The 288,358-nt window shown below is 39.5% G+C and overlaps 2 protein-coding genes across 6 annotated transcripts; one reads left to right on the forward strand and one right to left on the reverse strand.

Annotated features, from left to right (window-relative positions):
• Positions 1–98,034: 98,034 nt before the first annotated feature.
• ATP11B (ATPase phospholipid transporting 11B (putative)) lies at positions 98,035–214,092 on the forward strand. Of its 3 annotated transcripts, none has more exons than XM_079766407.1 (30): positions 98,035–98,308; positions 125,138–125,254; positions 134,920–135,009; positions 136,652–136,732; positions 142,613–142,720; positions 142,904–143,032; positions 144,945–145,048; positions 149,095–149,142; positions 151,016–151,080; positions 153,654–153,735; positions 157,638–157,788; positions 158,956–159,153; positions 161,620–161,859; positions 162,363–162,538; positions 163,497–163,565; positions 165,847–165,920; positions 165,994–166,097; positions 169,497–169,678; positions 171,324–171,527; positions 174,977–175,130; positions 176,483–176,585; positions 179,397–179,542; positions 181,977–182,036; positions 183,547–183,674; positions 185,561–185,699; positions 189,606–189,671; positions 190,185–190,288; positions 191,798–191,963; positions 206,764–206,897; positions 212,410–214,092. In XM_079766407.1, the coding sequence occupies exons 1-30, from the start codon at positions 98,282–98,284 to the stop codon at positions 212,489–212,491; spliced, it is 3,531 nt and encodes a 1,176-aa protein (XP_079622533.1). In that variant the 5' UTR covers positions 98,035–98,281; the 3' UTR covers positions 212,492–214,092. The 3 variants fall into 3 exon arrangements, with proteins under 3 accessions (XP_079622533.1, XP_079622532.1, XP_079622534.1); XM_079766406.1 differs by lacking the exons at positions 206,764–206,897; positions 212,410–214,092 and adding exons at positions 195,260–195,345; positions 198,398–206,742 and having other exon boundaries at positions 98,041–98,308; XM_079766408.1 differs by lacking the exons at positions 98,035–98,308; positions 125,138–125,254; positions 134,920–135,009; positions 136,652–136,732; positions 142,613–142,720 and adding an exon at positions 150,384–150,463.
• Positions 214,093–239,763: 25,671 nt separating this feature from the next.
• Positions 239,764–283,976, reverse strand: DCUN1D1 (defective in cullin neddylation 1 domain containing 1). Of its 3 annotated transcripts, none has more exons than XM_079766646.1 (7): positions 283,762–283,976; positions 268,462–268,678; positions 266,706–266,874; positions 264,359–264,489; positions 252,840–252,922; positions 252,506–252,602; positions 239,764–250,939 (listed from the first exon to the last, which is right to left on the reverse strand). In XM_079766646.1, exons 1-7 carry the CDS (start codon positions 283,762–283,764, stop codon positions 250,860–250,862), a joined length of 780 nt encoding a protein of 259 aa, XP_079622772.1. In that variant the 5' UTR covers positions 283,765–283,976; the 3' UTR covers positions 239,764–250,859. The 3 variants fall into 3 exon arrangements, with proteins under 3 accessions (XP_079622772.1, XP_079622773.1, XP_079622774.1); XM_079766647.1 differs by lacking the exon at positions 283,762–283,976 and adding an exon at positions 276,472–281,465; XM_079766648.1 differs by lacking the exons at positions 239,764–250,939; positions 252,506–252,602; positions 252,840–252,922 and adding exons at positions 252,947–253,418; positions 256,109–256,190.
• Between the last annotated feature and the right edge of the window lie 4,382 nt (positions 283,977–288,358).

Below are 288,358 nucleotides of genomic sequence, written 5' to 3' on the forward strand. Positions count from 1 at the left end.
TTGCTGGGAGAATTTGCATAGAGGAAAGGTAAATACATTAATTGGAATTAAGCCAGGTGAAACCCCTATTCCTTAAAGGGGGAACTAAAGACACCTGCAGGTAATTAGCACAATCATTAACACAGGGAAACACAAGGTAACGATCCAGGACTGCAAGCGCTCAGCTAGACTCTGAGGGCAATATTGTGAACCTAGAATTCACACAGTAAATTAGCTCTTAAAATTATTCCAATACAATAACTTCATAACATATATTTCTAAGTTGCCAGATCATAACCTATAAACAAGTAACATCAAATTTACCCAAGAGGGGTACTTACATAAAAGTAAAATAAATATTTGCAACACTTCTACTTTCAAGTCCACAAAGATGACCCAATACACTACCAATTGAAATATATAAGAATTTTTTTCATTATATATTTTTAATATATTTTTATTGATTTCAGAGAGGAAGGGAAAGGGAAGGAGAGGTAGAAACATCAATGATGAGAATCATTGATCGGCTGCCTCTTGCACGCTCCCTAGTGGGGATCGAGCCTGCAAACCGGGTATGTGCCCTGACTGGGAATCAAACCTCAAGCTCCTGGTTCATAGGTCGATGCTCAACCATTGAGCCACACCGGCCAGGCTTCATTATATTTTTATTAAAAGCCTCTTAAGGTGGAGATTGGGTGTGTGAAGCTGACATCCTTTCCCTAAGAAGTATTTGCTTTGGGCATCAACCTTACTTATGTACTTCATAGCACATCACACCCTCTGAAATCTCATGATTCATGTTTGTTGGCTGACTTGTTTGTGGGCAGGCTCCTCCATTGCCATGTGAGCACCATGAGGGTGAGACATGGATTCTCCTGTCTTTGTGTGTCCAGCACCTGGAATAACGGGCAGGTACATAGCAGGCACTGAAACCACCCAATTCAGCTACGCTAATGGTGTGTGCATGCCCTGGGAAAAGGCTGCTGTGGGAAACACTAAAAGAGCTGTATTGCCCAGCCAGCATGGCTCAGTGGTTGAGCGTCAACCAGGAGGTCACAGTTCGATTCCTGGTCAGGGCCCATGACCAGTTGCGGGCTCAAGCCCTAGTGTGGGGTGTGCAGGAAGCATCCCATCACTGATTCTCTCTCATCCTTGGTGTTTCTATCTCTCTCTCCCTCTCCCTTCCTCTCTGAAATCAATTTTAAAAATATATATGTATACTAAAGGTCCAGTGCACGAAATTCGTGCACAGGAGGGGGGTCCCCTCAGCCCAGCCTGCACCCTCTCCAATCCAGAACTGGCAGTCGGGCATCCCTCTCACAATCCAGGACCACTGGCTCCTAACCGCTCACCTGCCTGCCTGCCAGATTGCCCCTAACTGCCCCCCTGCCAGCCTAATTGCCCGTAACTGCCCCCCCTGCCAGCCTGATCACCCCTAACCACCTCTGCCTGCTGTCCTGATCGTCCCCAACTGCCCCCCGCTGTTGACCTGGTCACTCCTAACTGGCCCCCCTGCTGACCTGGTTGCCCCTAACTGCCCCCCTGCTGGCTTGGTCACCCTCCACTGCCCCCCCACTGGCCTGGTCACCCCAACTGCCCCCCTGCTGGCCTGGTCACCACTCACTGCCCCCACTGCCAGCCTGGTTGCCCCCAACTGCCCCCATGCTGGCCTGGTCACTCCTCACTTCCCCCCCTACTGGCCTGGTCTCCCCCAACTGCCCCCCCTGCCAGCCTGGTCACCCCCAACTACCCCACCTGCTGGCCTGGTCACCCTCAACTGCCCCCCTGCCAGCCTGGTCGCCCCTCACAGCCACCTCTGCTGGCCTGGTCGCCCCGCGCAGCCTGCTGTTCAGTCATTGTGTGAGGGAATCCCAACCAATTTGCATATTCCTTTATTATTAGTATCTTACATAATAAAATGGTAATATGTAAATTACCATCACTCCGCTACGCCCACGATTGGGCCAGCAGGAGGCACAGGGGGCGGGACTCAGGGTGGCCGGGGTAGCTGATTGGGCCAGAAGGACGCTGAGCTCGCGGCGCCTCTGGCGCCGCGAGCTCAGCGTCTGTACCATGGCTGCCGGAGGCTTTCGGAAGGCCTGGGGCGCCTGCGGACAGCCAGCCGGACAGGTCCCCCGCGATCAAAGGCCAAAGCGGGGGACCTGGCCGCCTGTCTGCTCCGGCGCAAGGCCTTTCGAAAGCCTCCGCAGCGCCGGAGGCTTTCAGAAGGCCTGGGGCGCCGGCGGACAGCCAGCCGGACAGGTCCCCCGCGATCAAAGGCCAAAGCGGGGGACCTGGCCGCCTGTCTGCTCCGGCGCAAGGCCTTTCGAAAGCCTCCGCAGCGCCGGAGGCTTTCGGAAGGCCTGGGGCGCCGGCGGACAGCCAGCCGGACAGGTCCCCCCGCGATCAAAGGCCAAAGCGGGGGACCTGGCCGCCTGTCTGCTCCGGCGCAAGGCCTTTCGAAAGCCTCCGCAGCGCCGGAGGCTTTCGGAAGGCCTGGGGCGCCGGCGGACAGCCAGCCGGACAGGTCCCCCGCGATCAAAGGCCAAAGCGGGGGACCTGGCCGCCTGTCTGCTCCGGCGCAAGGCCTTTCGAAAGCCTCCGCAGCGCCGGAGGCTTTCGGAAGGCCTGGGGCACCGGCGGACAGCCAGCCGGACAGGTCCCCCGCGATCAAAGGCCAAAGCGGGGGACCTGGCCGCCTGTCTGCTCAGGCGCAAGGCCTTTCGAAAGCCTCCGCAGCGCCGGAGGCTTTCGGAAGGCCTGGGGCACCGGCGGACAGCCCGCTGGTGCACCAGGTGCATGATTAAATCATGCACTGGGCCTCTAGTAGATATATATATACATATTTTTTAAGAGCTGTATTATGTTGGACCCCAAAGCAATTGTGTGTGTGGCCACTCCAAAAAGACTCACAAAGGATAGTGTAATGGCTAGATGAGTGGTGGACCACAGTAGGCAGTATAGTGGCAAGAGGGGGTGGAAGATAGGGGTGAGAGTAAGGTTGAAGGGGAGTGGTTAGGCCATGAGCAGTGAGGAGAGTGCCTGGATTGGTTGAGGAATATGATGCACAGCAGTTCTGAAGTGGGTGCAAGGCACACAAAAGTATGGCTTGTAGGAAAATGATGTCAGCAGCACAGAGCGGGCATGAGGCAGGGCCTGAAGTAGAGCAGTGACAATGACACAATAGGCCCTATGAGATACATAAATGCCATAATTACTCCAAATTCAGATATTCTGATCAGAGTTCAGTTCTCATTATGTGAGAATCTCCTTGTGTGATATATCAAGACAGGTCCTCTTAGAGCTCCTGGGGGCAGTTTTTTTTGACTGTTGGTATAGATTAAACAAGCTTGGACAGATTTTAAGGGTCTAGACTGGTGAGAGTCAGGTCATACATTAAGACTTGTGGGTGATCCATGAGGGTAGACTGGTCTTGATGACAATGATAATAACAATAGATAATATTCTATAGGCTTTCCATGTGCCAGGAGCTAGTCTATCTCATGTAGGACCTACTGTTATTATTGCCATTTTATAGATGTAGAAAGTGAAGCTCAGAGGTAAAGTGATTTGCATAACCCCACACAATGAGTGAACACTGGAGGTGGGATCTGAATCCAAGTAGTCTGAATCCAGAACCTGCCCTCCAAACTAGCCTCGATACAAACAGGAGCAGGGCCTGGGCTGTGCAGGGTGATGAGTGCAATCTTGATGAGAACATCCTCTCCTTCAGGGCATTCAGTCAGTGGGAGAGAGGCTGGTCAGAGATTAGAATAAGAGAAGAGGAGGGGACTCATGCCAGATCATCAAAAACTATACCCCTTATGTCTCCAACACTTTGTCGTAAGACTCTTAAACTACATGGTACAGCTGGCCATTTTCCCACCTCTAGACAAAACCATCATAATATTGAGGCCAACTTATACCAAGCACAGCCCAAATTTGTGCCTTGGTGATGCTAAAAGGTTCAAGAAGTCTCTTAATGGAAGCTTACTAATCTAGACGAAAGGGTCTATTTAACTCTGCTTCTTTCACCAAATACAAGGCAAACCACATCACCTCTCTGGGATCATATGTCCATATGTTCCATATGTCCTGATATAATTGCACCTGCAGCAGAGAGCACAGCAATGTCTTTGAGTTGCAGGTGAACTGCTCCCCGTGCAGCTCTTCCAGGATCAAGGCAGCAGGAATGCCAGCAGGACCAGGTGTCCTAGGCTATACACCGGAAGATGAGCTCACTTGGCTGCAGCGTGAGGAGGAGGCCATGAAACTCACTGTCAGCATGGCATGTCCCTCTGCGACCTGAGGCTCAGAGTTGAGTCATCCGATTGTGAGAACCCAGCCACTGAGCCCAGGTACACCTTCTAAAGCTGCCGAAGGAGGGCTCTATTGCCACCCCAAACCTCCCGTAACTGGAGGACTGGGTAGGTCCTTGGAAACAGCAGGATTTCTGAGAATAACTGTCTGACACTGACTCCCATGGCTTCACAGCATTGGGATCAGCACCCAGGGGAAGATGGATCTGGGAGCCACGGCAGATACAAGAGCCAGGTCCAGGTGAGTGGGTGGAGAACAGAAGAGAATCCACAGTGCAAAGTCAACAACAAGTAACAGGAGTACAGGGAAGGTTTCAAAGGTGAGCCCAAGAGCTAATACAGAGAACCAAAGTTGCTGATACAGGGACTATAGCTGAGCCCATGGGCAGGGAAGCCCAAATAAGGGCACCAAGTCTATTCTAACAAGCATTCATAAACTCCAATTCATCCTCATGCTATTTCTGAAAAAACTAGTATTGTCTTTCTCCATAAAAGGTAAATAAAGTAATATATGTTTACCCATTAAATGACAGAGGAAGTTGAGAGTTTCCTTTACTTGGGGGTTATAAGTATTTGGGATATATATACACTAAGTGGCCAGATTATTATGATCTCTGAACACATAATAATCTGGCCACTCAGTGTAAATAAATTATATATATTAGAGGTCCGGTGCATGAATTCGTGCATGGGTGGGGTCTAGCCAGCCTGGCCAGGGGGAGGGGACATAGGTGGTTGGCCGGCCTGCCTGCTGGTCGAACTCCTGGTCAAGGGGACAATTTGCATATTAGCCTTTTATTATATAGGATATACACTGAGTGGCCAGATTATTATGCGTTCAGAGATCATAATAATCTGGCCACTCAGTGTAAATATCTTTTGTACACACATCCTACTATATATACATACAGATAATGTGCCCACAATATCTAGGAAATATATACATAACACATCTGTAAGTATAAGTATTTCGTTGATGAAGACACAAGAAGAGAGATATAGAAAGCAAGAGATACACAGAGAGAAAAAGAGTTAGAGGCTAAAAAAATGAGAGGGACTTACAGATCCAGAGTTCTACATGCAGGAAGGAACCAAAGTCTTGTTTGTTTTTTGAGAGGGGTGGTGCACTTTGGATTCAGAATGCTGTGTCAAGAAAACAATGTCCACATGTCTGGATTATGTTTGGGTTATCTGCACCCTCCCATCTTAGTGCAACAGGATTTGCCAGTGGACCATGTCCAGTGGAACAAAGACGGAAAAAGGATGCACATTCCTTCACACACACCATCACACAGTGACCTCCAGGGTCCAAGGGCCACTTCTGTCTGTGACATGTCCATCTCCTGTCATTAGGCTTCCATGCCTTCGACCATGAAGAGGTGACTAACAGAGAGAAGGAAAAGAAGTTTGACACCCATAGCAATCTAGTAAAAGCCCCTCTGCAGGTATAGTTTCTTTAGTACTGCTGTTTTCCATCCACATTAGCCAAGGCTACACTTGACTACAGGTGAGGTAAGGGCTACCATGATGATAGTCATTATGCCTCAGGACGTCATTGTTTGTTGATGTGTACGCAGCACTAGTTACTGGCTTTCTTTGCTAGATACAATGCATTTGGGGGAAAGGGACCTCCTAACTGCTAGCTGATATCCCCACTCAGTGTCAGAGTGCTGGGGTAGTGTGGGTCACTTGAAATGATAAATGTTGGAGGATGTTAGATTAGATTTTCCGGAAATCCTAGCTTTCATTTGTATAAGTAAATGTCATCTGATGCTTAGCAAAAGCATTCAACTGAAATGAACAAGAATCTTGGATTTCAGGCAGAAACAACCATTGAGATAATTTGTGTCAGTGGATAAAGGTTGCCAGAACTCTCTCTCTCTCTTTTTTTTTTTAAGAAGTCTACGGCTTAGCAAATAGTGCCTATATGCCAATGCAAAAATGATTAATGAAAGAAGGGTCAAAGCACTACAAGGAAACTTAATTTTCATTTTAAAATTTTTAAGGAAATTAACTCATGAGAAAATTAGTTTAAAAGACAAATGAGTTGATTTCCACAAGCTGTTCAAAATCATAATAACCCATCACTTTTTAATTCTTAAGGGTATGCAAAGTAATCTGATGAAAAATGTCTACCTTTCATCCCTACAGACATTTCTCTCTGCCCTCATTTTCTCCTCCCATTTATCTTTTCTAACTCACCAAAGTATATAATTATTCATAGGGAGAGAGGATTTGTGACCCCAACTGTCTTCTGAGAAATCCCATGGGAATACATAGTGGCATTTTCATTCATTCAGAAAATGTGCATTGACTAACTACTATGCCTGCCATTGTCTATGCTGAGAATCCGTTAAGGAGTAATTTAAGCAAGTTTCCTGCCTTCATGAAACTTATAGTTTGCTGGAAGAGAAGACACTAATCCAAAATCACATAAATAAATGCAAAGTTTCAATTCTGGTAAAGTACTATGAGTAAGAGATCTCTGAAACTTTAGAACTTCCTAAAAGGTAGCAATGGGTTCCATATGCCATTTTCAAGATTTTTAAATGTCTAAAAAAATTTTTATACTTGGTCACCATAAAGGAGTCTATGATTTCTACAATAAATTTCTTTGGTTTGGGTAGGAATTATAGCAATTCTGTATTTAATATATATTGTTCACATTCATCACAATGGTTAACTGGTAGGTACAACTGTCATTGCTTATTAAAATGAAAAAAAACTCATAATGGCTTAACAAATACAATTTTATGGGGGAAAATCTTTCAAAATGTATAGATCATGGGGCAGGTTGATGATAGGACTTTTGCTACTAACAATGTTGGAAACCTCTACTTCACTGGAGAGTCCTCTATTCCCTGAAACAATACATTAAATAAAACAGCTGCTTTCTGGCTTAGTAGTCTTATAAGCAGGCTGACAAATTTTGGTTTTGTTATCTGTGTTTGTGTTTACAGTTATAAACATTTCTCCCCCTGCATCTACAAGGTTATAATTATTAGGTGTTCCAATTAAAGCCATCTAGGCACTCATCTATTATTGCATGATTTTGAAAACATGCTATCTGTTTCAATGACTATGATATTATTAATCGGCTAATTATCATCATTGAAAAAATATGTGTCCAAGAAGTTTTAAAAACACCTTCTGAAAACAAAGTAATTAAAACCCTTAAAATGTGTATATTATTTGCAAATAAGATGCATTTTTATGTGTAATGGCTCAGCTTGAAGCAACGGCAAAAATAAGCAGCAGACCCACAGAAATTGAGTCATTGTTGACTTCTGATGTTTTTGTGACATTCCCTCCAAGCTCAGCATAAGGTATGTGTCTGTCAGCAATGGTCAGCTAAAGGATTAGCTGACACAGCTCTCCACTCTATGGGTCACTGGCAGAACAGACAGGTTCAAATATACAAGATGTTGGCTCTAACTCTTCCTGAATGCCTTTCCTACTTCATTAAGCTTTGAGCATAGCTGCTTGTGTAGGAAAATAACACACATTGGCACTCAAAAATATAAACCCACTGCTTAAATGCAATAGATCTGTGTAGGAATAATGTGACAGACTAGTTCTCAAGAAAATTTTTTGTAAGGCTAAAATAAGAGATTTCAACTATGTTTTATTTTCAATTGTGTTTTATCCATATAATCACATAATTATAAAACAGTGGTAGACCCAAATGTGGTCATGATATCTCTTCTCCTTCCCTAACTCATGCCCATGCATACAGATAGTATCAACCACAATTTATCAAAACAAATTATGACCAATAAAATATATTTAGCATTTTCTCAAAACCTCTCATAAGCCAAGTGTTTGATTTAGTACCATGACATTGTATTACTCTGGGAATGACTGGGGAAGACCAACAAGTAGAAAAAGGACACAAGATGCATGACTTGGAATAAAATGAGACAATCCAAAGGCTAATATTAAACTAAAATTCTTATTAAATGTAATTGTCAATCCTCCTTCGATAGGCAGGCTATTAAATATGAGGCTCCCCTAAGTTCTGGGAGACTGGAGGCCCCATCTCCCTGGTTTGTCACTTCACCCTCAGTGCCTGGAACTTAGTAGGTGCTTATAAATACCTGTTGAAAAATAAGTGGAGTTTGAAAGGATATTAGAAACAAACACTTCATTTCACAGAGGGGGAAACTGAAACCCAGAGAAGTAAAATGATTTTCTGCAGTCACAAGTGTGTGGCAATCTAATCCTGGTGCTTCCACATCTTGCTAGTGTTTCTTGGAGGAGGGCCTCATCCTCCACCCTCAGAGGAAGACATTTATCCTTTTATTCCAGGATTCTTTTTCTTCGGAAGTCAGAGTTAAAAGTGGTCACCCCTAATCTGAGATGCGCTCTAATCGTATTCCACGTTCCTGTGGCACCAGAACAGTTTCTCAGAGAGACTCCTTTCCGCTCAGATTGCCCCAATTTATGCTCCTCTTGAAGTGATAATATTTGCTAATGAAAGTTGAGGGATGGGCTCAAGGTGATCCTGCCAACCGAAAATAAAAGAAAATGTTGTGAAGATGGAGGAATTTTAAAAGCCATTTTGGTGCAATAGAAAGTATAATTGAAAGCCAAAGATATATTTAGACAGAAAAGATCCTATCCCAATGCCTAGTTTCCATGGTGTTGAAATGTAAGCTAAAATCCTTACTATATAAAGGGACGCATTTCCTTTCTCATTTTGAATATGCTTGAGTGGCAATGGCAGGAGATTTTGTCATCAGACAAAATAGAAGAATATTACCATTTGTACAGGGTTTTATAGTGGAAGGATACCATTTTATAAACCCAAAATTGAATGTTAGAGACATAAACCAATGTGTAAATTCTATAGACTGTAAGAAGGGATTTAACAACCAGCTATTGTGTTAAAGTCAAAACAGATATGTCCACAAACCTATGGGGCTGGACTTCAGCCTTTCAGGTCAATGCAAGTCAGACCCAAAGGCAGAATGTTCGTCCTCCCATCATTATAAAGCATCCAGCTGCATGTGGCCCCAGACGAGCCCCATTCACACATCCTGAGCTCCGGGACCATACAATAAAAAACAGCTCTAACACAACTGAACCAAATGGCACAGAATAAATTAGATACACATAAACCAAAGAAATGACCACATATGTCCCCATTAATTCCACTCACACACAGTGTAAGTATGTTTCACAGGGAAGTGGTAGAAAGGGCAGAAAAGTCGTGGGATTTATTTCTGCAGGCAACATGAAGCCTGAAAGAGCTTGTGACCTCTTGCAAGCGTATTCAGGATGACATCATGACAGTACTAGACATTCCAGAAGGCCCTGACTGCAGGGTAATTTGATGAGCACATGAGGTGAAGGTAGTACAAACAGGAAACAACAGCCTGAGACCTCTCAAGGGTGAGATTGAGATGATTTGACAAGTTACTGAATGAATCTGCTTGAGAGGCCTGAGGATCTGAGGCTACAGGGAAGCAGGAGGAGACGGGAGAAAGCAGAGCAGGCCACACATGGGAAGGACAGCTGCCTCCCGTGTGAGGGGTTTGGTCCCAACCATGCAGAGAACACCTACTGAACTTCTAGTTTACCATTTGAGAATTTAGAAGTAGCTGGAACCGGTTTGGTTCGGTGGATAGCTCTATCCACTGAAGGGTCCCAGGTTCGATTCCGGTCAAGGGCATGTACATTGGTTGCTGGCACATCCCCGGTAGGGGGCGTGCAGGAGGCAGCTGGTCAATGTTTCTAGCTCTCTATCCCTCTCCCTTCCTCTCTGTAAAAAAAAAAAGTCAATAAAATATATATTTTTTAAAGAATTTAGAAGTAATTTTCACTTTGATAAGCTTGGTTCCCACCCAGGCTATAAGCAATTTGGAGGTAAGAACAATAATCTCCTGTTTCGTTTTCATTTATATATATTTGGCAGGGAAGGGAAGCAAAATAGGAAACTCAGGCACATGGACAGACCTGGGAACCTAAGAAAATGACACAGCCAGGCTCAGGGAGTTAGAAGATCTAAACTAGAAGGCCACTTCAGGTCCAAGAAAGCAATAGCAGTCAGATCATTGTTACCCTCAGGAGTCCCTGGTCCCCTAATCTGGTGTTTAATTACAGAGTTGTAATCAAATGTATCTCTAAAGAAATTTCTGCTTTCCCCAATAATGTTTGCAAAACACCCTTCAAAAGACACTTACCATTCCAGAAATGGCTGAGGTTATTGTTTACATGGCTCTATAAGTGCCTGTTCTGGCTCAGAGGGCTCTCTGTGATCATCCCAGTGTGTGCTCTGCAATGTTATTACAATGGGAGGTATCACCTTTATCTCCCTCCCCACCTCCCAAAATACTGCAGCTATAGATTCCATAGCACTTCCTTCACATGGCCTACAATCCCACCACCAACAAACTCAATGGCCCTGCTAAAGCTCATTGGTCTATAAATACATAATCTTAGTTATTTTTCCTTAAGTGTGATAATTGCACATATGGGAACTAGATTTTGATGGAAAAAAATTTTAATATCTGAATTATCTTCTTTCCCTTTAGTTTCCTGCTAGCAGAAAAATACATTTCCATTAAAAGCTATCAGGATAGCTAAAGGGTACTCTATTCTAAGCAAAGTGAGCTCAGAAATTAGAAAATAAGCCAAAAGTGGATTTTTTAAAAATAAATTCACAGCTAAAATAAGTGTATTTTGGATTCTAGATGTCAAACTCAATTTTTTCCTAGTCATAAATTTATTTTTTTCTAGAGCCAAATTTTAGGAAGAGAAAGCTTTGCAGTACATCGTTACTTCATCAGGGTCTAGTTATATCATAGCACTCTATGAGCTGGTGTATACTTAGCAACATAAGGAGCATAACATAAGGAGAAATAACAGTTTTGGAAACCAGTCAGTAGAAGCAAAAACAAAAGAATTTGGCTTTATAGTAAAGTTTAAAAGATCATGACAATGGGTTAGATGTAAATAATTTGTTTTGGGTAAGGATTATAACAATTCAGTGTTGAATATATATTGTTCATATTCATCACAGTGGTAAACTGGTAGCTACAATCATGTTTGCTCATTAAAATTAAAAACTCATAATTACTTAATAAATGAGTCCTCATTTTACTTAGATAATTTCCTTACAATCCTTGCCTTGACCCTCCCACTTCACATAATACATATACCAACTTTCAATGTCAAGAAAAGCAGATGAACAGAAAGGTTAGCCTAAATACTAGGGTAATGTTCAAAGTAAATTAAAATACCAAATTACAAAACACAATACTACCTACCTACTGACAAGTTTATTCCCTTTTTGAGTCTTGATTGTACCATTCTTGATTTCTCGGTTAATTAACCAACTGCCACTACAAAGAGAATTTTCCTGTCTTCTTAATTAAATCAAATGTTGAAAGTCTCTTGGATTACAGGAGTGACTCTCAAACTTGACTAAGCATCAGAATCAGCTGGTAGGTTGGTTAAAACACAGATTGCTGGTCCCCACCCCCAGTGTGTCTGATTCAGTGGGTCGGAATTTGCATTCCTAACAAGTTCTTGGTTGATGCTGACACTGCTGGTCCAGGAATGACACTCTGAGAACCATTGGATTAGAAGACATTATTGTTGGTTATTATCTTTAACAGAGAAAAGAAACTTCACCTCTCAAAACTACCAGGACTTATGGGTGGTTTTTTTTTCAACAAATATTTCAATAATGTTGCTATTGGCATTTTCAGCAACAGGTTGGTAGACCAGAGCCAAGCAACTGGTCAATGTACTGAGGGGTTAAAGAGTGGGGATTGGTAAGTCCAATGGAGTAGAGAAAGGAATCTAAGAGAAGGTGACAGGATCAAGTCAACACTATAACTTGAGCTGCCTCAACTCTGAACTCCATTAGAAAATCTGACAGCTAAAGACCAAATCTGAACAATACCTTACTTTGAATACCTAAAATACCTGACTCTGTCAAGATACAGGTTGAGTGTGGGAGTCCTGGAGCTGTGAGGTAGTGAGAAATAGGAATCAAGTCTGGGAGACAATGCCTAAGAACAAGGTGGAAATTGTGTGAATACCAAACCCAGGTCAAATTGTTCCAAGAATGTCATTAGAATAAATAAAGAAACATAGTTTCTCCAGGTATTATAGGTGGTTGTGATGTAATACTGGAAGGAAATGGAAAATTCTGGATTTGTTCTTATAATTTTGGTTAATATCTATATATATAAAAGGCTAGCACACTAAGTGTCCATCTGAGTGGTCGCTATGACACACACTGACCACCAGGGGGCAAACGCTCAACACAGGAGCTGCTGTGACATGCACTGGCCATTTATAGAAAGATGGCACTGCGGAACTCATGCCCACAAAGCAACACTCAGCTTCCCCCAAGTGGGACACAAGCCCTGCCACCACCCCGGAGCGACACTCCACCAAATCGCAATCAACGCTACCAAGATCCCATGGCACAAAATGTGGCCCACAGCCCAGCCCAGCCTGAAAATGGTGGCTGCCAGGTAATGATGTCATGTAGCAACATGTAGCAATGCCTGGCTACCTCTCCCTAGAGACTAGCCTCCTTGGAGTTTCTTCAGCCTAGGAACATGACTTGCTTTATAGCCAGGTGGAAACATTTTACACTTTAACCAAATGTCTGTGAAGCATTTTCCTGTGCCTCATCTCATTTGATCCTCACAGGAGTCCTGGAGTAGGCAGATAAGAGACTCAATGGAATTCTATTTTCTTTTCATTAGCCAGAAAATGGAGATTTAGAAAGCTTAGAAACTTGACCTGACTGAAAAGAAGTAAAAAGTGGTGGACCTTGAAAATGACTTCAAGTTTTCTCACTGTGCAGAATATAGTCAAACACTGCTACAGTTAAATATTTTACCCTTTGTTCTCCCTGCATAATCTACAATAATAATGTGCTTCGTGTTGATATTTACTGCTGTTTTGCTGACAATTACATGAAAGAAAAGTTGGGGTGCTTCATTGGGCTGGAAAAAGTTTTCCTAAATCAGAAAGCAGGTCTAATTAAGCAAGTTTATTCTATATATGTAAAAGGCTAAGTTGACTCTCACATGCGCGATACATATAAAGTTCTCTCTGGAGCCAATCCCAAACTTGTGTTTCCATCTGTCATTGTCGATCGTGAATTTGGCTGACATTTCTATTATAGAGAAAGGGCAAATAGCGATATTAAAATATTTATTCTAATTAATTTCCTTTCAATGTGCACTAATTCATGCACCAGGCCACTAGTACTATAAGATACAAAATGTCAATAATGAAAATAAAATTTATTAACTACATGAACTCTACTTTTTGAAAAACTTCTATCCTCATTTTCACTTTCATTTATATGTTTATTTGTTCAGTTTATGTTCAAAATTGAACTTGTCAACTTCCCTTTTTAAACCATTCTTACTTGGAATTTGTGTGTTGTGGTTCATTTTTCAAGTTTAGAAACATAGGGACCATTTCTTATTTGCCCTAGTTGTGTTTTGAATGTGTGTGTATATATATATATATATATATAATGAATCCTATTAATGATGCTTGAAAAACGCTTCTTAAATCTAAAATATATCCATGCCATTTATTCAGTAACTCCCTTCTACTAGAAAAAATCATAAATAAAAGAGGATAATTTGGACAAAGACATTTATAGCAGCATTATATATAATAATGAAAATGCATAGACAATCTCTGGCACATATATACATTAGTGGCAAATAAATAGATTGTTATAACCAGAAAGGAAATGCTTTCATTTTTGCAAAGAATATTTAACATGTGAAAATACTTATTAAATACATTGATTGATATGGGTGTTGAAAAAGAATGAAAATATATAATAAAATATTAACATTTTGCATTTCTATATTTACAAATTGTCTACTATGATATGTATTTTTACTAAAGGGGAAAAGCAAGTTACTAGGAAGAAGGGAATGAGAAAGAGAGGGAAGGAAAGTAGGAGGAGATAAATGGAAAATTTCTTAAGAGTTATTCCTTCCTCTCTATTCTCACTTGAGCCACTGAAGCTCAGTACCTGGTCAAGGCACCTCTGGATTGCTGTGTGGCTCCAGCATCTCTTCCTCCCACTCCCCACCCCCCCGCCTACTGCCTCCAGATTGCTCTTCCTCTGCTCAAGAACTCCAAGCTCCTTTGCCAAGAGTGGAATAAAATTCATGTTCTCATACTCTGCTAGTGGAAATACATATTGGCACAAACTTTCAGTAAAGTAATTTAACAAAATATAGCAATAACTTTTAAAACATTCACATATTTTAGACCAAGATGTGTCCTTTCCAATTTCTCCTATGGAGAAAAAATATCAGACTATTTAAAAATCATTCTCAGGGTAAAGTCCAACAATAGTAGACTTACTAACTTACAAGATCACAACATGATTGTGTGGCATCAGAAATCATGCTTCCTAAAAATAAGTAATGGCATGCAAAAGTGCTGATAATGTAATATTAAAAGCAAGTTACAAAAGTGTATATGTGTTTTCATTAGAAAGGTAAATATTTACATAGGGAAAAAAGCTAGAAGGAACCAGAGCAAAGTAGGTATCTCTGGGTGGTGGAATCATAGGATGTAATTCTTTTCTCTCCTTTGTTTATGTCTATTTTCCAATTTCAAGAAGTAGATCTACTTAGTCAACCTTGCCTTTTATAACCCACACCTTCCGTCAGAGGGTCTCGTCTTGTCCCTGCATGATCTTTCCCTCCTCCATACCTTTGCTGACACTGATCCTCCTACCTCAAATTCCCATCTCCTTTTTCTCCAAGAGCAAATTTCAATCTCTCCATATCTATAAAGGTTTCTCTGGATATGCTGATCTTTAGCCATCACTTCTTTCTCTGGACCTCTGTTCATTCCTCAGTTGGTGGCATGACAGGCCACTTATCAAGGGCATGGATTATCTCCCTTAATCCCCAAACCTCCCTGGGAGACTTCCATTGTTCTATCCATTTCGTTGGTGCGGATACTGTGTGATCTAGAGCGATTAGGTAACTTGTACAAGAGTGCTGTTTCATTACTCTTTAATTATGTCATGTCTTTACATGCTTTGTCTCTCCACCTAGGTTACAAGCACTGTGTGTTCGAGGCCCTTATTTTATGCAACAGTACCTGACTTAGCTGGTATACAGAAATTAGTTTTTGCCATAATTGTATTTTCCAAACAATTGTTTGCTTTAATTATCCAACGGTATTTTGTGTTAACCATGTTTAGTCATTTTAACAATTTCCTGCCTTCTTAAATTGAGTATTGTGAGCATAATTAACTTTTTCTCTAATATGTATTATCAGTATGAATATTGCTTATGATACAGTTCTATAATGTAGTGATGCTCCCAGCGCATATTGGGGAATAGAATTTACCCTTATACCAAACATCAGCCATAGAATCCTAGTGTGTCTCACATTAAGTACTACCAGTTGAAACACATGGGTCTAATTCCTTTTCTCTCCTCCCCACTATTAAAATGGACAAATGAGCTTATTTTAACAAGTGTCATGTCTATACATTTCCAGTTGTATCTGTCTGTTGATAAAAGGAACTTAGTACTGAAACACTACAGCTGGGCTAATTGTAATCGAAACTATAATGGAAAATGGGCAGTTTAAAGAATGGGCCAGATAACAAAAATCTGTCTATTTCAAGAATCCTTACATGGGATTTATATTGCAAATTTCCAGATAAACTCTCAGGTAGATATAGGGAAGTAAATAGGTAGGTCAGTAGGTAGATGATCAATAGATTGGTAGATAGATAGATAGATAGATAGATAGATAGATAGACACATTTATGTATCAAATACACTCAGACACATAAACACTCCTATTGAAAGTCTATTCATACTAATTTGTTGTAAGATTAGATTTATTTTTCCCAACTTGCCTTATGATAATAATTACATGAGACCCTTTTGAAGTATTCAATTTAATATTTGAAATATTCAGATTCTAGGCCTAACCTCAGGAAATCCTGATTTCATTGATTTGGGTTGGAGCCTAAGAATCTATCCCTTCTTAACAAGCATTCTAAGTGATTCCTGGGTCTCTCTCAAGAACTTAATGAACTGATATTTGCTGGTAGCGTGGTCTCTGAGTTCCTGCATATCAACGTCTTTATTTTTCCCTCCATGAAAGAGGCTATCTTGGCTAGTACAGGATCTTCTCCCTTTATTGGACAAATGGTAAGAACTCATAAGGGCCTGTTCTAGGTGGTAAAGTGAACACACAAATCCTCTGTCCTCATGGTGTTCATATGCTATTGGGAGAAAGGATACAATGAATACATGAGTGCTATGTAGGAAATAAAGCAGAGAAAGGAAGATGGTAACAGTGAACACACAAATCCTCTGTCCTCATGGTATTCATATCCTATTGGGAGAAAGGGTACAATGAATACATAAGTGCTATGTAGGAAATAAAGCAGAGAAAGGAAGTTAGAGAGTGACAGGGAAGGTGGGGAGGGTGCTATTTTATTAAAATACAGGGAATTAGAAAGCTTCCTTGATAAGACCATAATTAAACAAAGACCTGAATGCAGGGAGGGAGCCATGTGGGAGTCAGCTGAAGTGAATCCCAGGCTAACAGCAAGGAGGCCATTGTGACTGGCAAGGTGTGAGCAAGAGAATAGGGGCTGTAGATGAAGTGAGAGAATAAAGGGAAGAGCTGCTGAGATGGGAACCACAAGAAGTTTGAGCACAGAAATGATGTGATATGACCAGTCTTTTTAAAAGATCACTTGGCTGTTGTGTGAAGAACAGACTCATGAGGAGGTTCTTACAGTAATCCAGGTGAGAGATCTGGGTGGACTGGACCAGTATTTGGGACAAAGGTTCACTGTTTTCTTTCATATGAATGAGACTGTAATAATTTTATCTCAGTCTTCTATAGATGCCATATTCTGTCTTTGGCTTTCATGTTTCAGAGGAAAAGATGGCCAGCCTGACTCTTTACTTTTTCACGGAGCTGTCCTTTCTGTTTGGAAGATTATAAGACTTTCCTGTTTATCCTTGAACCAAAATTTCTAATGAAGCAGACAAAAGACCTATTAAGTGAGGTTCCAAAGGAAAGAGTTGGGTTGTCAAAGGTCAGAAAAACACAAAGTTGGGGACAGGAAAGTCTTTCCTGAGACCTTCCTTACCTGACCACAGGTGGCTGCCCTTCCCCCACAGCTTCAGCTCAAACCAATTAACGTTAGAGCACAGCCCCCAAGCTGGACTCACATCCTATGTCCTCTGCTTTTACTATCACTTTCCTTTGCCAAAAAAAAAAGCACAAGCCAGAATTAGGTTTGGAGATAATTTCATTGGTCACATATGTTGCCAACATTTAATCTCTATATGTCTACTTTCATCTCTACTCATAAGCATCTGTTCTAGACACTTACTTAGTACTTAGATAGGTCTAAGTATCTAGTCACACATATCTGTGGCCCTGAAAGAATTTTGATATATTTATTCAAATATATTAATAGAAATTCTGCTTTATTTAGATGCATTTCTTGATGTTTTTTTAAATTTCATATTTGGCTAAAAGCTGAGTTCATGTCTATAAAAAGTTGTTCTCGTATTGGATGTAGGCAGGGAAGAGCCTTGAAGAAAGTATTTACGCCTTGTGCTATTTTGTGGGGTCTGGGGAGGGGCTGAACATGGAAGCCTGACTGAATACAGCGTAAGTGAGACAAGGCTCCTCCATGATGTACTGTACGCTCCAGGAAAGATGTCAAGAAATAAGCAGTATCTAATGGGAGATCACTGCAGGAAAGCAGCTGATAACAATTGATAGGGATCCACAGAAAGACGGAAGTGCAATAAAGACAAATAACTTCTTATTTTATTGTGTGTTCTTCTCTGCTCTGTCTCCTCAGCCATTGGGTTCTGTCTTGCTCTCACTCTTTTCCTGTCGCTCACAATCACCATGCTTTCTCTCTCATCCATTCAGGAACATCTTCATCCGCTATTTCTGTGTTTTCGGGTGAAGAAACACTTCAATGCATGTCATGTGCAGCGTAAAAGGTACGTATGCAATTGTAGATGAAGCTAACTGACCCAGGGGCACCAGGAGGGACACCAAGACCTAGAGAACTAAGTGGGCAAGATGCCCAGTCAGTGGACAGAAGACAAAGATGAACAAAATCCAAAGAGCCACCTGGAGAACAGATGGGGACCAGGGACCAGAATGCTCTTCCCAAATCAAATGGAAAACAGGGAGGCTATTCAAAGATTGGGGGGGAGAGGGCAGAGAGAGTGAGCAATGCAGAAGGAATCGTGACTAATGAGCTCACGCAGGTCCAGGCACTATGGGGATTCCCATTAAATGCTTATCATATGCCCAACCGGTTCTAGTAGAAAATCTCAAAGGGTGCCACCATTTTCAACCGTAAAACTATTTTTCTTCTTCAATGGGTGCATTTGTTTTTAAGAATACGGGTACATTAAAATACTCATGGTGGAGGGTTTTCGATGGTGAGAAGGTATCAAGGGGATATCTTCTGGTGCTGCGTGGTCACCTTGTGTGGAACTTTCTCCCTCACTTCATTCTTCATTAGGTTGGAATTAGGATAAAGGAGCAGAATGGGTCATAAGGTCCTGTTCCAAGTAATTAGAGAGTTTCTTCTTTTATCTACATGTGCCTTGTTAAAGTATATCAGTGTCAGCCAGGTTAATTGGAACTTTAATACATAATTGATGTTAATTTATGGCCCTTTTTGTTCCAGGATGCTACTGCAGACCTTAAAGTCAGGATACCGTTTTCTTGTTATTAATTATATACAGAAAGCCAATATCCCCTCTGAGAAGAGACCCATGTCATCTGTAGCTTATTAAAGATACAGTGTGTCAACCATAGGTCACTTTTACTGAGTAAGTCCTCCTTAAATCCCATATTACTCCATAATAACATAATACGCTAATCATAGTAAGTGAAATTAGAGTTTTGAGCTGAGGTTCATGCATACTGTATTATAATATGTTTAACACACAATGTTAAAAATGTTAGGTTTCTATGGACTCACTGTGTTCCACAAGGCCATGAAATCCTAGTTTCATTTTGAAAATCGGTACACCACCTGGAACCAAAAATGCCTCCATAAACATAAGCTGTAATACTACCATAACTGAGGTTGCCATGAATAAAAAATGGCAAATGAAGACTATGAAATTTGGATTCCCTGCACTTTCCATCACAATCGCAATTCTAATTCTTATTAAGCACATTTTTGGATACAGAGGGAAATAAATGGGGTGTCTCAAATCCAATAAAAAGCTCCATGTTCTAAATTTCTTCCACTGGGAGAAATAATGGTGAATTAAGAACTCGATAGGCAAAAATACAGAATCGTGCAAAAACTGTAAGCCACATAAGCCCATATATTGTCTAAAATGCCTTCATCGAAACCTCAAAGTAGAAATTGAGGGAAGGGCTCTGCCCTTACTTGCTGAATACCAGTCCTAGAGTTGTTGATAGTTAAAAGATGCTAAATTTGCCGATTTCACTTTGTGACTATACCATTTCAAAGAGTGAAAAATGGGTGACTTTATATAAATTTAATGCACTGGATTTTTTTTTATATGTCATCCTGTTTTGTTCAACTTAACATTAGCACCATGTGATCAGATATGACATAATGTGAGAAACAGCAGGGGTGTCTCACAATGGAACATGACACAACATGATGTGTCGAGTTTCTTTTGAACCTTTCTTGGGATCCAATATCAGCCAAAAGGAGGTCATTGTAATCATCAGGTGATTAATTAATTAGACAGTTAATTGTCAGAGGTAGAGGAATCCAAAGACAATGTGGTTCTACACATGCATGTTTGTACACAGAGGGAAAGGTGACTTTTTTCAATGTTCTGACCAAATGAAAAGATGCTAACGTTTATAAAGATTTGAATTGTTTCTTATGCAGGTAACATTGATGAATAGCCACTGTGTATTATGCCAGATGCTCTGTGAAGCATGCTCAGAAGTAGAGACTCTTTCCTGCCCTCAAAAAAAGTTGATATTCAAGTTGGAAACACAGTGCCTTCCTAGAAACAATGTGGACATTTGGAGCATGCATCACAAATGGTGTGGTTTTTGTAAGTTAACAATAAAGGAACACGTTTTAAGGCAATGAGTAAAAAAATAGGAACTACCCCATATACACTGAGTGGCCAGATTATTATGATCTCTGAACACATAATAATCTGGCCACTCAGTGTATATCCTATATAATAAAAGGCTAATATGCAAATTGTCCCCTTGACCAGGAGTTCGACCAGCAGGCAGGCTGGCCAACCGCCCATGTCCCCTCCCCCTGGCCAGGCTGGCCCGACCCCACCCATGCACGAATTCATGCACCAGGCCTCCAATATATATATACTGAGTGGCCAGATTATTATGCGTTCAGAGATCATAATAATGTGGCCACTCAGTGTATATACCATGGTACTGTGCCACCACTTGCTTTTTAGGGGAAGCTACCAAGTGCCAGGAACGAGGGCAAGTGGCATAGCAAAGGCTTTTTTAAACACAGAAATGAAACCCGTGTCAGACACTCATGAGTTAGGTATAAGCCTAAAAAAAAATTAAGGTCCTATGTAAACCTTTAAAATAATCAGTGTTTTACAGTTATTGTCTACTTTTTATTTTTCAGCTAAATGCAGAGATTCAGGACATGACAAATACTCAGTGTCACGTGTTTATGTAATGGTGGGACACCTCAGCTCCCATCTTTCCTGATTCTAGGGGAGCTGGAGACTCAGAACCCTAATGAAAGAGACTTGATATTTTGAGTTGCATTATACATATTCAGAAGGGTTTTTAAAACAATCAGTGGCAATTAATGCATTGCACAGAATCATTAACAAATACATCTCTTAAGCATCTGTTTGCATAAGATTCTGTCCTAGGCATTATAAAAAAAAGAAAAAAAGATGCATGTAATGATGTGCAATCCAAGATGTAAAGTACTTGTCATTATTCTAAATTAATGAAGAGGTTTTTATTTGATCCCCTCCCCCTCCCAACATTTGTAATTAACTTCACTGACCTTTCTGGGCATAGGTTTCTTCCTCTGCAAAATGCGGCTACCCACTCACAGCCCAGTGAATGCCAACAACTTCTCTAAATCAGGTGTGCTGTTTTCAATTGTTCTATGTTAAAAATAAAAGACAACCCGAATGTTAGGAGAGGTTCTACACAAGAAAAGAGTGATAGTGTTCTCCAGTGATGTGAGCCAAGATGGTAAGAGCTCCCAGGCCTTCATTTTGAGATAGCTGAAACAATTATAATTTATTGCCTTTTTAGGATGCTTTTCAGAAGCATCTCCAAAGCATACCTGGAATGTATGCATGTCTAGCACCCTCTCCCTATCCGGGTCCACAGCATCTCTGGCTGAAAATGACTGCAATAGTCTCTTCAGGTGCGTGGTCTCCAGCCAGCCCGTCCCCCGCACCGCTGCAAGCGTGATGCGCTTTCAACACACCTTCGTGGGTCTGTCCTAGACCCTTTATTCAATAGTGATCATCTTATTTCATGGAGAAAATCGAAGCAAATTAAAGAGAGCTTCCAGAAAGCTCTGCCACCCCATCTAGCCACACACTCATCCATTCTGCCTGTCTTCCTGTTACTCCAGATAATTTGCTTTTGTTTCTGTTCAAAAGCAACGTTTCCACTTGTCCTCTACATCCCATTCCTTCTTACCTTCTTGATGACATTGCTCCAATGATTCTCTCCTCTATGGCATCACCAGTTTCTCCCTTTCCTGCTGGATAATCCCGAGAACAGGCAAAAACAGTACACAGTTGACCCTGAGACTCGGGTGTGGCTGAGCATTTACACTATACCAAACACTTCTTATGTGCTATCTCATTTAATCCTCAAAGGGGAACTATGAGTTATTATCTTTGTTTGGCTGCTATAACAAAAACATCATACACTGGGTGACTTATCAACAACAGAAATTTATTTCTCACAGTTCTGGACTCTGGGAAGCCCAAGGTCAAGGCGCAGATCTGGTATCTGGTGAGGGCCTACTTCCTTATTCAGAGACTCCATCTTCTTGCTGTGTCCTCACATTTTGGAAGAGCAGAGGGAGCGCTCTGGGATCACGTCCATAAAGTAACAAATTCCATTCAGAAGGATCTCTACCCTTTGACCTAATTACCTCCCAAAAGCGCCACCTCGAAATACCATCACCTTAGGGGTTAGGTTTCAACATATGAGTTTCAGGGGAACACAAATAATCTATAGTAGGTATGTACTATGATTATCCCCATATTGCTGCTTTAGAAATTGAGGCTTAATGGGTTTTAAAAATGTGTCCAAGGTCCCACAGTAAATGGCATAGCCCTGGCTGGAACCCAGTTATCTCTGACACCAAAAGTGTTTTTTTCTTCGTTATCAAAAGGAAAAAATAGATAAAAGGTGAAGTATTCTCCTTCCCTTTAAGATCCAAAGCAGACGCACATTCAAAGCCAACCAGAACAGGGACCACCGGTTTCCGATTCTGAATTTCCGTGTGATTGCTTCCCTTCACTCTGTTAGCAGCTGCCACGAGCCCCGAGCCTCTCTGCTGCCTCCCCTTCCAAAGCAGCAGCTTCTCCCAGGACCCTGGCCTTCACCTCGTGTAAGCTGGGGCGGAATATCGTAAGTGATTGCTGTAATATCTCAGGACCCACCCGAGCACCGCTGCGGGTAGGGCTAATGTATTAGGAGACTCCAGAATTACAACCATATAGGTATCAAATAATAAATGAAGGATATTTATGGTGTATCAACTAAAGCTATGCTTTCTTTATTGAGATCTCTGACATCACCATGTAGGAACTTAACAGAAATGAGTAATTAGTTTAAGGCCAAGGATTAATCATTCCTACTTCAGAGTGAAGGAAAATTCACAAGATGAATTGACTACTCTGTTTCCATACGACTACAGAAGGCCTCCACCCTTTCAATTACCACATTAAATATGCAACAATGATTAGTTTCAAGGGAAGAATATTCATTGTGGTGAATGAATGTTAATAAAACACCACTTCAAGGGAGGGATCAACATGGCAGCATAGGAGGCTCCTAGACCTCCCTCCTCCCATGCACACGCCTAATGTACAGCTAGACACAGAGCAAGTCCCTCTGAGAGAATTCCAGAAACTGGGTGACTCCTATACATCCAAACAGGAAGGAAAGGCTGAGACACCCGCTTGCCATAAACCCCACCCCCAGCACAGCACCATACAATCAGGAGGGAACCCCCAACTCCCTGAGGAGCAAAGGATTTGTACTGCATATCTGCATACTATCTTCTAAGGATCCCATTTGAGGTTGGGTCCCCAGGACACCTGACTCTGAAAGCCAATAGGCTTGAATCCATGAGACATACTGAATTATCCTATCTAATAAAGAGGGGATATGCTAATTGACCATCACACCCTCACAAGATGGCGGCACTCACAGCTACAAGATGGCAGTGCCCAGTCCCCTTAGCCCCGCCTCATCCAGCCAGAGTCCCCCAGTCCCCTCAGCCCTGCCAGGGGGTGGCAGGCACCACACACCTCATCCAGCTTCAGTCCCCCAGTCCCTTCAGCCCCACAAGGGAAGGCAGTTGGGGGTGATCATGCCATCAGGGGAGCAGTTATGCGTCAATCAGGCCGGCAGGGGAGCAGTAAGGGGTGATCAGGCTGGCAGGCAGAGTGGTTAGGGGCAATCAGGCAGGCAGGTAGGCGAGTGGTTAGGAGCCCGCAGTCCCGGATTGTGAGAGGGATGTCCGACTGCCGGTTTAGCCGGCAGTCAGACATCCCCCGAGGGGTCCCAGATTGTAGAGGGTGCAGGCTGGGCTGAGGTACAGCCCCCCCCCCTTTGCATGAATTTTGTGCACCGGGCCTCTAGTAGGAAATAAAGAAACAGTTCTTAACAGGAACACAAGCACTCACCACTTGTATCCCCCAGGGATCAGTGCAGAGGCAGTGGGCAAAAATGCCCATCTCCTAATTTGTCCCTGGAGGGGGATTAACCACATACTTTCCCAGCTGCTGCCTGTGTCCAGCTTCTAATCAGCCTCCATCTAGGTGCTGTCAGTGACCCTCCCCTTTGGGACACTGACAGGTCTTGGCACACTCTCAGATATTGGCTGCCACAAAGAACAAAGATGGCAGCTTGGACAATCACAAATGTATGAGAGACAACCAGGAGCTTGGGCTAGTCTGATTGACAAGCTTTGTCTCCTACGTGAGAACAGTCAAGGCTGGGAGAGGTGGTTATTTTATCTACTGCACAAAAACCAACACAGACAGTCAAGGAAAATGAAAAAAACACAGAGGAAAAAGAGCAAACTACACCCAAAGTTAATAGAAGGAAGAAAATAAAGATCAAAATGAAAAGAAATGAAATAGGGACTTAAAAGACAAAAGAAAGGTCAATATAACTAAGATCTGGTTTATAAACAAATTGGACAAACCCGTAGCTAGACTAAGAAAATAGAGAGAAGACTAAAATAAATAAAATCAGAAATGAGAGAGGAGACATTGTAACTGATAACAAATATTAAGGATCATAAGAAATTACTATGAACAACTACACACCAACAAATTAAATAACCTAGAAAATTCATAGAAACATATGCCCTAACAAGACTGAATAATGAACAAATAGTAAAGAGATTGAATCAGTAATCAAAAACCTCCCAAAAAATAAAAGTCCAGGACCAGATGGCTTCACTGGTAAATTCTACCAAACATTTAAAGAATAAATGCCAATATTCCTCCAACTCTTCCAAAAAAATAGAAAAGAAGGGAACACTTCCAAACTCATTTCACAAAGCCAGCCTTACCCTGATACCAAAGCCAAACAAAGACACTATAAGAAAAGGAAATTATAGGCCAATATCCCTGATAAATATAGATGCAAAATATTAGCAAACCAAACTCGACAATACATTAAATATCAACAAAATATTAGCAAACCAAATTCAATAGTATATTAAAAGAATAATACCCCATGATCAAGTGGGATTTATTCCAGGGATGCAAGGATGATTTGACTTCCATAAATCAATAAGTATGATTTATACCACGTTACCAAAATCTATGTATGATCATATCAATAGCTGCAGAAAAAGCAGTTGGCATCATTTAACATCTTTTCATGATTTAAAAATAAAAAAAAACTGTCAGCAAACTGGGTTTAGAAGGAACATACCTCAACATAGTAAAGGCCATATATGATAAGCACCTAACATCACACTCAGTGGTTAAAAACTGAAAGCTTTTTCTCTAAAGGACAAGACAAGTCTTCCTATTCTCACCACTTTTATTCAACATAGTACTGGAAATACTAGAAAGAGCAATTATGCAAGAAAAAGAAATAAAAGGCATCTAAATCAGAAGGGAGGAATTAAAATAGTCTCTTTGCAGATGAAGTAATATTATATAATCAAAACTCTAAAGACTCCAACAAACAACTGTTAGAACTAATAAACAAATTCAGCAAAGTTGCAGGATACAAAATCAATGTACAGAAATTAATCCCTCTCCTAATACATCTGGCTGCTTATTTTGAGTAAGATCTCAGGTTCTATGTTGCCCACTGAGAAGACCTTCCCTAACTAACCAGCATCAGCCAGAACCTCATCTCACATGCAACTCTCTGGCATACATTTTCTTCAAAGCACTTTTCACATTTAAAATTGTCATATTTACATGTGTCCTTATTTATTCTCTGTTTCCTCCTACTAGAAAGGAAATACCATGAAAGCACCAACCATGCCTGTGTTGTCCACTACGCGTACTTGGCTTCAATAAATGTTTATGGAATAAGCAGGTGAATGAGAGGTAGGCAGAAAGAAGCATGGCAGTGTTGACGAGTAACCCAAGAGGACTCCAGGAACTCAATGGGCCTTGAAGGACAGAGTGGTAAACCACTCAGAATCTGATTTAGCTGGCCCTCTGTCGCTGCTTCTCTCACTGGGAAAGCATACCTACCTCAACATCTGCCGAAGTCAAACAAGTAACCCAGAAAGCAACTGCTAAACGCTTATTGAATTTAATAACTTTATTTCTAAACAATTCCACGGGATATGTATCACTTCTGAATAGAAGCTAAGTGCCAGTATGGGGTTCAACAGAGGTTTTTCTAGTTCAGACCAGCAGTGCCCCAGATAGATGGCTCTATGTATAGAGTAAGAACAAAATGAAGCAGAGCTGCAGGTAACCCTAACCAGTGTTGATGTAAGAAGAAAAAAAAAAGAAGAATTAAAAAAAAAACTACTCATAGCAAACTCCTGTCCCATCTCTAAGCCTCAAGCCTAACCTAACAAAAGCACATGGAATGTGGAGTCTTGTCAGCTTTGGTGATTTAAATGCTATGGTGTTTACCTTAGACAAGTATTTGGTTTCTGTATCATGCTTTTATTTCTGGGAAAACTTACACAAAGAAGAGAAACTTAAGGCTTTAATCTCCCACTCCATTAGATAACCACTCTCCGGAAGTTTTACATCATCACTACTTGGAATAGTTGCACCCCATTTCCATCCCTGGTCCCTAACACTATGCTGTTTCAACCACAACCAGGTAGGATAGCAAAGAGGATTATATGTTTGGTGAGAATGAAATAGGTTCAGAAAACCCCATCAGAAGGAAAGATCCTTTTTCTATCCGTGTGTTTAATAATGATGAACAAGAAAAGGGCAAATGGAAGAGAGCCTCAAGAGACATTTATTGGATCATTGTTTGGGAACTAAGGCGTTGACAGGTCTTCCCCTGCTATGACAACAGGTCTTGAGCCTAGTGTTTGTCAGACTAAGATCGTAATACCTTTTCACTTGGCTTATTATGTTCTCAAAAAACCCAGGTCAAGGAAAAACTTGGTAAATAAGAGAAGGAAAATGTGCTATCTGAAATAAGTAAAACTTCCTCAAATCTTAGGTTGCACAGCTTATAGCAAGTTAATTTGTATGTATGAATGTGTTGCAAATACATACTCATAAAATTATTTTTTTAACTTCTAGCAATCAGAAAGTACTCAAGCACACACATCGTAAACATATATACACTAGGTGGCCAGATTATTATGATCTCTGAATGCATAATAATCTGGTCACTCGGTGTATATCCTATATAATAAAAGGCTAATATGCAAATTGTCCCCTCGACCAGGAGTTTGACCAGCTGACAGTCCGGTCAACCACCCATGTCCCCTCCCCCTGGCCAGGCTGGCCGGACCCCACGCATGTACGAATTCATGCACTGGGCCTCCAATATATATATATACACACACACACATATACACATACACACACACACACACACACACACTGAGTGGCCAGATTATATGACCACCCTATCAGTACTTCATTGGACCACCTTTTGCCTTCAATACTGTGGCGATTCTTCTTGGCATTGACTCCACGAGATGTTGAAAGGTGATGCGAGGAATCTGACACCATGCCTGATGAATAGCACTGTCCAGTTCTGTGAGATTTGATGGTTGTGGAACCAGCTGCCTGATGGCTCTTTGAACTTCGTCCCACAAATGCTCAATTGGATTGAGATCTGGTGATTGTGGGGGCCACCTAAGCAAGGTAAAGTCTCCCTCATGTTCTTGAAACCACTCCTGCACAATACGAGCCCTGTGGCATGGCACATTGTCTTGTTGGAAGAAGCCATCTCCATTGGGATGCGCCATCAACATGCTAGGATGAACTTGATCAGCAACGATACTTTGGTATGTTGTGCTATTCAGACATTGTTCCACATGAATTAAAGGGCCCAAATCATGCCAGGAAAACATGCCCCAAACCATAACACTGCCCCCACCAGCTTGAAGGGTTGTACTCACGCATGTGGGGTGCATGCTTTCATGCTATTTCCGCGAAATTCTCACTCTGCCATCTGCCTGATGCAACTGGAAACGTGATTCATCGGACCACATGACTTTTTTCCAGTGCTCGACTGTCCAATCCTTGTGTTCCTGTGCGAATTGGAGACGTTTTATCTTGGTAACTGCAGACAGCAAAGGTGTTCGAACAGGCCTTCGGCTTCCATATCCCATACGATGCAGTGTACGGCTGATTTGCCTACAAACGTCAGGTGGTCATAATAATCTGGCCACTCAGTGTGTGTGTGTGTGTATATATATATTAGTCTTTTAATCTTTTGTCACATATGTGGTAAATCTTCTTTCCCTCCACCATATACACTGAGTGGCCAGATTATTATGAACGCAGATCATAATAATAATAATCTGGCCACTCAGTGTATGTGGTGGAGGGAAAGAAGATTTACCACATATGTGACAAAAGATTAAAATTCTTCTCATGTAAAACACAGTTTGCAAATTAATAAGAAAAAGATTGCTGTCACAATAATAAATAAATGAAAAGTATAGAAAAAGCAATTGACAAAAACAAGAAGTTCAAACACCCTACTCACATTTACTCATCTTTTATTTTTTATTTATTCAATCAACAAATATGTATTGAGTACCAGGTATGTGCCTGGGATTACACAAGATACCAGGTATATGGTGGTGAGCAAAATAGGGCCCCACTCTGGAGAGCTCATAGTACAATATTAAACCTGACTTGTAACCAAAGAAATTCTAATTAAAATGATGTTTTACCTATTAAATGCCTACAATTTACATTTTATAAATTTATCTACTGTAGTCAGTAGATAAAATGCCTACAATTTACATTTTAAGCTTAAGAAACACTAAGAAGCTTAAAATTTTTCATATGCCTTGTCTTGGTAGCTCCATACCTGAGAATTTTCTCTAATGAAATAAACAGAAAGATGCAAACAGATTTGTGCACAAGGGTGTTAACTGTGCTATTTATAACATCGGGAGCTGGAAACTACTTTAGTAGTCAACAATTGGTAACTTTTTCTAAAGATATTTAATGTCATTAGAAAATTCTCACCAAAAAAAAGTGTGGCTGAAAATTTCATCGTACAAAACTGGACATAGTGATAACCTGATAGTGACGTGTGAATATATGTATCTTCTACATTTTTTAAAGTTAAAGTGTTAGTCTAACAGTTAAGAAGCACACTTTTAAAACAACCAACCTAAGTGCATTTGACAACGCCATCTTGTCAGTTAATTGCCAAATAAAAAGCCTAGACGTGCTTTTTGTAATGTTCACAATTTGGGTAAATTTTGGAGCTCGCTGGGCTTAAGAAAATACTCCTTACGTTGGAAGCAATGCAAACCAATCCTCTTAACTGCCTGAGCGATAAAATGATACTTGACTGTTTTTAAGGGAAGGTTCAAAGTGCAGCTGACTTTAACTCTGCCTTTGGATACACAGCCTATGAAATCATTTAAAGCCCCAGACCGCCGAGGTTTGGACTCCGGGCTGGGATCGTCTCCCGTGCGGCCCGACTCCCCAAGGTCCCCACCCCGGGCCTGCAGGAGGCAGCCTCCTGCGGGAGGCGCCCCCACTCCACCTCCTGCCTGCGGAGGGGGGCGGGGGGGGGACCTTGGGCCGTCGCTGGCATTTCTGGAACCTGTTCGAGCCGAGCCGCTCCTTTGTGGCTGATCCTTCTTATTTACTAAACATTTGCTTAGCTCTGCGAGGACTCAGAGCTCACCGCTGTGGCTTCTCTTTAATAATAAATGGTGCACTTCAAATGGGGTGCCGCACTGCAACCCGCCAGCGGACAGGAGAGGCTGGACATCTCCCGTTCCCGCTCGCGGCGGCCGGAATAAACGGACCCCGAGTGGGAGACGCGGAGGCGACCGCCCCCCGCGCCCCGGCCGCGGGAGCCCGGCCTCCATCTGCCCACGGCCCGGCGGCCCGCCCCGTCCCCTTTCGCCCCGGGGACCCCGCACAGCCCGCCGCTCTGCCTGCCCCGCAATCTGGGCTGCGGCTCCCTCGGGCTTTGAATGCTTCCTTTCAAACTCGGTGGCAAACCCATTGGTCCTCGGCCTTTGCTCCGGGGAGCGCCCGAGAGCCGAGAGCGCCCTGCGCGCCCCTCGCCGCGGCGGCACGTGGGCTGGGCGCGGGGGGCTCCCCGGCCCGCTGGCCTCCGCTCCGCTAAATGGGGGTTCAGCGCGCCAGGCGGCTGTTAGGCCAGCGTTCCCGGCTTTGGTGTTCAAGGCCCTTTTTTATTTACTGGGAAAGGAAAGGGTCGGCCCTTGGATCGTTTCCCATTGTATAATGTGGAGGATAAGGGCCACCCCACACCCTGGTGTTCTCATCAAAGCTGCGCGGTCCCACCTTCATCCACGGCTGACCTGGACATGTTTTCCCGGCCTTTGGAAATCTTGAAAGATGCCTGTCCCAGACACAGGCATAAAGATCCTGAATATACGTTGGGACATAACTCGTATTCATCTAAAATTTCGTTTATCCAAGTTGTAATTTGAACTCTTATATCGCCCGTTTTGATGAAGGCATACGCGTTTTTTTTTGTTTGTTTTTTTTTTTAATATATTTTATTGATTTTTTTACAGAGAGGAAGAGAGAGGGATAGAGAGTTGGAAACATCGATGAGAGAGAAACATGGATCAGCTGCCTCCTGCACATCCCCCACTGGGGATGTGCCCGCAACCAAGGTACATGCCCTAGACCAGAATCGAACCTGGGACCCTTCAGTCCGCAGGCCGACGCTCCATCCACTGAGCCAGGCGGCATACGCGTTTTAACTGGAGCTGACTACAACTGAGAACTATCTTATTCCCAAAGTGTTCCATCTTTTGTGTAATTCTTTTATTTTTGTGTGTGTGTGTGTGTGTGTGTGTGTGTGTCCTGGAGACCTGAACAGATCTTAAGTGAAACTTGTTTTCATATTTAATACATTTCTGTTTCTTTTTTAAACGTGACTTAATTTAGAATAGGCTGTTAGCAACATAGGGGTTTATATGAAAATGGCTTTGCCTGGTTCACACAGAGTCCTGCCAATGTACTTTCCATTTTTCCCACGTAATCATCGCTGGGGATGGAGAAAAGATTGGAAGCACTTGTTCTCCAACCTCTCACTGAAAAACATCCGGCATGTCAGTGGTGAGCTTGGAGTGCCCCCGTGTGGCAGAAGTGGACACTACAATTTCTTTTTTTACAGGTTGAGGATGGTGCTGCTGCAGTTCTTTACTTTTGGGTCACATTCAAAGATCTGGTGTAACTTTTCCGTTAACATCTATGAATGGAGCCTCACTCCTTTCCTTCCATGGTAACATAAATATTTGTTGAAAATAATGAATGTATGGATCCTTTTGTTTCCTCTCCTCCCAAAGCTTTCCAGTTGATAAAAGGCAAGAACATTTATTTTCTCACAGAATCCATAACTGTGTGAGGCCCCATTCTGACATTTAGGAGCAGATAAAATGAAACGATGAGGAGAGCAAATGGGTGTTACCTCACATGCCCGCTCTCAACAATCAGCAGGAGCTGCCACAGAAGGATACTGAGGCCAAAAGGAAACGAGTGATGTGATGAGTGAGCAGGTGCAGAAAGAAAGTTAATCACTCTGTGCCCTGGAGCTGAAACCTGTATTATCCTATATAATAAAAGCCTAATATGCAAATTGACCAAACAGCAAAACGACTGGTGGAATGACCGGTTGCTATGATGTGCACTGACCACCAGGGGGCAGACTCTCAATGCAGGAGCTGCCCCCAGCCTGCAGAGGGAGGTGACCGGTAGCAGTGGCAGTGGGCAGGGCCGGCGAGCGGGCGGCACCAGGCTGGCCAATGTGGGTGCCGGTGGGGCCCCCCTAATTGTTCTGCTGTTCACCCCACAGATCAGCCCTGATCGCCGGCCAAGCCTAGGGACCCTACCCATGCATGAATTTCGTGCACCGGGCCACTGTTATAGTTGATCTATAACAGTGTTGGCCATCGGCTAGTAGTCATGGAATTTAATCTTTTTAATTTATTTCAGACTTTGTTTTCAACTCAAAAGTTAAAACAGTGTATTCATCATATCCCTTTAATTCTGCCAAACAATAAATTTAAAAGCTTTCTCTACATAATCATTGCTATAGCCTCTATCCTGGTTTTCCAGATGATGACCCACTCCATCCTTCATGTGCTGTTCTATTCCTCATCTAACTTTGATCCAAGTGCCTGTGTGTGCTGGTGCTCCCCAATCATGCAGTTTATAAGTAGACGTGGGTGGGTGGGTGTTCATAATTGTGGTGGCATCAAGTGGGGCTATCCTAGGCAAATTGGGATGTATGGTGACCCTACTTGTAAACTCTAACATGCAAGGGTCAGGGCCTCTGTGCACTCCAGAATGTGATGAGCAACTGGATAACCACACACATGATAAGCTCGCACCTCAATAAATTCCCCCCAATAAATGTTCCTCAGAAACAGTGTCTGTGCTGCCTGGTCATTCACTCTGGTTTGCTTGACGGCAGATATGGGTACCTACAAGTCTCAGCCTCTTTGCAAGCCTCCAGCTAACTGCTGGAGGCAACTTAGGTATCGACCACAGAAGATTGCCTCCTACTGGACCCTCAGAAGTTGAGTACAGAGGTGGCATTTTAAGTACCAAGAAGCCCAGAACAGGCACGCTTCCACTTCACACAACTGGTATGTCCCTGGAAAAGCGTGCATCCGGTGAATCACGTGTTTAATTCACTGGAGAAACTGGCTAAACGATGAGGCCTTGGCGTGACCCTACCATAAAAAAATGTTTTTAACTTTTACAATGTAAATAACTTACTGTTTTATAAATCTGGATTGTTGTATACTTGGTTTTCTTAAAGCAGAAAGTGCGGCCTAGAACGTTGGTTTCCCTCAGGGATGGTGAGCCTTTAGCTGAGTCACACGTTCAGTTATAGTCTAAACGGAGGCATTTCCATTAGGATGCTTTTAACAGCAAGTGCCCAAACACCACATCTGTCCTGTACAATGAAGATGGTGGATTGATGGTGGAATTCTAACTGAGAATTCCAGCTGGAACTTGAAGCAAGAGTTGATCCAGAGGCTCCAATAGTGCGAGTTTCTTTCCATTTTTCTGCTTTCTCTTCCCAGGTGATAGCTTCATCCTAGAGTTGGATTTGTGACATGCCAACATTATCATAGCTGCAGGAAGGAGGTGACTCCGTGTTCTCTAAAAAGTAATAACATGCAGAACCTTTTAGAGACAGACTGAGGATTCTCAGAGGGAAGGGGGGATGGGGTGGGAAGAGAATAATCAAACAATTTATATGCAGATATGCACAACCCATGGACACAGACAACAGTGTGATGAAGGCCTGGGGTGGGGGTGCAAGTATGAGGGGGAAAAGGAGGGGGAAAAGGAGGGGGACCTCTGTAATATTTTCAACAATAAAGATACATTTTTAAAAATAAAAAATAATTTAAATCTCAAGGGCAAAATAGAGTTTTCACATTTTTGATATATCTGTTTTCGTACCTCTTTTGTAAACAAAAAGGTAGTAACAGATGAAAATGGCTGAGTCATTTGACTTAAAGTATTTTATGAAATAATTGATGGATTAAATAGTATTTAAGAAAAAAAATCTTTCTTGTGAGCCTATTGAGGTCCACGATGGAGGAACCTCCCTTTTGCTACTGTAGTTAGTGTGGTAGGAAGGGGAGGCTGTGGTGAATACCAACACGTGCCCCAGGCTTCACATATTACACCAAACTGTTGGTGCTGGGAGAAGCCTTAGAGAACACACGGTCCCGCCTCTGTAGTGTACTAAGACCCAGAGACAGAGAGTAGATATAAACTTCATTTTATGAAAACTGAAGAGAAACTTAAAATGTGAATGCAGACCAAGCTTCTGCACACCCAGACTTGTTTATTTGTCAAGAAATAGCACCTGCAAATCTTATCTTACCCAGAACTTCAGCTACTCCAGACCAAACCAGGCCTCCCAATGAGGGCATGGTGGTACAATTTCAGAAGGCAAGCTGGTTCTGATACCCACAGCTTCTTCTTGGCTGAACATGGTGTTTTCTGAGTTGAGATTCATATACAGCAAATGATACATTGTATAGTGTAGGAAAACATACTTGGTATGTCAAGCTCATGATTTCACTAAGATTATTATTTCGGATGAGTCTATATCTGATGTGGCACTGGTATTTCACCTATATAATCCTTTTTTATCTTTAAGTATAAGATTCAAAAATACCTATGATCATTTTACATAGTCAACCTATGCTTGAAAGCTAATTTTACACACTACTGTATTCACAGAAAAGCTTTGAACAGTCTGTGTATGTATGAAGATTTAAGAGAAAAATTTTATAAAGCTTTAGAGATAGTCAATCTCATTAATGCCATTGACTGCCATTAATCTCACTGATTTCTTTGCTGTTTTCTTTATATAATTTTTAAAGAAATGGAGCTCATTGGCTTTTACTCAGTAGTGTTTGCACAAAACTTCAAGTCTCTTCTCTATATAATCTTTAATCTGACAAATTATATGCATGACCTGTCCTGATGTTAAAAGGTAATTGCTCACTTCAACATTCTAAGTCTGGCCTTCCATGGCAAGTTTACATTCTACATGCAAGATAAAGTGGATAGAGCCCTAATCCGTTTGGCTCAGAGGGTAGAGCGTCAGCCTGCGGACTGAAGGGTCGCAGGTTCGATTCCGGTCAAGGGCATGTACCTTGGTTGTGGGCACATCCCCAGTAGGGGGTGTGCAAGAGGCAGCTGATCGATGTTTCTAACTCTCTACCCCTCTCTCTTCCTTTCTGTAAAAAATCAATAAAATGTATTTTAAAAAAAAAAAAGATAAAGTGAATGGAAAAGATCATCAACTTAACACTGCTTGATCATGGTGAAGTTTTATTGTCTTAACTACCTTGTTTAAACTCTGCTGAAGAACTAGTTACAAATGTTTTAAACCTTATTAAAGAGACACTTGGGGAAACGTCTCAGATTTCTGCTTCAGAATATTTAGAGACACTAAATATTCTGAAAGGTCCTTCTACCACAAAATAAGTAAATCCTGGATAAGCCATCCTTTATTGCATTGCTGAATTTATAAAAAGAAACGGAGGGAGGAATTTTCAGGATATTCTCTCCAAACATAAATATTTAAAATGCAGGACCACGAGTAATAATGAAAAGGGAAAGATATACTGGCCTAAAGACAAAAGCCAGTATCAGAGCAGTGATAGCTGGACTAAATCTTTGGCTAGAAGCAAGTGCAAGAGTTGAACCTGAGATTCTCACATTAAGTTGATATTCTCAACGGGAATTAAAATGTTCCAGGTTATGCCGAAACCGGTTTGGCTCAGTGGATAGAGCATCGGCCTACGGACTGAAGGGTCCCAGGTTCAATTCCGGTCAAGGGCATGTACCTTGGATGCGGGCACATCCCCAGTGGGGGGTGTGCAGGAGGCAGCTGATCAATGTTTCTCTCTCATCAATGTTTCTAACTCTCTATCCCTCTCTCTTCCTCTCTGTAAAAAATCAATAAAAAATATATTTTAAAAAAAAATGTTCCAGGTCAGTAGTCTCCCTGTTTCCTAGAAAAAGCAAAAATGTTTTCTAGAGAAAATCATTCCAATTGTATTCCCACAAGATTCCAACTGATTAAGGGCAAGCAAATATTGGGTCAAAACCAAAGTCAGAAAATACACATAGAAAGAAGTCACCATTATTTCAAATTATCAGTAACTTCAAACAGATTAAAGTCCCCAAGGAAGTCATTCTAAAATTGCCAGGTATGGAATATAAAATTGCTATATATAAACTATTCAAATAATTAACTGTGTTCACAAAACTGTGTAATCATTAAGAGACTGTAAAAAATATCCTGTGGATTTGAAAAAAAACAAAACAAAAAGAACTTTTGGAAATAATATATATTGTTGAAAAAAGAAAACTTAGCAGATGGCTTAGATTTCAGATTACATGTCAATGAAGAGAGAATTAATGAACTGGAAAATATATCTGAAAGAAATATCCAGGATCCTGTGCAGAGGAAAAATGAGATAGAAATTAAGTTAGATTGAAAAATATGAATGGATAGGATAAAAGACTTTCATATAAATCCAATCAGAGTCCTAGAGAAGAGAATAGATAAAATGGAGGCACTGCAAATTTGAGGAGAAAATGACAAAGAATTTCCCAGAATTGATGAAATACATGAATTCACAGGTAAAGGAAATCAATACATAATAAGCAAGATCACTAAAAAGAAATTCACAATATAGACATTGTAATGAAATTGTAGGCCACAAAAGACAAAAAGAATATTTTAAAGTAAACTGAAAAAAAGGGAATGATTATTAGACTATCAGCAATAACACTATAATGCAAAAGAAAGGAAAAATAATAACTTCAAAGTTATTGAGAGAAATTGACTGTCAATTTAAAATTATGTATTCAACAAAACTGTATTTTCAGAAATCAGAAAATGAGGACATTTTTAGTGGAACAAAAACCTAGAGAGTTTGCCACCAACAAATCTTCACCATAGGAACATATATATATATATATATATATATATATATATATATATTTTTTTTTTTTTTTATTGATTTTTTACAGAGAGGAAGAGAGAGGGATAGAGAGTTAGAAACATCGATGAGAGAGAAACATCGATGAGAGAGAAACATCGATCAGCTGTCTCTTGCACACCCCCTACTGGGGATGTGCCCGTAACCAAGGTACATGCCCTTGACCGGAATCGAACCTGGGACCCTTGAGTCCGCAGGCCGACGCTCTATCCACTGAGCCAAACCGGTTTCGGCTCACCATAGGAACTTTTAAAGAATGTGCTTTAGTAAGAAAGAAAATCATTGCTAAAAGAAAGTCTGAAATGCAACACCCCCCCCAAAAAAAAAAAAAGTGAATAAATTGATAGAGATGTGGATAATTCTAAAATGAAATTGTATGTATGAATAAAAAGAAAAAGACAAGGAGGAGGAAGAGGATAAAGAATGGAGGAGGAGGAGAGAAGGAGATCTAATTTATAGTGTTTAAAAATAAGATAGAAAACTAAAGTTCTTACCTTCAATAGCATTTGAATCAGAAGTGAGTAACTAACGGGAATGTTCTAAGATCCTTGTATTTTTCAGGGAAGTATTGAATATATTGACTTACTTTAAATGTAATATGTATAGTATAAATTCAGTGTTAATTACCAAAAGAAAATATATTATTTTTAACTAATAGAGGGGAAAATTTGGTTAAGAAAAAAATTTTATTAATACACTGAACATTAAAAAGGCAAAGGGAGGAAAGAGGTAAGAGTGAAACAGATATGGGAAATATTACATTGCTAGAAACAAGACCAAGTATATCAATAATCACAATAATTACAAATGAATTAAACTCCAGTTAAAAGAAAAATAACAGGGTTGTTATTGTTTTTTAATCTATATATACATGCTATAATAGTCACATCTAAAATACAAAAATGCATTCGTCTACATTTGTATATGTATAAGTTAGTGTACACACATATATTTCTTTGCTCTGTCAGTTGAGAGACCTAAGAAAACAACAACACCTGAAGAGCAATGAACACATCTAGCACCCAGATCATCAAATATGGTTGCTGACACCATTCTCCAATAAAAAAGAACAAGGGCTCCTTGGAGATATGGCTGACTAGGACTAAGGCAGGAAATATACAAGTCCAGTCTGTAGTATGTTGTACTGCCAGAAAGTAAGAAAATGCTAAAAAAAAAAAAAAAAAAAATGATTAGAGTAGCTCAAAGGGGTACAAAAAGATCTCCCAATGGCCAAAGCTAGAGCAATGTGAGCAATAAAATAAATAAAGTAGCACTGGTTTATAGCCCAAAGTAAAAAATAGATATCCATGAACCCATAGTTATATAAATGATTGGATAAATTAATAAATGCAGGGAAAATATCCAGTGCAAAATAATTCCCAATATATTGTGCAGATACTCCACCCTTATGAAGGGGGAGACATAACAACATAATTTTCCACTCTTTAAGTAAGGCCTATCTATAGAAAATATTTTCAACAGGGCAATAAACAAAATACATTTCAAAACACATGAGTTGCACCTGAAGCCAAGGAAATTTTTATGTTTAAATACTTATGTTAGAAAAGAGATCAAAAATCAATGTTCTAAGAATCTATTCTCAAGAAGCTAGGAAAAGAACAGCAAAATAATTTCAAAGAAAAATGAAAGAAGGAAATATTAGAGCTAAAAGCAGAAATTAGTAGAAAATACATACAATATGGAAAAAACACACAAATTACCAATATTAGGAATGAAGGGGGCAATATCACTATAGGTAATACAGACATCCTATCTAATAATAGAGTAACATGTAAATTACCATCACTCCGCTACGCCCACGATTGGGCGGCGGGAGGCTGGGGGGCAGTACTCGGGGTGGCCTATCTGGCCATTGAGCGGCACGAATCCGCTGCCACTGAGGGGGGCTACCCTGCTGTTGAGAGGTGCAGGGGGCGGGACTCCCACCCCCTGTGCCTCTCAAAGGCCAGATCCGCGGCCGCTGAGGGGGCCTGCCGCGGACACCCAGCTGCGCCTCTCAACGGCAGGGTAGCCAGGTGTCCGCCGCAGCCCCCCTCAGCGGCCGTTGAGAGGCTCAGGGGGTGGGAGTCCTGCCCCCTGGGCCTCTAGTTTAAAAATAAATTCAAAAGATACAATAAATAATGTATGCCAATAAATTTGACAATTTAAATGACATGGACAAATTCCTTGGAAAACATAACTTACCAAAAGTGACACAGAAAGAACACAAAAGTTTTCTTTACAGAAAGATTTTTAACTACATAATTCTATTTCTTTAAAATAGAAGGGGATTATTTGAGTAATTTTTTTCTTCTTTCATTGGCATTTGTGCCTTCAAGAAATTGGTCTCTTACCTAAGTTGTCAAATTTATGAGCATAAAGTTACGTGTGATATTCTAGTTATTATCCTTTCAAAGTCTGAAGAGTTGGTACTTATTTTTCACACCTGACACGGGTAACTTTGTCTTCTCTCTTTCTCAGTTTGACTAAAGGTTTATCCATTTTATGGATCTCCTCAAATAACCAGCCTTTGATTACATTGCTTTTTCTCTATTGTTTTTGTTTTCTATTTCACTTCTTTCTGCTATCTTTATTTTTCCCTTTATTCTGATTACTTTGGGCTTAATTTTCCTCTTCTTTTTCTAGTTTCTTGAGATAGAAGCTCCTAAAGGACATCTAAAAAAAACCCTTACATTTTATAACATACTTAATGATAAAAGACTGAAAGCTTTCCCCCTAAGATCAGAAACAAGACAAGGATGTCTGCTATTCTACATCACAATGAAGATCAAATGGAATAAGCCAAGAAAAAGAAATAGAAGGCATGCATTTTGGAAATAAATAAGCCTGCCTTTATTTGCAGGAGACATAATTTTCTACGTAGAAAATCCTAAAGAATCTTAAAAAACAAACAAACAAAAAAAAAAACAAAAAAAAACACTAAACTGTGAGTTTGGCACTATAGCAGGATACAAGATCAATATTTAAAAAATATTAATTGTGCCATAGCCGGTTTTGCTCAATGGATAGATCATTGTCCTGTGGACCAAAGGGTCCTGGGTTTGATTCTGGTCAAGGGCACGTACCTCGGTTGCAGGCTCCTCCCTGTCCCTGGTCCCCTGGTGGGGTTGGAGCAGAAGGCAACCAATCAATGTGTTTCTCTCACATCAATGTTTCTCTCTGTCTTTCTTTCTCTCTTCCACCCTCTCTAAAATAAATGGAAAAATATCCCTGGGTGAGGATTAAAATATATATATATATATATATATATATATATATATATATATATATATATTATATACAGTATATAATAATTGTAATTTTATATACCACTAGTGTCCCGGTGCACAGATTCATGCACATTGAAAGGAAAATTAGAAGAAATATTTTAATATCGCTATTCGCCCTTTCTGTATAATAGAAGTGTCAACCAAATTCACGATCGACAATGACAAATCAAAACAGATGCATGCAATTGGCGCCAGCGAGAGCTTAATATGTATTGTGCATGCGCAAGTCAACTTAGCCTTTTACATATATAGAATAAACTTGCTTAACTAGACCTGCTTTCTGATTTAGCAAAACTTTTTCCAGCCCAATTAAGCACCCCAACTTCTCTTTCAGGTAATTGTCAGCAACACAGCAGTAAATAGCAACACAAAGCACATTATTATTGTAGATCACACAGGGAGAACAAAGGGTAAAATATTTAACTGCAGCAGTGTTTGCCTATATTCTGTGCAGTGAGAAAACCTGAAGTCATTTTCAAGGTCCACCATTTTTTACTTCTTTTCAGTCGGGTCAAGTTTCTAAACTTTCTAAATCTCCATTTTCTAGCTAATGAAAAGAAAATAGGATTCTACCGAGTCTCCTATCTCCCTAGTCCAGGACTTCTGTGAGGATCAAATAAGATGAGGCACTGGAAAATGCTTCACAAACATTTGGTTAAAGTGTAAAATGTTTGCACCTGGCTTTAAATCAAGTCATGTTCCTGGGCTGAAGAAACTCCAAGGAGGCACGTCGCTAGGGAGAGGAAGTGGGCATTGCTATGTGACGTCATTACCCGGCGCCCACAGTGACCGTTTCTGGGCTGGGCTGGGCTGGGCTGTGGGACGTATTTTGTGCATGGGATCTTGGCAGCGTTGCCTGCGATTTGGTGGGGTGTTGCTCTGGGGTGGTGGTGGGGCCTGTGTCCCACTTGGGGGAAGCTGAGTGTTGTTTTGTGGGCACCAGGACCGTGGTACCATTTATTTTTAAACTAGAGGCCCGTTGCACGATATTCGTGCAAGAATAGGGCCCTGGCTTCACTCCCAGCCACCCGGGAGCCAGCAAGTCCCCACTCCCCACCCCACCCGCCCGGGAGCCGGCATGTCCCTGCTCCTCAGCCACCCGGGAGCAGGCACGTCCCCGCTTCTGTCTGGAGCACCACTCCAATAGCTCCCTCCGTTGCCCCCTTCCCCTCATAGCAGGCTTCACACAGCTCTGTGCCTGCATATGCAAATTAACCTCCATCTTTGTTGGGTTAATTTGCATACTCACTCTGATTGGCTGTGGGCATAGCGGAGTGATGGTTAATTTGCATGTTTCTCTTTTATTAGGTAAGATGACTAGTGCACATCATGGCAGCTCCTGCATTGAATGTCTGCCCCCTGGTGGTCAGTGCATGTCATTGCTACTGGTCAGACAGACACTTAGCCTTTTATATATATATATAGATGAATGAACAATTAAAAATTGAAAATTAAAAGTAGAATCATTTACAATTGCATCAAAAAACATGAAATGCTTAGGGATAAGACAACCAAATTGTGCAAAACTTGTATACTAAAAAGTACAAAGCAGTGCTAAGAAAAATTAAAGAACTAAATGTAGTGAGTTCACAGATCAAAATATTCAATATTGTTAAGTTTTCAGTTCTTGCCAAATAGATCCACAGATTCAACACATTTCCAATCAATATCCCAAGATGCTTTTTTTTTTTAGGAGTACACTAGTTGATTCCAAAATGTACATGGGAAAGAAAAAGACCTAGAACAACCTATTTCCCCACCAGGCACCTATACAGTCCATATATCCAAGTTTCATATTATCTTCATAGTTAGTGTTTTCCCTTAACTATATCTATTTGTCCTGCACTCATTACTTAATCCAGGGGTCCTCAAACTACAGCCCGTGGGCCACATGCGGCCCGCCGAGGACATTTATCCGGCCCGCCGGGTGTTTTTGCCGCCGCTGCCTGTCCTGCTTAGCAGCCGACTCGTCCCGGGTCCGCAGTGCGCATGTGTGGAATGTGAGCCGCACTCTCCGACTCCCCTCCAACGGTCTGAGGGACAGTGAACTGGCACCCCATTTAAAAAGTTTGAGGACCCCTGACTTAATCTATCGTACATGGAATGATTGTACATTCTTTAAACCACATATAACCATATTTTATTAAGAGTAATGGTTGACAAATACATTCAATTGAAATAAATTTCCATCACTTTGAAGGTTATATAAATGTCTAATCATTATATTATACACCTGAAACTAACATAATAGTGTATGTCAACTGTAACTGAAAAATAAAAAAATTTAACCAAAAATAAATAATAACATAAAATAATTTTCCTATCTTGATTGGCTTGTTGGGAAGAATCAAGAAATTTATATATCAATATGTGAATTTATCATATAATATTTTTTCTAGAAAATATAAGTGAGAATCTGTGTTTTCTCACTCATAAGCAATAGAATGAGTGTATTGTTTTCCATATTTTTCAAGTTTTTCACTAATATCTGCTGCTCTTCATATGGTGTTTATGTGAAGATATGTACCAATTATTATAAACTAACAAAAAGGAAGGTACTGTGAACATAAACCCTAAAATATGAATAGTAAGGTCTTATTTTTAAAGTCCTACCTATGTTGTTTTCTGTTATGGACTGAACTGGGTTCCCCCAAAATTCATATGTTGAAGCTTTAATTGTAGAAATTAATTGTGATATTTTGTTATGACAATGTGACTATATTTGGAGACAGGGCCTTTAAAGAGGTATTAAAGCTCATTGAGTTCATAAAGATGAGACCCCCCAATCCAATAGGACTAATGTCCTTATTAGAAGAGGATGAGACACAAGGGAGTCTGGGGAGGTAAGGCCATGTTAGGTCACAGCAAGAAGATGCCATCTGCAAGCCAAGGAGAGAGGCCTCAGGAGAAACCAAACCTGCCAACACTTTGATCTTGGACTTCCAGCCTCCAGAGCTGTGATAAAATAAATCTCTACTGTTTAATCCACACAGATTGTGATTTTTTTAAAATATATTTTTATTGATTTCAGAGAGGAAGGGAGAGGGACAGAGAGATAGAAACATCAATGATGAGAGAGAATCATTGATTGGTTGCCTCCTGCACGCCCCCCATTGGGGAACAAACTGGCAACCTGGGCATGTGCCCTTGACCAGAATCGAACCCAGGACCCTTCAGTCCGCAGGCCAACACTCTACCCACTGAGCCAAACCAGCTAGGGCCAGATTGTGATTTTTAATTGATTTTTTTTATTAAGGTATTACATATGTGTCCATATCCCCCATCCCCCCCAACCCACTCCTGCACATACCGTCACCCCCCTGCTGTCTCTGCCCATTGGTTATGCTTATATGCATGCAAGAAGGAACACAAGCATTAAGAATAAAAATGACGACAAACAAGTACTTATCAGATTGTGATATTTTGTTATGATAACCCCAGGAGACTACGATGTAGTCTATCAAGCATTTACCACTAGTCTTGGCTTTACCTATTTCTGTGGATGTTTCTGTAAAGCAATTAACCAAAATTCATGTCGTTTGGCCTCCTCACCCCTTACATCCGCCACCATTTTTTTGAGCCAATCATCTCCTCCTCTATGCGGTGTATCCTGTGTGTGGCATGCCTCAAAAGCTTCCTAGAAATTCAGGGTTGGTTTCTGCACCTATTTGATCAGTTCATTTCTCAAGTTTTCTGGGTTGCTGCAGACCATCACAAAGCTCGCTTGGCCCAGGGACAGAAATCAATAAGGAGGGAGACAGCGGGAACGACAGGGGTTGGGTTCAGAAACCTTGCCACACAGTGCGCCGGCTTTGTTGAGCTTCATGGCACAGGCCCATGTTCTGTAAACTTTTCATCTGCACACAAATTGCATTTCACAGCGATACTAAAAGGGTGGATTCTGATGCTGCACGTGGGAGGTACGCACACAAATCCTGTTATCAGATAATAGGATTACCATGCATGCCTCCTGAGTTTGCTTTGAAACTTTACTCCTCAATCTACATATACAGCCACAGGCCAGCCATTTTATTACACAACAAATGAAATTGCTGCCAAATCATTTTTAGAGCCACTATTATTTTCCTCATCCTTTCTGAGTTGAGCTGCAACAACAGCCATATCAAAGTGAGTGTTTTCTTCTTCCCTCCCACATCCACACTGTCATACCCCCACCCACCCAGGTAACACGTTGTTTCTTACATGCATTCGTTCGGAAGCCCACAAGTAATTATAGGCCTTAAGGAAACTCAGAAGAAAAATGAATAGAAAAAAAAAATGCCAGGTGTCTTCTTCAAAACTTATAACCGAAACGTTATTTTAAATGGTCCCTTGCCATACATGTTGTCATTGGCTGTGATTTGACCCTTCCCCTTAGTCTTAGGTCATGGACAGCACAGACACAGGTGCAAAAATTTCATGTGTGTGACTTCTGCCCTCTTGTGGCTTCAAAGACCTCATACGGTGCTCCAGCTTCATTGTTCAAGCTGTGGAGAGACCAGCGCCACGATCCCCAGGGTTGGGTGATGGATGGTTGATCCAAGTTCCTGAACCAATAACCAGAATGCCCTGACCTATCAAAGATTTTTCTCTCAAATGCAAATTTGTTTGAAAATGATTCAAGGGACACAAATAAATATGATGTACATTTAATGAATCATTTTTACTGTAAATTAATTGATGAGAACTACAAAATAAGCCCTAGCTGGTTTGGCTCAGTGGATAGAGCCTCCACCTGCGGACTGAAAGGTCCCGGGTTCGATTCCGGTCAAGGGCACATACAGGCTCGGACTCCAGGAGGGGGCATGCAGGAGGCAGCCAATCAATGATGCTCTCTCATCATTGATGTTTCTATCTCTCTCTCCCTCTTCCTTCCTCTCTGAAATCAATTTAAAAAATATATATTTTTAAAAATAAAATAAGTATGCAATTTAGTGAGTGATATACTTGTTTCAGGTAACATATGAACACTTGACATCTAGAGCAGTGGTCGGCAAACTCATTAGTCAACAGAGCCAAATATCAACAGTACAACGATTGAAATTTCTTTTGAGAGCCAAATTTTTTAAACTTAAACTTCTAACGCCAATTCTTCAAAATAGACTTGCCCAGGCCGTGGTATTTTGTGGAAGAGCCACACTCAAGGGGCCAAAGAGCCACATGTGGCTCACGAGCCGCAGTTTGCCAACCATGGATCTAGAGAATCCTAAAATATCTAGGTTGTATGATTAACTCCTGTGCAAGATGAGTCTAAAGAGAAATTGTGAAATGCATAACATTTTATTCAGGGCCAACACCATAACTCCCCCCATTTTTTTAATCCGTTCAAGACCCTCATGCTACCCTTGGACTGGACAGAGCCTCACCTTCAGGTGTCCTCTGCCCTCTCAGGAGGGATCCTTCTCTGTTCGGAATTATTTCCACTCATCCTTCTTCCCTACCTGCCCTGAATCTCATTGCCTCAGAGTTTTACTTTATGGCTATTTTGTAAAAGATCATTTCATCCTATACCTCTTAGATGTGTCACAATGTTGTAATCATCAAAGCAGGTGTGGATTCAAATAAATTTTGCAGCTCGCTACCTTCTTGACCTTGGCCAAATCCTGGAAACGCTCTACTGACCCAATCACTTCCCCTTCCCCTAACAACTCTCTTGAATTTTATGGTAATCACCTCCCTGCTTTACTTTATATTTTCACTATCCAATTATGAAATCCTAACCAATATAATTTAGTTTTGAAGTCTACTTTTAAACCATATTTAAATAAAATATTTATAAAGTAGGGTGTGTTTTTTTTGCATCTACCTTCTTTCACCCAAAATTATGTAAATAAAATTCATCCATGTGCTTGTGTGTGGTTGTTGTTTCTTCATGTTCTTCTTGCTGTGTAATATTTTATCTTATTAACATACTATAATTTATTTATCCCATCTTTTGTTAATGATTCTTGGGGTTTTTTCCAATTTGGGGCTTTTTCAATCAATCCTGCTATAAATATTATTGTACATGTATCCTGGTGAATACAAGCACACATTTCTTTAGGGTATATAATTAGGAGAGAAATTTCTGGGTCATAAGATATGCAAATCTACAATTTTACTGAATAATGTCAAATAGTTTTCTGGAATGGATGAATCAGCTTAAATCTCTCCACTCCACCATCAATATATGAAAGTTCCTATGGTCCCACATCTTCCAATACTTCTTATGGTTAGAATTTAAATATTACCCAATCTGATGGGTGTGTAGTTGTACCTTATTGTAGTTTTAATTTGAATAATCTTGATTGTGTACTATTGAATCTGAATGTCTTTACATGTGTTTATTGACCATTTAGACATCCTCCTTTGTGAATTGTCTGTTCAAGTTTTTTCCATTTTCCTATTGGGCTGTCTGTTTTTTTGCCTTATTGAATTGTAAAATTTCTTTTTATACTTGGCCTTTATCTGATAAGTATGTTGCAAGTCTTTTCTTCTCTCTGTGACTTTCCTTTTCCTTCTCTTATGTGTCTTAATGTATGTAGTAAAATTTAGCAATCTTTTTTTTCTGTGCCTTCTTTTCAAATATCTTTCCCTAGATCAGGAGCATAAAAATATTCTCCTAGATTATCTTCAAAACGCTTTATTGCTTTGCATTTGACGTTGAGATCTACTTTCCACCTAAAATTAGCTTTTGTCATGTTGTTGGTTATAAATCCAATTTCCTTCATTTTCTTTCTTATTTTTTGTTTCTTTGTTTTGGTTTGTTTTTGTTGTTTAGGGGTTATTTTGTTGTTGAATTATCAGATCCTTAAACATTTATTTAAGTCACCTTTATTTTCTTTCATTATGTTTTATAGTTTTCTTCACAAAGGTCTTGCACTTTTTCTTTTAGATTTCATACCAAAGTACATAACTTCATATGCTATTTTAAATGGTATCTTTCACATCCTTTTCCAAATGTTGATTGCTGGTATATAGAAATTAAATTAATTTTTATATTGATTTGTATCCATTTCTCAATTTGGTTATAAATTCTAATAATGTATTCATTGTTCTTTTAGATACTGTGTATTAGAATCACATCATCTTTAAATAATGACAGTTTTGTTCCTTCCTTATCAATCCTTTTAATTCCTATTTCTTTTACTTACCTAATGGCTCTGACTGGGACTCAGCTAAAATTGTGCATGAAAATAGTAATCGTGAGCATCTTATATTTTTCCTGATTGTTTCATTTGTAACCCCGGGATTTTAATTTATGGAGGTGAATCAGTGATGACATAGAGAGGTTAATGCCATTGAAAGAATGGCATTACAGTCCCTGAGATAAGAGGCCAACACCACATGACATAGGACCTCCTGAGGAGCACCATGTGTGGTCAAGAGGCAGAATAGGAGGGATGGGAAAGCCTGGGCCCAGAGCCCTTACAGGTGTTTTCCTGGAAAAGGCAGAGCCGAGCAGGGCAAACAGTTCAGGATTAATTAGTTTGATCAGTCAATGTTGGGCTTTGGGCTGTGGGTAGTCTCTAGCTGTCTGGTTCCTGGCCCTGAAATGAATTAGGCCAGGGGAAATATTGGCTTAGTGTGTGCGAGTTAGGTAGAGGAGGTGGTTGGCTTGCACATAAGAGGCATGCTGCCAAGTAAATTATTTACTAATTTTAGGGATTAACTAGCCTTGTGTCAATGTAAGAAATGTCCAAACCTGTAAGAATTTTTATGAGTTTATTTGAGCCAAACTGATAATTGCCGGGAAGCAAAATCTCAACAGATTGAGAAAATGCTCCAGAGGGTGGCAGTTTTGCCCTTTATTTTATACATTACAGTCAAGCATGAGGAGGGTTACATGAAATTCACTGGTGATAGACTAGGGAGGCGGGAGAAAGCAAAGCAGGGAAATCTCTGGGATTGGATAAAGAGTAAAATGAAGAAACAAATACTTCTTTTACATTGGTGGGTATAGGATAGTTAACAATCAATATTTATAACACACAGAGATGGTATGCTGTTATACGGGGAACAAGATAACTGAGGGGTCCTCTGGTCTCGTGCTTGGTGGGAGATTGTGCCCTGAATGGTCTGGAAAAAGAGAAGTGCTCTGACATCCCAAAGTTATATCCTGCATGCAGAAAGACAGTAGATAAGCTCAGTTAAGCTAAAGATTGGCCTTTGTTGCTGAAACCGGTTTGGCTCAGTGGATAGAGCGTCCGTCTGCGGACTGAAAGGTCCCAGGTTCGATTCCAGTCAAGGGCATGTACATTGGTTGCAGGCACATCCCCAGTAGGGGGTGTGCAGGAGGCATCTGGGCGATGTTTCTAGCTCTCTATCCCTCTCCCTTCCTCTCTGTAAAAAATCAATAAAATATATTTTAAAAAAAAAAAAAAAGATTGACCTTTGTCAAAGATACCAGCCTAGAACATGACTACCCGCCATGACTTGCTTTTAAGAAGTTTTCATTTCAGACCATCCTATGTGGTTACTTTAGGTCTCAGTTTGTAAGGCCACCATGCAGGCCTCCCCTGAGCTTGTCAGGTTTAGTATGTGCCCCCCCTTTTTGTCCACACTTGGGAGGCCAGCCTCTCCTCAGCCAGCAAGATTTTTAAGATGCCAAAACATCATAAGCCCGGCTGGTGTGGCTTAGTGGTTGAGCATCAACCCGTGAATCAGAAGGTCACAGTTGGATTTCTGGTCAGGGCATATGCCCAGGTTGTGAGCTCGGTCCCCAGCAGGGGGCGTGCAGGAGGCAGCCAATAGATGATTCTCTCTCATCATTGATGTTTCTCTCCCTCCCCCTCTCCTTTTCTCTCTCTGAAATCAATAAAAACACATTTTTTTAAAAAAAGACAAAAACATCATAAGGCATAGAAAATAAAAAACATGATTAACACTCTGATTTCAAAGAGAAAGCGTCCAATGTTCCATTAGTTCTGTTTTATTTTGTTTTAGATGTCTTTTATCCTTTAAAAGTTTTCTAATCCTAGTTTGCCAACAGCATTTTTTTTGTAATTATGAACAGATGTTGAATTTTATCAAATCTTTTTCCTGAATCAGTTGAGATTATATGACTTTCCTCATATAACTGTAACCCACACAGAAGCTCCATTTCTTCGACTCCATTTCTATCACTGAGAAGCCATGGGGAGTCAGGTCTGTGAGCACAAGCTCACTTGTGACTCCAGGAATGGAGCCATTTCCTGTTGGAGTCTGGTTGGGCTTTGATATGCACAGAGTAGCCAAGGCCAGATGGTGGAAGGCCTGGTAGGGTTTTAATTCTAGGTGTAATAAACACACTGCTCTTGTTGTGTTTTGAGCAAGAGAGACGCTTGAAATGATTTGTATTTATATTGAATTGTGTGGAAAATAGACTGGATATTTTCTCTGATACTGATTTAACACACTCCAACAAATTCCTTATCCCTCCTAAATTAGTTACAGTTGTAAAAACGAGGGGTGGGGGGTTGCAGTTGGAAATCCTAAGTAATCTAACTAAAAAGAGAACTGCAGAGAAATGAGAGGTATTTCATTAGACTTGGTAAAAGACAATGAAGAGCCTGATTCATATTCCAGACGAGGAAACTAGTGGCCCTTGGTATGTAGGACTCCAGCCCTGCTGCCCCGGGTCTGGCCTCCCCAGGCTACTCTTCATTTGGTACAGCCACACCTGCCACAGAGACCTAAGTAAGGCAAGTGCTGCAGCCTCAGCCCCAGGCTGTTTCAGGAAGCAGCCACTCCCCTGAGACAACCAAAGTCCTGTTTCCAACCTAGATGGCCAGTCCCGATTTCTCCCTCCTTCATCCCCAGAGGGGACTTGGTGTCCTTTGCCACCCATTGCTTCAGTGGAGGTCACCTCTGTCACCTGAGATGTTCTCAGAATGGAAAGAGATCACGCAAGGGAACAGCAGTCATAGATTACACAAAATGGGCAACCACTGAGGAGTAGTGGGACAGCCACTCAATCTCACCGCCGCACAGACAACACACTAATAGGCTGGAGCAAAACGTCAGAGAGTTCGTTTCTGACCACACTTTAAAAATGAAGTAGGGGGCCTGGTGAGCGTGGCTCAGTGGTTGAGTGTCAACCTATGAACCAAGAGGTCACAGATTGATTCCAGGTCGGTGCATATGCCCATGTTGCAGGCTCGATCCCCAGTATGGGGCATGCAGGAGGCAGCCAATCAATGATTCTCTCTCATCATTGATGTTTCTATTTCTCTCCCTCTCCTTTCCTCTCTGAAATCAATAAAAATATTTTTAAATAATAATAATAATAAAAATGAAGTAGGGGTAAAGCAATAATGGCATAAGTAGGAAAGCAAATGCTCATGGTAAAAACTCTAAAGAAAATGATTTTCCATCCCCAGATTAAGTGTGTGAATAGATGTTAAATAGCCATTTTATTCCCATGAATGAGAGCATTTCATCTTCAGAATCCAGACTCTAGCTATTTCAGCCATCCCGAGTGCAGATAAGAAAAATAGTAAACCCCTGGGTCTGGGTGAGGCCATGCACCCCTGGGTCCGGGTGAGGCCACGCGCCCCTGGATCCAGGTGAAGCTGGATCCCGGGTCCGGGTGAGGCCATGCACCCCTGGGTCCGGGTGAAGCTGGATCCCGGGTCCAGGTGAGGCCGTGTGCCCCTGGATCCGGGTGAGGCTGGGTCCCGGGCCCGGGTGAGGCCACACACCCCTGGGTCCGGGTGAGGCCACGCGCCCCTGGATCCAGGTGAAGCTGGATCCCGGGTCTGGGTGAGGCCATGCACCCCTGGGTCCGGGTGAAGCTGGATCCCGGGTCCAGGTGAGGCCGTGTGCCCCTGGATCCGGGTGAGGCTGGGTCCCGGGCCCGGGTGAGGCCACACGCCCCTGGGTCCGGGTGAGGCCACGCGCCCCTGGATCCAGGTGAAGCTGGATCCCGGGTCCGGGTGAGGCCATGTGCCCCTGGATCCGGGTGAGGCTGGGTCCCGGGTCCAGGTGAAGCCGCGCGCACCTGAGTCCAGGTGAGGCCACGCACCCCCTGGGACCAGGTGAGGCCACGTACCCCTGGGTCTGGGTGAAGCCGTGCCCCTGGGTCCGGCCGAGACCAAACCAGAGGGAATCGGACCTGCATTACCACCATTTGTCCACCATCCAGAGCTGAGGGGTCAGTGCCGACATGTACACATAAGGAACTGGTGGACATTGATATTGGGTCTCAAAAGAACTGTTGGTCCAGAAAGAAACTCACTACAGACTGATTCATTTGCCTGTCAGCATAACTATTATTGCTCGTTTCACATTCAGTTCTTACAAGTATATCTCTAGTGACACATGATCTCGCTCATCTAGGGGAAATGATGAACAACATAGACTGATGAACAAGAACAGACCCAGAAACAAGGAGGCATCAATCGGACTGTCGGGCCTCAGAGGGAGGATAGGGGAGGGTGGGGGGAGGGGGGAGAGATCAACCAAAGGACTTGTGTGCAAGCATATGAGCCTAACCAATGGTTAAGTTCAACAGGGGGTTGGGGCATCTGTGGGGAGGGGTGTGGGATGGGAATGGGGGGATGAGGACAAATATGTGACACCTTAATCAATAAAGAAATTTTTTAAAAAAAAGAGAGATAGTAAAGAAAAAGTTATCCAAATAACTCAAATAGATTTGACAAGGTTTGCTCACTAAGACCCATGTCTTTTGCTCAGAGGAGAGGCCCTTTCACCCTCTTTTAGTATTTCTTTCCTCTTCTGTATTCACATTTCTCTCTTATCTTTGTTCTTTTCCTCTTAGGAAGCAACCAGGAAAAAAAACGGTCTGCCATCAAGAGGTCAGAGTGAAAATTTGAAAAGAGAAATGTAATATCTAAAAAACATATGACGGTTTGGATTAATTTTGTTTATGGGCAAATGGCACTTGTATAGATATAGATGTGAACAAAAGCCAGCTCCCTCTTTGTGTCCCACTTGTAAGTTTCAGGTTGTGACCTTTGACCAACTTTACTGTCCTTAGCAAGCATATCAAAGCTTTCTAGTTGATGATTTTCTGTGTTCTTTAAATGTAGTTCTAAATGTTTTTGTTAGCAACAGCTGGAATGGCCTGACAACCAAGATCAATATCACACTGGTCATAGAATCAATTATAAACAATTATCTATTACAAGACCACCAGGGGGTATGGCCCTGGTGTTACTGCATTCTTTGTCTCCTTGTCTTGTCAGTCATTAGTACCCAAGATATACTATTAAAAAAGTACTGTGACACGTTCGTTAGCAGAGAATAATCTGCACAAAATTGCTGGATCATCTGTTCTGCTTCAACCCAATCTTCTGTAAGTAAATCACCTTATAATAAACTAGAGGCCTGGTGCATTAAATTCGTGCATGGGGGGGTGTCCCTCAGCCCAGCCTGCACCCCCTTCGGGGGATGTCCGGCTGCCAGTTTAGGCCATAGGGATTGGGCCTAAACCGGCAGTTGGACATCCCTCTTGCAATCCGGGACCGCTGGCTCCTAACCGCTCACCTGTCTGCCTGCCTGATCGCCCCTAACCACACTACCTGCCAGCCTGCTTGCCCCCAACTACCTCCTCCCGCCAGGCTTCTCGCCCCCAACTGCCCCCCCTCGCTGGCCTGATTGTCCCCAACTACCACCCCTGCCAGCCTGTTCGCCCCCAACTACCCCCCCCTGCCAGCCTGTTTGCCCCCAACTTCCCCCCTGCCAGCCTGCTCGCCCCCAAATGCCCCCCTGCTGGCCTGCTTGCCCCCAACTGCCCCCCCACTGGTCTGATCGCCCCCAACTGCCCCCCCCTGCTGACCTGTTCGCCCCCAACTGCCCCCCTGCCAGCCTGTTCTCCCCCAACTGCCCTCCCTGCCGGCCTGATCACCCCCAACTGCCCTCCCTGCTGGCCTGACCACCCCCAACTGTTCCCTCAGCCAGCCTACCCACCCTCAACTGCCCTCACCTCCTGGCCTGATCGCCCCTAACCGCCTCTGCCTCGGCCCAGCCACCATGGCTTTGTCCAGAAGGATGTCCGGAAGGTCTCCTGGAAGATCTCCCAGTCTAATTGGCATATTACCCTTTTATTAGTATAGATTCTGTTGTATTCTATGGAGTAGCTTCTTTTTTCTTTCTGTCTAAAGATACTTTCTCATTAATCCAGTACACCTGTGCCCCACTGTTGACCAGCACTACAATTTTCAATTACAACATCACAGCATCATACAATATCTAAAGTGCATAATGATTCTTCTTAAAAATCAATAAAAGGTTAACTTGCCCAGCCGATGTGGCTCAGTGGTTGAGTATTGGCCGATGAACCAGGAAGTCACAGTTCGATTCCCTGTGAGGGCACATGCCCAGGTTGCAGGCTCAATCCCCAGCAGGGACATGCAGAAGGCAGCCAATTGATGTTTCTCTCGTGGATATTTCTATTTCTCTATCCCACCCCCTTCCTCTCTCTAAAATCAATTGACAAATATGTTTTTTAAAGAAGTTTATCTTGTTGTTCTTGAAAAGTGCAAGGAATGTATATTGCACTATTAAAAGGAATCCCACTAAAACATCGTCAAGAATCATTTTTAAATGAGGGCTTGTGGGAGTGTAACTCCCCTATTCCAAATCATTATTTTACTGTAATAACTTTTTCTTCTCTTCACATGGTGATGAAAGAACACTCTATTAAGCGATGTGACTGTGTGACTAAGAGGTGGGGCTCTGAAATCAGATAGATCTGGACTCAGCTATTTCAGAGCTGTGTGACGTTGGACAAGTTACTTCACTACCCTAAGCCTGGGCTCCTGATCTCTAAACTGAGATAATTAGTACCTCTCTCCTAGGGTTAGTATGAGGATAAAATAAGGTGACGCTTTCGAGGCACTTAGCCCACACAGCAATTGCTCAATAAGTGAAAGCTATAATTTCTATTGTCTTGATGCTGGAGGCAGTGTTGCCTAATGACTATGGACTCTGCAGCCAAAATGCATAGTTTCAAAGTTCAAATCGTGGCGTAACTACTTACTTAACTGTGTGACCTTGAGTAAGTTACTAAATCTCTCTAGGCCCCTATTTTCTGGTCTTTAAAATGGAGATAGTGAGTGTACCTACCTCATAAGGTTGTTGAAAGGATTAGGTGAGTTAATGCATAGGAAGTGCTTCCATCAGGGCCTGGTACATGTAAGAGTTGGTTGCCACTGTAATTAATGACGGACTGTACCATTATTACAATGCACTTTCCTCCTTCACTTCAGCCATGCCTCCCCTGGCAATCATGTCAGGTACAAAGTGCTCTTGGTGACAGCATCCCAAACCAATGAAGATATCCTTGCGACACAAACAGGAGAATCTGATATAAATGTTTATAAATTCCACACAAAGACATATTTGTCAAGCAGGTGTTTAACTGAATCAGGAATCCTAGCATCAAACAACTCAAGTATCACATTACATAATAGTAAATTTTGAAAAATGAAATAAATTAATGATGTATAGTTACAAAAATAGGTTCCTTATCTCTAATTCATGGGGAAATAATAGCTGTCTAGTAGTCTAAATAGGTGCAATTCATCCAGTTCAGCATAAGGTGGCGCCAACGGATGCTTTAATCTGTGGTTGCATGTATTGGCCATCAGAAAGTCTAGAAATACAGCAAGAGCTTCCAAGTTAACTTGGGCATTCCCAAGGAGCCTCAGCTGTCAGCAGCTTCCGGAAACCTTTTGTGTCCACCCTTCTGAAATTGCTTCATCTTGGGTAAGATCAGGAAAGTTCCTCTACATAAGTGGGCCTAAAAGTAACCTTTGGCTTCACTGATACTATTAAACTGGGGCATACATGTTTGACACCTGCCAGGAAGCTGTGCTCTTTTTCCTTTGTTTCTTGGCTTCATTTCTGGTAAACAAAAGTAACACATACAAATGGTAGAAAAGCTATCCAATTTTAAATACTAAAAGATAATAATACATAATGTCCAGAGATACACATTAATCCCGTGCCCCCAAAATCTAGCTTCCCAAATACCCTATTTCTGTCAGAAGTACCAATACTGTGTGGCCGGGGTGGCTCAGTGGTTGAGCATCAACCTATGAACCAGGAGGCCGCTGGTTTGATTCCTGGTCAGAGCACATACCCGGAGTGTGGGCTCAATCCCCAGTAGGGGGCATGCAGGAGGCAGCCATTCAATGATTCTCTCCTCTCTTCCTTCATCTCTGAAATAAAAATACATATATTTAAAAAAGAAAAGTACCAATATTTTCTGGTTGGCTAAATTCACAGCATTTGGGGTATTTTATTCTTCCCTAACAGTAATAATATCCATCTAGAACTTTATTTTTTTTAAGTTTTTATTGAAGAGCTTACACAATAACGTGTACACAACATTATTGAACTGCAGGCTGAAAAGTTGGTAAGTGTAAGATGGTAAATTTTATGTGCTCTTTACCACAATTTAATGTTTTTAATTTCAAAAAATAAACGAAAATAAACCAAAAAAAGTATTTAGCCATTTAACATTTTGATGCATTTAGTGCAAATTAAGTGAAGCAGTGATGCCCATAGTATAGAGAGGCCATAGAAAATGGGCCAATAAGCAAGCTTATACTAAAGAAATAAATTTTTGAAAGTCTGACTTTGGGATTCACTGGGCATGTGTGTTCCCAAGGAACACACACCAGTCCTAGTCCTATGGGTAAAAAGAGGGCAATATAGATGTGGAAGGAAAGAGCAGACTTTCAACTTCAACCTCAACTTCTCCAATGACTTGGCCACAGGGTCCATGTGACCCTGAGCACTTCCTTTAGGAGGTCAGATGGTGAGCAAAAACTGGAAGAGTCTTTGGCACCCACAAGAATTATTGGGTGTCTAAAATGGGGGAAACTAGTGAGAAAAAAAAGAGAAGAGGTTATTTTTTCAGATTCCATCTGGATTTCAGGCTGGATTTCAGACAAGACTCATTCGTCAACATCAGGAAAACCCCAGCAATGGTTAGAAATGCCTGTAATAAAAAATGACTACTTCTGTAGCCAAAAAACTCAGGGGACTCTACGGCATCCTCCACATGGCCAAATACAACCCTCCCAGACCCCTTCACGCCCAAGTGGTGCTAGGGTCTCCGGGCACATTTCTCTAGCTCCTCCCTAAATGTTCTTTTAATTTTAATTTTGTAATTACAGTTGACATTCAATATTATATTAATTGTAGGTATGCAGCATGGTGGTTAGACATTTATATAATTTGTGAAGTGATGCCTCTGATAAGTCTAGTACCCACCTGGCCTAAATGTTCTGATTCCCATAGTTAACCTGTTCAAAAATGGTCCTGAACGCAGGGTACGGGAAACTCAGACTTTTGTTTAAACTTTAGTCATGAAGAACTTACCCTGAATATGTGTTGGGGAGTAGATAAGATCTTCTTTATTTCTATATTGTAGGAGATTATTTGGTCATAGAGGAGATTCTGCTCTCTACCCCACTGAGACTAATTTATGTTTTCTGTCAGAAATAAATTACCCCTTCTGCATGGCTTGTCTGAGCTCAGGAGAGAGGCTGGCCTGGCAGGGTGGTCCACTCGCAGGGGTTCCTATACCACCAATGGGTCCAAATGAACCCAGTACACTGAGCAATGCAGCCCGTACAGTGTGTGTGGTCTTGGGGATGAGAGAATTGGGAAGGAACAGGGTGACTATCCAGGGAGGTCTGTTCAAGGAGGTAAAGAAACAAGGAGGGTCTGAGGTAAGTATCACGAGTCAGAGTTCAAATCCAAAAACTTAACCTAAGGATTCTAGAAGAGCTGAAACTTCATGGGCCATCTGGGCAATGCCGGAGAGGGCTGTTCCCTTCATCTGCCTTTTCCTGCTCACTGAGACATGGGGAGAGAAGACCAACTCCAAGGTGAAATGCCCTGGCTGTCAAATTTTACTGGGCCCAGGATCACCTGGGGACCTTGTTAAAAACTAGATTCTAATTCAGTAGATTCTGGTGGGGGGACAGGGTACAAAGACTATGCATTTTAACCAGCACCCCAAGGGATTTTTTTTTTTTAAATCCTCACCCAAGGATATTTTCCCATTGATTTCAGAGAGAGTGTAAGAGAGAGGGAGACAGAGAGAAATATCGATGTGAGAGAAACACATCAATTGATTGCCTCCTGCACAAGCCCCAACCAGGGCCCAGGCCGGGAGGAGCTTGCAACCAAGGTACGAGCCCTTGACCAGAATCGAACCCAGGACCCTTTGGTCCACAGGCTGACGCTCTATTCACTGAGCCAAACCGGCTAGGGTCATCCCAAGGGATTCTGATGCAGGAGTTTCATGGACCACATTTTAAGAAGCACTAAAATAAGTTATAGCAATGCTCAGGTCACCAGGCTACCATTGGAAAAGTAGTTCCCAGAGATTGAAATAATGTGTATGTGCATCAATGACTTAAAAAATCATATTAGTTAATGTGTGCTATGTATTGTCCCCACAGAAAGAGGTATCCAAAAACCATTCCATTTGAATTAAATGCTACTGATCAAAAAGTCCAGAACCAGGAGGCAAGGAGTGTAGCAGATGGCCAGGCAAGAGCCATTATGACGCCCTCCTCCTGGCAGGTGCAGCAACATAAAACACGCTTTACATAATTTACAAAAATTATGTCATAGGTCACAAATTTGATCAGTGTGGAGTTTATATTATTCCTGTAATAATTTCTATTTCACATTATATTTCTTTTTTTTCATAACTCATGGTTCGAAAGTAATACAGGCATATCTCTAACATTTAAGACTTCAAGAGAAAAGACCATAATGGGGCTGCCAAGTGGTATTCAGATCTTGCAACAACCAAGAAAATTACAAGCACTTGAAAACCAAGAAGAGAAGCATTGAGTTGATAGTGAACACAGTGTTGTAAAGCAAAAGATAGCAGTGAAATCAGTCTGGAAATGTGAATTTACTGATTTGAAAGAGTATTGACTTCGTTTCTAGTGAACTGATACCCAACAATGAAGAGACATCAGAATTCGGCAGTGACAAAGGGGTTGGGTTTGATGTTTGATGGATGTTGAAGGAGAAGGTGTCCTGGGTTTTAAGGATAGAGAGTATCTGCCATGAGGCATTTCTGTCATGTTTTTGTTCATTGTTATGGAGCTATGGTATCAATTATAATACTGATTTCTATTGGAAATCCGTTTCCTTTTTGCTTTCTGTATACTAATATTCTACGAGAAGTGTGATTTAGCTGCCCACATGCCTATGATATTGGCATTACTTCCAATCCAATAATTTACTTCTGTGCTTTGTGACTGTTTTTACTGAAATATTTGTTTGGCTACATGTGTCATGACTCCCTAAACACAAACTTCTCCTCCATGATTCTAGGTCAGACCCTGCTGTATGGAAATTCTGTTTTAAGGATTTGAAATGAGGAGCCTGGCCAATTCCCAACCCACTTATATCTTTTTATTTTTATTGTTTTAATATATTTTTATTGATTTCAGAGAGGAAGGGAGAGGGAGAGAGATAGAAACATCAATGATGAGAGAATCATTTATCAGCTGCCTCCTGCACGTTCACCCCCTGCCCCCCGACAACCCTCACTAGGGATCAAGCCCACCAACCCAAACATGTGCCCTGACCAGGAATCAAACCATGACCTCCTGGTTCATAGATCGACACTCAACCACTGAGCAACACCAGCCGGGCACCATTTATATCTTTTAAAATTTTATTATTTCACTGATGTTCTTTTTTTATGGTAAAAAACTCATAACATTAAAGTTACCATCTTAATCATTTGAAGCATGTAGTTTAGTAGTGTCAAATACATTCACATTGTTGTGCCAACAGAGCTCTAGAACTTTTTCATCTTGCAAAACGGAAACTCTATCCCCATGCAGTACTAATTCCCCATCTCCCTCTTAAATTATTCTCCACAAACTCACGCTCCATCCCTTGGTATTTGTCTTGCATATTAAAAAATGGCATTGAAATTCATCAACGTCCAAAATATCCAACTTAATTCGATTTTGTTTTCATAGAATTTGACTCATTAAATTAAAAGCTATGAAGTCTAGTGCCATGAGGGAGCAATCTCTGGTATCTATGACTTGGTGATTTTCCTTTCCTTTTTTTTTAGTTGATTTCAGAGAGGAAGAGAGAAGAATAAAGAGTTAGAAACATCAAAGATGAGAGAGAATCATTGATTAGCTGCCTCCTACACCCCCCCCCGCCCCCCTGCTACTAGAGTTCAAGCCTGCAACCTGGGCATGTGCCCTGACCAGGAATTGAACCATGACCTCCTGGTTCCTAGGTCAACACTCAACCACTGAGCCACACCAGCCAGGCTCAGTGATTTTCAACAGGGTGATATTAGTATGTCCAGTGAGACCATTCTTCCCTGTGCTGTACTCTCGATGCAGTCAGCCCAGGACATTAGCATCCCTGCCCCCACTCCCACTAAATGCCAGCAGCATCCCCAATCATCGTGACAACCAGAAACACCCCTCATATTTCCAAACACCCTATGGAGAGTGTGGTCCCCTCCTGGCAGAGTTCCACAAGTTGTTCCTTTTTTAGGACTCTTGACTTTGGCTGATCTCCTCTGTCAGTCATATGACCTAGTTCAATTAGATCATTACAAGTCCAGGGTACTGATATGGTTCCAGCTACTTATTATGCCAAAAATAATTATGCTTTCCCACACTCTTTTCTCCTACAAGCATCAGCTTGAATTTTTTGGCCAGTCCCCTTGGGCTCACACTTCTTTGAAGTAACTGTCATTAAGTAAGTTCTTAATAAGAGAGTCCTGCCCTGCTTCATCCACCTGCTCACCCAGTCCTGCCACCACTTGTGTTTTTTATTTCCTTATGTAGACCCAAGGGGGGGGGGTGGTGTCCAGGAGCACAGAGGTTGCCAGGAAGGGACAGCCTTAGAGGGGTTTGCATGCCAAATGACTGTTTCCAAAGGGAGGGCCTGGGTTATCACCACCGTCATCACACCATTGGCTCAGGCTCCCTTTTCAGAGCAAAAGGCACTGCCTTGAAGAACAGTCCAATTTTGTCAGACAGAATGAGAATGCAGCAACTTTTACCAGGCAAGACACAACGAGTCACTCCTTCCAAGCTGGTTTCTCTGGTTTTTCTGGCGTCGGGTAGTTTGATCTGATAGTGAGAACCAGGAACAGACTACCTGCTGGTTCTGCCTCTGATTCATAGCAAGGCTTTCTTTTTCTTGTAATGGACTTATTACTCACCAAAGTAAGCCCCAGCCACCAAGCTTGATAGGATCCCAGAGAAGGGAGCTTATATTTGACAGCATACAGTTATGAAATTTATGTCCCCTCCAATTACATCTGTGTTTTTACTTCACATAAAGTGATGACAAGTTGTATGTATCGTGTCATGGTGAGATTGCATTATCGGCTTCTTGTCGTGACAAGACAATGGCCCCATTTTTACCGGAAGCTACAAAGTTAAGGTGTGCAGCAGGCTGTGTATCCTTTTATTTTTTTTCCCCCTAGCTCAAACATCAGTTTACAGTAACATAATCTTCTGTGAAGTCTCATGGGGAGAAAAGCAATTTGGACATCCCCACTGTTACCTGACTCGCAGACTCTGTTGAATGCAGCAGACACCTCGTGTTACTGTCTTATCGATTCTGGAAACACCTGATACATGCCTCATCTCCTCTCCATTCTACCTCCAAGCATCTCTCATTACACCCCCCCCCCTTTTTTTTCATCCTCTCCACCATTCTCAGACAGGGGCTTATTAGCTTCCTTTCCCACTTGCTCTCCCCACCACTGTCTGTCTTACCTCCTTCCTTATTCCGCTGAATGCTCTGACTTTCTCACTTCCTTCTAATTCACTGGCCCTTTCCTCTGTCTTCCCTCTGAAACAAGCCTCCTCTGTCCCAGAAACAAAACAAAGCAAACAGAAACACCTCGGCTAAGCTGACCCATTAGTTAACCAGCCCGTTCCTTTCCTTCCTCTCTCTACCAAACTTCTGTTCTCCACCCACGGCTTCCACTTTTGTGCCATCCATTCACTTTATTCTAGCTCCACCTCCAGCGTCCCAACGAAGCCCCATTCTCCAGAGATGTTCACCTTGGCTCTCTGCAGTTCTCTGCAGCTGACCATCCAATTCAAAGAGGTTTTCTTTCTTTGGATTTCAAGACTTTTCTAATCAATCCTCCCACTTCTGCTCTCTTTATTCTTGACATCCACCCCACAGAAATCCCACCTACACTCAGGTCTTCGACTGCTCATTTCCCACCTCACAGCGCACTCGTAAGCAGCTGTGCTTACCCGAGACCGTGTCCCCATTTCACACACTTTCTTCCTGAGCTGCAGCAGGTGGAGCCTGGATGTCTGGCAGGGGAAGGGCCTGATTCATTCCCAGCCCTGCTCGCCTGGACATCCCTGTCCTTCAGTCCACTGCTCATTCTACTGGCACACCTCTCCCCTCAGATCATCGTATTGCTCCATCTTGGCAGCTCATTTACTTATTATATCTTGGATTCTGAGTTTTCTCCCGAGGTTTAATTATGCATTTTAACTACCTTCTAAATATTTCCAGTTGATTCTCCTATCATCACCCCAAACGCAAAGACAACGAATAAATGAACTTACCTCTTGGGGTGGGAGACGGGGGGCACAGTATTCTTTCTGAATCACAGGTTTCTTTCTTTCTCACTTTCACATAGTGAATCTCAAAATTCCAGTAAGTTTTGTTGTTTTTTCTTCCTGTTCCAATTACCAAGCCCTCTTAATTCTTCCTCCGTACCTCTCTTTTCTTTCCTATATATTTCCACTACGAGCATCCCATCTTAACTAGATTAATCTTCATAGAATCCTGCTCACAAACATTTATTATTGCCTTTATTAATCGGAAGTTTTTCAGTTGCAAATAAAAATCCCAGTTCAAAATCACAGATTAAAAAAGAAATGTTTTGGCCCACTTGCTCTCTCCACCACTGTCTGTCTTCCCTATCCGAAAGACCAAGGGTATCTGCCTTCAAGCATGGTTAGATGTAGGTACTCAAGCAACTCACCAGGAATCTCTCTCTCTCTCTCTCTCTCTCTCTCTCTCTCTCTCTCTCTCTCTTTCTCTCTCTCTCTCTTTAATACATTTAATTGATTTTTTACAGAGAGGAAGGGAGAGGGATAAAGAGTTAGAAACATTGATGACAGAGAAACATCCATCAGCTGCCTCCTGCACACCCCCTACTGGGGATGTGTCCACAACCAAGGTACATGCCCTTGACCAGAATCTAACCTGGGACCCTTCAGTCCGCAGGCCGACGTTCTATCCACTAAGCCAAACCAGTTAGGACCTCTCTCTCTCTCCATCTCTTTGGCTCTGGGTTGGCTTCCCTCTCAGGCATGCTTTTCTTTTTCTTTTATTTAATTGAATTTATTGGGGTGACAATGGTTAATAAAATCATACAGGTTTCAAGTGTACATCATCTGCATACTGCATCCTGCACTCACCACCCAAAGTCAAGTGTCTTTCCACCACCATTTATCCCCAGTTTGCCCTCTTCCACCTCCCCCCACCTCCCTTTCCTGCTGGCAATCGCCATAACTGTTGTATGTGTCTGGTTTTTCTTAAGTGTGACAAAATAGTCACCACCACCTGAAGTCTTATAGTAAAGAAACGTAGCATCGTTAGGGGGAAGAGAGTATCCTTTCTTAATTGTCCAGCATAAATCCTAACACTGGCTCTGATTTGCAAGACCTGGGCTATGGATCCGTCCCTAGACCCTGGCGTGATGTCAACCTACCCCGCCTACCTAGATTAAAAGTGGGAAAAAGCTTGGTTCCCATAGAAAATACGTGTGCTATTACAAGATAAGGGGATAGGTTCTGGGGAGGCAAAGGCAACAGGTGTCCAAATGCACTCTCCCACCATATAATACAATTAAATTCCCTCAGTCTGACATTCTAGATCCTCATACCTTAATGTGTCCTAAAACTTCCTTTCCTATTTTTCTCACCCAGTATCAAGTATAAGCCTCTCACTTGAGACAATCAATTTTTCCAGTTTATTGAGATATAATTGACATATGATAATGTATAAGTCCTAGGTATACAATGTAGTATATATTGCAAAATGATTACCACAATAAGAATAGTTAACATATCCAACACTTCACATACTTACTTTTTTTTTTTAGCCAATCTCAGCTATTTGCTGTACTCTGATATCTCCACGTGGTTTTCCTATCTCTATATCTTTGCTAATCACTACCCCATTAACACTTCGAATTATACCCATCTTCCCAACCCAAGATTTGTACACCTCTTTTTGGTCCATCTAACCATTCAGAAGGCAATGATTAATGCTTTTATTCAATCGGTTAAGATTTATTGACTATGACCTGGACCAAACAATACCACTCAAAAATCAGAAGTAGGAGATAGTGTCTGTTGTCATTTAACCAAAAGATTGGTAAAAAATGGGAAAAGCTAGTATAGAAATGAATATTTATTTAGAATGAGAAAATAAATTAGAACTAGTTACCAATTTTGAAAAGTTGGCACATCACAAAATCACAAGATCTAACAAGCAACAGTATTTTTGTTAACTGCCTAGCACCCCTCTATAATTCTTGTTGGTACATTTTGGGCTGTAGATTCTTTAATCAGATCATCATTTATTTTGTAATATTTCCTATAAAGAAAATAAAAATATAATTCAGTGTTTTCTCTAACCTCACTGAGACTTTTTGCTCTTTATTATTGATACACTGCAGAAGTTATTTCAGCTTCACAACTCACATTTAGTAACATATGTGTAAATATTTAAGATGCTGTCAAATTTGAGGGAAACTTTATCTTCAAGTACTTTTTTTTCCTATTTATGATCTATCAGATGGAAATTTTTCCAGAGACTAGCTTCTGGCTTGTAGCTCCTCCACAACACACTGGTCTCTGTGGAACACATGCACACCCCTCATGATAGCAATCTGGCCTGCGCTTTGGGGTGGAGAATGGCATTGGAATCAGCACAGAGGTCGGTAGGAATGTTCTTAGAAATCTCTCTACATCCTACACGGAAATGGCCTACGATAACTTTACCCACGGAAGTGACAGTGGACTAGGTAAATATATCTAAATAAAATTCCACTGACTATATTTCCAGCTCAGTTTCTGGCCCTGACGCCACTTGAGATCAGGTACAGACTCAGCAATCAAATCCCAGGTCTCCTTCCAGCCTCCTTCTCCCTGTACTTCCTAAATCTGACCGGGCACTCTGTCTTCTCCCAGAGCACCTCCTTTCTCAAAAGGTCAGCAGCCACAGAAGTCCCATTGCCAAGATCTGTCTAACCACCTAGACCAGTTCTACCAGTCCTTCCCATTTCAAAGCTTTATGAGCCCAAGAAAAGTGGCCAAAAAGTTCAAGCTGACACTTGCAGGGGCAAAAGACCAGTGCTGAGTTACAACACAGTATCCAAAATGGCCAAATGTAAAACTCTAGTACCTGCTTACTAAAGGATGTTCCCCAGACAATAAATGCCTACATAGACCCGTTCTCAGGCTGGAGTGGCAACTGCCGCCAACAGCCCCCCATCTGATCACCAAGGAGGTCAACTATTCCCCCTTCCCTTTAACTACACTGAGAAAAGGTGTGGGGTTTTCTTTTCATAATGAATTTTTAATATGTGAAAAGCAAACTAGAGTTGTGTTTTGTTGGCCCATTAGAGTCCAACTTGCAGGTGCCATTCCCCTTGTGCTGGACAACGCTCCTTCCGGGGGAAAAACAGACCTCAAGGACCTGTGCAAGGAAGGCCTGGGCCAGGTCACCTTGATCATTCCTTTGAATGGCTTTAAGGCCCAAATTTGTGGTTAATACAAAGCTGGGAGAAAGAGTGAATTAATAAAAGGAGCTAAAAGGTTTCCTCGAGTTAATTCGGTGAAGTTTTAAAAGAAAGAATAAATGTGGAATACTATAGTTGAGTCAAAAAAATACAAGAAGATAAAAAACAGATGACATTTATTGAATGTTACTATGTGTTGGCCACTATTATAAGCGTTTTGCTTGTGTTTGCCATATCTTAGATAAGTTGACTGTAAAGGCTGTGTGAGTACAAGCTATCAGTAACTCACCTGGCAAGATTGTAAGGACTGGAAATGGTGTGGGTATAGTGCCTGGCACAAAGTAGGCACTCAGCAAATGTGAGCTAATATTGGTTTCTAAAGAACTCTTGAAAGAAACTATCCCCTTTAATATAGAGTGATTCTTTCATCTTAGGTGGAGGGATGTAAATGAAGATAATAATTACTTCCAGTTAGTTGTAGGATATCAGTCTGAGGAGGGAATGGATTTATTCTGTGTGGCCCCGAAGAAAGAATTTTAAAAAACAATGTATTAATGTTATGAGGAGCTGGTAAAAAGAAAGGGAGGAAAGGAAAGAGGGAGAAGAGGAGGGAAGGAGGGAGGGAAAAAGGAGGGGAGGGGCGGGGAAGAAAAAAAGGGAAGAACAGAGAAAGGAAGTTGTTCTGCCTTAGAAGCAATGAGCTCCCAGAAGTCTATGGGGCTATTCTAGAAAGGGCAGGACAGATCTTTGACAAGGCTGATTACAAGGGTATTTCAAGCATCATATAAGCTTGCAGGTAGGGGATGTTTATAGCACTGGTCTAATACCAAGTCTCATCCCCACCCGGATGGCTTGAGATATGAAAGCTAACACTTGGGAGACTTTCATTAGGCCTCAAGCTTCACAAGGACAGTTTTCCACAAAATGGAATTCTCATTAATGAAGCAAAGGATAAGGCTGGTTCCTGGATAAACCAGTAGGAAATATCTACACTATCTAATTTTTAAAGCCCTTTGAAATTAACAAGAGAGTAAACTTTCCCCTATCAGCCCAACAATCCTGGGGGCAGTTACTTTCCCCCCCCCCGCCCCTCTTTCTGCTGCCAGAGGACAGTGGATAATATTTGTACAGCTTTAGGGAATTCATTAGTTAAATGCATGGGATAATGTAATTCTTGGAAAATGTTGGATCTTTTTTGCAAAGTAAAGATTTGCTCCTCCTGTGATTGAGAATTCAACACTATAAACAATTAAGAATTGTAGACAAATATAAAGTGCCATCTTTGTTATTTTCACAGTTTCATTCAACATATTCCTTGGGGAAAAAATTGAGTTTCATTATAAAGAACCAGCTTCAAGATAAAAAAAAAACCAGCTATCTATGTTAACTGGATAAGGTATATTTCTATATAAAGTATTTTACAAAACTATTGTAAAAGTTCATTGTAACGTAGTCATAAGAGTCACACTTCTGATTTTCACTTGATTTGAATCAATCTCTAGTGAGGCATTTTGTAAACATTACACATATAACTCACTAATTTATATCTTAGTACGTAGTATGGTACAGTGGTAAAATGGGTTGGTGCTAAAGCCAGTCTGTCTGGTTCAAATCATGGCTCCACCACTCACTAGCTATTAAGCTTAGGAGAGGTCCTCAAACTTTAGTGCCTCACCCCTAACATGGAAATAATGAGTATCCAGCTCAGAGGGTTGTTGCAAGCTAATACAAGAAAGCATGGGTAATTAGTCAGTGAATGTCAGGTACCACTGCTATTAGTACAAACATTAAAGGGAGAAAATACATCACATTTCAGAAAGGTTGACTGATGCTGAGTTTAAATACAGTACCCTAAGTAACCAACTGTAAAAATCTAATAGCTGGTTCGATCCCCTGTCAGGGCACATACTAGTACAAGAATCAACCAATGAAAGCATAAATAAATGGAACTGAGAGCTGAGATTCTGGGAGCTGAACAGTGGACAGAAGTCAGTGAGTTCTGGGGAGCACCTGTTGCATAGCTTGTTTACTAAATGATGTTCTCCCAAACAATAACTAGCTATACTGGCATGAAAGGTTGACCTTTTATTTCAGAAACATAGATTTCTTGTTGATTCTTGCATGCAAAGAGTATCTTTTGCTAACATGTGAGGATTGTAGGTGTTATTTAGGGGGTGGATATGTATCAGTCTCCTGGCAGAGTTCCCTGTGATTCTATAGTGAGATTTTTCCACTGTGATGACTGAGATCAACTTAAGACAATCACATTTGATAACACATGATGAATTTTCTAAAGCTTCATTATCTTAAGAAGCAAATATGTCAAATATATCCATACATTACTTTTTAACAAAAGATTAAAAAACAGTGGTACATCTATGCAATGGAATACTACACTGCTGTAAAAAAGAAAGTACTCTTAACATTCGCTACAGCATGGATGGACAGGGAGAGTATTATGCTAATAAAAGCCTAATATGCAAATCAATCCAACGACAGAACGACCGGTCACTATGATACACACTGATCACCAGGGGGCAGACGCTCAATGCAGGAGCTGCCCCCAGCCCGCAGGCACCAGGCCAGCCAAGGTGGGTGCCAGCGCCCCACCCCCCCCAAATCGCCCTGCCGGTTGCCCCACAGATCAGCCCTGATTGCTGACCAGGCCTAGGGACCCTACCCATGCACGAATTTCATGCATCAGGCCTCTAGTTAATAATAAAACATAATCCATTCATTTCAGATGAACTAAAGTTATTAATTAACTTAAAGTTAAGTTTCATTTCCCATTCCAGACATATAAATATTACAGGTTTTTTTTCCCCTTGCCATTAAAGATAGATGAAGGGAGGAAGGGAGGGAGGGAGGGAGACAAAGGGAGAGGCTATTGGTCCCTAACAATCTTAGAATCTAGTTGAGAGAAGAAAACCACCTGAAAAACCTCATGAACAAAGCAACCCAATCACATGCTGGGTTCGATGCCATAATCAGTTGGTACATCATTTCACTAAACAGGCTGAAAACTAAATAACCACTTCGTGTTAGTGGAGTATTTTATCATTGTTTATTAGGTGCCAGAATATATGTCAATATCAAAAAAAAAAGGGCAAGGAGCCTGGAAAAGAATTGAGAACAGCTCAAATTGGTCATCAAGGAAGTCATTCCCTACTGATTTGATTGAAACTCAAGGTTACCTTTAATGTTTTCATGTCTCTCTTTTTGTTGGTTTTGTTTTCATTTTTCTTTTCTTTTTTTCACTTCTGTCCTCTTCTCCAGGAATAAAAGGCTGTCAGCCCATGTGGTTTTGAAGTAGTGAAAAGTGTTCAGGCAAAAAGACTTGGGTGTGAGTCTCACTTGTGTCTTCCTACTTGCTCTTGGGCTGGGGAGTTAAATGTCCTTGTCTCCATTTCTTCCCAGGTAGAGAGAAATGATAGGGCCAGCCTCACAAAGTGAGGAAGAGGGAAATGGAAGTCAGGAAACCAGCATCTGAAAGGGATTAAGAAGTACAGATTGGCAGTTACAGAAGAGTCAAGGGGATGGAAAATACAGCATAGGGAATACAGTCAACAATCCTACCTAATAAAAGAGTAATATGCAAATTGACCCTAACTCCGCTACACTCACGAGCCACGCCAACAAGCCAATCAGGAACAAATATGCAAATAAACCCAACCAAGATGGCTACAGCCACAGAGAGCAGGAGGGAGGCTTGAGTTTCCCCAGCAACAGGTTTCCCTGCCCTTACAGGCCTAAGCCTCCACTCAAGGCTACAAAGTTTCAATTATAAATTCCAACAGAAATGGCTGCCGGCCACAGCGTGAGCAGGAGGCTTGGCTCCGCTCCAGGCTACAAAGTTTCAATTGTAGAGGATACATAAATCCCAGATACCAGGGCCTCTGCTTGGGTCGCCAGGGGGCGTGGCCGGCCTGCAAACCACCACAGGCCCCTCACCCAGGCCGCCCCACACCCCAAGTGAACCCCCACCCTGATCCGGGACATCCTTCAGGGCAAACCAGCTGGCCCCAACCCATGCACCAGGCCTCTATCCTATCTAATAAAAGAGTAATATGCAGATTGACCATCACTCCAACACACAAGATGGCTGTCCCCATGTGGTCAAAGATCCTGCCCCCATGTGGACACAAGATGGCCACCACAAGATGGCCAGCAGGGGAGGGCAGTTGGGAGGGACCAGGCTTGCAAGGGAGGGCAGTTGGGGGCAATCAAGCCCGCAGGGGAGGGCAGTTAGGGGTGACCAGGCTGGCAGAGGAGGGAAGTTGGGGGTGACCGGGCCTGCAGGGAAGGGCAGTTGGGTGGGACCCAGGCCTGCAGGGGAGAGCAGTTGTGGGGGGACCAGCCCTGCAGGGGAGGGCAGTTGGGAGGGACCAGGCTTGCAAGGGAGGGCAGTTGGGGGCAATCAAGCCCGCAGGGGAGGGCAGTTAGGGGTGACCAGGCTGGCAGAGGAGGGAAGTTGGGGGTGACCGGGCCTGCAGGGAAGGGCAGTTGGGTGGGACCCAGGCCTGCAGGGGAGAGCAGTTGTGGGGGGACCAGCCCTGAAGGGGAGGGCAGTTAGGGGCAAACACACTGGCAAGGGAGCAGTTAGGCATCAATCAGGCTGGCAGGGGAGTGGTTAGGGGGTGATCAGGCTGGCAGGCAGAAGCGGTTAGGGGCAATCAGGAAGGCAGGCAGGCAAGCAGTTGGGAGCCAGCAGTCCTGGATTGTGAGAGGGATGTCCGACTGCCCAGGATCGGGCCTAAACGGGCAGTTGGACATCTCTCGAGGGGTCCCAGATTGGAGAGGGTGCAGGCTGGCCTGAGGGACTACCCCCACCCCCGCCATGCACGAATTTCGTGCACCGGGCCTCTAGTATCGTAATAACTATGTATGGTGTCAGATGGGTACAAGACTTATCAGGGTGATCATTTAGTAAGTTATAAAATGTCTAATCGCTGGGTTGCATACCTGAAACAAATAAAATATTGTATGTCAACTGTAATTGAAAAATAAAAAGTTAGTTAAAGAAAAAAAAGAAAGCACTGGCACAGAGTAGGAACACAATCAGTGGTGCCCATTATTCTTTCCCCTTTGGAAAAAGGATAGAAAGAGAATCTTTGTTTTAGAGCAGTGCTTCTCAGCTTTTAACACCCGAGGGTGTTGTTTAAATGTAGATTCTGATTCAGTAGGTCCTGGGAGGAGAGCCTGAGATTTGACATTTCCAGTGTTGCTGGTCCTTGGACCACATTTTGAATAGCAGAGTTTTAGAGGTCAAAGGAACATGGAAATGGTCAGAGGAGAAAGAGCAATATGTAGGGAAATAAACCAATATTTATAGAATACCTACATATATATAATTACATCTTTTTTTTTAATCCTGAAAAGAACTCTAAGAAGTAGGTTTTATTACTATTTTACAGAGCAACAAATTGAGTATCAGGTGCACTAGCTCATAGGATATCTTTATAATTCCAAACTCAAATTCACTGTCCACTTTGAAGGAGGATGCAGTCGGACAGATCAACAGAAGGCGGTAAGGACAAATGAGTCTAAGTGGAAGAGAATGATCAAGTGGGGATAGGCATCAGTGACCTATAGAGGGAAAAGTGAGGGGGCTCAGGGGATTGGAGAGTGCATTTAATGGGGAGAGCAGCGAAAAGAGTACAAGGGCAATAATCTCTTTACCCTCTCTCTTTCTCCCATACTCCTTCTAAAGCTAGAATAGCTGCTGTTCAAGGTTAAACCCGCCAAATCATCACTGACATAGCACTAGTGCAACTGTCACTTTCCATGCAACAAAAGAGTGGATCTGGGCCAACTTCACCTCTCCTAGTTATTTCCATGGCTACCAAGATAAGAAAGAAAATGCAAAGGGAAGGTCAAAAGGAGGACAATCAAGTACTGCATTTCCAAGGGGACATTTTCAACTACTGAGTTTAGCACAGAGTTCATATCTAATCTAAGTTCAACACTGCCCTGGCAAACAAGAGCTGGAGCCAAAGGTATGAGTCCATGATTATAATGAGGTCTAACAGGTGACATTCCTATGACAAGAACACGCTGCCATAAATGTCTTACTGGAAGGCAGCAGGTATTGCCGTGTTTAGGTTCCACAAACGGTGGACTTCGTTCAGGGCAGACACAAAAAAAATATAACTAGCTTTAATAAACTCTGACCTTAGTTTTGCCTTCAGTATGACACACTTAATTGTTTTTAAGGCACCATTCAGAAATATACCAATTTGAACCCAAATTAGTAAATTTCTTCAAAAGTTTTCATGACAACAGTAATGGTTAAATGCCAATAATTAGCATAATGTGTTTTATTACACTACCAACTTCTTACCTTGAAAGTATAGGACCGGAGCGGAATTGCCTTGGATGAGTCCCCTTCCTTATCGTCATGGATAAGATCTGCCTAAGGTGATCCCACAGGGCAATCTTGATCAAGGAGTCAAAATAATACCAGGAAAATGGTCAAAGGACAAGCTGAACCAGCTCTATGACAAGAGAAATCAACATGCATTTAGTATCATCTACATATGTTAATTTTATTTCATTTTCACAAATCTGTGGACTAGGCAGTGACATGACCATGATGCTAGGACTGAGATTCAGATAAATTCATTAACTTGCTCTTGCGCATAGTACTGGCAAGTGGCAGAGTCGGAATCCTACCTAATAATAGAGTAATATGCAAATTGACCGTACCTTTGCTACACCCACAAGCCACGCCCACCAACCACGCCCACCAGGAAACCTTTGCAGGGACGTTGGGGTGTGGCGGAGCCCAAGGCTACCAGCAGGGAGCCTGCACGGATCGCAGGCAATGACCAGGGGGTCGGCTCCTACGATCCGTAGCAGGGAGGCTGGGGTGCAGCAGAGCCAAGGCCGTGAAAGCCTGGGGCCAAGCCCCGACCCTGAAAGAAGGCAGAAGGCGGTGGCCATAGCCAAGGCCTGGGTCCCCGGTGCCGGCAGAAAACTGGTGCAGGCAGCCAGGTGAATGAAGGTCTATTGCACGAATCTTCGTGCAAATGGGCTGCTAGTTTAAAAAGAAAAGCCAATGCTCCTACAGAGGACATGAGGATTGTGGTAGAAAGTGGCAGCTGCCTCCCTATATCAATTCTCCTCTTCTTCCTTAGCAGAGTCCCAATTTTTACTGGGGAGTATTCTCATTTGGAATAAAATACTGTGTTTCCCAGTTTTGCAGCTAGTCGTGGCAATTTTGCCTAAATTAGTTGTAGCAATTTTGTCTAAACTCTGGGCCATGAGACGTAGGTGGAAATGTTACATGGGACTTGGGAAGTATTAACAGTAATCTCTTCTGTGTGGTCAGTCTCCCTTCTGAGACCTCAGTTCTTAGTTCTCAGGCCACCTCCAATTGGACTGGACTCCAACTGTGAACTCCATCACCATTGACTGACCCTTCTCCAGTCCCAGCTTATTTCCTACCTGCCCTTCCCAGGCGGGGGGGGGGGGGGGGGGGAGGTGATGCTCCTCTGCTTCTCTTAGCTCCCCATGTTGGAAAGCGCATCCCAGATGCTACATGAGAACCAAGGAGCCACTAAAACTCACCAGGGTTCACAGCTGGTCTTTAGTGGCTGGTTGCACCTCCCTTCTGAGACTCTATGAGATTGGAGCCCAGCTCTGAACTCCAGCAAGCTGGCTGGGACCGCCACCGGCCCCATTTCCAGGGCCGGCCCAAGGAGGCCTCACCTCATCACACACAGACCTGTCAGCTTTACAATCGCAGGCCCCAGAACATCCAGAACTAGTGCTGCCTGCTCTGACCCTTCAAATCAGATCCCCTTTGGCCACTGCCGCCTGCATGAAACAAACTGGACGTTGTAGCATACTACCCCTCCACCCGCAGGATATTACCAAGAAGGCTGTTTATGCCTTCCCAGTGAGCAAAATGTACATTCCAGTCAGTATATACCTGGCCAGTGAGTTGCAAATCTGTCTCAGCTCAAATGTTTTCTCCTTTCTTAGTGTTACCATTCAGAAACCCTTTTATGATAAGTTTATATGCCTAAGCGAACCTCTCTTGATTTGAAGTATATATAAAATTAGGTCAGTTTTAAATCATAGAAATATGCCTACAATCTGACCATTATTTTCTACTCTCTTGTCAATAGATGTGAAAATGTGTTCTAATGCAAAGATCCTTTTTTTTTTTTCCTTTGAGAAAGAAAGAGAAATTTGCTGTTCCACTTATTTATGCATTCATTGGTTGTCTGGACGACACTCTAACCAACTGAGCTATCCAGCCAGGGCAACAAAGATTCTAATTAGATCAAGAAAGTTACTAGGAGACACAAGTTGGCAAAGATTCTAACTTGAGAGCTTTGGCAAAGCCACAGCATGCAATGCAGGGCCGCTTGTAAGGTAACATTAATGTCAGTGAAGATCAATCTCTTAAGTATTTCCAGGATGACTCAGAAGGAAAACTAATCCAGATGAGAGAGAAAAGTAGAAGAGCTTGTTTTTAATTATTATTTTAAACAATTTGAAAATCCTTATTGGCTTTTGAGTGTGGAAAACCAATGCGGAAATGAGTCATTCTTTCTACAGGTCTGCTACTGGACTCAGAGATTGACATTGTTGATCTGAAGTTTGCAAGAGAAAAAGGGATGGACTCCATTTTGGATGTGCATACTTTCATTCAGCATTATGTGGCTCTGAAACCCACCTTCCAGGACTCTCTAAAACACAGAAAGAGGAAAAAGTAAATTTGACTAGGGAAACATTGAGTTCCTTGTGAGTATTAAGGTAGACTTTTTATTAATGGTAGAACTAAGTACAGAAGGCCAGTCAGCAAGAAAAAAGTATAATCAGGATTCCTTTTGTGTTGACATATGATTATAGAAACTGATCGTCTAAATCTGCAGTGTGAGCCAGCAGGTGGAGACCCAAGAAAACTGATTGTGCACATGAAGTCTGCTGGAGAATTCTCTCTTATTTGGGAGAGGGTCAGTCTTTTTGCTCTATTGAGGCCTTCAACTGATTAGATGAGGCCCACCCACATTAAGGAAAACAATCTGCTTTACTGATTAAAATGTTAATCTTACCCAAGAACACTCTAGCACAGTGGTTCTCAACCTTTCTAATGCCTCGACCCTTTAATACAGTTCCTCATGTTGTGGTGATCCCCAACTATAAAATTATTTTCATTGCTACTTCATAACTGTAATTTTGCTACTGTTAATGAATCGTAATGTAAATATCTGTGTTTTCCGATGGTCTTAGGCGACCCTGCTAGCGATTCTCAACCTGTGGGTCGAGAACCGCTGCTGTAGAGCCTAAGGCCATCGGAAAACACAGATATTTACATTACGATTCATTAACAGTAGCAAAATTACAGTTATGAAGTAGCAAGGAAAATAATTTTATGGTTGGGGGTTACCACAACATGAGGAACTGTATTAAAGGGTCGCAGCATTAGAAAGGTTGAGAACCACTGCTCTTGCAGAAACTCCCACAGTAACATTTGGCCAAATATCTGATCATCCTGTGGCCCGGCCAAGTTGACACATAAAACTAACATTCATGTGGCAGGGTTTATATAGACCCTGTGCACTATATATTGCTCTGCATAATGAAGGTTTAGAGTAATTAGATCACTGCTAGTTTTGCATAGCATGGGCCTTTGCTTCTCAGAGACCTGGGTTCCTGGTCCCCTATGATGTTATTATCTATGTGACACTGAGCAAATTATCTCAAGTGGGTACACTTCAGTTTTCTCATTTGTATTTTAGGAATAATAATAATAGTACCTACTTTGTGAAGGCATTATGAGGATTAAAATTAAATGCATATAAAGCACTTAGCTCAGGACTAGTAAGAAGTCAATAAATGTTAACTATTATTACAATTATTTCCATATGATTTTCCCCTCTAATTGAATGATCAGTTACTCAAGGCAGAGAATTTATTTTTAACCTCTCTCAAGCACAATCCATGCTTAATCCATCATGTGCAACTGTTAACTATTTATGGGTTTAACTGGTCTCAGATTCTATGACTTTCCTTTTTATGATGAGAATGCCAGGGGCAGGACTACATTTTAGTAGCAGAATTTGTGCTCATGTGTTTTTTTTTTTAAGAAATAAATGTGGGAACTAGTTCATAAGCTATTGCAGTAATAGGAGAAGTTAGACAAAATCCATGAAGCAGAAATAAGCTCTAAACAGGCTCTGGTGGAAAAAGATAAGGTCCTTCAAAGGAATAAAATAAGTTTATAAATGGGATGGTCTGGAGCACATGTGCTGTATTCTACAGGCTTTGGTCGCTTAGCAAAATTGATGTGAGTTCTATTTAAAGAACTCCAGATTATTTTGAAGCAAATCCAAGAGATCATATCATTTCTTCTGTATATATTTCAATATGCATCATTTTTATTAAAGAAACTAGAGGCCCGGTGCACAAAATTCATGCACGGGGTGGGGGGTGTCCCTCAGCCCAGCCTGCACCCTCTCCAATCTGGGACCCCTTGAGGGATGTCTGACTGCCCGTTTGGATGTGCATACTTTCATTCAGCATTATGTGGCTCTGAAGGGGAGGGCAGTTGGACATCCCTCTCACAATCCAGGACTGCTGGCTCCCAACCACTCACCTGCCTCTGCCTAATTGCCCCTAATCGCTTCTGCCTGCCAGCCTGATCACCCCTTAACCACTCCACTGCCAGCCTGATCGACGCCTAACTTCTCCCTGGCTGGCCTGATTGCCCCTAACTGCCCTCCACTGCAGGCCTGGTCCCCCCAACTGCCCTCCCCTACAGGCCTGGTGCCCCCCAACTGCCTTCCCCTGCAGGCCTGGTGCCTGGTCCCCCCAACTCCCCTCTTCTGCAGGTCTGGGTCCCCCCTAACTGCCCTCCCTCGCTGGCCTGGTCTCTCCCAACTGACCTCCTCTGCTGTTCTGGTCACCCCCAACTGCCCACAACTGCCCTTCCCTGTCAGCTGTCTTGTGGCAGCCATCTTGTGTCCACATGAGGGTGGCCATCTTGTGTCTTAGAGTGACAGTCAATTTGCATATTACTCTTTTATTAGATAGGATAATAGCCACAATACTATCACCACCACCACCCCCACAAAAAAACAAATCAGGAAAAATTCCTTAAGACTATTACTACCCAGTGCTCAGATTTTACTTATTGTAATTATAAAGCCTTTTAAAAAACAGTTTGTTCAAATCAAGATATAAATAAGGTCCATATATTGTTATTGGTTGATATATATCTTGAGGGCTTTTTTTTTATAAGAAAAGATAGCTCACTCTCTCTCTTTCTTGTTGACACAAAAGGTCTTAGTTTTGCAGAAGTCCTCACTGTCTAGATTTTGATGATTGAATATTCATGGACTCATTAAACATATCCTTCTATACTGCGTATTTCCTATAAGTTAAAATCTAAAACTTGGTCATTTTTAGATTTTTCTTTTTTTTGATGAGGGACAAAATTACCTCCTAGGTTTTATATACTTCCATTAGAAGGTGTCTGGTTATCTTCCTGGAATGCAAGCAGCCATTCTTAAGCAATGCCTACACAGTGATATTCTAATTCTATTATATATTTCTTACTTATGTGAGATAAAAGAAAAACTTTCCCTCATTGCTATTAGCTTACTCTAAGGTACAGGTCATAATAGAATCATCAACTATTGAAATTATATATTTATTAAAATTTTAGTAATTTAGTTTTACATTTGACATTATATTATAGAACCAATCATTTCTTACCACTGTCAGCTGCTAGATTGTGTCTGTACTACACATTTATATCATAAAATAGATGCTCAATTTTAATTAAAGATGATAGTTTCTAAAAATGACCAACTAAAATTTTCATCTATACCTCTAATAGTATTTACTTACTTGACACCAATGTCTTCTTACTGTGGATAAAAAGGTAATGAATGTATTCATGTATATTATTTTTATTTCTTTTGAATTATTTTCTTGGGACAAATCCCTCAAAGTTCAGGAATTAATGGAAAAAGGACTTGTTTCTATTTATGTCTGTTTTTCTTTATTAACTTATTTTTTACAGAAGGATTATTTAATTTACAGTATATTAATTTAAATTAATCAAGAATGAATCCATAATTTTACTTCAACATTGATAACTGTTACATATTGCTATTTTAATAGATATAAAATGTTATTTTAAAGTTACTTTCACTTGTATTCCTTTGATTACTATCAAGAAATAACATTTTTTTCCCATGTGTTTGTTTACTAATTATTTTTACTCGTGGGTAGAAGAGATATTTTTCTTGAACTGTGAAAAGGCATTTCTGAACAACATAATTATATAATGGGAGCAGGGAATTTTAGAATCTGGTCTCTACTCAGTTTCCACAAATTGACTTACTGGGAGTGAGTATGAATATTTCTGGTTTGAATTTCCTTTCTATAAAGTTAGGCTGATTATACTTTAACCAAAATGGAAGGCTATCCAGAAAATTTAGTGAGTTTACATACCTTTAATTCTTATAAAAAAAATATATCCTGTATGCATATATGCATAACCCATGGACACAGACAATAGTGTGGTGAAGGCGGAGGGAGGGGGGGCGGGGGGGGGAGTGGGGACAGGATAGACGGTGTCAAGGGGAGAAATGTAATACTTTCAGCAATAAAGATTTTTTTAAAAAGAGTATATCTAATTATTTTAAGTATTTTTAAAGTATAACTTTAAAATATGAATTTAGCATTACAAAAAAAAGTTAATCCAAGATGAACCTTGAATTTTCTTACATTCAATTATATCCCTAAACTTGGGATCAGGAATTTACTCTGAATAACAAGACTATTGTCCTCTATACATTCCTACCTAGGGGGGAAAAAAATGGAGTAGATATGAGTTAAAAATTTTTTAAAAACCAGTTCTTCCAGAAACAAATCAATTTATTTAGCAAGTATTAACTAACACATTGATTTCTTGAGGATGGAAGCAGGGGGTGCTGTTTAGGGAAGAAAACTTCCCTGAGGGTTTGATTATAGGATGACATTCCCTCCATCCCCTCACACGCCGCTGCACTTAGGAAACCAAGTGGACTTAACAACCAATCCTGTGCCCATCCAGATACTAGTACAAGTCAATGTACTGCTTGCTCCCCCGGGAAGGTGACTTTCCAAACCAAACCTTGGCTCCAGCCTAATCCAGAGGAATGAGCAAGAGAAGGCTAAAGAAAGCATGCACAGAGTGGCCAAGGAGACCTGGCTCTAGGCTAGACTCTGTGTACTAGTCAGGGTCCTCAGTGTCAAGCAACCAAATTGACTTGAACTAATTTACAACTGACAACGATTTCACTTTCCGTTTTGAACAGTTTCCTGGACATAGCAATTTTCTTGACCCATAGAGACACAATCACAGTGTGAGAATGCCAAAGTGACAGTGGTTTTGCAGAACATTTTATATCTCCTACGAATATTACTCCTAGGAAATGTAATCAATTGTTTTCCCCAGAATACAGAGACTTTCCTTTTTTCATTGGCATCTTAGTGGTCAATTAAATAATAACCATGCTAATAAAAATAGCAAAATAATGTATAATTAACTTTCAAAAACCAGTACATTTATCAAAGGGTTAGATATTCAGAAACCCTAACTTTAAACTTAGCTTGTTAATGATAAACTTTATTTCTATGCTCTTTATTTCTTCCATTTCTGGAACTAATGTAAAACTGGAAATAATGTCAAAATGATGAAAAGCTAAAAGTTTAGTAATCACTCTTGTAAGTAGTACATGAGATAAGGAGATACTCTTGAAGAATGGGAAATCAGATTGCCCCCTGGGTGTTAAATCAAAATCAACACTGAGGTGTACCTTATCGAAACAAAATAGCCTGCCACCTAATTGATAAAGTGAAGGCAAGTATGGCAGAGAGACCTGGTCTGCCACTAAAACGTAGGAAAAGGAGATTCACAGTGTAAACACGGGCAGAGCCCAGTTAATTTGTGTCTTGAGGAAAGGGAACCCAGCCAGCTTCTACTAAGTAAGTATCTGGTCTGCCTGGTAGGTATTTCCTTAGAGCAGAAATGTGTGCAGTGGGCTCTCTTAACGTAACGCTATTAAATATCTCTCATAAACACATCCTCTTCTAAGCCTATGCGCCTCAAGGTATCTTCTGATGATTTGGCTTCACAGGAAGAAAAATTAAACAATGGGCTCCCCCCAGTCCCTGAAGGTTGTATTTCTCCTTTTGAATGAATAAAATACCTTTCTGGTTTCATATGTCAATCTTTGGTGTCTGGTCACCAAAATCCGGATGAAACGTTTTCTAAACTGTGATGTTTGCAGCAGACTCTACGGAACAGTGAGCTGTCCAAGTTTTTCCCAGGTAATCCCCTCTGCATCAATGAGGGTCAAGCAAACCTCTTCCTTCCCAAAATGTCCACACCCTTACTAGTGAGCACAGTACACTCGGGCCACCCTGCAGCCCCAGGATGGAAGCATAATGGTGGATGCACAGGCTCACAGCCAGAAGGTAACTTCGTTTCTGTCTCTTTCAGGTGAAACAGACCCATCCCCCTTGAACTATAGAGTGGCAAATACAGGTCCTCGCATTATAATAGGACCTCAATAGATTTGTGGTGAAATGATGGCTCCTCTTGCGTATGTTTGATTGTCTATCATGAAGGATAGGAAGTCGCTCACCATTCTAGGAGTATTTTCATGACTACATATGACTGGACCATTCAGTCTGAGTGTGGCCCTAAAGTAAACAGAACTTCCCACAACTTGGATGACTTTTTTTTTTTTTCTTTTAACAGACATTCCCCAGGGGAGGAAAATGCAAAAAATAAAATAAAAAAATTTAAAAAATGAGGATAACACAACCATCAACAGCTCAGACCCTTTTCAGGGTACTTGCTGGAGATTCGGCCCTCCCCTTCCTGGTCCCTTCTGTCTCCCATCAGTATCCCAGAGGATTCCCACACCCTCCTGGCTCCAGTCTTCAGCAACCACAATAGCTCTGATCTTGGCTTCTCCACACCAATTATGATCTCCCTGGGTGGAAAAGTAAAGAATCATTCCAGTCTCCGGTGTGTTCCTACAACTCTCTGAGCTCAGATCCAGCCTGTAGCCACCTTGCACCTGTGGAAAGGTGACCATGGGGCAGGCTGCGTTCCTTCCTAAATGCTACTGAAAGTCCCAGGATTAGCCATCACCAGTGAGCCATGTGGCACAGCCTTAGGACCCCAGCCTTAGGGCACCAGGCGTGGCTCAGGGCCCAGGAGAGATAACAGGTGGGTATCCAATCCCTGCTGCTGCGTTGGTGTGAGGTTGCTTGGTGTTGCTGCAGGCTGACGCCTCCACTGGTCCCAGGAGTTTCAGACAGAGCCAAAGCCCACCTTGAATTTCAATGGGTCAGCAAGTTTTTATTATATAGGATAATGTTCGGTGCGTAGATTAAATTGGATCAGTAGATTAAAAGGCCAATCAGAGCCAGCCAATTTTGCATGTATCCCAGCTTTTCTAGCTACTAAATGGTTACTGTACTCGTGATGTAAAATTATAAAAAATAATATAAAAAACTAGTGAATATTTTTTTAAAAAACAGAGTTTTTTCTTTTTTCAACTCCTACAAGACATCTTATAATCTGGGAATAACCTAGCTTGTCAAATAGTGCAAAAGAAAATTGAATTCATAAACATAATTGCATCTGACAAATTATTGATTGTAAACCCAGAGAAGGCACAATATAAAGAAAACGATAAAGTCTATTCTAGCATCCTTGAAGCAATGTGAATTTTTATTTTTATTGATATTTTAAAATTTCAATGGTATATTTTTTCATTTCTGAAAGTTTATATTAGAGATAAATCATATTTTTGGCTAAATTAGCAAGCAGGTAATGACTTTTCCAATGAAATACATTAGCTCAAATCTGAGTCTTCTGAAAGCTTTCTTAGACTACACAATTTAACAGTTCCTCAAGACTGTGGTTATGCAAAGCAAAATAGCTATTTTTAAATCACCTGCTCATTTTTCTTAGACGTTGAAAACAGAATAATTTAATGAATTTGGGGTTTGTGGGTTTTGAGGTTCAATTGTGTCTTGGCACTCAATACTAAATCAATTAATTACCAATCTGCTATCTCATTTTACAATGAGCTTAAAGTCTCCAGTGTACAGTTAGTGGTCTAGTGATTTGAAAAATGTGGGTGAGATGAAGTGAAACTCTATTGAACTTATCTACATCTAAAATGAACAGTATTTATTTTATTTCAGGCATGATAGTAAAGATCAACAGATAATTTTTTTTTACTCCACAAAATAACAATCTTCACCATTGTTATGAGGGAGCTGTGTCTGAGGGCATCAACCACCTCAGAAAACCCAGAGCCAGAACTGAAATTTAAATTTAAATAATTTAAATTTCGATTATTTGAATAGAAATTTAAATAATTTAAATTATTTCCACAGTTTGAAGTCAAAGCTAATTTGTATTACCAATTAATCAATATTATACCACAAGGTCTGTTACGGCCTTAAAAGGGATTTTTCCCACTCAAGTAATCCTGAGAGAAAAGAAGCTGCTATCATACGAACTCCGTTTAAATAGAAATTTTAAAATTGTACTCACAGTAACTAGATGCACACTTTTATTAAACATACAGTGTGCATATATAACTTTCTGGCTTCTGTTGATTCACTAGCTTTCAAAGGCTCATTCTACCTGAATGATGAAATAAAGACAAGTGGCTTGCACAGAAAGAAGCTGAAACCAATTGGGGATATGGAGAAGAAAGATAGGTAAGAGCTAAATGTTGAAGATCTGTTCCCCACAGAGCTGATATTGTTAGAGAAACACAAAGAAGTTACACAGACTTTGAGCTCCCCAGCACTGTATATTCACAAAAGATATATCTTACTCCACAATTATTTTCTCTGAGCACCATATTGAGATCCCGCCCCCACTTATTAGTAATTAAAGAAAAACTCTGGATTAGTTACAAGAATGTATAGTGTTTAATAGTGTAATTATTGCATCACAGTTAAACTGCATCTTTCTACAAGTAGCCACATTTAATTTAATTAAGCATGTTTTTTTCCCTGAGCCTAACATTTAATCAATAAAAATGTGAGCCAGGTGAATAAAGAGGAATTAAAGAGTTCATTACATTTGCTCACCTCTGATACTATTAAAAATACTAATAAAAATTAATATTAAAGTTAATAAAGCCCTGGCCGGTGTGGCTCAGTGGATAGAACGTCAGCCTGTGGACTCAAGGGTCCTGGGTTCGATTCCCGGTCAAGGGCATGTACCTTAGTTGCAGGCACATCCCCAGTAGGGGGCGTGCAGGAGGCAGCTGATGGATGTTTCTCTCTCATCGATGTTTCTAACTCTCTATCCCTCTCCCTTCCTCTCTGTAAAAAATCAATAAAATATACAAAAAATAAATAAAATAAATAAAGTTAATAAAGCATCAAAGTTGTATTAAAATAGATGATCAACAGCAGCAAATGTCCCACTTTGAAGAATGCAAGTGTAGTACTCTCTGTAATTCTCCCGGGTTGGATGTAGTCAGTGATGCATCTCCTTGGGCTCTGAGCCAAGGGCTATGGAGAAGCTGGGAACCCGGATTCTGGGGAAGGACATAGCGGTCAAGAGGAAGGGGGATCCAGGAAGAAAAGACTGACAAATTTCAACTGGAGACCAGTTATATGTTCTACAAAAACCCCCAATGAGCACTGTTAGGACTGAGATGCTCACTCCTCTCTACATGATCTGGCCTCAAATAAGAATAGGTTCTCTCTGGTACTGGACTAGCACGCCCAGCCTGATGCTGAGGAGCATGCGAGCATGTATAGGAGTTAGTAATGTAACTCATTTTAGGGAGGCCGATGGAGACAATATTGAAACCATAAACTATCAAGAGCTTAAACTTGATAAAGCATAACAGACAGAGCTAAAAACTGGCATTTCTGCCGCTATACTATTTAATTAACAAGGAGAAAAGCTGTATTTCCTTGTCTGGCATATCAAAACAATTCAATAAAGTAAAAACAAGATGCCATTCAGAATTCTAATGCAAACTTGTGGAACCTCTCACATTCACTAACGTCATTAATTACTGAGTTGGACTAAGGCCTGTTCATTAGACTTCACAGACATTATTACACTGCTCAAGGTTAAATTATATAGTATTTATATCTTCCTATACAGGTACATAAATAAAAACAACATAAAGAAAATAATATGGAGGGAAGCATCTACATAGTGTGTGTTTAAAAAGTTGTTTATTTTTCCTATTGTGGTTGTGAGGGTTTTTCCCCTCTTCCCAAAGTACAGTGGAAAGTCACAGAGTGATGCATATAACAGTAATCTCTTCCCTTTTATTTTCTAGTATAATGATAATTTTGATCCACCACTATTTTTGAATTGAATTTCTGTTCATGCCAGTGATTCTTTACTTGCTCTCTCTTGTCCTATTTAAGGACTGGAAGTGCAAGCTATGATCATGGTACAGCGTTTTCCTCTATGTAAAGCTCACAACCATCTCTAAGGGTGGAGCCTATAATTTTATCAGAAGAAAATCTAGAAAGAAGATTTTTACCTCTGGATAAAAATCAAGTGAACTGAGTAATAAAACATGCACATATTACCTCCCCATATCTTCCCCTCTAGGCACACACATATACACATGCATGCATAAATACACACGTACACACTGACAATACCATCACCCCTGCTTTGTGTAGATGAGGTGCAATCTCCTTTTCTGCAGATAAGATGTTTCTTCAAGCAAGGTCACTGGGTGCATATATACTGATTGGCAAGAAATAATGCCCTATCTAGAAAAGTTATTATGTCTAACTATAATTCTTTATTCTATCTACCTATAATTTTCTACATTGGTACAATTAGTGGATTTCTGAGTACTTTCACATATAATATTTTTATATGTTCAAGGTGACAGAATTAAATTGTGTTGCTATTAATAACATAATTATAAGACAGTGTCCAGGTCTTCAACTATGAACTCCTTGAGGGCTGGGCCTATGGGACTGCTAGCCCAGGCATCTAGCACAATGGCTGGCATTTGCTGAATGCTCAACAAATATTTGTTGAATAACTGAATAGTGGCAGAAGAAGTGAGTATGGAAGGAGAGAGCCAGAATCTAGCATCTGGGTTAGAATAGGACAATCTTTAGTACGATTTTATGGGTGGGTCTTACAAAACTGTCCAGAATAAATTGATTATAATGACAGATTTACAATGTATTTGATAGGAATTATCTAGAGGAAATCACTTTACCTTTCCAGAATAGCAATGTTAAATAGTCTGTGAAGTCTTTGATTAGATCAGTATCATGCAGGAGCATACCTGTTATTTCATTTGTCCTCACCTAGTAAGTCATCATCTTTTTTATTTTTTTAAACAAAAATACACTGTTAATTATGGGATCATACAGTTATATTATTGTGGGGTGACTATTTTTTAATTTATCTTTATTGCTGAAAGTATTACAGATGTCCCCCTTTTTTCCCTCTTGACCTCCACCTGCCCCTTCCAAGCCTTCCTTCATCACACTATTGTCTGTGTATGGGTTGTGCATATATGCATATAAGTTCTTTAGTTAATCTCTCCCCACTCACCCAACTCCACCTTCCTTCTGAGATTCATCAGTCTGTTCCAGTCTTTTATGTCTCTGGATCTAGTATTTTGTTCATCATCATCTTCTTTTATCCCCTTTTACTCATAAAAGTCCAGTTTACCACTCTAAAAGATTCCCTGATTTCTTAACTGCTTACATAAAAGTTGTTTGCATCTTTAGAGTAGCTGGCAAAACAAATATTGGTGCTCTTGAATGTCACAAACTGAATCTCTGCCCTATAGAAGAATAGAGTGTCATGGGGAAGACAGGCATTAAACAAATTTAAGCAAACAACTATATGATTACCAGTGTTGACTCAGCACCTGCTTGGGGCACCAGGAGAAACGAAGGGAGAGAGAGAGAGAGAGAGAGAGAGAGAGAAAGAGAGAGAGAGAGAGAGAGAGAGGATTTTGAATCAGAAGAAAATCTAGAAAGAAGTTATATTCAAGATATGTGTACATTTTATTGTAAGCCATTTCAAAAAAATAAACATTTGTTTTACTTTTATTTTGTGTTTGAATTCATATTTAGCACAGCAATTGGGGGAGAGCCAATAGAATATTTTAGGTGCTTAGGGTTTATAAATGTCTTAACCCAGCTCTGCAAGGGGACCTAACCTTCTCTGATGAGTAACTTTTAAGATGAGACTAAAATGATAAAGAAGAATTAGCCAAGTAAGGAGTTAGAGGATATCAGAAGAGATTTCCAAAGGGTACATACATCGTGCTGGCCTGGTTGCCCCAACTGCCCTCCCCTGCTGGCCTGATTGCCCACAACTGCCCTCCCCTGCCGGCCTGGTTGCCCCCAACTGTCCTCCCCTGCAGGCCTGATTGCCCACAACTGCCCTCCCCTGCAGGCCTGGTCCCTCCCAACTGCCCTCCCCTGCAGGCCTGATCGCCCACAACTACCCTCCCCTGCTGGCCATCTTGTGGTGGCCATCTTGTGTCCATATGGGGGCAGCCATCTTGTGTTGGAGTGATGGTCAATTTGCATATTACCTCTTTATTATATAGGATGCCCAGGATTTTGCTCACCTGCTCTCTGATATCCCCTTGCTGTTATTACTGTGAAACTCCCATACCCTTCCTTGGTTGTAAGCTATTACCAAAATCAGATGTTCAGACTAACCCCTTGAACAAGTCACCACTGTCTTCCTGTTTCCCATGCAGACGCCTCTTTGAACTAATATTTCTCAATACTCACCTCCCAACCCTTTCTATTTCTTGCAATCTTAAAAAACACAGTTCTTCATTTCTCTCATTAACTCTGCATATTTTCTTCTTGCTCACATTTTTTTCCTTCTTTTACATTCCACCTTACCTGGCTTCAACCTTTACTCATTGTTTTGTTTTCTTCCAGTCAATCTCCTACTCATACACATGACCATCTATAGTCATTGTAAGGTACTGGGAATGACTATATGTAATTGTGGTAGATGTAAAGGAAAGCCCATAATCTTCAGATTGGATTATTTGGGGCTCATTGTTATGTCATCTTAAAACTCATCTTTATGACAATAATGAATGGTTATGTCTTCTATTTTTCTTTATTCCTTCTATTCAAAAAACATTGAAGATGGCTTACAAAATATGCACAGTATAATAATATATTAAGGAAGTGAAGTAACCAACCAAAGGCAAACTAAGTGTACACAAAATAAAAAGCCAGGATAAAAGTATTTCACAAAACGTACACTGTGGAGTGTGGACACTTGCTCTAAGTATGCCTCTGAATTTTTAAACTACCAACACACGATGGAAGGAAGTACATTCAATTACACAATTCAAAATGCTCAGAGGATTATACGACAAACTAGTTGCGCAAGAGAAGCAGAGTCATTTGTGGTAATGAACTTCTGCAGGCGCTCCTTACGACAATGGTGCCAGCGTGAGTGGCATTCTCAGCTGCACCTCCACTGTAAAAACAGTGGTGAGATTCCTGAGGCTGCTTCTCCTCGTGCTCGACAAGACAAGGGGCTCAAGGTGTGGACCAGGCTAGCTAAATGCTATTCTTGCTAAACGTTAAAATGTAACATAGTATTTGGCAGGTCAGGAGTAAAAAAGAGGAGCTTGACAGGAACTCAACCTAAAGGTAGCCAACTGCAGAGAAATCACCATATAATTGACCAAATAGTATATACAAGCAATGGCTTTCCTTTGGGAAGACTGAGCTTTGAATATGAATGCCTCCTCCTTTACTTGCTGTAAGTAAATAAAACTACCTTGCAACACCCAGGTCATGTTCAAAAGAGTACCCCAAGCATGAACCCCTTGAGTTGGGCAAACTCCTTGAGTTAGGTGACACTGCTGTTCCTAGACTTCGTATGTTGTTCGTGTAATCCTAAACTACAGTTCAGTAAAATAATAAGAGTGGCCATGATGATGCCGAAACTGGTTTGGCTCAGTGGATAGAGCGCTGGCCTGCGGACTCAAGGATCCCTGGTTCGGTTCCGGGCAAGGGCATGTACCTTGGTTGCGGGCGCATCCCCAGTGGGGGGGTGTGCAGGAGGCAGCTGATCGATGTTTCTCTCTCATCGATGTTTCTAACTCTCTATCCCTCTCTCTTCCTCTCTGTAAAAAATCAATAAAATATATATTTTTAAAAAAAGAGTGGCCATGATGGGGAAAATGAGACATTTTGGGGGGGCTAGCAATCTGAATCTGTGCCAGTAACCTAATATACATTCTTGTTAGCCTATTGCCTAGTCACTGCCCCTTCTTTAATTATCTGGTCCTGCAAGACCTGTTTACCTAAGTACTACTCCCATTTTAGAGAGGCCATAAACCATGAACAATACACAGCCCCCAGACGGAATTACCAGCATTGGCGCCAGGCCAGGCCTTTAGATGTGGTCTCACGGTCCCCACCCCAACACACGAGGCTTTTTGCAAAGCCCGCGGAAGGTCCGGAAGTCCCATCCCATATTTGGGGGACAAAGAAACCAAAGGGAAAGCTTCCTCCACATTGGCTTGCTCAGGATTTGGAGAGAAACAGCCTCCCCTGAGACCTGTACTAGTACATGAAAAACATCTGAAAATAAATGGGTTTTTCCTGTGCCTCCAGTACTCTTGCGTATTTTTCGGTCGCCTGGTAAATTCTGTAACAGCCAAAAGAAGAGTATGCAAAGGCAGATTTCTCATCTGTTTTCTCTCTATATATAAAAGCCTAAGCGACTGTTCGACCGTTCGACTGTTGGACCATTCGACCAGTAGCTATGACGTGCACTGACCACCAGGGTGAAGACGCTCTGACTGGTAGGCTAGTTTGCTGCTGAGGTTCGGCCGGTTTGGACTGGGCGAGATGGGCTGGACACGCCCTGGAGCCTTCCCGTGGTCCCTCCCCAGCACCAATCGTGCATTGGTGGAGTCCTTCGGCCTGGCCTGCACACTTTCGTAATCCGGGACCCTTCTGGGGGATGTCAGAGAGCCACAGGCCAAGCCGAGAGACCCCACCGGTGCATGAATCCATGCACTGGACATGTAGTCTAAAGATAAAATGTAGGTAGATTGCATAGTCTTCAGAAAATCCTCCATTAACATTACTTCTCCCAACTGTACATTTCTGTAAACCACACAGGTATGTTGGCAATTTCTGGCATATTCATTTCCTTTAATATTCAGCAGAATTGAGGATAAGATTAATGTTGTTTTATAAATGTTAAGGAAACAGATGGCAACTGGGGAAATATGTGTGAGCTAAGCCAAGATTTTCCTCGGACCCTACCGGGGCAAGAATCTGTACACTGGGCCTCTAGTATACTTATAATGTTGTGTAACCATCACCACCATCCACCTCCATAACTCTGTTCACCTTGTAAAACTGAAAATCTATACCCATTAGACAATAGCACCCCATTCCCACCTCTCTCCAGACCCGGGCAACCTCATTTTACTTTCTGTAAGCTAAGACTGTCTGTAAGACCTAATGCAGTCTTTTCTTTTCTTTTCTTTTTTTAAGAGAAAGCGAAAGGGAGAGGGAGATAGAGAAACATTGATGTGAGAATGAAACATCAATTGGCTGCCTTTTGCATGTCCCCTCCCCACTCAGGGATCGAGCCCAAAACCCGGGCTTGTGCCCTGACCAGGAATTGAACTGGCAATGTTTCAGGATATGGGCTGACACCCAACATACTGAACCACACTGGCCAGGACCAAATGCAGTCATTTTAATGAGGAGAAAAACACACTCATAAAATATTTAACCTCAAGCAATGAAACTTCCTTGTGATGTGCATAAGATAAAGTATTACAAAACGAATGCTTCTCAATGGCTAAATAACTTGACCTATTGTGTAGCATAAATAACTCAAAGTTGGTTAAGTGTTGAAGACTATGAATAGCAGCTTTGGCTTTGCTGCAGCTGCTCTGCGGCCATCAATCTTTCTGTCAGTAATTCAATCGCAGGATACTTGTGTGTTTAAGCTCCTCCTCTCTTACAACAAGTAAAACTAAGTCCAAAAGTATACACGTTCATTTTTCAGTTTTGTTACAAGAGAAGTGATAGAACACTGGATCTAATTCATGCAAAAGTAGTATGGAGTTATTAAAGGGCAACTTAAAAATAAGAAAGAAGGAAGGTGTAGCACATGTTTATGGTTTACATGCATTGACTTGTCGTTTTTATGGATCCTAACTCTCACTGTGCTTTTGAGTTTCAATTCCGTATAAGCATAAATAGCCAAAAATTAAAACTGCATTCATATAACTTAATCCACAACTGATAACTGTTTGAGAATCTTTCATGAAAAGTTCCAAAATGTAATGTGATATTGTTCCTAGTAAATTTCTTCACAAGGTGATAAAATATATAATCCTGGGCAGTACTGGAAAAGCTTGCCTGAAGAGTGTTTTCTTTTTGTGTTGTTTTTTTTTTAATTTTTTTAATTTTTTTGTCTAAAGTCTGGTCTGAAAATTCTGGAAGGATAATTAATCAGAAGGAAACTGCTTTTTTATTTATTTTTAATCTTCATCTAAGGATGTGTTTCTATTGATTTTAGAGAGAGGAAGGGAGAAAGAGAGAGAGAGAGAGAAAGAAACATCAATGCAAGAGAGAAACATTGATTGATTGCCTCTCATATGCATCGAACTCACAACCTAGGTATGTGTACTGAGAGGGACTCAGACCTGCAAACTTTTGATGTAGGAGATGATGCTCCAATCTACTAGCCACCCAACCAGGGCCAGAAGGAAACTGCTTTTTAAGTGGAATAATTTATAATCTAGTAGATTTATGATTTTGAGAAAGTATAAAGTTGCTCTTTTAAAAAATGAGATAGAACAGATTCACTTCAGGCCAGAAGGGATTGGCATGAAGTATTCAAAAATAATGGAAAGCAAGGACCTGCTACCAAGACTATTCTATTCAACAAGGCCATCATTTAAAATTGAAGGCAAAATAGCCCTAGCTGGTTTGGCTCAGTGGATAGAGCATTGGCCTGTGGACTGAAGAGTCCCAGGTTCAATTCTAGTCAAGGGTACATGCCTAGGTTGCAGGCTCAATCCCCAGTAGGAAGCATGCAGGAGGCAGCCAATCAATGATTCTCTCTCATCATTGATGTTTCTATCTCTTTCTCTCCCTCTCCCTTCCTCTCTGAAATCAATAGAAGTTAAAAAATAAAAATAAAAAATAAAAAACAAATTGAAGGCAAAATAAAGAGCTTCCCAGACCAAAAAAGACTAAAGGAGTTCACTATCATCAAACCAGCAATAAGAAATGTTTTAGGAACTGCTATAAGAATAAGAAGAAAAAGAGAGAGAGAGAGAGAGAGAGAGAGAGAGAGAGAGAGAGAGAAACATCAGCATAAAAAAATGGCAATAAATACTAAGTGCCTATCAATAATAACCTTAAATGTAAATGGATTAAATGCTCTAATCAAAAGACATAGGGTAGGTGAATGGATAAAAAAAAAATGACCCACCTATATGCTGTCTACAAGAGACACACCTCAGAACAAAAAATACACATGGGCTCAAACTGAAAGGATGGAAAAAAATTTCATGCAAATGGAAGCACAAAATAAAGCTGGGGTAGCAATAATCATATGTGACAAAATAGACTTCAAAGCAAAGGACATAACAAGAGATAAGGAAAGCTACCTCGTAATACTAAAGAGATCGATCCAACAATAGGATACCCTGGTAAACATATGCACCCAATATCGGAGCACCTAAAAATATAAAGAAACTATTGGTAAATTTTAAAGGTGACATTGACATCAATACAGTCATAGTTGGGGACTTTAATACCCTACTGTCATCAATGGATAGATCTTCCAGACAAAAAAATAAATAAGGAAACAGTGATCTTGAACAACACCCTGCACCAGATGGATTTAATCGATGTTTACAGAATATTTCATCCCAAAGTAACAGAATATACATTCTTCTCAAGTGCACATGGAATAGTCTCAAAGATAGACCACATATAAGGACACAAAATAAGCCTGAATGAATTCAAGAAGATAGAAATTATGTCAGCATCTGCTCAAATCACAATGCATGAAACTATAAATCAACTATAATAAAAAATTCCTCAAAAATATTCAAACACATGGAGGCTAAATAGCATGTTTTTAAACAATGAATGGGTTTCCAATGTGATCAAGAAAGAAATTAAAAATTACCTGGTAACTAATGAAAATGAATACACAACAATCCCAAATCTATGGGACACAGTGAAAGCAGTTCTGAGAGGGAAGTTCATAGCACTACAGGCCTACTTCAAAACAAAACAAAAAAAAAAAACAAGAAAAAATTTAAGAAACCATCTAACCCTACAACTTAAAGAATTAGAAAGATAACAACAAGAAAAGCCCAGAGTAAGTAGAAGGAAGGAAGTAATAAAGATCAGAGTGGAAATAAATGACATAGAAACTAAAAAATAAAATAAAATAAAATACAAAAGATCAATGAAACCAATATCTGGTTCTTTGAAAAGATAAATAAGATTAATAAACCTTTAACCAGACTCATGAAGAATAAAAGAGAGAGGACCCAAACAAATAAAATCAGAAATGAAAGGAAAAGTAACAACTGGCATCCCAGAAATACAAAGGATTGTAAGAAAATACTATGAACAATTATATGCCAATAGCTGGACAATGTGGATGAAATAGACAAATTCCTGGAAACATACAATCTTGCAAAACTGAATCAGGAAGAATCGGAAAACCTGAAGAGACCAATTACAACTAAAGAAATTAAAGCAATAATAATAATAATAATAATAAAACTCTCAAAAACAAAAGTCCTGGACTGGATGGCTTCATAGACGAATTTTACCAATTATTCAAAGAAGAAATAACACCTATCCCCCTCAAACTATTCCAAAAAATTCAAGAGGCAGGAAGACTTCAAGCTCTTTTTATGGGGGTAAGCATTATCCTAATTCCAAAACCAGATAAAGACACTACAAAGAAAGAAAATTATAGGCCAATATCCGTGATGAACATAGATGCTAAAATCCACAACAAAACAGTAGCAAATTGTATCCAGCAATACATCAAAATATCATACACCATGATCAAGTGGAATCTATTCCAGGGATGCGAGATTGGTACAATATTTGGAAATCAATAAATGTGATTTGCATAAACAAAATAAAAGATAAAAATCACATGATCATAACAATGGATTCAGAAAAAGCATTTTATAAAATCCAGCACCCATTTATAATAAAAACTCTCAGCAAAGAGGGAATAGAGGGATCTTACCTCAACATAACAAAGGCCATATATGAAAAGCCTAGAGCCAACATTATACTCAATGAACAAAAACTAACAGCATTTCCCTTAAGACAAGGAATAAGACAGGGATGTCTGCTTTCACCACTCTTATTCAACACTAGAGGCCCATTGCACGAAGAGATTCGTGCAATAGGCCTTCCTTCCCTTGGCTTCCAGTACCGGTTTTCCTCCAGCACCTGGGACCCAGGCCTTCGCTCTGGCCAGAGTCTGCTGCCTTTGCTGCAGGCACCGGCCAGAGTCTGCCGCCTTTGTCTTCACTGCAGACTCCGGCTGGAGTCTGCCATCTTCGCTGCAGGCACCGGCCAGAGTCTGCCGTCTTCGTCTTCACTGCAGACTCTGGAGTCTGCAATCTTCATCTTCGCTGTGGCCAGAGTGCTGCTCCTATAGATCCCTTCGCCCCCCGCCCTCCCTCTCATAGCAGGCGTCCTGCCCCGCCTGGCCAGTCCATGCCTGGAGCAGCTGGGCGGTGGCCATCTTTCTCCTTCTAATTTGCATATTCCCTCCTGATTGGCTGGTGGGCGTAGCAGAGTAATAGTTAATTTGCATGTTTCTCTTTTATTAGTGTAGACAGTACTGGAAATTCTAGCTACAGTGATCAGACAAGAAGAAGAAATAAAAGGCATCCAAATTGGAAAGGAAGGAGTAAAACTGTCATTATTCGTAGATGACATGATATTGTACATGATATTGAAAACTCTAAAGACTCCACTGAAAAACTACTAGACCTAACAAATGAATTCAGCAAAAGATCAGGATACAAAATTAATATTCAGAAATCAGTTGCATTTTTATACATCAACTAGAGGCCTGGTGCACGAATTCATGCATGGATGGGGTCCCTTGACCTGGCCGGCAATCGGGGCAATGGGGGACATCTAGCTCAGTCCCGATAGGGGCCGATCAGGGGCCAGCTGGCGGGGGGGAGGGACCATGGAAGGTTGGCCGGGCACGGGAGGTTGGCTGTGGGAGCACATTGACCACCAGGGGGCAGCTCCTGTGTTGAGCATCTGCCCTGTGGTGGTCAGTGCGCATCATAGTGACTGGTCGACCGGTTGTTCGGTTGACTGGTCATAACGGTTGCTTAGGCTTTTATGTCTATAATAATAAAAGTGTAATATGCTAATTAGACCAGGCAGCTGAACGACCTTCCAGGTGACCTTCTGGATGAAGCCGGGGCTGCGAGGGCCGAGGCAAGCCGCTGCGGCTGCAGCTGCAGGGGCCAAGCCCCTTGCATGAATTTCATGTATCGGGCCTCTAGTATATAGACTAGACGCCCGGTGCATGAAATTTGTGCACGGGGGGGTGGGGGGGGTGGGGTCCCTCAGCCCAGCCTGCACCCTCTCCAATCTGGGACCCCTCGAGGGCAGTCGGACATCCCTCTCACAACCCAGGACTACTGGCTCCCAACTGCTCACCTGCCTGCCTTCCTGATTGCCCCTAACCACTTCTGCCTGCCAGCCTGATCACCCCCTAACCACTCCCCTGCCAGCCTGATTGATGCCTAACTGCTCCCCTGCCAGCCTGTTTGCCCCTAATTGCCCTCCCCTGCAGGCCTGGTCACCCCTAACTTTCCTCCCCTGCAGGCCTGGTCCCCCCCAACTGCTCTCCCTTGTAGGCCTGGGTCCCTCCCAACTGCCCTTGCCTGCAGGCCTGGTTGCCCCCAACTTCCCTCCCCTGCTGGCCATCTTGTGGTGACCATCTTGTGTCCACATGGGGGCAGCCATCTTGTGTGTTAGAGTGATGGTCAATCTGCATATTACTCTTTTATTAGGTAGGGTAGAGGCCTAGTGCACGGGTGGAGGCTGGCTGGTTTGCCCTGAAGGGTGTCCCGGATCAGGGTGGGGGTTCCCTTGGGATGTGGGGCGGCCTGGGCGAGGGGCTTGTGGTGGTTTGCAGGCCGGCCACGCCCCCTGGAGACCCAAGCGGAGGCCCTGGTATCTGGGGTTTATTTATCTTCTACAATTGAAACTTTGTAGCCTGGAGCGGAGCCAAGCCTTCTGCTTGCTCCTTGGAGGCAACCATTTCTGTTGGGATTTATGTATCTTCTATAATTGAAACTTTGTAGCCTTAAGCAGAGGCCTGGGCCAGCCAGGGTGTGCGGAAAGCTTGGCTTCCTCCATCGCCGGGGGCAACCCTAGCCTCCTGCTCTTTCCAGCTCTGTGGCTGCTGCCATTTCTGTTTGGATTTATGTATCTTCTATCATTGAAACTTTGTAGCCTTGAGTGGAGGCCTAGGCCAGCAAGGGCAGGCGAAAAGCTTGGCTTCCTCCATTGCGGGGGAAACCCAAGCCTCCTTTCTGCTCTCTGTGGCCGTAGCCATCTTGGTTGGGTTTATTTGCAGATTTGCTCCTGATTGGCTGGTGGGCGTGGCTTGTGGGCGTGGCTGGTGGGTATAGCGGAGTGGTGGTTAATTTGCATATTACTCTTTCATTAGATAGGATAATGAACTATCAGAAAGAGAAACTAAACAGCAGTCCCATTTACAATTGCATAAAAAAAATAAGGTACCAAGGAATAAATTTAACCAAGGAGGTAAAAGACCTGTACTCAGAAAACTGTAAGACATTAAAAAAAGAAACTTAGGAAGATAGAAACAAGTGGAAGCATATATATATTGTGTTCATGGATTAGAAGAATTAACATCAATAAAATACTACCCAAAGCAATCCATAGATTCAATGTAATTCCATTAAAAAACAAAAGAAAAATATCCCTCTTGGTTTTGTCTTTGGTACACTTGAGAATCTATAGTATATCAATCAAACAAAGAGATGTTTTTTTTTTTTCTTGGGAGTGAACACATCAAAAAGAACCATATTTTCCATTAATTCAGTGGCTGTTATGTGATGCTGGTAAACTTACTCTCTCAGAAGGTCTGTCACCTCACTTGGAATGGCTTAAGTTTCAGTTTCCCGATCTATCATCAGAGCACAACTTCCTATAACATGCTTTACTTCTGGATCTCTGCCAGTCCAGCACTTTTGAACTCAATGCTTCGCTCTAGCAATAATTTCCTACCTCACCCTTCTCTCTCCAACCTATCACACAGAATGTTTATGGAGTAAGATTCTAATTTCATCCTGTCATTTCTTGTTCAGAAAATTCCAGGGATCGCCCATTTCCTATAAACTCTTGTGACTAGCCAGAAACTCTCTCCCTCCCATTTTAAGTTCAGTTTAAATTCAGCTCCTTTCTTCTGAACTCTCCCCAATTACTACTGTGCACATCACATTTCTGAAATTAGTGACCATTATTGGTATGTTTCTTTAGGACTTAATCCCATATTGACTTGGATTGTTATTTAACTGATTCCTGTCAGCATCTTCTCTTTCCAACTAGATTGTAAACTCCACACAGAGCGAAGGTGCTCACCTTAAAAGTTGCATTTGTGTCTCCTCCTAGTTTTAGGCAGTTGTTACGCATACATTTGGTGCTCAATACATTTAAGAAATAGCTGTGTGCGAAATAGCTGTGATCTTTTTATTCTATTTTTTAAAATACCAATCATGACACACTAAATTGATTTGCTCATGACTAAAGGATTATAATCTACATATAAAATACTTTATGCTCCTTGAATTCAAATGAGGTGTATAGAATTGTTTTTGAAAAATGCTTACAACAAAATAGTACTTTGAATTCTCATTCTGTTCCTGACAGCTTGAGTTACAATTATTATCTTTAGGGTTATTTTGAGATCACTTCTTACCATATTCTACCATAGCATTTAGAATCAATTCCTCCTCCCACTTCTACTTTTTGAAATTTGGGACACTGTTAAATAAAACAAAGTGTCATCTAGATTTCTCTTTCTTGCTGTCTTGACAAACTTTAGTGGCATATAAATAAACATTTCAGGATTAATTTTAATTAGACCACTTGCAGATGAATAAAAGCAGGTATAGTCATACTTTCATGTATTTACATATCTTAGGAACTTGCATGAGCCTTATTGCCTAATCATACAGAATCTGAATCCCACTGTTGCCACGTTACTTACCCTGAGCCTTTATTTTCACATCCATACAATGGGAATAATAATACCAACTTCAAAGAATTTTGGAGGGTTAAAGTAGATCGTGCAAGTACAGAGTTTAGGACAGAGCCTGGGACACACAAGTGTTCCATGACTGGCTTATCACTATAACAAATAAATGTATCTCAAACTTCCTTTAGGTTCATAAAGCAAGGTTCAATCATAAGAACAAAAGTAAGATTAATTTTTCTCTTTAAATATGTAGCTCAGTGACTTTTCTTTCTTTTTTAAAATTTTACTGATTGATTTTAGATAGAGGGAGTGAATCATCCATCTGCTGTTCCACTTATTTTCGCACTCATTGGTTGCTTCCTGTATTGTTTTGCCCCCACCAGAGATGGAGCAACCTTGGCTTACCCAGACTACCCAGGTGGTGCTCTAACCAACTGAGCTATCTGGACAGGGCCTTGAGCTCAGCGATTTTCAACCTTTTTCATCTAATGACACACAAACTAATTACTAAAATTCTGTGGCACACCAAACAATATATATTTTTTGTGGATCTGACCAAAAATGGTATAATTTTGATTCATTCACACGGGACGGCTATTGTGTTGGCTGTTGTCATTTTTTTATTTGACAATCTAAAAGAGGTCAGTGTCCTGACTAATGGTCAGGTATTGCATATTTTAAACATTCTTATGGCATACCAGTGTGTCTCTGTCACAATGGTTGAAAATCGCTGAGCTAGCTAATTTTTGTGATTGGCTTATTTATTATATACAATTCCACTGCTGGTTTTATATATCATAAATATCCCTGAGGAAAGGCTCTATTGGTGGTGCTGGATAAGCATTATATAATAAGAAATGTCTATGTAAACTAAAACAACATATGTATCCAATAACTTGCCCAGTCATGCTAATCTCATTTAGATTTCTTTTCACTTTATAAAATGTCGTTTTTTAAAAAAAACCACAAGTTCCTGTGTTAAACGAAGTGTGCTTTAACTCAGCAAAATTATTGCACACAATACTTATACATAACACTTAAGATGTTCACGGGGCTGCTTTCGAACAAAGGGAGACCTGACGCTTCATTTCAGCCTTCCAAATCAAAGGCTTGTCCAGTTATTTTTATATTCCTCCTTGTCTTTGTCCACCCTTATCTTACCTAGGTCTTGCTTCTTCTAGGGTGTTTTTGATTGCAGGAGTTTGGCAGTGAACAGAAAACAACAAACTTTCCACAGAGTATTTTTCACCCTAACCTGTTCAATTTAACACTGCAAATACAGTGTCTCATCCATTCTCCTGGAAACACTGGCCCAGAGTGGACCAGGCACAGGGGATCTGCATTCCTTCCAAAATTCCTTCCAAAAAAGGGAGTGATCAAGATTCCCCTTACCCCCAACTCAGTAGTTGGCTAAAGAGGGCTGCGTTCTGCGCTGAGGCTAAGGCTTTGACAACTGAGCCAAAAGTGGAGACCTCTGGGGATTCACCTTCAGTCCCCACTTTCGAGATTGTTGCATATGCGTGTCGGGGGACGGGTGCGGGGTCGGGGGTAGGAGGGAGTGTACCCAGAAAGCGACGGCAGAAACACACCTGCAACAGCAGGTAGAAATCAAGGAGTCCGTCAGAAACCCCAGGCTCCACCGACTGCCACTCAGAGGCGACTTAATCCCACCCCCGAGATGGGGCGGAGCGTAGGAACGGCGTTCGAGAACCCCGCCCCTTTCCTCGGCTGGCCCCGCCCACACGGCTGAGCCCCGCCCTAGACGCCGGCGGAGCGCGCCCAGCCCCTAGGTCCGCCAGTCCCTGTCGTCACGTCCGGGGGCGGGCCGGGACGCCGGGGACGGGCCCGGGCGGGGCTGGGACGCCGGTGGGGGGGCGGGGGGGAGGCCGGGCAGGGCGGGGGTGGGGTTGTGGCGGTGCTTTGGGTGACAGCGGTCCATAATGAAGGTGGCTGCGGCGAGGCGCCCGGCTCCGCAGCGCCGGGTGGGGGTGGCGCCGGGGCCGCGCCTGTGAGACCTCGGGGGCCGGCGCGGGGAGATGGGGGCCCGGCGCGGGGAGTGAGGTGGCGGCGGCCGGGGCGGCGAGCGCAACTTTCGCCGGAGGGGCTCTCACACTTCCTCCTCTGGCTCGCGGGCCTCCACCTGCAGCCCCTCTGCCCCCGCGGGACCGGGACGGCGACGGCGACGGCGGGGGCATGTGGCGCTGGGTCCGGCAGCAGCTGGTAGGTACCTCCGACCTCCCGCTCGCTCCCGCGCGGCCTCTCGGGCCGGGGTTGGCGGGGCCGGGCCGGTGGCGCGGCGCCGGGCTGGGGCGTCGGGCTTAGGCCGCAGCGGAGGCGGGAGCGGGGCCGGGGCCGGAGCCGGAGCGGGCGAACCCCGCGCAATCCCGCGCGCGCCTCGCCTCCCAGCCCGGGTCGCCGGGGGCTGGCTGCGGGAGGCGGCCGCTTCCTGCCCGCGCTTCTGGGCGACTCCCTCCTCCTCGCCGGTCCTCGGCGGCTGCGGCCCGGAGCGGGGATCCGGAGCAAACGGGGCGAGGGCACGGAAAGTGGAAAGAAAGAGGCCGGCGTTTCCTGCCTCTAGCCATTTGCGACACGTTGGAGGGGAGGACTCGGCTTCAGCCTCTCGCGTCCCTGTTTGTGCAAGTCCCAGTGTGGCGTTGGTTCTCAAAAGGAGGGTTCGTGTCCTGGTCTCACCCCTCCCCGCGGAAGGAGTGTCCCCCAAAGCCTGGGTGAGGGACAGAAGATATCCCAACGCCCCGTTTAGATTCGGAAGAGATTTGTATGTGAGTTCTGTCCTCCCACGCACCCCAGGTGAAACTTTTGGAATGTCGTCGACCTTATTTCCCTCCCCCCCCTCCCCCCCGTCCTCCCGAAGGCAGTTTGAGCGAAATAGGGTTGGAACCAGTGGAACATGTCGGGGTGAGGGGGACGAAATCCTAGACGAGGGCGATGTGAGGCACATCAAAAGCGCCACGTTCTTAGAATTAGTTCGGAGAGAGAAATGTTCCCTGCCTCTTGGCGAACACAGCCCGAGGGCAGCAGCGGAAATGTGGGACGAAAGTTGCTCCCGGCCGCGGAAGCCTCACCTGGTCCGGAGGAGGGAGGAGGTCTGTGACGGGCTGGCTGCTTCACCTCTAGATCGCTTTAGTGAAATGCTCCTGCAGCGCAGGGGTTCCGTGCATTCATTCAAAAGGCAGCGAAGCAAAAACGATTTTGGGGAGACAAAAGCGTTGGGGAACTCTCTTTCCCTGCCTCAGGAACAGCAGTTTGACGTGAAGACTGCGAAGTATGCGGTTTCCGAGCCAGCCTTTATTTTGCAGTGGGCATTATTCTAAAAATAAAATTTAAAAAAAATCTTATATATGAAACTAGCACTGCCTGCCACTCCCTCAAACAAATGTTGGCTATTTTTAGTTAATTGTGAATTCAGATAGCCCAGATATATGCCTTATTAGGAAATCAAGCTAATGATCTTCTATAATAATAAAAGCGTAATATGCTAATTAGACCGGACAGCCCAACGACCTTCCAGAGGAAGCCAGGGCTGCAAGGGCCTAGCCCCTTGCACGAATTTTGTGCATCGGGCCTCTCGTATCATTATAATACCATACTGTGGTGAGACTTTGTTGCACGTAAGCCATAGCACAGTAACTTGACTCGAAGTTAATTATTTTTTTCCTGAAGTTAATTATTACAGGTCTGATCTCATGCTTTTGATTTGCCAGTCTTCCTGTATAGAAGGGTTATTTAGCTGATGGTGTTTTTGTCTGGTAGGAAGATCATTCTGAAGTGGTTCTCTGAAAGCTTTTCCTGTAGATGAAGACACAGCTTCTCAGTGTTGGGTATTTTTTGTTAATCTGAATAAAAGCCTGCTTGTATAACCTCTCATGTTCAAGACAGACAATGTGGTCATGTGTTTTAAAAATGACTTCAAATGAATGCAACCTAAAGGAAGGGCGGGAAGTTGTCTGGCTAATTTCTAAGACGACAAGTCGAACAAGTTGCTGTGGGTAAAAAATGCTGTCTCTGACGTTTAGTTGCTCACCTCATTGGTTTTATTTTTAAGTTATCAGATCTTCTAAGTATGTAATCAAACCTATGCCAATTTAGGACTTTGTACCTTTGATTAACTTTGTACAGCCACTTAAATTATACATTAAGGATAGTAATGAAAGCATATTTTACTATCCCAGTCATAAGCAGCTATTTTAGTTACTCTACCAGGAATTACTCAAAGTCTAGTTTAGATTATACTTCTATTTGCTCAATAGATTGAGTCATCCATGTCTTTTAGGAAGAGACTTATTTTAAAAATTGATATAAATAGGACAAAATTGGGAAAATTAATATGCAAATCAAGGATAGGTTTTTGGAGTTCTAAACATACTTTATTCATTATATGAAACCTGATTTTCAACAACTTTTCTTGCCCAAAAAGTTTATAGTCATTTTATTATAGAAATAAGTATTATGCTCTAGTACTTTCTCCTTAATTAAAGAAATGCTTGACTCCTTATCTCCACCAAGTATTTCCACTAACTAGAATTGATGAGGAAAATCAGGAGGTTGTCAGAAGCTTGATGTTTTCTGTTAGAGAAGTAGAGTGGAAATAATATCATTTCCCTTTTCTTTTCTCAGAGAGAGTGCAGAAAACATCGATGAGAGAGAAAACCATAAATGATTTGCCCTGACCGGGGATCGACCCCCAACCTAACTATGTGCCCTGACCAGGACTCAAACCCATGACCCTTCAGTTTATGTGACAACGCTCCAACCAATTGAGCCACACTGGCTAGGGCTCTCTTTCTCTTTTGTTCTTTCTTTTCTGGCTCTCAAAGAAGTTATTTTACACTAAGAAAAATTTTTTATGTCTTTTTGGTACAGTTAGTATTATCCATAGTGTACTCATTTCTAGCCGCATATGTGTATTAACTCAGAGATAGGATGACAGCGTTTTCATTATAATAGTGGAAATGTCATTAGCTACTAACTGTTTTCTAATATTTAGATTTGTATAGTAATTATTAACCATATTTGCTATTAAAATTCTAATTAATTAAATTAAAATTTTGTGTGACTATTACCTACTGTATTAGAAAGATCAGAGTAGAACGTTATCATTATCACAGAAAATTCTACTGGGCAGTACTACAGACTTTTAACTGAAAGTCTTTTTCAATAAATATTTTAGTTGATATGTAATATTTACAGGGCAATGCTATGTTTTTAAAGCACATCCTGGGTGCAGACATTATAAGGTGCTAAATACTGAGGATACAAATGTAGGTCAGTGAGCGCCTTAATTCATCTTTTTATGCTCAGTGTCTTCCACAGTACTTGACATAGAGTAGACATTGGGTTCATGTTTGCTCAATAAATAGGCAAAGAAAGAATGAATCCCATGGTATTGCTTCTGTGTTCAGAGATACAGTGACAAAATCCAAGAGTGACCAGTCCAGAAGAAAGCTAGAAAATGGCTGTACTTTTACAAAAATACAACTGAATGTTTCATACTTGTTTTGGCAGTGGTGGAAGGGCTGATAAGATTGTTTTCTGATTCACTGAGAAAAATGGGAAGCTCTTAACCTAAACTGTCTCAACTTTCTGTTTTCTCACCACACACACTGAACTTGTTTATAATTGTACTAAATTCTTCCCTTTCCACCTGTCACAAGGTAGGTGTGATAGTCCTCTTTATCCTGTAGCCTGTTTTCAACTTAGCAGCTAGAGTGATCTTATTTAAACACAAGTTAGATCATGTAATTCCTATATTTACAACCTTCTAAGGATTTGCCTTCTTGCTCACAGTAAAATTAACTGCTTGTGCTATTAATCCTGTTCTCCACAGTCCCCATCAAGTATCTGTACTTGTATGTTTAGTCTTTACCTTTAACCTGTGAACATGTTTAAGCCTCTCTCTACTATTTTAATTTGTACAGTACCTGAAAATGTCATATTATTTTCAAATTTTTAAAAAATAGGTCTTTTCTGAATAACTGTGCCATCTAATACACATGAAGTGTGGCTAGTTCGAATTGAGATATTCTTAAGTATAAAATAAACACAGGATTTCAAAAACAGTATGAAGAAAAAGGAATGTAAAATCTCAATTTTTTATATGAGTCACATGTTAAAGTAATATTTTGGATATATTGGGTAAAGTAAAATACTGTAATTCATTTTACCTATTTCTTTTTACTTTTAAAAAATATGATTACTAGAAATTTTAAAATTATAAATGTGGCTTGCATTTGTGGCTCATTTATATTTCAGCTAGTGCTGCTGTGTTTCTATCTATATATATAAAAGCCCAGCGACCAGAATGGTGGAACAACCAGAACGACCGGTGGCTATGATGTGCACTGTGGCAGCCAACCAGCCTGATCCGGGCCCTGATAGGCCCATTTACCCCCCCCCCCCCCCTCAGGCCGGGCCCCTGATCCGCCCCCAACACCCTGATCCGGGGTGGGGCCGGCCAGCCAACTGCCTGCGGCCCCTCCCCCCTGTTGACCCGGCCCAATGGGCCCCCATTGGGGTGGGCCAGATGGACCCCACCTGTGCACCAATTCGTGCACTGGGCCTCTAGTATAGTATATAAGTCTAGATATCTCAGTAGACTAAATATCTGAGGGTAGGGGCTATATCTTGCTTGTCTTTATATCCCTTGCTCTCAAAACAGCAGCTGGCCCATTGTAAGTACTCATATACCAAATGTTGGTTGAATAAATGAGTGTCAGATTTATTTCAGCATCAGTTTGGAAGTACTAGTACCTGCATTCTTTGCCTTTCTCTCAAGGAATGAAGAGTAGGAAAAGGAAGCTCAGGCCTCTGATAGTATTATTTTGATGTGACTAATAAGTTTTAGTCTCATGAATTAATATTTAAGAACCTAAATCTTTGAATGTTTGCTGCTTTTATCTCTATGTTCAGGCATATATTTTTAGATACCCAGTTTTTCATTTGGTTAGGGAGAGTCAAGTATTAGAAGAATCCCAACTATCCCAGCAGTACTGAAGTTGGTATCTTGACCAGATTCCAGATTCTTGAACCTTATGATTCCAATATTGTCATTAAATATCCCTGTAGCTGTTTTCAACTTAGCAGCTAGAGTGATCTTATTTAAACACAAGTTAGATCATGTAATTCCTTTATTTACAACCTTCTAAGGAATTGCCTTCTTGCTCACAGTAAAAACCAAAGTCTACTTGATCTGTATCCCCACCTCCCCAAATCACTTGTTCTCATTTCCCATCACTCTTCACTCGCTTTATCCACACTGACTCTCTTGAAATTCATCAGAAGTGTCAGGCCTACAGTGCTTAAATCCCAGAATCTTTGTCCTGGCTGTTACTTCTGCCTGGAATGTTCTACCTCCAATTATCTGCTGTCTCCTTTACTCCCTTCATGTCTTTACTCAATTGTTATAAGTGAGGCCTTTTCTGGAAATTCAGTATGAAATTGTAACGCTCCCCAACACTTCCCTATCCCCCTCCCATGCTTTTTATTTCTCTTAGCCCTTATCACTATTCAATATACTCTGTACTTTTATTTTTTATCTCATTTATCCTATGAAGGCAGTGATTTTGGTCTATTTGTTTTAGTTTTCCATATAACCACAGCTGTTTCTCAACTCTGCATCCACATTTAGGTAATACCATTTCTTTCTCATTTATTCATTCATTCACTCAGACATTTTCTGAGCACCTACTCTGTGATAGCATGTTACTAGGCTCTGGAAGTACCAAAATGAACCCCTGTTTTAGCCAGTCTTTTAGGAGTCTCTTCTTCCCTAATGGATATATATTGCATTGTTGTCATTTTTTTTTTTCCTATTACAAAAAGTGTTTTAATGACTGTTCTTATTTATGTATTTTAAATTTTTAAAAAATTGATTTGAGAGAGAGAGAGGTAGGGAAGAGGGGGGGGGAGAGAGAGAGAGAGAGAGAGAGAGAGAGAGAGAGAGAGAGAGAGAAACATTGATGTGAGAGAAACATTGATTGGCCTCCAGCCTGAAATCTGGACATGGGCGCTAACAGGGTATCAAACCTGCGATGGGATGTCGCTCAACCAACTGAGCCACATTGGCCAGGGGCCAGGGCTATGTGTTTGTTTTAAATTGAAATACTTAGCAGTGGAACTGCTGAGTCATAGGGAATACACATTATGACTGTTACTAAATGTTGCCAAATTATTTTCCCAAACAGGAGAGTTCCCCTTTCCCTACATCTTGGTCAATACTTTGTACTGTTAGACTTAAAAAAATTTACCAATCTGATGGCTGTGATTTATATCTCTTTTTTTTTCCTCTAATTTGTATTTTTCTGATTGCTGGTGAAATTCCGGTGTCCTGTATTTCATTCATATGAATAGATTACCCATTTTTCTATTGGGTAGTTTGTCATTTCCTTATAGTTCCTTCTGTAGTCTGGATGCTAATTATTTGTTGTATATGTTGTAAATATCTTCTTCCAGTCTGTCCCTTGTTTTTCACTTGTTCATAATGTCTTTTGATATAGAAATGTAAAATTTATTTGTAAGTAATTGCATTAGGCACATGATTTCTGCTTTTTTTTTTTTTTTTTTTTTTTACTTATTTAGAAATTCCTTTCCTATACCAGGATCAGAAAGCGGTTTTTCTAATGTTTTGTGCAAAGTACCTTAAAATTTAGTTTGTCAACATTTAGGTGCTTAATATAGATGGAATTGATTTTTGTATATGGAATAAAGTAAGTAATTTATTTTCTTCCATATGAAAAGTTACTTATCCCAGTGCAGTTTATTGAATGAACCATCTTTTCACCACTAATATATGTTGTTTGCCTTTTCTGTCATAAATGAGCATTCTTTCAATATCTTGTATTCCTTCTAGGTTCTCTATTCTGTTTCATGCATCTGTTGACCTATTGGGGCACCAATAATACACTGTCTTAAAAATATATGTATATATATATATGTGTGTATATATATATATAATTGTTTAAAGTATTACATACTAGAGGCCTGGTGCACGAATTTGTGCACCAGTGGGCTCCCTGGGCCTGGCCTGTGGGATCGGGCTGAAACCGGCTCTCTAACATCCCCCGAGGGGTCCCAGATTACGGGAGGGCGCAGGCCAGGTCAAGGGACTCCACTGGTGCACGATCGGGGCCAGGGAGGGATGCGGGAGGTTGGTCAATAGGGGAGGAGTTGCGGGAGGGCTCCAGGGCGTGTCCAGCCCATCTCATTTAGTCCCAATCGGCTGGACCCCAGCAGCAAGCTAACCTGCTGGTCAGAGCGTCTGCCCCCTGGTGGTCAGTGCACGTCAGAGCGAGCGGTTTAGCGGCCTTAGCATATCATTAGCATATTATGCTTTGATTGGTTGAACGAATGACGGGACACTTAGCATATTAGGCTTTTATTATATAGCAGGTCTCCTTTTTCTCCCATTGACCCCTGCCCCTCCCCAACCACTCCTACCCCACCACCCAAGTGTCCATGTCCGTTGGTTATGCTTATATGCGTGTATACAAGACCTTTGGTTGATCTCTTATCCCCCTCCCCCACCTTCCCTCTGAGGTTTGACAGTCCATTCGGTGTTTCTCTGTCTCTGGATCTATTTTTGTTCATCAATTTATGTTGTTCATTATATTCCACAAATGAGTGAGATCATGTGATATTTATCTTTCTCCAAATGGCTTATTTTACTTAGCATAATGCTCTCCAGGTCCATCCATGCTGTTACAAATGGTAAAAGTTACTTCTTTTTTATAGCAGTATAGTATTCCATTGTGTAGATGTACCACAGTTTTGTTTTGTTTTTATTTTTTAAAGTATTACATATGTCTTCTTTTCCCCCGATTGACACCCCTCTGGCCACTCCCACCCCCAAGGCCAAACCCCTACTACCCCAGGGTCTGTGTCCATTGGTTATGCCTAATATGCATGCATACAAGTCCTTTGGTTTATCTCTTAGCCCCCCTCCCCTGCCTTCTCTCTGAGGTTGGACGGTTTGTTCAATGCTGCCTTGTCTCTGGATCTATTTTTGTTCATCAGTTTATGTTGATCATTATATCCCACATATGAGTGAGATCATGTGATACTTATCTTTCTTTGACTGGATTATTTTGCTTAGCATAATGCTCTCCAGATCCATCCATGCTGTTGCAAATGGTAAGAATTCCTTCTTTTTTATGGCAGCATAGTACTCCATTGTGTAGATGTAACACAGGTTTTCATCCACTCATCTGTTGATGGGCACTTGGGCTGTTTCCAGATCTTAGCTATTGTAAATTGTGCTGCTATGAACATAGGGGTGCATATATCCTTTCTGATTGGTGTTTATGGTTTCTTGGGATATATTCCTAGAAGTGGGATCACTGGTCAAATGGGAGTCCCATTTTTAACTTTTTGAGGAAATGCCATACTGTTTTCCACAGTGGCTGCCCCAGTCTGCATTCCCACCAGCGTGCACGAGGGTTCCTTTTTTTCCACATCCTCGCCAGCACTTGTCATTTGTTGATTTGTTGATGATAGCCATTCTGACAGGTGTGAGATGGTACCTCATTGTTGTTTTGATTTGCATCTCTCGAATGATTAGTGACTTTGAGCATGTTTTAATTTATCTCTTGGTCTCTGTACTTCCTCTTCCGAAAAGTGTCTATTTAAGTCCTTTGCCCATTTTTTGATTGGATTGTTTATTTTCCTTTGTTAAGTTGTATGAGTTCCCTATAAATTTTGGAGATTAAACCCTTACCTGAGATAACATTGGCAAATATGTTCTCCCATGCAGTGGGCTTTTTTGTTTTGTTGATGGTTTCTTTTGCTGTGCAGAAGCTTTTTGTTTTGATACCACCCACATAGCCGTGGTATTTTGTGGAAGAGCCACACTCAAACGGTCAAAGAGCCGCATGTGGCTCATGAGCCGCAGTTTGCCGACCACGGGTCTAGGGCAATACCTGACTATTTAGTCAGGGCACTGACCTCTTTTCCCTTAGAACTTTAAATTTAAAAAAATTACAACAGCTAACACAACAATAGCCATCCGGTGTGAATGAATCAAAGTTATACATATTTTTTGTCAGATCAGTAAAAAATGTATTTTTTGGTGGGCCATAGAATTTTAGTAATTAATAAATGTGTGCCATAAGATGAAAAAGGTTGAAAATCACTGTCCTAGACTGTGGGTTAGTTTCCTAATGATAATGTTACCTGTAGATTGAGATAAAGTTTTCAGTGGTCTATTATAAAACAAGAAAAACTAGGTCATATTTGTGTGTGTGTGTTTGTGTGTGTATGCATATGTGTGTATGTCTTTGGTTAAATTTATAGACGTCCTTGTTTTTGAGGACTGTCTTGTAAATTTTTTAAAAATAAACTTTAAAAAACTGTGGTACATCTACACAATGGAATACTATCTATCTATCTATCTATCTATCTATCTATCTATCTATCTGCCTAAGCGACCATCGCAACCGAACGGACGACTAAACAGGCTGCATGGGGCAACCAGGCCGGCAGGGGACAACCAAACGACCGAGCTGCAGGCTGCGTGGGACGGCCAGGCCATCAGGGGGCGACCAAACACTGAGCAGCAGGCTGCGTGGGGCGGCCAGGCCGGCAGGGGGGTTAGTGAGGGGCGACCAAATGACCGAACATCAGGCTGTAGGGGCGACCAGACCCACGGGGGGCGGGGGGGGGGGGGCATTTGGGGGCGACCAGGCTGGCAGGGGGGGCAATAAGGGGCGACCAGGCCGGTTGGGCAGGGCAGTTGGGGGCAACAAGGCCGGCAGGGGGGGCAGTTAGGGGCGATCAGGCAGGCAGGCAGGTGAGCAGTTAGAAGCCAGTGGTCCCAGATTGTGAGAGGGACATCCAACTGCCGGTTTAGGCCCGATCCCCAGAATCGGGCCTAAACCGGCAGTCAGACATCCCCTGAGTGGTCCCGGATTGGAGAGGGTGCAGGCTGGGCTGAGGGGACCTCCCCCTCCCCCCCCCCCGTGCACGAATTTTGTGCACCAGGCCTCTAGTGCCGCTATAAAAAAGAAGGAACTTTTACCATTTGCAACAGCATGGGTGGAACTGGAGAGCATTATGCTAAGTGAAATAAGCCAGTCGGAGAAAGATAAATATCACATGATCTCACTCATATGTGGGATATAATGATCAACATAATTTGATGAACAAGAATAGATCCAGAGACAAATGGTAGGGGAGATGGGGAGGTTAGAGATCAACCAAAGGACTTGTATGGATGCATATTAGCATAACCAATGGACACAGACACTGGGGTGGTGGGGGCTTGCCCTGGGTGGGAATGACTCCGTTGGGTGTGGGGGGTGTCAATTGAAGAAAAAGGAGACATATGTAAAACTGTAGACAATAAAAAAAAGTTTTTAATCTTAGGATAGTTTTAGATTTACAGAAAAGTTGTAAAGATACTAACAGAATTGTTATACATTCCCTTACCCAGTTTCTCTTCTTTTCAACATCTTAGGTTACTATGCTACATTTGTTATACCAGTGAACCAATATTAGTACATTATTATTAACCAAGCTTCATACTTTATTCCGATGTTTTTAGTTTTTCATTAATATCCTTTTTCTGGTTCAAACTCCCATCTGGGATAAAACATTACATTTAGTTTCATGTGTTCTTAGTCTTCTCTGGGCATTGACAATTTCTCAGACTTTTGAGAATTGTCTTTTAAATCTTAGATTGTTTTCCTTAACCTTCTTCTTTTTTTGTTAATATTATTGTTTTGAAAGAAATAAAATGTTGGTACATTTATGTCAGTTTCTCAATGAAAAGTTTTTATTGGTCTGTGAAATCCAAAACAATGTCTGGTTATCAGAAGCCAGTGTGGTGACCATTAATAATTAAAGATTTCTAAGTTTCCTAATTATGTTTTAATTTTGTTATGTAAGAAATATCTATTAGTAATAAAAAAAAAGTGAGTATAAGCTTAGAATTAATTTAATATTAAAGGGAAGAACTGATGATCTGATTTGTGACAGAAATCTGAGCATTCATTAGAGCTATGACTGTATGCAGAAGGCCATAGGAAGATCTGAATTCAGTTACTCAATGAAAGTAGACCAACTCATTACAAAGGTGTTACTTAGAATTACCAATATATAAAATGTGATCATGTATGACTTCAGCTTTCTTCATTTTTCATGTTAAAAAAAAAAATTCTCTCCATTTCAAATGAGGCAAGATCCTATCCATTTCCAAAGTTTTAATGCTTTAGACCTTAGCTCTTGATCATTTTCTCTTCTTCCTTGATCCCCTAATACTTTGTTCTTTCCCATAAATTTATGTTTCTCCCTCTCCCAGATTTTTCATTTCAAACCTAAAAATATGCTTATGATTTGCTTACACTAAAAATTTTCACTTGATCCAGCTTTTCAGTAGTTAACCACTTCCTCTTCTTCCTCTCCTCCCCTATTCATCAATCCATATTAGCAAAAGTCACCAATGATTTCCTAATTATTGAGTTCAGTGGTCTTTTTTTTTTTTTAGTTGAAATATTTTTTTTTTGCGTTTCTGCCATACCACTCTTGTTTTTCTTCCTTTTCGTGACCTTTCTTCTTTACTTCTTTTCTCCTACGTTTATCTTAAATGATAGCCCTGAGAATTCCATCTCTTACCCTTATTCTCTTCTTCCTCTGTATATTCTTAATAGGCAGTCATATATATATATTTGACTTCAACTATCATTCATGCTTGTCAGGTTCCAATCTCAAGTTCAGCCTTCTTTCCTAACCTCCAAACAAACATATCTAGTTGTTTACTGGATATCTGTATTGGGTGTCCCACATTGAAACCAGAAGATGATTCTAGTTTAATCTTAAATATGTAAGGGGAAATAGGAAATTAGGTGATATCTAAGGTAAATAAGGCTTAAATCACTAAGGTTTCATCAACTCCAAGTGGGCAGGGACTTGTCAAAAATTTTTATCATCAGTGATCCTTAGCACACTACAAAGCACATAGAAAGTACTCAGTGAATACTCTGATTGGTTGCTCAAGTAGATTCTTTTCATTATATGTAGAAGGCAAGAATTGCAGATCAGGCTGTAGCCGGTTTGCTCAGTGGATAGAGCGTTGGCCAGTGTACTAAAGGGTCCCAGGTCCAATTCCAGTCAAGGGCACGTGCCTGAGTTGTGGGCTTGATCCCCAGTCAGGGGCGTGCAGGAGGCAACTGATCAATGATTCTCTCTCATCATTGATGTTTCTATCTCTCCCTCTCCCTTCCTCTCTAAAATCAATAAAAATATATTAAAAAAAAAGAATTGCAGATCAGTAGTACAATTTTAATAGTATTATGCAGGATAAGTGAGCTTGCTGAAAGAACTGAAAATAAGCTCAAGTATTTTCTGTTTTAAAAAAATACATTTTCAAAATTATGTCAGTTTGACCCAGTGTTGCCAAATCACTTCTATGCTTAAAATTTAATTTTTCAAATTTTCATAGCAGTTTAGGATTTGCTGAATCCCTTTTTTCCCTAACCTTCTATAAACATATTTTACTTTCTTCTGAAGCATGTTTCTCAGGTTCCTAGCATATAAAATTATTAAGACAATTGTGTTCCTTTTCCTTCCACCTTAGTTTTTTTTTAATCTTTTGTTTTAATTCTTATCTAAATACCTAAATAGATTCACATAGCATCTTCATTCTTTGAGTTCAGTATATTTTTTATAGTTTAGAATTTCTTACGTAATACATTAGCTTATTTAAATCTGTACTTGGAACTATTTGTTACAGTTTCCTGGTTTGGATACTGGTTATACTGCTTATGGTATAAGCAGCAACTTCTAACATGAGTGATTCTGTTATAGACCCAAGATAGTGAATTCTTAGAAATAACTTATATTCAGCCATCCAAGTACATCATTGCTTTTCATTCCCATCAGACCCAATTTTCCCTGTTTCTAACAAATATTTTATAAATGCTCCTTCCTCGCTTATCCTATATAATAAAAGGGTAATATGCAAATTGACCAAACGGCCAAATGACCAGTCGCTATGACACACACTGACCATCAGGGGACAGATGCTCAACACACACTGACCATCAGGGGGCAGATGCTCATCTGTCTTTTATCCTGCCTTAGGCTCATTCTCCAAAAGGAATTTTGACTTTGAAACATTTAATCTCTTGGTTGTAATAGAGAACAATTACATATAGTTCTCTCAATGAGAATTGGAAATCACACTAAAGCAACCAATCAGGAAATGATAGATGAGTAGAAAAGCCTGTAGAGCAAAGTATATGATCATTCAGAAACATTATTTCAGTAATAATATTATTTGGATTGATTTGCTAAATATAAATGCTTGGTATTTCATTGTACCTATCTGATAACAGAAATGCCATACAGTTTTATTCTATATAAAATCAAGAGTCTTAAGGATTTTGAAAAACATTAAAAATGTGTATAATTATGGCAAGATGAAAGGTAGGATGTCTAGATTGTGGAAAGTGTACTGGTAGGTACAAGATAGTTGGTTTTTGTTAACTGCTGCTGCTGATGTTATTTGATAGCAGTTTCTAAGTTTAGGCATTCTTGAAAACAGGTTTCCTATATATAAAATTAGGACAATTGTGTATTTTCCTTTCACCCTACTTTTTTTTTTTTTTTTTTTTTTTTTACCTTTTGTGTCATTTCTTGCCTAAATAACTAAATGAGATTCACTCTGCATCTCTATTTATTTTTTTTACTTTAGTATGCTTTTTTAATGTTATTGTGTAGAATTTTGTGGTTGTATTTTTGTGATATATATATATTTTTAAATATTAAACTTTGAAGGTACTGTGTAAAAGATATGTTGTTTGACCGACTATATGTCTCTGGCCTGTCTCAGTTGTAGCCCACTGCTTCTAATATACTAAGGAGGACCTAGGAAGCCATCTTCATTGGCATTGTTTAAATATATTTTGATTGATTTCAGAGAGAGAGAGAGAAACATTAATGATGAGAGAATCATTGATTGGCTGTCTTCTGCACACCCCCTACTGGGGATCAGCCTGCAACCTGGGCATGTTCCCTGACTGGGAATTGAACCGTCGACGCCCAACCACTGGTCCACACCAGCCAGGCAATTGCCATTGTTTATGATTATGAAGGGAAAAGGAGAAAACTCAGAAGTGTTTGAGAAACCTGGGTAGAAATTTCTTTTTATCCATCTATTTCAAATCTGGATGCCAGTTAGAAGATTTACAAGTTTCACTCCTTATCTAGCCACTGTTCAGCTGATAAGCAGACCAGAAAAAGCCAAATTTAGGGTTCTTGATTATAGAAACCTAAATTCTTCCTTACTAAGGCCTGCAATTTTAAAATTTCATATAAGCTAAAACACTGTCACACATTTATTTTTGTCATAAATGTCTCTGATTCTATACATAGATATCACCAGTCTAGCAAATAGGATATTCATTATCATGGTTGAATTATGACCAAATAGGACTCTTCTAATCCAGGAAATCCATGGTGTAAAGTCCAGAATGGGTGAAATTTATATTTTTAATTGTGGTAAAATATGCATAACTTAAAACGTATTATTTTAACAATTTTTAAGTGTATAGTTCTGTGACATTTAGTACATTCACATTATTGTACAGCCATCTCCTGAACTTTTTCATTATCCCAAACTGAAACTTTGTATTCATTAAACACTCTCTATTCCCCGCTTCACCAAAGGCCTGCCAAACCCTGAATTTGACGTCTCTTTCTTATTCCTTATACTAGAGGCCCGGTGCATGAAGTTTTTGTACTGGGGCGGGCCTCAACCTGGCCTGCGCCCTCTCGTAGTCTGGGACCCCTTGCTCCTTACTGCCTGCCTGCTTGCTGCTCCTTAATGCTGCCGCAGATGTGGGAGAGGCTCCCACCGCCACTGCGCTCACCAGCCATGAGCCTGGCTTCTGGCTGAGTGGCGCTTCCCCGGTGGGAGTGCACTGACCACCATGGGGCAGCTCCTGCATTGAGCGTCTGCCCCCTGGTGGTCAGTGTGCATCATAGCAACCGGTCGTTCTGCCGTTTATCCATGGTGTAGCATATGTTAAAATTTCCTTCCTTTTTAAGGCTAAATACTATCCCATTGTATGTTTTTCCACATTTTGGGTGATCATCTGTCCAATGCACACTTGGATTGCTTCCATCTTTTGACTATTGTGAATAATATTACCATGAACATGCGTGTAGAATTATTTGTTCAAGTCTCTACTTTCACTTCTTTTGAGTATATATCCAGAAGTGGAATTGCTGGGTCATATGGTCATCTGTTTACTTTTTTGAGGAGCTGTCATACTGTTTCCAGGTGTCTGCACCACTTTACATTCCATTCAGCAGTGCACAGGGATTCCAACTGCTCCACATCCTTGCCAATACTTGTTTGTTGTTGTTTTTTAAAATAATAGTTATTCTAATGGGTGTAGAGTGATATCTCATATTTCATCATGGTTTTGATTTGCATTTTCCTAATAAGTTGATTTCTTTGACATGTGGAATGAACCCCACCAACTGTAAAGCTGTACAAATGGCTTTGATGCGTATAGGGTAAGTCTAGGAATACCAGACTAAAAAGTTTCCTATTAGCCTCTCTTTCACTAGTAATGGTAGATTTTGTTAAATAGCTAGCATATGTTACCTTTAAGAATCTTAAAGTCTGGAGGGCCAGATGGATATACAGACAAGCAATTAAAATTCATTGTTATAAAATCTAGAATGGGAGTGTATAAAAGGTTTGGTGGGTGTAGTCAATAGCAGATGCCGTCCTTTATTTCTGGAGAAGGGGTGTCAGGTAAAGCTCCACTGAGAAGGAAGTTCTGAAGCTGAAACTTGAAGGATGACTAAGCTTTTGCTGGAGGTATATGTTGGAGTAGGGAATCAAGTTTGGGAAGTAATGTAACCTGTCAGAGATGAGCTTTCTCTAGTAAAGCACTGGCAGATGATTCAAGAATTTTGGAATTAAAAAATCACTCTAAATTTTATATCCTGTAACTAGAGAGCTTGTCCTAGTCCATCCCTGCACTAAACCAAAGTTCATGAAAGCCGAACAATCTTATAGATGACAAACTACTTTAAATCTTAAAATGAAAATTATGTTAACATGAAACAAAAAGTTAAAATTAAATTGTGTTATAATTAAGGGCATATTTAAGTTATTCTCTATCACCTTACTTTGGTCTGTTAACTGTGTAAAATGATCTTGTCTTTACAATACCTTCACATGGATATATTTTATTTAAAGTCTATTTTCAAAGAAAACTAATTTACAATTAAGTCTGTACATGTGGTAAAATACATTAAATTATTCCTCCCTAGAAGCATTGTATTTTTGCTAGACCACTTTCATGGACCTGAGGATGTTGGAACATATAGCCAACACAAATCACTCATATAAAAGCATGACCTAAATAAAGCTCCGTCATTTGTCTTAATAATCCTGTTCAGTTTTTTACTCTGAAGCTTTTTTTATTGTGGTTTGAGTTTTGTTTGTTTTGTTGTTGCTTTTGAAATTTTCTGTTATGGAGGAACTAGATCACATATAAGAATAAGAGGCACAAATTTACTTTGATCACTGTGAACTCTAAAGATAATGTTTTCTTAGTTATGCGACAATAATTTAATTATAGGACTACTAGAAGCCCAGTGCATGAAATTCATGCATGAGGGGGTGGTGTCCCTCAGCCTGGCCTGCACCTTCTTGCAATCCAGGAACCTTCATGTAGGATCCCTAGGCCTGGCCAGCGATCAGGGCCTATTGGGGCTTTCCTTCCCTCGGCTGCCAGCAGCTGGTCCTGCCCCCGCCACTGCTTGCCATCTGTGTGGCACTGTCCTCCCTCCCCCGGCACCAGTCGCTTCCTTCTGTGGGCGACAGGCCGTGGGGTGCGATCACTTGGCTGGCCTGAGCCTCCCTCTTTGGGGTGATCAATTGCAGAGCCCCCCCATCGGTCGCCCCGCAGAGGGTGGCCTGGGCCTTCCTCTGTGGGGTGATTGTGGAGCGATGGCCGGGCCCCCCAACCAATCGCTTTGCACCCTCCTTGGCTGGCCTGGTGCCAATGTGTGTCATAACATGTTCGTCTGGAAGGTCGTCTGGACGGTTGTTCTGCTGTTCGGTCGATTTGCATATTACGCTTTTATTATTATAGATAGTTTTAGTGTCTTCTTAGCTCTTTTATTTGTAACTAGTGGCCCGGTGCACGAAATGAGTGTATGGAGGGAGGGTTCCCTCAGCCCAGCCTGCACCCTCTCCAATCGGGGACATCCCTCTCGCAATCTGGGACCGCTGGCTCCTAACCGCTCACCTGCCTGCCTGCCCGATCGCCCCCTAACTGCTTCTGCCTGCCTGCCTGATTGCCCCTAACCCCTCTGCCTGCCTGCCTGATCGTCCCTAACTGCCCTCCCCTGCCGGCCTGATCTTGCCCCCAACTGCCCTCCCCTGCCGACCTGATTTCACCCCCAACTGCCCTCCCCTGCTGGCCTGATCTCGCCCCACTGCCCTCCCCTGCAGGCCTGATCTCACCCCCAACTACCCTCCCCTGCCGGCCTGGTTGCCCCCAACTGCCCTCTGCAGGCCAATTTGGTTCTGATTGGTCGGTTTCTATGCCAGTCAGCGTCAAAATCTCTGCCTTCTAGGCAGCCATTGGTTCCTCACAGTTAACACAGATTTGGTTCTGATTGATCAGTTTCTATGCCAGTCAGTGTTAAAAGCTTCGCCTCCTAGGCAGCCATTGGCTCCTCACACTTCATCCAGATTTGGTTCTGATTGGTTGGTTTCTATGCCAGTCAGCGTCTCTGGGCCTATCAATGGGGCCTGATCAGAAAGGCGGGGCTGATCAGACCTGGTGGAGGCCTGGAGAGAAATAGAGGCGCGGCTGCTGGCCCAGCCCGGAGAGAAAGAGAGGCAAGTGCTGATCAACAGCTGCCACACAGACTACAGATCAGACCCTGCTTCTCTTTTCAGGCCTCTCTCCGGGCCTGATTCACAGCTCCCTCAGCAGTCAGTGCTGGGTCGCCACAGCAACCAAGTGCTGACTGCAGGACTGACTTCCGGTTGGTTGAGCCTCCAGTCGTGATGGACCCTGGGTGTTTATATATTAGGATGCTTGGATTTTTTCCTAAAATCTTTGGGATTTTAAGATAGCAGAGAGGCTGGTATATTTGGTATCAAAATGTGAAAAAATTTTAATTCATTTTTAAGTACTGCTTTCTGCTAAAAATCAACTTCTAAAAATTATAAAGCTACTTACTGATTTCATTTCCCTAGGTCACATCAATCTGTGGTTATAAAAGGAGCCTATTTCAAATCAATCCTGTGTGTTGTCAGTTCTTCCCCTAAATCAGCAGTCTCCAACCGGTGTCTGTGGACCACTGGTGGTCCATGAGGTCCGAAAGGTTGGCATCCGCTGGTTTAAGGAAACCTTTGGAGCAGCAGTCACCAACTGGTGGTCCGCAGGCCACTGGTGGTCGATGAAGTCCGAAAGGTTGGCGACCGCTGCCCTAAAGACCACCATGAGACTTTTTGTTCAACTTAAAATACTCACTTTTTTTTTTTTTAGTACCTGTGGCTTTAACATATGCTCACGAATCCAGACAGAAGAGAAAAGAGGTTTTGAATTTCATACTTCAATTTTAGAGTATGAGAGTTTTTATTTTTAAACAATTTAAAGTTGTGTGCTTCCAAAACCCATATTGGGTGAGTAGAATACCACTAATATATCTTGATTCCTTTGCCTAGGACAAGATGAAATCAGAGGAGAAAGTAGCAGGCAAGCACCAAAGGGTTGAGGGTATAAATGGGTAGTCTGGGATGACTACAGAAAATGTAGTATGTGCCAAAGGTTTCTGAACTCAGGTATTAGGGAGTTCAGATTTTACTTCTTTCTCAGTGCCATAAAATTGCTGATAATGCTTGCTAGAAATAGTTTGAAACTACTAGTATACTTGAACTTCACACTAACAGTATAGTTATTCAATTAATTTTAATACCAGATGTGTGGGTTTTTTTTTTTTTTAACTTCTGTGAAAGAAAGGTGTTATTGAAACATAAAGATTCTCTTGTGTTATTTTTAAAATGTAAAACATTGAGATGGGGAACTGATTACAAAAACAGACTTTAGGGTAAGTGGTTTTAAGCTTCTTTACATTAAAACTGTAATGCTTGCTTTTATCAGAAAAAATCCACTTATATGCAAATTTACATACACTTTCAGAGATTCAGGTTTCAGAGACCTGAAGCCCATTTTTGGACCCTGCTATAATTCACTTTATTTTTACTTAGTTTGTGAGTAGTGTAATTTGTTGCAGAGAAAATGATACCAGTGAACTGAATTGGGTTAATTTCCACAAGGGACATTTAGCTGTACTTATACTACAGTCACAAATACAAATGTAACTATTTTATGTTTGAAAAAGAATATACACACCCACACATATGTGCATGTCCTTGATTATAGCATGATTGGAGATTGTGTGACTTAATCACAAGTGAAAAAAACACAAAACTACAAATGCATAAGTGGGTGTTATGGCTTCTTTGGGAGTGAGGAAAAACTTACTATTTTCCTGGATTTGTCTTCTTATTTTAAATTACGTTATTTTGGAATATGGTGATGCTGAATTTAAAATTCAGTTTAATTTAAAATTGATCTTTTTTGAGCATTTCAATATATCCTTTTAAAATAATTGAGGAAATATCTAAGAAATTCTGACTTGAGCATGTGATCATTGGTAATTCTAGTCATGAATTAAATGTTGCATATATACATCCTATCTAATAAAAGAGTAATATGCAAATTGACCGTACCTCATCTACACCACACCCACCAGCCAATCAGGAGCAAGTATGCAAATTAACCCAACCAAGATGGCTGCGGCCGCGGAGAGAGCAGGAGGCTTGGGTTTCCCCGGCAATGGAGGAAGCCAAGCTTTCCGCCTGCCCTGGTGGGCCCAAGCCTCTGCTCAAGGCTACAAAGTTTCAATTATAGAAGATAAATAAATCCCAACAAAAATGGCGGCAGCCACGGAGCCTGAGAGAGCAGGAGGCTTGAGTTGCCCCTGGCGATGAAGGAAGCCAAGCTTTCCGCCTGCCCTGGCCTGCCTTTGCCTCTGCTCAAGGCTACAAAGTTTCAATTATAGAAGATAAGTAAATCCCAGATACCAGGGCCTCCGCTTGGGTCGCCGGGGGGCTTGGCCGGCCTGCAAACCACCACAGGACCCTCGCCCAGGCCGCCCCATGCCCCAAGTGAACCCCCTCCCTGATCTGGGACACCCTTCAGGGCAAACCAGCCAGTCCCCACCCGTGCACCAGGCCTCTATCCTATCTAATCCTATCTAATAAAAGAATAATATGCAAATTGACTCTCACTCCAACACACAAGATGGCTGCCCCCATGTGAACACAAGATGGCGAGCAGGGGAGTGCAGTTGGGAGGGACCAGGCCTACAAGGCAGGGCAGTTGGGGGCAATCAAGCCTGCAGGGGAGGGCAGTTAGGGGTGACCAGGCCAGCAGAGGAGGGAAGTTTGGGGCGACTGGGCCTTCAGGGAAGGGAAGTTGGGGGAGACCCAGGCCTGCAGGGGAGAGCAGTTGAGTGGGGGGAGACCAGGCCTGCAGGGGAGGGCAGTTAGGGGTGACCAGGCCTGCAAGTGAGGGCAGTTAGGGGCAAACAGGCTGGCAGGGGAGCAGTTAGGCATCAATCAGGCTGGCAGGTGAGTGGTTAGGGGGTGATCAGGCTGGCAGGCAGAAGCGGTTAGGGGCAATCAGGAAGGCAGGCAGGCGAGCAGTTGGGAGTCAGCAGTCCTGGATTGTGAGAGGGATGTCCGACTGCCTGGTGGGATCGGGCCTCAACGGGCAGTTGGACATCCTTCGATGGGTCCCTGATTGGACAGGGTGCAGGCTGGGCTGAGGGACACCCCCCCTTTATGCACAAATTTCGTGCACTGGGCCTCTAGTATGTATATATATGTTTATAAGTATGTATTGGGAGGGTCTTCATTTTTTTGTCTCATAACTTTAGAAGAACATCATAATTCCAATCTTGGTGGAATTTAGCAAAAAAATATAAAATTCTATATCAGTGGTTCTCAGCCTCAGTTATCTTAACATCCTGTTAAAGATTTATGTATTCTTTTAGACCCTCAAATTTACTCTGTTTTTTCCCTTTAACTTATCCCAGAAGCTTGCATGCGTGGTTATAACTTAGTGTTATTTAACACTAGAGGCCCAGTGCACGAAATTCGTGCATGGAGGGGGGATTCCCTCAACTCAGCCTGCACCCTCTCCAATTGGGGACCCCTTGCGGGATGTCTGACTGCCATTTTCGGCCTAATCCCAGGGATTGGGCCTAAACCGGCAGTCAGACATCCCTCTCACAATCTGGGACCACTGGCTCCTAACTGCTCACCTGCCTGCCTGATTGCCCCTAACTGCTTCTGCCTGCCAGCCTTATCACCCCTAACTGCCCTCTCCTGCAGGCCTGATGTTGCCCCCAACTGCCCTCCTCTGCTGGCCAATTGGGTTCTGATTGGTCGGTTCCTATGCCAGCATCAAAAGCTTCACCTCCTAGGCAGCCATTGGCTTCCCACAGCACCCAGATTTGGTTCTCATTGGTCGGTTCCTATGCCAGTCAGCATCAAAAGCTCTGCCTCCTGGACAGCCATTGGTTCCCCATAGCACCCACCTTTGGTTCTGATTGGTCGGTTCCTATGCCAGTCAGCATCAAAAGCTCCACTTCCTAGGCAGCCATTGGCTCCCCACAGCACCCAGATTTGGTTCTGATTGGTTGGTTCCTATGCCAGTCAGCATCTCCAGGCCTATCTCTGGGCCTGATCAAAGAGGCGGGGCTTAACAGCAGTACCCTGGGAGGCCGGGAGAGAAAGAAAAGCCTGGCTGCTGGCGAAGGTCAGAAAGAAAGAGGGGGAGAGAGAGAGAGAGAGAGAGAGAGAGAGAGAGAGAGAGAGGTAAGTACACTGATCAACAGCTTCCACTGAGGCTGCAGATCAGACCCTGACTCATTTTCTGGGTCTCAGCCACCTGAGCAATCAGTGTTGGGTCGCCAGGCTGCAGCTGGGCAACCCAGCGCTGACTTCCGGATGGTCTGCATTTGGTCGCAGGCTCGTCCCTTTCCCAAGCCCCAGGCTTTAGGCTTGGGAAGCGCCCCCGCCCCGCCCTGCCCCTCCGATTGCAGGCTCAGCCCCTCCGATGGCCAGCTGGGAGTGACCTGGGTGCTGAGGAGGTTCCCGGGACCCAGGTATGTATGCAAATTAACCGCCATCTTTGTTGGGTTAATTTGCATACTCACTCTGATTGGCTGTGGGCGTAGCGGAGGTACAGTCAATTTACATGTTTCTCTATTATTAGGTAAGATGGTTACAGAGTAGATAGTGAATGCATGTGCTTCATGCATTTTAACCCTTTGCACTCGCTTGCTTTTTTCTCGATTCCTCTATTCTAATGCTAACCGTGTCGAGCCACACTCAACATCCAAGTACAAAAGGTTAATGCTCTAGTTACCTGTGTATTCTTGTAACTTTATGAACTTCATAAGCAAACTTCCTATGAACCCCCTTTGAAAAATAAAGCCAGAGATTACAGTATTAGAATTCAAGCTAGTTGCTTGTTCATTTATTTATTGAGTTAAAACATACCTGGATTTGCTCAGGTATACAATACAACAAATCATATAATCCTTCATGGCTTATCATACAACTTAAACTCAAATATTTGTTGAATAAGTAATGTCATGTACCTTTAAGATGAGCAGTGGTTTCCAACACTGATTTTGAGATCTGCCTTTCCCCCCTCATGAGTTATTACAAGACACAATTGTAACATGTTTAAAAGATAAATAAGATGGATAAACCTTTAACCAGACTCATCAAGAAAAAAAAAAAAAGAGGACCCAAGTAAAATCAGAAATGAAAGAATAATATAAAGGATTATGAGAAAATACTATGAACACTATATACCAACAAATTGGACAACCTGAGCAAAATTCCTAGAAACATACAATCTTTTTTGTTTTTTAAAAAAATATATTTCTTTATTGATTTCAGAGAGGAAGGGAGAAGGAGAGAGAGATAGAAACATCAATGATGAGAGAGAATCATTGATCGGCTGCCTCCCACACACCCCCTAGTGGGGATTGAGCCCGCAACCCAGGCATGTGCCCTCGGCCGGAATTGAACCCGGGACCCTTCAGTCCGCAGGCCGACGCTCTATCCACTGAGCCAAGCAGGCCAGGGCTGAAACATACAATCTTTTAAAACAGAATCAGGAAGAATCAGAAAACCTGAATAAACTGATTACAACTAATGAAATTGAAGTAGTAATCAAAAAACAGCCCACAAAAGTCCTAGATGAGATGGCTTCATAGGCGAATTTTACCAAACATTCAAAGAACTTAATAGTATCCTTCTCATACTATTCCAAAAAATCCAAGAGGAGAGAAGACTTCCAAGCTCTTTTTACGAGCGCAGCATAATTCTAATTCCAAAACCAGAAAAAGATACTACAAAGAAAGAAAATTAATTAGTGGCCAATATCCCTGATGAACATAGATGCTAAAATACTCAACAAAGTATTAACAAATGTGTGGATCCAGCACACATTTAAAAGATCATATACCGTGATCAGGTGGGATTTATTCTGGGGATGCAGGGTTGGTACAGTATTCGCAAATCAGTACATGTGTTACATCAGATAAACAATATGAAAAATAAAAATCACATGATTATATGAGTACATGCAGAAAAAGCATAAAATCAGCACCCATTTATGACAAAAACTCTCAGCACACTGGGAAAAGAGGGATCTTACCTCAACATACCAAAAGCCATATATGAAAAACTAACATACTCAATGGGCAAAAACCAAAAGTGTTTCCCTTTAGATGAGGAATAAGATAGCAATGTCTGCTTTCACCACTCGTATTCAACATAGTACTGGAAGTCCTAGTCACAGCATCAGACAAGAAGAAATAAAAGGTATCCAAATTTGAAAGGAGGAAGTAAAACTGTCATTATTCGCAAGTGACATGATATTGTACATTAGATAACCCAAAAGCCTCACATTTATTACACTACTAAATCTAATAAATGAATTCTGCAAAGTAGCAGGATACAAAGTTAATATTTAAAAATTAGTGGCATTTTAGCAATAATGAACTAACATAAAGAGAAATTAAAAAAGCAATCCCAATTGCAGTTTTTAAATGTACCTAGGAATAAATTTAATCAAGGAGGTAAAAGATCTGTACTTGGGAAATTATAGGAAATTAAAGAAATTGAAGAAGATACAAATAAGTGGAAGCATATACCATGTTCATGGATTGAAAGAACATAATTAAAATGTCCATACAGTCCAAAGCAATCTATAGACTCAGTGCAATTCCTATTAAAATACCAGTGGCATATTTCACAGGTCTAGAACAAATATTCCAATAATTAATATGGACCCCAAAAAGACCCTGAATAGCCTCAGCAATCTTGAGAAAGACCAAAGTTGGAGATATCAAACTATATTGCGATGTCATTGTAATCAAAACAACCTGGTACTGGCATAAGATCAGGCACATAGATCAATGGAACAGAACAGAGAGCCCAGAAATCAACCCACGCCTTTATGGTCAATTAATATTTGATAAAGGAGGCAAGAGCATACAATGGGGTAAAGACAGTCTTTTCAATAAATGGTATTGAGGACATTGGGTAGGTATATGCAAAAAAATGAAACTAGACTACCAATTTACACCATACATAAGAATAAACTCAAAATGTATTAAAGATTTAAATGTAAGTTGTGAAATCATAAAAGTCCTAAAAGAAAACAAACAAATGGGACTACAAAGTACAAAGCTTTTGCACGGAAAAGAAAACCAATAGAATGAAAAGGCAAGCCACTGAAAGGGAGGACATATTTGCTGATATATCTGATAAGGAGTTAATTTCCAAAATATATTAAGAACTTTTACCACTCAGTACCAAAAAAACAAAACAATCCAATAAAAAAATGGGCAACGGACCTAAATAGACACTTCTCCGAAGAGGACATACCAATGGCCAATAGATATATGAAGAAATGCTCAACATCACATCATTGGAGAATGGCTTCCATCAATGAATCACAAACAAGTGCTGGCGAGTATGTGGAGAAAAGGAACCCTTGTGCACTGTTGGTGGGATTGCACACTGGTGCCACCACTGTGGAAAGCAGTATGGAGTTGCCTCAAACAATTAAAAATGGAACTGCCTTTGGCCCAGTAATCCCACATGTGGTAATATCCTAAGAATCTGGAAACACTAATTTGAAAGAATATATGCATCCCTATGTTCATGGCAGCATTATTTACAATAGCCAAGATTTGGAAGCAGCATAAGTGTCCATCAGTAGATGAGTGGATAAGCAAGCTGTAGTACATTTACATAATGGAATACTCCTCAGCTATGAAAAAAAAAGATCTTTTTTTACAGCATGGATGGATCTGGAGATTATTATGCTAAGTGAAATAAGCCAGAGAAAGAAAAATACCATATGATTTCATTTATATGTGGAAACTAATGAACAGAATAAACTAATGTACAAAATAGAAACGGAGGCATGGATACATGGAACAAATAGTTGTCAGAGGAGTGGAGGGAGTGGAGACTGGATGAAAGAAGGTAAAGGGATTAGCCAAAAGATAGATAAACATAACACATAGACACAGATAACAATGTGGTGATAGCCAGAGGGAAGGGGGGACGGGGGCTAGGTGGAGGTGAGCAAAGGGAGAGGAAATGGGGACATCTGTAATAGTAACAATAATAATAAGGTTAAAAAATGAAAAAATAAATATGCATGCCACATTTTATCCTTGAAGAAACTGATTTTGAAATAAGACACCAAATGGCACCTTTGGATCCACAAGATGAGGCCATCACTATAAAATTTAACTTCATGTTTGTGTGTGTGTGTGTGTGTGTGTGTGTGTGTGTGTGTGTGTGTGTGTGTGTGTTTATGGAGCATACAAATGCATTTATTTCATAGTCCTGTACTAGCTGTTTCTAAGATAACAATAAATTTTAAAAATCAGAATAACAGCAGTTGAAAATTATACATTGTACTGTTAATATTCTTATGTACTAAATAAAATATCAGTCTAGGTAATATGGGAATTTCCACTATTTGTGTGTCTGTGCTTAATGGAAATTTTACAGGGATCCTAAGCATTGAATGGCAGCCAAATTACTTAGTAGATTATAAAATTAGAGTCCTTAATATCTGAAAATGGATTATTCTAGTTTATGAATATCAAATTTAATTGACCTAATTTAGTAGTACTAGTAAATAACCCTTGACCACCATGGGGGGAAAAAAAAAGAAATAAAGAAAATTCTAAGAAATTCCAAATCATTGTCTATTAGAACCAAAAAAAGGTTTTGGCATTTGGTGATTGCTTTTAGCTTGTCAAGGGGATCCAGAGATTTACCAGGGAAAGAGTATGGCACTATAGGAATTAAGTATTAGTATTCTTATCAGTACAAACTTTTCCAGTAGAGATCATTATTAAATTGTACCTTGAGCTATGGTCATTTAAATTTGAGGCCAGAATTATAACCATATTTCAGGGAGTCAGTTGATAATTTAATTAGCAAAAGGAGATGATTGTATGAAATGAGTCTGGCAAGACCTAATGCATTCTAAATCCTCTGGAAACAAAGTTCTTTGAAACCACGGTGATCTGAGTGTAGAATAAATATAAAACTTTTTCATCACATGTGGTAGGTGCTAACTAGGTCCTAGCTACTCTTCTATGATATTTTTTTCTTGTGGTAGCATTTCTGATAGTACAGACTGGTTTTCATTACCAGAGCTGTTACCTGGTTATTTTATATCTGAATAAAATGTTCCTGTTTACCTGTGAAAGAAAAAAAAAAATGGGGCTTAACTCTGCTAATAAAGAAATAGAGTCTATACTGTATGTAATTCAAGGCCAGTAATATATGTAATCTGAGCAGTTAAAACCAAATGTAAAGAATCATAACAAACTAATCTTATTGACCATTATTACTTTTTCTTTGCTTTTTCTTAGGGTTTTGACCCACCACATCAAAGTGACACAAGAACTATTTACATAGCCAACAGGTTTCCTCAGAATGGCCTTTACACACCTCAGAAATTTATAGATAACAGGATCATTTCATCTAAGGTAAGAATTAACACTATTATTAAAATTATATATATGTATCACTTTGTTTTGTAAAGTGATATGTGTATTCTAGTGTACATTTATTACCTTAAAAATTCAAGGAAATGGTTGGTAGATTTATCTTAACCAAAATTTTGAACTCTAAAATAAAAGGAGTTGCCAACTGTTAATAGCACGCAGCCAACATACTAAAAATTATCTTTAGTTGCAATTAAACTAAGAAACTAATATTTATACTAAGTACTGTACTAAGTACTTCTCATATCATTTAACCCTTACAGCAACTCTGAGATGGCTTTAGAAAGTGTTACACTCATTTTGTACCAGTTTCATAATTGGACTTGGTGGGAAATAATTTACTGAGGGTTGCACACTAGTAAGTGATGAGATTGGAGTTTGACCTCAGTTTTGTGCAACTTTAAAAAGCCTGACTTCTTCCAATTTTATCCTCTTCTGTAAACATGTTATAGTATCAAATACTGCTTCATTCTTACATATTCTTCCTTGCTTTATTTTTAAAATCTCTTAGTTTATTTTGAAAGTGACGATTATAGAGTAATACTGTCCAATAAACTTCTCTCATGATGGAAATGTTTTCCACAGTAATATGATAGCCATTAGCCTCATAGGGCGATTTATGCCTTGAAATGTGGCTAATGCAACTGAAGAACTTAATTTATTTTCAATTAAATGTCAATAGCCACATGCATCTATCTAGTGGTTACCTTATTGGACAGTGCATTTATAGAGGATGTGAATCAAAGAGACTAAGGGTAACGTTCTTAGATCATACGTATTGCTTAATAGACCACCTTAAGAAGCATTTTTGTGTTACTCTTTCCCTTTCCTCCAGAGTGACTAATAATTTTCTCTCTAATACTGATCTGGTCTTTCTCAAGGATAATGTCTCAGGACAATATCCTTGTGAAAGATCAGGTTCCTTCGCTCTATCCACATTATTTGCATATGCGACCCACCATTAGTGACCTCTCTCATCAGTAGTTCTAAAACAGCAGAAAGGGGAAATACAGGAGTAATAGAGGAGCTCTAAATTAATGACACAGTTCTTGGCAAATTATTCAAGAAGTAAAAGTCTTGAAAATTTTAAGGTTTTTTAAAAAAACCTTTGGATATAATTTATGCACAATAAATTCACCAATTTAAATGTACAGTTAAATGAGTTTTTACAAATGGATAAGATCATGTGACCACCACCACCATCAAAATGTAGAATATAGTCACCACTCTAAAAATTAGCAGCCAGTCCCCCTTCTTCTCACTTCTATCACTAGCAACCACTGATCTACTTTCTGTAACTATAGTTTTGTCTTTTCTGGAATTTCATATAAATACAGTCATATGGTATGAGTCTATATTGTGTCTGACTTCTTTTCACTTAACATAATACTCTTGAGACTCATCTTTGTTGTTGTTGCAAGTATCAGTACCACTAGTTGATTCCTTTTTAGTGCATGGTTTAACTGTGTTCTGAATTTGGGTCATTTTTCTTTTGTGGTTCTTTCACTACCAGTATTTTCCCCTTACATTTTCAGCTACTTTCCCAGCCCTCAACTCTAATATCTGTCATATTTTATTGATAAGGGTTTAGTTTTCCCTTGTTTTGCTGCCATAGCTGTGAGTTTAGATAGTGTCTCCAGACTAAGAAGCCATAGCTGACAATTCATATTCCTTCTACTTGCAATTAAAAAAAAAAATTGAACTCCAGTTTCTATTTATATTTTGGATATTTCCCAGAATTTTCAATAATTGTTTTAAATCTACTTTTTGTAATTTTTATCTGCTAGGAGTTCACAGGACCACTGAACTCCTGCGACAGTACTGAAAGCTATTGTGTCCTGGAAAAGTTGGGATTAAGTGTCTGTTTATGACTGTTTTCATATGAAGTAGTATTAGGTTTAATGTTTTGACCACAGTTTCACAAATGTAGATATTGATATAAGTACTGCCCATTTTTTTTGTAGCACACATGAGAACTCTCTCATTACTCCCTTATTACTTCCTTATTCTACTACTGTTTTCTTAAACTACTTCCAAACCAGATTACCAGCTATTTTATAGTCATATTGAACTTCCCTACAACTGTGCCTTCGCTATGATTTCATGTTGATAACCACAATCTTTAAAATACAGACTTTATGTATTTGCACAGTTTGTAGATTGCATGTTTTTGTAGAAATGTAGAATTCATGTTTTTGACCACAATTTCAAGAATGCATATATATCCTTCTTAGACAAATTTGCAAATTGACCATACCTCTGACACACCCACAAGCCACGCCCACTATCCAATCAGAGCGAGCATGCAAATTAACCCAAACCAAGATGGCTACAGCCACAGAGAGCAAGGTTTCCTCGGTAACAGAGGAAGCCAAGCTTTCCGCCTGCCCTTGCCAGGCCTAAGCCTCCACTCAAGCTACAAAGTTTCAATTATAGAAGGTAAACAAATTCAAACAGAAATGGCGGCAGAATGGAACTTAAGAGAGCAGGCCAGGGTTGCCGCCGGCAACAGGGGAAGCAAAGCTTTCCGCACACCCTGGCCGGGCCCACCTGCTTAAGGCAACAAAGTTTCAATTATAACCCCAACAGAAATGGCTGCCGGCCTCGGAGGGAGCCCCAGGCTTGGTTCCACTCCAGGCTACAAAGTTTCAATTGTAGAAGGAAAATAAATTCCAGATACCAGGGCCTCTGCTTGGGTTGCCAGGGGGCGTGGCCGGCCTGCAGACCACCACAGGCCCCTCGCTCAGGCCGCCCCACGCCCCAAGGGAACCCCCACCTGATCCGGGACACCCTTCAGGGCAAACCAGCTGGCCCCCACCCCTGTACCAGGCCTCTATCCTATCTAATAAAAGAGTAATATACAGATTGATCATCACTGCAACACACAATATAGCTGCCCCCATGTGGTCAAAGATCCTGCCCCCATGTGGACACAAGATGGCCAGTGGGAGAGGGCAGTTGGGAGGCACCCAGCCTGCAAGGGAGGGCAGTTGAGAAGGACCAGGCCTGCAAGGGAGGGCAGTTGGAGGTGATCAACCCTGCAGGAGAGGGCAGTTAGGGGTGACCAGGCCAGCAGAGGAGGGAAGTTGGGGGCAAACAGGCTGGCAGCAGAGTGGTTAGGGGGTGATCAGGCTGGCAGGCAGAAGCGGTTAGGGGCAATCAGGAAGGCAGGCAGGCAAGCAGTTGGGAGCCAGCAGTCCTGGATTGTGAGAGGGATGTCCCTTATTGGAGAGGGTACAGGCTGGGCTGAGGGACAACCCCCCTCCGTGCACAAATTTCGTGCATTGGGCCTCTAGTGTGTATATATATATATATATATATATATATACCTATTTTCCGGCATATAAGACGACTGGGCGTATAAGATTTTCCTGGGTTAAAAAGTCGTCTTAGACGCCGGAAAATACGGTACCTTATAATTCTTTTGATGTATGTTTTGAGACCATATTATTAGCAACATGTACTGTATTTTCCTGCAACGGGAAAGCTAGTATATATATATATATATATATATATAGACACACACGCACACACACACATATACATATATGTGTGTGTGTGTGTCTATATATATATATACATATATATATAATATACACACATATATATGTATATATACACACATATGTATACACACACATATATATATACATACATATATATATATACATATATATACATATATATGTATACACACACACACACACACACACACACACACACACTAGAGGCCTGATGCACAAAATTCGTGCAAGAGTAGGCCTTCCTCCCTCCAGCTGCTGGCACTCACTTCCCTCTGGCACCTGGGACCCTTGCTTCCCTCTGGCTGCTGGCACCCAGGATCCAGGCTTCCCTCTGGCTGCTAGCAGGCACCCAAGACCCGGGCTTCCCTCTGGCCGCTGGCAGGCACCCAGGACCTGGGCTTCCCTCTGGCTGCTGGCAGGCACCTGCAACCCAGGTTTCCCTTGCAGCCCTGGCTTCATCCGGAAGGTCTTCCGGAAGGATGTCTGGTCTAATTAGCGTATTACACTTTTATTATTATACATATACTAGAGGCCCGGTGCACAAAATTCGTGCACTGAGGGTGTGTGTCCCTCAGCCCAACCTGCACCCTCTCTAATCTGGGACCCCTCGGGGGATGTCCGACTGCCTTTCAAAATCTGGGACTGTTGGCTCCCAACTGCTCGCCTGCCGGCCTGATTGCCCTAACCACTTCTGCCTGTCAGCCTAATCACCCCCTAACCACTCCCCTGCCAGCCTGATCGACGCCTAACTGCTCCCCTGCTGGCCCGATCATCCCCAACTGCCCTCCCTTGACAAGCCAGTCACCCCCAAATGCCCTCCCTTGTATATTCCCTCTTTATTAGATAGGGTTTTTTCTTTAACATATTGGACAGCCCTAACTGGTTTGGTTCAGTGGATGGAGCGTCAGCCTGCAGACTCAAGGGTCCCAGGTTTGATTCCGGTCAAGGCCATGTACCTTGGTTAGGGGCACGTACCCAGTAGGGAGTGTGCAGGAGGCAGCTGATCAATGTTTCTCTCTCATAGATGTTTCTAGCTCTCTATCCTTTCCCTTCCTCTCTGTAAAAAATCAATAAAATATATTTTTTAAAAAAAGAAACATTTAAGATTCCTCCATATCTGCCTGGCTGATGTGACTCAGTGGCTGAGACCCCAGCCCAGGCTGCCGCCGCTGGGAGGGGATCGCGCCGTGGGGGTGCGCACCCCTCTCCAGGCTGAGACCCCAGGCTTCCGCTGGGAGGGGATCTCTCCGTGGGGGCGTGGGCGCCTCCCAGGCTGAGACCCCAGGCTGCCGGTTTGTGTGTGTGGGATTATTCCGTGGGGAGTGAGTTTGTTTTTGTTTTTTATAAAGGGTCAGGAGGGCCTCTGGGCAGAATTCTGCCAGGCCGCTTACTCTGCCGGCTGTCAGTGGCAGCCCTACCTGAGACTGGGGAACTCCGGCGGGGCTGAGAGGACTGGGCGCCGCCATTTTGTCATGGAGTGACGGTTAATTTGCATATTACGCTTTTATTAGATAGGCTATGTGTATAGTCAAATTTTTTTTCTGACCATAAATGAGGCTGGCTTCTATTACTCCTTTTTTACTACCTTTTTAGTGTACTATTGTTCTTTTAAACTCTTCCAGAGTGCATTATCTTTTATCCCACAAAGCCATAATGAACTTTCCTCCTCTTTGCCTTTGTTCATACTGTCCTTCCTTCCCGAAATGTTCTCCCTCTATTTGCTCTCTATTTTCAGCCTGTGAATTTCCTCTCTTAAAGCCCATGTCAAATATGATCTCCGTTATTAAATTTTCCTTTCTAAATGCTTTTTCCTTTCAATTCTTTGTATATCTCTTTATTTTTTTTATCTTCTAATGCAGCTATTGATATTTTGTTTTTAATCCTCTTTATTTAATATTGAATTTATCATTGTTCCTCTTACAGTGCAAGTGTCTTGCACGTTGTAGATGCATGATATGTTTTGGTTTAATTTAATTTACCATAGTGACTACCTTATTTTAAATTTAAACTTCTTTGCAAAAGATTTAATTTTATATCTTTTGTTCTCTTACTAATGTCAGACCTTACAAAGGAAAAAAAAGTCAATTATACAGTAATACATAACTGCAGAGAAGTTATATTTCTAATTCATATTTCTTGCCCACTATTAATAACAATTTGCAATTTTTAAAGCATGATAAATCATTAGTTTTCTCAGAATATTTTCATATTGTTTAATATTATTTTACCAGTGTCCCTCTTCTATATATATAACAGGACAAGTGCAGAATTTGGACTCATTTATTAATATATTTGTATTTTAGAAAACCTGGAAACAGTAATCTCTAATATCTGTAAGCTAGTTTTCATAAGAAATTTTTATTTATTCCAAGTTTTTCCATTGCATTAATGAGCTAGCCAAAGAAAATGTCTAAAACCAATTACCTTTCTGCCAATTTATGTAGTTGTTCTTTTCAGTATTCTAGAAGACAAAATGTATTATTACTGTTTTAATTTAAATAGCTTGATGTAAACTTAGGACATTGCCAATGTAATTCTTATAAAGTTGATACATTTGATTTGATGACTGAGGAAGTTACATGGAATACTCTGACCCCTGTAGGGACAACTGTATTTTTACTCTGGTTAAGATCAGCTAGAGATGATTTGAAACAGAGTTATTACCATCTCATATATAGGTATTGAATAGTAATTTGTTTTGCTGCCAGGAAGTATCTACCTCTCTTCCTTCTAGAGCCCTGACATAAATCCCAGCCCCAGAATCTGGAGCCACTGATTCTACCATAGGAAAGTATGTTTCAGGTATCCCAGATTAGAACTGAAAATTGTAATTTCACCTAAGAAAAAAGGTTGTTCGCTATTGTACAACTATTTGTGCATCTTTGAGTCAAATTGGCTTTTGTGGGCTCTTCTGGGAATCTAACTGGTCAGAGCACATAACTAAGTTATGGGTTCGATCCCTAGTAGGGGCGCATACAGGAAGCAACCAATGGATGTTTCTCTCACATCATTGTTTCTCACACATCAGTGTTTCTCTCTTTCTTTCTTCCTCTCTGTCTCTCTCCCTGCCCCCCTACCTTCCTTTCTCTCTAAAACATCAATAAAAACATATCCTTGGTTGAGGATTAAAAAATAAATTGCTCATACGGGAAAGGAAGTTTCAGGTCTCAAACCAACGGATTAAGAAGTGAATTTTTGACATACACAATTTTAGGAATTAGAACCATCTTACATTGCACCAGATAAAATTAAGTAAAATGTCTCTTTAAATATCTTGAATTGTCAATTAAGGGTTCATTGCTTGACATCAGGATAATTATCTGGAAAAAATCCCAAACATTTCAACCATGTTTATTTATTTATTAAAGGCCCAGCATATGAAATTTGTGTGTGGGTACGGTCCCTAGGCCAGGCCTGCGATCAGGGCCATCTTCCCTGGCTGCCTGCAGCCGGCCCTGCTCCCCACTGCCACCCACCCCCGGTTCCCCGTTTGCCATCAGGCGATTAGAGCCTGCCGGCCAGGGAAAGGGACCAAGAGGTGGTCAGAGCGCCTCATAGTGACTGGTCAAGCGGTCATTCTGGTCATTCCGCCGTTAGGGTCAATTTGCATATTACCCTTTTATTATATAGGATTCATCTATTTTATTAAAGTTTTGATCTCCAACTATGTGCCAAGTAGTAGTATAATTGCTGGATAGAGCAATAAATAAAACAATGTTCTATCCTCAGGGATCTTACATTCTACTTGGAGAATGTACACAGGGTAATGTAACAGTGCTATAAAGTGTTTTCCTGTTTCATATATGAAGTTGTGTTGTGAGTAATAAGTGACACAAGTGAAATTTGTACTGTATTTGTATCCTGCCCCTATTATATAGTATTATAGGCTTACGAGTTGATTAATAATATATCAGACACATAGTAATTAATATGAGCCCGGTTATTTCCTAATTGCTTTATTAATATATTAGCTCATTTAATCTTTATAGTAACACTAGAAGCCCGGTGCACGAAATTCGTGCACGGCGGGGGGTTGTCCCTCAGCCCAGCCTGTACCCTCTCTAATCTGGGACTCCTGGAGGGATGTCCGACTGCCCGTTTAGGCCCGATCCCTAAACGGGCAGTCGGACATCCTCTCACAATCCAGGACTGCTGGCTCCCAACTGCTTGCCTGCCTGCCTTCCTGATTGCCCCTAACCGCTTCTGCCTGCCAGCCTGATCACCCCCTAACCACTCCGCTGCCAGCCTGGTTGATGCTTAACTGCTCCCCTGCCAGCCTGTTTGTCCCCAACTTCCCTCCTCTGCCAGCCTGGTCACCCCTAACTGCCCTCTCCTGCAGGGTTGATCACCTCCAACTGCCCTCCCTTGCAGGCCTGGTCCCTCACAACTGCCCTCCCTTGCAGGCCGGGTGCCTCCCAACTGCCCTCTCCTGCTGGCCATCTTGTAGTGGCCATCTTGTGTCCACATGGGGGCAGGATCTTTGACCACATGGGGGCAGCTATATTGTGTGTTACAGTGATGATCAATCTGCATATTACTCTTTTATTAGATAGGATAGAGGCCTGGTGCACAGGTGGGGGCCAGCTGGTTTGCCCTGAAGGGCATCACAGATAAGGGTGGGGGTTCCCTTGGGGTGTGGGGCAGCCTGAGTGAGGGGCCTGTGGTGGTTTGCAGGCCGGCCACGCCCCCTGGCAACCCAAGGGGAGGCCCTGGTATCTGGAATTTATTTTCCTTCTACAATTGAAACTTTGTAGCCTGGGGCGGCAGCCATTTCTGGGGCAGTTAATTCACCTTCTACAATTGAAACTTTGTAGCCTTAAGCGGGTGAGCCCAGCCAGGGTGTGCGGAAAGCTTTGCTTCCCCTGTTGCTGCCGGCAACCCTGGCCTGCTCTCTCAAGCTCCATTCTGCCGCCGTTTGAATTTGTTTACCTTCTATAATTGAAACTTTGTAGCTTGAGTGGAGGCTTAGGCCTGCAACGGCTATGGAAAGCTTGGCTTGCTCTGTTACCTGGGAAACCTTGCTCTCTGTGGCTGTAGCCATCTTGGATTGGGGTTAATTTGCATACTCGCCCTGATTGGCTGGTGGGCATGGCTCGGCTGGTGGGCGTGGCTTATGTAGCGGAGTGATGGTTAATTTGCATATTACCATTTTATTAGAGAGGATGATTATAAAATACAATATGATTATTATTGTCCTCTTTTTATAGAGGTTAACAAGGTCATTTAGTGACCTTGAATTAGGATGTAGGCCAGAACAATTTAAACCCCCTACTATCTATGTTCTTAACCATTATGCTCCACTGTTTTACTTTAAATATTGACATTGTGAAAGATTTTCATATCCTTTATGAGATTTTCTTGGTGGGTATGCCAGTGATCACTTATCTAAAGTATTTTTTATTATTTTTTTGTCAATCCTCAACAGGATATTTTTTCCATTTATTTTTTGAGCAAGTGGAAGGGAGGGGTGAGGGGAAGAAAAGGAGAGAAATATTGATGTGAGAGAGGCACATCAATGGGTTGCCTTCTGTACCCAGGTACGTGCCCTTGATTGGAATTGAACCTGAGACCCTTTGGTGCATTGGCTGACACTCACCATTGAGCCACACTGACCAGGTCTAAATAATTTTTTTTTTTAATGTTGTTTTAGATGTGCCTTCTCCAGCTTCTAAAATATCAAGAATTTAGTAGCAAAATTGCTAGGTTACAGTTTACCTCATTTTAAAAATTATGTTAAAATTGCCAATAAATAGTAAAAGAAAGAAAAAAGAGTAGACTCTAAAATCAGATAGATTCTATAGCTTGGGGCAGGGTGAAAGGAGCAAATGGGGTAGGGAAATGGGGGACATCTATAAAATAAGAATTACACAAGTGCTCACTTCAGCACATATACTAAAATTGGAACAATACAGAGATTAGTATGGTACACAAATTGTGAAGCGTTTCATTTTTTTGTAAACTTTAGAAAGAAAAATCCAAGAAATTTCAATCATTAAAAAAAGAGTTACATGAATTTGGCTAAGAGCTTAGTAAATCAGATTTTACTTTTATTATTCTATCTATAGAGTGTATATTATTTTTAAACATTAACTTATTGTTCTCTTCTCTTTCTCTTTTTTTTAGTACACTGTGTGGAATTTTGTTCCAAAGAATTTATTTGAACAATTCAGAAGAGTGGCAAATTTTTATTTTCTTATTATATTTTTGGTTCAGGTAAGCTTTATCACTCAATAGATTGTTAAATTTATAGATAAAATTTCTAAAAATATCTTGTCAGGGAAAAGTTACATAGCATTCTAAATCATTTGATTTTGTGGTCATATTTTTTTTCTACAAAGCCTCCCCATTGTATTTAATGAATACAATTATTTAACCACATCAAGATTTCTAAAAACTAGCCAGTGAATTTTAAGATTAATTTTATTTGTTCCATTATTGATATGCTGTGGTGCTGATAACCATAATCAAAGCCAAGAAAATAACATCATCTTTCAAACGCTCGTTCAGAACATAAATATTTTGGGTTTTAATATGCAGCACATGTTTTTGGCACATTTTTGCCTATAGTACAAAGTGAATTTTTCTTTTTTTAATGTCAATTTTACTTTTATTTAAAACAATTTTTTTTTTCATTTTAAAAAATCCTCATGAAAATAGATTTTTGTTTAGGAGACCGTTTCCTTAACTTGAACCTGTATAAATTATAGGCTATTTCACAGTTTCTTAATTTCACATTACTTCTTTTTCTTAATATCAAAATATCAAGAGAATAGCTTATGAAACTTGAGTTTGAGTCGATATTTAAAAATAGTTATTACTATTTTCTTTTAAAAAGATTATTTTTTTCTGGTAATACTTTAGCAGTTTCTTTCAATGTGGCATTGAATTTTCATATGAACTCTGAACTTTCCTTTCAGTAGAACCTAGAATTTCAAAAGAAAAAACACTTGCCAAGTTATTACTTTAAAGCTTGAGGAAACATATACTATTTTTTAAAAGTTGTTTTTCTTCATGAGCAGAGAAGAAACTTCTGATTTTTTTTTTATCAATAGAACATCAGCTTGGTTTTCTCAGAAAAGTGAGAAATTTATACTAACTGTGTCCACATAACATGCATTTGTGAAATTACCAGCTAAGTTCAGGAATTCAGCTTGTCTGTGGAAGAGAACAAATTTAATTATCCTCCATGGTGTAAAGGAACATTAATAGTAAATCATTTAGAGCCATATTCTAACTAGCCAAACATAATTAATGCAAAAATGTCTCTACTTCTCCAGCAGATTCTAAAACCTCAGTTGAATGATAATAATTGCAGCATCATTTTCCAAGCTATACCCCCTCTGACTCTGCTAGATTTAACAAAATCACTTATGGAAGAAAAACGCTTTCCCTAGTCCCATTCCTTGCTCTGTCTCCCTAAGTAGTGTGTTTATTCTGAATCCCAGAGTAAAAATTACTGACAGACTTTTCAGCATTTATCAGGATGAGCGAAGAAATGTGAAATAAGATTCAGAGCAGCTGTAGCTCCACTCCTTGGCAAATATGGAGGAAGAATTGAAGTATTCTCTGTAAAGAAGGCAGATTAATGACTGAGTCTACTCTAACAATATTTGTGGGTATCCAGTAGGTTTAGATATTCTAACCCCATATAAGAGCCAATAAAGTGAACTTGTAAAACTGAACTAAATTATCCTCACTGTATAATATGTCCCTCCTATTATTTTTACTCTGGACTATGATACTCATTTTGTATAGTGTTCTCTGAATTCCTAGTATGTTTGAGATTTAAGATGTTAATAGCATGATGTGTACAATATAAAAATATAATATTCTGCATTCTTTTTTTTTAATCCAGCTTATGATTGATACACCTACCAGTCCAATTACCAGTGGACTTCCATTATTCTTTGTGATAACAGTAACGGCCATAAAGCAGGTATGAATTGCTTCCTATTCTTGTTTCCCCTTGTCATTTGCAAGTTGCTAAATATGTCCACTCCAAGGTAACATTTATTGTTGGGAAAATAATTTCCATAAAAAAGCAGCAAGTGTTTTTGATGTTGCATATGGTAAAATTAAACTGAGTTAAGCCACTCTATTATATTTCAGGTGACTCATGGTATGTTTACCATTGTTAAAATGTTGTTCTCGACACACCCAGAAGGCATTCAAAACAAGCATTTTATATGTATAAACTAAATTATATCCCATATAATCAAAGGCTAATATGCAAATCGTCCGAATGGCGGAACGAATGGTCGCTATGATGTGCACTGACCATCAGGGAGCAGGTGCTCAACGCAGGAGGTTCCCCCTGGTGATCAGTTCACTCCCACAGGGGGAGCGCCTCTCAGCCAGAAGCCCTGAGCCAGGCTCACAGCTGGCAAGCTCAGCGGCGATGGCGGGAGTGTCTCCTGCCTCCACGGCAGCTTAAGGATATCCAACTGACGGCTTAGGCCTGCTCCCCGAGGGCTCCTGGACTGCGAGAGGGCACAGGGCGGGCTGAGGGATACCACCGCCCCCCTCCACAGTGCATAAATTTTGTGCATCGGGCCTCTCGTTTTAAATAAAAATTGTGTAGTGCTTTCCTACTTTTTACACTTTCTCTGGTTAAGTTGATTTTTATGTAAAGTTGTACCCTAGTGGGAAATAGCTTCAACCAAATCCTGAAATGGTATTAAATTCTAGATATAGAAAAGAAGAGTATTATTGCATGAACATGTCAAGTTAAAAATAAAGGAATTTGTAGAAAGGTCATGTCTTTATAACTACCATTAAATATCTTGGCAGGGCCTCAGTTATACAGAGATTGTTCCTTCCACTTGAAAGAGAGTTAGTTGAATTTTCTTACGTAAATTTGATATAATTTCCTTTTTTAAGATTTAGGGATAAGGTTTAAATTGCTTGAAAGTGAAATTGACAGACATTTTGTAATTCTGGGATGTAGTATATCTAGTATGTCAGAATATCATGCTACTGCTCTCACTGTTTGATTTTCCTTTCTTCAGTGTTCTTTTGGAAATTGTCAGTCAGCATCCAAATCACTTCATATGGTCACATATTTACTTAGTTTTGCAGATGTCATTTATTTCATCAGAGTAACACATATTTGTCCCTTGGACCTATTTTCTATATGTAGTTCCCTCTTAGGTAATTTCATCCATGGTAGTGGTTTAAAGAACCATTTATATGGTACTTTAAATCCTGCGTGGGCCGAAACCGGTTTGGCTCAGTGGATAGAGCGTTGGCCTGTGGACTCAAGGGTCCCGGGTTCGATTCCGGTCAAGGGCATGTACCTTGGTTGCAGGCACATCCCCAGTAGGGGGTGTGCAAGAGGCAGCTAGCTGATAGATGTTTCTCTCTCATCGATGTTTCTAACTCTCTATCCCTCTCTCTTCCTCTCTGTAAAAAATCAATAAAATATATTTTTTTTAAAAAAATCGTGCGCGGGTATGGTCCCTAGGCTTAGCCTGCGATCAGGGCCATCTTCCCCGGCTGCCCGCAGCCGTCCCACTCCCCGCCACCACCCACCCCCGGTTCCCCGTTCGCCATCAGGTGATTGGTGCCTGACAACAGGGGGAAGGGACCGAGAGGTTGGCGGTTCCTGCCTGCTCACCTGCCCCACCCCCGCCGCGGGTGGTCATCAGGTGATCGGAGCCTGTCGGCCAGGGAAAGGAACCAAGAGGTGGTCAGTGCATCTCATAGTGACTGATCCAGCGGTCATTCTGGTCGTTCTGCCATTAGGGTCAATTTGCATATTACCCTTTTATTATATAGGATGGTTGCCAATCATATATGTATCCTGAAACTATTGCCTGAACTCTGACACTCATGTACAACTGTGCAACTTTTCCACTTGGATAGCTTAGGCTTTTCCTGACCAACATGTCATTCTCTCATTTTCTGCTCTGTTCTTTTTTTCTTCCTATCATTTGGTGCTACCTGTTTCTATTGAATAAATGTTTATTAGTTTGTCTGTTGCCTTCATTTGAATGTTCAGCTCTCTGAGGGCAGATACTTTGTTTTACAAACCAGTTTATTTCTAGTGACCAGAACAAGATCATGCTCCGATTGTATCTCCAATAAATAAATTGCTTGACAGATAAATAAATGAATGAATGAAGCTATTGAGTATTTTTTTGAAGCAATTTAAAATGTTGCATTACTTCTTGTCCTGGTTTCCCAATGTATGTATATTTGACCAAATATAGCCTGGATTTATTTGGAATGTGATGCCATTAACCATATTGAGAAATGCTGTTAAAAATCTGCAAAATAGGAATGTGATGTCATTAACCAAGTTGAAAAATGCTGATAAAAATCTGCAAAATAGGAGAGTTAAATATATTTATTATTATTGACATCCTGTCTCCTACTAAAATGGGTTAAATAAAAACACGTAATATAAAAAGCAGAAAGATTATACCTCAAACTGTGTTACAATGGTTGATGCAGTTAAGTCCTAAATTTACGTGAGAGCTTCAAAGCAAAAGCAGAAATATGAAAGGTCATAATTTTCAAAGAGAAAATTGATGTATAAGGACTTTTTTCCCTTTACAAGGTCAGGATTCAGAGTTTTCTCTTTTCTAACAACTATTCCTAAATTGTGCTCATTTAATAACACACAACATACTAAATATACTGTTCAGGTTTATATGCCCATTCCTATAGATCAGTAGAATAAATTTTAGAAAAATTGTACAAATGAAAGTAGCCATGTTCCAGTCTTTCCTTTTTCTCTCCTTTTAGTCTGCCTTTGTCCTTTGTACTTTTATCAAAATAAGAAAAGCTATATTATCAGTTTTTTATACTCTAATTGAGTAAAGATGTTAGTTTTCTTGTTTTTTTAACTTCTCCCAACCATATTTGCATATTAAAGGTTTTTTTATTATTTTTTTAATTTTTATTTATTTATTTTTTAAAATATATTTTATTGATTTTTTACAGAGAGGAAGGGAGAGAGATAGAAAGTTAGAAACATCAATGAGAGAGAAACATCGATCACCTGCCTCCTGTACACCCCCTACTGGGGATGTGCCCGCAACCAAGGCACATGCCCCTGACCGGAATCGAACCTGGGACCCTTGAGTCCACAGGCCGACGCTCTATCCACTGAGCCAAACCGGTTTCGGCTAAAGGTTTTTTTAGTTATGTAATGCAAAGTGTAGTGCTGTGGTAAACATCATAGTCTTTGCCTTCTCTGAGCATAAAACCTATGAAGTAGGGAAGATAAAACCAAACACAAAAGCAGTTATAGTTCAGTAAGGTAGTGGTCAGACCCAGTGAGCTGTAGATGTTCAGAGAAAGGATGGAACACTGTCTGGATAATCAAGGAGGGTTTCGTGGAAGAAACATTATTAGAGATGAGACTTGGAATAAGGGTAAAATGACAATTGGTGAAAAAGGTAAAGAAGCAACAAACAACTTACACAAAGTCCCAAATGTAAGAAAAGGCAAGACCTTTTTTGTGAAATGACATGGCTGACTAATGTTTGACACTATGTAGCAAAGTACTAAAAGGTAATACTGGAAATGTAGCTTGGTAAATTAAGCAGGGTGGAAGATTCTTTGGTCTAAGCATTGGAGAGTTATTGAGGGGACTTTGAATAGGATAGCGAATTAAAACAGTGTTTTGGAAAGATTAATCTGGCAGTAATATGTAGGATGGATTAAAATTTGTGAACTTGTATTAAAAATAATGTTTTTATTATTAGTGTCATCTGGCTATAAAAGGAACTATGCTTTTTGACAGTTTCAGAAAAAAACGTTTTGACCCTCCATTAAATTTCTCTAAAATTGGAATACCACATCTTTAGTGGGGCCAACATAATTTTTTTTTTTTTTGAGAGAGAGAGAGAGAGAGAGAGAGAGAGAAACATCAATTTGTTGTTCCACTTATTTATGCATTCATTGATTGATTCTTCCTGACCGGGAATTAAACTGGCAGCCTTGACATATCGGGATGGTACTCGAACCAACTGAATTATCTGGCTAGGGCTGCATCATTTAAATACTTTAAGAATAGTTTCCCAAAAGGTTTCTCTCTGAAAAAAAGATCTTGAAGTAATTTTTAATATTTGCTTTATGTGTTATAGTGTTATAATATTTTTAGGTAATAGGTGCACATGTTTTAAAAATTAGAAAGTACAAAATATCATATAATAAAAGTCATTTATACTCCTAAAACTCCCCCCCTTCCCATCTCCTGTTTCTCCTCCCCTGAGGGAGCCATTATTTGTACATTAGTCCAGATATTGATACAGAGTGTTTTCAGAGGCAAGCATTTTTTTTTTCACAAATGATTGCATAGAACAACACGTTTTGTACTTTACTTTTATCACTTAATGCTATCAGATATCATTTTGTTATCTTGTGTTATACCTCTGAATTCTTGAATTTTCTTTGAAATAACACAAGATGTCATGTCCACTTAGTCTTTGTGAAATGCTTATGTCTATTTCCCTTTTTAATGATGATCCACATACCCTATCATATTTTTTGGAAGTACAAATAATAATTCTATTGTTCTAGTGTTTAAGAAAGTGAAATAATTCAACATCAGTTTTCAAATGTGTTCTTTTTTTTCTATTTATTGTCTGTAATAATGCTATATGAATTTTTATACATATACTATAGGCCCGATGCATGAAATTCGTGCAAGAGTGGGCCTTCTTTCCCCCAACTGCCGGCACCAGCTTCCCTCTGGTACCCCAGACCTGGGCTTCCCTCTGGCACCCAGGACCCGAGCTTCCCTCTGGCTGCCCGCAGGGACCCGGGCTTCCCTCCAGCTGCCAGCAGGCACCCAGGACCCGGGCTTCTTCGGGAAGATCTAGCATATTTTGCTTTTATTATTATAGATATATTTAGAGAGAAGAAGGAGTGGGAGAGAGCGAGAGAAACATTGATGTGAGAGAGAAACATTGCAAACTTCTTGCACTCGGCCTGTCTGGGGTTCTGACTAGAAATCGAACCTGCCACTGTTTGGGATGATGCTCCAACCGACTGAGCCACATTGGACCAGCTGCATAAATTTACATTTTATGTTTAAAATATCATTTGTATGTAGAAGCAATAGAACTTATTGATTGACTAGGTGTTAGGGAAAGATAGGAATAAAAAAATTACTCCCCAGATTTCTAGCATGAGCAGTTTAGTAGATGGTGATGTCATTTGTCAAGATGGGTAATATGGAAAATGTAACATATTTAGAAGATAACATCATTTGTTTAGTTTTGAAATGTTCAATATATTAGATATCAAAATGAAGATATTAAGAATACAGTTGGATATTCAAGTTTAGAGTCTAAAAGGAAGATGTGAGCTGGAGATATAAATTTCAGAAATTTTTGAAGACCACAGGTATAGAAGAAATCTTGTAGCGAGAAAGTGAAGGGTGAAAAAAGGGCCCATAAAGATGACAGAAGGAGGCTTTCATAAGGAAATTGAGAAAGATTAATGGAGAGGTACTCTGAAAATAAGAAAAATGTATGTAATGAAACCAAGTTTTTATGAGTATATGCATCAAAATTGCCTAATATAATTCTGATAAATAAAATGTTTGGGGCGATTTTTATGTTTCTTTTTCTCATTTGATAAAAATATCTTCTAATTAGGTGAAGAGACTACCCAAAGAACATATATGCATAGCCCATGGACACAGACAATAGTGTGGTGAAGGCCAGGGGAGTTGGGGTGGAGAGGCTGGGTGGGGTGGGCAAAGGAGAGGATAGGGGATATCTGTGATAGTGTCAACAATAAAAAAATATATCTCCTAATTATACTAAAAAAGGAACTTTTATTCTTTTGATATTTACAGGGTTATGAAGATTGGTTACGACATAACTCAGATAATGAAGTAAATGGAGCTCCTGTTTATGTTGTTCGAAGTGGTGGCCTTGTAAAAACGAGATCAAAAAACATCCGGGTATGCGTTTAGTAAATAATGTATGTCAATTATATTTTGATATCACAAACTTTAATCTGATTATATTTTACTGAAAGCCTGCTTTTCTACATTAAACTATTTTGATAGACTACTTGTTTAGAACTCAAATAAGTCCTTGCCTTTTAAAATTGGTATATTCACTCTCCTCAAAATTCTTCATAGGTGGGTGATATTGTTCGAATAGCCAAAGATGAAATTTTCCCTGCAGATTTGGTGCTTCTGTCCTCAGATCGACCTGATGGTTCTTGTCACATTACAACTGCTAGTTTGGATGGAGAAACTAACCTAAAGGTTTGTATGTGTATAAAATGTCTTTGGATTATAGTGATATTTTTCTTTGGTTAAGGTAATAAAGTTTGACCTGATAAAGGAGAAATATTTTTAAATTACTGAAAATTCTAAGAATTACTAAGTTTTTTAAAAGAAATAATGTTATATATTTATTTCAAGGGTAGCCTCACATGGTTTAGTCAAGTTAAAGAGAAATGGGAAGTGTTGTTAGGAAAAATAAAATATTTTAATATTTTGGTGCTTTTTTTAGATAAGGGAGATTTGAAATAGATGGGGATGTAAAGTACAGCATAGGGAATATATATATATGGTGTCAGATGGTTGCTAGATTTACCGAGGGGGGGTCACTTAGTAAGTTATATAGATGTCTAATCATGATTGTACACCTGATTATATTATAATCTGTACTAGAGGGGGGTTCCCTCAGCCCAGCCTGCATCCACTCCAATCAGGCACTCCTCGGGGGGTGTCCGACCGCCGTTTTAGGCCCTGTGGGATCGGGCCTAAACCGGCGGTTGGACACCCCTCTCACAATCTGGGACAGCTGGCTCCTAACCACTCACCTGCCTGCCTGCCTGATCGCCCATAACTGCCTCTGCCTGCCTGATTGCCCCTAACCTTTCTGCCTGCCTTCCTGATCACCCCTAACTGCCTTTGCCTGATTGCCCCTAAGTGCCTTCCCCTGCCGGCCTGATCAAGTCCCCAACTGCTCTCCCCTGCCGGCCTGTTCTCACCCTCAACTGCCTCTGCCTGCCTGATCACCCCTAACTGCCCTCCCTTGCTGGCCTGATCTCGCCCCCAACTGCCCTCCTCTGCCGGCCAATTTGGTTCTGATTGGTGAGTTTCTATGCCAGTCAGCGTCAAAAGCTCTGCCTCCTAGGCAGCCATTGGCTCCTCATTGTTGACCCAGATTTGGTTCTGATTGGTGAGTTTCTATGCCAGTCAGCGTCAAAAGCTCTGCCTCCTAGGCAGCCATTGGCTCCTCATTGTTGACCCAGATTTGGTTCTGATTGGTGAGTTTCTATGCCAGTCAGCGTCAAAAGCTCCGCCTCCTAGGCAGCCATTGGCTCCTTACATTCACCCAGATTTGGTTGATTGTTTAGTTTGTATGCCAGTCAGCATCTCTGGGCCTGTCAGCGGGGCCTGATCAGAAAGGTGGGGCTGATCAGCCCCAGTGGAGGCCTGGAGAGAAATGGAGGTGTGGCTGTTGGCCAGGCAGGGAGAGAAAGAGAGGCAAGTTCTGATCAACGGCTGCCACAAAGGCTACGGATCAGACCCTGCCTCTCTCTTTGCAGGCCCCTCTCCCGGCCTGATCTGCAGCCCCCTAGGCAGTCAGTGCTGGGTTGGGGCACCAGCAGTGGCCCCAGTCAGTGCTGGGTTGCAACCCAGCACTGACTTCCGGTCTGGTCGAGCCTTCAGTCGTAGCAGTCGTTACAACCCTGGCTCTTTATTATATAGACTAGAGGCCCAGTGCATGAAAATTCGTGCACTCGGGGGAGTTCCTTAGCCCAGCCTGCTCCTTTTTGCAGTCCGGAACCCCTAAGCTGCACTTGGACATACTTAGCGCTGCTGGGGATGCGGGAAAGGCTCCCGCCACTGCCGCTGTGTTCATAGCCATCAGCCCGGCTTGTGGCTGAGCAGAGCTCCCCCTATGGGAGCGCACTGACCACCAGGGGGCAGCTCCTGCGTTGAGCGTCTGCCCTCTGGTGGTCAGTGCATGTCATAGCGACCAGTTGATCCCAGTCGTTCTGCCATTAGGGTCAATTTGCATATTACCCTTTTATTATATAGGATAATATTATATGTCCATTGTAATTGAAAAATAAGTTATTTTTCAAAAAAGAAATAGTTGATATGTAGGGTCCCATTTAGATCTTGAAACTGCAGTTTAATCCTTGTGGGTTTTTTTTAGACTCATGTGGCAGTTCCAGAAACAGCAGCATTACAAACAGTTGCTAATTTGGACACTCTTGTAGCTGTGATAGAATGTCAGCAACCAGAAGCAGACTTGTACAGGTATGGTGTGATAGTCAACCTACTCATTTTAAGTCCTGTTCACAGATCTCATTTTTACCATCATAAACATACAATGAAATCTTTAGCTAATCAAAGACATTATTGAAGAGGAGGTAGTGGAGAGAAACATTAAAGGAAAAAAGGCTAAAGCAGAATTTGCCAGAATTCTAATCCAAAGTATTAATTCAAAAAACCGTGCTCTTTTACTCAGACGTTTCTTTCCATTACTTTCTATTTCTATATGAACTGGCTTTATCACCATTATAGGAAATTTTATAACTATAATGGTAGTTATAAGAGAAATAAGATTATTATTTTTTTGATCCTCACCTGAGGATATTTTTTCATTGATTTTTTAGAGAGAGTAGAAGAGAGAGGGAAAGACAGAGAAATATCGATGTGAGAGAAACACATTGATTGGTTGCCTCCTGCACAAGCCCTGACCAGGGCCCAGGGCTGGGGAGGAGCCTGCAACTGAGGTATGTGCCCTTGACTGGAATCAAACCTGGGACCCTTTAGTCCGAAGGCCAATGCTCTATCCACTGAGCCAAACTGGCTAGGGCGAAGTAAGATTATTACGTTAGAAGAAAGTAACTCTGTGTATACACATACTCCAGGAAGGCAAGGGCTCTGTCTTTGTGTTCACTTGGAATGAATTCCTTTTAATGTTATGATTTACTAAATACAGTTTAAGTCATCTTCCAGGGATATACTAATTATTGTGGGCTGTGAAATAGGAACAACTTTTTATTATGAAAGTGATATACTAAACTCATTTTTACTCAGTAACTGGTGATTGAATATAAATTACAACCACATTGTAAAATTCACCCTCAGCTTCTTGTCATATAATATGTCTCCCTCTATTGGTTGAAATGTTCATATCTTATTAGTCATTTGCTTTTCCAGAATAATTACTTACATAATTTGTTTCGGATCCATATATTATTTATAATGGAGTTTTCTATGTGATGTTATATAATTTTGTGGTTTCATTAGAGTCAAATGCAGTATAGAATTTTCTAATTAGCTAAAAATTTGCTGTCCTATGCTTTAAGAGTTTAAACTATGAGATTTAACTGTGAAGAATTTAGTACTTTAAGATTTCTATATTGCTATTATTTCCTTGTCTCAAAAATGGTGAGTTATAAAAAACATTGTATGAAATGGAGCATTAAGCAGGCATAAGATTAATATGAGATCAAGTATCACTAATGTGATGATGAGTAGTTTTTGTATTATCTTGGAAAATGTGGAAAAAATTAAAACGTTTTTTTAATAGGAAATAATTCACTGTTAAATATAAGGTGTTCCTCTTTATTTTATCTTTCCCTTTTCCATAGTGAAAGTATATATTTTGTTTTAAATATATATGTAACTACTACAGAACACTTTTGTAATAGAAAGATAACTCACATTTATTGCTGTTTGTATTTATTCATTCAGCAAGTTATTGTTGAGCACCTATCTGTTCATTATGGTGAGTGGGAAATAAGATGAATCAACATGGTTTCTATCCTTGAGGAACTCATAGCTGTAAAGACATTATATATATAAAATTATATTTTTTCACTTTTCTATATGCTACATATAAGGGGAATATTGAAAGCATTTTTAGTGTCCAAGTAGGAGAATGCTTAGATGGGTACATGGTACAGTTATATAAGAGGGAAATATGTAGATTATAAAAATATTTTCAAAGAACTTAATGATATAAGAACATACTGAAATATAATGTTAAATAAGATACAGAGTTGTAGCTCTCATAATCCCAATTATATATTTTTAAATGTGTATTTCTGTGTACTTGATAGATAGTTAAATGGCAAGATAGAAGAATAGATAAGTACAGAGAGAAAGAAAATTCTGGAGGAATTATATGTCAAAATGTTAGTAGATATATCTTGGTGATAAGATTTCAGCTGCTTTTATTTATTTATTTTTGTTCTCCATAGTTTCTAATATTTCTTGAAAGAATGTGGAATGCTTTTGTAATTTAAAAAAGTATTTTCCATTTTACTGTACAGTATTCTTTTTTAAAATTAAATCTTTATTGTTGAAGGTATTGCATATGTCCCCTTTCCCCCCTATTGACTTGTCTGTACAGTATTCTTAATAATCATTTCTAATGGCTACATAATAGTCTAAGTGCATATACTATTACCTAACCATTACCTAATTTTTCAATACTTAACTCTTCCTCTGTTTTGCTATTACAAACATTGCGTGGCGCCTTGTTACAAATAAGTTCATCAATTCAAAATCCAGTAGCTAGATAGTTCATTGCTTCTCTTTTTTGATATAATTAGTTCACTTGGCTTCCAGGAATTCCCCTCTCTTGGTTTTTCTCCTACTTCAGTAGTCTCTGCTTTCATTCTCTTTGCTGAGTTCTCTTCTCCCTTGACTTCTTGATGTTAGAGTGCCCAGGACTGTCCTTGGTTCTCCTCCCTTCCCCACCTGTACTTTTCACTATCTGCACTCACTCCTTTGGTGAGTGCATCCAAGGTGATGGCTTTAAAGATCATCTACATGCTAACTCTCAGATTTATATCTCCATTCAAGATGTCTTTTCCCAAATTCCAGACTGTTATATCCAAGTTCATGTTCTACAATTGTATTTAGACATTTAGTAGAAATCTCAAGTTAATCATGTTGAGAACTGAGCTGATTTTCCCTCCAAAACTTTTTATGCCAACAGTCTTTTCTTACCTTAGTTGATGACAGTCTCTCCTTCCAATTCTTCAGGCCAAAACCCCTTGGAGTCACATCCCCTCTCTGCTAACCTCTCCTCACCTCCTCTCCCACATCTCATCCCAATCCATCAGAACATCTTATCTGTTCACCTGCAAAATATATCCAAAATTTGACCATCTTTTACTCATTTCACTGCTACTAATTTGTTCTGAGCCAGCATAACCTCCTACCTGGCTTACTGCTATTCTTATCAGTTTTCCCCTTTCTTCCCCTTGCAGTCTGTTCTCACAAAAGCAGCCAGAGTGGTCCTTAATTTTTTAGACTCTCTTGTTGGAATTTAGCTCAAGAAAATCAAAAGAATGGTCTGCGTCATCTCTGAAAGATGCCCAGGGAGACAACAGCTGAATTGGTTCTTTAAATCTAAATCCAAAGTTGAGGTTGGAAACAAGCCTTCATAAAATCCACTAAGTGGAGATTAAAAAAAAAGAAAAAGAAAAACAGCAGTGCATTTCCCTGATACAGACAGTTGAAGGAAGCAGAAGTAAGAGATTAGCAAGAAACAATGAAGCCAAAGGGATAAAGCATCTGTGACCTGGAAACAGGAGGAATAATAGGGGACATTGGGAAGGGAATGCTTAATATTGCTTTGCCTAGTTAAATGATTAACATGAAGCTCTGTCTAGAATTTGCTTCAACTCAAAATTTACTTCTCACTGTAGTAGAAAATAATTGTTCATTTGAATCGACTCTGTGATATGGAGCTGTTTAAGTAGTGGAATTTGGATCTGAAAGGCCAGGTTATGAAAATTCATTGATAACAAGCCACTTATTCTAGAAGCTCTGGAGTTCATTAATAGGTTTTTGCTTACTACTCTATTCCCACCACTTAATTCATACATAGTAGTTGCTCAATGAATATTTGTTGGATGAATGAATGCATGAGTAAGTAAATGAATGATTCTAATCACAGGAAGCTTATTTAATAAACTGATGAAATATGTGAGCATTCATTGTTGGCTAAATAATGTATACTTGTGTAGCAAATATAAATTCTCATGATGATAAAACTAATAATGGTAATAATATATATAACATTTGTATCACCATTTTGAAAACATTTTTACATTCATTACCTCATTCATAGCTGGAGTGAGATGGCAAGAATTGTTAGAGCTTATTGACTGATATTTATTTTTATAATTTCTAACATGATTATTGGACCATTCATAGAAACAAAAGGTTGGTTTGTTTCATGTATAAAAATAGTGCCAAAAGTATCTAAAGTTTTCCACCTATGATGTCATAAGTAACATATCTTTGTTTTTTTGGTAACATGGTGAATTCTTTTATAGATTCATGGGACGAATGATAATAACCCAACAAATGGAAGAAATTGTAAGGTAAGAACAAAACCACATTATTTAGGGGAGGGACTAAAATCAAATTAAAGAAATATTAGATAAGTAAGCTTCATATAATGTAAAAGGGTTCACGTGAAAGCACTTAGCATTTTATCTTCTAGTTATTTATAGCAGCAACATGTGAGGGCGAAGCAAATTTCATGAAATAATATAAAAATAATTTAGTAAGATTATTTATATACTTGTATTTTTTTCTAATAATATCAGGTAGTAACATAAAAGGAAACATAAAACATTCTTATTCAAATCCTTACCCACCACTTAAAGTCTAGAATACAAGAAATGTTTTCTATATTGTTTAACAAGTATAAGTGTTACAGTTTTCTTCATTTCAAAATCATTTAACACAAACTAGAGTACTTAGTGGCCAATCCAGAACCTCTTATTTACTCTTCTGATTGTTTTTTTGTTTGGTTGATTATTTTGTTTTCCCTCTATATTAAGGTTAATTTCTGGCTGCTGCATGAAAGGACTTGGGCTCATTTCAAAGATTTGCTAATAGGATGAGATTACATTGTTACTCATGACTACAAAGCCAAATTTAAAATAAATCTTGGAATCATCCCTTGAACTTCTAAATCGAATTAGCCTTTCACCTTTTTTCTGGAGATATATTCAGTTGAACTGGCTGCTTGAAATAAGTCACTGACATAAGAGTTGAGCACTTCTTAAAATGAAATTCTCAAGTCAAGCCACCAAAACTATCATGCATCAGCACTTATTCACATTTTTAATAAACATTAACACAGGAGCATGTTCAATGAACTCTTTAGCCATGGTCTTTGCTGAAGCAACCAGAGTTTGCTGATGAACTACCTTTTAATTCAAAGCTTTCTATCATTATATCCCAATTGTATATGCCAGTGTGAGCGCAAAGTTTTTCTATTCGTTGTTAAAAACAATACCATGTGAAAAGGAGCTATTTTATGACTTCTGGTTAATAGATTTTGGAATATCCATGTGTAGTGTGCTCCAAATATGACTCAATATTAAAACCATACTTGTTAACCATGTCCCAAACACCTGGTCCTCCCTGGTTCATTGATTTTTTTAGTGTTTGGGTTTGTAGACATCTTGGTTCCGATTCTGTTTGATTTGGATGACTGTGTATGTATGTTTCAGAAAAGCATAAGGAATCTCAACAAAATTAAGACTTTTTAACTTATCCATAACAGTCTTATCATTTTGCTATCACTAAAAAAGTACAATTTCCTTTCTAGTTATTCCTTCTCATTTTATATCTCCTTTATGGAGAGAAATTCAAACAGCAAGAAGACCTGAGCTCCAAGAAGTTTGCAATGCAAGTAGTAAAGTTGTAGTGTCAATCTTGCCTACAAAAGTACTAACTCACTTACTACATTGATGTTTTAGAATCCAAAGTAATTTTAATTGTGCAGAACTCATGCATTTACACACAAATCATGCTACAATTCTTACTTACATTGCATTTTAATTCTCTATTTTCTTTGAAAACTGTTTATTAATTTTGCTCATAATTTTTGTCCTCTATTAAACATTTAAAAATCATTGCTTAATCTTTTATTTGTGTTTTATGTTTAAAATTTTTGCAACTGGTCTGGTGGCTTTATGAGTTTATATACCAGCATAATCTTATTTCTGAGCCACCGATCTTAAAGTAACTGAAATGCTAAAGCAGGTGTTTTTGTTATGGTAACTAACATTATGATTGACCTAAATAGTAGCTAAGATTTTGGTTCTATATAAAAACAGTGTTGTAACTATAACTCAAGTACTTTCTGCTAAAGATGCCATTTTAGAATTTAATTAAATGTTTAATATATTTAATGCTTTTGTGTGGTTGTTTTTTGTGTTTGTGTGTGTTTTTCCCTAGACCTCTGGGGCCAGAGAGTCTCTTGCTTCGTGGAGCCAGATTAAAAAACACAAAAGAAATTTTTGGTTTGTATATGTTGAAAGTTTTTAATTATACGTTCATGTTGATACTTTATGAAGTATTTTTAAAAGCACAGCATTTGTGTTCTTTTGGTTGGGTAACTTGTTACTTAGTTACATGTTGCCTGTGATAATTTTCTTATGAAGATTGTGTTAATATAATTTTTGTTGTAGTGTTTGTTATTAATCTCTATTTTTGAGTAATAGACTAGAACCTTACTCTTATATTTTCTTTGTTAATACTTGTGAAACTGAGTGCTAAGAATATAATTCTGGCAATTCTTTCTATTCATGGTGGATAAGAACCAATATAATCTGGCATTATGGTATAGTAAACCACCTGTGTAGTTCTATTATGATTATTCTTAGATTGGATGAATAAAACTGCTGACTTATTCTTTAATTCAACAAATTCTTATTAATATGACTATATGCCAGGTACTGTTGAAATGTATACTGACTGGATCAAAATGATGAATAAATAATGTTCTTGCATTGGAGATTTATTAATTAATCAATTAATTAATTAACTTATGCTCTGAGTCAATTTTAGGCAAATTGTGAAATCAATGATAATCTTTAGCTGTCAACTAGTTCTTCCCTCTTCAGAAATGGCCCTTCATATACTAGCCAGCTTATGTTATTTACTGAATGTTTACAGCTTTAGGGGTCTGTCCTCTTCCTCATTTTCTTCTTTCATCTGTCTTATCTCTCAGTATTAGGCTCTCTGATAAAGAAGTCCATATATTTTTTTTAAAATGGAAAGTAACAAGTGTTGGTAAGGATGTGGAGAAATTGGAACCCTCATACATTGTGCATAATAGCACTATTTACAATCGTCAGAGAGTAGAAACTGCCCAAATGTTCATCAACTAATGAATATATAAACATAAAGTAGGATATCCACAATGGAAAATTATTTACTATCAAACAAATGAAAACATTTGCTGAGTGAAAGAAGCCGGACACAAATGTCACATATTGTAGGATCCCATTTACTTGAAGTACCTGGAATAGGCAAACTCATAGAGACGTAAAGTAGATTAATGGGCTTGGTAGTGGAGGGGAATGGGAATGATGCTAAATAGGTACAGGGTTTCCTTTGGGGGTGATGAAAATGTTCTCAAGTTAGATAGTGAGGATGGTTGCACAACATTGTGAATATACTAAGTGCCACTGAATTGTACATTTTTAAATGATTAAAATGGTAATTGTATGTTATGTATATTTTACCACAATCTAAGAAAACTATAATAAATGTTCTTATGGCAAAAGCCAAAGAAAACCTCCAAAGCTTTAGACCCTCTCATGTAATGCTGTATTTTAAAACATCTCTCTAGCATTAAAACCTTTCACGTGCTTAAAAGATGTGTATTTGAATGCCTTTAGATGGGTCTGCTATTGTTTGCCTCAGACCCACCTCTCTCTATTGTATAATTCTGGCTGATTTCTATAATTTTGGTGCCATTTGAGTTATAATTTCTGCCTTTATGGAATAATTTTAATGGTGAAAATTCCAGGACAAATGTTTAGGAAGAGGACATGATGAATCCTACACTGCTTCTCAAATCTTACTATTTAGGCATGGGTGTAAACATTTATTGATTATCTGTTTCTAGGCATTTTGCTAACTTGTCATACAAACTGCACAACAATTTTAAGAGGTACTAGAGGCCTGGTGCACGAATTCGTGCACGGATGGGGTCTGGCTGGCCCCACCCTGATCATGGTTGGGGGGCCAATCGGGGGTGGTTGTCCAGCCGGCCCCGCCCCTGGTTGAACTCTTGGTCAAACTCCCGGTCGAGGGGACAATTTGCATATTAACCTTTTATTATATAGGATATTTTTCTACTCTAAAGGTGGAGAAATTGAGACTCAGAGATTAAATAACTTGCCCAATGATGCAGAACTAGTAAGTGGCAGAGCTAGCATTCAAACCAAGGTCTAATTCCAACAAAGTATTTTAGAAGGCTGGTCTTAACCTAATTTCATTCACTCCCCAGTTTTAATCCCATTATTACTTTCATTCTCACTAATTTCATAGTCATTCACATGGGCACAAATTTTTTAAATGGCCCATTCCTTGTGTTTATTTACCCTGATAGATTTTCATATTATCTCTCCAGTGCTTATGAAATTATGTCTAGGGGTTCAGATTCTGGCATTCAGGTGTTTTCAAACTCTAATCATAATCTATTGTTCCATCGGAACAGAAAGTGCTTTTTCATATCTGTCTTTGTTAACAGTATTTGCTCTATCTATAATGGCCTGCCCTGCCATTTTTGTTTTCCCAAATCCTTTTTCTCTATCAATTTCAACTGAAATAGTATCTCATTCTTATATCTCAGTTATAACTCAGAAACAGAACCTTCATGACTTCCTTATCCAGCAGGTTGAGTAATTGGAATTCCCTAAAATTAGTATCAGAAAGTCTTTAAAAAATTCAAAGAAAGGAAAGTCAGATTGTAACAGCTGTCAGATGATGCATTTTCCCAGATGCTTTCATGCTAGTGAGTACATTTTTCTTGTGAAACATGCTAGGGCATTATTTTAAAGTACTATTTTGTTTTGTTTTGCAGGTGTTGCTGTATATACTGGAATGGAAACAAAGATGGCATTAAATTATAAGAGCAAGTCACAGAAGCGATCTGCAGTAGAAAAGTAAAACTTTTCATTTATTTGCACATAAATATGACTGTGGATGTGTATATAATTCATTGTGTATAATTTTTTTGTGTATAAAAATATATTTAACCCCTGTATAATGTCAAATCAAGGATTGTATCCTTGAGGATAGGGATGGCTTCTTATATTTTTGTATACATGTTGCATTTTGCACAATGTTTGGCATATAGCAGATGCCAAATTATGACTTTAAAATAAATATTATTTGGTAATAATGGAAACACTTGATCAGACTAACCCTCCTGCAGATAACAGTAGTAAAATCTGGACAAAATATTTTTTAAAAATAAACGATAATTTTAAAGCTCTGGAGAGTGGCCCAAAAACAGACAGAAACTGGCAAAGAATGTACTCTTGAAAGACAGTATCAGCAAGGGGAAAAATTTAAGAATGTAGCTTTTTTCCTGAGGGCACTCTCAAATTCATGGACTGCAAAGGGCATCTGAGAGCCCGAGTATTTACAGGATATAGGTGTCAGAGGACAGGGAAGAGCATCTAAAAAGGGGAAAATCTTATACAGGAGGGAGCCACAGAAGGAAATGAGCTCTAAAACCTGCACATAAATATTTCCATCTCCTGGGCTGACTATTAGAACTATACATGTGCAGGGGAGACCCCAGTGGGCTTGACAATGAAACAGTAACGGTATGTACCAGCAAGCTGAAAGATCCAAGCAGAGAATTTTGCTCTTGCCTGTTGCATTGGAGATATTGTTTGGTGTTTGAGCCTAGCCAAGTTAACTTCCTGTTAAAATTAAAAACCACACTCTTTGAGGAACCTAAAAGAATACACTATGCAATCAAAAATAAGCAGACGAGCCGAAACCGGTTTGGCTCAGTGGATAGAGCATCGGCCTGCGGACTGAAAGGTCCCGGGTTCGATTCCGGTCAAGGGCATGTACCTTGGTTGCGGGCACATACCCAGTGGGGGGTGTGCAGGAGGCAGCTGATCGATGTTTCTCTCTCATCGATGTTTCTAACTCTCTATCCCTCTCCCTTCCTCTCTGTAAAAAATCAATAAAATATATTTTAAAAAAATAAGCAGACGTGAAGAAAATGTAACTTGTACTAAGTAGAAAAAGCGCTCAATTGAAACTGCCTCCATAATGATTTTGCAATTAGCAAAGACTTTAAAGTATATATTATAAACTAGAGGCTGGTGCATGGAAATTCATGCACTGGAGGGGGATCCCTCAGCCCAGCCTGCCCCCTCTCACAGTCCGGGAGCCCTCAGGGGCGGGAGGCGAACCAGCGATCAGGGGAAGGCGACGCCCCCATCACACCTCTGCTGCTGCCACTGCCGGCAGCACAAGCCTCAGCCAGCCCTGGTTACCTGAGCTTCAGGCAACCCTGGGCAGTTGGGCAGCCACCATCCAAGGCTTGCCTGCGCCTCGGGCGTCGGCTGGGCAGCCACCATCAATGGCTTGCCTGCGCCTTGGGCCGGCCCTGGGTGGCTGAGGGGACTGGGGTACTCCGGAGGCAGGCGCCCCGGTGGGGCTGAGGGGACTGGATGCCGCCATCTTTGGGGCGTGGCAGTCAGTTAACATATTCCCTTCTTATTGGCTGTGGGCACCACCATCTTTGAGGGCGTGACAGTCAATTAGCATATTCCCTCCTTATTGGCTGTGGGCACCGCCATCTTTGTGACAGCATGAGGGTCAATTAGCATATTCCCTCTTTATTAGATAGGATAGTTTCAAAGGTCTAAAGGACATGTCAATGAATATAAGAGAAATCTTTTTTTTTTAATATATTTTATTAATTTTTTTTTTTACAGAGAGGAAGAGAGAGGGATAGAGAGTTAGAAACATCGATGAGAGAGAAACATCGATCAGCTGCCTCTTGCACACCCCCCACTGGGGATGTGCCCGCAACCAAGGTACATGCCCTTGACCGGAATCGAACCTGGGAACCTTGAGTCCGCAGGCCGACGCTCTATCCACTGAGCCAAACCGGTTTCGGCAAGAGAAATCTTAGCAGAGAAATGGAAACTGAAAAAAAAAGAACTCAGTGGAAATTCTTGAGTTGAGAAACATAATGACTGAAATGTAAATGTTATTAGAAGGGCTCAACACCAGGTTGAAGAAAGAAGAAATTGTCAGTGAACTTCAAAGAGCAACAGAAATTATTCAATCTGAATAACAGAGAAATATGAACAGTTTTAGAGCCATTTGGGACAGTATTAAGCTGTCTAGCATAAGTATAATCAAGATCCCTGAAAAAGAGGAGAGAAAAGGGACAAAATAAAAATATTTGAAAAAATAATTGAAAATTTCTAAAGTTTCACACACACACACACACACACACACACACACACACACCCCAAAAACAATAACAGAAGGGCAAAAGCCTAGGTTAGAGGAAAATTTCTAGCAATAAAATTTTAAGAGAAGAAGAAAAGGTTAAAATCAGTCATCTAAATTTCTACCTTAAGAAGCTAGATAAAGAGGAGCTATTAGACCCAATCTGAGAAGAGAAGGAATACTGAGGATGTGAAATCAATAGAATAGGAAATAAATAATAGACAAAATTAGCAAAGCCAAAAGTTGGTTCTTTGAAAATATTAATAAAATTGATAAATGTCTATCTACATTGAGGGATTGGTGGGAGGGAAGGGGAGTTGTAGGAGAGATATACTGGAAAATTACCAATATTAGGGATGAAAGAGAGACTGTCACTATAGATCTTACCTACTATGGTCACTGTATCCACAGACAAATGTAAACAACTTTTATGTCTCTAAGTTTTCCTTAATGAAATGGCAAATTCTTTGAAAACACAACTTCCAGAAATTGACACAGGATAAAACAGAAAATATAAACCACCTTTTATCTATCAAAGACATATAATTTATTATAAAAAATATCTCCACACAAAAGTATAGTGAGTCTTTCAATATATGGTGCTGGAACATTTCGACATCCATTTTCCAGAAACTGACCCATGACCCTTTCCTCCCACCATATATAAAATTAACTCCAAATGTAAACTTAAAATATAAGAGCTGCCGAAACCAGTTTGGCTCAGTGGATAGAGCGTCGGCCTGTGAACTGAAGGGTCCCAGGTTCGATTCCGGTCAAGGGCGTGTACCTTGGTTGCAGGCACATCCCCAGTGGGAGGTGTGCAGGAGGCAGCTGATCGATGTCTCTCTCTCATCGATGTTTCTAACTCTCTATCCCTCTCCCTTCCTCTTTGTAAAAAAATCAATAAAATATATTAAAATATATATATAGATATAGATATAAGAGCTAAATTTATAAAACATGGGAGAAAATGTTTGTGACCTTGGATTAAGGAAAGATTTCTTAGATATGAAATATACAAAAAAGAGTGAACGAAAAACAAAGCCCAAAATTGATAATTAAATTTCATAAAAATTAAAAACTTATGCATTTCAAAAGACACTTAGAAAAATGAAAAAAGACAAGCCATAGAATAGGAGAAAATATTTGTAAAGCTCATATATATATATAAAAGGCTATGTGACCAGTCGACCTACCGGTAGGTATGACGTGCACTGACCAGGGTGCAGACGCTCAATGCAGGAGCTGCCCCCAGCTTGCAGGCCCCAGGCCACCCAAGGCAGGTGCCAGCGGGGCAGGGGGAGGCCCCCGATTGCCGAGGTAACTGGCGGGGACGGGGGTGGGGCTGGTGAGCAGGCAGCACCAGGCCAGCCAAGGCGAGAGCCAGCAGGGGCCCCCCGATCGCCCCACCAGTCACCCCACAGATAGGCCCTCATCGCTGGCCAGGCCTAGGGACCCTACCCATGCACGAATTTTGTGCACCGGGCCTCTAGTATCTATATAATAGGAAACAGTAGGAAAATTAAATTTTTTAAAAAGTAGCACATAATTGATATGTTTTATATTCTCATTTTAGGTCAATGAATACATTTTTGATAATTTATCTAATAATCCTTATTTCTGAAGCCATCATCAGTACTATCTTGAAATACACGTGGCAAACTGAAGAAAAATGGGATGAACCTTGGTATAACCAAAAAACAGAACATCAGAGAAATAGTAGTAAGGTATTTTATTCTGTTCTAGACTCTGCTGCTGTAAAGGAAACGTCTGATAGGAGTGACCACTCTGATCTTCCTAAAACCATTACTCTTGAAGGATGACAAAAGGACATTGCACACCTGAAACCAATACAAAATATTGAAATTAAACTGTAATTAAAATAAAAGAATCACAGTAGATGAAAAAACAAACACAAACGACATTGCAAATGAAGGGTAGCCAGCCTGTATGTACTGGTATACTTTTTGCATTTTAGGACATGAACAATTATATTTTTATGTCATGATTTGAATAGTTACAAGAGATCACAAAAATTTAAATAATCTGTATTGGCATCCACTTGAATACTACAAATTCATTTTTTTATTTCTGTATCTTATAAGTGAAATAAAGAGTAAGTTGATTTATTTTCAATTCTGTAAGAGTAATTCAAAGAATCTTATTGTCAGTCTGTTAATAGAATGAAGTTAATAACACAGTTTATGTCATATAAAGTTTTAAACTGATTAAATATGGACTACCAAGAGAATTTAACCTACAATTTGGGTAAATAATTGTTCTCCAAATTTCACTTTAGATTAAAATACAAATACTGAATACAAATTTGGATCTCAAGAGACCACAAAGCAGATAATCTCAGGAACATATTTTTAGGACCTTTCACAGAATGCATGTTAAATGTGGTACTACTATGCCATTGAAGTAGGCTATTTCTGTGTAATCTGTAATTTAAGAGTTTTAAATCCTAGCAGTTCCAGCCTACCAATTTTGTAATTTTTTAAAAATTGCACTCAATTTTTAGTTATCTGTAATTTTGAAGAGTAAAAGTAGCATGGTAAGCATATTCCAGAGGTTATAATTAAAATTTTGCCAAAAGCAGTTTCAGTCACACCAGGTTTTTGGTAGCTTCTGAAAAGTAATAAATTCAATAATTTGAATGTAACTGTTTTTTTTTTATTTTATTTTGTTTGAGAGTCTAATGAGCAATAAAACTACCAAGGAAATGTGTTAAAAAGACAACTCAATAAATGAATTTTAATCCATGAGACTATTCTGCTTCAAAATATAGTTAATAGTCTGTTTAGACATGAAACTTTCTGATAATTTTCTGCAGTAATACTGAAGATAGTTTCATATTTTCACTTATCAAATAATCATTTTTTTCCCTCTAGATTCTGAGATTTATTTCAGACTTCCTTGCCTTTTTGGTACTCTACAATTTCATCATTCCAATTTCATTATATGTGACAGTCGAAATGCAGAAATTTCTTGGATCATTTTTTATTGGTTGGGATCTTGATCTCTATCATGAAGAATCAGATCAGAAAGCTCAAGTCAATACTTCTGATCTGAATGAAGAGCTTGGACAGGTAATGACCCTTTTAATTTGTTTTCCTGACTTGTTACTTTAATCAAAACAATACATGTGCAAAGACTAATAAAACAGAAAACATTAGAAGGCTTTTACCAAAAACAGCCCTACTTTGCTCCACACCTAATTTTGTTTTCCATTTTTAAATTTTAAAGCTGTTATTTGTTTGACTGGTGATGTATTTTATATCATCATATTTGTTTAATACTTCATTCTCACTCTTCCTAATCTAAAAGTTTTTTTTTTGTTTTTTAAAAAATATATTTTATTGATGTTTTACAGAGAGGAAAGGAGAGGGATAGAGAGTTAGAAACATCGATGAGAGAGAAACATCGATCAGCTGCCTCCTGCACACTCCCCACTGGGTATGTGCACACAACCAAGGTACATGCCCTTGACCGGAATCGAACCTGGGACCCTTGAGTCCGCAGGCCGACGCTCTATCCACTGAGCCAAACCGGTTAGGGCCTAATCTAAAAGTTTTTTATTAACTTGTATAAATAAGTGACATCTCACCCAGGCAGTGTGGCTCAGTGGTTGAGCATCAGCCTATGAACAGGAGGTCACAGTTCGATTCCTGGTCAGGGCATATGTTCGGGTTGCAGGAGGCAGCCTATTAATGATTCTCTGTCATCATTGATGTTCCCTCTCCCTTCCTCTCTGAAATCAATAAAAAATATATATATTTTTAAATAAGTGACACCTCCTAAAATATCCTCTTTAAATTACAATTCAACATTTGCTATAGATACTGGGCAACCTTTAATATCACATAGCAAAGGTAAAGTATATTATCTTTTATTTCTAGTTTCACCATTTGCTAGTTATATGATGGGGTTAGTTACTTAATTATTCTGTTTATATTTACTGTTTCCACAAAAATGAACTTTGAGGTATAGTTTCTCATGTATCATTATGTCTTGGTCAAAACAATTTTGTTCCAACTTTAATTCTACCTCCCTTGTTATATATTGATCTTTTTATTCTGCAATTTTGCTGAACTCACTTGTTAGTTCTAGTAGTTTTTTCAGTGGATTCCATGACCTATATACAAGGCTGTGTTATCTGCAAATGGAGATAGTTTTACCTCTTCTTTTCCAAATAAATACTTTTTCTTTTTTGTTGCCCAATTGTCCTGATTAGACCTTCAGTACAGTGTTGAATAAAAGTGGCAAGAGCAGACATCTTTGTCTTATTCCTGAACTTGGAGGGAAAGCATTTAGTCTTTCTCCATTAAGTAAGATGCTATCTATGGGTATTTGTAAATACATTTTACCAGGTTGAGGAGTATGCTTCTATTCCTAATTTATTGAGTGTTTTTTTAATCATGAAAGAGTATTGGATTTTTGTCAAATGCTTTTTCTACGTCTATCGAGATAATTATCTTATTATTAGAATAAAGGTCAAGTACCATTTATTATTATAGAGGGTTTCACTGATTGAGTTTTATATGTTGAACCAATCTTTCATTCCAAGGATAAATTTCACATGTTCATGGTATATAATCCTTTTTATATGTTTCTGCATTTGGTTTGTGTCTATTTTCATAAGGGATCTATAGTTTTTAACCCCTTGTGATAGCTACCTCCCGTTTTAAATGACTTCTTTCTCAAGTCATCATTGCAATAAGCATGTTCTCAACATAATTCTAGTTGTATCAAGAATTGAGTATTTTATTCTTCTCTTTATGGACCTACCTTCTTTTAGGGTTAATTTTCTAGTATTAGTCTCAAAGAATAATAAAATTATTTGTCTTATTTACTTTTTAAAATATGTTTTTTATACATTTCTTTTTACTGAGTTTGTTTCGTGCCCTCAGTTTCAATTTCCTCTGTCTATTTTAGACAACTTTCTACCTCTGACTTTTTGTGTTGCTATCATTTTGTATTTCTGGTTCCAGCTCTATACCATTTCTCCTGGACCAGATTCCCTTTCACATTCTAGGTTAATTAAGCATGCCTTCCATCCCTGCTCATAGGCCATTCTATTTATTTTTTATTGATGAGAGAGAAAGAGAAACATTGATTTGTTGTTTCATTCATTTATGTATTCACTGATTGATTCTTGTATGTGCTCTGACCGGGAATTGAACCCACAACCTTAACATATCGCAACAACACTTGTACCAAATGAGCTACCCAGTCAACGCTCAGAGATCATCCTTGAGTCCTACTAAACATCCAGGAGATAAAAAGAAGTACTAATACTACATTTTTAATCAATTCCACAGATGAACATACACATACAGATGCCACAAACTTCAAAGTGTATATTTTAAAAAATATTTTCTGGTACCCTGTTTTGTTTCCATGGCATCTTTAATTATTTAATGGATTATCAGAATCAGCATCAATATATCAATTTTAATAGGCAGACTTGACTTAAGGAGACAGAGGCCAACTTTTCTTGTTTAACGTAGGACCGTGAACACAAAGGTTGTGTTTTTTTTGTTTTCTATTTCTAGGTGGAGTATGTGTTTACAGATAAAACTGGCACACTGACAGAAAATGAGATGCAGTTTCGGGAATGTTCAATTAATGGCATAAAATACCAAGAAATCAATGGTAGACTTGTATCTGAAGGACCAACACCAGACTCTTCAGATGGAAACTTAAGTTATCTTAGTTTTTCCCATCTTAACAACTTACCCCATCTTACATCCAGTTCTTCTTTTAGAACCAGTCCTGAAAGTGAAACTGAACTAGTAAGCAATTTTTAAATTAATAAATAGGAGTTTCATTTGAAATAGTTCTGTTTGTGTTAGTGGGGCAAGAAATATATTTGACATGTATATCCTTTGGTTTAATACTGAAAATTTACAGTCACTTAATATGTGTTTGTAAATGGAACTAAGCTAAGGAAAGCCTACTGCCTTTAAGTAAAGAAGACTGTGCTGGGACAGAGCTTGAATTTATTTAATACTTTCGGAGACCTCACTTCTTCCACAAAAGAGGTTTCACCTTTACTTGCAATTTGGTTATGCCTCCTAAAAAGCTGACGGGTCATAAGCAAATGTGACATTTTACTCTTTAAAGTTAGAAGCAACCAGCTGTTATTTAAGCAGTTCAAAATTGTAGCATTCTTATTCTAGCTCTTAGGTTACCAAAATATGAACTGTATTTGCATTTTTTAGAATTCTGTTTCTGGTTTCCTAAATGTTATTTGGGATTGGTATTGATAGTGTGAATATTAATTATATATTTACAGATTAAAGAACACGATCTCTTCTTTAAAGCAGTCAGTCTCTGTCACACTGTACAGATTAGTAATGTTCAGACTGATGGCATTGGGGATGGTCCCTGGCAAGCCAGCCTTGCACCCTCCCAGTTGGAGTACTATGCATCTTCACCAGACGAAAAGGCTTTAGTGGAAGCTGCTGCAAGGTAGTTTAATCTGATTTCCAAATTGTCAGAAAAAAACTTTTAAATAAAAAATGTGAAAATACTAGTATTTGAATTATCAGACAAAATTCATAAACACATAGAGGTAGAAATTTATTTCAGTTTTTTAAATGAGAATTTAAAATGTGTCATTAATTGTTAAGCTTGCAATAGAGTCATATTTTGATGTGATCTCTAAAAATCTGGTTAATATGAATAATACTAGAGGCCCAGTGCATGATTAAATCATGCATGTGTAGGGTCCCCTACACGCTTTCGCTTTCAATCACGGGGGAGCTGGGTGCCTCTCCGCTGGTACACCAGACCTTTCAGAAGCCTCCGGCACGGCGAATGCTTCTGAAAGGCCTGGTGCCTGAGCGGACAGGCACCCAGCTCCCACACTTTCACTTTCGATTGCGGGGGAGCTGGGTGCCTGTCCGCTGGTGCACCAGGCCTTTCAGAAGCCTCCGGTGCGGCGGAGGCTTCTGAAAAGCCTGGTGCTGGAGCGGACAGGCACCCAGCTCCCTGCTTTTGATTGTCCGCAGCAAGAGGTGAGCTTGCTGCCCCAGAGGCCCCTTCTGTGCCGCAGCACAGCCATGGCGCAGATGCTGAGCTCACGCCGCTGCTGGCGACGTGAGCTCAGCATCCCGCCAGCCCAATAGGCCACCCCGGCCACCCCGAGTCCCGCCCCCCCACGCCTCCTGGCCAATCGTGGGCATAGCGAAGGTACGGTCAATTTGCATATTTGTCTATTATTAGGTGGGAAAATCTGTGAGAATACATGTGTATTGTTTTGGACCTACTCTGATCCTTAAAGATAGTGCTATATTAAAAGGAAATATTTTAAAATCCATCTTAAACTTGTATTTTAAATATTTTTATTCAAGCTATGTTATAATGATATATTGTGAAATATGAAATATTCCCTAAATTTTATATTTTTTTCTCATTTTAATCCTAGGATTGGCATTGTATTTATTGGCAATTATGAAGAAACTATGGAAATTAAAATACTTGGAAAACTGGAACGGTAATTATTTTCTTTATTGTAATTTTCTATATATCAAGCATTTAGTATAGAACAGATTTAGGTAAATTGTGGCTCAAAGGTCAAATCTGGCCTACAGCCTGTTTTTGTACAGCCCATAAACTACATTACATTTTTAAGAGATTGTTTAAAAAAAATAAGAAAGAATATCTAACACAGACCATATATGTATACAAAGCCTAAAATATTTACTATCTGGCCCTTTACAAAAAGTTTACTGACCCTGCTCTAAAATGATGTTATTATTACACTAGAGGCCCAGTGCATGATTTAATCATGCACCTGGTGCACCAGCGGGCTGGCTGTCCGCGGGTGCCCCAGGCCTTCCGAAAGCCTCCGGGGCAGCCATGGCACAGACGCTGAGCTCGCGGCGCCACTGGCGCCGCGAGCTCAGCGTCCTCCTGGCCCAATCAGCTACCCCGGCCACCCTGAGTCCCGCCCCTGCGCCTCCTGCTGGCCCAATCGTGGGCGTAGCGGAGTGATGGTAATTTACATATTACCATTTTATTATGTAGGATTGTATTTCATCACAGCAATAACAATATTCTGCTTTGAATCTTTTGTCTCTATTTTAGCTTAATGGCTCTTGAATTTATTTGTATTTATTTTTACACACTCCTAGGGGAATGATTTTTACAAGTTTCTTACTAATAAAGAAAAACTTTCTTATATTTTCTATGATTTTGTCTTTTAAACATTAAAGAACAGCTATCTTATTTCTACTGTATGATAAATTAGGCCCATTCTTACTATAATCAAATCTTTCATGATTTTATCAGTTCCAGTCATCTCAACTCCGGCTGTAAATTTTTATTTAGACTATGCTTTTCCAAACTAAGTAGAGCTTATTTTTTGGCTGCTTTCATGTGGGAGCCTGTCTAGATCATTCCATCAACTTAGATGCCATCATTCTAATCAGTGTTTATCTTTCAGATTGGCAAAGTATTGCATATGTACATCATCTATAATAATCTATAATAATAAAAGCATAATATGCAAATCAACCAAACCACCAAACAGCAGAACGACCGTCCAGATGACCTTCTGGACGACCATGCTATGACACGCACTGGCACCAGGCCAGCCAAGGCCGGTGCGATGCGATTAGTTGGGGGGTTGCCCTGCAGAGGGAGGTCCAGGCCACCCTCTGCAGGGTGATCCATGGGAGGGGGGGGGCTCCGCAATCAATCATCCCAAAGAGGGAGGCCCAGGATACCCAGCTGGTGGCGCTGTGGCTGGTGGGTGGGGCGTCCCTCTGAGGAGCCATTGATGGAAGAGCCCTGCAATTGATCGCCCCACAGAGGGGGACCCAGGCCACCAGCCAGTGACACTGGCGGGTGTGCGGGGCTGGCCAGCGATCGCCCCGCAGAATGAGGCCCAGGCCAGCCAAGCGATCGCACCCCACACCTGTTGCCCACAGAGGGAGGCGACCGGTGGCGGGGGGGTGTGGGGGTTGGGGGGGGGCAGCACCGCACAGATGACAAGCAGGGTCGCGGCCAGCTGCCGGTAGGTAGCCAGGGGAAGGAAAGCTTTGATAGGCCCTGATCGCTGGCCAGGCCTAGGGACCCTACCTGAGGGGTTCCGGATTACAAGAGGGCGCAGGCCAGGCTGAGGGACACCCCACCCCCTGCCCCCCTTTTCATTAATTTCATGCACTGGCCCTCTAGTTGTATATATTCATCCATAAGATTTTAGTCTACACCTGACCCATCCATGCAAATTCTTTTACTGCTCCTTAGAGAGGCATTTGTTCCCCCACCTATATACATGTATCCCATCCCAGGTTCAAAATCACTGCTATAATGAGCCTCTGTTATTCATGTGAGTGTGTGTATTTCTTAGGTGTGTTTGGGCAGAAAAGAGGAGAATCAATTACATTTTTTAGTGAGAAAGACATGGAGCTATGGGCAGATCTGGATTCCACTCACAAACTTATTTGACGTTAGGCAAATTACTTAATCTTTCTGTGTTTAATAGTCCTCATTTGTAAAACGAGATAAGACCTACCTCCCTTTGTTCTCGTAGGTCTTAAAGCATGATATGTAAAGTACATGGCATTTGGTTAGTGCTCAATAAATGTTAATTCCTTCTATTTGTATCTTCTTTTGTTAGTAATAAGTCATAACCAGTCATCTTGAAAATGTAGTTGAGGTTAATTTCTTGTTCTAAATTAATCGTTTTTATCTTTAATAGGGACTCTTTCTAAATATTTACTTGATATTATTTAAAAAAGTAAAGTTTTGTCTTTTTTTTTCCCTATTAGGTACAGACTGCTTCATATTCTGGAATTTGATTCAGATCGTAGGAGAATGAGTGTAATTGTTCAGGCACCTTCAGGTAACCAACCTGAACTTCTATGAATTTTTATTTATCTAATATTAAGAGCTTGATAACTCATTTTTCTTTTTAGGTGAGAAGTTTTTATTTGCTAAAGGAGCTGAATCATCAATTCTCCCTACATGTATAGGTGGAGAAATAGAAAAAACAAGAATTCATGTAGATGAATTTGCTTTGGTGAGTGCAAATTTCTATGATTTAAAAACTCTGAAAGATATGTATATCTACCTATATATTATATAAATATTTGAAAGATTTGGGGTTTCATTTTTGCATTAATTTATCAAAAATTATAGAATTACTAGAGGCCTGGTGCACGAAATTCTTGCACAGGGGGTTGTCCCTCAACCCAGCCTGCACCCTCTCCAATCTGAGACCCCTCAAAGGATGTCCAATTGCCCGTTTAGGATGCAGTCAGACATCCCTCTTACAATCCAGGACTGCTGGCTCCCAACTGCTCGCCTGCCTGCCTTCCTGATTGCCCCTAACCGCTTCTGCCTGCCAGCCTGATCATCTCCTAACCACTCCCCTGCCAGCCTGATTGATGCCTAACTGCTCCCCTGCCAGCCTGATTGCCCCTAACTGCCCTCCCCTGCCAGCCTGGTCACCCCTAACTGCCCTTCCCTGCAGGCCCGGTTGCCCCCAACTTCCCTCCTCTGCTGGCCTGGTCCCTCCCAACTGTCCTCCCCTGCTGGCCTGATCGCCCACAACTGCCCTCCCTTGCAGGCCTGGTCCCTCCCAACTGCCTCCCCCTGCTGGCCATCTTGTGGTGGCCATCTTGTGTCCACATGGGGGCAGCCATCTTTGACCACATGGGGGCAGCCATCTTGTGTGTTGGAGTGATGGTCAATTTGCATATTACTCCTTTATTAGATAGGATGTGTTGGCTCCATGTTCTTTAGTTAAAAGTTGACTTTTAACCTGTTAAATGTGTCTTCTCTTTGAACCTATTATAATCAGGGTACTTCCAGCAGCAAGGACCATTTAGGTTACTATATTAAAAAGTAGGGAGGGTTACTAAAAAAATAAAGGTGAAATTCCAAGGATGTGGAGAAATTGGGACCCTCATACACTTGTGGGAATATAAATGATATAGCCACTTTAGAAAATAGTTTGGCAGTTTTTCATAGGACATGGAGTATACTAAATGATGCAGCAATTTCACTCCTAGGCATACACTCTAGAGAATTGACAACATGTCTACCAAGAACTTGTACACAACTGTTCTCAGCAGCAGTACTTCTAATAGCCAAAAAATGGAAACACCCAAAATTCCATCAACTGATGAATGGATTAAACAATATGTCATCATACCTAATAAAATGGTAATATGCAAATTACCATCACTCCGCTACGCCCACTATTGGGCCGGCTGGAGGCGCAGGGGGCGGGACTCAGGGTGGCCGATTGGCTGGCGGTAGGAGCGGGGGGCGGGGACTCGCGAGTCCCCGCCCCCCGCTCCTCCCGCCGGCTTAAATGGCCGGCACTGCTTAGGCCGGCGCTGCGGAAGACACTGGTGGCGGAACTCGGGGTGGCCGATTGCGTGGCTGCTGGCACCAGTTTTCCGCCAGCAGCAGTTTTCCTCTGGCCACCTGCCCAATCGGAGCGCCTCCCGATCAGAGTTCCTCTCGGGGTGGCCGATCATGCTGGCGGGAGGCGCTCTGATCGGCGGGTGGCCAGAGGAAAACTGCTGCTGACGGATAACTGGTGCCGGCAGCCAGGTGAAGGAAAAGTCAATTGCACGAAACTTCGTGCAACGGGCTCCTAGTATCCATATAATGGACTATTTGGCCACTGAAAGAAATGAAGTACTAATATATCCCACAACATGCATCAACCTTGAAAAGATTATGCTGAGTGAAAGAAGCTAGTCCCAAAAGTCCACAGAGTTTATTTATATGAAAAATCCAACATAAGCCAATTTATAGTGATTGCCACAGTCTAGAGGAAGAGGGGGAAGTGTAGTCTCTGCTAATGGATACGGAATTCTTTTGGGTGTGATGAAAAGGTTCTGGAATTAAATACTGAAATAATTACACAACTCTTTAACTAAAAATTAATGAGTTATCCTCTTTAAAGGAGTGAATTTTATGGTATGTGAGTTATGTCTTTCAATAAAATAATGTAGGAGAATCTTATAGAAATAAAGTGCGAATTATGTGAATAGAAAAATTATTAAGCAGTTCTCTCAGTCTTAGGACCTCATGATATCTCATTTCTACTTTTCTGTAAATGTATGCTATGTACTCATCTCGGCTCAACTGCCTCCTTTACTTACGGCTTCTTTTTTCCTATTACTGTTCCCTAATTGTTTATGATATGGTTCATTTACCACACTGTAACATCCATGAGAACAAAGACATTGTTTTACCTTACTATCATATCAGTATTCAGAACAGTGCTGGCACATAGTTGACAATAAATGTTTGTTATAGAGAAAACTAAGTTCATTTATTAATAAATCTCATAGTCCTTTAACTGTTGTTTAAGAGAAGCATTTATAGGTGTGGGTCATTTGCAAATTAAGAAATGCCAATATTTAGAAATCTGCTAAATAGTGTCATATAGTACTTTTAAATCTGCCTTTCCAAGTTCTGTAATTAGAACATTTACTTTGGGTTTTTCTGAGGAAAATATATAGCAAGAAGAGGAACTTTTATAAGTTTCTGTAGATTTATATACCAACTTTCAAATACTAATACCATAAGAAAAATTTGAACCCAATAGGATCAGAAAAATCAAGCATATATATTTTAAAATTCTGTGTAATTCCAGTTCACCAGTGAAGATGTAATGATACGATTTTAAATCATTCAGTGGCTCTAGAAAGTATTGGTTGTTTGATAATGGCCACCTTATAGACTTCTTTATTTGAATTGCAAGTTTGTCATACCATAAAACCAGGAGTGGGGAACTTTTTTCTGGCAAGGGCCACTTACATATTTATAACATCATGCGTGGGCCCTACAAAATTATCAGCTTAAAAATTAGCCTGCTATATTTGGTCAAACATTTAATTAACTCACCCCTAATGCTTTGGCAGGGCCAGACCAAATGATTTCACAGACCTCTTATGGCCCGGATGTTCCCCACCCCTGCCATAAACCCTCAGGAAATGATAGTCCCTTTTGTTTAAAAAATTTCTTATGAAGTAGGTAAAAGTGGATTTGTACTAGTTAAAACAGAAAAGCAGAACCTGGGGCTGCCTCTCGATAATCATGAAGGTTCCATTATGGAACTTTTTGGCTTTCCCTGTAAAACAGTTTTAAAACCACAGATAAGATAATCTTATGATTCTATCTATTCTCTAATTTACAATTCAATGACCTTACTTGTTTTGAGCAACTTATTAAGAACTCCTTAGAAATTGAAAGAGTTATGATAATATGTGTTCCATAACTCAGATCACTAGGACTTTTTTATCACCTCATTTATTTTCTGTCACTAGATGATAGTACTTTTTAAATTATTTGTAATTGATTTTTGGTAATGGGGTCCTCAGTTTTATTTCAGTGACTTCTTGATTCCCCATTAGTTATTTTTGTTTAATTTTTGTCTTTAATTTTTCTGTGTTAGAAAGGGCTAAGAACTCTGTGCATGGCCTATAGACAGTTGACGTCTAAAGAATATGAGGTAATAGATAGACGCCTATTTGAAGCCAGGACTGCCTTGCAGCAACGGGAAGAAAAATTGGCAAATGCCTTCCAATTCATAGAGAAAGACCTAATATTACTTGGAGCTACAGCAGTAGAAGACAGGTAAGTATCAGATAAATAGGCAATATCATTTTTCTCATGCAAGAATTTTTTTAGCCAAGTGTTCCTAATTTATGACACATGTTTTATTTATTAACATCATGTAATTAATATATTTAAAATCAAAATCTGCAGTTAAAGCCTTTTTCCCCATTAGTGTGTATAATTTTCTTCTAGCAATTTATCTGAAATAGTTGAAAAAAAAACAGCTATGTACAATTTTGCTCATAGACTTAAATTTTTAGGATACTCTGCAGTATGTGTCATACAAAGACTTTTAGCACCTGCTTAATTCTCCGGCCTCACCTGCCACTACTGTGTCCTTCCACTTTATACTTCCACTAGAGGCCTAGTGCATGAAAATTTATGCCCTGGATGGGGGTTCCCTCAGCCCGGCCTTCCCCCTCTCACAGTCTAGGAGCCCTCAGGGGCGGGAGGCGACTCAGTGATCAGGGGAAGGTGACACCCCCATCACACCTCTGCTGCTGCCACTGCTGGCAGCACAAGCCTCGGGCGGCCATGGGCGGCTGGGCAGCCACCATCCGAGTCTTGCCTGTGCCTCGGGCCAGCCCTGGGCAGCTGGGGGGGCCTGGGCGCCACCATCTTGTGGCTGTGGGCACTGCCATCTTTGAAGGCATGGCAGTCAATTAGCATATTCCCTCTTTATTAGATAGGATAGTACCAAACTGTAGTTTTCCTCTGAACAACAACTATAGTTAACACTGTTCTATTTTATGGCTTTGTTCCTTGGCAAGGCTATGCCTTCTACCTGATCATTCTCCTCTTACCCATTTATGAATACCTATTTATAAAGAATAGTTCAGGTATTACCCCACTCCACTAAAACCTTTCCATACTTCTAACAGAATTTAAAAAGCTCTTTTTGTGAAGTCTCCATGTTTTGTAGATCTGTGGCAATATATTACAATTATTTGTTTAACGACTTTGTTCTCTGTTAGCCTGTGAATTTCTTGAGGTCCATTTATTCTTTGTCTTTGTTTCCAGCACCACTCTCAATATGCCTTTCACAGTTTGAGTTAAATTGAAATCTGTGAATTAAATTGAATTCTACAAATTAATCCTGTTATATTTTTCTCTACCTCTGAGATCTATGTGTGTTTGCATTTTAAAAAAAACAACCCTAGGTTTTCATTTACTTTTTAGTTGTCCTCATGAAATTTCTGAGACTCACCTGAGGTTATATAGTCCTTTATTGTCCACAGTCTAATTTTGAACGGCTGATATGAGAGATTTCCTTATCAAAAAAAGAGAAAAATCTTATAGTGAAATTTAAGACTTTCTAATAAAATAGTTTATGTAGGCCATATACTTAATTGCTTCTATAAAAATCAACTTTGAAAATATATTCTTAAAATATGAGTTTGTAATAAACGAGGCATGTGGCCCATCGGCTGAGAGTTTGACATGTTTGTAGATTTTATGTTAAATAGATGATCACTGATTTGGTTTTCTTGTCTCTTCCCTAATGGAGAAAAAGAAAATTCAGTTTTATCACTGAACTGAATGTTACTATAACATTCTTAGGTCAAGAAGTCCAGAATTTACCTTATTTATACTCCGTGATTTATATTTAAAATACAATCAGAAAAGTATTTTCTACTGCTAATTTTGTTTCATTTATTTTCAGACTACAAGATAAAGTTCGAGAAACTATTGAAGCATTGAGAATGGCTGGTATCAAAGTATGGGTACTTACTGGAGATAAACATGAAACTGCTGTTAGTGTGAGTTTATCATGTGGACATTTTCACAGAACCATGAATATCCTTGAACTTATAAACCAGAAATCAGACAGCGAATGTGCTGAACAATTGAGGCAGCTTGCCAGAAGGTAAGAATATAATTATCTGAGTCAGATAGTTGAGGGGTAAGCAAACTATGGCCCACTGCCAGTTTTTTAATGCCCATGAGCTCAAAATAATTTTTATATTATTTGATCGATAAAAAAGAATCCAAAGAAGAATATTTCATGTCGTGAAAATTATATAAAATTCATATTTTGATGCCTATGAATAAAATTTTGTTGGAACACAACCACTTTCATTCATTTACATGTCATAAGTGAAGGCTTTTGCACTATAGCAACACAGCTGAGTAGTTACAACAGAGACCTTATGAAGCATTTTTGTCATTTTTCACTGCTGCTTGATACACTTCAAGTTACAGCAACTCAATTCTAACTCGATAGTGTCTAGTGCCACACATACTGCCATCTGACATTTTACTTCTTATTTTCAGTCCTCACCTGAGGATATGTTTCCATTGGTTTTCAGAGATACAGAAGCATCGCTGTGAGAGAAACATCGATTGGTTGCTTCCCATACAATTGAACCTGCAACCTAGGTATGTGCCCTGACCAGGAATCAAACCTGCAACCTTTTGGTGTACAGGATGACGCTCCAACCAACTGAGCCACCCAGCCAGGGCTTACTATATTTTAATTATCATTATTTACTCATCATCTCCAAACAAAAAATGGACGTTTATTTATTTTAATTTTATTTTATTGTCTCCTTTTTTTCCCCATTGACCTTCCCCTGGCCTCACCTACCCCCCGGCCTCACCTACCCTCCGGCACGTGCCCCCACCCCCCCACCCCAGTGTCTTGTGTCCATTGGTTATGCTTATATGCCTGCATACAAGTCCTTTGGTTGATCTCTTACTGTTCCCCCCCACACACACACACACACAAACAAAAAGAGATACAGAGGCAGAGAAGCATCGAACAGACTGTCAAATTACAGTGGTAAAAAATGGACTTTCAATATCACACTTTTTAAAAAATATATTTTTATTGATTTCAGAGAGGAAGGGAGAGGGAGAAAGAGGTAGAAACATCAATGATGAGAGAATCATTGTCAGCTGCCTCCTCCATGACCCCTTCTGGGGATCGAGCCCGCAACCTGGGCATGTGCCCTGGCCTGGAATCAAACCCGGGACTCTTCAGTCTGCAGGCCAACACTCTATTCACTGAGCCAAACTTGCTAGAGCTAATATCACACTTATAAAGCATAGTGAAGTCTTAACCAGTTTGGCTCAGTGGATAAAGCACAGTGAAGTGTTGATTATTTTATCAAATTAGATGCAGCGCAATGCTACTTTGAGTGCTGGCCTTCAACAATATATTTAAGTGTCTCTGAATAATAAATACAGTGCTTGCACCAGAATGTAAATCTGTGTATTGCTTCTTTTACCAAGAAAATCTTTACAAAAGGGGACTGGGGAGAAACAGTGGAACCAAATAGTGTGATCAGTAATGTAGTTGATTTAGATGCTGATGCAAGCTTCTTATCTCTTCTTGGCAACAAATAGTTTGCCCAGTTGCCAGTAATCAGACCATGAGTAGTACTCATATAGCATATTCGTCAAATTCATGCACGGGGGTGGGGGTGGGGGTTCCCTTAGCCCAGCCTGCACCTTCTCCAATCGGGGACCCCTTGGGGGATGTCCAACCAGCAGTCGGACATCCCTCACAATCTGGGACTGCTGGTTCCTAACCATTCACCTACCTGCCTGCCTCATCGCCCCTAACTGCCTCTGCCTGTTGCCCCTAACCCCTCTGCCTGCCTGTCTGCCTGCCTGATGGCCCCTAACCTCTCTGCCTGCCTGCCTGATCACCCCAACTGCCCTCCCCTGCCAGCCTGATCTCACCCCCAACTGCCCTCTCATGCCGGCCTGATCTCGCCCCCATCTGCCCTCCCCTGCCTGACTGGTTGCCCCCAACTGCCCTCTCCTGCTGGCCTGATCTCACCCCCAATGGCCCTCCCCTGCCAGCCTGATCTCACCCCCAACTGCCCTCCCCTGCTGACCTGATCTTGCCCCCAGTGGCCCTTCCCTTCTGGCCTACTCTTGCCCCCATCTGCCCTCCCCTGCCGGCCTGATCTCACCCCCAACTGCCCTCCCCTGCTGGCCTGGTTGCCCCCAACTGCCCTCCCCTGCCGGCCTGATCGCCCCTAACAGCCTCTACCTCCACCACCATGGCTTTGTCCGGAAGGAAGTCAGGCATTTGGAAGATGGCTGGTCGACCCGGTCTAATTAGCATATTACCCTTTTAGTATTATAAATAGGTTATATAGGATATGATTGCCTAAATGAGGGGGAAAAGCCTTTTTCATTAGGAGGAGATGCTCTTGGCAGACAAAAATACATAATCCCTATATCTGGACTGATAGCCAGCCATATGCACTATACTGCCAAACTGGTCATTAAAAAATTGAACCGCTTTATTACACCTTACACCAAACAGCTGTTGCCCTTAAAACCCCTCCTCAGCCCCCACCTTAGGTTCTGCCTTTGCAGTTCACCCAGATTTGGTTCTGATTGATCGGTTTCTATGCCAGTCAGTGTCAAAAACTCTGCCTCCTAGGGAGCCATTGGCTCCTCGTAGTTCACCCAGATTTGGTTCTGATTGGTTGGTTTCAATGCCAGTCAGCGTCTCCAGGCCTATCAACGAGCCTGATCAGAAAGACGGGGCTGATCAGCAGCCCCAGTGGAGGCCTGAGAGAAAGAGAGGCGAAGCTGCTGGGCTAGGCCCGAGCGAAAGAGAGAGGCAAGTGCTGATTAACAGCTGCCACGGAGGCTACAGATCAGACCCTGCTTCTCTCTCCAGGCCTCTCTTCAGGCCTGATCCGCAGCCCCCTTGGCAATCAGTGCTGGGTTGGGGCGCCAGCAGCGGCAACACAGCACTGACTTCCAGTCGGTTGAGCCTTTGGTTGTTTTGGATATTACGGACCCTGGGATTTTATATATTAGGATACCCACAAGGGAAGTGTTATCCATGTTTCACCATAGTAATATCTCATGTTACGGTCCATTGTAGGAGTTAATAAAAAGAATAGTTAGGATTCCTTCATTCCTTTGCTTCCTACTTATCCATTTTCATGATTTTTTCTGAATGTTTTTAATTTTTTTAAATTAGGATTTACTAAATATAACAACGTTTTTATTTTAGTAAGACTTTATACTCACAATTTGGGAGAATATATTGAGATTATATGTTACAGTTCACATTTAGAAAATATAGTTACTGTGTCTACATATCAGTACATTGTAAAATTGAATATCATCTTTTTAATTCATGATATCGGTCACTCTCAGTTCTACTTAATCTTAACTTCAAGGTAATACAATTTAGTTTGTTCCCTGACAAGTCAGTTTTGTAATAATAAAGTCTGCAGATGAATGGTCCATTTTTCAGTAAGAATCTTTTGCTTACTAAGCTAGTGTAAATAATATGACTTCAAAGTATCTTACAGAGGACATAATTATTTCCTGTTTTAGAATTACAGAGGATCATGTGATTCAGCATGGGCTGGTGGTGGATGGGACCAGTCTATCTCTTGCACTCAGGGAGCATGAAAAACTATTTATGGATGTTTGCAGAAATTGCTCAGCTGTATTATGCTGTCGTATGGCACCACTGCAGAAAGCTAAGGTATGTTTGTGTTATAAAAAGTTCAATTAAAGATACATAGATCTAAAAGTATTCTTTAAGATTAATGACTTAACTAGGTCTATTTGGAGGTATGCAGTATATGAGTCTTAACTACGGGTCAGTCATTTCTAATATTATGAATTGTAACCATGTATATTATTAGACCTTTGGAGTTTTCAGAGTCAATGTAGAAATTTCAGCTATGCATAATAAATAACCTAGAAAGTCTGTGATGGGTAGCAATTGTGATTTTTCCTGAGACACATATTTGAGCTCTGACAACTAAAGTTTCACAATTTAGTATTTACCTACTGAGGGAGCCTGTAAGACTTCAGTTCACATGCACCTTCAGGTGGTTCTGTTGATCTTTGCTTATTCTTGCATTCTCGTGAAATGATAATTCTCTTTATTAAAAATGGCTATTAAGTAATAGAACTTTAGTAAGAAGTTAAAAAGCCAATTGTGATATTAAACTATATACAAAAATATTTAAATTTCAGCTATGATTCTAAGTGAAAGCCTATATATATTTTTTATAACTCCAAATTTGTAATTTGAGGTCTTAGACTGTATCCTTCACAAATAGTATACTTTGAAATGTACATCTAAACACTGGTTTGTTTCACATATAGATCTAATAAATTAGGCATTCAGTAGTTTTTGGCTTCATGGAACTTTCTTATAATGCCTATATTATTATAACGCATGTCCCCTCAGTCTATGGAAACTAAAACTGGAGACCAAACAGAGCTAACATCTAGGTTCTTTATAACAGTACATTCAAGAATTTCAAAGAAACATTTTTTTAAATTTCATTGAATTTAATTTTGATTGCTTTTTAAATTTTTGAAAATAATTATTTTTGCCTAACAAAGTTCAAATAGTTATTACTTTTTGCACCGTTATTAAGCTTTTTACAAAGCTAAATTGTATTTAAAGATCTTTGCTTCCCATAATAAAATCCAAGATAATACTGTGTGTGTGTGTTTTTGCTTTTTTTTTTTTTTTAATATTTTTTTATTATTGGTGGTATTACAGATATCTCCCATTCCCTCTCCCCTTTACCGTCCTCCTCCCAGCCCCTACCCATCCCCCCAGGTCTTCACTACCCTTATTGCCCATGTCCATGGGCTATGTATGTAAGATAATACTGTTCTGCAATGTCATTCTGAAAGACATTTCTAACATCCTAGTGGAAAGAGACAGCCCTCAAAAAATGAACCATAGAGAATATTATTGTCTAATATAAAATTAATTTTTTCTACTTCAACAGAGTCATTTCTGATAAATGGCTTTCTATAAATATAAGAAGTTGAAATTTTACCGTGATTAATTAGTTGTATGTCTTTCAGGTAATAAGACTGATAAAAATCTCACCTGAGAAACCTATAACATTGGCTGTTGGTGATGGTGCTAATGATGTAAGCATGATACAAGAAGCACATGTTGGCATAGGTGATTGATTTTTTCCTTTTTCCCTGAGCTTTTAACATTGGTACAGTTATCTGGGGATTTTGAATTTTTCTTTTGTAGACTAAAGTATAGTATCAAATTCATGAATGAAAACTGAATGCAAGATGGTAATATAGTGTTTCCCTATCAATAATTTCATTTTTACATGTAATTTTATACTTTTTAAAGTACTTTCATATATTATTTTATCCCTTTTAAACTCTAAATTTGTGATTTATATAGATACTTTCCTGGTTTTAAATTCTCGTTTTAGAAAGTTATTGTTATTTTTGTCAATCTAAAGATTCTGCAGCTCATTTTAAAGACAACTTTAGAGACAGAAAATCATACCAAACTGTAATAAAATATAAAATTCCAAGTAGCCTTCCTACTTAATAACCTTTATTCTAATTTTTTTTGCCTAGCATTTTTATTTGATTCAGAATACTAATTATTTTATTTATATTTAAATTATCCGTCATTTACTATTTAAACCATATTCTGACCTGTTTTCCTCAATAATTTTATTATACAAATACAGAAGTAAAGAGAAAAGTATGGGTTTCTCATTAAAGGATAAACCTTTAGTTTTAGAAAAGAGTGTTACTGGTCCTGTTTTGGAATCATCTCTGTAATATCCTGTGAGGAGTAGTTATTGGGTCTAATGTTTATATTTTATCTCAAATAAACTCCTACTTCTTTAATAATTAAATCTTCATTTTGAAAACTTAATTTTCTTTCCATTTTGTATATTGTTTCCCATAATTCTCCCTAATAATTTGATATCTTCCTATATCATATATTAAAGCATAAAAAGCTACAGTATTTATAACAGTTTGAGTCTAGTATGCTAGCAGACCGACTAATGAATAGGATAGACTTAAACATGTTTAAATAGATTCAGATAGATGTTTACCTGGTAAAGCTATTTAAACATCAGTAGGGAAACAACTTACTTGATAAAAAATACTGATAAAACTTGTTAAAGACTGTAAAAAGTAATAGAGGAAAAATTTAATGAATAATCATGTACTTTGAGGTGTAAAAAGGTCTATTAAGTACAAAACCAAAATAAAGCAAGAAAAAGATCAATGTGTGTGGCAAAAGTAAATACTGTCCCAAAACAATTTTAAAGACAGAGTAGTAAAGAATATTTTCAAAATAGATGACAAAGTCTTAATATTCCTAATATGTGAATTTTTAACAAATTAAGAATAAGAAAAATACTATAGTAGAAATATGTTGAAGGATGTGAGCCATCAGTTGTCAGAAAAGGAGAAATCTAAAATGAATACTAAATGCATGAAAAAAGGATTCAGTCTCTCACTAACAATCAAAACAATGCAAGTTTATATTGCCTATCAGAGTGACAAAAATTACAAAGATTGATAAAATCTGGAATTGGTAAAGGTATAGATTAGTAAATGCTCTTAATCGATCTTTGTAGGAGTCAAATTATAAATGTTTGCCTGTTGACCTGGCATTCGTGCATCTGGAATTTTTTTTTTAATTTCTTTATTGATTAAGGTATCACATATTTGTCCTCATCCCCCCATTCCCATCCCAAACCCCTCCCCACGCATGCCCCCACCCCCCTGTTGTCCGTGACCACTGGTTAGGCTTATATGCATGCATACAAGTCCTTTGGTTGATCTCTCTCCCTTACCCCCACCCTCCCCTACCTTCCCTCTGAGGTTTGACAGTCTGATCAATGCTTCCCTGTCTCTGGGTCTGTTTTTGTTCATCAGTTTATGTTGTTCATTATTTCCCCTAGATGAGTGAGGTCATGTGATACTAGAAATACACTTATAAGAACCGAAAATGAGACAAGCAATAATGGTTCTGCTGAGAGGCAAATGAATCAGTCTGTAGTGAGTTTCTTTCTAGAGTTTTTTTGAAGAAAATATGTGAATATGTTGACAAAGACATTTGTTATAAACAGTGTCCATAATAGTATATTAAGAGACAAAAGTAGATTACAAAACAATCCCATTTTTATACACTTGTTTGTATGTATAATAAATATATAGATATTTATAGATATTTACAGAATATGTGGAAGGAAAAATCCTGAAAGTATATATACCAAAAATAGTTTTCTTTTTCTAGATGCTGTGAATAGAGTTGTCTTTACCTATAACACTTTCGAACGTTATTTCTATCCTTTTATGACAAAAATTTAAATTTTTAATTTTGAAAAATAATTTTTCAAAGCTGCTTCCAGATTTAAAAAGTGAACTTGGCAATAACTCTTTTGAAAACTAAAAGATTATCATAACCTAAAAAAATGTACTCATTTATCAGATAAAATTATTTACTGATTTCAGATGATAGTGTACTTTAAAAATGCATTTTGTTTGAGTAATGTGTGAAAAATTTAAAGAACTCAAACATGCTCATTTTTGGTAGGTTCAAATTATTCTATCTTGATATTATTTATGTTCGGTGAAGTTAAACTATTTTATAGCATCCTCTCCATTAGAAATCTATTAACAAATACTTTGAACTTATTAGTGTAATTTATGTTCTTATTAGATCTGGGACTTTCAATATTATTTTTATATTAATTATATTTTATATTACATTCTAAGCCTTTGAAAATTGATGCTACCTGCCTAGTATATATTGTAGTTTTATATTAATTATATATTTGATTTAGAACAAATTTTTGGGAATCTGCTCTCTGCTATATCTTAGGATATAGGTATCCTAAGTCCAACTTCAACTGCTATAATTAACACATTCACAGATACATCATGAAAATTGTACTTAACAGTTTTCAATGACTTTGCCTTTTTGCCCCTTTTATTGCAGGAATCATGGGTAAAGAAGGAAGACAAGCTGCAAGAAACAGTGACTATGCAATAGCAAGATTTAAATTTCTCTCCAAGTTGCTCTTTGTTCATGGTCACTTTTATTATATTAGAATAGCTACCCTTGTACAGTATTTTTTTTATAAGGTGAGTTTCATGGAAATACTTATTTTTATTTTTTTAAATATGTTTTTATTGATTTTTTAGAGAGAGAAGAAGAGAGTGAGGGAGAGAGATAGAAACATCAATGATAAGAGAGAAACATCATCTATTGGCTGCCTCCTACATGCCCCCTACTAGGGATTGAGCCTGCAACCCGGGCATGTGCCCTGACCGGGAATCGAACCAGTGGCCTCTTGGTTCCTGGGTCGATGCTCAGCTGCTGAGCTACACTGGCCGGCCTCATGGAAGTATTTTAGAATCAGTTATTGACAGTAAGTTGAAGCTTCAATTTAAGGAATACTATCATCATACAAATTATTCTTAAAAATTGTTCCCATAACAGTTTTTCTTAAAAATCATTTCCATAAAATAACAGTTTATGGAATATACTTTAATTATTAGTCATGAATCTGATGTGTAGTGACAGAAAGCAAATCAAGGGTTGCCTGGTGCCAAGGGTGCAGGTTATAGAATTGACTGGAAACGGATATGGAAATTTTTGCATGAGAGAAAAGTTAATCTAGTTTGATTGTGGTAGTGGTTACACAGGTGTATAAATTTGTCAAAACACATAAAAAATTTCCAGTTAAAATTGATACATTTTATCTTATGCATATTTGAACTCAATTAATTTGATTTCTTGGATGTTATTTTGTTTTGAACCAGTAGTAAGTTTTAACCCTTTGTACTCGCTTGCTTTTTTCTCGATTCCTTTATTCTAATGCTAACCGTGTCGAGTCACACTCAACATCCGAGTGCAAAAGGTTAATTTTACTTCAATATGATGGTTTCAAGCAGGCATTCTAAATCTTTTTGTGTCATGAATTATTGTTTGGTAATCAAGTGAGATGTATAAATTACTCAGTATAGGGCTTTAACACATTAAGCGCCATGTCAATCACCAGTGACTGACACTATACTTTCCAGAAAGGAAGACAAAACAGGCTTGGCGCTTAACGTGTTAAATGCATAAAATAAAATACATAGGGTTACAAGGAAACTAATTATGTTGAAGTACTGTTCTGTCTCTTGACTCTTTTGAGGAAGGTAGGATTCGGTGGAACTCATGTTAAGAGCCCCTGAGTACCAAGGCATTTAATACACCAGAATATCCTATGTTGCCTGTATACCTGTAATTAAGTAATAGCTGCAAGCCAATGAAAGAACACAGGTAGATTGCATATCCTATATAATAAAGAGGGAATATGCAAATTGACCATCACTCTGCCACAAAGATGGCAGGGCCGACAGCGGAAGCTGGGTTTCTGTTACATAAGGTGGCTGCACCACAGTGGAGGCCGAGTTCTCATAACAAGCAATCAGCAGGGACTTGAGGCTGCACCTTCCCCTGCCCCCAGGAGGCTTGACAGGGGACCTCAGGCCACGCCCCCTGCCTTGGTGCCAGGCTGGGGGACCTCAGGCCATGTTCCCTGCCTGGCAGGGCTTGACGGGGGACCTAAGGCTGCGCTCCCTTCCCGGTGCCAGGCCAGGGGACATGAGGCTGTGGTGCGCCCCAGACTCTGACAGAAGGAAGATTTTCATATACTTTTTACTAATTTTCTTTCAACTCTGACACTTCTATTATAGAGAAAGGGCTAATAGCAATATTAAAATATTTCCTCTAATTAATCCCCTTTTAATGTGCATGAATTTCGTGCACCAGGCCACTAGTCTATATATATAAAAGCCTAAGCGACCGTTCTACCGTCTGACCGGTAGCTATGATGCGCACTGACCACCTGGAGGCAGACGCTCAACACAGGAGCTGCCAAGCTGCGGTGACTTGGCAGCTGTGGTTTTTGGGTGATGCACCCAGAACCAGAGAGGAGGGAGCCCGATTTCAGGGTGCGTCACCTGAGAACCACCCTCCCGCAATGTGGAACCCCTCAGGGGATGTTGGATAGCTGGTTTTGGCCCAATCCCTGCAGGCCAAGCCGAGGGACCCCATCCGTGCATGAATCTTCTAGTTGTTAATGATGGTGGCAGTTTTTCTTTCTAGCTTATAGTTTTACTGTGACATAAGTATATTGAAATCAGAAGATGTTTGACACTTCCATTTATTCTGTTTTAAATATTTTAAAGCTACTATACCCTAAAGTTGAAATAAAACTTACTTGTGCTGTATGTGAAAATATCAAATAGTAATTGGAAGGTATAAATTCAGAATTATGGTATTGCTTGGCAATGATACAAGTTGAGAGCATTTTATTCTGACATTTGCAGTTCTGTGTAGATTACTTTCAGACATTTTTTAATAAAATGGGAATTTTGTTTTCCCATTTTATATGGACAAGTTCTTATAGGCAGATCTGTTTTCCATATCAACTGAGACTGTGTTTCTAGGCTCATTAGTCATTTAAATTTTTTTTTCTTTTGGACCTAAATATTTTAATTATTTCCATTTAATCTTGTTTTTCAGAATGTATGCTTTATCACACCCCAATTTTTATATCAGTTCTACTGTTTGTTTTCTCAACAAGTAAGTAAATAGAAGCTTTTGTTTTTATACTTTCAGAATAAATTATGTGTATTCAGTGTCTGATAAATCCTTGGAGGGAATTTTTTGTTAGTCCTACTGATAATTAGATAAAACTTTTCTAATTAGTGTATTTAATGAGTTCATAGTATTTATTCTGATTTTTAGTTTGAAATGTGTTAATACCAAAATATATTTTAATTCTGGATACTTTTTTAAAAATGGATATTAACTCTTAACAGCTTAAGAGATAATTTTGTAACATTTTTCAACTTATTCTGTAAAATCCATATCAAGCCAGGACAGAAAATTGTTGGGGGTATTACCTCTTTTTTTTTTTTTTAACTCATAAATTTTTTTACGTTTGGAAGGAACCTTACTTACCTAATGATAGAGTTCAGGGATGACATACAGGTTTATCTCAGAAGCTTACTAAATAATCGGCAGGACCACCAGAAGCACTATATTGAAAGGGGTTCTCAAGCTATAGGCTCAGGGAAAACCCTTTTCTTGATTAGCAGTAGCTATACACATGTCACATATTTCCCATTCCTGATCTACTCTGTCTTACTTTATAAAAAAGGAAATTAAAATACACAGAGATTCAGTAACTTGCCCAAGCTCTCATAGCTAAGTTAATAACTATACCATATTTGGACCTACTGCTTCTGACTAATTGAGCACCCCCTTCACAAACTGCACTATACATCTTTAATTGATCAAGACATTTGTTTAAGTTTATTGAAACAACAAGAGCTTAATTAATTTAGGTTTTTCATGATTTTTTTTCTACCGTTACTGTTTTCTCCTGTTTACAATCTGTAACTTCAAATTCTAAATATCTGCTTAGACATTGATTGCCAATAATGTTTGTTTACTTGAATGAAGTAAAGAATGCTATAAGAGCGTATGACAAGGAGAACTAACCTAGTTTGATTAAGTTTCAGGGAGTTTACAGTATAATTAAAGATAAAATATTAAAAACAATATGTGAAGCATAGACAAAGTGCTAACCAAATTAGTACCAATAGTAGCACATAGGACTGTTTAGAAGAGAAAGCTATCATAAATGTGTAAAGTTTCATGGATCATGCCTTAAAGGAAGTGTAGGACTTAGATGCAAAGACAAAACCATGAAAGCAAAACTAAATGTGTAACATATCAAAGGGATAGTAAGAAACCTAGAAACATGTAGGAGAATTATGTAAAATTATATCACAGTGACCAAATTGTGGAGAATCTTGAAATGTAGATCCAAATCACTGTATTTCCAGAATTATTTGGCATAACAAAATATTCCAATTTCTACAAGAAATATAAATCTATGAACATTATATGTGAATGTTTAAGTCAGAAACAAACTGGGATTATTAAAATGGATTTTTGTATAAATTGGAAAAAAACTACATAGTTTTTGTTTATTTTGATATGCTTCTTTGTTTTTAATATGCATAAGTATAATAAATAATACATATTTTAGAATCTCAAAATTCCTATCAATTTCTCTTTCTAGACATTGTATGACAGCGTGTACCTGACTTTATACAATATTTGTTTTACTTCCCTACCTATTCTGATATATAGTCTACTGGAACAGCATATAGACCCTCATGTATTACAGAACAAGCCCACCCTCTATCGGTAGGTATTTTCCAGTATTAAATGTCCGTAACATTTCTGATTGCAAGTTACCAATTTTTAAAAATAAGCAAATATTTGGTGATTAATACTTTACTAAGGAAAGTACTTTAGTTGTTTATGGTTTATAATTGTTGAAGACAATAATTTTTCCAATGTTTTTAGGAATGAACACTTTTACCCTAGTAATGCATCAGGCAGCAGTTGTATAATTTACATTTACTATTGGAAGCCAGTAATAGTCTATTTCATGTGCACAAATGAAGTTATTCAGTAATTGGTTGTCTCTAGAGTTACTTAAATATTAATTTTTATGTTCTGGCATTGCCAAATTTATGAGTAGTAATCAATATAAAATGTAGGGTTAGGGACATTAATTCTTGTCCCATATCCTCTGCATTGGTCCTGGTTCCACAGAACCAAGTAATCACAGAGATGTGGAACTTTCCTCAGAACCGGTTTGATTTCCACATTAAACTGACCTCCACTTTTATAGAGGCATTCAGTTATTTGGAAATGGCAAAAACTTAACCTTGATTTCCCAGGATATCTAGGACTGGGCTTGACCCAAGATTGGCAAAGACTGGTTTTCTCATGATAGCTCTTGATGAACATGAAATCTATTGGGAGCCTCAGTGCTGAACCTAACTGAAATGACTCCACTAAAAAGAACAGTCATGGCAGAGTGACGGAATGTTTACAATAGAATATAATACAGATAAATCAACTTTTTACAATTAAACTAAAATAATAGCCTATATCGTATTTCTTTTTCAAATGAGAAAATGAATTTGAAAGTATTATCCTATATAATAAAGAGCTAATATGCAAATCATCATCACACTGTAATGACTCAGATACTCACACTGTCGAGAGAAGAATGGGGACCATCCAGGCACAAATGAGCTAGCGAGAGAGGAATGGGGACCATCCAGGCACAAATGAGCTCGTGAGAGAGAAATGGGGATCAGACAAGAAAAATGAGCTCATAAGAGAAGAATGGGGACTAGACAGACACAAATGAGCTCGTGAGAGAGGAATGGGGACCAGCCAGGCTGCAGCCCGAGAAAGGGACAAGGGACAAGCCGCCTACCCCACGGTCCCAGGTGCCAGTGCCTGCGGCCCGGGCAAAGCCACGCGCCCCTGGCCCCCAGTGGCTGGATACCTGCGGCCGGCGAGAGGGAGGGAAGCCCAGGTCCTGGGTGCCTGTGACTAGCCGGAGGAGGGAATCCTGGGTCCTGGGTGCAGGGTGAGGCAGAAGCAGTTAGGGGCAATCAGGCCAGCAGGGGAGCAGTTAGGGGCGATCAGGCAGGCAAGCGGTTAGGAGTCAGCAATCCCAGCTTGCCAGAGGCAGTCAGACATCCCCTGAAAGGTCCCGGATTGGAGAGGGTGCAAGCCAGGCTGAGGGACTCCCCTTTCCCCCCATGCATGAATTTTGTGCACCAGGCCTCTAGTCTATATATATAAAACTCTAAGCGACCGTTGGACCATTCCACCAGTAGCTATGATGTGCACTGACCACCCAAAGGCAGACACTCAATGCAAGAGCTGCCAAGCTGCGATGACTTGGCAGCTGTGGTTCTTGGGGGACGCACCCAGAACCAGAGAGGAGGGAGCCCAATTCCAGGGTGCGTCACCCAAGAACCACCCCCTCACAATCCGGGACCCCTCAGGGGATGTCAGAAAGCTGGTTTCGGCCCAATCCCCCCAGGCCAGGCCGAGGGACCCCACCGGTGCACGACCCTGGTCCTCTAGTGTGAACTATAAGTTGTTATGCAGTTATATATTATTACAAGTAGTAGTTTGATTGTAATGATTATTGATTAGATAAATAATAAATATGAGTCCTAATATGTTCCTTTTTCTTCTCTTTTTTAAAAAATGTACAGAGACATTAGTAAAAACCGTCAATTAAGCATTACAAATTTTCTTTACTGGACCATCCTGGGTTTCAGTCATGCCTTCATTTTCTTTTATGGATCCTATTTTCTAATGGGGAAAGATATATCTCTTCTTGGAAATGGCCAGGTAAAATTTATAATTTTTTAAAATTGTTTGTTAATGGTTTGATTTAATTTGGTTTTTGATAACTTTCTGTCATAAAAAATAAAAGTGAAATTCAGTTTAAATTATAAAATTGCAGATATTAAATTAAAATGCAATTATAAAAAGGTTTTAATGTTTTTTACTTGATAAAATTTTATGCAAATTAAAATAAAAAGGCAATACAATGTAATCTTAATATGAAGCTCAAGGTACCAGGCAATTTTGCTCTTCAAAAATACAAGGGGATATATTCATGTCCCTGCATGCTGTTCACTCCAGAACTGTGTTTTTAATAATAGCTACTGTTTACTTAGTGTTTACTTTTGTGCTAAGCTCTTTACATATCCCATATCCATTAATCCTCACAATAATTCTGTTGGAGAGATAATATGACCCACCCTTTTTAGATGAGAAATGAGGATTTAGAAATGAGGATTTGCTTTTAATTGCATGAATTATTTTTTTGGTATGTTTAGGAAGTGCTACAGAGTTTTCTGCTCTTCCTGCTGTTCTCCACATAGCAGTCCACATGATCTTTTAGAAATGAGAATATGATCATGTATCTAATATGCTCAAAATCATCTGGTGTTTTATTATAAGCCACACTGATTTTCTTGTAACTTGAACAGACCAGTTTGTTCCTGCCTTAGGACCTCTGCACTTCCTGTATCTCTTCTTGGATGCTTTTCTCTCACATGGTTTGCTGAAACATCACTGGCTCAAGAAAGCCTTTCTAGCCCACTCCTGTAAAATGCTGTCTCTTTCACCTTTCATCACTTACTGGCCCCTTACCGTACGTTTACATTTCTTCGTAGCACTAATCTGTCCCTCAAGGTATATATTTTTAGTTTATTTGTTTATCTGTCTCCTTCACTATGTGTAAACTCCATGAGGTCAGCAATTTTGTCTTATCGTTGCTTTATTCCCAAGGCCTGGAATATAATAGATGCTCAGTTTCTGTTTGCTGAGTATACAAATGAATAATGAATGAGTCTTTTTAACTTGGCTTTATTAAATAACTAGAGGCCCGGTGCATGAAAATTCATGCACTGGAGGGGAGGTCCCTCAGCCCTGCCTGCCTCTCACAGTCTGGGAGCCCTCAGGGGTGGGAGGCGACCCTGCAATCAGGGGAAGGCAACTCCCCCATCAGACCTCTACTGCTGCCACTGCTGGCAGCACAAGCCTCGGCCAGCCCTGGTTACCTGAGCCTCGGGTGGCCCTAGGCAGCTGGGCAACTGCCATCCGAGGCTTGCCTGCACCTCGAGCCAGTCCTGGGCAGCTGGGGGACTGAGGGATTTGGGGGACTCCAGAGGCAGGCGTGCAGAGGCTGAGGGGACTGGGCGCCGCCATCTTGTGGGCGCTGCCATCTTTGAGGGCGTGGCAGTCAATTAGCATATTCCCTCCTTATTAGCTGTGGGTGCCACCATCTTTGCAATGGTGTGAGGGTGGGGTGTCCCTCAGCCCAGCCTGCACTGTCTCCAATCTGGGACCCCTCAAGGGATGCCCAACTGCCCTCTCACAATCCAGGACTGCTGGCTCCCAACCGCTTGCCTGCCTGCCTGCCTGATTGTCCCTAACTGCTTCTACCTGCCAGCCTGATCACCCCTTAACCACTCCACTTCCAGCCTGAGCGATGCCTAACAGCTCCCCTGCTGGCCCGATTGCCCCTAACTGCCCTCCCATGCCAGCCTGGTCACCCCTAACTGCCCTCCCCTGCCGGCCTGGTTGCCCCTAACTGCCTTCCCCTGCAGGCCTTGTCCCCATCAACTGCCCTCCCCTGCAGGCCTTGTCCCCCTCAACTGCCCTCCCCTGCAGGCCTGGTCTCCCTCAACTGTCCTCCCCCTGCAGGTCTGGTCCCCCTCAACTGCCCTCCTCTGCAGGCCTGGTCACCCCCAGCTGCCCTCCTTTGCCATTCCAGTCTCCCCTAACTGCCCTCCCCTGCAGGCCTGGTTCCCCCCAATCGCCCTCCCCTGCAGGCCTGGTCACCCCCAACTGCCCTCCCCTGTAGGCCTGATCCCCCCCCAACTGCCCTCCCCTGCAGGCCTGATTGCCCCATACTGCCCTCCCTTGCAGGCCTGGTCCCTCCCAACTGCCCTCCCCTGCTGGCCTGATTGCCCACAACTGCCCTCCTCTGCTGGCCATCTTGTGTCCATATGGGGGTGGCCATCTTGTGTGTTGGAGTGATGGTCAATTTGCATATTACCCTTTTATTAGATAGGATTAGGTAACAAATTCAGTTAGAAGAAGTTATCCAAAAAATAAGCAAATAGTGATAGAAAGTGTTTTGAGCATCTGTCTCTTCTGAGCGGGGTAGAGCTAGGGTTAGTACAGTTTAAACTTTACACATTTTGGCAGACCTTCTTTAACCGAGAAAGAACATAAAACTGTAAGTATAAGCTTAAGTATTCTTGAAAATAACTGACTGACATAAATAGATCCCACTTAACCCAAACCAATATAATAAGCCCAACTAACTTCTCTTTAGCCAGATTCCCAAAATGCCCTCTGCCTCTCACTTCATTACCAACTCAAGGGGAAGTCAGAATGGAAAGAGGCAGTAGTCTTAGCTGATTAATTGCAGTTGAAATACATTACTTTTGCTAATTGCATAAAAAAAACAACAACATGTGAATGTGTTTTTATAGCTCCCTAGGGCCTCGAATGCAAGAGGAAGCCCTAAATAAACTCTGCTTCTAAGAAAGATTCTATGTAACTGGCCACTGTAAAACCAGATACTGTACTGAGGGATAAGACATGTGTAGTTATTATCACATCCAGGCACAGGTTCTCTGGCTGCATTTAATATCTGTCCACATAGCCCTGAAAGAGGAGACTGGCACTCCTCCAAGAGCTGAGTAGAGTGAGACCCACTGTTTTTCAGTATTTCTAGGTAATTTCTAGAGATGATAAAAGCAGAAAAAGGAGGGATTCATTATGCTTTTTCATTCTCTTAACCAATAAACTCCTCTAATACCCTTAAATAAAAGAATATTAATTGATATTTTATTGTTGATAACTATTACTTATAGATTGCTGTTTATCAGGCACCCTGTCCTTTTTGCAAACCCTAATTATAAAAATCTATAAGGTTTTCCCCCATTTTACAAATGAAAAAAGTGAGATACAGAGATGTTAAGTAATTTGTCAAGTAAATGCTAATTGTTAGAAATCTGTGATAACAAAACAGAGCCTTTTAAATAATTTTTAAACCAATAGTAAAGACTATGACTATTTTATGAACTAAGTTAACATAGACTTCTAGTTATGTTCTTATTTGTGGAACTTAAATCCTGACATTCTTTGGGGATTCTGCATTTTTAATTAACTATGTAAGTTTTTGCTATTAAAAAAGCCCAGGGGAATACTTTCTGACTGACATTAACACCATTTTTACAAGGAATCCTTGAGGAGTAATTCTATTAGTCATTATCTTTCAGGTAATGGTTTTGTGTGTAATTTTTTTTTCCTGCTCTCCTATGCCATGTTCAGAAATACAGTGGCAAGTTATCTGGTGTAACTTCTGGTTGGAATGGTTATAAAAAATAATTGTGATCAAACAGGGTTTTGTTATCGCTTTTACTGTGTGACAGGAATGAAGCAATCACTATATCTTTCTAAATAAAAACAGTCTATGCCACATAATTCCAAACCCATTTTGGATTTTCAGTCTGATAATGTTATGCAATGGATAATAATAATAAACATAGTAATTCTTATGGTGTTTCTTCTCATACTCCTTTAACTTTACTAATCTAGTCACAGATTTCAAATGTACTGGCTTAAATAATGCAAGTGCTTTTGGTAAAGAATGAAGTTACTTTCTGCTTAACATCAAACTTAGCATCATGGTGACACATAGTGCAATAATGGTTTATTCTTTCTGTTTAGATGTTTGGAAACTGGACATTTGGCACCTTGGTCTTCACAGTAATGCTTATTACAGTCACAGTAAAGGTATGGCACAGAAATTAGACAGATGAATACACTTTGTATGTCTATAATTCATAGTTAAGTTTCTTTAGCCATAGGTGCATATTTTTCCTTTTTCCTTCTTTAGTCATGATTTCACTGATTTCTATTTAATAATTCATTTTTGTCAAAAATCTTTTCTTAAGTTCATTATTTTGAAAAGCATCTGCTGATTATTATGGTCAATAAAGGTTAACCCCACAGTACTCATCTTTGAAATTTTGCTTCTTCTGTATATAATGCATGACAACACAAGTTGTTTCAGGCAATGGAGTTGAAAATAAAGTACTCATGAAATTTCAATGCTTTTTCCTCACAGGAGAAAAATATTATAAACTTTAATTGTTCAGTTTAATACTAGGATCCTTGCATTAATATTTATCTTCTAAGAAACTTTGTCATAGGAGCCTTACTTATAATTAATATATTTCATTCATGATTTTTTATCTTGGAGGTTAAAGACTTATATTAAGGATTTAACATTTTTTTTCTTTTTAGATGGCTTTGGAAACTCATTTTTGGACTTGGATCAACCATCTTGTTACTTGGGGATCCATTATATTCTATTTTGTATTTTCTTTGTTTTATGGAGGGATTCTCTGGTGAGTGATTATATTGTATTTTAATTACATTGATTCAACTCTGATAAATACAGATGGGCAAAAGTAGGTTTACAGTTATTAGTATGAAAATAATACAATCCTATATAATAAAGAGCTAATATGTTAATTTGACCGAACAGCAGAACGACCGTACGGACGACATTCTAGATGAAGCCAGGGCTGCAAGGGCCGCCTGAGGCTGCGAGGGCTGGCTAGGCTAAGAGGGCCTGCGAGGGCCAAGCCCCTTGCACGAATTTCGTACATCGGGCCTCTGGTAATTAATAAACAGTAATAGAAGAATAAACTTTCGTGTACTCACAACTGTAAACCTATTTTTGCCCCACCCCTGTGTTGTGATAGATTTTATTTTGAACAAATAATCTTGAGGTCCTACAAATTTACATCTTTCGGTTGATCTTACTGATATAGAGTAAAAAAAACTAACAATTACTGAATAGTATGTTCTAGGTGTTTTACCTAAGATATTACATTGATTCATCACAATAATCTTATAGTCACCATATTTTCTATATGGAAACTGAGCCCCAAGATTCCAAAGGTTAAGAACAAAGCTAGGATTTAATCCCCAATTATTTTATTCCACAATTAATGTCCTTAACACTAACCATATTTTCTCTAATTTATTTACTAATGTACATACTAAAAAGTCATATTGAGCCATTAAGTTTTCATGAATGACAACTTTTCTGTTAAAACTAAATAGTATGCTTCATCTTCATTGGTAAATTACCACTCATATTTTCAGCTACTATGATAGATTAAAAATTAATGCCTCTACTAAGAGTCTTTTATAAGTGATGAACAACTAAAGTCTCTCATTTGGAGAATTTATAATACATTTGTCTACTGTGCCTTTGATCCCTGTGTTGGGCAAAAAATTATAGAAGATGAGCAAAAAAACTTAGATTAGCTAAATAATTATCTTCCACTTAGGATCATAGAAGGATACTCTTTTGAATAACACTTTGTTTATAATGTTTGCTTTTAATGTTCTTTATTTTTTCATTTTTTCCTCTGTTACCCCATTTTAAAATATATTTGTAGAGAAGAACCTCTAAGTAGAACTTTTCAACCTAAGATTTGGATAATCCATCTTTTAATTGCTTAGTAGAGAATATTTCATTACATACTTTTTCTTGTGTTTATTGGTCTCTTAAGTCTGTATTACTGAGTAATTCTTTTGATATCCTACTAAGATAAGAGTTATCTAGTCAACTACTTGCCACTTTTCTAATAAAAACTATAGTTGTCATTGAAAGTAATTAAATTGAATTTTATTTTTAATAATTAAAGTCTACCTTATTTTATTAGTTATTCAATTAATTACTGGTTCTAAATGTTTAACATTATCCCAAACTTGTATTCCAAATTAAATTGTAAACCTTCAAATATAGTAGGTTTGTAAACCCACATGTAAAGCCACATGACTTGATTTAAGAAACCCTTATCACTTTCTACTTTTATTAATCCCACTTCCTTTCTTTGCAGGCCATTTTTGGGCTCCCAGAATATGTACTTTGTATTTTTTCAGCTCCTATCAAGTGGTTCTGTTTGGTTTGCCATAATCCTCATGGTGGTTATATGTCTGTTTCTTGATATTGTGAAGAAAGTATTTGACAGACATTTCCATCCTACAAATACTGAAAAGGCACAGGTAACCATTTTTATATACAAAACCTTTTATTTAGAGGTTTTTAACAATGAATAGCTATCATTATAATTTGCTTATATCAGAAAATAAGAAATTATTCATTTCTATATTAAGCATTGTACAGTGTAAATATTAAGTCTGATCTTTTTAAAGTTATTTTTGTTAATTGTATGACTCCTGACACATAGTAGATGCTTAAGAAATAATAGCTATTTAGTTGACTGTGCCTTGTTTGTATATTTGATTTGTACATGAGCTAGAAGTCTATCTGATTAATTTGTCTTATTATTATACCATAGCATTAGATCCATAGGCTCAAGAATACATTCTAATTAACATTTATGCTGCAATAAATACGGATTTTTTTCATCTAAATTTGGAAATTTAGTTACATATTCTACAAATAGAATGTGTTTCCCTAAGTAAGGGTTGAATTAGGCTTCCTATGTGGTGCATTGAGTTTTTTGTTTGTTTTGTTTTGAGGTGCTTTTTTGTAAATGCTCACCTGGGGATATTTTTCCCATTGATTTTTAGAAAGTGGGAGGGAGGAGAAAAAGAGAAGAAACATCTATGTGGGAGAGACACATCAATTGGTTGCCTCCCACACGTGCTCCAACCAGGGTCTGGGATCCATCCTACAACAGAGGTACATGCCATTGACCAGGAATCAAATCTGTGATCCTTTGGTGCACAGGCCGGCGCGCTAACCACTGAGCATACTGGCCAGGGCAGCATTGGTTTTAATTTCAGTGATCATGTCAACATTTCTTTAGCCTTTATTTATTTATTTTGGTAACTCAGTCCTAACCAATCTACATTTTAACACCATTGAAGCAGCATAGGCCTCCAAAGCCTGGCAAACTTAATTCAGATGCTGTTTTAACCATTTATAAAATGTGTGCCTTTAATCAAGTCATTTTCCTAAGCCTCAGTTTCCTCCTCTGTAAAATCAGAATAATAACTGCTGTTATACATGATTCTTAGAGATGATGAATATAAAACACCTAACACTGGGCCTGTATGTAGTAAGTCCTCAGTAAAAACATAATTAGCCTTTGATCCCCAGTTAGGGCACATACAGGAAACAACAAACGAATACATAAATAAATGGAACAAATTAATATATATCTCACTCTCCTCCCTCCCTACCTTCTTTCCTCCTTCCCTCTCTTTCCCTCCCTTTCCTCTGTCTCTCTGAAATCAGTTTTTAAAAAAACATAATTACAAGAATGATGAGGATGTTGCTCTATGATAATTGATCTCCAAATAAGGCTAAATAATTGACATAATCTGATTACTCTACATATGCATATATTTATATCAGTATGGAAAAACTTTTCTACTCTGCAGTCTATTACTTACATATACTAGTATATCAGAAAAGTTTACCTACCTTTTTTAATCTTAAGAGAGAACTATTTACAGTAACAGAAGAATATGTATATAATAATAAAAGCATAATATACTAATTAGACCTGACGTCCTTCCGGACGAAGCTGCGGTGGCTGGGGGCCAAGGCAGAAGCTCCTGGTCGCCACACTGAGGCAGAGGCAGCCACCACAGTGTCTGGGGCCGAGCCCCTTGCACGAATTTCATGCATTGGGCCTGTAGTTTTTAATAATTGTCTATTATACTTTTTCTAGACCTTTATGAAGATTACACATTGGTCTCCCACCTTGGTCTATAGAAAGTTATATTTCACCAAAATATATTAATGACATCACTTTAAAAACTATTCTTTTTATTTTAATGTTTTTTCTTGATTTCAGAGAGAGGAAGGGAGAGGGAGAGAGAGATAGAAACATCACTGATGAGAGAGAATCATTGATCTACTGCCTCTTGCACAATTGAGCCTGCAACCCAGGCATGTGCCCTGAGCGGGAATCGAACCGGTGATCTCTTGGCTCATGGGTTAACACTCAACCAACTGAGCCACACTGGCCAGGCAAAACTTTGTTCTTTATAAAAGTAAATAATTAGATTTATTTACATTTACCTTTAGAAATTCTATAATAGGCAGTGCATTTGCAAATTATGATGTATTTTCATAGACTTCTTAATAAAGGTGATAATATTAGTTCTTGTTACCTTTTTGATAGCCTCTTTCTAAAGGATTACATAGGAAATATTTTGTACCTTAAGGAGGACTCTTAGACAAGAAAAGGTTAAAAGTACCTTATTTATATTGTGGTTCTTTTTTAAAAAATATATATTTCTTTATTGATTTCAGAGAGGAAGGAAAAGGGAGAGAGACAGAGAAAAACATTAATGATGACAGAGAATCATTGATTGGCTGCCTCCTGCACGCCCCCATACTGGGGATCGAGCCCACAACCCGGGCATGTGCCCTTGGTCAGAATCGAACCTGGTACCCTTCAGTCTGCCCGCAGGCCGATGCTCTATCTACTGAGCCACACCGGCTAGGGCTATATTGTGGTTCTTTAAGGATAGGTTAAAATTAATTAAAAATGGAATGTATAATAAATCACTCATTCTATCTGTGTGTGAAAGCTGCCATAATCTCCCTCTTTGTCCCACTTAATTTACTTTTACGCTCTATCCACTGAGCCCTAACTGGTTTGGCTCAGTGGATAGATCATCGGCCTGTGGACTCAAGGGTCCCAGGTTCAATTCTGGTCAAGGGCATGTACCTTGGTTGCGGGCACATACCCAGTAGGGAGTGTGCAGGAGGCAGTTGATTGATGTTTCTTTCTCATCATTGTTTCTAACTCTCTATCCCTCTCCCTTCCTCTCTGTAAAAAAATCAATAAAATATACTTTTAAAAAATAAATAAATAAAAAATAAAATGACTTGACAGGTGTTCTGTTTTCTAATCCAAAAAGGAAATCTCTGCTTCTACTCAGGAATCTTCTGTGTTTTGTTTTTTTCCTTCAACAGTATATGGTCATTCAGATCCTATGTGTAACATTATTCCTTTGCTGTAAGCAGTGATCTTTTATTATTTCAGCCTTATACTTTCACCTTTGAGTTCACATGATGAAGAATAATTAGAAAGTTATCAGCCATTTTATTGTTTACCAGAAAAATCATATCAAAAGAAAAGTTGTCAGCATTTATTTTGCACTTTGTTTTACTCCAGAATAACAATGTGGTGTTAAGCATGAAGAAAGCGAGTAGTCCTACAAATGTCAGTCGTGTATATATACGATGTATGATATTTCCTGCTTTTATAGGGACAGATGTGTCTTTATATAGCTTGTCCTGTGTCTGTCTCTTAGGTGATGAATACAGCTCACTGACTCTTTGTATGTCCCATCCCTTTTCTGTCCACTTATAGATGTACTCCAACACAGTTGCTTTAAGTGACGAGTTCATCGCACTGCAGCCATTGTCAAGGGCAAGGAATCAGCTGAGCAAACTTAGGTAGAGTAGGAGTAGAACCTTGTTAACTTCTGCATGCTAAAGGTCAATTAAACACTATTTAAAAGATGGGCAGAGGCATGAATTAAGAGTGGGCCATTTTGTTAGCACAGCTCTGTCTCTAATTTGACCTTTATTAATATATATGTTAAAACCTAAAAAAAAAATCCATTTCTTCATTGAGAAGAAAATTCAGCAGAACAGGACAGAGATCTGTACCTTGTTATATATTTTACACTATTTTTTGTAGCATAATTCTAATGCTTCTGCTTGTCATATTCCTATTTAAGAATGCTCCTGCATGTTGAGAAATTTAAGCTAACGAAATTCATCAAAATTTAAAGTTTTAAGTTTCTGTTACTTGAAAGTGAGAGTTGCTCATTTTTTATCTTGCCTTAATCTGTGTTGTAAATTCATGTGCATATTTGTCTTTGTACATTGTAATGGCTGCTGAAGCATTTCATATCCTTGCTTCTGTTTAGTGCATCTATAAATTGAACATATACTTTATATCTCTTATATATACCTTTGTCTCTACAGACAGTCCCATTCTGTCAGTTACCACAAAAAACACACACCCAGTAATCTAGAGAAGTCTTTTAATGGAAGAAAATGAAAGCTTTCATCCTAGAACTATTGGTATCAAGATACCAAAATCATATAGTGTTAACTTTAATTCCAGTCTGGTTTGAAAAGAAAAAGTAATATAACTAAAATATTTGTTTAATTTTGGCACTCTTCAGTTTCCCATTCTATCAGTATTTTGTGGATTCTTAATCATATGCAGTATATATATATCGGATTTCCCAAAAAAATGTATGCACACACTTTGAATAATTATAAAGGCAGTGTTTATTAAAATACATTTCGTTTTCAAAATTGAGCTTTCAGCTGTTAAAGTATGTATACATTTTTTTGAATACCCTATAGTTTTTAAGTCTTTTTTATTCTCAAGGTTTCTAATCTCTACATTCACTTGATCAAATAAATATTTTTGACAAAGCACCACTTAACCTCTTATGGAACTCTGTGAGTTTACAATTTTGAGCTGTTCTAAAGTTTTACCAAATCTTTTAAATTTATTATTAGCTTCAAGATTTTTGAAATATTCTACTTTGAATTACAGTTAAAAGAATTATAGATGAATATACAAATGAGTGTAAGTGGTAGTCAACTAAATTTTATGTTTAAAACTAAAACAATCTTGAAGATTTGTCTTCACCTTTGGTTGAGCCAAATATGTATATCACATTTTATCTGTATGTGCTTTTCTGAAAACAGTGGGTATTCATTATATATTTGAACAGCTAATTAACTCTAAGGCAATAAGAAAGTTCATTATTTAAAGAACATTCTTTTGTCAAGTAAAGATAACTTTTGCATTGAGAATAATCATAATATTTTTATGAAATCATATTTTACATATTGTGTTGACTTATATCAAGCCACAAAAAAGAATGAGGTAAAAAGATCATAAACTAGAGATTTCAGGCTCCATAATCATGTAACAAAATAGTTTCCATCTGTGCAAGAACACAGTGATAGCAGGCTATGTTGATCAGGTAGCCTTTGCTGCAAGCCACTCTCCAATCAGGTGGACTAAGAAAGGGGAGATAGTGGACTGTCAAATGCTAATGCTGTCCTTAGCACTGCTTCCTATATGTCCTAACCAAAGTAGTTCACCTCTCTGAGCTTCCAGGTTCCTCACCCATCAGATGGTCATTTTACATACTGTAATTTATTTCCTTACTATCACTGTCAAAGGAAAAAAGAAGAAATGCTGTGCTCAACCAAAGGCCAGGGAGAAATAACAGTTGCTTAAATAAGCAGTGAGTGACCACTGGGTGGGCGTTTGCTCACAGCTGCATGAAGAACATGTGCCCACATACATCTCCTGGTGCATCCTATCACTTTTGAATACATCTTGGTTTTGAACTGCATTGACCTATATTCTTGGGTGTGATCCATGGTAGCTTGATTGTTTACAGAGAGGAAAATTATACAGATATCAAATACCTTTAACAGATTTCAAATATTTAATCAGGTCAGTACCCTAAGAACCATTAGCACAAAACTATTAGCAATTTTCTTTTGAATAAAAGAACAATCATTGAGTATTTTCTCCTTCCCTGTATAATAGGCAAAGCTATTGTGAAATGCTATCTTTACATAAACTTATTGTACCCTTGAAACCAAAAAATTCTACTACAGGCAGTCCTCGGGTTACGTCGGACTCGACGTATGTCGTTTCGTGGTTACGTCGCCATCTCCCATTTATTTATTAAAAAAAAATGTTTCGTCATTTCAACGTATGTACATACATATGTGCTTTATGTTTTTTATTATTTATTTACCACAAGTAAAGGTCAGGAATTGTTATCTTTTAAATTTTTTTTTTACCGTTTCACTTCATTACTGCTGTGTATGTGCTCCATGTGAGTGAAGTAGGTGCTTATGTAGGTGGGTTCCGACTTACAGCGAACATTGCTTACGTGGCGCCGTAGGAACGGATCGCCAATGTAACCCGAGGACCTACTGTACTTTATTTTTTATATATGTATTTTTCATTGAAATAATTATTAGTCAGTTCTAAGACAGAAAATACATAGAAATGAGGAAAATTCTGTGTTTTATTCAGTGAGGATTCATAATTGTAGAAAGTTTCCAATTAGTTTAGCTATTTGTAAATAGAGAAGTCTTCTGAGAAGGGAGCATGAGAGGTGCAAAATGGGACCTATCTTTGCAATGAGAACCCTAAATCTTGGTGACAGGGAATTTGCTTAATAGAAGAAATTTAATTTTATTGAAGGAAACCTGGTTTTAATTTGTCCTTTGTGCACTGGAAAATCATGGCTTTATTTTGTGCGCTTTGTTGTACGCCCTGTAAGCAGCTGCTGCTAGCTCTCTTTTGTGATAGTAAATGAATGTAGTGGTGTGTGAACATTCATTTGTGCCTCACAGATTGTGGACCCCAACTTACTGTTTTGATTCTGAACCTGCATACAGTGAGAGTATTGTCTGTAATATGAGACTTGTTGCTTTTCTATCCTTCTAGATGGAAGAAGATAAGGGTTCAGTCAGCTCAGCATATGAATTTGCTGAAAGCAAGCACAGAGGGGAGGACAGTAGGCACCTGCTAGCTGAGGCTTGCAGCCAGCAGGACAGTTCTTACGTGCACTAGGTAGTACTGCGCTGGATCTTCCTGGGGACGTATCCGCTAAGTTCTCATGTTTGGGGCATGCTGTGGGAGAACTGGCCTGATATTTTAGTTCTACTTTACTAATAACTCATTGTTTCTCACATTGTTGTTTTTGTTTACTTGTTTCCTTTTTTCTGATCTTTACTTTTTTTACATGTCCATTCTGTATACTTTATTAATCTTCCTTTAGAGTTACACTGTTGAATCATACTTCATCTCAAATTCTAACTAGTAAGGTATTTTCACAACCTATTGTCTTATATTCAAGAAGTTATTCCTTGTCACTTCTTTTGAAAATATGTCATGCTATTTCTATTATTTCTGAAATCACTTTCCCACTTGAAGTTGTAGTTGTGTATCATTTTATACATCTTAATGTAGTTAGACACTGAGTTGCTTATCTAAGTCTACCTCTTGAATTGAATGATCAAATGAATGAATTTTAGGATTGGTGCTGAATAGTTTTCTGTTGACTGATATTCAACAAACTCTCAGTTCTTTTTATAAATTTTAATAGTTATATCTTTGTAATAAAAAAGTATGAATTTATGAGGGCTTGATTAATAAACCCTCTTGAGAAATAAACCCTGACAACCTTATTGGGATGTGCAAAATATTCTGAGTTGTAGTAATTATGGAGGATAATTCTTACCACTAATGTATTTTTACTTGATCTACTTACCATTTTGTATATTGTACAGCATGTCTTTGAATAACATCATTTCATTTAATGGCTTTTCATTGTAACATTAATGAGATGCTGTAGGGACTTAACTCTTGTTTATATCAATTAGCCTATGATAAAATTGGTTTCATCATATGTCATTTCACTTAAAGTCTCACAACCCTCTCAATGACTCTTAAATGAGGCCTTCTGTAATTACTGGTCAAGAAGGTGCTATTGTCTCACCTGGGATAAATCCTAGTAAGTGGTGAAACTTAAAAAAAAAACAAAAAAACACTATTTGTAGATTGTAAATCAAACCATGTTACAGATATAATAATATGAAAAATCTAAATTATTTTGGAAGACATATTTTTAAAATTAGATTCCTTTATTGACTTGCCCTAAATGGAAATTGTTGAAGATAATTAATCAACTCTTGGTTATTAATATTAATTGAAAAGAAATTTAAAAGAATTCTGAATTTTTATTTTGTTTCTAATGCAAATTTGGCTATTTTAAAAGACATGGGTCTGGTGCACCTTAACTTTTATATGCCCATTAAAATGTACAGTACAGTTGAGAATTGGGTTCTTAGAATGTTGCTATTAAATAACAGGGGCCTGGTTACTGTTTTTTTTTTTTTTTTAACTATGTAACTTTTACAAAGTGAATTTTCTCATCATTCCCTTGACATTTGGTCTCCCTTCCTATAAACAAGAAGCCAGAAGAATCCTCAAACTATGAATGTGAATTTAGTAAAATTGCAGGGGGTATAACCCTGATCTGCAGTTTTTCTCTAGTTATCACTGAATTTTCATTGGTTGAATGAAATATAACCTGAATATTTTTCTTCTCATGTATTTTGCCTTTGGCATATTATTTTTTAGATAAAGATCACTTTTAAAAATAAGTGTTATATAATATCCTCTTTTATTTTCTATCTTGAAATTTCATATTTTTCTGCACTCAAAATTTGGTTGGCCTTGCAAAATAAGACAGAAGGCTACCCTGCACCCTGAATGTTGCAGTGGGCTAGGGTCTTCTAGTCATCTCCCTCTACTGTCACCTGCCTCAGAGGCCTCTATTGCTTTGTCATTTTTTTTGTCTCTGCATTACTGCTCTGAATGCCCTCTTTCAGGCTGTATCTAACAACCACAAGGATAGCATTAGGATGCTATGGCTATTGACCTTTCTCATTCTGGAACCAGGTGCTTACACCTCAGACCCGAAACCTGCCACTACCAAAGAGAACACATTTTAAGCAGTTTCAACTAACTACAAGTCCCTTTTCTCTCTTGTGACAAAGGTACAGATACTCCCTCATTTAGCAAAGCAGTGACAGAAAACCTTAATGACTGAAAGACTAATTATAATATTAATAAGGCTCCTCCTGTGGCAGGAACTAGATGCGTGCCTGATAAATATGACTGACACTTTATAAAACTAGTATTATTTTCAAATGTGTGCTGACTTACTGAACAGCTTTTTCATCTGGAGGTTAAAATGAAGGAAAATAATTAGTATTGGCAGTATTTCTACCATTCACTTTTCCTATGACATGCTGTAAAATGATTGATACTTAGAAAACTGAATTCTTAATATCAGCTCTGCCATGACTTGGTGCATTAATTAGTGCTATTCTGCTTTACCCCCTCCATCAAAAGTGGGGATCTTACCATTTTTCATAGATACTGATACTTTTCTTCACCTAAACTACAAATTCTGTGTTATATATTGTTATTTATGTAACAACATTATTAAAATAAAGGAGTCCATCTTTTTGAAACTAGGAATAAGCAAAATTATTAAAATAAGCTTACCTTAAAATATAATTATTATATGCATATTTTCATAGTTAGATTTAGGCAACACGTACAGAAATGTCCTCTTAGGAGATCCCTCAAAGACAGTGTGGAGGTAGTGTACCTATATTTATAACTATCTTTCCAAGTTGTTCATTTTACTTGGAGAGAAGGAAAGAAGGAAGTTTAGAGGAGTAACTGTAAGCTTGAGGCATGTTTTAGAGAAATAGGCCTTGAGTAAGACAGAGCAGTTATTAACTGCCTTCATCAAATGGCTGCCTGTTGCAATCCTATTAATAAAGAGGGAATATGCTAATTGACCATCATGCCCTCACAAAGATGACAGTGCCCACAGCCAATAAGGAAGGGATATGCTAATTGACTGTCACGCCCTCAAAGATGGCGGCACCCAGTCCCCTCAGCCCTGCTGGGGCTGCAGGCGCGTGGCACGGCCGGGCCCACCCTGCGTGCCTGCCTCCGGAGTCCCCCAGTCACCTCAGCCCCCCAGTCGCCCAGGGCCAGCCCGAGATGCAGGCAAGCCTCGGATGGCGGCTGCCCAGCTGCCCAGGGCTGGCCCAAGGCCAAGGCTTTAGCTGCCGGCAGTGGCAGCAGCAAAGGTGTGATGGGGGCATTGCCTTCCCCTGACCGCAGGGTCGTCTCCCACCCCTGAGGGCTCCCGGACTGTGAGAGGGGGCAGGCCGGGCTGAGGGACCCCGCCCCCTCCAGTGCACAAATTTTCATGCACCAGGCCTCTAGTTCTTAATAATGAGATGAAGCTATTACTTGTTTTAGGGATGTTATTATTCTTAACTAAATTTGGAATCAGTAATATTTTATGACTTCTGATTTTACCTTTAAAGGAAAAACATTTTCTTAAACACAAACTTTTCTCCTTTCATAATGATAGTGTAAGGCTCCTTTCCAAATACCTCCTTTAAGGCTATGAAGGGCACTCATTTTGAATATCAAGTATATAAAACAGTTTTAAGGACAAAAGAACAAATATGGTTAATAGCTTGGTAATTATTATCTAAACTTAAAAACATTACTTGATTTGATAGGTAATATGTAATAAAGTGATTAAAAGATTTAGAAATGTATGTATAAAAATTTTTTAACATTTAGGAGATTTAGGGAAGATATTTTGTAGAAGCTTCTAATGGGAGAAACTTCTAAGTGTTTACCATCACTGATATAAAAATAATGGAAATAGAGCCATGAGCCAAAATTTATTTCGAAAGGCAAGTTCTATAAACATGAAAATTGTTATTAGCCATACATAGTCATGTTGAATCTCCGTAGTTGTTTTGCTTGGGAGCCCTTCAAGCTCTAAATGACGTGGTGGTTCCCGGGAAGAAAGTGATGGAGTGTGTCGTACAAATTAATCAAAATTTCTCATAAATTAAAAGTTTCTTCTTTGTGCCACCAGGTAAGGTCTTACTTCCATTACTATACTTTTCTCTTATAGTATTTACAATTAGTAAAAAAAAAAAAAAGTATTGATTTCCTCTCTAAATGCTATACCCCATTTCCACCCCCAGTTATACTGGCAACTGTGGCAACATGTACTCTGGCTGGGCTCCCAGTTCCTAAATATGAGATCAAAGATCTGTATGGGAAAGTGATAGAGCTTGAAGGTTTGCTGGACAACAGTGTAGTGTTATTTTATAGATCTACTAGAGGCCTGGTGCACAAAATTCATGCACGGGGCAGGGGGGGGGGAGTGTGTGTGTCCCTCAGCCCAGCCTGCACCCTCTTTAATCTGGGACCCCTCAAGGGATGTCAGACTACCTGTTTAGGATGGGGCCTAAACGGGCAGTCAGACATCCCTCTCACAATCCAGAACTGCTGGCTTCCAACTGCTCGCCTGCCTGCCTGCCTGCCTGATTGCCCCTAACCGCTTCTGCCTGCCAGCCTGATCACCCCCTGACCACTCCCCTGCCAGCCTGATCGACACCTAACTGCCCTCCCCTGCAGGCCTGGTTACCCCCAACTGCCCTCCCCTGCAGGCCTGGTCTCCCCCCCCAACTGTCCGCCCCTGCAGGCCTGGTCCCTCCTAACTGCCCTCCCTTGCTGGCCTGATCGCCCACAACTGCCCTCCCCTGTCGGCCATCTTATGTCCACATGGGGGCAGCCATCTTTGAATACATGGTGGCGGCCATCTTGTATGTGTTTGGAGTGATGGTCAATTTGCATATTACTATTTTATTAGATAGGATACAAAAGTACAATTAACTAGCATTCAGCATTTTCAAAGCAGCTGGGATTTTTTTCTTTTTAGGGGAAAAAAAACACTTTTCTTAGTTCAAAAGGTGACCTGAGGAAGTCATCTATACATATATATAAAATTAGAGAAATATGCTAATTAGTTGGGACGCCATAACAGGTCGACCAGACAGGAGGAGGTTGCGCGCAGGGCAGCAGGGACCTCTGCACGCCTGCGCTGAGGGAGGGCCTGATCAGCAGCGGCCGCGGCTGCTTCGGGGGCCGGAGAGGGAGGCAGGGCCAGACCAGCAACTCTAGGGTGGGCGGTGCCGCACGATTTCGAATAGTGCGCTGGGCTCCTAGTTTCTTTATATTATTTTTGACATTTCAAGATGTTTACTCTGTTGGGTTGCTCATATATTAATACCTGCCCTTAGATTTTAAAGTGAAAGGTGATGAATGCAAAGCAAGATCATTACCTAATTAGTGTTCTGTCCATCTAGCTGCTGACTTTACAGATGTCATCTTCAGTGAATTTCCATCAGTTGATTGAACACTAGCTCTATAGGCAAAGCACAGTTGTTAAACTCCTTGATCTCTCTGGTTTCTGGTCTAGTTCAGGGCTTCCCATGTAAATGTGCATGACAAGTTAGTTGTTTGCTTGTTTTGTTTTGTTGTTTTTAATTTCCAGTCCATCACAGACCAATACTTTTTAAAAATACAATAAAAATTAATTACTAGGAAATGAAATTTAAAAGATATATAAAATATGCCCCAATTTTAAAATTATTTTTAGATTCAACAGTTATAAAAGTATTATGTCAAAGTACCTTAAAATTTTCTAATCTTTTATTCTCAGAGTCCAGAAACACCTATATCCTCATGAGTCAGCAATTATTTTTGGATAATACTGATTTGGGGATCACGCATTGAGTTGCACTGGTCTTTTTGCAAGGGGGCAAAAATAACAACTACTCTCTCTATGCTGAGGCTAAACGTACTGAATACACATCATATTTTTCTGCCCACACACAATTATTACTCATTGTCTTCACTTAGCCTGGAGTGCTCTCTCTCCACCATCTCCAGCTATTGAAATCCCATTCGGTCATCAAGGTGTATTTCGGATGCCATCTTTTTCACCATATCTTCCATGCCCTCCCACCATTACCAACAACAGCTGGGTGTGAGCTTTCCCTTCTCTCTTTTGATATTTGTGGTCTGCCTCATGCCATAATTATAAGAAGGCAGTATAATGTCATAGTAAAGAAGTTTGGGCTCTGGAATCAAAGAAACCAAGACTCAAGCGCTAGCTGGGTGACCTTGAATAAGTTCTTAACCTCTCTGTTTCCTCATCTATAAAATGCTTATGAATATGGTGCCTATCCCAAAAGGTGGTTATAATTCTTAGATAATCCATGAGAAGCATCTTACATAGGAGGTGGCACACACATAATAAGCATTCCATTATTTGTTCCTGACTTCTCTATTATCCTTTATTAAGCACAGTTCCTTGCTTAATAAATATAAATTGAATTTAAGTGTTTGTGTCATTTAAGTGATGTCAACAGGCAGTGGAATAGAATCCAGAAAGAGATTACCGGATAATTGGAGAGGTGAGGGAGATTTCATGGAGATGATGGTATTTAAACTGAACATGGTGTCGGGGTCAGCCTTCTGACCCTGATTGGTGGCAGGCCCTGGCACGTAACCCCAGGCAAGGAACACTGCCTGGTTGACAGTGTGGAGACTACAGGAACATTGGTAAGTTAAGCAGGAAAGGCAGCCTCAGATCGTTTATATAGGGCCTTAGGGGTCTCCCTAAGGTGTTGTACTTTCTCCTTTGAGCATTATGGGGGAGCTATGGACTCTGCTTTCTCCAGAGGGTGATTTTGAGATGGTGGAACTGAAGTCTAGGGACCCAAGGAGAAAACTGATGAAATCTTGTTACCTAAACCAGCATTTCCTAAACTATTCCTCTGAATATTATCATTCCTCCTGATGTTGATTAATGTTCCCTTGGGGCTTGGGGGCTGTTATTGGAAAAAGAAAAAAAGTTTCAGAATTGTTCGGTGTCTCACTCTCCCCTTGGAGACTGACCATGCACACTGACTCAGACAATCCTTTACTCAGACTTTTGTTGAATGGTGTTTCCTAAACTAAATTGGCCACAGAACTTTTTTTCGTGAAATGTCTGTAAACATCTCACATTTTAAGAAACAATACTGTGAACAGCCTAAACCAAGGGTATTGTAAAGGAAAAAGGAAAATTTGGTTATTTCTCAGTGCTTACCAGATCCTAGGACATTGATTGGTGCAGTCGGGCAATTCCCAATCAGGAACTGTGTTGACTTGCACTGCTTGGTATTAGGTAGAATTACTCTGTGCAGGGATTTTGCAGGACTTCACCAGTTGATTAGGTTCATTCTCAATGCCAGGTTATTTACATTCCACCCTGTCCATCTCTTCTGTCCATTGTGAGTGTCTCCACAAATGTCCCCCATTGTCATGCCTGCTCTCAACACTTGGTGATTCCCAACCTTTGTGAATTGCAACCCTCAAATGAATCTATTTTTCTTGTTGTTCTTCTTTTATACTTTTGAAAGATTTGTTATGCAATATGTTACATATGTAAAGGAAAGTAAATGAAAATAAGTTTATTTAAAATGACAAACCTTGAGAAATTTAGCAGTATTCTTGAATATCAAAACCAGGTTTGGGATTCATTAACTCTGTGTCATACCATTTTTTCCTCATTTAACAGGATTAAAATTATTAGTAGTATGTCTTAAAGTTATCTTGCTGTGTTTATTTATGCCTGAATCAGTATAGATCATGCATACTTTCAGGAATTAATTTATTTTTACATTTTAATAGTACTATTTAGTCACTTGTTTGATTTTAATACATGTACCATTAGTTAATTTTTTAAAAAAGTAAGATGAGCTGATTAAGGGTATGGTTGGCACTTAAGAGTTGCTCAGCAATTTAAGGTAAATTATGTACTTTTTTCAAGGATAATTATGAAGTGAATATATGTAAGTGCTTAGAACCTGGCATATAATAACACTGCATAAAGTATTTGCTACTATTTTTGTTGTTATAATTATTATAGTTGTTGAAGGTTGGGATTAGATCCTGCCTGGTTGTTATTTCCCAGGCTTCAAAATAGTTCACACTCCATTTTTCTTGATTGCTAGACATTTTAGTTGAAATTACAGAAGCATTTCACCTAAACAAAAACCTCAAGAATTCCAATTCATTATGCTTCTGAGTAGTTGATGTAATTTTAACCATAATAAAATATTGACATTAAAATCCAAAATCTTTGCATATTTAAATAATGTTCATTGTTTTTGTATAATTATTTTACTTAATCTCAAATTTAAATATTTTTGTACGATTACTCTTAAATTAAGCCTTTCATATCATATATTTTCATATTGCAGAAAACATGTTTATATACATTACTTTTAGTTTTAAAGTGCTTGTAATTTTTAATGCTTTTTGAAAAAATAACTAATTTTTTTCTGCTGCAACTTCTCCAGCTTACTGAAACAAATCCAAGTATCAAGTGCCTGGACTCCCTGTGCTGTTTCTCAGAAGGCGAAACAGCGTGCGCATCTGTTGGAAGAATGCTGGAACGAGTAATAGGAAGATGTAGTCCGACCCATGTCAGCAGGTGTGAAATTTCTCTAAGTAGCCTTTGCTGCAGATGAGTGTCCTGTAAACTGGAACAGATGAACATGCATCCCTAGATACCTAATAAATCAGCAGCTGGTTTTACCAACTGAAGCAGGCAGTGTGCTATTTATTAGCACTCTGATGGTAGATTTCACTTTATGGCTGTGGGGAAGGGGTTCTATTGCTAACAAAGGAAGAGAAAGCACCTTTGAAGAGACTTTTCATCTAATGAACAAAAAATTTTGCTTCATAATCTTTCTAAAATGTGGTAATAGGAGTGTGTATATGGTATTCATATTTGGTTTTTATAACTTTTTACTATGCTACTGTTTTATTTCCTATATATTTTTGTTTGGTTGGTTTTTGTATTTACCAGTACAAAATAATCTACATATAATAGTAAAATCAAAAGATCTTGCTTTTCTTATTCTTGGTCTATATTTTCTAGTCAGTCATTTGAGACTTTGCGGTATTTATACACACAAGACTGTATTGCTGTTTTCCTACTCCTTTTTATCTCTGTAATAAGGTTTATAATCAGTTGTGATTTTTAAGTTTTTACTTGGTATTTATGGTCTAATTAAAAGTTGTTAAGCTAGAACAGGCTCTTTAAATTATGGTCTATTAGAATCTTTGCATTTTTGTCTCCTCTAAAATCTATTTTTTTTATAATATATTTTTTATTGATTTCAGAGAGGAAGGGAGAGGCGGGGAGAGAGAGAAACACCAATAATGAGAAAGAATTATTGATTGGCTGCCTCCTGCACGCCCCCCAATGAGGATTAACCCACAACCCAGGCATGTGCCCTGACGTGCTCAATCACTGAGCAATGCCAGCCAGCCCCAGATCTATTTCTTAAAAGATTTATCAGTGCTTGCTTTTGTGGGTCACAACAAACAATGCAGTTTTTTGGTAAATTCCACTTAAATTTATTTGAAAGTGAAATGTATTCATTTCTTCATATATTTCCCCAAGAGACATATTATTTAGGGGATATTATTATTTAGGGGATATTAAGGAGTAGTAATAACTTTTCACACTTTGGTGTTCTTTAGGTCGATGATATCATATTCTTAAAATCAAAACAGCAATGCACTGGTGTGCATGAAGGGTTACAGATGAGCAGGGATAGATGGTGATTTCCATTGTCCATAGTGCACTGTGTGAATAGTATCACTTTCTATATGTGCCATGGCTTGGAAAAGGTTGGAAAGTATAGCAAGAAGAAATAAAAACCGGCTGATATGGTTCAGTGGTTGAGCATCAACCCATGAACCAGGAGGTCACTGGTTCCATTCCCACTCAGGACACATGCCTGGGTTTTGGGCTTGAGCCCCAGTGTGGGGCAGGCAGGAGGCAGTGGATCAGTGATTCTCCTTCATCATTGATGTTCCCGTCTCCCCTTTTCCCTTCCTTTCTCTGAAATCAATAAACACTTTTTTTTTTTTTTTAAGAAAGTACAACAAGAATAGAGAATGAAGGGTGGAGGAGGTACAACTCTTACCTGTTAATAAAGGAATTTTTAGTATTTGGTTAACTTTATGTTTTAAAAATGATGAGTATGATATTCATGCATGATAAAATTCAGGTAACTTTTACTGGTGAACTTGGTAGTTCCCACTTTGCCTTTAATTGTAGCCACGTCTTTATGATAAAGTTGCATTTGTAAATAGCTTTTTTATGTTAATATAATGTCTGTTGTTTCAGTCCTACTTAGTTATCATAACATATAATCAAAAATATTCTCATAATGCTGTGATATCATTTTGTAATAATTTTATTCCACATAAAAGAATTATTATGAGCAGTTAAATTTATTGGAATTTACATGTTATGACTTACACAATTGTATTGTAAAATGCATTATGAGAAAGCAGCTTTGTCATGTACCAGGCCAAAAAGTTTCCCAAAGGAAGTTCCAAAAGGACTGAATGTATATTATTTTACTTACTAAGACAGCTTCATTACATAGAACTAAGGTGGGAGTTAGAATAAAAGAATACTATAGATATCTATAATACTGTCACAGAATTTTAAAATTTTCTACTTCAATAGGAAGTTCTCATTAATGACAGGATACATCTTCACTGTTACAAAAAAACTAGAATTGATTTTAAATGAGCCAAAAATATTTTTCTTTGTTATATATGTTCCCACTTTCTTGATATTATTTAGGTAATATGTCTCCATTATCTTTATATAGTCATTTTTTACTGCATTATCCCTCTTGAGCCTGCCCCAGGCATTATGTGATTTATTTCAGCCTGTTCTCTTAAAGCTGGCTGTTACCATCTATACTTTTTTTCACTTAGAATTGTATCATATTCTTTTTTTTTTTTGTAGGACTTTCTTTTTTTTTTATTTTCTTAATAAAATCTTTAACAGTAATTAATATCTTATATGACAGACTATAAATATCTTTCTAATTTTGTCCAACATCTAATGTTTTAATTATCAGATGCTACTTTAATTATCTCCTTTTTGTTCTTTAAATTAATAATCTAAAAAGTGTTTTGAGATCTATTCTTTTTTTTTTTTTCTAGTGGTAAAAATCATATAATATGTAAAACCAGTTGGTGTTTTCAAAGGGCTATAGGAAATTGCCACAATTCCATTAAGATTGTATTTGAACTTTGAAAGTTATTTTGACACAGAGTTTTATTCCTGTTTTTTACATGTAATTGTATTAGTGAGATATGTTTGGCATTTCTGTTTTGATTTTGAAGCAGCCTTTATTCTACATTTCTATTTTATGTCTAATTTAAACGGTAGGGCAAGGCTGCTACTTGTTACCAGATGTAGAAGCCCTTGGTCTATTCCATTAACATATTAAACATAAAAGGGCATCGCTTGAGAATATAACTAGTGCTTTTATAGGACAGATTTCTCTGCTGATTGACCTTTTACTATCCAGGCATAAAAATTCTACTTATATTTGATTAATTGATTGTCAAAGGAATTTGCCATTTTGCAAGCTTGTTTTCAAAGGTAGCATCAGCCCTGACTGGTTTGGCTCAGTGGATAGAGCGTTGGCCTGTGGACTGAAAGATCCCAGGTTCGATTCCAGTCAAGGGCATGTACCTTGGTAGCGGGCACTTTCCCGGTAGGGGTTGTGTAGGAGGCAGCTGATTGATGTTTCTCTCTCATTGATGTTTCTAACTCTCTATCCCTCTCCCTTCTTCTCTGTAAAAAATCAATAAAATATTTTTTTTAAAAAGGTAACATCAAGGTGCTATATGAAAGGCTATGTCATGTTGTACCCTAAAGAGTTGTACTTTAGCAATAAATGATTTTCTGTATGTGTTTTATCAACAGTTACTTCATCCTAAGCAAAACTGTTTTCTAATTAGAAAGGAGTTAATAGTTGATATGTAATTCAGGTATTTAATGTTCTGTCAAATATGATATTTGACATAGGAATGCACATGTGTGCTTTGAAAAGAAAAATAAATGGAGGAAACCTTATCTAATAACATTTTTATGTAAGCAGTAGTTGCAAAGAAGAAAAATTTATATTAAAAACATTGGCAATTTGGGAGTGGAAACTTGACTCCAGATAATTGGGGTGTTGATACTTATGTTTTATCATATATGTCTGAGCATACTTTTTCCTGCATGAATACTTATTCTAAAAAATGTTGATAGTTCTGTTTCATTCATGTATTTTACAAATACTGAGTGCCTACTAGTACTATACTAGGCGAAGTTCTAGGTGCTAGAAACAGGGTAGTGAACAAGCCTTTCCTTAAACTAAGGTAGATACTGTTTAAGGTTTCCTGGAAACTAGTAAGTTCTGTAAACCATTGGTCTTCTTATTGTTTGTTTTCCTCTTTGCCAACTTTGTAAAATTTCCAGGGTCCAAACTTCATTATGACTGCTCACTTAATTGATTTAAATTTGAACATACAGAATCTCTTAGAACAGCGGTCAGCAACCTTTCGGGACCACTGATTGGCCACCACTGTCTTCAAACAGCAGATATGTGATAAAAGTGAATATGGGCCATTTTAAATGTTAATCTCTTCCTCTAACATCTTTTTTTTTTTAAGGAAAGTGGGAATCCTAGAAAATTACATAAAATGTACTTATTGTTAAATAGTTTTAGTCTTTTAAGAAAAGCCAGCTTTGACTTAGTAATCCTTAAAGTAGGTTAGGCTGTTTTAAGTATGGCAGGCTATTTTTGATCTTAAGTTACTTAAGCTTAAATTAATACAGCTGCACATAAAGTATTATGTAATGAACTAGAGGCCCAGTGCACAAAATTCATGCATGGGTAGGGTCCCTAGCGGCTGCCAGCTGCTGGCCAGGACCTCCCTTCCCTGACTGCCAGCCGGGGCCTTCCTTTGTTTTGCACCGCCCCCTGGTGGTCAGTGCACGTCATAGCGAGCAATCGACTTCAGTCCGTCGAACACCCAAGGGGACATTTTGCATATTAGGCTTTTATATATATAGAAGATTGCTTTATGGGCCTTATCATTCAGACAGTAGTTGACTTTTCCAGACCGGTAAAAGATCATTTGTTCTTAATTAAATGAAAACCCTAATTTCATTAGACTTAGAGGTGTCTTTGATGCCTATTGAATAAATCATTCACAACATTCAAACTAATTATGCTAAAATATTTAGAATAGAATTTATAGCTGAAAAGAAATAAATTAAGAACACTGCTATTTTGTTCCAAAGTTTTTGTTAAGTGTGATATTTGTTTGCTTCTGTGATGTCAAAATACAGCCTAGTTGCTTTTCAGTGCATAACTCTTAATAATATACTTATTTTTTAAATTAAGGTTTTAAGAGAGTCTTATACTCTGCTACCTCTAGAAAATGTTTTAATGCTAATGAATGTCTAAATTTTGGCTATTATTTTTATACTGGAGGCCTAGTGCACAGATTTGTGCACCAGTGGGGTCCCTCAGCCTGGCCTGCACCCTCTCACAATCCAGGACACCTGGGGGATGTAGTGCACGAAGCGGCGGGCGGGCGGGGAAGAGCCCTGGCTGGGCGCCGTGCCTCTCCCACTCATCCTGGCCCCGCTGTGCCTGCCACCCCCCACTGCTGCTGCTCGGTAGCACTGCCACGGAGGCCGGGGAGGCTCGCACCACCACAGTTGCGCTGGCCAGCTGTGAGCCCAGCATCTGGCGCCTGGCTTCAGCTGAGCAGCACTCCCACTGTGGGAGCTCACTGACCACCAGGGGGCAGCTCCTGCATTGAGCATCTGCCCCCTGGTGGTCAGTGCACATCATAGCGACCAGCCAGTGGTCTGGTCACTTAGGCTTTTATATATATAGATAGAGGATGATTAGAGCATTATTTTCCTCAAGTTTTGTATAATATAAATGAAATGTTTGTTAAACTCATCAAGTAAGAAGAACTTCCTTTTAGCATTTAAAAATTAATCAGTGATTATTTTAATATTCAAATTGCATTTTGGTTCTAAGTTTTAGAATACATTTTTTTTCTAATTAAAACATAGGTCCTGGTGAGCAAACTTTTCTCTTATTGTTATTTAGATTATGGAGTGCATCGGATCCTTTCTATACCAACGACAGGAGCATCTTGACTCTCTCCACAATGGACTCATCTACTTGTTAAAAGAGCAGTAGTACTTTGTGGGAGCCATTCAACTCCTTTCCTAAAATTCAGTGTGACATCCTGGTTGGTAATGGCCACACTAGCTCTGCAGAATTACTTTCTGAAATCTCTGTAGTTCATACCCACTCAAAGTTATAATGGCAAACAAAAAAGGATTTACATGAAGCACTCTCAACCCCTTTAATTTAAATCTGAACGTGTTAAAATTTATGAATAGACATTTTCCATCTCTTTGGGTTGTCCCTTGTGTTTGTGGGGCTCCTAATGGCATTTCAGCCTCTTGCTGAGGCCACCATATTTTAATATCAAGGTTGAAAAGGTAATTCATAGTTAATTGTATTTTTGAGTATTAGCTTACTTGTTGAGTCTTCTATTTAAATCTGCTTCTGTAAATTATGCTGAAAAGTTTGCCTTGAAAACTCTATTTTTTTATTAGAGTTATATTTGAAGCTTTTCATGGGAAAAGTAAATGTGAATAGTAAGAAATTTTGGTCCCTTAGTGACCATGTTATGAATTCATTACTGCTTTCTAAGTTCATAGAGAAAATTAGGAGAATGCATTTCTAACCATTATTTACTGCACTGTGGGTAGTAAATATATACCAATACCAAACTTCTCTTAATGTACGTAACACACCAGTAAAGTTAACCATACATATGCAAAATGTGTATCATATCTTATACATAAATCGGGAATCAAGTCCATTCACAAAATTTCAAATTGATGTTTAGTGATATTTTTATGGCAGAATATAAAGTGGGTAAATTAGCTATCATTAGCATATTATTATTTGATGTGTTTTCATTTAATCTTTTGCATGCTTTAATCTAGTTAATATATTTAAATTTGCTTTTTTTTCTTTGAAAATTGTTTATAATATTTTATGACACTGTTGTAAAGTTCAACTATATCAATAAAAAACAAGTTTGGACAGTATTTAAATATTGCAAACACTTTTAATTGTGCAAATCAAAATGTTGGAGTAATTAAATAAAAAATAAAGAGAAGAGCCTCTTTCTGTGGCTTGCCTTTCAGTAAGCTAGATTATAGTGTAAAGCATGTCAGACAAGAATCCTATTATTTTTAGGTTCGTATATGTTATCTGAGTTATGGCAGACTACTACAGCAAAGGGAAATCTGCCCAGTGTTTCATTATAAGGTATATTTTCAGGTATAGCTATAGAATGTAAGTGAAACAAAGTCTAAAACGCTAAATTTTATGGGTTAAGAACTATTACCCACCCCTAAGCATATTTAATGATTGTGTACATTTTAAACTATATGGAAATGGTTAAATAAGATTTTGCTAAAGTTTTCCATACAGTTGACAATATAATTCTTTTTTGTAGATTTATTTTGCAGCCTTCCACCCCTTCCCCCATTTCATGAATATAAGATTTCTTGAATTGGGCTAATAGGGAATAGTCAAGAATTAAGACTTTACCTTTGTTCACTGGTAAACTATTTTCTTGCTAATACAACCTTTGTTTCAATAATGCAAGAATATTGTGTTGTGAATTTCAGCTTAAATATTAATTTTTATAAATAGTCCTTCTTTAACTTAGATATTCCAAATAGGCTCAATAAAATGTACATTGGCTACACTTACCAATTCACATTCCAGAATAGGAAATATTGCTGAAAATATTCAGTAGGGTAATTTCATGGAGGATATTATGGAATTTGCTTTTCTTAGAATGTCTTATAACAAAATGACATTCAGTGGGGCCTGCATTACATCTACCTAGCAGTGTTTATTTGCCATCAACTAGACTGACTGCTGATACTGGAGAAGGACTATGAAGCCATCAAGCAGTCTCTAACCACTGCAGCAAGGCAAGTCAGCTCACCTGTATGGTGCTTAGGTTAAGGCGTGGTCGATGTAATTTCCTGTATTCCTATTTGAAGTTATTTAAAAACTTTATATTTAAAAAAAAGTAAATGCATCTACTGATAATGCTTACCCTATTCTGTTGTTGAAAACCTACTCCACTTAAAGGAAGATTATCTTATAACTGTAAGAAAAAGGGTTTTCTTCTATTTGTTTAAGAGAATATCAGTGTTGTCTGTAAGTTTCCAATAGTTTTCTATTGCTAATACTCATATTGTAAAACTATTACTACATAACCAGGAATCTCAGAAAATTTCCCCTTTGCATATTTATTTAAAATTCTTTGGAAAATACGATGTTAATTAACTTACTCTTATCTGCCAAAACCGGAGTAAGATGCTACATGTGTTATTACTAGTTAATTATTGGTCTCAAATCTATTTTCCTCACATGTTTGCCTGAAGGCTGTACCACTGAAGATAGTAGCAAGCACCAAGTCAGTTTCCAAAATGGCCCGTCAGCTGTTTTATGACTCAGCAGCCTGCCACAGCTTTAGCAAGCATTAGGTTCACCCAAGGGGAATAGGGTGTTGGCTGGTAGAACTACAGGTTTGCTGCCAGGTTGAGAATGAAGAAAGAGGAGAATTTACAGTGTGAATTTCTCTTAAAAACCATCCGCCTTGGGTTTTAATTTCCATTATATCTGAAGGCTTCCCAGACCTGACCCAAACTCTGGCACTGTCCTGGTTAGAAGATAAAAGAGGCACATCACCCTGTTCAGAAATACCTTTACTTACACCAGGGTGTTTTCTGCTGCGTAAGATTGTGAAATTGGGCTATTGGGCTTGGGTGATAAACTTGAGACTCTTATCTGATAGGCAGGAGTCAAGTGTAGTAAAAAATTTAAATTACACAAAGTTTTTCAAGTATGCTAATCTGAAAAGTTATTGGGGTCTGAGGGAAAAGGGAAAATCATTCATGTTTGTATTTTTATGTAAAGATCAATTTGGTGTATGATATACGTAGGTATTGATAAAAGTAACACACCAAAGAGTTATGTAAAACATGTTTTATTAATTTTGGGTCCCCTTTTAGAGACACTTTTATTTCTATCCTGAAATGAGTTAATCTATTTTCATAAAAATAAAACATTATTAATGTGCTGTTTATGTGAGATAACTTGAATGACATTCCTACAAAAATACAGCATATTTAATTATATGTTTGTAGTAATGGTGACTGTTAGATTTTTATGAGTAATTAGTAACTGTAAATACTGTAGCAACACTTAGTTTAAAATTTTGGACCTCAGACACTGTGGCTGTCCAATATAAGCCTATAAACATTTTCTGCATTTTTAGTAAATGTAGTTACTTATTGTACAGATCTCAGTAATTTTTAAAGTTTATGAAATTATATTTATCTAATAAAATTTTTCCTATATAATTAAGTGTTTTTTCATCATTTAAGCATGTTAATTAAGCCTCTTTGCTCATCACAACCAGCACTGCCAAATTTGTGTTGAATTACATTTTACTACATTTACCCTGCGTTATAGTACAAGAATACCATTATGCTTTTCTCTAACTGCAGTTTTCAAAGTTGTTTGGTTACACAGGTTTATAGATGATGAGTACATCTCCTGAAAAAGGGGCCTGATAGAAACGCACCAGCTGTAAAGACCAACACTATTTTTTTTTTAATATATTTTATTGATTTTTTACAGAGAGGAAGGGAGAGGGATAGAGAGCTAGAAACATCAATGAGAGAGAAACATCGACCAGCTGCCTCCTGCACACCCCCTACTGGGGATGTGCCTGCAACCAATATACATGCCCTTGACCGGAATCGAACCTGGGACCCTTCAGTCCGCAGGCCAAGGCTCTATCCACTGAGCCAAACCGGTTTCGGCAAGACCAACACTCTTGAACTAGAAAGTGCATCTTTCATGAATAGCTAGCCAGGGAGAATTTGGAAATGCCTTGGTCCATGGAAAATGTGCTTTCTTTGAAATATAACTGAGCCCTAGCCAGTTTGGCTCAGTGGATAGGATGTTGGACTGCAGACTGAAGGGTCCCAGGTTTGATTACGATCAAAGGCACATGCTCAGGGTTGTGGGCTTGATCCCCAGTAGGAGGCAGTCGATCAATGATTCTTTCTCATCAATGTTTCTTCCTTTCTGAAATCAATAAAAATACATATTTAAAAAATGAAATATAACTGATAGTGCACGTTTATATATAAAATATTCTAACCTTCTAATGACAGTTGTTATTCCTGATGCTTGCTCAGTTGCCAGTTAAAACACACATAATTGTTTAACCAACTTTCATTTAAAGGTAAGCTGTTTTCTTTGCCCAAGTATTAGTATTTGCAAAGGATGACAATGTATGATATATGTAACGTATTTTTATTTCTGAAATGAATATGATCCTGGACAAGTCACTTCATCTAAGCATCTGTTTTTCTTTAAAGGAGGTGAGGGTTTAGACAACCTTTAGGGTAATTTCAGCTTTTATTATACATCTAGAGGCCAGGTGCATGATATTCATGCACTGGGGGAGGAAGGTCCCTCAGCCCAGCCTGCGCCCTCTCGCAGTCTGGGACCCCCAGGGATTGTGCCTAAGCCAGCAGGTGGACATCCCTCTCGCAGTCCGGGACCCATCGCTCCTTACCACCTGCCTGCTCGCTGCTCCTTAGTGCTGCCGCCGAGAGGCTCTCGCCACTGCTGTGGCACTCGCCAGCCATAAGCCCGGCTTCTGGCCGAGTGGCGTTCCTCCTCTGGGAGCGCACTGACCACCGGGGGGCAGCTCCTGCGTTGTGCATCTGCCCCCTGGTGTTCAGTTCCCATCATAGTGACGGGTCTTTCTGGTCATTCCGCTGGAACGGTCACGTGGGCTTTTATTATATAGAATGATGGATTGTATTTTTAATGATTAAGAGATTTAGGACAAATTTTATGAGCAGCATTTCACCATAAAATTTAGTGAATTTAAAAACAATCCAAGTTTTATTTTTAAGAGCTAACTGGCTTAAAAGACAAAGTTACTGTAAATGGAGATAAGTCCACATGTCTCCAAACAGCTCTTTTGGGGAGTGGCAGAGAGCCCTTTGAAAAATCAGACTTTTTAATTCTGATTTTTGAGCTAAAATGGTTTGTGTTCAAGTAAAATTTGTAGACAACAAAGTGCATAGACTTTAGGATTATATTATATCATTTGTTGGCAGTCATTCCCCCAACCCAGTAAAGAACCTTTCCATCATCCCAGAAAGTTCCCTTGTGCCGATTTCAGTGTATTACTCCCTCCCTGCCCTTGGCAACCATATTTCTGTGTTCTCTCTTCATAGGTAAGTCTTAACTGTTCTTGAATTTTTTAAAAAAAAATGGAATTATGCAAGGTGTTCACTTTTGTAGGTGTCTTTATTACTCAAAATATGCTTCATTCATGTTGTTACATATACCCCCAGTTTGTTTTTGCTACTCAGTGGTGTTTCATTTTATGAACATCCTACTATTTATTCTTTCTCTTGTTTATGGACACTTGGATTATTTGGAGTTGGGGTGGTTATAAATAGTTATTATGAACATGCTTTGTGGACATATTTTCATTTCATTATGAAATAACTAATAGGATTGTTGGGTCATAAAGTTTTACAAAATGATTGTATGTGCCATTTTATGTACATTTATGTACAGTTATGAGAATTCCAGATGTTCTATTATATCCCATGATTTTAAATTGCATGATGACAAATGATTTTTAACTCCTTTTTATATGCTTATTGCAATTTGTCCTTATTCATGTCTCTGGACATTTTTTATTTAGGCTTCTTGTCTCATTACAGAATGTTTGGAATCCTTTATATAAAGATGTAAGTCTTTTGCTAGCATTTCTCCCTTGTCGGTGGCTTACCTATATATTTTCTTCATGATGACTTTGGGGAGCAGAAGTACTTTATTTTTTATGTAGTCAATATTTTTTCTCCTTTATTGTTGTGTGCTTTTTGTATTTTGTCTATTCCAAGGTCATGAAGAAATTGTCCTTTTCTTTTTCTGAAAGCATTATAGTCTTTTATGTTTGTCTGTGATCCATCTCAAATTCATTCATGTGTATGATGTGAAGCTAATCCCCATAAAGATATCTGTTTGTTTATTCTCATTGTTGAAAATATACATCTCCATTTAATCTTTTTGGTGCCTCTGTTTAAAATTAATTGGCTATATAAATGTGGGTCTATTTCTGGACTCTTGTTATATTCTATTCACTTATCCTTACTAATAGCAAACTGTCTTGATTACTATAGTTTTACTAGTGGCCCGGTGCATGAAATTCGTGCATGGGGGGGGGGTCTCTCGCCCGGCCTGCACCCTCTCCAATCTGGGGCCCCTTGGGAATGTCCAACTGCCCTGTGGGATTGGGCCTAAACTGGCAGTCGGACATCTCTCTTGCAATCTGAGACTGCTGGCTTCTAACCGTTCAACTGCCTGCCTGCCTGATCGCCCCCAACTGCCCCCCTTCTGGTCTGATCACCCCTAGCTGTCCCCCCACCTTGCAGGCCTGATTTCCCCCAACTGCCCCTCCTGCCAGCCTGATTGTCCCCAACTGCCCCCCTTTTAGTCTGATCACCCCTAACTGCCCCCCCTCCCCCGCTGGCCTGCTCGCCCCCAGCTGCCCCCCCCCCCCCCTGCGGTCTGCTCACTCCTAACCGCCTCTGCCTCGGCCCCGCCACCATGGCTTTGTCCAGAAGGATGTCCGGAAGGTCTCTGGGTCTAATTAGCATATTGCCCTTTTATTAGTATAGATACTTACCTTTGAAACCAAGTAGTATAACTTCTAACTCTATCATGAAGCTTGTTTTGGCTATCCTAGATCTTTTGCATTTTCATGTAAATTTTGGAATTATATGATCAGTTTCTAAGTGAAAAAAATCCTAATATTTTTGTTATGATTGCTCTGAATCTATAAATCAATTTGGAAAGAACTGACAACAATATTGAGTCATTTAATCCATGAGCAAGATATAAATGTCCATTTAGTTCATGTCTTCTTTAATTTCTCTAAAATTATACAGGTTTCAGATACACAGGAATATTTTGTAGTCTCCAGTATAGTCATACTGTGTTAAGGACTTCTTATGTATATGTGCTTATGAAGGATATACTAGTAGTTCTGTAATTTCATTTTCTTAGCATATCTTTACCAGGTTTTGGTGTTTGGGTTATACTGGCCTGATAAAATAGTTTGGAAAGTGTTTCCTCCTCCCCTCTTTTTTGGAAGAGTTTTTGTACAAATGTTGGTGTTATTTCTTCTTTTAATATTTTGGCCAATATTTACCATTTAGATTATGTGGGCCTAGAATTTATATCTGGGAATATTTTTTATCACAAATTCAATTTCTGAAACAAATACGTAAGTATTCATATTTTCTATTTCTTTTGTCAAATTTGGTAAGTTGTATCTTAAGAAACTTATGTAACTGCAAATATTTTTTACATAAAGTTGTCCAGAATATTCTGATTATTGTTATAATGACAATGGTATCTATAATATTCCTGCTTTTTTATATTGATAGCTTTTTCTTGACTTTTTACCTGACCAGTTTTGTTAGGGGTTTAATCAATTTTTTTTATTAATCTTTTTAAAGAATCTACTTTTGCCTTTGTAAACTTTATCCACTGTTTCTATTTTATTGCCTTTTCTGCTCATCTTTATAATTCTATCTTTCTATTTTGGTTTCAATTTGCTTTTCTTCTATGGATGTTTTTGAATTATAGATAATTGATTTTAATTAAACCTTTTGTTAAATTTTTTGGGGTGACATTGGTTAATAAAATTATGCAGGTTTCAGGTGTATAATTCTACAATACATCATCTAGTTAAGACTCCTTCCATCACCATTTATCCCCCTTTACTCTCTTCAATTTCCCCCTACCCCTTTTTCCCTCTTGTAATCATCATATTGTTGTCTGCATCTATGAGTTTTATTTTCTTTGCTTAATCCCATCACCTTTTTCACCCAGCTCCCAACCCTCTTTCCCTCTGATATCTGTGTTCTCTGTATCTATGAGTCTGTTACTATTTTGTGGGGGTTTTTTTTGTTCATTAGACCCCACATATAAGTGAAATCATATGACATTTGTCTTTCTCTGGCTGGCTTATTTCAGTTAGCATAATACTCTCCAGGTCCATGTATGCTGTCACAAAAGGTAAGATTTCCTTTTTTATGGCTGAGTAGCATTCCATCGTATAAATGTACCACAGCTTTTTAATCCACTTTTCTACTGATGGGCACTTGGGCCCTTTACAAATCTTGGCTACTGTAAAGAACGTTGCAATGAACATAGGGGTGCATATATTCTTTCAAATTAGTTTTGGGGCTTTTTTCAGATGTATTCTCAGAAGCGGAATTTCTGGGTCATAGGCAGTTCAATTTTTCATTTTTTGAGGAATCACCACAGTGGCTGCACCAATCTGCATTCCCACCAGCAGTGCATGAGGGTTCCTTTTTCTCCAAATTCTTGCTAACACTGGTTTGGTGATTTATTGATGATAGCCATTCTGACATTAAATTTATCTAATGATTAATGATGTTGAACATCTTTTCGTGTCTATTGGCCATCTGTATATCCTCTTTGGGGAAGTGTCTATTCAGTTCCTTTGCCCATTTCATAATTGGATTGGGGGTTTTTTCGTGTTGAATTTTATAAGTTCCTTATAAATTTTGGATATTAAGCCCTTATCAGATGTATCAGCAAATATGTTCTCCCATTCAGTGGATTATGTTTTCATTTTGTTGTTGGTTTCCTTTGCTGTGCAAAAGCTTTTTAGTTTGATGTGGTTCCATTTACTTTGTTTGTTTCCCTTGCTTGAGGAAATATATATCAGGAAAAAATACCGCTACAAGAAATGTCCGAGATTTTATTGCCTATGTTTTCTTCTAGGATTTTCATGGTTTCAAGTCTAACATTTAAGTCTTTAATTCATTTTGAGTTCATTCTTGTGTCTGGTGTAAGAAGGTCTTGTGTCTGGTGTAGTTTCATTTTTTTGTGCATATCTGTCCATTAATTAAACCTTTTTAATAAAGTCACTAAACCTATACATTTCCCTCTAAGATACACTGCTTAAGATACATCCCACAAATTTTATTTTCCTTGTCATTTTAATCAGAATATTTCTTTTATGCGTTGTTTTTTTATCCCTGGATTATATAACCTTTTGCACTCGGATGTCGAGTGTGACTCGACACGGTTAGCATTAGAATAAAGGAATCGAGAAAAAAGTGAGTGCAAAGGGTTAAAGGTGTTTTGTTTTGTCTGTAAATATTTTGGGCATATACTTTTATTCCCCTTTTATGCCCTTGGCTTTTTTTCTGACAGTGTTAGGCAGGCTTTCCAATACTATGTTGCACATTTGTGGTAATAATGGCTCTCTTAATCTTGTTTCTTACCTTAAAGGGAGTGTCTGAGATTTATCCATATATTGTGATATATGCTGTAGGGTTTGGATATATGTAACTTTTCCCAAATTAAGAATATTCCTTTCTAGTCCTACCTTGCTAACACTTATAGACAGGTATTGAACTCTGCAAAATGATTGTTCTGCTTCAATTAAAATCTATACTAATAAAAGGGTAATATGCTAATTAGACCAGAGACCTTCTGGACGACCATCTGGGGATTAATGGCGGAGTGCAGGCTAGGAGGGAAACACCTGCCTCTGCTCTGCCATTGATCCCAGAGCCACAGCCGGTGCCCAGGGCCTCCGTGTGGGCGGGGATCAATGGTGAGCCCAGGCCTGGTGGGAGGGCCTCCCTCTATTCTGCTATTGATCGAAGAGCTCAGGTCTGGTGGGCAGGGCCTCCCTGTGGGCGGGGATTAATGGCGGAGTGCAGGCCGGGTGGGAAATGCCTGCCTCTGCTCTGCCATTGATCCCAGAGCCCCAGCCGGGTGGCCAGGGCCTCCCTCTGCGCATCATTGATCACATAGCCCTGGCAGGGTGGGCAGGCAGACAGCGGGGGGAGGGGGGCAGTTGGGGGTGAGCAGGCTGGTGGGGTGGGGGCAGTTGGGGGTGAGCAGGCCCGCGAGGTGGGGGCAATTGGGGGTGAGCAGGTTGGCAGGGGAGAGGCAGTTGGGGGTGAGCAGGCCAGCAGGGGGGGACAGTTGGGAGCTATCAGGCCAGCAGGGGTGGCAGTTGGGGGTGAGCAGGCCGGCAAGCGGGGGCAGTTGGGGGCAAGCAGGCTGGCAGGCAGAGTGGTTAGGGGCAAGCAGGCTGGCAGGCAGGTGAGTGGTTAGGAGCCAGTGGTCCCGGATTGCAAGAGGGATGTCCCCTGAGGGGCCCCAGATTGGAGAGGGTGCAGGCCAGGCTGTGGGACACCCCCGCCCCCGTGCACAAATTTCATGTACCGGGCCACTAGTTATATTAAATTCCTTTCTCATTCATTAATGTGGACAAGTGTATTGATGGATTTTTCTGATGTTGAACAGTCCTTGCATTACTGAGATAAATCCTGATTCTTCCTGGTGTATTAGTTTTAGTGCTATGTTGGATTCATTTAACTATTACTTTATTTAGAATTTTGCATATATATATTTTGCAAATATTTTGTGTGTAAAACAAAATGGGCTTATAATTTTATTCTTTTGGGGTTTTTTTTCTGGTTCTGGAGTCAGTATTACAATAATTTCATAAAATGAGCCAGGGAAGGCCTCTCACTTCCCTCTTTTCTCTGGGAAAGCTTGCATAGTAAGGAATTAGCTATTTTGAAAGTTTGTTAGAATTTATCTTAAAACCATTTGGCCTTGAGGTTTCTTGAGAGGAGAGGTCTTTTACTACCATCTCTAATATATAAATATTTTATTCAAGTTATTCCTCTATATTTTATGTTTGTATGAATTTATTCACTGTATCTAAATTTTCCAATTTAGTTCACAAGACTTTATATCTATATGTCTGAAATAATTTTTCTTTCTAAATAATTTTTTCATGTATTCTCTTTTCATTTCTTTATTATGGTATAATTGATATATAACATTAGTTTCTGGTGTACAGCATGACTTTATATTTCTATGTATATATTGCAGAGTGATTAATAAGTTAACATTCATCATCAAACACAGTCATAAAAATTTTTATTGTGATGAGAACTTTTAAGATCTACACTCTTAGCAACTTTCAACATTCCCTATGAGAGATGGACAGATCCTGCAGGCCAAAAATCAGTAAGGATAGAGTTTTTGAACTAAACAGCACCAATCAACTGAATATAATGGGCATCTATCAACTGCTTTATTTGACAGTGACAGAAAACACATTCTTCTCAAGCTCACATTGAACAGTCACCAAGATAGACCAACCAGATTATGGCCCATGAAACACCTTAACAAATTCAAAACCATACTATGTCTGCTCTTAGACCACAGTGGAATTAAACTAGAAATTAATAACTGGAAAATCCTAATACATGGAGATCAAACACTTCTAAATAACATATGGGTCAACAAAGAATTCTCAAGAAAAAATTTACGATATTTCTCACTAAATAAAAGGGAAACCACAACTTACTTGTGGGATGCAACAAAAACACTGCTTAGAAGAAAATGTAAAACATTGAGTGTATATATTATTAGAAAAGGTAAAAAAATCAATAAGTTTCTACCCTAGGAAATTAAAAAAGACCAAATTAAGTTCAAAGTAAGCAAAAGAAATAATCAGCAAAAATCAGTGAAATGAAACAGAAAATTAATGAAACCAAAATTTTGTTCTTTGAAAAGATCAATACAACTTAAGCCAGGCTAACTACAAGAACACAAATTACTAATATCAGAAATGAAAGAGAAGACATCACTACAGGTACCAAGCACATTAAAAAAGGTAATAAAGTTTAGGACTATATGCTCACAAATTTGATGAACTAGATGAACTGGCCAATTCATTGAAAGATGTAATGTGTCAAAACTCACACAAGAAGAAATAGATTATTTGAATAGACCTTTATCAAATTTAATCAATCATTAATAGCCTTCAAAAACAGACAGCAGCAGGCCCAGGGTTTGCTGGTAAATTCTAACAAACATTGAAGGAAAAAAATTACACCAGTTCTCTATAATCTCTTACAAAGGGTAGACTCAGAGGAAATACTTCCTGACTAATTCTATGAGCCCAGCATTACCCTAATACCTACACCAGACAATTATAGACATTATAAAAATAAAACTACAGACAAATATCTCCTATGAACATAGATATAAAAATCCTTAGTAAAATTTTTGCCAATGAGGAGTGACATCAGCATCATGGCGGTGTAAATCATTCCTTTTTTTCCTCCTCTTTGTCTTATAACTAATCAGAGATCCATCTACCTGTGCACCCAAACGTGGCTTGGACCAGGGAAGAGACTGAGGACCCAAAAGAGTGGCAGCAGCAGGTTACCATGACCATTGACAGTGGTGGTAGAAGATGAATGGGGGATCTACCTGGCCACTTCTGTTGTAGCTGGAGGGACCTGTAGCTCTCTCTGAGGAATGATTGCAGTAACTTAGAAGGCAGGAAAGAGAAGAAGGCAGACAGAGTTGAAAACACTTTTCCTGCTGTCTTCCCTGAGATTCTAGCAACAGGTCTGCCCACAGACTTTGAGACCACCTCCAACTCTACTAGAGGATCTTCCTACCAGACAGTGGACACACCCAAAACCCCAAGCACATACCTCCCTTCACTGCCACCACCCCTGCTTTTTTCCCTCCACCAGTTTTTTTGTTTATTTGTTTAATGGTGGTAAGAGAAACTAAATACTATCACACAAAAAATACAATATTCCAGCAGCCAAACCCAAAGACACAGAATACTGTGATCTAACAAATTCAAGATAGCTGTTGTGAAGAAATTCAATAAGCAGAAAATAAACAAATGGGACTACATCAAAATCAAAAGCTTCTGCACAGCAAAAGGAAACGTCAACAAAACAAGAGAGCCCACTGAATGGGAGAACATATTTGTCAATGATACATCTGATAAGGGCTTAATATTCAAAATACATAAGGAACTCATACACTTTAACAAAAGGAAGACAATCCAATTTAAAAAATGGCAAAGGACTTAAATAGACACTTCTCCAAAGAAGACATACAGAAGGCCAAGAGACATATGAAAAATGCTCAAAAGTCACTAATCATCTGAGAGATGCAAACCAAAACAATGAGGTACCATCTCACACCTGTAAGAATGGCTACCATCAACAAATGACAAGTGCTGGCAAGGATGTGGAGAAAAGGGAACCCTAGTACACTGCTGGTGGGAATGGGGACTGGTGCAACCATTATGGAAAACAGTATGGAGTTTCCTCAAAAAATTAAATATGAAACTGCCATTTGACCCAGTGATCCCATTTCTAGGAATATATCCTAAGAAACCCAAAACAGCAATCAGAAAGAATTTATGTACCCCTATGTTCATAGCAGCACAATTTACAATAGCTAAGATCTGGAAACAGCCCAAGTGCCCATCAGCAGATGAGTGGATAAAAAAAAAAAAAAAAGCTGTAGTACATTTATACCATGAAATACTATGCAGCAGTAAAAATAAAGAATTCTTACCCTTTGAGATAGCATGGAGACCTGGAGAGTATCATGCTAAGTGAAGTAAGTCAGTCAGAGAAAGACAAGTATCACATGATCGCACTCATATGTGGAATCTAACAAAATAAACTTATGAACAGAGTGGATCCAGAAGCATGGAACAGAGTGCAGAATCTCAGAGGAAAGGCAGGGGAGGGTGGGAAGTAATCAGCCAAAGACCTTGTATGCATAACCCATGGACACAGACAATAGGGCGTTGAAGGCCTGTGCTGGGGTGGGGCTAGAAGGGATCAGTGGAGGTAAAAAGGGGACATATGTAATACTTTCAACAATAAATTTATTTTAAACATTTTTGAAAAAAAATAAATTCAATAAGCTATAAGAAAACTCAAAAAGGCAATACAGTGATCTCAGGAATAAAATGAACAAACAAGGAATACTTCATTGAAGAGACTGAAATTGAGAAACCAAATTCTGGAATTGAAGAACTCAATAAATGAGATGAACAATGCATTAGAAAGTATTGGAAAGAACAGATCAGATGAAAGAGGGAAGGAATAAATGAGCTCAAAGATAGTAATAAAAATATTCCAGGTGGAAGTGGAGAACAGATTTTTATAAAGTGAAGAGATGCTACAAGAATTTTCAGACTCCTAGAAGAGCCAACATAAGATTAATGGATATACCAGAAGGAGACGGAAGCAGGAACATATTTAAATAATAGCTGAGAACTTTCCAAATCTGGAGAAGTAACTGGATATACAAGTCAATGAAGCTAATAGAACATCTTGTTATCTCAACACAAAAACATCTTCTCTAAGACACATAAGAGTCAAAAGTCAATGATACAAAATTTCAAAGTGGCTATGGGTAAAATACAGTAAGATACAAAGCAATCCCCTTTAGGCTATTAACAGATTTCTCAGCAGAAACTCTACAGACCAGGAGATTAGAATGACTTGGTTGAAGTATTGAAAGATAAAAATTTCCAGCCAAAAACATTTTATCCAACAGTGTCATCCTTCAAAGATACAAAGGCTTTTCCAGACAAACAAAAGCTGAGGGAGTTCACAGCCGCTAGACCTACCATACAAGAATTATTGAAAGGAGCTCTGTAAGCTGGAACACAAAACTTATTAAGACGATAAATGGACAGTCAGAATTAGAAGAATGCAACTCTTTTTTAAAAAATAGTATTTTAAAAATTATACTAATTAAAAGGAGCATTAAAAATAACCATACTTCACCCTAGATGGTTTGGGTCAGTGGATAGAGCATCAGCCAACAGACTGAAGGGTCCCAGGTTTCATTCTGGTCAAGGGCATGCACCTTGGTTGTAGGCTTGATCCCATGCGGGAGGCAACCAATGTGTTTCTCACATCAATGTTTCTCTCTGTGTGTGTCTCTTCCCCTCCACTCTCTAAAATTAAATAGAAAAATATCCTCAGGTGAGGATTAACAACAACAAAAAACCATACTTCAATTTGGTAATGAAATCACAGCATAAAAAGATAATTTGTGATATCAAAAATATAAAAGGGGAAGAATAAAAGGATGGAAACATTATAAGTCAATGCAGATAAATTATGATCAGCAGGAAAAGGACTATTATATCTATACTTTATGTAACTACAAAGCAAAATTCTGGAACAATGATACAAAACATAAAAAGAAGAGATTGTGAATCACCATGGAAAACACCAACTTACAAAGATAGAAACAGAAGGAAAAGTAAACAATGGAGAGATAAAATGACCAGAAGGCAACAAATAAAATGGCAGTTAGTAAATCCTTACATATCAGTAATCCCCCTTAATGTAAATGGATTGAACCCACCTATCAAATGGCACTCAGTGGCTAGCTGGATGAAAACAAACAAAAAACAAGAGCCAACTTTATGCTGCCTACAGGAGACTCATTTCATCTCTAAAAATACATATAGGCATTCCAAGCAAACAAAAAGCAAAAGAAGGCAGTGTAGACATACTTATATCAGACAAAATAGACTTCAAACCAAAAAGCGTAACAAGAGACAAAGGTCATTATCCTCCTATATGATAAAAGGGTAATATGGAAATAGACAGAATGGCGGAATGACCGGTCACTATGATGCACACTGACCACCAGGGGTCAGACGCTCAACGCAGGAGCTGCCCCCTGGTGGTCAGTGCACTCCCACAGGGGGAGCACTGCTCAGCCAGAAGCCTGGCTCACAGCTGGCGAGCGCAGTGGCAGTGGTAGGAGCCTCTCCTGCCTCCACAGCAGTGCTAAGGATGTCTGACTGACGGTTTAGGCCCGCTCCCCATGGGCTGCAAGAGGGCGCAGGCCAGGCTGAGGGAACCCCCCAAGTGCATGAATCTCGTGCACCGGGCCTCTTGTATGATGATAAAGAAGTCCAAACATCAAGAGGATATAACAGTCTTAAATATATATGCTCCCATCACCTGAGCACCAAAGTATATTAAGCAAATATTAACCAATCTCCAGGGAGAAATAGGTAATACAATAACAGTAGGGGACTTCATTATTGCACTGTCAGCAATGTATATATCATCCAGACAGAAAATCAACAGGGAAACATTGGAATGGAATCACACATTAGAAGAAATGGACTTAACAGGCATTTACATGACATTCCCTCCAACAGCAGCAGAATACACAGTCTTCTCAAGTTCACATGGAACATTCTCCAGGGTAGATCATATGATAGGACACGAAAACAAATCTTAGCAAATTTAAGAAACTGAAAATATACCAGTTATCTTTTCTGACCACAATGGTATAAAACTACAAATCAACAAGGGGAAATTAAGGTCTACAAAATATGAAAACTAAACAACATACTTTTAAAAAACAACCAATGGGAAAGAGAAGAAATCAAAAAGAAAATATGTTGAAACAAATGAAAATGGAAATACAACATATCAAATATTGTGGGATGCAGCAAAAGAATTCTGAGAGGAAAGTTTATAGTGATAAATGCATATGTTATGACTTTATACCTTAGACTAGAAAAAGAACAGATTAAGTCTGAAGTTAGCAGAAAGAAGGAAATAATAAAGATCACAGAAGAAACAAATGAAATAGAGACCAGAAAAAAAAAAATAGAAAGGGTCAATGAAACGAAGAGCTAGTTCTTTGAAAATATAAACAAAATTGACACATCATTAGCTAGACTAAGAAAAAAAAGATTCAAAATTAGAAATGAAAGAGGAGACATTACAATGGATACTACAGAAATACATATGATAATAATAGACTATTATGAACAGTTATATGCCAACAAATTACACAACCTATAAAAAATGGGTAAATTTCTAGAAACACAAACTACCAAGACTGAATTAGAAAAAATATAGAGAATCTGAACAGACCAATAACGAAGCAAAGAAACTGAATAAATAATCAACTCCCAACAGAGAAAACTCCAGGACTAGGTTGCTTCACTAGAGAATTCTACTAAACACCACAATTAACACCAGTCCTCCTCAAGCTATTCCTAAATATCAAGGAGGTGAATACACTTCTGAACTCAAACCAGATAAGGATACCACAAGAAAACTATAGACCAATATTCCTAATAAATATAGATGCAAAAATTCTCATAATATTAGCAAATAAAATTTAAGATCACGTTAAAAGGATTATATGACCAAATGGGATTTATCCATGGGCTACAAGGATAAACATATGCAAATCAATAAACGTAATAAATCATCAATAAAATGAAAGGTCAAAATCACACCATCATTTCATAGACTCAGAAAAGCACTTAACAAATCCTTTTATGATTAAAAAATAAAACACAAAAAAACCCTTCACAGGTTGGGTATAGAAGGAATTTACCTCAACATAATAAAGGTCATATATAGCCATATATGACAAACAAACCTACAGCTAACATTATTTTGAATGGAGAAAAATTGAAAGCATTTCCTTTGAGATCAGGAACAAGACAAGGATGCCTACTCTCACCACTCTTATTCAGTATAGTACTATTCAGTAAGTACTGAAAAGTTCTGGCCAGAGCATTTAGGCAGAACAAAGAAATAAAAGGCATCCAAATCAAAGGATAGAGTAAAATTATAACTACTTGCTGATATGATGTTATATATGCAGAAAATCCCAAAGAGTTAGTCAAAAAACTATTGGAAATGCCCTGGCCAGTGTGCCTCAGTTTATTGGGCATCATCCAGTGCAGCAAAGATTGCCAGTTTGATTCCTGGTCAGGGCACATACCTGGTTTTGGGCTCGATCCCTGGTATGGGGTGTGCAGGAGGCAGCCAATCGATATTTCACTCTTACATTGTTTCTCTATCTCCCTCTCCCTAAAAATCAATTTTAAAATACATTCTTAAAAACAATTGGAATCAATAATTTTAGGATAGAGGCAGGATCCAAAATCACATACACTAATGATGAAGCATCTGAAAAAGAAATAAAATGATCCCACTCTTGTGCATAAATACGTAGGAATAAAGTTAACCAAGGAAGTGAAAGATCTGTACAATGAAAACTACAAGACTTTGCTGAAAGAAATCAGTGAGACATAAACAAATGGAAAGACAGTCCATATTCATAGACTGGAAGAATTAAAAGTTAAAAATGGCCATACTACCCAAGGCTTTCTACAGATTCAATGCAATCCCCATCAACATAACAAAGGCAATCTTCACAGAAATATAAAAAACAATCCTAAAATTTGTGTGAAACCACAAAAGACCCCAAATAGCCAAAACAATCCTGAGGGAAAAAGAATAAACTTGGAAGTAGCACGCTTCCAGATTTCAAATTATACTACAAGCCGTGATTAAAAAAAAAAAAAAAAGAGTATGGTACTAGTGCAGTAACAGACACATTGAACAGTGGAACAGAATAGAGATCCCAGAATTAAGTCCAGCATATACCATGAGCTAATTTTTAACAAAGGAGCCCAAACCACCCAAGGAAAAAATGGATAATTTCCTCAACACATAGTGCTGGAAAAACTGGAGAAACATGCCGAACAGTGAAGTTGAACCCCTGTATCCGTACCACTCATAAAAATTAACTCACACTAGATCAAAGATTTAAGCATGCCCTGGCCAATGTGGTGGCTCAGTTGATTGAGTGTGGTCCCATGCACCAAAAGGTCGCTGGTTCAATTCCTGGTCATGGCACACACACAAAATTAATTAACTAAACGTAAGACCTGATACCATAAAACTAGATGAAAAGATAGGGAAGAATCTCATTGACAGTGGTCTTGGCAGTGATTTTTTGGATGATAACAAAAGCAAAAATCAACAAATAGGACTATATCAAACTCAAAAGCTTCTTCACAGCAGTAGAAATAATTATCAAAATGAAAGACAGCCTGTAGAATGGGCAAAAATTTTTACGGACCACATTGGATAAATGGTTAATATCCAAAAATTATAAAGAACTCATACAACTTACTAACAAAGAAAATACAATTTCAAAATGGGCAGAAGAGCTAAATAGACATTTTTTTTTCAAAGAGAACATCAAAATGGCCAACAGACAAATGAAAAGATGCTCAATATTGCTAATCGTCAGGGAAATGCAACTCAGAACCACAATGAGATCACACCTCACACCTGTTAAGAGTGGCTATCAAGAAAATGAGACAGCAGGTGCTGGCGAGGATATGGTGAAAAGGAAATTCTCATACATTGTTGGCAATATAAATTGTCCAAGCACCATGGAAAACAATATGGAGATTACTCAAAAAATCAAAAATAGCCCTTGCTGGTTTTGCTCAGTGGATAGAGTGTCAGCCTGCGGACTGAAGGATCCCAGGTTCAATTCCAGTCAAGGGGACATGCCTGGGTTGTGGGCTTGATCCCCAGTAGGGGACGTGGGGGAAGCAGCCAATCAATGATTCTCATAATTGATGTTTCTCTCTCTTTCCCTCTCCCTTCCTCTCTGAAATCAATAAAGACATATTTAAAAAAATCAAAATTAGTCTATCATACAATCCAGCAATTCCATTTCTTCATACATATCCCAAGGAATAGAAAACAAGATTTCAACAAGATACATACACTCTCAGGTTTATCACAGCATTATTCACAATAGCCAAGATATGAAAACAACACAAATGTCTACCAACGGGTAGATAAAAATGATGTGGTCCACATATACAGTGGAATATTTAACCATGAGAAAGGAGGCTATCCTGCTATTTGCAACAATATGGATGGGCCTTGAGCACATTATGTATGCTAAGTGAAACAAGTCAGACATAGGTAAGTTCTGTATGATATCTCTTATATGTGGAATCTAAAAAAGTCAAATCTGAAAAAAATAAAAAAGGCATGGGAAGTGGGGGACAAGATCAATGGTGTTTAAGATGCAAACCTATAATGAGTAGTAAGCCGTAGAAATCTAAGGCACAGTATAATGAATATAGATAATACTATTGTACTATAATTATGTACTGTGACAATCATATTACAATATATAAATGTATTAAAGTAACATGCTATACACCTTAAACTTGCACAATGTTTAAGACATTTAAATAATAAAGTTTGTAATAGTGCTAAAAAAAAAAATCCAATCCAGTGTTTATTCCAAGTATGCAAGGCTGGGTTCAACATTCTAAATTCCATGAAGTCAAGTCATTATGCTGCACATCTTAAACTTATATGGTGTTGTATATTAATTATATCAATGTATCACATCAATAGGCTAAAGTAGAAAAACTATATTATCTCATCAACAGATACAGAAAAAGCATTTGACAAAATTCAACACTCATTCATGATTAAAAAACAAAAAAGCTCTCAGTAAACCAGTAATAGAGGGCAGTTTCCTCAACTGAAGAACATCTGCCAAGAGTCTACAGCTACCACTAATGATGAAAAACGGATTTCCCACTAGGATCAGGTACAAGACAAAGATGCCTCTTTCACCATTCCTTTCAACATCATACTGAAAGTTCCAGCTAGTGCAATAAGAAAAGGAAAAAATAAAACTGTCTTTCTTCACAGATGACATGACCATCTATGAAGAAAATAAATTTTAAAAACTTTTGGAATACATGATTATAGTAAGGTTGCAGGGCACAAGGTTAAAATACAAAAGTCAATCATTTACCAGCAATGAACAAGTGTAATTTGAAGTGGAAAACAATACCAATTACATTTACACCCCCAAATGAGATAATCCAATTGTCCCCATCACAGTAAATGACACCATCATCCATACAATTGTTCAAATCAAAATTTTATCTCCTTCCCTCTGATATATAATCCACCATTAAATTTAAAATATATATATATTTTTATTGACTTCAGAGAGGGAGAGGAAGAGAGAGATAGAAACATCAATGATGGAGAATCATTGATCAGCTGCCTCCTGCACGCCCCCCCACTGGGGATCAAGCCTGCAACCAGAATTGAACCTGGGACCCTTTAGTCCGCAGGCTGATGCTCGCTCTATCCACTGAACCAAACAGCTAGGGCTCCACCATTAAATTTTTAACCCCCCCTTTAATATACACTGAGTGGCCAGATTATTATGATCTCTGAATGCATAAAAATCTGGCCACTCAGAATGTGTGTGTGTGTGTGTGTGTGTGTGTGTGTGTGTGTGTGTGTGTGTGTATTTAAATATATATATATATTAGAGGCCCGGTGAATGAATTCATGCATGGGTGGGGTCTGGTCAGTCTGGCCAGGGGGAGGGGACATGGGTGGTTGGCCGGCCTGCCTGCTGGTCAAACTCCTGATCGAGGGGACAATTTGCATATTAGCCTTTTATTATATAGGATATACACTGAGTGGCCAGATTATTATGCGTTCAGATATTATAATAATATGGCCACTCAGTGTATATCTCTAGTCTGCTCACCCCTCTTCTACCATTGTCACACCAGTTCAAGCCAGCATCACCTCTAACCTAGAGAGCAACCTACTAACCGTGGGGATCATTCTCCACACAGTCATCATTTAAAAACCTAACAATTAAGTTTGCTTCCTGGTAATGTCTCCAAAGGTGTCCCGTTGTACTTAAGAAATTCAGACTAAAGTGCTGGCTCAAAAAATCTTAAGAGATGTGGCTCCTGCCTATCCCTCTGACGTCATCCCAGGCCACTCCCCTTGCCCACTGCACTGACACCTCATTGCCTTCCCTTCTGTTCCTCAAACTTAAGCCTCAGGGACTTTGCACTATGGTATGCCGGTTAATAATGCGGATTTTGTAATCCAAGAAAACACCATAATTTCAAGAGAAACATCAAAAGTGTTTTATTCAAAGTAATGTCCATCACTAGCTACACATTTCCTCCATCTTTCAGGTAACTTGTGGATACCATCCCAATAGAAATTTGTTTTGAGGCAAACCATTCAGAGACCCAATTTTCCACTTCTTCGTACGTTTTGAAGTGCTGCTCAGAAAGTGCGTGTGCCATCGATCGGAACAAATGGTAATCTGAAGGAGCAAGGTCTGGTGAATATAGCGGTTGGGTTAATACTTCCCAGGCAAGATCTTTTAACGTGTCTTTAACTGGTTTTGAAGTGTGTGATGGTGTGTCATCATGAAGCAAAATTACTTTGCCGTGTCTTCTGGCCCATTCTGGTCATTTCACGATCAAAGTGTGGTTCAAATTGATTATTTGTTGTCAGTAGCAATCAGTATTAATGGTTTCACCTGGTTTTAGAAGCTCATAATACACCACACCTTCCTGATCCCACCAAACGCAGAGCATTGTCCTGCAGTCGATGTTGATGGTTGACCTGGATTAACCCATGATTTTGTGTTTGGGATTCTCAAAATAAATCCACTTTTCATCGCCAGTCACAATTTGATGCAAAAAAAGACTTTCTTTCGTGCCATTGAAGCAACATTTTACTGATGACTTTTCGGTTTTCCATTTGTCATTCATTCAGTTGATGTGGCACCCATTTTCCTTCAAAATCTTTCCCATTGCTTGTAAATGATAGAAATTGTTTGCTGAGCAACATTTAATCTTTCTGCAAGTTGTTTTTGAGTTTGACACACATCTCCATCCAATAATGCTTGTAATTGTTGGTCTTCAAACTTTTTCAGTTGACCTGGACGTTCTTTGTCTTTCACATCGAAATCATCACTTTTAAAGCGTTTAAACCATCGTTCACAAGTATCTTGAGATGGAGCATGTTCACCATAAACTTCCTGAATTATACGATAACTTTCAGCACACTTTTCTTCAAAATAAAGTAATGAATTAAAACTTCCTGCAAATGCTCTTTTTGTGGCACAAAATTCAACATTTTTTAAGCGTAAAAATATCTATGATAACACCTTCAGAAAATTTGACATATGAAGTTTTGAAGGTTGTTGTCAATACAAAATAGCATACATATCAAATCGCATCTATATCAACATATGTGTAACTCCATCTATTGAAAAAAATCCGCATTATTAACCGGTACACCTGGTACATGCAATGTTTCTCTCTGCTATATCATGTGGCTATATCTTCTTTCCTTTTGGAGCTCTGGCCTGCTGAACCAATTCGGAATCTAGAAACAGGACTAGATTAAAAATAAGTAAACCAAAAAACTCAGATACACCAAAGTTTGTGAACCAATAAGCTAAAGTTTCTTTTCCTTATGTCTATAAGTTTCAGATTTGTTAATGAACCCAGAAATAACAAGCATCTGAGTATCCAATAAGTTTTCTTGTTTCCCTTAGAAATACTTTTTACATTCAGTGCATGTAGTTGGTAGATAAGGCCACATATCACTGCAACATGTCCAACAGCAATATATAGGCCTAAAGAGGAGAGGTGTAACATTCTGTTATTACATTCCATAGAGAGTTGCAGTCAGCAGCCAGCCTGTTCCATGAAGTCATCCAGGGATTCACAATTTTTTTTCATCCCGATGATCTGTCATCCAAGGGCACTATCACCACCTATTTGGTTGAGGTTGCGTTGACATGGGTTCTAGTTGACAGAAGATAATTTAGAAGTCATGCTGTTTAAGACATTGGTCCAGAATTAAGACTCATCAAATCTGCTTATTCTATTGGTAAGAACTTAGTCATATGCTACACCTAACTAAAGGCAGGAACCAAACAGGTAACCACTTGCCAGCTACAACTGTGGAAGCAGGGAAGAGCAGGTTTGATGGATTCTGCCAGTGTATGTGGAGCAAGTTTTATTTTATTTAACCCTTAAGGTTACTCAAGGACATCTGTTCTACCGCAGAATGACCCAAAAGACTGGAGCTAGTTGGTTGCATATATTTCACATGAAGGCATTATGGAATCAGAGATTGTTGATATAGAAGGAATCCTCATTTGACTGATGTGTGAAAACAGACTAACCCTCAAAGTCACAGTGATCAGTAGTGGAATTTTTCTTTTACTTGCACGTTCTCAATTCCCACAATGGCCAACTCTAACCTAGTATCAAGAGGTACACACTGCGCTAATTGGTTTGGCTCCGTGCATTGAGCACCGGCCTCGGACTGAAGAGTCAAGCACATGTACCTCAGTTGCAGGCTCAATCCCGGCCCCGGTCGGGCCACGTAACATGTGGGAGGCAACCAATTGATGTCTCTCTCTGTCTCTCCCCTTCCTTCCACTCTCCCTAAAAATAACAATGGAAAAAATATCCTGGGGTGAGGATTAACAACAACAACAACAACAAAAGATGTACACACTAAATAACTGGCTAGTCATACAACCACCTCTAAGCTGCTGAGACATCGTTGAGTTCATTCCATGATGTCTCTATTCCATACACTGAAAGCAGTATGCCTCTTTCTGTTGAATTAATAAAAATCTTAAGTAAAATCTATTCCTTTCTAAAAATCTTGCCGTAGAAGAAAAAAAATACTGAAGATTATATACAAATGCAATACGAAACAGCTATTGTGTTCTAGTCCTTAATGACTGTTACTCATGGGTTGATTGTAAAAGTAGAATCAGGTGCTTACAAATAGGAAAACTGTAACGATGTTTAAAGGCTTTGGAATTAAGTCATGGTTCAGATCTTGGCTCTACCACTTATTAGCTAGTTATAAGTTACTGTCTTGGAGCCTAATTTTTCTCATTGTAAGATTTCTCATTAATAGAAAGTTATAAACAAAAAATCATTTGATTAGGGTTACTTTACAGTGACAGTCTAAATCCACCCGCTTCCCAGTCTGTAGGGAATAGAGAGAGCCTGACCAGCAACTTTAGAATGAGGTCAAACTACAGTCAATTCTACTAGTAATTCACAGTAGTGATGGTCTATAAAGTTGCCGTAAATACTGAAACATTGCTTCCAGGGAAAAACAGGTCCTGCAAGCCTCTGGTCACATTTCCATCAACCAATCAATATATAGCCTTGCGCCCTATCCAGTTTGGCTCAGTGGATTGAAGGGTCCCAGGTTCGATTCCGGTCAAGGGCATGTACCTTGGTTGTGGGCACATTCCCAGTAGGGGGAGTGCAGGAGGCAGCTAATATATGTTTCTAACTCTCTATCCCTCTCCCTTCTCTGTAAAAAATCAATAAAATATATTTTAAAATATATAGCCTTGTTTTATGTTTCTCTTTAAAGACACTTCATTTAATATAGTGTTGATTCATTTACATTGAATTCACAGCCTCAGAATTCTAATTCATGCCTGAACAAAGCTAATCTAACACTTGTATTTTCTCTGTAAGGCACATCACAGCTTTCTTGTGCTTAGGGACACTAGACGGCACTTCAGCACTATACTTGGTGGCCATTTTAAATAGCGAAATCACCCACACACAGCACAAAAATGTGGGAAACTGAATATATCACGAAAAGACACTTGTTTACAGTCTGAGAGTTGAAACCTGATGGCAGAACATCACCTTGTTCAATTTCAGCTAGGAATGTACACGGCAGTCAATGCAAATTTCTGTCACTCGACCTGCAGCCTCAAATGACTGCTTAGGTGCTGCCAGTACTGATTTGGGGGTTACAAATAGATTTTAGAAAGAAGGCAAATTCAATACAAAATCAGCAAATAACATTCTTAATTGGTAAATCAATACCAAAGATGTAATGTATAATCACTGTGTGTGTGCTGAAGAGTTCAGAATCAAATATAGCATAGCCTTGTTACCAATGCTGTCCTTATGGTCTAATGGAAGACACACAAGGATTACCATGGTGTGTTATGGTAAGGGCTACTAAAATAATAACTAGAGAGAGAGAGGGCGCAGAAGCACAAAGGAAAGCCATCTACATCAGGCTGGGGCAGCAGAGAAAAGCTTCCCAGGATGGGGACTCAAGAAGAGGGCTTGTTGCTGTTGCTATTGTAAAAATGAGTCTGAACCATTTAAAGGAAAGGGTGTGGAAAGCGGAAACTCCAAGGAAAGACTGTGAAAAGCCCCAAGGTGCAAACACCCACCCACACAAAGGGTGCCGTGAGCTGGGCGGCAGGCAGGTTGTGCTGTGCCGAGGGTGGGGACGTTATCAGTAAGAACGCTCTCGCTTATTCACCAGCCTGTCTCTCCTGCAGCATCAATTCCCTGTCTACTGGATCTTTCACCAGCACACAACCATACCATTCTTTCTCCCATCTTTACAAGATATTTCCTTGACTATGCTTCCCCTTCCAGCTACCATGGATAACAAAACTATTTGAGAGTCGTCTGTACTCCTATCCCATTCCTCTTAATTCTCTCTTGAACCCACTCGTCAGGCTTTCCCTTTCCATTACTCCACTGAAATCTATTCATCAGAGTCAACAATGGCTTCCATGTTGCTAAATCCAGTATTTAGTTTGAGATATGTGTTTCTCTGCTATCTGCAACCTTTGACATAATTCCTCTCTTCCTTGGAACAGTCTCTTACAATACTTCTGTTTTTCCTCCAGCCTCACTGGTCGCTCCATCTCCGTTTTCCTTGCTGTTTCTTCCACACCAAACTGATCTCTTAATTTGGAATGTTTCAGGGCTCAGTCTTTAAACTTCTTTTTTCTGTCCCTATTCACTCTCAGTGATTTAATCCTGTCCAAAAACTTTAATCATTAAAATCTGACAATTCCTAAATGTGTATCTTCCAATTCTTACCTCACCCTTTATCACCTGATTTATACATGTAAATACCTACTCAAAATTTTGTTAAAATTATACAGGAATCATACACGTGTATCCTCAACTGAGCTCCTGATCCTTTCCTCCAAAACCTGCTTCTCTCATATCCTCTAAATCTTAGTTAATAGCAATTCCATTCCTCCAGTTGCTCAGGCCAAAAACCTTGGAATGGTCTTTGAACTCTGTTAACTATGATAACCACACCAGCCCTCTTCCCCCCGCCCCCACCATTATGTCTTATTCCTCAAAAAATCCTGTTAGATCTACCTTTAAAATATATCCAGAGTTCAACTTCTTTTTGTCAACTCCACTGTTATTACCCTGGCCTAGGTTATCATCATCTCTCATCAAGATAATTGCATTTAGCATATTTTCCAGGTCCATCCATGCTGTCCCAATGGGTATGAGATCCCTCTTTATATTAAGACTTAGCAGCCAAGTGAAATAAACCAATCTTGAGAAAGACAAATATCACATGATCTCACTTATTTGTGGAATCTAATGAACAAAATGAATTGACCAACAAAATAATACCTGAAATATGGAGGCATGGAACAGACTAACATACCTCGATGTGGTTTTGGGGGGTGAGAAGAAATAAACCAAAGAACTTATATACTTATATGCATAGCCCATGGACATGGGCAATAGGGTGGTGAATACCTGGGAGTGAGGGGTAGGTAGGGGTGGGGAGGAGGGGGGGAGGGGGGGAGGAGGGAGTAGGAGATATCTGTAAAACTATAAACAATAAATATATTTAATAAAAAAGATAATTGCATTAACTTCTTAGTTGACATTAGTTATCTGTTGCTGTATAACAAATTATCCCAAAACTGAGCATTTTAAAATAGACATCCCCCAGTTTCTGTGGAACCAGAGTACCTGGGTACCTCACAGTCAGGGTCCCTCACGAGGCCGCCGTGAAGCTGTCAGTCAGAACTGCAGTCTCATTCGAAGGCTCACCTGGAAGGATCAGCTTTGAAGCTTGTTCACGTGGTTGCTGACAGGATTCAGTTTCTCGTGGGTTGCTGGACCAATAGCCTGTTCTCCACTGGCTGTTAGCTAGAGGCCACCTTCAGTTTTTGCCACGTGGGCCTCTTAAAGGCAGCTCACAAAATGTCAGCTGGCTTCCAACAGTGAGCAAGTGGGAGCCAGAGAGAGTATGCAAAATAGAAGCTACTGTCTCTTTATAGCCCAATTTCTGAAATGCTATCCCATCCCTTTTGCCATATTCTATTTATTAGAAACATGTCTCCAGGTCCAGCCCTCTCCAGGGGATCACACACCAGTGTGAAACTCCAAAGAAAGGAATAATTACGGGTATTTTAGAGGCTGCCAACCACAGCTGGTCTGCTTTCACCTTAACCTTAACCCTCCACACACACACACACACACACACAGTCTTTTCTCAACACATCAGCTAAAGCAGTTTTGTTAGAACTCATGTAACAGCCTGTTATTACTCTGCTCAAATCGACTTCCCAACTGTAAGGAAAAGCCACAGCATTAACAATGGTCCACAAGGCCACTCGGGCCTCATCTCGTTACCTCCCTGCCTCCTCTCCAGCCTACTAGCCTCCTGGATGTTCCTCAAGCGTGGTACCATTTCTTTATAGTGGCTATTTGCTCTGCCTGCAAACTTTTCTGATATATGCACGGCTTATTTCTTCAGGTATTTATTCAGCTATCTCAGTGAGGCCCTTGCTGATCACCCTATTTAAAACTGCACATTCTCCTATCCCCTTTCTTTTTTCTCCCTGCCATAGCATTTCTCATTATATATTGCAGGATATTGTATTTATTTTATTACATCTCCACACACTAGAATGTAACCTCCATGAGGGCAATTACTTTTGTATGTTTTGTTACTGCTGTATTCCCAGGATAATGCCTGACACAATAGGGAATTAGAGGCATTTATGTGAACGACTGAATAACTTGTGAAAGCTTTGGGGAGTCCCCCAAGGATCTTAAGCCTTTTAGATAAATCATCCTGATAACAGAACAAGTAACTGGAAGAAAAACAGACTAAAGGCAGAGAGAAGTATCAGCCAAAGCAGGCACTTAGACAATACATGATGAACACTTAAATGACAGTGAGACACTAACCATCAAGGACATCATATGGACACGTGAAATAGTGAGGAGAAATGATGAGGGCTCCCCAAACTGGTCTACAAATTCAATACCACCATCAAAATCCCAGCTGTTTGGCTGTTGTTGAAGAAATTGACAAGTTGATGTTAATATTTGTATGGAAGTGTAAGAGGCCCCAGAATAGCCAATACAATTTTTAAAAAGAACAATTTAAAGGGCTTGCACTACCTGATTTCAAAACTTTACTAAGTTACATGAAACTATGTGGTTCTGACATAAGGACATAGAGATCGATGGGAATTGAGAAAACACACACACACACACAAATTTATCTGTATTTTCCTCATGGGTGCCAAGACCAATCAATGGGGAGAGAGTAGTCTTTACAACAAATGGTATAGGGACGACTGGATATTCACAGTATACAAAAATTAACTCAAAATAGGTCAAGGATATAAAGATAAAAGCTAAAATTAGAATACTCTTAGAAGAAAAGGCAAGCGTAATTTTTCTGACATTGGATTAAGCCATGGATTCTGAGATTTGATACCTGAAGTGCAAGCAACCAAAGAAAAAAATAAATTGGACTTTATACAAATTAAAGTCTTATGCCTCAAAAAAAGTTGTGAAAAGTGAAACGAGAATCTAGAAAATAGAGAATATTTGTAAATCATACATCTGATGTAGATCTAGAAAAAGGAACTCATACAAATCGACAATGACAAATAATTCAATGTAAAAATGGGCACACAACCTACCCAAACTGAATAATGAATATAAAAACTGAACAGACCAATAACTAGTAAGGAAATTGTATCTGTAGTGAAAAACCCCACAACAAAGAAAAGCTCAGAAAACCAGATGGCTTCATTGGAGAATTCCACCACATATTTAATATTGATCGTCCTCAAACTCTTTCAAAAAAATCGAAGAAAAGGGAAAGCTTCCAAACTCATTCTGTGAAGCCAGCATTACCCTGATATCAAAGCCAAAGAAACAGTACAAGAAAACTACAGACCAATATCCCTAATGAATATTGATGCAAAAAGCCTCAACAAAATACCAGCAAATCAAATTCAACAACGCATTAAAAAATTATACACCACGACCAAGTGGGAGTTATTCCTGGAATTCAAGTATGACTCAACATAGAAAAATCAGTTATTCTAATATACCAAACTAACAGAATAAAAGGTAAAAACTACATGATCATTCTAATTGGCACAGAAAAGCATTTGACAAGACCCTTTTGGATTAAGAAAAAACATCAACAAACTAGGAACAAAAGGAAACAATCTCAACACCATAAAGACCATACATGAAAAGCCCACAGCTAACATTATACTAGTACTCAGTGGTGAGAGGCAAAGCCTTTCCTCTAACATCAGAAACAAGGATGCCCACTTTTGCCACCTGTATGCAACATAGTACTGGAAGTCCTAGTAAGAATAATTTGTCAAGTAAGAAATAAAAGGCATCTAAATTGAAAGAAGTAAAATTATGTCTTTAGATGACAATCTTTTATGTAGAAAATCTTTTATGATAACACATACAAAACCCTCACCTTTTTATATGAAGAAAATATTAACAGGCTTAAAGTGAGAAAAAGTAATACAATAGTAGTAGGGGATTTCTCACTACTCCACCACTTTCATCAATGGATAGATTATCCAGACAGAAAATTAATATGAAAACATTGGACTTAATGACATATTAGACCAGATTAATATCTAGAATTTTTAAAAACCCTCCTGCAACTCAACAACAACAAAAAAATAAAATGATCCAATTTAAAAATGGGCAAAGGACTTGTATAGAATTTCTCCAAAGATATACAAATGCCCAACAAGCACATGAAAAGGTGCTCAACATTGCTAATCAGAGAAATGCAAATCAAAATCACAATATCACATCATACCCATTAGGATGGCTTGTATCAAAAGAAAAAAGATAAAACAAAACAATTGGTGAGCATATGGAGAAATTAGAACCCTTGAGTACTGTGGGTAGGATGCAATTGCTATGGAAAATTGTATGCCAGTTCCTCAAAAAATTAAAAATAGAACTACTATATGATCAAGCAATTCCAATTCTAGATATATATACAAAAGAACTAAAAGGTCTCAAGAGATATATGCACACTTAAGTTTACAGCAGCACTATTCACAATAGCCAAATGTCCACTAACAGATAAATGGATAAAATATGGTATACACATAAAATGGACTATATCCTGACACATGCTACCATATAAATGAAACTTGAGGACATTATGCTAAGTGAAATAAGGCAATCACAAAGACAAATACAGTGTAATTCCATTTATATGAGATATCTAAAATAAACTCACACACAAAATAGAATGGTGTTTACCAGGATCTGAAGTATGAATATGTATTTTCAATTCTCTTATACTAGAGGCCCAGTGTACGAATTTGTGCATGGGTGGGGGCCAAGGCCAGCTGGGGGTAGGGGCAGCGGGCAGTTGGCCGGTTGGCCCCGCCCCCTGGTTCAAGGGAAAATTTACATATTAGCCTTTTATTATATAGGAGGATTGTCAAGACTGGAATTGCTAGGTCATATACTAATTTTAACTTTTTGAGAAACAGCCAAACTGTTCCAAAGCAGCAGCACCAGTTTACAGTCTCACCAATGTTCCAATTTGTCAAAATCCTCAACACTTATCTTTTTTATTAAAGCAATCCCAATGGGTATGAAATATTTCATTGTAGTTTTGATTTGCATTTCTCTAATTACTAACGATGTTGAGAATCTTTTCATATGCTTATTGGTCATTTGTATCATTTTTTGAGAAATGTCTTTCAAATCCTTTGTTCATTTGTAAATTGAATTGTCTTTTTATTAAGTTATAAAAGCTGTTTAAATATTCTGGATATAAGTCCCATTATACTTTTTAATTAGTGGTATATTGATATAATTATCACAGCCTTTTATATTATACTTCATTAACTGTGAAAATATTTTCTAGCTGAAATCGGTTTGGCTCAGTGGATAGAGCGTCGGCCTGCGGACTCAGAGGTCCCAGGTTCGATTCCGGTCAAGGGCATGTACCTTGGTTGCGGGCACATCCCCAGTAGGGGGTGTGCAAGAGGCAGCTGATCGATATTTCTAACTATCCCTCTCTCTTCCTCTCTGTAAAAAAATCAATAAAATATATTTTAAAAAATATATTTTCTAAAATACATTAAGTATATCAAATGTCACGTTAAATATAAATTGCATATTTTAAAATTTAAAAAGCAACCACTGCTTTTTCAAACAAATGAATTCCAAGCCAAGGAGTGGGAAGTATGGGGACCCCTAGGTTAAAAGATTAGACATACATACAATGTATGGACCGTCTTTGACACCTAACTTGAATTGGAGGGGAAAAAAAGACAATTTAAATACTAACTAGATAATCACTAAGAAATTGTTAACACTGATGGTATTATGGTTTATGTAAGAGTCTTTATCTTTTAGACATACAATTGCTAAGACTTTCTTCAAAATAAATCCAATTGGGAAGATGGATGGCATACAGATAAAACAAGACTAGCCATGAACTGATCATGTTGAAGTAGGTTCATTAAACCATTCTACTTTTGTGTATGTCGGAAATTTTCCATTTAAAACTTATAAAGCACTATGCAATGTCCACTATGTGTAAGAACACAGGAAGCTGGCAGCAACCAAACACTACCAACTAAATTTTTTATTAAGAATTTCCGGTCATCTCAGAGCAAGAGCTCTGGGAAACTTAATAATGAGGGTGTGACATATCCATGCAGTTTTTTGTCAATGTTTAGGGAATACCACCAGTCACAGGCTAGCTAAATAGCTGTATCAACCAAATATGATACACACAATAGCACAAAGCACCAGCCATCAGCACCCACTCCTCACCTACGCAGTCCGTCTCACCAGAGTTCACTACAGGACCAGAACTGCCACTGGAAGAGTATAACTACCCTCACTGGCTACAAAAAATACTACCTTCAGGTAAATACATGTCTGTTGTAAGTAATTTTATAGCAATCCCCCAGGCCACCTCATGCTCACCCAAATTGCACATCCAATAGACACATGGAAGACAGTTGGACAGTTTTTAGAAAGTTAAACATAAATTTTCCAACCAATATAACAATTACATTCTTAGGAATCTACCTAAGAGAAATGAAAACATACGTCCACACAAAGACAAGTACATAAACATTCTTACCATTCATAACAACAAAAATGTGAACAATCCAATGTCCATTAACTGGTGAAGGGATAAACGAAATGTAGAATATCCATACAGTGGAACACTATATAAAGGAACTAAGTACAGGTATACACTACAGCATGGATGAACCTCAAAAATATACCAACTGAAAGCAGCCAGATACAAAAGACATCTATAATAATAAAAGCGTAATGTGCAAATCGACTGAACGGCTGAACAGTGGAACGATCTTCCCGATGACCTTCTGGACAAAGCCTTGGGCTGCAGCTGCCGGGGCTGCAAGGGATCCAGGCAGCCGTAGTGGTTGCGAGGGAGGCGCCAGGGCTGCGAAGGCCCACTCTTGCATGAATTCCATGCATCGGGCCTCTAGTACTTCAATAAAGCTGTATTTTTATAGTACCATTACAACCAACTCTTAGGAATGACTATTTTAAAGCTCTGACAGCCTATTCATTGTAGCTTCTGTACAATAAATTCTAATATAAGAATATTATTAGCATTTGTTTAAAAACTAAACATGCTATTTTAAAGGATTCCAAGTACACACATCTCTAAACCTTACTGAGCAAAATATTACTCTGTTAGCTATGTGTAATGTTAACAAATCATTGTCTACAGCTTACATTAGCCTTTTCTCTTCACCACTTTGTTTTCCCCTAATCTTATGCCCTACAGTATTCCTTTTAGTGAAAAATCTATTTGTTAGTGCCCAAGTTTTCCATTAGATACAAATTTTCTTAGAATATTTCATAATCTAAAATAAAATTTTAATATATATATTCTAAATGTAAAATAAGCATTATCCTTTTGTTTTTTTTATTTGGTGATTAAACTACTCACATGCTGCCTCTGATAAGTTTCACATTTTTTATTTCAAATCAAGCTTTCTTTTCATTATTTTGGTTCAAATTATTTTTTGCTTTAAACTGATCTGATAGATTCTTCTTTTCAGAGCAGTGCTGTCTTCTATGACCAGGCCAGCTTTAATTTCAATTTGATTCCATCGCTTTCCAGTCCACTGAAAAACCTGCCGAAGAGGATTTCCCTCTAAGCCAGCATTAAAAAAAATTTTTTTAACCAAACACTTCCCCTTCCCCCCCCCCCCCAAAAAAAATCTCATATGCAATGCCAAGTTCTACAAGGATTAAAGTAAAAAGCTACAGATGAAGTGGAAGAAGAGCCAGCCTGCCTGCTATGGCCCAACCTCAAGAAATACAGCAGCCTTAAGGTATGGCTTAAAAACCAATGTTCTAGGACAAGCAACATTGATTTCTGCACAGCACAAATACAAAACAAAACATACTTAAGCAAAACTCGTAAGAAAAACTTGGATATATAAATTAAAATACACATTTTATAATCTCAATTTTAAAAATAGATAATTATGATGATTCACAAAATAATATGCCTTTAAAATTCCATAAATAAAGACATTGCTTTCAGGAATTTCATCTACTACAACAAAACGCTGTGCATCTTTTATCAGAATTTCCCTCATGACATAAAAAAAAAGTCAACCAAAGAAGTCAAAAGCCACATTAACACAAAACACTGAGCCTAGTGGAAAGTTGTCATATAAATTAGCTGGTCAGCAGGAAATGCCAATTATCCAACAGGCCATTAAGAAAATAGGATGGCAAGAATGCTCTGGTAAAACCATTTATGTAACTGTGTTATAAGGTTAAAAAACAAACAAAAAACAGCATTATCTGCCTCCAGAATCAGATACAAATCAAGTATTCAACCAAATATGGCAACAAATAGTAAGGATAAACCTGGAAAAGGAGCATGTACTATTATGAATTTTCAAATTTATCTAAACTGTCAAATATAAACCCCTTCCCCTCAGAAATCAAAGGTAAAGGTATTGTAATATCAAACTTCACATTTTTATAAAATAAAAATAGAAATTATTACTATATGGTTGTAAAAATGGAGGCAAGTAAAGAGTTCAGAAATATACTTGTTTATAATCAATTAAATGATGAGCCATAATTTGAACCCTAATTATCACATTTTGTAGAAATCACAACCCAGGTATTGTGTCCTCAATTATTAAGATATATGTTAAATAGTTCACATTTTAAAAACATTTTAGCATTACATTACCAAATTTGATAAAATCTTATCAAAACAACTATGTCTTCAATATAAATCATATTGTTAAAAGTATAAACATTTAAAGAAAACTGCTGAGGTGCCAAATAAGTATTTTCTATTAAATATACACAAATTAACATTTAGAACTACATAAATTAATTCTTGCTAAAAGTTGATTCAGGTTTACAAAGGCATACTTTGTGAACTATAATAAATTTCCCCAGCACCACTTTCTTTTTTTTATTCCAAAATTATTTCATTAGGTTTAACTTTCTTCTGTCATTCATAAGTAAAAGTTACAGAAGGTTTACAATACGTAGTTTTAATAGTAACGTTTTTAAAAAATCTAAGCAAAGTGCACATTAAATTAGCTACAACTACTCAAACTTATCATCAAATAAAAAATAGAACACTTCATTCACTTAAGACTTTCTGAGGAAAAAAATAGTATACCTTGCTTAAATAAGGATTCCCCAGTAAGGATATTATATAAAAGATTTCCCATGTATTTTATTAAGTTTACTTTCTCTCATTAAAACTTTTTTTAAAAAGTCTAATGAAGAACACATACTTACAATGCCATATTACACATCTACAGTACTGTTAATTAAATAAAGCAGCCCAGTATAGCTGTAAACATTTTAAATGTAGTAAACAAGACTTGGCATGTCTTTTCTTCCTAAAACTTGCCATTACAATGCTCTTTCCAGGGAATTTATTCTTCCTGGATAAGTTTCAGGTATATTTTAGTCTTTAAAAATATTACACTGAAATAATGTGTGAAAAGATTTAGGCATGGCAATTTCACTGAAGCTTTTATTGCCTCTGTTGTAATATGACAGGGATTTTAAGGAACACATTGAATTTACAGAGATATGCTGATGATAGTCACTGAAGATAATCTTGATCTCAAGTATTTTTATATGTGTGGGCACTTCTAATTTTATACACTTTAGTATTTTAAAAGCATTATATTTTAAAATGTGTACCTGTTTTGACATTTGGCAAAGAGGAAACTGTACCTGTGGTTCAGTTTAAAACAAAGAATCAGCATGGGGAGTTTACCAGAATGAAGATGGAAACACTAATGAATTAAAGCAATTCAAGTGTGTGTGTGTGTGTGTGTGTGTGTGTGTGTGTGTGTGTGAACCTCTTTCTCACAGACATACAGACATGCACTCACATGCATGCACTCACACACACAACCATACGTGTAAGCATTTTTAGTACAGAATATTCCCTGTAACCAGACATTTATCCTCAGAGTAATCATACCACATTAAATCAGTCTTCTCTTTTCAGCCCTAGGAATAATATTGTTTAATTCTAAGATGCCATCATAGAGTGAACAACCTTAACTTTTATGCTACATAATTATATTCAAAGATTACGTATTTTTGTTTATAATTACACAGTAATTATAAATGTTTAGTACCAAACTGATGACAAATACTATTTTGTTGAAAAGGTCTTACATTTAAAAGGAAAAGTCTGTAAAACCAAGGCACTAGGCCATGAACCAATATCAGACTTTTATGAAAAACAATTTATAATGGGGGGAAAAACGAATGGGATCTCATTTCAAGACACCGCATACTTGAATTAATCTATCTGAAAACAATACCATAACTCAAAATCTTCAAGACAGGAAACAAAATAATACATATATCTTTTAAATTTTTTTCATAATTGAAGTTCCTCTTTATATTTACAAATATGAAATCAGGAAATACTTGAAAGGGAAGCAGCAGGATTCTTCTTTTTTCTTCCTTTTTTTTTTCCCTCCCCCAAATAACCAATTCCAGTAACCTGAAAAGAAATTTTCTTATTTTTCTTTAGGAAGAATATGATTGGAATATTAATGTAAGATCTGTGGGAAACCTTTCTAGTCAATTTCAAAATCATGTAAATAAAAAGTGGTCTTAATATGTCATTGTTCCTAAAATCATTTCCACATCTAAAACGTACTGCTAAGCTGAAGTACATTCCTTTGATAATTTCAACATTAGATCTTAGAGAGTACCTGGATACACCAAGCAAAACCTATTCCTGTTAAAGTCCATAGGCATCCAACATTTGAAGTTTTACATTTTTTAACCTACCTTACAGAAATCTTTAAAAAGGCAATAAATCCTCCTTCACGTGTCAGGAAGTGAACAGGAAAATCAGCATTTTCAGCATAAAAGCAGTTCATAGGTCTTGTAATGAATATAATACATACAAGATAGAATTCTGCTTTGATGTGAAAACATCAAATTTGAGTGAAACAAAAACAGTAAAGAGACTGAATAATTTACAAAAATAGAAGCCAAATTGGTATTTTGCATCAAGTGCATGCTTGCTTGAAAATCTTTGCTCCTGAAGTATTTGGCAACCACAGTGATTAGCAGTTAAAGCAGTTTCAACAAAATAAGGTCATCAAAAATGGACTATTTGTCTGAAAAAGCAGTACCTATGAGGATTGAACGTCATGGCTCATCACAACCATTTTCAAAATTTAATTCCTACTATCTTCTTATAAATTAAGAAAATTTCATTTTTGTTCCATGGTGTGCTAAAAAAATAAAATAAACCCTCATGCCTAAATTTAGAATATTGTATTGTGTAGCGATCTAAAACATTCAAAACAAATTAAATAGTTTAACTTATTCAACAGGCATATAAGCATTTCAAAATCATAATGAAATCCAATTATGTGCTGCAGAATGTAGACAGTAGAATCTAACATTATGCAGACATTTTCTAAATAAAAGCTCCCTGTAGGACAACTATATATAAACATAGGTAAGATAAGTAGAGTAGGTCTGTGTGACCTTTTGAAATCGAGGGTCTGAAACACAATAAATTTTTCAGGTAGGCACAAGAAGTTATCCTAAAAATTTTTCACGTTGGTTATTTTGACATTTTTTTTCATCAGATTCTCTGCTCACATCAACAATACATGTGATTTTCCAGGAAAAAAAAAATCCCCCAAACCAAAACACCATTCCAGATCTGGTACACTTAAATATATCACTCTCATTGGAAGTGCTATTAGCATAGTCTTTGCAACTAGCCCAAAGCATATATTTAAGAAGTTTTTATAAATTGTTTGTGATGTTCATGTTTAATTCTTATGCCACACTGTTTTCTGATGAAGACAGCATTGTGCTTTATGCAAGAATGGAAACCTCAAAATAATCACCATAAAGCTTCTAAGACTCATGGGAGAATAAACTAGGATGGTCCACAGATATAAGATGAAATCCACAATGTAGAATTATAAATGGTTAGAGCGGCCCAGACTAGAAGACAAGCCCAAACCACCATTAGAAGAATGAAATACGATATGGTCCAAGATGTATCCTTAAAGTTTTGTCTCAACCCTCAGTCTGAATTACGAGGATTGATCTTCAGTTCAGTCCAGCCAGCAGAAATTGACTGTGCAATTTTCCGTTGTATTTATTGTACAGACTATGTACATTCTAGAAGGTTCCTTTAGTGCTACACTGTTGTACTTTTTGTCCCAGCAATTTGAGGGCGTGCAAATTCCACAAAGTCATCAATAAGAACAGGCCATGCTCCTGGTGGGGGGGGGGGGGGGGGGGGGATATATGGGAGGAAGGAAAGAAAGAAAAGCAGAAATAAGACTAACATTTTAATAGGTTCCTTTATATTTTAACTACCTTCCACATAATAAAGTATATCTTTATAAATATTCCCACTGATAGGACTTTCAAAATTCAAGCTTTATAGAGTTTCTACCTGAAGTTTTCTTATATTCTCTCTGCTCTATTATTCTAACACTTGATCATTCTTTCAATGATAAAAATTACTCTTCTGCTAATCCATCAATAATATTATGGTTTGCCTGGCCAGAGTGGCTCAGTGGTTGAGTGTCGACCTATGAACCAGGTCATGGCTCAATTCCTGGTCAGGGCACATGCCCGGTTTGCAGGCTCCATCCCCAGTGTGGAGCATGCAGGATGTAGCCAATCAATGATTCTCTCTCATCTATCTCTCTCTCCCTCGCCCTTTCTTCCTTCCTGAAATTAATAAAAATATTTCTTAAATAATAATAATATGATTTTCTGAAAGCCACTGAAGTCAGGCCACTACAGCAATTTGGTCAAAATTGGTAGCGTACGGAATAACCATAATATACTGGCATGCTGCCAGTGCTTAAAGCATAGTAGGTCGGAGGAAACAAATTTTCAGGCATTTTTTGGAATTCTTATAAAAAATCTTAAGAAAATTAACAGCAAGTATCCAAATCTATCCTTTTTCATGATAAATACTAAAAAATTTTAAACTGCACGCCTCTATACGTCCACATGCCAACCTCTAAATCAGAAAGTTCTTCAGTTTTCTGTAAGGCCTAGCAGCACAATTATCATTCATATGCAAGATTAGGCATTTCTTACTTTTTAGTGAACACTATAAATTACAATGAAAACAAAAAGAATAAAATAACATCATCTCTGGTTAGATTATATGAATGGCTCCAAGACACTTTTAAGGAGGCCAAGGTCACTGGAGATTTTTCAAAGAACACCTCTGTCTGTTCAACAATCTCAAAAACAGATCCAGCTAATTCTCAAGGGGGGGACTAGGTATGTATGAAGAAGTCAATGTAAATCACTGCCACTTCTAGATAAACAGGTAGTAGATGGTAACATCATCATCTTTACAGGAAGAAATAACAAAAGCACTTAATCAGTGAATATTTATTGAATGTCAATAGTGTTATAGTAGGCAGCTGAAGTACATTTCAAATTAGACAAAGTCACTAAACTTAAGGAGTTTACTATTCAACTTCACAGATAAGACAAACACATAATAATAAAAGATATACATATAAAAGTACTTTGCTAAGAGAACAGGTTTCCTAAAATAATCTGAAAATCTCTAAACATGAATGAAAATTACTCATGCCTTTTTGGAAGATATGACTACTGAGTTGGTATTTAAAGAAACTATATACTGATAAAGAAATGAAGGCATTCCATACATTTAGAAGAGCACAAATAAAAGCTCAGAAGAGGGAAATCCAACTCCGAGAAAAACAGAAGTAGACAAGAAGTTCAAAAGTATATGATAAAAGAAGGCAGGTAAAAACAAAAAACTGGAAGGGCAAAACTTTTTATTACCTTCCTCATCATAATTAGACATGTCATCTGCAATCATTGTACTGAAGTCTAGAAGAAGATTCCAAGTATCTTTTGGTATGGATCGTTTATGATGTTCCTATTTAAAAAAATCCAAATCACTAAAAAGAGTTTTTTTTTAAGTCCAGATGATACTAAATACAAGAATGCAAACCAATTTGTGTATAGAAATTTTACTAATCAAATTTCTCATTCTATGTTCATTACATGCTCTGATAAGAGTCAATCATGCTTTAAAATATATCATGCTTTAATTTATTTTCAAACAAAACAAAATGTTAGAGAAAACAAGGAACTGCAGAAAACATGAACTTACCAACAAAAATTTATTCCATAAGTCTAAGAATTTAAATCTTCCATTAAGCACTAAATTCCAGTAGGCAATGGCCATTTCTAGATCTGTAATATTAAAAATAAATTATGTATGTCAAATGCCATGAATATTTATTCTAAAAAAACAGGTTAGACCACAGAAAGACTAAAAAAAAAAACTAAAAAAAAACCACTAACCCTTGTGCTCTGAATACTTACATATTAAAATTTCCCGAAAGAAATAAGCCCAAGGTTTGTAGCCTGGCTCCATCACCAATGGACGGTTCCATCAGGGCAAGAAGAATACCACTTACCTCAAAGGGTGTTTCTGAAGTTTTAATTAGATAATGTAATAAGCATGCTTGACTAGTTCATCAGTACTCAAATGTTAATGTATACCAGTGTTTCCCAACCTCAGCACTTTTGACATTTTGAGCCAGATAATTTTTTGTTGTGGAGGGATGTCCCATGCATTGTAGCAATAGCAGTATCTCTGGCCTCTAACCACCAGATGACAATATCAGCTCCATCCTATCCCTGGTGGTGACCACCAAAGATGTCTCCAGACATTGCCAAAGGTCCCCTGAGAGACAAAATTGACCCTAGTTGAGAGCCACTGACATACACCTACAAGTTGTAATGCAAAGAATTCCTATACACAATCCTAACCAATTTTCCAAGATGTTAGCTCTCTGATCCTGTCCTCAAGGAGACTATTAATTTTTATTTAAAAATTAAAATTAATAAACTAAGATTTGTTTTAAAAATTTGATGAAATTATGTAATGCCCATTTAATGATGATTGTAGCAGAAAAGGGTAAAGAAGCAATACTGCCACATGACAAAAACCTACGCCTGACATATGACAGAGAGAAAGACCCATCATCTCTTTCAAGGAACTAAAGCAGTTAACAAGGTATCAAGCTTTAATGAGTAAATTTACATCTCCAGGTCAGGAAAAATTACATCCTAAGTAACTTAACACATGCGGGCGGATCATGAGCATTCTCGTGTTTTCATATTACACAGTGTTTTACATAAATGTTAAAGGCACGCCTTAAAATTAAATACCCATTGTGTTTTGAAGTTCTTACATGTTCTTACAAGCTAATATCTTTTTAAAGTATGATACTTTGTAAAGCGTTTTTTGTACTCGTTCAATAGAAACTTATCTGGCCACTGGGTAAAGCTAGCAATAAAATTACTGGTGCGCAATGTGTTAAAAGTCCTTTTAGATATGATTTCCAAAACACTCTTGATAATCTGGGGAATCATGAGAGACTAGGAAGGACTTCAAAAAGACTCACATCCTACCTGAAAAATATAAAAAGGCCATAAGGAAAAAAAAAAAATCTCATCTTCATAGGATCTCAACCACTTCAAGGACAGGAACTACATATACGCAAACTGGCAGACTGAAATACACAGCAATTATTGAGAAACTGCTGAATGAATGAATGCACTTCCTATGGTCCCACGTGCAAATGTACTTACCTTCAAACCCGTCATTACCTCTTCCTTTAAACTCAATGGAGTTTTTTTCCTCCTATCCAAAGATAAGCCCCTAGCACCACTATTCTGGATCCAGTACCACTCTGCCTCTTCAAGGAATCTTGTCTATTGTCTTTTGATTAATTTTCCTCCCTTCCTACATCTTCAACTTTGCCTTCTTCTGGCTTTCCCCCTCCACAAAGAAACAAGCTCAGGTTATCAGCTATGTTTAAAAAATCTATCTTGGGTCTATCATTACCTTACTAGCTAGCTACCCTCTTTCTCCTTCCCTTCACAGATATTCTTCTTTCACAATGTGTTCCTAAAACATGTCTGAAAGTCAAACTCAGATCCCCAGGTTTTAAGAAAACTAGAAATATGACACCACCAATTCCTAATCACAATTCCTTTTTCATCTTTGTAGTCTGTAAAGCTCTATACCCAAAATTCCTTCCAGGTTCTTTAATTTTGTCCTTTTCTTTACCAACCGTCAAGCTTTAAGTGCAGTTAAGTAAAATTGCTGTTATTAGCAAGCAGAATAAGATTTGCTGTTATTAATATGCTTAATGATTTCCTTCTTCACTTCAAATGCATTAAATATATAAGAACTAAGCTCATTAGTGTTATCATTTTTTCTTTTTACCTAATTTTAACAAAATAATGAGAAACAATGAAATATTTAAATACCTGTAAAACATGAGACACCTATAAATGCCCATTTGTTAGCCAATACCTAACATAAGACTCTGACAAGAGTAGGAGTGTACATATATGTTTGAAAGTTCAGGTTGTAAAAGAGAACTTTTTGTAATCTACATTCATTATCCCATTTCCTCATCTCCACACACTATTTAATTCTATAAACTAGTCTCTACCTCTGCAACTCCACTAAAAGTGATCTCTGGAGTGGTTCCCAAGTAAACACTTTTATGTCCTTAATTTACTTCGCTCTCTGCAATATTTGACAGAACTGAGCACACCTCGATGGAACTTCTTTCAGCTTTAATGGTAGCACCCTACTGACTTTCTTCTGTCCTCTCTAGCCTTCTTACTCTTTTTTACAGGCTCCTCTTCCTCCATTCATCCATTCAATGTCGGTGTTCTGTAACACTGTATGTCAGCAATAACCACTTCCACTTCCCTCAGATTTTTCAAACCTTTACTTTTTTTCACACTAACAACTCCTAAATCTGAAATTTCTATCTCTATTTTTCTAGATTCATATATCTAATTGCCTAAGGACATCTTCAAATGGGTAGCCCCCAAAAAACTCTAATTCAATAGGGTTCAGACTGAACTCATTATCTTACCTCTACAGACCTGCTATTCCATTTCTCTCAATAAATAGCATCACCCTACAGTGTTTCTCAATGAAACATCTCATTCTGAGGAACTGTCCTACGTATTGCAGGACATTTAGCATCCCCTTAATGTCAGCAGAAACCCTCAGTCATTATGACACCCAGCAGACATCCCCCACGTTTCCAAATAGTCAAGTGTGTTGAGAAATGTAGGGAAACTCCTTTCTTCTTCATCACATACTTCCAATCGAAGCTCTCTCATTCTGACTTCTCCATCTCCATTGGCAAGGCCTATACTAGGGTCCTCTTCATGTCTAGCTAAATCACTGCAACAGCTTCATAACCAGTCTCTCCCTCTAGTTCTGCCCCTACTCCTTTTAAAGGATCAACAGTGCTTTCAAATGAAGCTTTCAGGCATATTAATTTGGTGTCACTTCCATGTTAAATTCTTCAATGATTAAAACAAGATACCACTACACACCTTTTGGAATGGCCAAACTCCAAAACACTGATAACACCAAATGCTGGCGAAGGTGTGGAGAAACAGGAACTCTCATTCATTGCTGGTGGGAATGCAAAATGATACAGCCACTTTGGAAGACAGTTTGGCAGTTTCTTACAAAACTAAATATATGCTTACCATAAGATCCAGCAATCACACTCTGTGGTATCTACCCAAATGAAGTGAAAACTTATGTCCACACAAACACCTACCCGTAGATGTTTACAATAGTTTTATTCCTAACTGCCAAAACTTGGAGGCAACCAAGATGTCCTTTAGAAGGTGAACAGGTATATTGACTGTGGTACATCCAGATGAAGGAATATTATTCAGTGCTAACACAAAATGAGCTATTAAACTGTGAAAAGACATGGAGGAAAACAAATGGATATTAATATTACTAAGTGAAAGAAGTCAACCTGAAAAGGCTATATACTGTAAAATTCCAACTGTATGACATTCTGGAAAAGGCAAACTATGGAGACAGTAAAAAGGTCAGTGGTTGCCAGGGGTTAGGATGGAGGAAAGGATGAGTAGGCAGAGCAGAGGATTTTTAGGGCATGATGCTATAATGGTGGATACAAGTCATTATATATTTGTCCAAACCCACAAAATGAACACCACCAAGAATGAACCTTAATGTAAACTTGAACTTTGGGTGATAATGCTTGGGAGGTGTGTGGGGGAGGTAATTAATGGAAGAAGCTAAGCATGTGTGAAAGGGGGTATATAGGCAATCTCTGTACTTTCTGCTCAATTTTGCTATAAGCCTAAAACAGCTCAAAAATTTTTATTGAAAAATGTTTTTTACTCTACAATGATTTCATTTTCTATTGCCTTCAGATAAAATCTACCATCTCTAGTCAAGTGAATTTACTTGCAGTTTCTCAAAGGTGCTCCATCTCCCTCCACATTAGAGATGACTTCTTTTTCTTTCGTCCTTGAAAATGTGTAATTCAATCTTTATGAAGACTTTGCAAACTCACCCAGACAGACTTAAGATGCTCCTGACACCATGCTCTCAGAGTAAGCAGTCAATAAATGTTGAATGAAAAAGGAACACTCAAAAAGAAGCTAAAATTAAGAGTTAAAACAGGGATAAAATTAAGTTGAACAGAGACAAAATGTTAACTGCCACAAGCACAGGAAAAAGTGCCTTTAGACAGAAATGTTTGAGTGACAGAGAGAATAGCCTAACTAGAGAGAAGTGCTTTAACATAGTTTCAGCCTCTTAAATTTCAACTCCAGCACTAGTTAATGATCTTGGGCAACTGAATTCATGTCTCTAATTCAGTTTAAAATAAAAATAATTGTATGTACCTGGTAAATATGAGTTCCTTACTATTACTTTTTTTTAATAATTTAAAAAAATTTATTATTATAGATTCTGAATCAGTATTGAAAAGAACAAATTCAATAATAAGATAGAAAGAAATAAAAGCAGTTAGAATAGAAGGAAAATGCAGAGAAAAGGAGACAATCCCTTACAGTAAAATTAAAAATGCAAACAGAGGTAAACCCTGTGTCATTCTTTCAAATAGAATCAAAAGGCCAATATGAGATTTCATAAATGATGATCAACTGAGTGTCAGATGAACATGAAAATGAATTAAGATTGGATCCAAACACTGTCCCTACAGGAAACAAAATGTTGCCAACTCACTAGGGAGGACAGGATAGTGATTAAAAATCCTATTCAAAATGTTTTCATTTACTTAGAACTATCTACAGTTAGAACAACATAGTGTAATTTTTAAAATGCAGAAACTGGAGTCAGATCTGAGGTTGAATCGTAGTTCTCACGTAACTCTAAAGTTATGGGCTTGTAATAAGTCAAATTCTCTGACATGATTTTCCTCATCATGAAAAGAGGCTAACAGGTTTCTTTTTATTTAGCACAAAGGGTTGTTACAAGAGCCAAAGAGGATTTTATAGATGAAAATACACTTTAAGAACAATGAATAAAATTATTCCTAAATATTAAAGTAAATGTTTAACAATGTTAAAAACTTTTTAATCATTTAACAGGTGTAGGATTCTAACTGAAAACCACAGTTTACAAGAAAATAACCTATAGACTTTAGTCTAATTAAAGTTCAGGATGGTCCTCAAAATGACAGGGCTGTTAAAGAACAAATGTAATTTTTGACCAAATAAATAATCAGTTCCACAAGAAATAACAGACCCACAGTATTCTACATTAAACAGTCTCTGTCTGAAGTATTATGTTCTGCTTCAAGAGCTCTATTCTGAGAGAAACTGAGAGACTAGAAATGTGTCTACAGGGGACAGTAACAGGAATAATAAAGGTCTCCTCAAATGAACAGTTAAATAATTGGGATACTGACCTGGAACAAAGGAGAAGGGTGATAGTGACCTTTTAAGGTTAGACTTCCTCTGTGTGTAGTAGAGGACAAATAAGAGCAATGATCCTATCTAATAACAGACAAATATGCAAATTGGCCATACCCCAACACACCCACAAGCCACGCCCACCATCCAATCAGAGCGAGTATGCAAATTAACCCAAACCAAGATGGCTGCAGCCACAGAGAGCAAGGTTTCCTAGGTAACAGAGGAAGCCAAGCTTTCCGCCTGCCCTGGCCAGGCCTAAGCCTCCACTCAAGCTACAAAGTTTCAATTATAGAAGGTAAACAAATTCAAACAAATGGCGGCAGAATGGAGCTTGAGAGAGCAGGCCAGGGTTGTCGCCGGCACCAGGGGAAGCAAAGCTTTTCGCACACCCTGGCCGGGCCCACCTGCTTAAGGCAACCAAGTTTCAATTATAACCCCAACACAAATGGCTGCCAGCCCGCGGAGGGAGCCCCAGGCTTGGCTCCGCTCCAGGCTACAAAGTTTCAATTGTAGAAGGAAAATAAATTCCAGATACCAGGGCTTTTGCTTGGGTTGCCAGGGGGCATGGCCGGCCTGCAAACCACCACAGGCCCCTCGCTCAGGCCACCCCACACCCCAAGGGAACCCCACCCTGATCTGGGACACCCTTCAGGGCAAACCAGCTGGCCCCCACCCCTGTACCAGGCCTCTATCCTATCTAATAAAAGAGTAATATGCAGATTGATCATCACTGCAACACACAATATAGCTGCCCCCATGTGGTAAAGATCCTGCCCCCATGTGGACACAAGATGGCCACCACAAGATGGCCAGCAGGAGAGGGCAGTTGGGAGGCACCCGGCCTGCAAGGGAGGGCAATTGAGAGGGACCAGGCCTGCAAGGGAGGGCAGTTGGAGGTGATCAACCCTGCAGGAGAGGGCAGTTAGGGGTGACCAGGCTGGCAGAGGAGGGAAGTTGGGGGCAAACAGACTGGCAGCAGAGTGGTTAGGGGGTGATCAGGCTGGCAGGCAGAAGCGGTTAGGGGCAATCAGGAAGGCAGGCAGGCAAGCAGTTGGGAGCCAGGAGTCCTGGATTGTGAGAGGGATCCCAGATTGGAGAGGGTACAGGCTGGGCTGAGGGACAACCCCCCTCCGTGCACGAATTTTGTGCACCGGGCCTCTAGTGGAAGTTATAAAGACAAAGATGTTAGCTTGTAAGGAAGAACTGTGTGATAACAAGAGTATCCTGTGAAGAGAATGGACCACTTCCTAAAATAAAGTGCCCACTTTCCTTATGTTCAAAAGTAGAAGTTAAATGAACACCAGGTACGAATGCTACTTTAGATCTAACAGAGGACTTATGAAGTCCCTTTCAAACATTTAAGATTCAGAAGATTATCAGAAATGGCAGGCAGGTGGCTGAAGCAGATGGTGATAAAGGAAGCACCCCATCCTACTGTCACAAGAAATAAGGTTATAGACTATGACAAAAAATGAAAAACACCAGCTCTTACTATCACTCGCACAGCTCTCCTATATAATAAAGAACTAATATGCTAATGGTCGTGATGCCCTCACGCCATAACAACCGATCAGGAGGAGGCTGCGTGTGCGTGCGTGCGTGGCGGGGCAGAACCACTGCATTGCTCCAGAGACAGGGAGGAAGCAGGGGGCGCCCAGAGAAGGCGGGACCATCCCGTGGCGGGGAGGGCGAGGGTGAGAGCCCATAGCGCCCCCCTCACCAGTCCTTCGCCACCCACCGCTCGCACTCAGCATGCCCGCCACCCACCTGCCAGGGAAAGAACAGCGCACGCTGCCAGGAAGCGGCGCTCAAAACCCTGCAGCAGGCGTGAGGCTTCCATGCTCTCCTCCGGCGCCATGATGGGGCGGAGCCGCCACGTTGCTCCAGAGAGGGGGTGGAAGCGGGGAGGCACCTGGAGGAGGCGGGACCAGTCCGAGGCAACTCGCGGAACTGAGGGCAGGACTTGAAGCGGCCAGAGAAGGCTAGAGGGGTCGGGGGCAGGGCCAGGCACGCTTGAGCTCTGGGTAGAGAGGTTAGGGTGTCAAGGCAGGGCAGCGGGCGGGTGGGCGGGGGTCACATGATTTCACGCGCTGGGTCTCTAGTCCTACATAATAATCCTATATAATAAAAGGCTAGCCCTAACCGGTTTGGCTCAGTGGATAGAGCGTCAGCCTGCGGACTCAAGGGTCCCAGGTTCGATTCCGGTCAAGGGCATGTACCTTGGTTGCGGGCACATACCCAGTAGGGAGTGTGCAGGAGGCAGCTGATCGGTGTTTCTTTCTCATCGATGTTTCTAGCTCTCTATCCCTCTCCTTTCCTCTCTGTAAAAAATCAATAAAATACATATATATTTTAAAAAAATAAAAAATAAATAAAAGGCTAATATGCAAATTGTCCCCTCGACTGGGAGTTCGACCAGGAGGCAGGGACGGCCAACTGCCTGCGGCCCCTCCCCCCGGCTGGCCCCGCCCCTGAACGACCCTCCCACCCCGATTGGGGGCAGGGCCAGACTGCCAACTGCCCGCTGCCCCGCCCCCTGGCCAGCCCCGCCCCCAGTCAGCACCCCCTACTCCAATTGGGGGCAGGGCCGGCCTGCCAACCACCTGCAGCCCCTCCCCCCAGCCAGCCTGGCCCGATCGGCCCTAATCGGGGCAGGCCAGCCGAACCCCACTGTGCACAAATTCATGCACCGGCCCTCTAGTCTATATAATAAAAGCCTACGCGACTATTATAGTAGAACGACCAGAATGACCGGTCGCTATGTTGCGCACTGACCACCAGGGGGCAGACGCTCAATGCAGGAGCTAACCCTGGTGGTCAGTGTGCTCCCACAGGGCTCACAGCTGGTGAGCGCAGCAGCAGTGGCAGGAGCCTCTCCCACCTCTGCAGCAGTGTTAAGGAGCAGCGAGCAGTAAGGAGCGAGGGGTCCCGGACTGCGAGAGGACACAGCCAGGCTGAGGGACACCCCCAACACCCAGCGCATGAACTTGGTGCACCGGGCCTCTAATATATGAATAAACCACAATGCTGTCACTGTTACTCTTTGCCAATTTGTTTTGGACCTCACTTCCACTCCTATGATCTTCTAATTACTCTCTGCCAAATACTTCAATACATGAACCCTGTAAACCCTTGGAAAGGCTGTCAAGAAAACTGTTTTCTTTTTAATCAAGTTCTTCAACTAAACAAGTCATTACATTTCCTGACACCCAACACCATTGCAAAACAAAAAAAGAAACTATGACTTACTTTTATTTCAGTTTTCTTTTTTTAATTAAGACATTTTTAGTTTTAGTTTCAAGTTTATGGAAAAAATTGAGGGAAAAGTACAGAGAGATACCCAGAACCTCTCCCTCTCTTCCCCCCATTTCCAGTATTTTTAACATCTTATAATTGATAAGCCAATATAGGTATATTATTAACTAAAGACCGTATTTTACATTAGGGCTCACTCTGTTGTACATTATATGGCTTGGGGGAGCATAAAAACAAATTTGAAAATTGTTAAATATATAAAACATGAAATGTATCATCTTAAAATTTTTAAGTGTGCAATTCAGTAGTGTTGGGTACATTCACACTGTTGTATAACTAATCTTCAGAACTCTTTTCATCTTGCAAAACAAAAATGTTATACCCATTAAACAGTATTACATTTTTCTTAAGCTCAATACCTACTAGATAAAAGAATAAACATATGCCCTAGCTGGTTTGGCTCAGTGGATAGAGCATCAGCCTGCGGACTGAAGGGTCCCGGGTTCGACTCCAGCCAAGGGCACATGCCTGGGTTACAGGCTCAATCCCCAGTAGGGATGTGCAGGAGGCAGCCGGTCAATGATTCTCTCTCATCATTGATGTTTCTATCTCTCTCTCCCTCTCCCTTCCTCTCTGAAATCAATAAAGAAATATATTTTTAAAAATAATAAACATAATTTTTAAACTTAATTCCTCTGCATAATCTTTTACTCAGTTTTTTGTAATCTAAAGATCCAATTTACCATATTATATCCAATTAGCTATAAAAGTTTAGTTTTGCTTTATTTTCATCATATAATAAAAACTAAGATTCAATAACAAAACTACATATTCACCCAAAAACATTATTTATTTTGTACTCCAGTAAGGGTTAGGGGATATAAGAAATAGATTCATCCCCTTTAAATCATCGATATTCACATTTTGTTTAATCTTACCAAAATATTGTTATATTTCTAAACATAACAAAAATAATTATCTTAGTGTACACATATAAATTAAACACTTTAATTGGTTTTTACATGTGGAAAGCAAAAGACTAGAAAAAAATAGCTCAGTTAACTGGTGGCCACAGATAGAAGATAGAGAAACCAACCCTAGGTATACCAGCTTATTTTATCTGCAAAATGAGAAACTTTTCTGTAAGAATATCCAACCTAAACTGAAGAATCAGTTGGAAATGAGGCTTCATTGTTTAGAATTTGCTTTACAGATATTTTATAACCTTTAATCAGTTTCAGTTTTGGTCACTCTTTAGGCCAATTCTTCCATACAAATGTTCTACATTCACCCCTTTCTCACTAATGTTCAATCACTTCCTCAGTCTAATCCCTCTTCACATATCTTTTTCTCAATACTTTTTCCCCCCCTCTCATCTAAAATATAAAGAAGAATTAGTACAAGAGACTCCTAATAGCCTCTCCAACTACTGTATATTCAAAATAAAAAAACAAACTCACTTCAATCAATGCGTAACTTATTTAACCTACCTGAGTCTCAATTTCCTTATCTGCAAAGTAAGAATAAAAAAATGGCTAGTGTTCTATTATTATGTACCTGGGACACTGCAAGTGGTGAATTATTGAATGAAATAATAACTTCATCAAGTTGTTAAACATTTAATGTGGCAGTGTATGTAAAGTTCTTAGCACACTGCCAGGCATACTGAAAGCTCATGTTAAATGGAAGTTACTGCCATCATCAAAATCTTCAGTGCCTCCCCATTGCCCACAAATTCCAATTTAAACCTTTCTGTCCTGTTTTTGAAAGAAGCCTGTGGTTACTGAGCCTTAATGTGTTTCACCAATTTAATCTCCAAACAAGCACTAAAATCAATTCAACATTTTCTGGCTTCCACAAAGCCGAGTTTATTTCTCAAGTTTCAGACCCTCATTCATAACTACCCTCTCACTGGAACACCTTCTATCTTCCCTTGCCCAGCCAAAGCAAACCCTTTAGTCACATCCCATCTTCCCAGGAAGTATGTCCCAACCATTCCAGCTTTTATTCATTTCCACTTTTATCTAAAACCCTCACACACGTTATTTTATATTATCTGCTACTGTCCAATCTTTCTGGGTAAACTGTAAATTACATTGTAGCTTTTAATTCCATATTCTCTATGCCATCCCCAAATGTATAGATATTACATACAGTATAGATTAATCTAAATTGTTAACAGTAGTTATTTCAGGATAAGATTATGAATGATAATCATTTTTTTTAATTCTTTCTTATGGCTTCCAAATAAATCATTTTATGATTCACAAATCCTATAATGCTATTCTACAGATCCATAGTGAAATAACTTATGATCCTAAGTTTCTACAATATCTTCTGGGAAATAAACAAATGGACGTACATATGTCAGGGGAATTTTAACAACTATTTCTTTTCTGTACAGTTCTTTAAAAAAAAAAATCAGTGGTTCACATGTGATAGATATTTCTGAATGTGCTCAGTATTGGTCAAGTAACCAGAAGTTCACTGTTTCTCACTGCTTTTCAGGAACTGGTATTTTCATATTTTTTGCTCAAAACACGTAATTTTCTATTACAAAACAAAAGTGACACTGTCAATGTATTTGAAACACCAAATATAATTTTTAAAAATTCTTACCTAATCCTTTTTGTCCTGGATTCTTTGCAAAATTAAAAGTAAACTGGTAAAAATCCTTAAATCGTCCTGGTTCTTTCAATTCTTGTTCCATCTTGGGTATCTGGGCCTTTAGTTTTTCTATGCTGTCACATCTACATTGTAAAATTAAGTTTATAAAAGATAAACTTTTTCACTATAAATTAAGGACTTAACTTATTCCTATGATAGCTTATCTTTATTTCATAGAACTTTTTAAAAATCAGACAGCTGTCATTCTCTTTTTACATTACATAAACAAGTATGGGTTTAGTTGAGGAAGAAAAGGTCTGGATGAATGTTAGAAATAATTACTATTTTGGAAAGAAATGGGCCATTACTTTTAATTACATAACTCACTGGACTATTAACACACCTGAAATGTAGAAGTCAGCTGTTGTGAACAGATGAGAATGTACACTAATCAACAACAATCACCAGTTTAAAGTGTAGTAGATACTCCTTTGATGGTAACAAACCACATGTCTAGCTTCCAAACTAACTGAAAGCATAATTTCTTATTTTGGTGAATGCACTCTTCTTGAAAAGTTACTTTTTGTTATATATAAGGTTTAAGTATCTGCTGAGCGCCCTAGCATTTCCAACTGAAGTTAGGATCCGCAGTAAGCTCTTTCTATTTTTTGCAAAGTATTCAACTTCTAAGGAGTTGAAAGAGTCCAAGTACCAGTTTTATTTTCCATATAATAGCCTTAAGATAGGAATATTCTATTTCTTATATAGAGTCTACAAAAGTAATCACTCCACTTTTTCTTCTGATCTTTTTGCTTTTATTTTCCTTCTATGTTCTTTATAATGCCTCCCAGATCATTGTTTGTACATTAAAATTTTGATTTGGAAGTTCATCATGTTATACATAAATTCAGTTTCAAAAGAAAAAAAAAAGGTGCGTTTTAATAACATCTGTCCTAGCATAGAAAATTGCAAGTTCAGAATGGGGCTGGCTTTGGCTGTGGAACACAGTGTCTAGGCCAGTTATTAATTTATTACATCTCAACTTTAAACCCACTCTTCTTTGCCCTAAATTGTGACTATCTGTAGTGGACTATAAATTGTGAGATTTTCTTTTCTTGCCAGTTGGCTCACTGTTAGGTTCTACCAACAGAGGGCAATGAAAGGCTGAAAGAGGAAAGGAACTTTTCTTATCCCAGTTTGTTTTCTGCAGAGAGCAAGGGTTTCAGTGTGCTGGAAGGTCCCAGCAGAGTTTACCAATGATGGCAGCTCACATGGTCCCACAGCAAGTGGCCTCTAGCCAGTTTTTTCTTCATCAGAGTGGCAGACAAGGCAGGCATCACAGGCTTTGTGTTCTGCAGCAGCCATGCCCTGCGATCCCTGTGGGGATCTCTTAAGTTTTTAGGTTCCTTGCTTACTCATTTCCCTCAGTTCCAGGGGTGGTGGCAGTTTCTTGCAACTGCAACCTCTGTTATACCTCAAAGCTTTCTTTCGCCCCTTTTACACAGTAAAACAATATTTTTAATTTAACCTATTCAAAGTACTGATATATTTTTGTGTCTTGTCTGGACCCTGATTGATTACAGTGTACCTCAGACTCAAGGTCAGAATGCCTGGGATCAAATCCTGGCTCTAATACTACCTAACTCTAATACTACCTAACTCTAGTTCTCTGTACCTCAGTTTCCTTATCTCTAAAATGGGGATATAAATACTTCTCATACACAGTTATTGTAAAGAGGTAGGTGAAGTACTTACTTAGCACAGTTCCTGAAATAAATGTTCAACAAATGTTAGCTATTATTATTTGATAGTCATCCACTAAAAACAAAGGGCAGCCTGTTACCTATCCATAGACTGAGTACTTTTGCAGCCTCATTAAATACAGACAACTAGAGGCCATAGGTAAAACCTCTACCCATGACTTTTCAATTTATTTATCCCAAGTCATTTAAGCTAATCAGATATCAAGATAAACTGAACAAAAAGTGATTAGTAATTTCTAAAATTTTAAATTCTAAGAGCTGTTCATAAATTCAGAATTTGCAGCCTCATATTATGAAATACCTTAAAACTTGCTCATTTCAATGTTAAATATTAGTAATTTTATTAGTAATTAAAATAGTAATTTATTTTAATGTAAGTACAATGCAAATGGAATAGGCTATTCTAACTATACAGATAACTTGACAAACCCAGAAAACTGGATAACATGGGAAGGAATTAGCATATTAGCCCACTTCTATTTATAACAATGTTTGTGGGCTGACAAATTTATGTTTACATTAAAAAACTTATAATTCATTTCCATAGTAATTCTCATAGTAATGAACTTAATTTCCTTTGATAATTATGTACTCACCCTAATTCTGTCATGCCGTCCATGAACTCTTGCTTGGAGAACTCGCACTGTGTTGCTGCTCTGAACTTCCACGCAATGATCAACACACTAATGCTGGCTGGATCGAGGGCCAGGTCATCACAGAACTGTTGTATACCATCTATTCCAATTTTATTTTCATCTTGAGGATCTTCACAAATAACAATGCAATATTAAGTTAATGCCATACTTTATTATACTATTTCTAAAACTAAGAAGGTAAAGCTTTATGCTCCATTAAAAAATAATCACATAGACCAAAGACATGAAAGCAATATTACTAAGTATCTCCCCTATAATATTCAAAGCCGATGTGCCCTCAAAATAGCACTCTTAATATGAACAGGAGGTGGCGGGGGGGTGGGGTGGAGGGGGCCTAATATATGGTGACAGAAGATGGTTTGACTTTGGGTGGTGGGCACACAATGCAATATACAGATCATGTATCATAGAAATGTATACTTGAAACCTATACGACCCTAGTAACCAATGTCACCCCAATAACTTTAATAAAATTGTGAAAAGATGGATTCACACTTCATGCTACATACTAACATAAACTCTAAAAGTAAGATGAACAGGAATACACAGGGTGGGGCAAAAGTAGGTTTACAGTTGTGAGTACACAAAAGAGTTCATTCTTGTATTAATTATTGTTATTTTCCATACAAACAACTGCATATCTACTTTTGCCCCACCCATTTTTATATACAGATGGGCACTTGATTTTTAAGTCTCATTTATTCATATGAAAAATGTCCCATACTCATACACATTCAGAAAATCAGACAGTCTATATAGAGATAAAGGATTTTTACTGAACCTATCCATATTTTAAGTAAGCATTATAAATTAACAGTATTCTATACAAAAAAATCTTTTTTCCTTAAAACTAAGTTCACTCTACCACAGCAATTACTTCTTGAGAGTATCAGAAAAACCATAAACTCAGCTATTAAATCCTAATCTCAACAATATAAATATCTGTTGTTCAAATTAAAGAAAAATACCAACTATCAATATTTACTTATCAGACAGAAAAACTTTTAAATAATGACAAATACAAGGAGAAAGAGGCACTCATACGCTGCTGCAAAGTGTGCTTTGCTAACATCTCTAACAATAAAAAAAAAAGTGACTTTTCTGATTTGGGGGAATGAGTTATGCATAAAATATCCCTTTTTTTAAAAAAAATTTAAGCTTTGTGTACATATTTCTGCATAAACAAAAAAGACATGGAAGGATCCACACCAGAATTAAGTACTGGTTACCTCAGGAGAATAAATAAGGAAAAAATGGAGAAACTATTAACTTTCTTCATTCATCTATTTTGTATTATTTAAATATTTTAAAGAGCATATTACTTTTAAGTTCTTTAAAGGTTATTAAAATTATCATGCAGGTTTTCTTAAAATCAGATCAGCTGAGTTTTATTAAATGGGCGGGGGGTCGGCGGGGAGACCTCTAGCCCCCATTCTCAAATTATATTATGGGGGAAGAAATAAAGAGGCTAAGAAAAAATATTAGTGGAAAAAGAAAAATAATTTATCTTAGATCTCTTTGAAGTAATTCTAAGATCTACAGAGTTCTGTTGAGATATCCACCTATATCATATGTTCTATGTATTATGCATATATATAAATACCTAAATATATGTTCTATGTATTATTTCTCACAAGCAGCATATAACTTTGGAACACCTGGTTCAAAATATTTAAAGTTACAAGTAAACACTCACCTTTGTATCTATTGTATAGCTGTTCTAACTTCTTCCTGTCCAATGATCCTTTTACACTCTCTCGTATATAAAGTTCGGGATTTTGGAAAAAATTGTCTGTTGCAACATCTAACTTCCAGTCATTTTGAGACAGGCAACTTACTGCTGTTTTTTCACTAGATTGTGTGAAGATCATAAACTGACGAACTTTATCCTTCTGCGATGATTTCAACTTGTTCTATTGAAACCAGAAAATAAACTGAAACACGATATAAAAATCACGGAACACTAAAGTGGTATTTCTATATGCCTGACTAATCACTCAGCAATACTTTTCCTCATAAATTATCAAAACATTTTAGTTCAAGATTTATTTTTGACCTACTATTAATCAGAAAGACAAATTTTGAAGAAATCTAAAACACAAAATTTAGTATCATTTTGGAAAAGAAACTAGGAGAGAGGCAAAGGAAGTTCAACCATCCTGCACTTCTTCTAAAAGTGGATCCTGAGAGCACGTATAAAGGCTATAGAAGGGAAGTATAGCTACTCTCAAAACCTTGACCAAGCACGAAGTTCTAAAGGGATATACATATAACGAATGGTGGGGAAGGTGACATTATCTAGCCAGCCAGAACCATCAAATGACCCTGGGTAACAATGAGATTAACAGGTGTTTGTTGCAGTCCTAAAACCCACTATAAAAAACATAGGGTAGCCCTGACCGGTTTGGCTCAGTGGATGGAGCATCGGCCTGCGGACTGAAGGGTCCCGGGTTCGATTCCGGTTAAGGGCATGTACCTTGGTTGCGGGCACATCCCCAGTGGGAGGTGTGCAGGAGGCAGCTGATCGATGTTTCTCTCTCATCGATGTTTCTAGCTCTCTATCCCTCTCCCCTTCCTCTCTGTAAAAAATCAATAAAATATATTTTTTAAAAAAACAACAACAAAAAAAAACATAGGGTATAATTCTCCTCCCAACTCCATCCCTTGTTTTCTTGCTATTTTATAGCAAATGTGAGAAAGCAACAGACTATGAGTAGCTTCTATTTTCCTGGTGGTGTTCAGAAACCAAGATAATTACCAATAAAATTTCATAATCAGAAGCCCTTGAAATATGAACTACCATGCATCCTTCCAACAAAGGTAAACAGGATTCTCCCTTTCCCCCCTGAAAGAAACACTTTTTTTCCCATAGCCTGAGCCTAGCATAGCCTCTCTCCAAAAAGCCTCTCTACTGTAATAATAACCTTTTCTCACTTGCCTTATGTTGATACTGATTCATTTCTCATCTGGCCTGAACCCTAAGCAAAATGAAACAAGGCAATTAGGCCCTGCACTCTCTCCCACTATTAAGGACCATGTTCTCCCTCCTCTCCCACCCAAGCAGTCTCCTATGGAATGTCAACCTCTCCACTATTATTCTTGTCTCCTAATACTATCTCTCAGCAAAATACTTGGGTTAGCTCTGACCAAGGTGGTTAGGTTGGCTGGAGCATCATCCCATACACCAAAAAGTGTCAGGTTCGATTCCCGGTCAGGGCAGATAGCCTGGGTTGTAGGCTGGATCACCAGTTCAGTGTGTATGGGAGGCAACGGATCAATGTTTGCTTGCTTCTTTCTCTCTCTCCCCCTTCCCTTCTTCTCTCTCTCTAAAAAAATAAAATAAAATAAAAAATTTTAAACCAACTTAGGTTTTTCCTGAGCTACTACTACAGCAAATGAAGGAGGGAAAAGGATGTATGGCATACATTAATAGAGACAGTGTCCTGTGGTATAAGCAACCATCTGAGAACCCCAGAATCTTTTATCTGACCCAAAGTGACAGATCACAAACTTCAACCCCCTGATTGTACAGATGAGAAAACCGAAGTTTAAAGAATTAGTTCAAAACTTATCCAGGTTATTATTAGTGGAAATGGGACAAGAACAGAAAGGTCTTATAAATCCAAGTCATGGTAATATTATAAAACCACATTACTTGTTGTACAGATTTATAAGCCTTTTGAAATTTTCAGGAAAAAGACTACCAAAAATATAATTCCACCTATCACAAAGTAAAAATAACACTATACAAAAATCAAACATGAAAAACTTTTATGCCCTGGAGTCTGACCTGCCAGCCATAGTCCTCTCTGTAAATATGCTATTGCTTGAAATTTAGATTAAAATTTCAACCTCTGTTCATTAAACTGGAGAAACAATAACTCCAGTAACCTTCTGTTACTTCACTAATAACTACCACCTCTGGACACCAGTAACTCATATCCCATTATACAACACATCTCTTAAATGTCTAAGATTCTTCCCTTTTGAAAAGTGTCTCCTCAAGACATAATTCAATTCCAACAAACCCACAATGAAATCAAATCCCAAGGAAGATAACTGTCTTGTTTAATTGAAAGGAAGCCAATTTGATTTCAATTTTTGTTAGTAAAAACTATTTTTTTTTTTTAAATTTCTATACCTTTCTCTCTGGGAAGATATAGTATCCTGACATATGTTTCAATCCTTCTTTGAAGAACAGGGAAGTACTGAGGGTCCCTATGGTCATCAGTGACCACTGTATAATGTACAAAGTGTTGGAGATTAAATGAGAAGTATAACTACTGTATAGTAGTTATACTATACAGTAGTTATACTTAACAGCCATTTTTATAGTATTTAAATGAGAAGTATAATTTCCACATCCTGGAAATTATTTTTTAATTAAACCTGATACAAGTGTTTAGGTTGGCTGGAGCCTCATCCCATACACCAAAAGGTGTGTAACTTTCCCCCCATTCTCCTAATTGTTGTTGGAGGCAGCAAAACAATCAGGATTATTTGGGGTTTTATCATAAAGTATTAAATCCAATGCACTGTTCCCTGGAACTTGAATCACTTTTGTTGAAGAGAAGGAAAAACACACTTAAGTTAATTCCAAAAAGAGCTGTTCGCTCTCCTAATGAGTTCCTGTCAGAGAGCAAGGTATTAGAAAGTTGGAGGAACAAAGATAAAAAAATCATCTTACCCACACAAACTAATAACGACATTATACAAGTGAATTATTTAATTCCAGGTCATATTTTATTTGAAAAAAAAGTATATGTATTAAATAATGTCTATGTATATACATATATAAACTATTTTAACTGGTTTAAATTTCCAGTATATGGGCAATATATATTTTCAGAAAAAAGTCTGCAGCTACCCATTTCTAGCACCATAAAAGCTAATGAGTGATACCTGGCAGAGAACTGATAATATGGGTTCCTACAAGGCCAAGTAGTAATAAGCAATCCCATTCCTTCAAAGTCTGATCAGTATCCTCTACCTCCTTCTTGTATTTATCATATACTCTTACCATTTCTCTATTTACTCTCTGTGCCTAGAATAAATCTTAACACCCGCTGTCCTACCGAAGAGGATGTACTCAATTCTGTGATCTCAAAGACTGTCTTAGAGTAAAGCTGGAGGGGACTACATTGACCTTCTCCCAAGCCTATTTATGAGAGCTGTAACACTCCCACCCCTTTTCCCCGGCCATATGGGGGCACCAGGCAAGGTGTTTTGAGAGTATGGTACCAAAGGCTGTAATTTTTATCAACTTAAAGAAGAGAAAAAGGGTATCTAGCCAGCAAATAATTATTTTATAGGAGATGAGAGGATGGACAGAAAACTGAAGTGGAAAAGAAACAGATGGATGTTTTCTATTTCTACTATAAACCCAGTGAGGAATCTTCCTAAGACCAAAAACATATGACAACTACAATGATTCAGCACTCAATTGTAGTATATGCCACTTACTTTAAGATCTATTTAAAAGAAACTAGAGTGGTCACTAAATAAAATTAGACAATACAATATTCAGTACTCAAATGTAAAAACTATCTAGATATTAAATTTTCAAGGAAATTCAATAGTGGTAAGTAAACTGTATAAAATACAGGATATATTCTGATTATTTTTTATTTTAGAAAAATAAAAGGAGACGGGAGGAGGAAGAGGAAGAGAGAGGGAGAAAGGAAATGAGGGAGGAAAGAAATGCTGTCTATTGTAATAGAAAGCTACTTGTAATTGTATTGAAGATTACCAACATTAGAAGTACTACCATAATCTGGACAATAAAAAGCACTTATTTGCCCTAACCGGTTTGGCTCAGTGGATAGAGCGTTGGCCTACGGACTCAAGGGTCCCAGGTTCAATTCCGGTCAAGGGCATGTACCTTGGTTGTGGGCACACACCCAGTAGGGAGTGTGCAGGAGGCAGCTGATCGATGTTTCTCTCTCATTGATGTTTCTAACTCTCTATCCCTCTCCCTTTCTCTCTGTAAAAAAATCAATAAAATATACATATATATTAAAAAAGCACTTATTTGCTAATCTTTCCAAAATAAAAAAAATGGCTGTTAATACATATTATTTAATACTTAAATCTATCACCTGCTTGTAAATTTTTTCACTCAAGAAATGTAAAAATCATAGGCAGCAATCAATGATTATCTCTCATCATTGATGCTTCTATTTCTCTCTCCCTCCCCTTCCTCTCTGAAATCAATAAGAATATTTTTTAAAAAATTTTTCACATCCTGCCGAAACCGGTTGGCTCAGTGGATAGAGTGTCGGCCTGCGGACCCAAGGGTCCCAGGTTCGATTCCAGTCAAGGGCATGTACCTTGGTTGCAGGCACATCCCCAGTAGGGGGTGTGCAGGAGGCGGCTGATCGATGTTTCTCTCTCATCTATGTTTCTGACTCTCTATCCCTCTCTTTTCCTCTCTGTAAAAAAATCAATAAAATATATTAAAAAAAAAAGAAATGTAAAAATCACATTTAAAATAATAGAGTAGGGGGAAAAATCAGACAAATACTTTGAATGTTGCCAAGAATCATATAAGTAGTCAAGTATCTTACCACTGAATCTATAAAGTCTACTGTGATAAAATATGGACTCAGAAAGACTCTATGTAAGAAAATAATAATGATCATAAAGTTAAATTTCTCACATAAGTATTTCTCTTAAGAAAAATAATAAACATGATAAATGATTTTCTAGTTAACTAAATCCTGACAATTTGAAATGAAATAATTTTAATGGGTAAGTTATATTTTTAAAAGCAAAAAATTAAGACACATTTTATTATTTCTATTATTCTAAATTTTCATCTTCTCACCCTTGACTTAATTCTAGTTATCTCAGGAGTTGATGAATATAGCTTACAAAAGGCAATGTTTTAACAATCAAAACACTGTAATGACCACTCATAATTCTCACTAAAAGCTCTGTGTTTTCTATAAGATTAAGTTTAACTTCATCTGAAACTTAAGAACTAGTTTAAGTCCAGAAAATCATACTTTCCATATACGATACATAGTATTCCGTAGATAAAGCCAAGTATTACAATATCCCAAACCACTCATCTATAAAAAAAAAACTTCCCATAGATTAAAGGTCTGAAGTCAAAAGCGCAGGAAAAAATCAATTCAACTGGAGAAACCAAGATGGCGGCATAGGTAAGCACCTAAACTGCAGCCTCGCACAACAATTTCAAAACTACAACTAAAAGACAGAACGGACATCATCCAGAACCACAGGAAAGCTGGCTGAGTGGAAATTCTACAACTAGAAGGAAAGAGAAAAGCTCACGGAGAATCAGAGCAGCTGCAAAGGGCTGAGGTACGGAGACACGCGCACAGAGAAGAAGGGTGGCTGAGTGCCTGGCTGGCTTTCTCTGGCGGGAGGGAGAAGAAAGCTCCCGAATGCACTGAACCCCAGTTCCGACTGCACTGAACCCCAGTTCCAGGCGAGGCCCTGTGGACCCAGGCTCATATGGGGGGAGTCTGGACAGTCAGGTAGAGAGAAAGGCACACGGAGACTCGGGGGAGCCATGGCGGGCAGGGGTCTGGAGGCGCACGCGCAAGTGCGCGCAGAGAGGACTGACTGCTGAGGTTGCCGCTGGCTTTCCCTAGCGGGAGGGAGTTGGAAGCTCCCGACTGCACTGAACCCCAGTTCCGACTGCACTGAACCCCAGTTCCGGGCGAGCCCCTGGGGACCCAGGCTCTTACGGGGGGAATCTGGACTGTCAGGCGGAAACTCGGGGGAGCCGCGAAAGGCAGAGGTCTGGAGGCATGCGCGCAAGTGCGTGCAGAGAGGACTGACTGCTGAGTGCGCCGCTGGCTTTCTCTAGCTGGAGGGAACCAGAAGCTCCCCACTGCGCTGAACTCCAGTTCCGGGGGAGAATCTGGGAATCCAGATTCATTGGGGGAGAAACTGGACTGTCTGGCAGCGGGCAAAACTCGAGGGCGGCTTTCTCTCAGAGATGCTTGCAGCGATTACCGAGGGACACTGAGACCCAGGGGCCTCATAGGGCAGGGCTGAAGGGAAGCCAAGGCTGTCTGCTCAGCCCTGAGACTCCGCCCCATCCAAGCTGAGCACAGAGGCTTTTGCAATTTTGCAAGTCTTCTCTCATAAGGCTGTCTCCAGCACAGAACTTCTTCCGGCGTAGACACAGCTGATCCTCACAGCCAACTGGCCTGGAGGTCAATTCCTCCCATTGATACCAACAACAATCAAGACTTAACTACAACAAGGCTGTACACACAGTCCACAAAGGGGTGCACCAAGAGTGTCCACCTCAGGTAACTGCTAGGAGGCTGAGCCACTGGCCAATATAGGACAACTAGCACACAAAGCTACCCTACCAACTCAGGGAAGCAGTGAAAATGCAGAGACAAAGAAACAGATCACAAACAAAAGAAATGGAGGAAAACAAACGACTGGATGGAGAGTTCAAAACCATGGTTATAAGGTTTTTCAAGAATTTCCTAGAAAAGGCTGATAAATTTAGCGAGACCCTCGAGGATATGAAAAAGGACCAACTAAAAATTAAACATACACTGACTGAAATAAAGAATATTATACAGAGACCCAACAGCAGACTAGAGGACCGCAAAAATCAAGTCAAAGATTTGAAATACAAAGAAGGAAAAAACACTCAACCAGAAAAGCAAAAAGAAAAAAGAATCCAAAAAGTTGAAGATAGTGTAAGAAGCCTCTAGGACAACTTTAAGCATACCAACATCTGAATTATGGGGGTACCAGAAGAAGAGAGAGAGCAAGATACTGAAAACCTATTTGAAGAAATAATGACAAAAAACTTCCCCCACCTGGTGAAAGAAATAGACTTACAAGTCCAGGAAGTGCACAGAAACCCAAACAAAAGGAATCCAAAGAGGACCACACCAAGACACATCATAATTAAAATGCCAAGGGCAAAAGACAAAGAGAGAATATTAAAAGCAGCAAGAGAGAAACAGTTAGTTAGCTACAAGGGAGCACCCATACGACTGTCAGCTGATTTCTCAACAGAAACTATGCAGGCCAGACGGGAGTGGCAAGAAATATTCAAAGTGATGAATACCAAGAACCTACAACCAAGATTACTCTACCCAGCAAAGCTATCATTCAGAATTGAAGGTCAGATAAAGAACTTCACAGATAAGAAAAAGCTAAAGGAGTTCATCACCACCAAACCAGTATTATATGAAATGCTGAAAGGTATTCTTTAAGAAGAGGAAGAAGAAAAAAGTAAAGATAAAAATTATGAACAACAAATACATATCTATCAACAAGTGAATTAAAAATCTGAGGAACAGAATAAACTGGTGAATATAATAGAATCAGGGGCATAGAAAGGGAGTGGACTGATAATTCTCAGGGGGAAAGGGGTGTGGGGGGTGTGGGAAGAGACTGGACAAAAATCGTACACCTATGGATAAGGACAGTGGGGGGGAGGTAAGGGCAGAGGTGGGGTGGGAATCGGGTGGAAGGGAGCTATGGGGGGGAAAAGGAGAAATAATTGTAATAATCTGAACAATAAAGATTAAATTTAAAAAAAAATCAATTCAACTAACAAGCAAAGTTCTGCAAGAAAGCCAGGCTAAGAATCTGAGGAATAACTAGAAATCCTCTTCCCTTTCACCTGTACAGAGGCAGTATATGGTTAGTGAAGAGTGCAGACTCTCAAGCCAGACAGGCAGCATTTCAATCCTACCTGTGCCTCTTAATTGCTGTGTGATTTTGGGAAAATTACTCAATCTCTGAGCGCTTCAATTTCTTCATCTGTAAACAGGGTGTGAATGTTATTAATTCAGGTTAAATTCTAAGAACTGTAACTAGCACATACATAGTAAGTCCTCTTTACAAGTGCATGACCAAAGAATAATAAACACTCCAGAGAAAAAAAGTAATTGTGTAAATGGTAAAGTAAGAATGATAACTATAATCAGAAAACTAGCAGCTAATATTTATTTGAACTCCTACTGTGTACCAACTATGCAAGGTGGTTATCTTTGATTTCATTTTACAAATGAGGAAACCAAGCCTCAGAGCTCAATTTATCTAAGGACACAGACTTGTCTAAAAGGCAACAGAGCCTGGTGCCTAACTTCAAGGCAGGGTCTTTCCATTTGCTCTATCTACACTGTCATCAAGTAAAAGAGGAAAAGGGCAAAAGTGCAAACCCTGTGTGTGCACTGGGGGGAGGAGGTGAATTGTGAACAGTATTTCTTCACGTAGTTTTATAGAAAAGTTAAATAATCAATTGACCATTCCCCTTTCAAATGTAAACAATCTGCATTCTGAATAAAATGTACCCATTAAGCTTATAACCGAACTCAAAAGGGTAATTTAGGGATGGAACTTCCCTTTTAGAGTTTCCTGGGAGGGAAGAGGGTGGGAAAAGAGAGGGATAGGTTATTTTTAAGATAAGTAATTCAACAGGAAGAAAAATGTGTTTGTAGTCCGGTAAGTCTGTTTTTTAAAAGATGACCATAATCTATAGCTTTAAATGTGGAAAGGAGGCAATAAAAGTCAGGTTTCCTTTTCCAATGAGAAGACTTGAAACCCAGAGGAAAATACAAATACATGTACAGGCTATGGCCAGAAAATATAAGCAAATATGTAAAATTTCAAATATTAAGAAAGACAAAACCCCTCCATATTCTTTTAAATACAATCTACAGTTTAGAAACATTACTTATGGTTTGGCCTGTGACTCTTATCATTCATCTGTAAACTTCCTGCACTCTGAAGGACAAAATGAACTCTTCTTTAAGAGGTGCTATACTACTATTATATCAAGTCAAATATGGAATATATAATTATTATATACTATACAATTAGTATACCCAATGATGTTTTATATTATGGCAATTAACCTGGGAAAAAGTTCAGAAAGTATACCTGTAAGATCCAAACTTACAATCTGTATTTTTTTTTTTAAAGAACTTTTCTCACAGGCTTAAAAAAATTCTGTTAATGGAAATTTAAAGGTTTTTCTCTTCCCCATTCACAGAATTAGATTATTCAAAAGATGACTACCATGTAAATGTAATGTTTTGATTCTGGTTCAGAGAAAACTGTTTTGCCTATTAAAAAGTTATTTTTGCTAATTCCAGATTATCTACGAATATAGGATAGAAATTACCTCCTTAAAATACTTGTGTTAGTTATCACATTTCAATTGATTCTTCCAAACTTACTGCTTCAACTTCTAACAAGCAGTCAAGGTAGCTCCTCTCCATACACTTTTTTTCTTTTTTTTTTTTAAATATATTTTTATTGATTTCAGAGAGAAGGGAGAGGGAGAGAGATAGAAACATCAATGAGGAGAATCACTGATCGGCTGCCTCCTGCACACCCCACACTGGGGATTGAGCCCACAACCCAGGCATGTGCCCCTGACCTGAATGGAACCTGAGACCCTTCAGTCCACAGGCCAAAGCTCCATCTACTGAGTCAAACCAGCCAGGGAAGACATATTTTCTTTAAAAAAATCAGCCCTAGCTGGTTTGGCTCAGTGGATACAGCGTCAGCCTGCAGACCAAAGGGTCCCAGGTTCGATTCCAGTCAAGGGCCCACCGTACCTCGGTTGCAGGCTCCTCTCGGCCCAGGCCCTGGTCGGGGGACATGTAGGAGAGGCAACCAATCAATGCGTTTCTCTCTCAGCAATGTTTCTCTCTCTTTCCCTCTCTTCCTCTCTCTCTAAGAAATCAATAGAAAAATATCCTTGGGTGAGGATTAAAAAAAAAAATCAAAATACAAGAATGTTACTAACAAGAAAATAAAGAATTAAATGAGAGTTTTAAGTTCCATAGTTAATGAACTTATGATGACTAACACTCAACAATCACGCAGTATGTTTCATAAAGAGAATAAATGATCCCTGAAAAAAATGAAGTCTCCCAATTCTAATATTTAGTAAGTTCAGAAATATAGGAATCTTATGAATAATAGATAAGCCTCTAAATGTGTATTGAAATGAAAAACATAACAAAGGAATGGGCCATGTCAACTTATCTCTGTTGCTGAACACTTGTTCAGTGTTGAGGGCTGAAAAGTGTATTACAAGAGTGCTTTTCCAAAGTTAAGTTCCTTAGAAAAAACTCTTTAAATCTCTTAAATTTTTACAATGAAAACAAGCAGCCTAATCACTGATTACGCACTAATTATATAAATGGGTTCCACATAGTAATAAAAGATGATTTAGGGACATTTTTTCCCTTCTGTTTTTGCTTTTTCTTAGGTGGGGGGTATACACCTAAAGTGACTAGGCAAACTAGATAGTCAGCAGGTTATTCAAGAGCTTGTTTGTGTCCACAAAGCAACTGAATCCTATTTGGAACTATTTCTCTTCTTCAAATGTCATGGCTAACACTATCACAGGGTGAACAATACATACTGAAACTTAAAAGGGGGATTTCTCACAGATTTTCACTATGGACCTAATCTCTGAGGCCACTTGACTCAAATAAGCTCAGCTGTTTTAAAATTTAAAAAGAAGACCACTACTGCAATGAGTTTATTTTACATTCAACTTTTTTACTGTATGTACCAAAAGTTTTAATTTTTCAATTACTTAAATGTTTAGGTGAAATAACTTGATTATGTATGGAAATAACTATCCAATATAAGGAAGAAACCAGAGTGAAACTAATAAAAAAATTCCACACCTATACCAAAAGGGTGCTCGCTGAGTATTTGTTTGTTGTGTTGTTTTTTAAGAGGGGGTAAAGTGTGTAATGAGAGACCAAGCTTCTAATCCCTGCTCTGCCACATACTGGCTCCTTACGCTGGTCATATCATTTAGAACTGATAAATATTCATTTCCACATATGTTAAGAGGAAGTAGCAGTAACTACCTCACAAACTGGAGTGGAAAATAAAATAACGGTGGTAAATTAACCAGCAAACAGTATGTTCTCAATAAAGGTTAATATCCTCCTTTCTCCCCAGTGGCCCAGTTTTCAGCATGTAGCCATTAAACTATACACAAACTACTAGAACATATTCAAAAGCAATCTATGAAAGATATTTCTGTGCTGTTTTAACTAGGTAAAACTCAACAGTCAGCTAGTTTTTACTGAATATTGGACAGTCATTTTAAAGAGAATTCAAAACTCACAGAAGCTTCATGGTAAAGAAAACTATAATACGGGTTTTGTCTTCAAAAACTGCTTTAAAAATAATTATTATAATATTGCAATAGCACACTATGGAACAGCAGAAACAAGGTCCATCATACCACTCAGAATCCTTCAGTGGGTTCCCATTCGTCTTGGAATAAAAACCCAATATCCTTTCAATGCCCACCCATGCCCATCTCCACTCCTCATCACTCAGACCTCATCTACTCCAATGCTAACATGACACTGTGTGGGGGAGAGGGAGCCCCATACAAACTGCTCCAGCAACACTGATCTCAATGTTCCTCAAATCTCTCCCCACCGTATTTCTGTGGGACTCACTCATTCATCTCCTAGTCTGCTCAAAATTCACCTCACCAGTAGTGAAGACACCATTTTGCAACCCCACTTCCACTGCACCCCAGCACTCTCAATTCCCCTCCCTAAAAGGGCTTTTCTCCGATAGCACTTAACACCTTCTAACATAGTAGGGAAGAAAAAGATATACTATGTTTATTATCTGTCTCTGCTGACTAAAATGTAGCTCTCACCAGAGCAGGGATTTTCATCTTTCAGTTAAACAAACTACACACACACACACACACACACACACACACACACACACACATATATCCCCAGTGCCTAGAACAATGCCTGGCACCTAATAGGTATTTAATAAATAATCATCAAAATTAAAGCCCTTCTTTAATTTGCTTTTATATATATAGTCAAACAAATGTAAAACAAGTTCTTAAAGAGACAATCTTGAACAGGCCTATAGTCATTCGGACTTATAAACACTGGTATTTTTGTTCAAAATACAATCTTAAATTTCAAAGTCCGCACATTTTTTAAAAAATTAAAAAACAGTAATTAACATCATTAATCATTCATTCATTTAAATTTTATTTAAAATATTCATCAATAATACTTGGGTTTTCATGTTTAAGTGAGTAATATATTTTATTTTCAAATCCAATTTTCAACCATTTCTACAGATTTCATGTGAGTCAGAAGACTGATTGTATCACAAATACTGGGGGAAATAGTAAGCCAGGAGAAAATAGTTTCAATTCTACAACAAACAATTTTGCAACCTTGAACCTCAAAACCTCCTTGATCCTCAATTTCTTCTTTTGTGAAGGGGGAGTAAATAGATGATCTCTGGAGTCATTTTAGGTCTAAAAATTCTATGATACTGTGAGTCAAAAATCTAGTAGGTTACACAGTCTACACACTTCTCACACCTCTAATAAAAATCATGCGGATGGCTCAGTGATTGAGCTTCCACCTATGAACCAGGAGGTCACAGTTTGATTCCCAGTCAGGGCACATACCCGGATTGCGGCCGATCCCCAGTGTGGGGCGTGCAGGAGGCATCATTGATGTTTCTCTTTTTCTCTCTCTCCCCATTCCTCTCTGAAATCAATAATATACATATATAAAAATCATTAGAACCAAAATTTTTAGTTGAATGGAACTTTAGAAATCATCAAATCCAATTATGTCATCTTAAAAATAAGAAAACCCAAAAATTCTGACCACTTTTTAAAAGATTTTCAGGAGTAACAGAATATTGTCTACTTTCTGAATTATTTTTAAAGTTATCTGAACAATCTTTTTTTATATATATTTTTTATTGATTTTTTACAGAGAGGAAGGTAGAGGGATAGAAAGCTAGAAACATCGATGAGAGAGAAACATCGACCAGCTGCCTCCTGCACACCCCCTACTAGGGATGTGCCCGCAACCAAGGTACATGCCCTTGACCGGAATCGAACCTGGGACCTTTAAGTCCGCAGGCCGACGCTCTATCCACTGAGCCAAACCGGTTTTGGCTGAACAATCTTTTTTCTTATACAAAATATTTCAGATTATCCCATCATTTAAGCTTGCCCCCAAATTGACAACACGTGTCCTAGCAATGGGCTGCATTACACACACAGCAAAACAAAACAAAAAAACATGAGTCCAAAAACTACACTGAGAAACAATTATAAGAAACTTATAAAACAATTTTTAACCAGAAAACTCTTATGGCCTAACTTCTATTAGGGCCCACGGTGATTTAGTTTCTAAACTAACTAGAGCATAGCAAGACAATTCAATTCTAGTGACATGATCTGAGTTCAGCCACAGAAGTGTTTTAAATTAGTAATATCTTGTCACTACTGGTATAATTAGATGAGTTATGGCTAAGATCCAAAACTAGCTATTTAATATTAACAAAAGGACAGAAGCTTACAAGCTCCAATCCAAGTTGAACTCTCAGGTGGAGCACACGAGAAACCTGAATTCCTGAACAGGTGATGCGCATTATCAGGACCTTGGCTTTCAACAGGATGCTGCTGACTGGGAGGTTACTAAGAACAGAACACATTTCCATGCCCTCTCAGCGCTTACAGGGAGTTACAGCTCCTCGCTTTAGGCTTACTACGCATCTACATGCCAAGCGTCTGGGAACCTGAGGAGTAATGTCTAAGACAGTCATAATACCTAAGAAACTAGAAACTGTTTAGACGCCCCAGTGGACCTTTGAACACTGTAATATCAATCCCAACACTGACCTGTACTTGATGACCAAGTTTTCTTACAAGCAGTAAATTTGTATGGAACTTCCCCTAGAATATAAATCTTGAAAAAAAATATAGCAAACTAAGCGACACATCTATATGACACCAAAAATTCTGCCAAGTTGGAAGCTGGGGCTAGATTAAGTGTCATTCAGCAGAAATAAGACCAACTAAAAACAAAAGACACTGGGGCATTCCCTTAGCACAGACACACACGCAGGCACCCTCCTCAAAGAGGCCTTTATGCTGCCCATGAGCCCACGGACAACAATATCATTTTTACTGTCTATTCACACAGTAACCTGCCTGGAATTCAACTCATGCTCAGACTTTTAAGGACAAGCATCGCTTCTGAAAAACAAAGAGTCCCACAGAGTCAGGTACATCACCACCAAAATGTAAACATAACTTGACCACCGCGTTAAATACTGTTGTTTTTCCCCCCAAACAAGCAAAATGAAACAAAAACAAAAACAGAAGGGGGGGGGGGAATCACTTGACAAACTGTTTTTTTTTTAAAAATCACAAGTGGTTTTTTTAACTGGCGCAATAAAGCAACCACTCCTCCCACCCCAAGCACATAAAATATGTGCTCAAAAGCTAGCCGGTCTGTTTCTCCTCCTTTCCTGAAATTAGAACAGGTTGCACTTCCGTACTCCCCGCCCCCCCCCCCGCCCCGGCCCCCCAAGCCCCGCGGTCCCCGGGGCTCCCGGCGGAGAAGTGAAGATCACCGCCTCCCACGGGCCGGAGAAACTCCTGCTCCCGCTGGGGACGCGCGGAGCGGGGATGGAGAGAGGCGAGGGCGGACCCCCGCCCCAATCACGGCCGCCCGAGACCCGCGGTGCAGGCGCCGGCGGCGGGGAGCTCGGCAAAGTCCTTCCCTCGGCCGGGGCGGGGGGAGGCTCCGCACCCGGAACCGCGACCCGGTCCGGGCCAGACACAATGGAGCCGGCGGCCCGGCAGGAGCGGGGCCGTTGCCGTCCCCTCCCCCCCTGCCCAACGCCTCCCCCCGCGCTCGGCCCGGCGAGGGCACCGGGGGCCGCTCCGCGCCCCAAACTCCCGGGCTCCCGACTAGGCCCGGCTCCGCTCCGCCTCCTCGGCTCTCGCGTAGCGGCGGCGCCGGCGGGAAGGGGCGCAGGAGGCAGGGAAGGCGGGAGCCGAGCCGCCGGGGAGCGGAGCGGAGCGCAGGCCGCGGGCCGGGCTCGGGGCGGCGGGGTCGCCGCGGGGCGGAGGGGCGGGCGGGTGCGCGGCGGCGCGGCCCCGGCGGCGGCGGCGGGCGGGCGGGCGGGCGGCCGGGTGCCTCACCATGTTGGTGTCCTCCAGGCCTCTCCCCTCCTCCTCCGGCTCCGCAGCGAATGGACGGCGGCGGCGGCGGCGGCTCCTCTCACGGGCTCGCCGGGCTCCCGCTCATGCGCAGTGCGGCCGGCCCGGCGCGGCCCGAGGAGGCAGCCCGGGGCCTGGGAGGCGGAGGGACGGGCGGGGGGCGGGAGCCCCGCGCGGGGGTTCCCCGGGGCGCGGGGTCTCCCGGGCGGGGGGGGGGGGGGGGGCGGTGCTGGGGCGGGGACGCCGGCGGGGCAGGGGGCGACGCACGCCCTCCGCGCGCCGACATCCTCCCGCCGCCCGCGGGCTCCGGCGGGGAGGGGGCGCTGGGCACCCGCTTCCTGCGCTCCTTCCGCCGGCGGACCGCCCGGCCGGGTCTACACGGGCTCCGGGAGGCGGGAGCCGCGGCCAATGAGTTGTGCAGCGAGGGGCGGCTGGAAGGGATCGGACGAGGGGCGCTAGCTCCATCCCAAACCACCCCATCCGTACGAAAGAAGCAGAAAATAGTGAAAGCCTCACCCCACGTTCTCTTCTCCCCTCCACCCCCAGTTCCAGCATCTGGACGGCATCAGGTCCCCCACGTGGACGTGCTGGGGGAGACCTCGGTCCCGCCGGGCGGGAGCTGCAATGCCCTTTAGGGTGGCGCAGGCTCTTCCCAGACATGAGCGGCCACGGCGAGACCGGGAGCAGAGTCCTGGGGTTCCAGGCGAGGAGGACTGGGCGATCAACACCCCACACGCACTGGACGCGGCTAGTGGGGGAAGTTGCAGGATCAGCGTCGCTGTTTGCTCTAAATTCCCAATCAGTTCACCCTTCCTAGGATAAGTTTTGGGAAGTAATGAACATATTTTTTTCACTGACGACTGACGGACGTCAGGGTGGGTGGACCGTCCGGGCTTGGTTCTAAGTCCCGTGAGGATGAGGGCGCCAGGATTGTGAGCTGGGGTCAAGCGGACAAGTATGCTGCAGGCAGTACAAAATGCTCTGTGGAGTGGTCCCTGCCCGTAAGAAACTGACTATCCTACTGGAGAGATGAGACACCTTTCACACACGAAGGAAGGAAATAAAGAGAGAATAAAGCAAAGGTCAGAAAATCACAACCAGGAATCAGCCCAAAGTTAAGGTGTTTCAGAACAGAATCAACCTCAGTGGAGGTGTTACCACCCTCACCTCTAACGACCTTCCCCCCCTACACCTCACCCCCCAACACGACCAGGTATAAGCTACCAGGTCAACAGTATAACTTCATGACTTTGAAGTTCTTATTCAGGCAGTAGAACTTGGGCAACTCCTGGGGGCCTCCTAATGCTTCCTGGAGCCAACCAATATCAGGAGTTCCCAGCACTCTGCCAACACAGACACTCATCCATTCTCCCCACCAATCTTGAGTGGGCACATCCTAATAGGCCACGCTGCTTGCTAGGCTTTGGGAAATCAGCTCTGTGAGATCTGCCTCATGCAGCAAGGCCCAAGCTGGGCCACACCCATGGCCTTTGACCTGAAATAGCAACTACACCTAGGGTCTTAATGAAGAAGATTCACTGTATCTCTGTTTCCCTACACTGTTATATTTCACTGAGATGTTAGCTCATAGGTTTTCTTAAGCTTTTGCCTAATTGCCAACTCCAGTGGACAGTCCTTAGTTCACATTCTATTTGACCTCTCTCTTGCATTTAAACATTTCCCCAAGTTTCCTCTCCAGCATTTTGCATGATCCCCTTTCTTCCACATTTACCCCTTCCCCTGTGAGCACTCTCCTTTGCTGACTCAACTCTCATTGGCTCTCAAATGCTGGGTTTTCCAGAACCATCCCTGAATCTCTTCCTGCATACAACCTGTGTCATGCTCTCACTCACATTCCCACAATGTCAATTACTACCTTTTTGTTGTTGTTAATCTTCACTAGAGGATATTTTCCCCATTGATATTTTTAGAGAGAGTGGAAGGGAGTGGGAGAGAAAGAAACATCGATGTGAGAGAGACACATTGATTGGTTGCCTCCTGAACGTGTCCCGACTGAGACCAGGGATCAAGCCTGCAACCGAGAGGCCCTTGACTGGAATCGAACCCAAGACTCTTAGTCCTCGGGCTGGTGCTCTAACCACTGAGCAACTGGCTAGGGCTCAACTACTCCTTTATCTGAGAAGTCCTAAATCTTGGCTTCCAGCTCATTTTGGTCATTCCAGAAGTCCATCAATATTGACAAATCCAAACCTGCTTTTCCTCCTGTCTTTTTACCAAATCATCCAAACTAGACATGTAAGAGTCCTCCACAACTTCTTCTACCTCATCCTCCTTAATCTAATCGGTCACCAAGACTCACTTTTACCTCCTAAATAACTTTGAATCTGCACTCTACCCTCCCCACCCCTCAGCCAAGCTGTTACCATATCTCTTCTCATCTTATCAGTAGCCTCTTGACTAATCTCCTGGCCTCTACTCTTTCCCCACCTCTCTGTAATACAAATCTGAATTTGTTCCTTAAAATACTCCAGTGGCTCCATAAACTTGAGCCTCTATGGTGTGGCCTATAAGCCTTTCTCCCCATAATCTGTCCACTCACCTGGCCATTTCCCACCACCTTCCACAGCACCTCAGATGTCAGTTTTAACCATCCGAAGGTGCCCTGCTCCTTCATGTCTCCTTGCTTTCTCTCATTCTGCTATCCTTGGCATACTTGCTAACACTGACCAAGGGCTTCCCATGCACCATGGACTAATTTAAACCAATGATACATACTAACTCACATAATCCTCACTTTGATCCTATGAACTATGCCCAGTGAATATGCCTATTCTGCAGAGAAGGCCCTAAAGCACAGGAGACTAAATAACATGCCTAAGGCTCCTCTGCTGGTATGTAGGAGAGCTGGGATTTAAACCCAGATACTGTAGTGTGTCTACAGAGTCTATTCTCTTAACCACCACTCTGTATTTCCCACCAAGTCCTCATACTCAATTCAAACACCACCTTCTCTGTGTCTCCTGACCTCATTCCTGATTCTAGCACTTCTGTGACACCTTGCATATACTTTGTTGCACTTATGACATCATATGATAATCCTTTGCCTACATGACCACCTCCCCTGCCAGACTGTGTACTGCTCCAGGCCAGAGACTCGGTTGCACACATCTTCAAGTTTTCAGTGTCAAAGTGAATGCCTGGCATATATGACACATATATACTACATGGTAATGGTTGCATAAATTAAAAGGAAGAAGATGTCTAACTGATGTCTGTCGATATGCCTTAAGACTATGCCTACATTGTTTGCTATTGTAATGGAATGTCTGTCCTCCTTGGCAGATGTATATTATACCATATGGTCAGATGGTAAATGTAGTAGCAACTGTATCCATTGCTGCACTTCCAAGCTATAGTAGTGAATGTGAAATGGAGACTTATTACTCAATCACTGTTATTGAGTGAGGGAAACATTTGTTAAAGTTATCCTGATTATTTTTTTAAAATGGAAAAATCCTGAAGATAAAGCATAAATTACAAGATTTGATTAAATAAAGACTATTCATTTAACATGTTCATAGTACTTTTTTTCATCATTAATTTTCAGATAATTAAGGCTTTGAGATTGTTTTAAACACAAAACTCATAAAGATTATCTTCTGTGGTGACAAGCTCAATACAATAATAAGAAATAAGAGGGAAATTTCTAACTAAAATCCACTATCCTCATTCTCCCTCTCTCTATAGACAGACATAGATATATATTGTATATCTCTATATACACACATATATATGTCACATAGCTCATACATACATATATATTCATTGTACACCTCTAGCTATATAAACAAATTAGTACAAAGTATTTGTAGATAGTGTAATTTTTCAAGGTAAAACAAGCAACTATTTGAAATAACTGTTACCTGAGATCCTTAAAAATCCATTTAGACTAAATATATTCACTGATAAAATTGTTGCAGCTCTGTTTAAGGAACTGTGTAAAACCAAGAATTCCATACTTTTAAAATCTGTCTTTTAGCAAAGAGAAAGAGCAGGAGTGATCTGAGAAGACAGACTGCTAACATGTCTGGTAGTTCATCCAGCTAGAATTAAGCCTGCAAGGTAACTATGTGTACATAGTTACAGTTCAAAGGCATTATGCTGGGATGCACAGCCACCACCTTCCCACACTTAACTTGGGTGGACTCAGTTTTGCCCAACATTTACATAAATGTGCTTATTGAATTCAAGCTTGCCTATTTATAAATACGTAAGAGTAAAACATTTTAAAGGGTGAAGCAGGCCTCGGGGGCAGGGGTAAGCCCAATGTAGCTGCAGGAAATCTAACGTGAGAGCCAGAGTCCCAGATTCATGCCAAACTCACCAGAATAGCGGAAGCCTTTTGGCTCTCCCCTTCCTGACAAGCGTTACCGGTGAAGCCGAAGAAACGACTGACTGCCTGGGACTTTCTCCCCCACATTCTGAACCATTTGAAGAGGAATCCTTAATCAGGACAAAGGGATAAACCTCAAGGTCTGTCCCTAGGAAACTGGGCACCATTGTCCTCTTCACACAAAAGGGCCAACAAAAGCAGTGTTCCAGTGGGTCACCTTCTAAG

Source organism: Cnephaeus nilssonii, assembly GCF_951640355.1.
Source record: "Cnephaeus nilssonii genome assembly, chromosome: 3".
In the NCBI taxonomy this organism is placed as follows: domain Eukaryota; kingdom Metazoa; phylum Chordata; class Mammalia; order Chiroptera; family Vespertilionidae; genus Cnephaeus; species Cnephaeus nilssonii.

Excerpts from the sequence above, each read along its gene's own strand:
- ATP11B (XM_079766407.1), top strand. The coding sequence starts at position 98,282 with ATGTGGCGCTGGGTCCGGCAGCAGCTG. Across the intron at positions 151,081-153,653 it reads AAACACAAAAGAAATTTTTG|GTGTTGCTGTATATACTGGA; the intron begins GTTTGTATATGT and ends TTTGTTTTGCAG. Across the intron at positions 189,672-190,184 it reads TTATTACAGTCACAGTAAAG|ATGGCTTTGGAAACTCATTT; the intron begins GTATGGCACAGA and ends TTTTCTTTTTAG.
- DCUN1D1 (XM_079766646.1), bottom strand. Across the intron at positions 266,875-268,461 it reads GCTATACAATAGATACAAAG|ATCCTCAAGATGAAAATAAA; the intron begins GTGAGTGTTTAC and ends TTATTTGTGAAG. Across the intron at positions 250,940-252,505 it reads GTCTAATTATGATGAGGAAG|GAGCATGGCCTGTTCTTATT; the intron begins GTAATAAAAAGT and ends CCCCCCCACCAG.